Below are 243,793 nucleotides of genomic sequence, written 5' to 3'. Positions count from 1 at the left end.
TTTCAGTTATTATATCAGAGGATCTATCCTGGGATCAACAAATGAGTGCCATCACAAAGGAGGCACGCAAGTGCCTGTACTTTCTTGGAAGTTTGTGTGTCACCTAAAATGTTGGCAGACTTCTACAGATGCACAGTGGAGAGTATCCTAACTGTTGCATCACACCCTAGTATAGAAACACCAGTGCCCAGGAATGGAAACGCCTACAGAAAGTGATGGATACAGCCCAGTCCATCACAGGCAAAGCCCTCTTCACCATTGGGCATATTTACATAGAATACTGGCACAAGCAGCAGCATCCATCGACAAGGACCCCAAGCATCCAGGCCATGGTCTCTTCTCACTGCTACCACTGTGCAGAAGGTAACAAGTGCTACACAACAACAAGGCTACACCTGCCCCTACACTTCCTCCCTCACTTCCATTTAGAGCTCCAAATAGTCCTTTCATTTGAGGTGACACTTCACCTGTGAGTCTGTTGTGGTAAATTACTGTGTTTGGTGCTCCCGGTGTGGCCTACTGTATATCATTGAACCCGATGTAGATTGGGAGACGGCTTCACCGAGCACCTACGTTCCATCCGCCAGAAGAAGTGGGATCTCCCAGTGGCTACACGTTTAATTCCACTTCCCATTCCCATTCCGATATATCAATCCATGGCCTCCTCTGCTGTCGAGATGAGGCCACACTCAGGTTGGAGGAACGACACCTTATATTCCGTCTGGGTAGCCTCCAACTTGATGACATGAACATCAATTTATTTAACTTCCGGTATTGCCCCCCACCCTTCACCATACCCTATCCCCTTTTCCCTCTCTCACCTTATCTTCTTGCCTGCCCATAGCCTCCCTTTGGTGCTCCTCCCCACTTTTCTTTCTTCCATGGCCTTCTCCTACTAGATTCCCCCTTCTCCAGCCTTGTATCTCTTTCGCCAGTCAACTTTTTAGTTCTTTACTTCAGCCCTCCCCCTTCCTGGTTCCACCTTTCACCTTGTGTTTTTCTCTCTCCCCTTTGCCATCTACTCCTCATCTTTTTCCTCCAGTCCTGCTGAAGAGTCTTGTCCTGAAACATTGACTGCACTCTTTTCCATAGATGCAACCTGGCCTGCTGAGTTCCTCCAGCATTTTATGTGTGTTGCTTGGATTTTCAACATCTGCAGATTTTCTCTTGTTTGTACAGAAGATACTGGAGCCTCAGGTCTACCACCAGGTTGAAAAACTTTTATTACCCTACACATTTCATGTTCCTGAACTGGTGAGGATAACTTCACACAGCACAACTCAGAAATGATTCCACAAGCTACAGGCTCATTTTCAATGTCTCTACAATTCATGTTCACAGTATTAGTTTTTTTTTTCACTATTTGTGTTCTTTTATACGTTGGTTGTTTGTCAGTCTTTGTTTAGGTATTATTTTTTATAAATCCTATTCTATTCTTTTATCTTCCTGTAATTGCCTGCAAGAAAATGAATTCAGTTTAGTATATGGCAACTTATATGTAGATACTTGAATAATAAGTTTATTATGACTTTGAATAGCTCTCTTTGAATCCCGTGTGACCTAATCTTCCGGATCAGCCTGCCATCTCGGAAGTGAAAGGTCACACATTATACCTGCTTCCCTTGTTCCTACTGCACCTTCAGCCATGTGATACTGTTTCTCAGTGTCCATAGCAATCAGTTTACTGTCTCACTTGTTGCATGCCAACTTGAGATTTGTCAGTACACCCCAGATGCACATGACCAGTGCTCAGACTGAGCAGAGCCAGTGTACCCTAAAGTGGAAAGTGTGATTGGTTACTGGATATCTTCACCATGCAAAGCTATGACCCTTTCAAAACGGTTCTATAACACCAGTGACTTGATGCTGTCTACTCTCAGGATCCTAGTGTATACTTACAACCAGCACTCTGACAAGAAAGTTCAACATCTCCATATCTCCAAGGCTCATAAAACATAAAACAATGCAACACAGGAACGAGCCCTTCAGCCCAGTATATTGTCCCAAATGGGTTAAATGGGTTATTAGTCTCTTCTGTCTACACAAGGTCCATATCTCTCCATTATCTGCATATCATTATGCCTATCTGTTTTGTAAGTGTCTCTATCATACCTGCCTCTGACATTATCCCTGGCACCCTATTTCAGGCTCTCTTTGTAAAAAACCTGCCCCAAAGATCTCGAACTTTTCCCAACTCGCTTTAAGTGCATGTTCTCTATTATTAGACATATCTTCATTTGTGTTGAACATTATTCTGCTGTGCCTCAACAAAAAATGCTCACAACAAGATAGGTGTATGCCGGGCCTAGCAAGACAAATTTGCAGCATTGTAGAGGCTTCTTTAAAGAACAGTGTGGCCTTAAATGTACTACCCTTATCATTCTCATGGAGTATGAAATAGATACCATCAGGCATTCTTGTTTTCAAATCAATGTCTTATTCTGACACCATGCTTTTGAGATATGTATGGTACTATTGTTCTTACTGACAGAGATATTCCTTCCGCAGGCAGCTGCACACTTATACAAGTAATACCGCAGCTGAGCCATCTTGGACAGTCATTCTGAAATAAAGTGGCTTCCATAACATCAGATCTCTTTCCTTTTGCAACCACATAACCTGACTTCAGTTTATTCACTTCTCAGAATGTGAGCCATTGTGGATTTGGAGAGAAGATATGAGAGCAGTGCATTTTGCAGATGACACATCCTGCAGCCTTGATGCACTGGTATTGGACAGCATGAATGCTTAGATTGGTAGATGAGCTATCAGTCAGTTGAGCTGCATAATCCTGGATGCAGAAATCACATCCTGCAAAATCTCATTTCAGGGAGGTAGCACCATCAATTTGTGGGAGACTACCGGAACTTCTGGGAGAGGTGGGATGTCTGTAATAGAGTAGCTCCTTAGCAGCTAGCCAGCTAGTTTAAATAACGTTAGCTATGCTAATGAATGAATGACACCTGTTAAACTCACCTCAACAAGTCTTTTACAGTCTTAACCCACCATGGGCAATAGAAAAGTCACTGTTGCAAACAGTGCAGTGAGCAACACTGTCATTATTTTTGACCCCTTTTAGGCAGGGTAGTCCTTTAGGGTAGTCTGGGGTGATGTACATTTTATATTTTTTTTGGGGAACACTCTGCCATGGCGCGCGCTCTCTCTCTCTCTCGCGCGCGCTCACTCTCTCTCTCATGGTCGCTCTCGTGCTCGCTCTCTCGCTCTCTCTCACGCTCCCTCTTGCTCTCTCTCTCTCGCTCTGTCTCAAAAAAATTGATTTCCGGGATATTGTACATAATTTGCAGGCATCAGGGAGCCACTATTAATACGCGAGAGACTCCCGGAACTTCCAGGAGAGGTGGGATGTCTGGGGATGGTTCTGAGTTTTTTGAGTGTTCATCCAGGCAAGTAAGGACTACCCCATCACATCCCTGAACTATATCTAGTAGATTAAACATATCCTACTAAATTAGATGTAAAAACCTTAGGGTGGCAGGAGGTGTGTCACTTGCAATAGAGTAACCAGCATCACACCTGCTCTTATAGTCACTGTATTTATATGCTTGGTCTACATGATTTTCTAGTCCAGGCTTTGATAGTAAGGAAATAAATGAGGGCAGTATTCAATGTTCAGTTAGACTTTATCTTGTTGGAAATGGTAAGTTCCAGGCACATTTGTGACATGATTGTTATTTATCATTTATCAGTCCTGGTCTGAAACTTTTCTAATTTTTGCAGATGTAGTCATGGACTACTTCATTTGCTGAGGATTTGTGAAGGGGAATGAATATTGTCCTGGAGGAACATTGTTTCATTTTTACTGTGTACTGTACCAGCAGTTTATGGTCGAAATGACAATAAAAAGCGACTTGACTTATGCAGTCCCAGTGGACACCCCCACTTTTAACTCATGATAGAGGGAGAGCCCTTAATGAAGGAGCTGCTAATATTTGGCTTAGGACATTCTGCTGAGGATGCCTCTGGGGATGTTTACTCATGATTACCCTCCAGCAACCAAAAATATCTTCTATTATGACAGTTATGATTCCAAACATTGGACTGTTTTTCATTGTTATCAATTGACTTCTGTTTTACCAGAACTCTTCGATGCTGTACTCTGTCAAAGAATAAATATTACTAACATATATCATGAAGTTTTTTGTTTTGAAGCAGCATTACATTGTAATGCATAATAATAAATATAAGATACAATAAGTATATATTCAAAAATTAAATTTGATAAGTCAGGCAAAAAGAGAGGAAAATAGAAATAATGAGATAGTGAGGTAGTATTCATGACTTCATTATCCATTCAGAAATCATATGGCGGAGGGGAAGAAGCTGTTCCTGAAACGATGAATATCTGTCTTTAGACAAACCTCCTCTTTGATAGTAGCAATGAAAAGAGGCACATCCTGGGTGAATAGAATTATTAATGATGGATACCATCTTTTTGAGGCATTACCCTTTGAAGGTGTCCTTGATGCTGGGGAAACTAGTACCTATGATGGAGCTGGCTGAGTTTATAACGTTCTACAGCTTTTTCTGATCCTGTGCTGTGGCCCCATCACAGAAAATGGTGATGCAACCAGTTAGAGTGCTCTGCATGGTGCATCTGTAGAAATACGTAGCAGCGTTTGTTGATATACCAAGGCTCCACAAACTCCTAAAGAAATAAGGATAGATCTTCAGAGATGTTGACACCCAGTAACTTGTAATTGCTCACCCTTTCACTGCTGATCCCTCAATGAATATGTGTGCGTGTGTGTGTGTGTGTTTTCTTGACTTCCCGTTCCTGAAGTCCACAATCAATTCCTTGATTTTTCTGATGTTCAGTACACGGTTGCTGTTGCATCACCACTCAATCAGCTGATCTGTTTCACTTTTTGATACCCATCCTAACCAGCTGAAATTCTGCCAATAATAGCTGTGTCATCAGCAAATTTTTCGATGGTGTTTGAGCCACAAAATCGTGGATGTAGAGAGAGTAGAGCAGTGGGCTAACCATGCATCCTTGAAGTGCACTAGTGTTGACTGACAGCAAGGAGAAAATGTTATTTTTGATCCCCACAGACTGAGTGAGGAAGTCAAGGATCCATTTATAGAGGGAGATTCAGTAGCCCAGGTTTTGGAGCTTGACAATTAGAATTGAGGGCATGATTGTGTTGAATGCTGAGCTGTAAACAATGAACAACAGCCAGACATAAGTATTACTATTGCCCAGTGGTTCAAGGCAGAGTGGAGAGCCGGTGAGATTGCATCTGTTGCAGACCTATTGTGGCAAAAGGCCAATTACAGTGGTTTCAGGTTCTGGCTTAGGCAGGAATTGATTCTAGCCATGTCAAAGTACTTCATCACAGTAGATGTGAATGACACTGGGCAACAGTTGTTGAGGCAATTCATGCTGCACTTCTTGGGCACTGGAATGACTGTTGCCTTTTTGAAACAGGTGTGTACCTTCAACTGCAGCAGAGAAAGATTCCACTTCACCTCTGGATTAAAATTGGCTTGAGGTTTGGAGCTGACTTGTTACTTTTTCCACTGAGCCCACTTACAGTGTCCATATGATTTGGCCAAGAAGAGTTCCCCACCACCATTACCGTCTCTGAGGTTTACTATTCAAAATTGTGCCTGACCAAAACTGATGCACGCTTTTGAGGACCGTTTCCTCACTTGTAGCAAGGTTGCATGCTCCCCCAAATGTTCCTGGCCCCTAGAGTAGCAACAAAATCTTCCTTTTTTCATGTACTGTTATTCTGCATCCCCCACTCTGGACAATGACAGTAAATTTTGCCCTCAGGAATATTTCCACTCAAATAGCTGAGATTGCTCGTAGCTCTTGAGGTTGCTGATGTATCTATCACATTCACTCCCTGCCAATGGCATTGCTCTACCTAGACAGCACAACTCTTTATTCCTGTTTACATGATGTGCATCACGGTCCTGCCACTCGCTCAAGCAACAATATTCCAAAGTTCTACTTGAGTATTCAAATATTGCTGTTTAGGGCTACTTAGCTGAAATCCACAATCACAGTCATGGGTACCTCAGTAAGCAACATCATTTTTATGACCTTTAAAAAATCTACCGATCGTCAAAATCGACGGACCCCCATTGGCAGACTCAGGTCGCAAGTGCAGTTCCCTTTTAAGAAAATGGAAGTGGGATAGTAACACTGAGCTAGAGAGATGATTAAAGCATAGAAACCTTAAACCTATACTGTAAGCTATCCTGTTGGAAAATTTATAGTCTCTGGAAAATAAAATTGAAGCCCTCAGAGCAAGATTGCAGTACCAGAGACACATTATGGACTGCTGTGTATTTTGACTCAAGGAAATATTGCTCACTACTGCCATTTCAGATGCAATGGTGCAGTCTGATGGCTTCACCATTCTCTACAAAGACAGGTCAGTAAAGTCTTTTAAAGGTAGAGGAGTGGGATCCATAATTAACTCATTGTAGTGCACAGATATGATGGTCCTGTCTCAGTCCTGCACCACCAACCTGGAACACCTAGACTCAAGTGTCGTCCATTTATCTGCCAAGAGAGTTTTCCATCATCATCCTGGTAGCGGTATACATTTCACCTCAGACCAACGTCAGTCTGACACTGAAGGAGCTGAGCACCATGATCAACAGGCATGAAACAGTGCATCCTCATTCCTTCCCTATCATTGTGGGGGATTTCAAACAGGCCAGCTTAAAGAAATCTCTGAACAACTACCACCAACATCTCACCTGTGGAACCAGAGGAGCCACACTTGACTATTGCTATATTACCATCAAGAACATCTAACGTGACATCCTATGCCCACACTTTGGAAAGTCTGATCACCTGACTGTACTTCTACTGTCCGTGCATAGGCAGAGACTAAAGAGCGTAGCACCAGTAGGGACAACCGAGAAGGTATGGTCAAGGGAGGTGGAGCAGTGCTTGCTGGACTGCTTTGAGTCAGTAGACTGAACAATATTCAGGAATGCATGTTTGCATCTGAATAAATATAGCACATTTGTCACTGACCTGATCAAGATGAGTTGGACATGCTCAAAACGAAGGCTGTGGATGAACCAGGAAATTCATAGTCTGTTGAAGACTAGATCTGTTGCATTCAAAACTGGTGATCCAGCATGAAACAAGATGTCCAGGTATGACCTATGGGCGGCTATTTTCAGTGTGAAAAAGCAGTTCCAATTGAAGTTAGAAACAGAATCGGATGCACATCAGCTCTGACAGGATTTGCTGGCCATTGCTTCCTACAAGGCCACAGCCTTGAATGGCTATGAAGCTTCACTCCCTGCTGAGCTAAATGTTTTGAAAGGCAGAATAAAGTTGTACCTGTGCGAGTCCCTGCAGCACCTGGTGTAACCTCTGTCTCGGAGGCTGACGTCGGAACATCCTTCCTGAGTAAGAACCCTCATAAGTCGTCAAGCTCTGATGGAGTACCTGATAGGCCACAGAAAACCTGTGCCAAACAGCTGGCGGAAATGTTCAATGACATTTTCAATCTCTCACTGCTGCAGTCAATTTCCCAACTCCTTCAAAAGGATGACAACCATACCAATGCCCAACGACTACTGCCCAGTGGCACTCATATCTACTGTGATAAAGTGCTTTGTCAGGTTGGTCATGGCCAGAATCATCTCCTGCCTAAGCAAGGATGTGGACTGGCTCCAATTTACCTATTGTCACAATAGGTCTACAGCAGATACAATCTCACTGGCTCTCCACTAGACCTTGGATGACCTGGACAATAGCAATACCTACATCAGGCTGCTGTTTATTGATTATGGCTCAGCTTTCAACACCATCATACCCACAGCACTAACTAGCAGGATCCAAAACCTGGGCCTCTATATCTCCCTCTGCAAATGGATCCATGATTTCCTCATCGGGAGACCACAGTCTGTGAGAGTTGAAAATAACATCTCCTGGCTGTCAATCAGCACTGGCATACCACAAGGACATGTAGCCCACTGCTCTACTCTCCTTACACCCACTGCTGTCTGGTTAGTCACAGCTCAAACGCCGATGACACAACTATTGTTGGCAGAATTTCAGATGGTGATGAGGAGGCGTACAAGACTGAGATAGATCAGCTGGTTTAGTGATGGCACAACATGAACCATGCACTCAACGTCAGTGAGACCAAGGAATTGATTGTAAGCTTCAAGTAGGGGCAGTCAAGGGAACACACACTAGTCCTTATTGAGGGATCAGCAGTGAAAAAGATGAGCAGTTTCAATGTTTAGCTGTCAATATCTCTGAAGATCTGTCCTGGGCCCAACATATTGATGCAGGTACAAAGAAGGCATGACAGTGGTTATATTTCATGAAGAGTTTGAGGAAACTTGGAATGTCACCAAAGGCTGTCACAGATTTCTAGAGGTGTACCACGGAGAGCATTCTAACCGGTTTCATCACTATCTGGTGTAGAGGGACCATTCATCATCAGAAAAGGCAGCAGAAATTGAAAACTCAACCAGCACCATCATGGGCTGTAACTTCCCCAGCATCAAGGACATCCCCAAAAGCTGATGCCTCAAAAAGATGGCATCTGTATTGGGACTCTCATCACTCAAGGCACACCCTCTTCTCATTGTTACTATCAAGGAGGGGGTACAGGATTCTGAAGACACAGACTCAGTGTTTTAGGAACAGCTTCTTCCCCTCCACCATCAGATTTCTGAATGGACAATCAACGCACGCACGCTATCTCAGCATATTTTAAATCTTTTTTTTTGCTTTCTTATTGCACAAATTATTTCATTTTATGTATATTATTTCAGTGATATTAAACCGGATTCTGATTTTGGTTCTAAAGTGAATGTCAATGTGGTGTCCATAGATTCCTTTATTCCTCCAAATGAACAGAGTTGGAGCACATCCTGTGTTGAAAATGGTAAATCCCACTCTTACTGCACTGTCTGGGTACTATAACATATTGGGACTCCTACAATTTGATACAACCAGTAACTGACACATGTCAGAGATGAAGGGTCACAAACCTGAAATGAAACACTCTTTCCATTAATACAGCTGATCTGCAGAGTAGTTCCAGAATTTTCTGTCTTTGTTATAGGTTTCCAACATATGCAGTTTCTTTTTGATCTTTATTAAGACATATGCTACAGAGTTGAATAGAGGAGGTATAGAGAGGAACTGAACGGCCAATACCCATTTTAATGTTCTTATTTATATTCACTAAAGCTTTAAACTGCTGTTGCCCAAGGGTATTAGTATTAAACATGTGAAAAAGAGTGATATTTATTTAAATTAAAAAAGAATAATATATAGGCAAAAAAATGTACCATCCAATGGGAATACAATCATATTAATTCTCAGTGCTGTCATGCTTAGTCATTAGGTCTGGTTGCCTAGTTCTATTCGACATCAAACAAAAAAAACATGTGAGACATCATCCAGCAAACTGCCTGGTTTTTAAAGATCTTGACTCCAAGTAAGATAGTACCAAAGTTTGAGCCCTTTTAAATGTTTAGCCTTACTGAATATACAGCTTTGTGTTTTTATCTTGCAAAATTATTTTTCAAAACTGGTGATGTCTATGATTCTTTTGTAACTTAAAATCTGCATTTTGTTACATTTACTTCAATGTATATTTTTTATAAATGTCCTTCTTTTGTTTTTTTCATCAAAGGAGGAATTCATAAAGATCAAAGGTGTGTTAATGAACCCCCTCACAGTTAGTTGCACTGTAAAATACAAGGAGAGCAGATTTACGGCTGGAAAAGTAATGAAGTTATCACTATATATCCATCTGCTTCTTGGGATAAATAGAATGTCAAGTCATGACTATGTTGTTTTGGCTGTAACCCAAATCTTCAAGTTCCTACTGGTACAACTATGTGTTTAAGACCCAGCGAAAGTATTTTTCCACTTCATGCTGTATGATTACACCCACATGTAAGGAATAGCTAATCAGAGTCCTGACCGGAATTTATCACTAACTAGTCTAACCATTGTATAAATAATCCTGATTGCACTCGGAGTGGCTAGGTATTGTGAGTAGGCTTCTGTTCCCCCTCTCGTTTACTTTCTGTGTTTCGATGTGTCTTTTAAAGTATTTGAGCATTCTGCTTATGCTGCTTTCGCCACTGATCTCGGAGGCAGCTGGGCCGATCCGTTGCTTGCCCTGCACCGAAGAAAGGATGGCGCACTGCCCACCCGTGGATAATACGTGCACAGAAGAGATGGTGAGAGAGCCAGGTTGTGGCTGCTGCCAGATATGTGCACTGTCTCGTGGCCAGCCTTGTGGGGTATACACGGCACGCTGTGCGACAGGGCTCCGATGTTACCCTCAGCTCATGGAAACCAAACCTTTGGAGACCCTCATGCAAGGACGTGGCATTTGCATGGATACTGCTGAAGTGGAAAGGATTCAAGCAATACAAGCAGGTAATCATGAAATATGCATTTGTAACTTAGTGACAGAAAAGACAACCTAACTTGAAATAATTTCTTTGCTATTAGCAATAAAATAACTCTTTTCTGAGCCATTAACATTGTTAGAATAAATGGAGATAATGTGCTGTTACCCACCCCTTTGCCTTTAAAATCAATTAACTTTCCTGAAGTTTTCATAAATTTTAAGGGTTTGCGCAGAATAAGAAAGTATTACCTTCACACATTTTTTTATAATCATGACTTTCACATGATTCCATCTTGTAAAAACTGAAAGGGATCTTCAAAAAAATTCTGATAATGTTTGAAGCCTTTATTTGGCTGATGTTTTCCCTTTTTAGTGCTTGGCTTAAAGATTGATTTATTTCTTATGTCAATGTGTTTTCTAATATGTGCTTCATTTCCTACACTTTACTGAACAGAAATACAAACCTTCTCAACAGAATTATAGCAATGACAGTATACACAGATTGCAGACTAAATTCTGCTGAATGCAAGGTTTACACACCAGTGTTGTACAATTAGTTAGGAAACAAACTCACATAATGTAATATTTTAGTTTCAAAATATTTTACATTGAAATAGAGAGTGATACATGATCTATGACTGTGCTTATTTCTGATTATCTGTCATGTTCTTATTTGATCTATGCCCCCTCCGGTAGTGAAATCAGTATCAATCTTGTCACTGTGTAAGTACACTTGTAAAGTTCACTCATACAGGTCTCTCCGTGTGTAGATGATGGCATAAAGAATGTTTCATGGAACAGCGCCGCAAATGGAAAACTGTACAGTAAATAAAAAAAAGAGAAAGGAAAACAGACTTTTTTTCTTCCCCTGTTTTAAAGTTATGATCTTTGGGGAAAGTCAAATTAGAACCAGATGTTTGTGCTGGTTTAAAAATGTTTGTTTATAATTAGAAAGGATTGGCACCATGGTTCTGTTCATAGCAAATCCTGTTATAGCATTAGCTATTCCTCATCTCACCATGCATACATGGGCAGCTGGAACAATATTATGTTTAATTGAATTTCAGAGTTTAATATAAAAAACGCTGATTTAAAGGCCTCCCTCATTAAAGGGCATTATTTTCAGTTTCATGAAACAATATCACAAATTACTTGCAGAAACTTTCAGAGTTGTGTTCTACCACACTCAGGAATTGACTTGGGAGGTGAGATATAATCATAGATTTCCAAAGAAGCAGGTGAGATAACAGAATGCCAGCAAGTTCTTTGTTTAGTGTTCATATTCAAAGTAAATTTATTATTAGAATACATTTATGTCACCATATACTATGCTGAGATTCATTTTGTTGTGGGCATTCATAATAGATAGAAAGAAATACAATACAGTCAATGAAAAACTACACTCAAAGAAGGACGGACAAACAATGTGCAGAAGAAGACAAACTGTGCAAATGCAAATTCAAATAACAATAAATAAATAATGAAGAACATTTAGAACACGAGTTGCAGGGTCCTTGAAACTGAGTTCATAGGTTGTTGAATCTGTTTAGTGTTGAAGTGAGTGAAGTTATACACATAGGTTCAGGAGCTTGATGGTTGAAGGATAACAACTATTCCCGAAACTGATGGTGTGAGACATAAAGCTCCTGTACTTCCTTCCCGGGGCAGCAGTGAGAAGAGAGCATAGCCTGGATGATGGGGTTCATAGATGATGGAATTGAATAGCCAATCTATGATCAACAGGGAATTTAAAAAAAACATGGCATTTCACTTTCTTTGATATCTCTTATTATCAAAGGTATAACCTTGTGCTATCCCAGTTAGAATTCTCATTTTGTGTCAGCTTAGCTTATTTTAGCCAAGAAGGAAGAGGGAGATTGAAACTGTGCTCAGATAAAACCATCCTAATCTAGAGAGGGAAATTCATTTAGGATTCATGTACTGAATCCCTAGCAACAAAACCTGAAGGAAACCTTATGTAGATGTGGCGAGCATAAAAGAAACAGAAAATGATAGAAAAATTCAGTAGGTCAGATTTCATCCAAAGAAAGAGAAACTGTCAAAAGTTTTTGTCTTGAGTCTTTCATTAGAGCTGAGGATGTTGTGCCATCCCGGGAGGATGAGTCTAGCCACAGACAGGAGGGAAAGTGGAGGCTGCAGTGTAGGTAGGACCCGTGCCAGTTGGGGAGGCACTGTAGCGTAGTGGTTAGCCCAACACTTTACAGTACAGGTGGCCAGAGTTCAATTCCTGCAGCTGCCTGTAAGGACTTTGTACGTTCACCCCATGACCGCATGGGTTTCCTCCCACAGTCCAAAGACATACTGGTTGATAAGTTAATTGGTCATTGTAAATAGTCCCATGATTAGGCTAAGATTAAATCAGGGGACTGCCTGGTGTTGCGGTTCTAAGGGCTAGGCGGCCTATTCCGCACTGTATCTCAGTAATAATTATTAAAAGAGAATCTGCTCCAATATTTATAATAGTCTGTTAGTCACTTTTTCTGATACAGCACATGAAAAATTATTAGCTTGTTGCAATTTAGAATGAACCTATCATGGCACCTCAGGATTAGTGGCATCAAGACAGACAAAACAGAGGGAATAAACTGATTTAAATCTTGGCCCATATCCCAGGCAATTAGCATTAACATAGATGAGCTCTGCATCTTGTTTAAATCCTACTGACCAACTTTGCACTTGATCCTGGTGAAAATTCTTATTCTTTTTCCAATGGTTTGTATGCTACTGTTGATAAGAGTTTACAGTTAAGAATTCCTTAATTTTCCATGTGTGGAGCCGGGTATCACTCTTGCTCTGACAACACGCTGGAGGAACTCAGTAGGTCGGGCACCATCCGTGGAAACGATCAGTCAACATTTCGGGCTGGAACCCTTCATCAGGACACTCTTGCTCTTCCTGGACCTGAGGGGAATTTGGCAAAACAATTATCCAGGGCCATTGTGGTGTTGGTTCACTTTAACACAGAGTCAGGCCTGCAAGAATCTCATTGTCATTTCCCATTGTCTCCTGATGTTAAACTGTAGCTGAATCAGAATCAGAGTGTGTGCCTTCAGGCTCTTGTATCTACTTCACCATGCTAGCAATGAGAAGAGAGCATGTCCTGGGTGATGAGGGTCCTTAATGATGGATGCCACCTTTCTGAGATATGAAGAATTCTGCAGTTGCACGTTGATGAAGGAGTTGGTCAATTTTTAGTAGGAATCTTCACTGCTGCTGGACAACGTTGTTAAATCTGTCAGTCCTAATGGATATACTTTTTTGATTGGAATATGACTATGACACACATACAGGTCCTAGAGAATGAAACTGACGTGCAGACATAGTAATTAGTTACAAAGGCAAATGGTCTTTATTGGAAAGGGTAATAACATGATGACAGCAAGATCACAATTGTGTACAGCATTGGTCTCCATGTCAAGAAAAAATATACTTACAATGCTGAATAGGTACACTAGGTTAATTTCTGAGATTACATGCCTGTGCATACATGTAGCTGAACATGAAAATAAACTCGAAGAAGGGTAGAATAAGCTATACCTATTTTCGCTGGAGTTTAGAAAAGTAAGTGTTGTTTTTACTGAAATAGAAGTTTCTGAAGGTGACTGATGGAATCGATCCTAAATGAACTGACTGAGAGTATACAAAACTGCAGCATATCCTTTCAGACTACAGGACTGGCCATTTAAGATCGAGAGAAAGAATTACTTTTCTCAGGAGAATCACAGCTCTTTGGAATTCTTAACCCTACAAAGCTATGGAGGCTGAGTCAGTGCAATATACTTCAAAGAATTTTATAGTCAGCACCTCTCAGCACTTCTTTGGCTGCAATATATCTTTAACAATTTAAGTCCTTTCTTGAATCAATGGCTGATTTGAGTTCACAACTGCATTCAGTGGCAACTTTATCAGCTGCACCTGCTAGTTAATGCAAATATACGAGCTAATGAATTCCAAAAAGGATGCAGACATTATCAACAGGTTCAGTTGTTGTTCAAGCCAAATATCAAAATGGAGAAGAAATGTAGTCCAAGTGACTTTAACCAATGGTGTCTAGAGTTTACTGAGATGGTGCGAAAAGCAAAAAAAAAAATCAGTGAACTATAGTTCTGTGGGTGAAAACACTTTGTTAATGAAGGAGGTCAGAGGAGAATGGCCAGACTGGTTCAAGCTGAAAGAAAGGCAACAGTAACTCAATCAACCACACACTACAACATTGGTGTACAGAAAAACCTCTTTCTCATGCACAGTCTTGAGTAGGTGGGCTAGAGGCTGCAGCATCAGAAGACCACTCTGGGTTCCACTTTTGTATCTAGTCAAGTGGATGCTGAGGTGTAAGTTTAATATTGTGGTGTTTAATAGTTGGAGCTTATCCAGCATTGTTCAACCCATTCCTATGTATTTAAATGTTTTTCCTCATTATAACCTAGAGAGTGGATCTTTTATTGAACAGTCACAAAAACTAGAAGTATTCTAAGCTGAGATCATCAATAAAATATCAAGAAATGTTGTCGTATTGCTTATAGCATCTGTAAAGTTCAGTTTCAATAGTCAAGATATTTGAAATCTCAACACTAATCGTTACATTACTGTGATTGGATCCTATCAATACTATGCCAATTTGATCTGCAATCTCTGTGTAATTGAACGTGATGTGGGGCCACTTACTTCAAGGCAATCATATGGAGAGAATGAGCATACTCACAGACCATCCAGATCTCCATTTGCTGTCTTTTCTCTCGATTTTATTGGCTAACTGTGGGAGAGTTTCTTTAAGGTTTGACATTCCACCCACTGATCACAACAGCAAAGATTTAACATCTCAGAGCTTTTCAAGCAGTTCCCACTCTGTACAGGTCCAGGTCCAGGTTCACTTCATGATTCAGGATGTGATCATTATAATGCTGTTTTTTAACCTATGTATTTTCACCATATCTGTTTAACTACTTTTCTGCAAGCACCACAAGCAGCACATATTTAGCACATGAATGAAATGAAAAAAATATCCAGTTTCTAGGCATGTGGCAGGTTAGAAGCAGTCAGCTATAGACCATCTGAATGAAATGTTAGGAAGAGCTTCTGCTGTGAAGCTTTCCATTTTTAAGTGTAGATCCTCCGAATTCATTTAAGTTTTACTGGACTGGAATTAAATAAGTGTCCATGTGTGTACCTTTGAGATGCTGAAATACTAACATTATACACATCGCATATTGAGAGTGAAGATTATTCTGCCGCAGCAATAAAAGCATATTTGATAGCAAATGGAAATATAAATGTTGCAAAAATATTAGCTAGCAGCAGGTGAAATTTAAGAACAGGCTGGGCAAAAACATTCTTGATACTCTCTCATCTTCCAATAAACCTTAAGCAGTCTAAGTCCTTTCAATTGCATGGTTTGGATTTATTTCAGTCCCATTTCAGCTGACTTTCCCAATGTTTCCAATCAATAAAAACAAAATTCCTGTCCTTTATTTGTGGTCACCAGCATTTTTTATTTTTGCTTGACTGTATGGAAAGCTCCCAGCTTCCCTTGTGATAATTTTTGCTTGGGTTTATTGGATGACTGGGTGATTGAAGAGTGTGTTAATGTTGCAATGGAAATTGTGCTTTATGACTCTTTAGCTCTGGTTCTGTTTGTTACATTCAATTCTATAAAATGTTCATTTACACTGAACAGAGATCCGGGAAGACAAATAATCTCCTTCACTTTCCAACACAATGGTGAAAGAAAAACATGCAAAAGCATACTATGCACAGAGTATCCAAAGTAATTTACAGCTTATGAAGTACTTCACTGTGTACTTAACTGGCATAATGGAAGGGAGCATCATTGCCAACTGGGATAATGGCCAGATAATCAGCTCTTGTTTTGTGATAGTGGCTGAGGGGTAAATGTGGTACCGAATATCTGAAATAGGCAGGCATATTCTATGAAAGTAGGTTTTCATTTCTTTGCACTAATCATATGAATTTAAAAGAAAACTGACCAAATGCATTTAAGATGCCTCAGCAGGTTTTGTTGAATGTACAAAGATTCACGATGCACCAGATAGCATATTTTCATTCCAGTTTAATTCTGACTTTTGCTGAATTTTTATAGTATATGATTCTGGACAGAAAAACCAGCAAAATCAAAACATGGGTAAGCTTTTTAATATCCTAATTCACAATTGCCTGCTGCACACAACTTCTGAAGACAAATTTCACCCCTCCTACAACACTGCTGCTTTTGTAAGTACGTCACATATGTTAGCTGCAGTCACTATTTTGGCTGTGGCAGTATTTGTAATGAAATGCATTAGGTTTGGCAACCAAGGTTATTTATTCAACATTATACTTTCCATGTTATTACTTTTATGTTTAACACTGTCATTCTTCAAAACTTTCCTCGAGTCTCAACATGCCTTCCTCTGAAAAATCCTCATGACTGCTCTCTGTCTAAAGTAAGTCAACCCAGTTGGGCTCAGGTTGCATTGACCAATGACTCTGCTCTTGTCCTGCTCTTCCATAAACTCCTTCACTTATTCGAAATGTGGTCAGCACATGGAGGAGTCTTTTAGAGTTTCAAAATATAAAATCATGCGTTCTTATGAAATGAAAGTTTTCTGTTAGCAAGAACATGAGAAAGGGTTAATTGATTTCTTCAAAGTTGCTGGTGAACGCAGCAGGCCAGGCAACATCTCTAGGAAGAGGTACAGTCGACGTTTTGGGCTGAGACCCTTCGTCAGGACTAACTGAAAGAAGAGCTAGTAAGAGATTTGGAAGGGGGAGGGGAGATCCAAAATGATAGGAGAAGACAGGAGGGGGAGGGATGGAGCCAAGAGCTGGACAGGTGATTGGCAAAAGGGATATGAGAGGGTAATGAGACAGGAGGCCCAGGGATAAGGAAAAGGGGGACGGGGGGAAACCCAGAGGATGGGTAAGGGGTATAGTCAGAGGGACAGAGGGAGAAAAAGGAGAGTGAAAGAAAGAATATGTGTTTATAAATAAATAATGGATGGGGTACGAAGGGGAGGTGGGGCATTAACAGAAGTTAGAGAAGTCAATGTTCATACCATCAGGTTGGAGGCTGCCCAGATGGAATATAAGGTGTTGTTCCTCCAACCGTAGTGTGGCTTCATCTTTACAGTAGAGGAGGCCATGGATAGACATATCAGAATGGGAATAGGATGTGGAATTAAAATGTGTGGCCACTAGGAGAGTCCGCCAGAGAAAGCAGGATCTCCCAGTGGCCACACATTTTTATTCCACATCCCATTCCCATTCTGATATGTCTATCCATGGCCTCCTCTACTGTAAAGATGAAGCCACACTCAGGTTGGAGGAACAACACCTTATATTCTGTCTGGGTAGCCTCAAACCTGATGGCATGAACACTGACTTCTCTAACTTCTGCTACTGCCCCACCTCCCCCTCGTACCCCATCCGTTATTTATTTATATACACACATTCTTTCTCTCACTCTCCTTTTTCTCCCTCTGTCCCTCTGACTATACCCCTTGCCCATCCTCTGGGTTTCCCCCCCTCCCCCTTTTCCTTCTCCCTGAGACTCGCGTCCCACGACCCTCTCATATCCCTTTTCCAATCACCTGTCCAGCTCTTGGCTCCATCCCTCCCCCTTCTGTCTTCTCCTATCATTTTGGATCTCCCCCTCCCACTTTCAAATCTCTTACTAGCTCTTCCTTCAGTTAGTCCTGACAAAGGGTCTCGGCCCGAAACGTCGACTGTACCTCTTCCTAGTGATGCTGCCTGGCCTGCTGCGTTCACCAGCAACTTTGATGTGTGTTGCTTGAATTTCCAGCATCTGCAGAATTCCTCGTGTTTGCGTAATTGATTTCTTCTTTTGATTTCAAACTCAGGATTCCACATTCTCCTGAGTTAATCATCACCTCATCTTGTCTACCTTAGTTAGCCATTAAACTAAACCTTTCCAATTTCAAATTTCTCCCAAGATACAAACTCCTACTTTATTTCTCCACAGTTTCAATAGGTTCCACATTTCCTGTAGCCATGTCGTCAGGTATTAGGTTTCTATTGAGGGCCTGACACATATCACTAGATACTAGTCAGTAAGTGCTACAGCAAAAAAATCTATAGAAACCTCTTTCCCTGTGGTTTCTTCTTCTTGGCAACTTGATCAACTCAACAAAGGCTGCATTCTCATTCCCCCTTTTTATTTATTTAAAAAAAATTCAATCCCACTTTATAAGGAAATATTCCTAGCCTTTACAATTGTTCTTGCAAGGTTAAAGTATTTCTGATCTTTAATTTCAGTTTGTTTTTAATGTTAATGGGTGAGTTGGATGCAGGCACAGCTCAGTTGTTGATTGAGTGAATAATAGTTGGATCTGTGTCCCCGATGACATAGAACGCCACTCTGAAATCTGGTCACATTTTGAAAGAAAATAATACTTCAGGATGTTTTCTCTATTTGTATTTGAAGTACTTGCACTAAATGTAAAGTTCAGATGGGTGATCTTTTTAAAGTTAAGTACAACATATGATTTAAAATGCAGCTGGTTTATAAGAGTTCATAAATTTTATTTTCAAATTTGCTCACTTAAATAGGTTTGCTAGATTGCTATCAGATGTAGAATGTTGTTCTGCTACATGATTTGCTCATTCAGGACCTTCACAATGCTCAACTTTACATGATGACAATTTAGCTTGGCTCTTGTTGACAGCTTTACAGTCTGGATGGAGCTAAGAGGAACCATGGGGTAGAAAACATAAAGCAAAATAGCACTGGGGAGGCAGATGTCTTTTATTCTCCAAACAGTCAAGCAATATTGAGGATGCATCAAACAGGAAGTTAGGAATGTACATAATAAGTGCACTACAGTAATCGTTCATGATTTTAATCTTTGTTCAAACCAAGTTAGCAATAATACTGTGGAAGATAAATTCCTGAATTGTGCGCAGGGTTTTTACATTGAAGAGCCAACAAGGAAGCAGCTATCTGAAACTGGATACTGTGCATTGAAAAGGGGTGAATGAATAATCTTGCCATGCAGAAACTCTAGGAAAGAATTTCCATAATATGTTAGAATACTTCAAAGAGATGGAAAGTGAACTGGCTCATTCCCAAACAGGGACTGTTAACTAAACAAGAGGAAAGTGCATAAGTATGAGGAGTAAGTTGGGTTTTGTAGCTTTTTTGAAGGGAAAAATGGTGAATAGACATGGTTAACATTTAGGGAAAGAATGCAGGAATTTTACATTGTTCATTATTCCTGGCACAAATACAATGAGGAGAAATTGATCCAACTATGGATATTAGATCCAAAAAGAAGGTATATGAATTTGCCAGAGAAAGTAAGAACCGTGAGGATAGCAACAGGTTAGAGTTCAGCAAAAAGAATCAAGTTTCGAAGAAGGGGCAAAAAAATGGAGTATGTGAGTGGATGCCCAAGATACATGGAACTGGTTTATAAAAAGAATCTACAATTATATAAAAATAAAAATAATACTGGTTAAATGTGGCAGCCTTGCAATCACCGATGAGGATCATCCATAATGGAATTAAGGAATTGGTAGTGCAACTAAATATTTTAGCTCTGACCTCACAGTAAAAGACATTAATAACATTTTGGAAATGCTAGAGACCAAGAGTCAAATGACAAGGAAGATTTTGAAGAAATTACTTTTATTAAAAAAAATCAGTGTTAGACAAATCAGTGGGGCCAGAAGTCAGTAAATAGTCAGGGCATAATTGCCTGCACACCAGCATGCTGAAAGAGAGCAATGGAAATAGTAAATGGCTTAATTGTCATTTTCCATTACTCTAGAAATTATAGACTAATTTTCCTAATTAAAAGGATGGTAAATGCAAACTCAAGTTTTAAAAAGGAACAAGAGGGGAAATCGGAAACTACAGGCCAGCAAGTCTTATATCAATAAGAAAACTGTTTCATTTGTCTATATACATATATGCTTGAATGATAATTAAACTTGAACTTGAAAATGCTGGGGTTTATTATTAAAAATGTCATACAGCATATTTCAAACACTGGATATTGACAGGCAAACTCATTAAGGATTTATAAAAGAGAGATTGTATTTGACTGACCTTTCAGAATCAATTGATTTATTTATTTATTGATTGGCATATAGTGTGGGGTAAGCACTTCTGGACATTTGAACAGAGTTGCCCTGGCTTAATCCTGGCCTAAACATGGGACAATTTAGAATGACCAATTAACCTACCAAACAGTACGTCTTTGGACTGTGGGAGGAAACCAGAGCACCCGGAAGAAACCCAGGCGGTTGCGGGGAGAACGTACAAACTCTTTACAGGCAGTGGCAGGAATTAAACACAGGTTGTTTGTACTGTAAAGCATTGTGCTAACCAGTACGATACTATGCTGCCTCTTTTTAATGTCAAAGTATATATATGTCACCATATACAATCCTGAGATTCATTTTTTCGTGGGCATTCACTGTGCCTTTGAAGCGTTATACAGTTCTGTATCTGTAAGGCAAACACTAAGCAGAGTACAATTTAAATGATAGAATGGGAAAATTTCATGTACAAAGAAATCTGGGAGTTGTTTTACATCTTCCAATTAAATCAAACATGTAAGTTCAGCAAGCAGTTACGAATTCAAGTAGGATGTTGACATCCAATAGAAGAGCCTTAGAGTCTTAGAGCCATAAAACACGACAGGACAGAAGCATGCCCTTCAGCTCTTCTTGTCTTTGCCAAATAATCCAATTGAACTACACCTGGACCATAGCCTTTCATAGCCCTCCCAACCATGTACCGATCCAAGTTTCTCCTAGAAGTTGAATTTGAACTGGGATCCACTACTTCCACTGGCAGCTGGTTGAAGGAAGTTCCCACTCAAGTTCCCCTTAAACATATAACCTTTCACCCTTAATCCATGACCTCTATTTCTAGTCTCATCCAACGTCAGTAAAAAAACCTGTTTTACCCTATCTATAACCCTCAAAATTTTGTTTCCATCTATGAATTCTTCTCTCATTCTCCTATTCTCTAGGAATAAAGTCCAAACCTACTCAAACCTTTCCCTATAACTCAGGTCCTGCCAACATCCTTGCAAATTTTCTCTACACTCTTTCAATCTTAATGACATATTTCCTTTAGGTAGGTGTCCAAAACCACACACAGTACTCCAAATTAGGCCTCATCAACAGATATACAACATAACATCCCAACTCCTGAACTCAGTACTCTGATTTATGAAGGCCATTGTGCCAAATTCATTCTTTACAACTCTATCTAGCTGTGGCACCACTTTCATGGAACTATGGATCTGTATTCCCAGATCCCTCTGATCTACCACACTACTCAGTGTCCTACCATTCACTATTTGAGTCCTACACTAGTTTGTCCTCCCAAAGTGCAATACCTCATATTTGTCTACATTATAATCCATCTAGCATTTTTCAGCCCATTTTTCACAGATGCCACTGCAAGTTTTGATAGTCTTCCTCATTATTCACTATACCCCCAACCTTGGTGTCATCCACAGATTTGGTGATCCAGTTTACAGCATTATCATCCAGATGACAAACAACAACAGACTGATCCCTGTAGCACACCACTAGTCACAGACCTCCAGAGAGAGAGAGAGGCAATTTTCTGCTACCATTCTCAGATTTCTTCCGCAAAGCCAATGTTTAATCCAATTTACTACCTCATTTTGAATGCCAAGTGAATGAACCTTCTTGACCAACCTCCAATGTGGAAACTTGTCAAAGGCCTTGTTAAAGTCTATGTAGGCAATATCCACTGCCTTGTCTTCATCAACATTCAATAGACAATAGGTGCAATAGTAGACCATTCGGCCCTTCGAGCCAGCACCGCCATTCACTGTGATCGTGTCTGATCATCCACTATCAGTATCCAGTTCCTGCCTTATCCCCATAACCTTTGATTCCACTATCTTTAAGAGCTCTATCCATCTCTTTTTTGAAAGCATCCAGAGACTTGGCCGCCACAGCCTTCTGGGGCAGAGCATTCCATATATCCACCACTCTCTGGGTGAAAAAGTTTTTCCTCAACTCTGTTCTAAATGGCCTACCCCTAATTCTTAAACTGTGGCCTCTGGTTCTGGACTCACCCATCAGCGGAAACATGCTTCCTGCCTGCAGCGTGTCCAATCCCTTAATAATCTTATATGTTTCAATAAGATCCCCTCTCAGCCTTCTAGATTCCAGAGTATACAAGCCCAGTCGCTCCAATCTTTCGACATATGACAGTCCCGCCATCCCAGGAATTAACCTTGTGAACATATGCTGCACTCCCTCAATAGCAACAATGTCCTTCCTCAAATTTGGAGAACAAAACTGCACACGGTACTCCAGGTGTGGTCTCACCAGGGCCCTGTACAGCTGCAGAAGGACCTCTTTGCTCTTATACTCAATTCCCCTTGTTATGAAGGCCAACATGCCATTAGCTTTTTTCACTACCTGCTGTACTTGCATGCTTGCTTTCAGTGACTGATGTACAAGAACACCTAGATCTCGTTGTGCTTCCCCTTTTCCTAACTTGACTCCATTTAGATAATAATCTGCCTTCCCGTTCTTACCACCAAAGTGGATAACCTCATATTTATCCACATTAAACTGCATCTGCCATGCATCTGCCCACTCACCCAGCCTGTCCAAGTCACCCTGCATTCTCATAACATCCTCCTCACATTTCACACTGCCACCCAGCTTTGTGTCATCGGCAAATTTGCTGATGTTACTTTTAATTCCCTCATCTAAATCATTAATATATATTGTAAACAGCTGCGGTCCCAGCACTGAACACTGCGGTACCCCACTGGTCACCCCCTGCCATTCGGAAAGGGACCTGTTAATCACTACTCTTTGTTTTCTGTCAGCCAGCCAATTCCTGGTAACTTCCTCAAAAAACTTCATGGTTAGACATGACCTACCACATACGAAGCCATATTTACTATCCTTAATCAGTTCCTGTCCATCGAAATATTTATATATTGAGTCCTTTAGAATACCTTCAATAACTTACGGACTACGGATGTTATGTTCACTGACCTATAATTTCTTGTCTTATGCCTAGAAATTTTCTTAAACAACAGAATAACATTAAATATCCTCCAATCCTCCAGTATCATAGTCATACTTTATTGATCCCGGGGGAAATTGGTTTTTGTTACAGCTGCACCATAAATAATTAAATAGTAATAAAACCATAAATAGTTAAATAGTAATATGTAAATTATGCCAGGAAATAAGTCCAGGACCAGCCTATTGGCTCAGGGTGTCTGATCCTCCAAGGGAGGAGTTGTAAAGTTTGATGGCCACGGGCAGGAATGACTTCCTATGACGCTCAGTGTTGCATCTGGGTGGAATGATTCTTTGGCTGAATGTACTCCTGTGCCCAACCAGTACATTATGTAGTGGATGGGAGACATTGTCCAAGATGGCATGCAACTTGGACAGCATCCTCTTTTCAGACACCACCGTCAGAGAGTCCAGTTCCATCCCCACAACATCACTGGCCTTACGAATCACACCCATGCTTAAGAATATTTAAAATTTCTCTGCAAGGTCCCCTGCAATCTCTGCACTAGCCTCCCACATGGTCCAAGGGAACACCTTCTCACGCTCTGGGGATTAATCCACCCTAATTTGGCTCAAAATTGTAAACACCTCTCTTCTGAAATCTCAATACAGTCAATGACCACACTACTGTTTTGCCTCAGTTCTCTAGACTCTGTCCATTTCTCGAGTAAATACAGTGGCAAAAAATCCATTAAAGTTCTTCCCCATCCCGTTTGGATCCGTGCATAGATGACCACTCTGATTTTCCAAAGGACTAATTTTGTCCATTGAGATCCTTTTGCTGTTTATTATCATTCAAATGTACACATGCATACTGCCAAATTAAGCAACATTCCTCTGTACCAAGACACACAACACAGTACATATAACTTACACAAATAATACATTAAGTAATATTAGGTGTGTTCACGTCACAAGTAAAAAAATTAACACTATATCGCTACTAACGCTTTATGCGGGATAAGACCTTTGTGATGGCAGTGAGTTCAATAGTCTTACAGCCTGGGGGAAGAAGCTGCTTGCCATCCTAACAGTTCTAGTCCTAACGCTTTAGTACCTCCTGCCTGATGACAGAGGGTCAAAGAGATTTTTGGATAGATGGAAAAATCATTAACAATGATAAGGGTACTCTGCAGAGCTCATGAGAAATATTTCTAATAGATGGAAGAGCTATCCCAATGATCCTCTTAGCAATCCTCACAATCCTTTGTCGGGAATTATGGTCAGATACCAGAGCAACATCATGCCTTCTTTTAACCTTCCTGATTTCCTTCTTTAAATATTCTCTTGCATTTCCTACACTCCTCAACTTCATTTGTTCCTACCTGTCTATACCTGCTATGCATCTCCTTCTTTTTCTTAACCAAGGCCTCAATATCTCTCAAGGAACAAGGTTCTGTTATCCTTGTCTTTTATTCTGACAGAAACATACGAACTGTGTATTCTCAAAATTTCACTCCTGAAGGCCTACCACTTACCAAGTATACTTTTGCCGGAAAACAACCTGTCCTGATTTACACTTGCTAGATCCTTTTGGATACTATCAAAATTGGTCTTTCTCCAATTTAGTCTCAACCTGAGGACCAGGCCTATGTTTAGAATGCAGAAACATGCACAATATCTTATTACCACAATGTAGGGCTTTAGTGGGACCTTTCATGGCCAGAAAATATTCTACACATCAGAAAAGCTCACCAAGACCTTTACTTTCTGAGGAGGCTGAAGAGAGCTGGACTTTGCACATCCATACTTGTGTCATTCTTTAGATGGGCAGGAGAGAGCATCCTGACAACCTACATCACTGTTTGGTATGGAAACTGCACTGCAGGGAATAGGAAGACTCTACAAAGGGTAGTCAAGACTGCTTAATGCATCACCAGTACCTGTCTATCCATCATCAAGGGTGTATATACAGCAAGGCGCCGATAAGAAGCCGGTAACATCATGAATGATCCCAATCACTCTGCTGATAGTCTGCTTGTCCCATGGAGGCTACGTAGCATCCATGCCAGGACTACCAGACTCAAAAACAGATACTTTCCCCTAGCAATGAGGCTGATCAATATCTCACTCCTGGCCACCAGTACTTTATCATTTCCTGTCAGTCCCCTTATGTACAGACACTCCTCACTTTATGGACGTACAGTCCATGTACATAAGCTATCTTATGTGTTTATATTTATTGTGTTGTTATTATTACAGTATCATCATTATTATTATTTGGATTACTACTTGTTCTTTATCCTTCATTTTTATCCAGACTAACAATTATTTCATTCTCCTTTACATCTGTGTGTAGGAAGTGAAATTAAACAATCTTAAATCTGACTGATTTTCATTAGTTTTAGTCTCCATACCCAAGAAAGAACATAGGCCACAGTTTACAATGGTTCACCAGATTGGTTCCTGGGATGGCAGTTCTGGTATATCACGGGAGATTGAATCAGCTAGGGCTGTGCGCACTACAGTTTACAAGAATTACAAGTACAGCTCAGAAAAGGGCAATTGTGTATCTTTCCGGTTATTGCTTTTGGGGAGGCTGGAGGAAGATCAAAGGAGAAATGAAAAAGAATCATGCTTACGTCTGAGGCTATCCTGTCCAGCAGTTATCTGGATTAAAGGAAATCCCTACTATACTGAGTGCAGTAGAACTCGGTGTCCACACAACACTAAAGTAAGATGGGGTCCGGGAGCAGGGCTTGGGAGGAAGTTAGAACAGTTAGTTCATATGGAGTCAGTAGGGTCTCACACTGATGGATCATATTTATCAGAAGGATGATATGAGGCAATCTCCAGATTACCTTCTGAGGAATGTGTTAAATGGTATACACATAAACATATCAGGATGATACGCTAAAAATATAACATGGGAATGTATTTCAGTTAAAGGAACAGTGCTGTGTGAGATGTGTGCCATCTAGTTCCACCTCTAGGTAATGCAAGAACAGCAGGCTCCAAGTGTTTCTGGATCGGGGGTATTAATTGCTTAAATGGAGACCCAGTAACCTGTTTGTAAATAACTAATAATCTTAAATATAACTCACTGAGGATGTCCAGACATAAGGAATACTTTATTAAATAGAACAAGCTACAATCTGTGTTAGAATGAACTTCGGGTTTATTTAACAACCGTTGTTGTGGTTTTGCTTGAAATACTGACCTGCTATTGAAAAATGCTACACAGATCACTGTAGGAGACAGAGCTTGAGATTTTGGTTTGATTTACGAAAATGGCTGTAAACATCAAGTTCAGACTAGATTTAACCTTGTTCTGATTGCACATGGTAAATATACAGCTGAGTAACTGGAAAGGCCAGACATAAGCACTATTTACCTGTGTGCTTGAGGATGGAGAAAACAAATCTGCCTCAGCAGCTTCACTAAGCAACTGTGAAAGCAACAGACAAAAGAGCTTTCTCCTTTCATTGTTACCAATAGCAGTAAACGAGAGTAAAATGTTGTAGCTAGTCGGCAGCGGAAACAGACCGGTCCACCAAATAAGCAACCTATTGATGAGTCACCAGAAGAAGTTGTCAAAATTATTCAGGATTATTGGAAAATGACAAGAGGACAAAGGACAATTTCAAGTTTTTCAGGAAATATTCACTATACTTGACTGAATTAAAGTTACTGGCTTTAAATAACTTCGAAGAATCTGATGAATTCATTCATCCATCTGTGATGAAGGATGTAGGGAATATTGTTTGAGAGAAGTACCTTGCCCCTAGCTACTTGTGAATTTCTTCAGGGTCATTGCACAGGGGGAAAAAAAATGCCGGACGATGAGTTGGACAGTTTGATCTACACAGTCAAACAGAAGCACAAAAAGAAAAGAACAGCCACAATGTCAGGTATGTATGTACTGTTGCAACACCATGAATGGCAGATGGGAAAAATGCAACTTAAGGAAGGAATAGAGTAAATGGAGAAAAATATGAATCACTTTTCATCTGCAGGGAGGCAGGTAAGAGTGTATTATTGAAAAGACGTGACCAGTTCACAATGTTTCACAGATGGAAGTTCTTATGAGATGTATGATTGGAGATTTAGCTTGTGGCGGTAATGTACCATACCAACCGCCGTAAAACAAAACGGAGAAGAAGGGAAGGAGATTTAGCAATTGTAGTATGGAGAAACTTAAAAAAAATAAACAAAGTAGAAGAAGCCAAACATCCTTGCTACTTTGGAGCAGGAGAGAGAGAGAAAAATCCAATTCCAGGATTCAATTGTGCAACAAGAAAATTCATCCCTTGAAAGCTTTCAAGGAAATTTGAATGGACAGTAAACATACATACTAATAACATGGATACATAACAGTCGTAATATCATAGGGTAAATTCAAGCTAAGAATGGAATATCTAAAGAGTAGAACTAAGTAGTGTGTAGAGTTTGTTGTCCTTGAAGTGAACTGCTTTCGAACCATCGGTTGCTGTGCAGTCTAGCAAATGGAATTGATAGAAAACAAATAGCAATCATGATTAAAGTACAGGCTACTTCAGATGCAAGTTCTTCACTCAATGCGAAGCAGCTAGTAGATGAATTTGCAGATGTGTGTGAAACAGTTAGAAGCTGGAGGGAAAATACCAGCCACAGCTGCCAAAGTACCAGCAGCTGGCATTACATCCTCTGAGATGTGATCAGGCAGCTGTCAAAGAGAGAATGAAAACTGAACTTGAAAGACTAATGGAGGCAAAGAATATCATGCCAGTAGGCACTCCTACTCTTCGGTGTTTACAAGCTGAGTGATTTTGTTCCACTTGAGTTAAATAAAGCTTTGAAAAAAAAAAGCCTTAGCCATTTAAGGCACTTAACTTGTCAGATTTGAGTAGACCAAAAGTCTTGACACCAAGAATGGAGTTTGGCATATAGAACTAACCACTTTTTATCTAAACACAGACCTTTTGGCAGATTAAGTAATTGAGAATACTTCTGGGATCAACACTACACCCACAGCTTGGTGAAGAGTGGATCAATCACTTAAAGAACTTTCTGTTTTAAAGACCACAGTGAGTGATGCAATAAATAAATATGATATAAAGACATTTTTGTAAAAAAGAAACAGTGATTAATTTCATAAGCATATAAATTATAAAAAAGAGAAAGGAGAAATTGGGTCTTTAAGGAGTAAGCAAAAAAAGGATTTTCTATAATCCTGAAATGGCAATGTGACAGTGAAAGTGAATAGATACTCTGCCTCAGATTCTATTCCAAGAGAGAGCTTCACAATAATTGAAGTCAAAAAAGAGTGCAACAACAATTTAAATAGATGGAAAAAAGATACCAAGCAAACTATGCAAACAACACAGCCACAATCTTTGGTCATCATGGATACTCAGAGATACCAGTCAAGAGATAACTAATCAATTTCAACACAGGAAGTTCAAGGATAATAGCAAATAACACATGCAATCCTTATCTTCAAAAAGACAGACAAAGCTTAACACAGGAAAGTTGGATTAACTTCAAGAAAGATGTTAGACGATACCCTTCACTTCAAGATCTGCTACAAACAATCGTGAGACTGAAATGAAAATACAGTTTGGATTTATCAAGGGAATATCACACTTAGCCAATTATTCTGAACTCAGAATAGAAATGACAAAGGACGTGGATAAGAGCAAAGTTTTGAATGCCATAGGTAGTCAACTTTGGTCAGGTGAGCATGGAAACTAAATATCTCTTCAAGATAAGAAACTACAAAAAATGGGCAAGTAGATTTGGGGTTAGAATTATATGTGTTGACAAAAGTAATAAGACTAGTTGATAAGAAAATGAAAGCAAAGTACTGATGCTTACTTATGGAATACAAAGATAGGAGACAAGGATGAATATTAATTGATTAGACATGATGCATTACTGGATTCACATAATAATAAGGCTAGTGAAGTGCTGCCAAAGATGTTGTAACATCAGAGATTTGTACAGCATAGAAACATGCCCTTTTGCATGCTACATGCCGATCGTCATTGCCTCTACACAAATCTCACTTGCTTACATTAATTCCATATCCCCCTCTGCTTTGTACATTCAAGTACCTCTTGTCCAAGTTCGAAGTCCACTTGCTATTTTTTTTGCTCACTTTCCAGTTGATCTAGATCATGTTGTTTTCACTGTCTACTATATGATTCTGATGTGATCCACAGACTAATCATGTCAAATTGCAGGGGATACAGCACCTGCCACTGCGGTATGCCACTGGTCACAGGCCTCCGTTGGTTAAAATACAATCCTCCACTGCTACCCTCTGACTCCTTCTACAAAACAAATATGGGATCCAAATGGCTAGCTCACCATAGATCTCATGTGATCTGGACCAGCCTACCATGTGGCACCTTGTCAAAAGCCTTGCTAAGTGCTAAGGCTTTATAAGGCACTGGTGAGGCTTCACTTGGAGTATTGTAGGCAGTTTTGGACCCCTTATCTATGAACGGAAGTGCTGACATTTGAGAGAGTTCAGAGGAGGTTCACAAGAACAATTCCAGGAATGAAAGTGTTATATGAGGGGCATTTGATGGCTCTGAGTCTGTACTCACTGGAATGCAGAAAAATAAGAGGGATCTCATTAAAATCTATCTAATATTGAAAGGCCTAGATAGAATGGATGTGCAGAGGATATCTCCTATAGTGGTCCAGAACCAAGAGACATGGCCTCAGAATAGAGGGACATCCATTTAGAATAGAGATGAGGACGAATGTCTTTACCTAGAGGGTGGTGAGTCTATGGAATTGGTTGCCACAAGCAGCTGGAGAGGAGAGGTCACTGGGTGTTTTTAAGGTAGAGGTTGTTGATTAGCCAGGACATGAAAGGTTACAGGGAGAGCACAGGAGAATGGGGTTGAGAGAGAAAGTAGATCAGCCATGATGAAATGACAGAACCAACTGGCCTAATTTTGCTCCTATATTTAATGGTCTTTATGGTCTAAGCTCTGTTTAGACAATGTATACTATTTTGTTCTCATTAATTCTCTTAATCACTCTTCAAAAAACTCATCAGTGTGCAGTTATTTGGCTTGTCCATGCATGCCTTCTTGAATAAAGGCACAACTTTAACAATCTTCCAGTCTTTCAATTACACACCCATGACTAAGCAAGATAACCTCTGCCAGGGCTAGAGAAAGTTCTTCACTTGCTTTGCACAATATCCTGGGATACACTTGATAAAGCCCAAGAGATTTCATATACCTTCTCTTTCATACTAATTGCCAAAACCTCCTCTTTCCTAATGTTGATGTGTTTCAGGACATTTATTCCCTGAATTTCCCGGTTTCTACAAAAATAACAATTATAATGTTTCTGCATGAAGGCTGAGGAAACAACGTAATATAGAAACAGTGTGGGAAGGTGAAAATAGCTTGTGCAGACACTGAATGAGTGAAAGAAAAGATTATTCGGGCAGAGATTTTTGTACCTTTCTTAGTCATGGCTGAGTTATCGTAAGATTAAAGGCTTTTTTCTGTGAAATAGTCTTTTTGCATAAAGTTCTATTTCTGTAAGGCAAAAGGAGAAGTACAATGACTGATTACAAGGAAGGAATTAACCTTGTCCTTCTATTTGTTGAGACAGGCATAATACTGTAGCATCCACGTGGTTTTTGTACATGGAGTTATACAGCATAGAAACAGCATGTCCATGTCTATCAATGGAGAACCATGAGTATTAGAGAGGGAACATCTTCCAAAATTTAGCCCAAAGCCTCCTATTCCTCAACTATTCAAGGGTCCATCCAGACACTTCTGAAATGCTGTCAGAGAATTCTGCTTCCAGCACTCTCTCTGCCAGTGTTTCCAGGGACTTAGCACTCTCTGAGAAAAAATATATATCCTCCTCAGATCCTTTCTAAATCTATGGCTCTTAATTTGATTTGATATGGGGAAATGTTTCCTGCAGTTTACCCAATATAAAACTCATGATATTATATTCCTCAAACATGTTGCCTCTGAACCTCCTCCATGTCAGAGAGAAGAGACCTAACTGCTCCAGCTAAACTGCTCTATTGCAGGAAACTTGTAGGTGAATCGTCTCAGCACCTCTCCAGTGCCATTGGATCCTTTTGTAGAATGGTGACAAGAACAGCATGCAGTATCCAGCTGAGGTCTTACCAGGGTTTCATAAAGGTGATGCATAACCTCACTACTTCTACATTCAATGCTCAACTAATGAGTCTAGTATCTCACACATCTTCCTAACCATGTTATTTAACTGTGTTGCCATCTTCAACATCCATCTGTTTATAAATTTGGAGCATTATCTCCCTGCTCTTTTATTCCATGCCCTGTATAATGATAATCAACGACCTATATACAATTCTGAAACATATTATCTACTTGTGCTGCCACCTTTAAAGATCTGTGGGCATGTAAAAAGTCCATCTGTTCCTCAGTATTCCCTAAGACGCTACCATCCATGATTTGTGTTTGAGCCTCACTAGTAATCCTAAAGTGCATCACCTCCTACTTAGCTGGATTAAACTCTATCCAAATACATCAGATTGGAAATAAATTAGCATATTTGAAAGGTGACAAAACAGCCATATCATTGACATATATTGGAAAGTAACAGAAATAACTATCAATAATTAAATTATTACCTGTAAACAAGAGCCAGCATAGACCTTGAAGGATTAGATTCTGCTAGACTTCCTCACATTATTGCCAATTGGGAATCTACTTTTGAATCCTTACTAATAAATAGTATTTTAAAGTAAAAGTAGATTATCAATCTGCGTTAACTTTGGTAATCAAGAACTAGAGGGCATAAGTTTAAGATGAGAGAGAAAAGATTTGTTTGAGGCTTGAGGGGCAAGATTTTATACACAGAAGGTGGTATGCATGTGAAACAGCTGCCAGAGGAAGTTGTTGAGATTAGGACAATAATAACTTTATAAAGATAATTAGACAGGTACCTGCATAGGAAACTTTTGTAAGGATTTGGGGCAAATGCAGGCAAGTGCAACTGGTTTGTTTCCATACTATATGACTTTATGACTCTATTTGATAAGGTTCAACTTGTATGTGTAATAATTATGCTCAAAAATTGAGTGTTTCTGAGTGGAATAGATATCTATCATTTAGTCTGAAGATGGATTATCTATTTATATTCTTGAGAAAACTCAATAGAATAAAGAGATGGAACTTTCAGCCTGAATATTGAGAAGCTCTAAAGCAGGGGCTCCCAAACTGGGGTCCACGGATTCTTGCTTAATGGCTTTAGCATTAAAATCATTGGAAACACCTGCTCTCGAGGGGCTACTACTTTTTTCCAATTAGAATCAGAATCAGATCTATTATCACCGGCATGCGTCATGAAATTTGTTAACTTAACACAGCAGATCAATGCAACACATAATATAGAAGAAAATAATAATAAATAAGTAATCAATTACAATATATGTATTGAATAGATTAAAATTCGTGCAACAAACAGAAATATTTTATATTAAAGAAGTGAGGTAGTGTTCAAGGGTTCAATGTCCATTTAGGAATCAGATGGCAGAGGCGAAGAAGCTATTCCTGAATCGCTGAGTGTGTGCCTTCAGATTTCTCTACCTTCTACCTGATGGTAACTGTGAGAAAAGGGCATGCCCTGGGTGCTGGAGGTCCTTAATAATGGATGCTGCCTTTCTGAGACACCACTCCCTGAAGATGTCCTAAGTACTTTGTAAGCTAGTACCCAAGATGGAGCTGACTAAATTTATAACCCTCTGCAGCTTCTTTCAGTCCTGTGCAGGAGCCCCCCTCCCCCCATACCAGACAGTGATGCAGAATGTTCTCCATGATACATCTATAGAGGTTTTTGAATGTATTTGTTGACGTACCAAATCTCTTCAAACTCCTAATGAATTCAGAAAATCAATTGCATTGGCAAGTAAACCTAAACCAGAAGTAACAAAAGTGGAATAACCAATCTGGACCAAGAAAGACAAGCAAAATTGAATAAATTGGTAATTTGGTCAGATGTACTGAGGAAGTTTGGTTTTGAATGCAATCCAGATCATTTCATTACAACAGTACATTGAGGTAGTATAAGGTAAAGACATGAATGGAGCAGTATTAGCTGTTATTTATTGTATCTAGAATCTTGAATATGTGTCTTATTGAAGTAAACAGCACAAATTACAGAGAAAGAGCAGGAAGATTATCAAAGGGCTTGCCATGGGCAAACATTAAATATGGAATAAATTACAGAGAACAAAAAAGTAATTTCAAACCTTTAATTCCAAGAAGAAAACTTACAATATGGAACGCTCAGTTTTTCCATAATTTTCTGTTTTTTTTATATCAGATTTCAAGCAGATACAAGTATTTGCTTGTTCATAAATTTCCTTCCTATTTATTTTTCAGGCTATAATAATGTGTAATACCTTTCCTTTCATCACATCCACAAAACTCCCCTTATATCTATATCTATATCTATATCTATATCCATATCCATATCCATATCCACCTCCACTCCCCTCACATCACACAACACCCTTTATATCCAACCACCACCCCTCCCTCACTCACTCCCTCACTCCCTTACATCCAAACAACACCCTTATATCCATCCACCACCCCTCCCCCCTTCCTCATATCCAAACAACACCCCTATATCCATCTACCACCCCTCCCTCCCTTACATCCAAACAACACCCCTTATATCCATCCACCACCCCTCCCTCCCTCCCTCACATCCAAACAACACCCCTATATCCATCCACCCCCCCTCCCTCCCTCACATCACACAACACCCCTTATATCCATCCATCCATCCACCACCCCTCCCTCCCTCACATCCAAACAACACCCCTATATCTAACTATCTATCTATCTATCCATCCACCACCACCACCACTCCCCTCCCTCCCTCACATCCAAACAACACCCTTATATCCATCCACCACCCCTCCCCCCTTCCTCATATCCAAACAACACCCTTATATCCATCGACCACCCCTCCCTTCCTCACATACAAACAACACCAATATATACAACACTCACAACATGCTGGAGGAACTCAGCAGGTCAGGCAGCATCCGTGGAAAAGATCAATCGACGTTTCGGGCCGGAACCCTTCGTCAGGTCTGAAGAGAGAAGGGGCAGAGGCCCTATAAAGAAGGTGGGGGGAGGGTGGGAAGGAGAAGGCTGGTAGGTTCCAGGTGAAAAACCAGTAAGGAGAAAGATAAAGGGGTGAGGGAAGGGAAGCAGGGAGGTGATAGGCAGGAAAGGTGAAGAAAGAATAGGGGAAAAGACAAGGGGTAGAAGAAGGAGGTGGAACCAAGAGGGAGGTGGTAGGCAGCTGGGGGAGGAGGCAGAGTGGCATAGGGATAGGGGAAGGGAGGGGGAGGGAATTACCGGAAGTTGGAGAGTTCTATGTTCATACCAAGGGGCTGGAGACTACCTAGACTGTATATGAGGTGTTGCTCCTCCAACCTGAGTTTAGCCTCATCATGGCAATAGAGGAGGCCATGTATGGACATATCTGAATGGGAGTGGGAAGCAAAGTTGAAGTGGGTGGCTACTGGGAGATCCTGTCTGTTTTGGCGGACGGAGCGGAAGCACTCGACGAAGCGGTCCCCCAATCTGCGTCGGGTTTCACCGATGTAGAGGAGGCCGCACCGGGAGTACCGGATGCAATAGCTGACCCCAACAGACTCACAAGTCTCACAAGAATCTCCCGGTGCGGCCTCCTCTACATCGGTGAAAACACTTCACTCGTGAGTCTGCTGGGGTCAGTTATTGCATCCGGTGCTCCTGGTGCGGCCTCCTCTACATCGGTGAAACCCGACGCAGATTGGGGGACCGCTTCGTCGAGCGCCTCCGCTCCATCCGCCAAAACAGACAGGATCTCCCAGTAGCCACCCACTTCAACTCTGCTTCCCACTCCCATTCAGATTACGTCCATACATGGCCTCCTCTACTGCCATGATGAGGCTAAACTCAGGTTGGAAGAGCAACACCTCATATACCGTCTAAGTAGTCTCCAGCCCCTTGGTATGAACATAGAACTCTCCAACTTCCTGTAATTCCCTCCCCCTCCCTTCCCCTATCCCTATGTTACTCTGCCCCCTCACCCAGCTGCCTACCACCTCCCTCTTGGTTCCGCCTCCTTCTACTACCCATTGTCTTTTCCCCTATTCTTTCTTCACCTTTCCTGCCTATCACCTCCCTGCCTCCCCTCCCCCACCCCTTTATCTTTCCCCTTACTGGTTTTTCACCTGGAACCTACCAACCTTCTCCTTCCCACCCTCCCCCCACCTTCTTTACAGGGCCTCTGCCCCTTCCCCCTACAGTCCTGACGAAGGATTCCGGCCCGAAACGTCAACCGATCTTTTCCACGGATGCTGCCCGACCTGCTGAGTTCCTCCAGCGTGTTGTGAGTGTTGCTTTGACCCCAGCATCTGCAGGTTATTTTGTGCTTACCCTTATATACATCCACCACCCCTCCCTCTCTCACATCCAAACAACACCCTTATATCCATCCACCACCCCTCCCTCCCTTCCTCACATCCAAACACACCCTTATATCCATCCACCACCCCTCCCTCCCTTCCTCACATCCAAACAACACCCTTATATCCATCCACCACCACTCCCTCACATCCAAACAACACCCTTATATACATCCACCACCCTTCCATCCCTTTCTCACATCCACACTACTCCCCGTATACCCCTCCTGCTTGCCTCCACCCCATCATTTGCTGATCCATTCTTGGTATTTCAACCTGGATAAATAGTGTTATGTAATAGTATCGCATTCTTAAAAAATATTTCTCCTTAGTTGCTAAGTTAATCAACAGGGTAGGGTAAAATTTGTGAGGTAGAATTTCTAATTCTAACAGTTGTTCACATACGTTTTTGTAATTTTCACATTCAACTTTGCAGATTTTAATCGGCATATCATTTAATAATTGAGGAAATATGTGAGAATGTTCATGTCTTCAGTTATAATCTCTTGGTGTTTATGCTGTACAGTAACTCTAAAATCTGTACTTGAGCTGAAGCTACATTTTAGACAGTTAACTTCAAAATAATAAGAGGTTTTTTTTTGTTACTTGAAAGGATTTTTTTAATGTTTATTTTTACTAAGAAAAGCAAAATCCCTGTAATGAAGCCAGTATAAAATGTTAGATGTAAAACAGGATATAATTCATCCATCATCTGTGCAAGATCAAGAGACTCCCGATTAATCTAGATACATTCTTCTGGCACACCATTGGAGTTCATCGCCTTCTCAATGCAGTATTCCCCATTTGGATCCTATTGTAGTGATTGACTAAGCAGTAAACTACCAATCAGTATAATGTTACTCTATTTTCTACAGGTTGTGAACTTAATTTATTTTCTGTTCTGTAAGAAGTACTGCCTGATTTAGTCTGTTAATTTAATTATTACTTTCTCCAATCACTTAGGTCACTGAGCTGAAAAAGAAGTTAATATGATTGGCCATTAGTTAGTCTATATACAAATGTCTTTCCCTTTGCCTTCTTGAAAGAATGCAGTTGTAATGTTTGTCCATGCACAGCTATAATTATATATCACTTTGATTAAAAAACAGAATTTCCAGTTTCCCAGTGTATGAAGAAGAATAACTCAGTCTGTCTGCAACAAACATCGTCATTTGCCCTTGCGCGTTGACCCTTTCATTCATTGCAGGGGAGTGTAGGGTTCATTCAGCTTTCAAGAGCACTTCAGCAGTGTGCAGCATGCATCACCAGTCGAAACAGGATCAACCATGCTGACATTAGAAATAAGTGGCAGCACGAATTCAATCAAGAATCCAATCTGATCTCCATGGAGTTAATCAGGCTTCTTCAGGAATATTGATCTCCTTCTGAATCACAATGGGTTGTTCAGAAAACTGCACAAAAATTGTTGGCAGTTGACATTAAGGCCACATTTACTTTATAAGGCACAGAGCTGAATCTATATAAGTGCTGCTAAAATTATACAGCACATAGAAAATGTGCATGTTTGTAAATTATAATATTATTGTCCAAGAATTAAGTATTAGCATATGCTCTCTCTTACTGAAACTAATTTTAACACTGCAAATTCCGCAGTTACCTTCGTGCTTGTAATTGCTCTCTCAATGTTGTAGTGCTGCATCATTACAGTTTTCTTATAAAACCTATTTTTCCTAATTCATAGAATCATACGATTGTTATGCACAGAACCAAGCCATCTGACCCATCATCTATGCTAGCTCCTCTAAGATAATTCCAATTGATCGAATACTCCAGTTGCTTCCCTATAGTTCTGTAAATTACTCATTCTTAAATAACACTGGACAATATTTTTTTTTGGAAGTGTTTTTTCTTCAGAATTTTTTTTATTTTGGATAGACTGCTTGAATATAAAAACAAATATAATTTCAGACTACTTGTATCAGGTAGGAATTTGGAGGAATAAAAATGAACTTTCATTGAATATAATGTGTTTAATTGCATAGCAGTGTTGACACTTTGTAATAGTTCAAACAAGCTCAAAATGCTTTGTTGATGATTTTCATTTGTACAGAGTGTCTGAGGATTCTCAGATAATGCCCAACAATAATCAGCCAGCATTGATGGATTCCAGTTGCCCTGATACTATTTCTCCATAACCGCAATGTCCTGATGAAACCTTTTACCATGCTCGTCACTGACACCAACCACATTGGCAAGAAGAAGTCTAAATGGGAATGCAGAAATTGAATCTTTCTGACATGTTGCTTGAAGCATGTTGTCAACCAGCTGCAATGTAGTTTGGTGCTCTGTAGTTGGCAAGAAAATCTTCAACTATATTAAATTTTGCCTTCAATTTTTCAACAGCAAATGATGCCTTCCATGCAATTTTTTCCAATCTCACTAGAAGTTCTTCAAATTGTCTCTCACTGATGAGCTGTTTGATTTATGGACCAACAAAAATGCCTTCCTTAATCTAGGCATCAGTTATTCTGAATTGAATTGTGAATAAAGTAACAAATGTAGCTGATTTCAAAAAATGGTGCATGATAGGGAAATTTCATGGTGATTTTCATGATCAGTAACCCAAGATTGATAAGATACCCCCAAAAATATTCAGAAAGCAAAATTTTTGTTGTCTCTGTCTTCTCACCCTTTCTAAAATCCTGCCAGTGTTTCATATTTACATATTGACAGCATTACATTTTGTAAGATCAGAACTGCTTTTATCCAGTCTAACATTAATTTAAAAAAAACAGCATGTGTCCTTTGATCTTGGAAGTTCAGAGTTATATTTTTTGGATTGACATTCTTCAAAACCAATGAACAAACTGAACTCCTATCCTTTACATATTGTAATTCACGTAAAGAAAGGTTTGTCTCATGTGGAGGGAATGAACAGGTTGGATCTATATTCATTCATTTAGAAGAATGAAACTTAATCCTACTGAAACAAATCAGCTGCTGAAAGGGTTTGGCTGGGTGGAAGCTGAGAGGATCTTTTCCCTATGGGAAAATCAGGAATTAGAAGCTGTTATTACAGATTGTAGATTACCCAATTAATGACAGAGATTCACGAAAATGATTATGAAGACCGTTTGATGGCTCTGACCTGTATTCACTGGAATTTAGAAGAATGAGGGGTGACACTATTGAAATCGATTCAATGGTGAAAGGCCTAGGCAGAGTAGATGTGGAAAGGATATTTCCTATTGGGGGAAGAGTCTAAAACTGGAGGAGACGGCCTCAAAATAATAGGGTGACTTTTTAGAATGGATATGAGGAGGAATTTCTTCAGCCAGAGGGAGGTGAATCTGTGAAATTCATTGCCACTGGCAGCTGCGGCGGACAAGTCTGTATGTATTTTTAATGCAGATATTGATAGATTTTTGATTGGTCAGGGTATGAAGGGATACGGGGGTGGGGGAGACAGGAGATTGAAGCTGAGAGGAGAAATGGATCAGCCATGATAAAATGATGGAGCAGACCCAATGGGCCAAATGGCCAATTCTGCTCCTATATCTTATGGTCTTACGGAGACTAAGTGGGGTTTCATTCAGGGGTTCATGAATCTTTGGAATTCTGGAGGAGGGTAAAGGTTGGGTGACTGAATAAATCCATACAGAGTTAGGTTATTTGAATACAGAGAAGTCTTGGGTTATGGGAATCAGACAGAAAAGTAAAAGTTTAAGCCATGAACATATTGAAAATCAGAGCAGGCTTGCGTATCCATATCAAATAACATACCTCCATTTGTTATGTTATTATTATGTTATTCAATGTCCCGTGTTTGCAACAGAGTCTCTCACATCATAGTTAAAAGGGCAAGTGATGTTTGTTTAATATTCTTCACAGCAAATTAAATTTGTTTGTAATTTACTAGTTCATGTTCAAATTAAAATTTATTGTTATCGGACTGTACAACCAAATGAAATAACATTCCTCCGGACCACAGTGCACTCATGCACATATGTTATATGCAGCACATAATCCAAAAATAGTATACTGTAAATGTTAATAAAATATAATTCAAAATTCACATATTAAAGCAGTAAAGTAAACAGCTTACTGTCCTAGTGATGAGACCTTGGTGGTGCCAGGGTATTCATTAGTCTCACAGCGCGAGGGAAGAAATTGTTACCCAGTCTGGCAGTCCCAGACCTGAAGCTTCTGTACATCCTTCCTGATGGTAGTGGGTCAAAGAGATTGTGGAATTAGTGGTAGGGATCCTCAACGATGGATCTCCCTTCGTCTGCAATGCTCCAGGTAAATGTCACAAATAGTGGGGAGGAAGACCCCAGTGATCCTCCCAGCAGTTTTGACTATCCTCTGTGGGGTCTTGCGATCCAATGCCTTGCAGCTTCCATGCTGCACAGTGATGCAGCCAGAGGACAGCTTTGATAGTATACCCATAGAAGCTGTTAGAATGGGGGCAAGGAGCCTTTGACACCTTAAACTCCTCAGAAACAGTAGACCCCGCTGTGTCTTCTTGACTAGCCAGGAGATATTATGGGTCCAGGTTAGACTGTCCATTATGTGCACAGCAAGGAACTTTGTGCTCTTCATTCGCTACGCGGCATGGTCCTTGATATGCAATGGAGAGTGGTCGACCTGTGCCTCCCTGAAGTCCACAATCATCTCTTTTGTCTTGTTAATGTTGAGACTCAGGTTGTTCTCATACCATTTTACAACTCTCTGTACCTCCACTCTGTATGCTGACTCAACATTGCTGTTGATGAGGCCAGCTGTGGTAGTATCATCAGCAATCTAGATGATGCGGTTTGAGCTGAATCTGTTTTTGGCACTAATACCTATCTTGATATGGCTTTTCTCCATCTCCAACTATTAATTGTCACAGGTGGTATTCTGGACAATTAACTTATGTTTTCAACATTTGATTTGTTGTTATGGATTCTCTTGGCACGTCATTACTATATCTAATTATGTCTTTTACTTGATCTCAGCTTGTTGAATAAAGCTTTGAGAAATCCCTTGTTTGTAATGAATATCTGTGGGAAGATTTGTAATCATATTCTGCACAAGCAACATCAATATAGATGTCTTTTTCTCTCCTATGATTTGAAATTTGTTGTCATTTTGACTTTATGCTACGAAGATTAATTTTTTTTAATCTATTTTGAAAAATACATTTTACAATGACTTAAATCATGCAACAGTAACAATGTTTGCAGTAACCACTCAGTAAATATGGCAGTAATTTTAAGACTAATTTGTAAAGTTCAGTCTAAACTAATGTGTCACTTTATTTCTTCCATGTTTTAAGCGTTTTAATACAATATACCTAATTTCACAACCCTGCTTTCCCATAGAATTTTATACAATGTCTTCTAAGTACAAAATAAAGATAAATTACAGTAAATGAATAAAGTTCAAAATCCCCACGAGCAAAATACTCTGAAAGTCAATGACATAGAAAATATATTTGTGAAATTCAAATAAAAGCAGACAAAGATTTGCACACTATTCAACTACGAGCTCCCCACCCCCCACTCACCCATGTAAGGTCATCTCAGGAACTTTAACTAACAGCCAGGACTTCATGTACCTTGTCCTGGCCGAGAGCTTAGCCTTTCCAGAAAACTCTTGCCAGCAGTACAGTGGGAGTTCTCTGAAGGAGCCACGTATTTTTGGAATGTACCCTTCAGACTGAACTACATTATATTATGTGTGGTCAGCTTCAATGCCCAGATTAATTTTTATTAAAAAATAACTTCCTTAATTATTTTATCTCAATCACATGTTCACAAAATTTAGTAAAATAGAAGTGGTTAATGTTATTAGCATTTTTTTTCACAGAATATTCCCAGAACATTTATCTAGGGATGAGGATTGAACAACAACAGTTAAGTGCCTTTCTCTGAATTCATTCGGACTGTTTGACCTCAAAACAAACTTTTTCAGATGTGAAATTAGATTTATTTCCAAATTTTCTTTCTCAGGAGGATCTTGTACTCTTTTGAAATGTCACAAGGAAGGCAAAGGTGAAAAAAAGACATCCCAGTTACATTACCAAGATGTAATAGGTAGGGTAGATTCTTAACTCTTAACTAAGAGTTTTTTTATTTCCAGGGTAGAAATCTCAAATACTGGAGAACGTATCTTTTAAGTTGGGGGGTGGAGTTTAAAGGAGATTTATGAGGCAAGTGGGCAAGTGTTTTACATAGACAAAATTAAGTACCTGGACTATTCTGTCAGTGGAGATGGGAGAGGCAGATATGATAGCAAAAACTAAGAGGTATTTAGGTAGGTACATGCATATTGGCGCAAGGAATGGAGGGTTATAAGCCAGAAGGTTTTCAGTTGGATTGGCATCATAATTAGCACAGACATCATGAGCTGAAGGCCCTGTTGCTATGCTGTGTTCCAGGTTCTAGGTTTCTATTTTTACATGCTGATGAGTTATTGACCTTAGAGGATTGAGTGTATTAAATAAATCACACAGGAATTGCACCACTGTCTAGACTAACATTTAGCATGGTTTTCATGTCCACAGAAGTGGGGGTGGACTCATTATGGGCTTCCAGACAAGAGAGTGTTCGGTGAGCTATAGTGAAGACCCAGTGATGACTGCCTCACCTAAAGACCCATCATTAGAATATCCTGCCCTCAAATTTACCTGGCTCATTTCCAACACATCTCTTCCCTTTCTCAATCTCTCTGTCTCTATCTCTGGAGACAACTAATCTACTGATATCTTTTAAAAACCCATTGATTCTCACAGCTACCTGGACCACCCTGTGACATGTAAAAATGCCATCCCCTTCTCTCAATTCCTCATCTGCTCTTAGAATGAGGCTTTTCATTCCAGAACCAAGGAGATGTCCCCCTTCTTGAAATAAAATGGCTTCCCTTTCTCCACCATCAATGCTGCCCTCAATTGCATTACCTTCCATTTCTCTCATGCTTGCCTTCACTCCATAACTTCCGCCATCTCCAACGGGATCCCACCACCAAGCACATTTTTCCCTCCCCTCCTCCCTTCCCTACACTGTATTCCATCTGCCACTTCTTTGCCCAATCTGCTAACCTGTCCAAGTCCTGCAGACACATTGCTTCCTCAAAACTACCTGTCCCTCCATCTATCTTTGTATCATCCACAAACTTGGCCACAAATCCATCAATTTCATCATTCAGATCATTGACATATAACATTAAAAGAAACAATCCAACACCGAACCCTGAAGAACACCACTAGTCCCCAGCAGCCAACCGGAAAAGGCCCAGTTTATTCCCTCCTGCCTCCTCACTGGCCTCCTGCCCATTAGCCAAACTTCTGCCCATGCTAGTATCTTTTCCATAATACCATGGACTCTTTAAGGATCAACTTTATTTGCAGTTTACACCTAGATGTATTAGGAAATTAGTGTGGTGTGTTGGTGCTATATGCAACAAAATACAACAAAATTCAACAATTATACAGAATAAAGAATTACATAAACATGAATTTAGAAGCATAGATATGGAATAAATACATAAACACCAGCATGTATTTGCAATGTAAAGAGTATTATGAAAAGTGGTTTAGGGTGTTTGCAGTGCAGTGCGGTGACTGAGGTAATGGAGGTGAATCCAGGGATAACTATAATGGTTGATCAGATTAACTACCTGGGGGAAGGAACCTTTACGGTGGCATGTAGTTTTCCTTTTTACAGCTCTATAGTGCTTTCCAGAAGGGAGTTTTTGGAAGAGGCAGTTTGCTGGGTAGGTAATGTTTGTTATGATTTTTTGTAGCAACAAACAATGCTTATCTTAATGCAGTATCAAGTGCATCACCTTGTCAAAGCTTTCTAAAAATTCAAGTAAACAGCATCTACTGACTCTCCTTTGTCTATCCTGCCTGTTATTTCCTCAAAGAATTCCAATAGATTTGTCAGGTAAGATTTCCCCTTAAGGAAATCATACTGTTTTTGGATTGTTTTATCATATGCATCCAAGTACCCTGAAACCTCATCATTAATAATAGACTCTAACATCTTACCAGCCACTGAAGTCAAGTTAACTAGTCTATTATTTCCTATACTTTGCCTCCCTTCCTTCTTAAAGAGTGGTGATATTCTTTCCTGTTTTTTAGAACCATTCCAGAATCAATCAATCAATCAATCACTCTCTCTCTGTCTCTCTCTCTCTCTCTCTGTCTCTCTCTCTGTCTCTCTCTCTCTCTCTCTCTCACACACACACACACACACACACACACACACACACACACACACACACAAACTCTATCATATTATGATCACTACGTCCTGTAAGAGTCCATTTACCTTAAGCTCCCTAATCAAAATCTGGTTCATTACACAAAACACAATCCAGAATCGCCTTTTCCCAAGTGGGCTCAACTACAAACTGCTCAAAAGATCTTCTCATAGGCATTCTACAAATTTCCTCTTTTGGGATAGAGCACCAACCTGATTTTCCCCATCCACCTGAATTTGAAACCCTACATGATCATTGTAAGATACTATTTTTACATGTTATTTCTATTTCACGTAATGCATACCCCACATCCTGGATATTTGCTCAGAAGCTTCTATATAATTCCTATCAGGGTCTTTTTAGCCTCATAATCTCTTAACTCTACCCACTCTACATCTTCTGATCCTATATCACCTCTTTCTAAGGAATTAATTTAACTATTTTAACAACTAAGCCACTCTCTGCCCTTCCTGCCGCTCTGCCCCTCTGCCTGTCCTTTCAATGCAATGGACGTTAAGCTCCCAACTGTGATTTTTCAGCCATGGTTCAGCAATGTCCACAATGTCCTTCGTGCCAATTTCCAACTGTGCTACAAGGAGACCTGCCTTATTCCATATACTGCGTGCACTCAAGTATAACATCTTCAGTCCTGTATTCATCACCCTTTTTAATTTTGTCCCTATGTTACTGGAAGTTAAATTCTTAGCTCTTTCTAAACTTCTGTTTTTTGTTTTATTCTTCAAAGTTCAAATTATATTTATTATCAAAGTATGTATACAACATACAACCTTGAGCTTCACCTTCTTGAAGGTAGCCACAAAACAAAGAAACACAATAGAATTTACGAAAAACCCCACACCCCAAAGAGTGTCATTGATCCAATGTGCAAAAGAGAAAGAACAAATTGTACAAATAATGAAAAACAGCAAACAAGCAATCCACAGAACAGAAAATGCAGAATACCTTAATGTAAGTCCACAACCACGTAACCATTTCAGTGCCACAGCCGCTCCAGGAGCCCAATGACTGCAGGTCACAGTCGTGGAGCCATCTTCGGTGTGAGGCGAATTCTGATGGCTACAGACTGCAGCTGCAGAGTCACTTCAGTGCTGAGGCAGGTAAAGCCCCACAGAGTAGTGAGTTGAACACCGGATCACACGCCGGCCTTAGTTTCAAAACCTGAATATTTTTGATCTGGCTCGATGCTTAAATCAGCCAAATTATCATTATCTACTGTTGGGCCCAGGCTCCACCATTTCAGTCCAGTCCCAAGACCACTCCAGTCCTGGTCACTATGGCTGTACCTCTATTCTTGAAAGTCCAATTTGCCAAATATTTCAGGATACAACAAAAATGCCAGGTCATACGGGCAGTTCAAAAGCATACCTCCCAGCAGGAGATTACAGGTTGCAGAATGCAGTGATCATAGTCCCAAAGAATATGTTTAATAGAATTGTTAGTAGGTTTGTTTACTAATTACAAAGCATCGCCAAGTCTCACCAGCACTATCTTCGCAGAGCTTTCCATAACTTTTCCTGCACTCTCCTTCCCTTTTACTTCATTCTCACTATTCCAAGCTATCGTATCCACATCCCTTTAACCTAGAAAGCTATTCTAAGATATTTCAAGCAGGTGAGATGAAAATGGATATTGAACTAAACATGAAGAAATATAATTTGCAAAGATGTAGCAGAAGCAATGTTTATTGAAAATCTGGTCAGATTCAAGTGAGGGGCAGTACTCTCAGAGAACACACAACACGGGGGAGTAACCACAATATCTGCCAAATGAGCTTCAATAAGACACTTCTCAAAGAAGGAAGACCGGTGCAGAGTTGGAGAGGCTTAGCATGAAAATTACCGAGCTTGGTATCTCGGTAGCCAATGGCTATAAAGAGAAAAGATTGAATACAAAGGGGTGAATTTTCAATCTGAGGCAACTGGGAACCAGGAGCCAGTGATAACTATGCAGAATATCAAATGTATAGCACCAAGCAGCAATATTTCAATATTTTATTAAGCATGTAATTTAGTCTTCATATGTCCTAAGTATTACATAAGTTCAGCTATTGATGTTACATTTCTGGCTGATTGATTGTTTTACTTCATTTAAAGGCAAAGTACAAAAGTCAGCCAGAAATGTGACATCAATTATAAGTGAATGAAAAAGAACATTGTAACATTTCAAAACCTGTGCGGTGAATTGCACTGACGTTAGCCAATGACTCTTTAGGGGACTGCCAGCCAGCAGAACTGTACGGGTAGAAGAACTGAATATGACCCACTATTTCTACCATTCACAACACAGAAGAGAAAGAAGCTTCATCTGATTTTAACTTCAACTTAATTACCACATTAAGTCTCTGGTACCACTCTGTCAGAAATATGCCTTGTGTTCTGCTGATCGATTACTTACCTTCTCTGCTTCCAAAAACTAAATTTTTTTTTTCATTCCTAATTCTGATGAAGGCTTCCAGACCTGAAACATTAATCATTTCTCCTTCCACAGATACTACCTGACCTGCTGAGTGTTTTCACAATTCCCCTGCAAAGAACATAGAACATAGAACAGTACAGCACTGGGAAGGCCATTCAGCCCATGATGCTGTGCCAATCGATACCAGTTTATACCACGTGTCCTCTTCCTATGCATACCAAATCTCTCTATTTCCTTCATATTCATATGTCTAGTTAACAGCCTCTTAAACTCCAACAATACTACCCCTTTTAACATGTTCTAGGAGCCTATCACTCTCTGTGGAAAAAAAAACTTGCCCCTCACATCACCTTTAATTTAATCCATCTAATCTTAAAATTATGTCCTCTGGGGAAACGATTCTGACAGTTTACCCCATCTATGCTTCTCATAATTTGAGAAATTTCTATCAGGTCTCCCCTCAGCCTCTGATATTCTAGGGAAAACAACCCAAAATTTTTCCAGCCTTTCCTAATAGCTCAATCCCTCTAATTGAGGCAGCATCCTGGACAACTCCTCCTGTACCCTCTCTGCAGTCCTCCTGTAATGAGGCAACTAGACCTGTATGCAATACTGCAAGTGAGGTGTGACTAAACCTGTTCGTAGCTGCAGCTGACTTCCTTACTTTTATACTCAACAAAGAAGGCAAGCATTCCATATGCCTTCGTTACCACCTTATCCACCTGCAGAGCCATTTACAAACTTGCTAATCCATCCATTTACATTTTCACATTTTTATCATTAACATACTGGGTATCATGATAGTGTAACACTAGCATAGCGCTTGCAATCCTGATTCAATTCTTCTACTTTCTATAAGGAGTTTGTGTGTCCTTCCTGTGACCACCTGAGTTTCCTTCAGATTCTCTGATTTCCTCTCCCATTCGAAAGATGGATGGATTAATAGGTTAATTGGTAACTGGGCAGCACGGTCTTATTGAGCCAGCAGGGCCTGTTTTGTGCTGTATTTCTAAAATAGAAATTTTAAAAGTATCACAAACAACAGAAGTCACAGCACTGATCTTTGTGGAATATCACTAGTTATGGACCTCCGGCCAGACTAACGTTCTTTCAGCCCTACTCCCTGTCTCTATCGGTCAAGCCAGTTCTGAATCCTTCCAGTAAGTGGGCGGCGCACTCAGCCGCAACAACCTCTATGGGGCCACCCAAAGGAGTTATTGTCTTTTTCAAATGTGTTTGATATGATTGCAACACCCTGCTGGAATGAAAAGTTTAAGGTACTGCAGGTCCGTCCCATCAGCGAGTTGCTCCTTGGCAGAGAAACTGAAGGAACTGGAATTGGTGCAAATCGTGTAGCTGCCTGTGTCAGAAAGGCGTTGGTGCATGAAGGATGTGTGGAGTCTAACAGTGAGTGATCGTGTTAGTCACTGTTCTTGTGATTGCAAGACCCTGTTGGACATTGGTAATGTGGAATGCTGCAAGTCTGATCGTTTGTTTTATTGATGAACAGCAGAGAAGCTGCATGGTCTCAGTTGTAGTGAGGACTAGGCCTCGAGCTGTGGTGTCGCCTGTTTTCAGCCACCCAGTCAGAGTCAGTGCGCCCCACTGAAGATGGTGCGGTGCAGCATCCACCCTGGAGTCACTGTTCCCTGCAGCGTTCACTTAGCAGAAAACAAGACATTGTGTTTGACTGCAGACTGGACTCAGGGACATGGACTATATTTTTTGACTGTGACTGTGTTTTACTGCTGTCTTATATCTGCCTATGTGTACCTTGTGCAATGAATGACTGTTGGTACAGTGCTTTTACCTTGACCCCAGAGTAGTGCTGTTTAGTTCGGTTATATTCTTGGGTATTCATATAAGGGTGAATGACAATTAAACTTGAACTTAAACTTCAATCCAAGCTTGCAATTCACCCAGAAGTATTTGCTAACCTACCAAGAGAGACCTTATCAAATGCCCTATTAAAATCTATGTAGATCACATCTATTGCCTTACCCTCACCACCCTTCTCAGAAAACTTGATCAAATTTATATGGACTGACCTACCCCACACAAAGCCATGATGACTGTTCTTCAGCAGGCATGGGTTTTCAAAGGCGTATACATCTTATGTCTCAGATTCTCTCCAATTGCTTCCCTATCACACTGACGCGAGGCTCTCTGGCCTATAATTGCCTGAATTATCCTTATTTCTTTTTATGAGCAACAGCACATTTTCTACTCTCCCGTCTTCTGAAGCCTCATCTATTGCAGTGGGGGATATACAAATCTTTATTGAAACCTCAGTAATCTCGTTTCCTTCTTTCAATATTCTGAGATATATACCACAAGACCCTGGGGATTTATCCACTTTAATGTTTTTCAAAAGTCCCAGCACTATCTCTTAATTTCAAAATATCCCAGTGCACTAACATATCCCACCCAGCATTTGTCATGGTCCGGATCGGGGTCCCTTTAAATTTACCTTGTTTATGTTACAATCCGGACCGTTGATTCCCTGTTTTCCCGTGTCCCTCGGCTTTGGTGATTAGAGGCGATTAATACTCGGCTGAACCAGTAGTTCATAGTCTCCAGCTTTCAGCCGTTCAGTGCGGGAGCGTCAGCAAAGTCACGGCATGCCGATGTCATCTGGCTGGAGTAAGCCTTGTCTCCGCCCGAAGCGAGTGCCAGTAATTCGCCTTTCCTCACCAGAGCAACCCTGTCCAGTTACCTCGCCAAAGTGAGCCTGCAAAGTTTCCTCACCAAGGTGGTTCCGTCAGTTAACCCGCCGGAGGGAATCAAGAACCGCTGTCTACTGTTCCCGGGCCGAGTCGAGAGCTCGCCACTACCCGGAGGCTCCAAGTCAAGTCCTGGCCCTGGTGGCATTCAAGTACCAAGTCAAGTCCTGGCCCTGGCGGTCTGTGATTCCTGTCCTCCCCCCCCGTCTGAATCCCTTCTCTGCCCCTCTCGCCTCTTGCCCTCGCCTGCACTTCGGTCTAGTTCTATCGCTGGAGCTAGATAGATACTGTCTGGTGTGCTTTCGTGTTGGTCTTGTCCTGTGCTTGCTTCCGTGGAGGAAGTTAGGCCGTCTTGCTGTAGCCCCGCGGGGGGTCATGTCTTGTCTGCTCCTCGCCTCCGTGGGGTAAGTCTGGCTGTCTTGCCGTTGCCCCGCGGGGGGCCATGTCTTATCTTGTCTTGGCCTCTCTTCTGTGGGGTAAGTCTGGCCGTCTTGCTGTTTCCCCGTGGAGAGTCATGTCTTGTCTCGTCTTGTCCTCGCCTCCGTGGGGTAAATCAGGCCATCTTGCCGTTGCCCCGCAGGGGAGTCATGAGTCCCGGCCCTATGTCCTGTACCCAAGAGGGGTCCCGGCTCTCTGTTCTGTGTGTGAGTCCTGGCCCTATGTCCTGTACCCAAGGAGGGGTCCCGACTCTGTGTTCTGTGTATGTGTATATGGTTCCATGTACCTGCTCTCCCGAGACCGAGGTTCTGTTTTCCATGTTCCTCCTCGCCCTAGCCCATGTCATGTCCATGCCCGGTTCTGGGGACCGAGCCCGAGGCGAGACCCAGGTACTGGGTCCTTGCCCAGTCTCGGGCTCGGAGTCCATACCCTAGCCTCTTCATGTCTCCTCTAGTTCTGGGAGCCGATTCCTGGTCCAGGCCCAGACCCTTGGTCCCAGCCTAGTCGTAGTCCTGAGTCTTTGTCCAGTTCGCTATTCCTGCTCCTGCCTAGCTTTCCTGGTATCGAACAATAAACTAAATCTAAGTAACCTCACAAGATGTGTCTTGCATTTGGGTCCACCCTTGCTCCCAATGCCCCCGCCATTGTGACAGCATTCTTTATTCTCCAGAACTTTTTACTTGGTAGATACTGACACAAAGTAGTCAATTAGCACCTGATTTGCACTGTACTGTAGCTGTAAAACAACAAATTTCCTGACATATAATGCAAGGATAATCAGCCTGACTTTGATTCAGTTTTTCTCCTTCAGTTGGAGTCTCCGTATATTGTTTCAAAAAACCCTCTTGGTCCATTAAACCCCTGGTACTAAGGAATTTCCAATCAATACCAAGGAATTTAAAGTCTCCTACAATAATCCTGATGTTCCCGAACCTTCCCATAATCTGTCCATATATCTGTTCCTCCACCACCTCATTATGGCTGTTGGGGTGTGGGGTGGGGCTATAGCGTAATCCCAAAAATTTAACTGTATTTTACTCATTTCTGAGCTCCACCCAAACAACCTCTGTGAATGAATCCTCCAATGTGTGCTCTCCTGAGTAAACTGTGATATTCTCCCTTATCAGTAGGGCAACCACACTACCTTCTTTACACCACTGACACAACAAAACCCAGGAATATTGAGCTGCCAGTCCTGTCCCTCAAACAACCATGTATCTGTAATGGTAGCAACATTGCCATCAAAGTACATCTAAGCTCTAAGTTCATCTTCCATACCCATAATACTCCTAGCATTGAAATGAACGCATTTCAGCCCATTAGTCCCACCATATTCATTAGCCTGCCCTGTGCTTTCGGTTTTACCTCTCATGCCATCTTTCTTGCCTCAAACCTACCACCTGTTCCCACCCCTTGCCACTCTATTTTAAACCTTCCCAGGTAAGGTAGAACTAGCAAACCTCCCAGTGAGGGTATTGATCCCTCTGCAGTTCAGATGCAAGCCATCTTGTTTGTACGGGTCCCACCTGCCCTGGAAGAGAGCCCAATGATCCATAAATCTGAAGCGCACCCTCCAGCATCAACTCCTTGGCCTCATATTGAACTGCACTATGTATCTATTGCTCACCTCACTAGCACATGACTCAGGTAGTAATCCTGAGGTTACAGTACTGGAAGTTCTGCCTTTTAACTTCCGATCTAGTTCCCTATAATACCTTTGCAGGACCTCATCCATGCTCCTACCATGCCATTGATCCCTGTAGGACTATGACCTCTGGTTGCTCGCCTTCACGAGACATTGCAGTAGAGCGAGAATGGGAAATTCATGCACTGACAAACATTTTCAGGGTATTCCATTATTTTACAACATGAGGAATGAATCTGCAGAAACATCTTCTTTAAAGTTGCCTTGATTATCACTAAGTCAGAACGAAAACAGTTAACTGAAATTATTTAGAGCCTATATTCATTAAGAAATGCAAGGTGAATGTATAATGACATGTTGGTTTGTGCTGACCTAGAATTGTGCTGTAACTTAAAATTGATACTGTTCAACATTACTTGAATTAAGAAATAAATTGGCAACAATGGGATACAGATTAAAATGGGCTTGTATTCAAGAAATTCTTATGCAATATACCTGTTTCCAAGAACCAAGCAGTTAGCTTCACATTTATATGATACAGCTTTTAAACAGGAACATTTAACATTGAAAACATGTTCATACATGAAAATCAATTCTATCATAAATATGATGAACATGAAAATATTAAAATATTAAAACTTTCCTCAAAATGGACAGTTTTAATTATACTGCCCATGAAAATTATATTTTCATGAAACAGTATTTCTCTAACTTTCTCCGATATCTTAAATTAGGAACTTCTTTAAACATTTTTTAAACCTTAGAAACTGTATCTCCTTATCTTCTGTTTGAAATTGTAGTTCAAACAGAGGGTTGAAATGTTAGTAGAGTCAAAACCTTGTTTAAAGAGATGTTTACTAGTGCCCTTTTAAGCAAACAGTCTTTATTTGGCATAAGCAATGTAAATTTGCACATTAATTACTTTTTAATTTGACAATTTAAGAAAATTAGTGACATATTTTTCCCAAAACAAAGATTGTTTTGCATATCCTTAAATGCAATAATTAACAATTATGATGCAGGAAATAGAGTAAAAAAGATTATCAGATCATCTGAAAATTAACTTTATTTATCACATGTACAACAAAACATCGAAAAGTACCATGAAATGTATTGCTTGCGTCAAATCAAATCAATGAGGATCGTGCTGGGGCAGCCCACAAATGTCGCCGTGCTTCTTCTGGCACCAAAATAGCATGCCCACAAACTCAATAAGCATAATCATAAATCCTTTTTTTTTGTGGGAGGAAACCAGAGTGCCTGGAGGAAACACGACTGGTCATGGGAAGAATGATCAGACTCTTTCCAGACAACAACGGGATTTGAATCCCAATTGATGATCACCAGCACTGAAACAGCGTTGCATCAACTGCTATATTACTGGGTCTCCCTTCTAGATTGGGAAAGCAATGCTTCAACACCAGCTCTAATTTCACTTTTTGAACCATTTATCTGTCTTGTCAATGTCCAGCGTGAGATTCTTTTATCTGATAGCTTTAACTCACGATGGCATGAGAAGAACTTGCACTAAGTGGCTTGGAACCGACCAATGGTGGTAAAAACATCTGCTGTGAAGGAAGACACAATAGATTGGGAACACAACAAAGAAATACAGTCCTGGAATCATTGTTGTATGGAATCATTATAGCACAGGTTGAGCCGTTGACTCACTGCATCAGTGACCCAGGTTTCATCCTAAGCTCAGTTAGTGTGTAATTTTCTGTTTACATTTTTGCCCAGTGACCACAGATGCTCTGGTTTCCAGTCAGCCCCAAGGAACTGCGGATTGTTTGGTGAATTGTCCATGAATTATTACTCCTAGTGTTTTGGTGCATGGTAGAATCTAGGGAAGAGTTAATGAGAATATGGAGAAGTTAAAATGGAATGAGTGTGTATGGTTAATCAGAGCTTAATGATTGGCATGGATGTGGTGAGCTAAAGGGCCTGTTTCTATGACTCAGACAAGAAAGCCAATCAACTGTTAGGCCTGTCCACATTCTCTGTCTAGCAACCCAGTCAGTCCCATTCCCCTCTGTTCTTGTAGTTCTTTGTTTATCTTCCCAATTGCCTATCGCTTTTCCCTTTGAAATCAACGTCTCTCCTTCTGTCATCTCTGTGGTTAGAAAACCCAAGAGGATTAACCATCACAGTTCAGTTCCTCCTTGTGTCCTATTGCATCTCATGCCCAAAACTTGAAATTTGTGTCCTCTAGTATTTACAACATCGGCTAATAACAATAGATTTTCCTTGGCCATTTTACCTAAATCCATTATTGTCATATCTATCAAAACTTCCCTTAACCCCTTCTGATTCAAGGAGAACAATTGCAGCTTTTTCCAACTTGTAATCTCTCATTGTTTTGATCAACTTCATCTGCACTCTTTCTTCCTGCAGTGTGGTGAACCAGTATTGGATGCAGTACTAATCAGCAGTTTCTATGGGATTGGTGTAACTTCCCTGCTCCAGTATCCAACAAAGAACAAAATTTCTTATGCTTTACTTCCCTCAGATTGTCCTACCATCTTCTAAGAAGCGTACATTTCAACCCCTAGGTCCTTTTGTTCCTACACCCACATTGGGATTCTCTCTTGTCTCATTTCTATAACTATTATCCTTTTACATCCTGTTGAATTTAAAGCCGTAAAACAGGAAGATATAAGAGCAGAATATGGTCATTCAGACCATTAAATCTGTCCTCCCATTCAATCAACCATGGCTGGTCTCCTTCGTACCTCATTATCCTGTCTTCTCTCTGTAGTCCTTATCTCCCTCAACAATCATGAAACTCTTAATCTCTGCCTTAAATACATCCAGTGACTTGGCTTCCATAGCTCTTTGTGGCCACAACTTCCTCAGATTCACCATTGAACTCGTTATTTGAGTTGTAAAGGGACATTCTTTTATTCTGAAGCTGTGTCCTCAGATCCCAGACTCTGCAACTAATGGAAACATCCTTTCCATGTCCACTCTCTCTGGACCTTTCAATATTCAGAAGGTTTCAATGTATGTTTGTAATTCACCCGCTATCCCCCACAATGTTCTAAATTACTTCAAGTACAGGCTCAGAACCATCAAATGCTCCTCATATGTTAATCCTTTTACTGCTGGAATCATTCCTGTGAAGCTGATTGATTTCATGCTCATTGTTTGCCATGCCATGTTGGGAAATACTGATACTTCACTCAGTATTTCAATATCCAGATCATTTATTCATATAAGAACATAGTATTATAAACACTGACTCTTTATGAACACCACTGAAAAATAACCACTTACCAAAATTTTGTCAAGAGTAGATACCACTGACCAATTTAATTAACTATTTTAAAGAAGTGACTAAGTGTATTGATGGCATCAGGGTAGTAGACATGGACTTTAGTAAGGCTTTTGACAAGATCCCACATAGAAATCTGATTCAAAAGCTGAGGGCCAATGATCATTGGGCAAGTTGGCAAATGAGTTCCAAAACTGGCTTGTCAGTAGGAGACAGGGTGATAGTAGAGATTTGTTTATGCAATTGGATGTCTGGGACTGTGGTGCTCCACAAGGACCAGAGCTGGAATTATTGTTGTTTGTAATATACATGAATGACTTGGTCATGGAAGTGAAGGGCATGATCCATCAATTTTTAGATGACAGGAAGATCAGCAGGGTGGAAGGTGGCCTTAGGCCACAAAGAGATGTTGATATGATGGTAAAATAGACTGAGCTACGGCAGTACTCACGCAGGATTTTGATTGGAAACATTGATAATTCTTTTCCCACACAGGTGCTGCTCGATCCACTGAGTTCCTTCAGCAGATTGTTTGTTGCTTCATTTGTTGGGGCATTGAAAACAAAAGTACGGTGGTTATACTCCAATTTTATAAAAATATTAGTCTGATTCCATTGGAGAAATGTTTGCAGTTTTAGTCACCATACTATAGGAAAGATGTAGAGGAGATTCACAGGATTTTGTCTGGTATGGTGCTGCTCAGTTATGAGGAAAGACTCAAGTAGCCAAGTCAGTTCTCCCTGGTGTAGAGAAGCTTAATAGGGAACATGATTCCCTATTAATTTTATTTTGAATATGGTTTTTAATTATGAAGAGTAGAGTTAGGGCAGACTGCAAGAAACTTCCCACATATCAGAAGAAGAGGTAGAGGACATGGATTTAGGGCTCCAGAGAGTAGAGAATACTGGCAGATGGGATAAAAACAGAAATGTGTGCACTAGTCACTCTAAACATTGGGCTAAATAGTCTCTTTCCATGCTGCATAATACTATGAATCTATAATTCTATAAAACTTTATGTAATCCAAACCAACACTGATCTGACTAGTTATTGAGCCTCAAATTTGGAAAGCAGCCTTAGAGGTACTTTATCAGATGCTTTCTTAAAATCCATATAGATTTGACTCACTCTTTCCCTTTGCTGATTGTCTCTGTTATTTCATCAAAATATTTAATTCGGTTACTCAAACAAGCTATAAATCCACTGGTTTTCTCTAATTCATCTGAACATTATCAAATCCCTGCTCACAAATGAGAGAAAATCTGCAGATGCTGGAAATCCAAGCAACACACAAACGCAATGCTGGAGGAACTCAGCAGATCAGAGAGTATCCATGGAAAAGAGTACAGTCAACATTTTGGGCCGAGACCCTTCATCAAGAGCTAATGAAGGGTCTCAGCGTGAAACGTTGACCGTGCTCTTTTCCATAGATGCTGCCTGATCTGTTGAGTTCAAGCAACATTGTGGAGACAAAGAGACCTTTGTTCCAGGTTCCAATATCTGCAGTGTCTTGCGTCTTCAAGGTCAGTGTTGATTTTAGTGAGAACCTGGGAAGCCATTTTCAGCAGCATCTGCACTTTAGGTTCAAGTATGAATTTTCTCTTCTCCCTCCCATTCGATGTTTCAAATATGAACAGTATATTGCAGGAATACAAATGTCAAGAATTCGCTGACACCCTAAAATAGAATCCAGAAGATATTTAGTCTAATCAGTGTATTGGATGGAAGTAATTCGGAAAATGTGCAGCTCGGGTGGCTGATGGCTGGGTTGAATTGATCTTCGATTTTGGCAATCCATTTGCAAATATTTCATCACCATACAAGGAGACATCATCAGTGTGCTGTTTATTCATGGTGGATCATCCGAATGCTTGGCCTTTGTATACTTATCAATCAGCTGATTGGTCGTCACTACAGAAATTCAATTGTGACATAGGGAGGGATCTCGTCGCTGATGGGTTGTGTAGCAAGCTCTGCGTTGTGGTCTGGAATTTTGCCCATATTGGCTTATAAATAGGATCGAGGTCTACATGTCTGTTTACAGAATTGTTTGCGGAAAACCATGCTTTTAGGAATTCTCTTGCATGCCACGTGTTTGCTTGCGCCATGACTTTGAATTTTTTTTTCTCTCTTCATGCAAACTACAGTCAACAGTATATTTGGTTGATGATTTTCATATTACCTTCTGTTAGCTGCCGATTCTAAAATGTTGACAGTGTCTTTGGTTTGCCATTAGTTTCTGTAATACATTGCAGAGCCTCAAGATAATTTCTGATAAAAATATAAATTTGCATTAATGGCATCTTAACCTTTGCTTGATCTGTTTATCGTTTTATAAACTACATGGACCTGTTTCAAATTTCCTCTGTTCTAGTGAAAACAGTCACAATATAACTAGCAGAATGATGGAACAAACTTTATGCACATTGGAGAAAGCCTATAAATCTGTCAGACCGTAAGTTACAAATCCAGCACAGTATTAAAAAATTCATATATCTAGACAGCCATTGTTTACGTCATCAGTACAATTGGAAGCTGAGGGTTGGCTGAACTTCCCAAGAACTTCCTCTATTCCCATTCCTCTTACCGTTGCTTTCAAGAATTAGTCCCATAAATAATGCTGCTCTTAGGAGGTGGCATTCAAGGCTGCAACTTCAAACCGGGAGATGGCTTTGCAGATGTCTTTGTCCCTTTGATTTGGTCCTAAGCTGAAACTTCACTGAAAATATTGTGATTTTCAAAATGCTCCTATCTCTTTAAGAGTCCTCACCATACTTTCCCTGCCATGCTGTCAGAATGTACTTAGATGCAATAATGGACTTACTCTTGACTCTGTCCTGAAGAGAAAGATGAACCACTCCCAATTTTCCTTTACAATTTCATAAGAAGATTGATATAAATTCTCAAGTTTATTCTCAAATAAACCAGTCAATGACAAAAATGAATATTAATTGCATATGGTAAGAATTAATTTATCATTTAATTAGCTGCTGCAGCAACCCAGAACAAGTTGATGAATTCAGAATCAGAATCGGAATCAAGTTTAATGTCACTGACATATATTGTTTTGCAGCAGCAGTATATTGCAATACATAATAAAGAACTATAAATCTACCAATTACAGTAAGGAATATACATATATATGAAAAAATACTATGTTCTGCAAAAAAGAGAAGAAAAAATAGTGAGGTAGTATACATGGACTGACTCCTTGTCCATTTAGAAATCTGATGGTGGTGGGCGAAGGTGCTGTTCGTAAAACCTGAAGTTTGTGTCTTCATGCTCCTGTACCTTCTCCTCGATGGTAACAATGAGAAGAGGGCATATCCTGGGTGATAGGGTCCTCAATGAAGGACTAAAGTTATTGTGTGCAGAACAGTGCTAATGTTGAAGAAATTTAGAAATGTTTATTTGTTTTCTGTCATATAATGAGTTCCTTATACAGTATGAGTATAGACAGGAAGGAAACGACCATTGAACCTTCCCCGGGTAGCGGGAACCAAAGTACATCAAAGAAGATGGAAGTATGAGGGTGCTCAGAAATAGATATCTGGGGCCAGAGATAGAAAATAGACGGAAGGAAGCCTTTCAGTATTCGAATGGTTTCAATGATCATGTCAATAGTCAGAGGCTTTATCCCAGGGCTGAAATGACTATGTAACACGAGAGGACACAGTTTTAAGATGCTTGGAAGTAGGTACAGAGGAGATGTCTGGGATAAGTTTTTGACACAGAGGGTGGTGAGTGCGTGGAATGGGCTGCCGGTAATGGTGGTGGAGGCGGATACGATAGGGTCTTTTTAAGAGACTCCTGGATAGGTACATGGAGCGTAGAAAAATAGAGGGCCATGGGTAACCCTAGGTAATTTCTAAAGTGAGTATATGTTCAGCACAGTATTGTGGGCCCAAGGGCCTGTACTGTGTTTTAGGTTTTTCTATGTTTCTTTGTTTCTAGATCCCCCCTCATTCTTTTAAACTCCAGCGAGTACAGGTATTTTCCTCATACTTTAACCCCTTTATTTCCAGAATCATTCTCATGAGCCTCTTCAGAACCTTCTCCAATGCAGCAAGTCCTTTAATCAGCAGCTCAAAGCTGCTCACAATACTCGGTGCTGTTTGACCAATACCTTATAAAGCCTCAACATTACATCCTTGCTCTTGTACTCTAATCCTCTAAAAATGAATGCAACATTGCATTTGCCTTCCTAATCATTGACTCAACCTAAAAGTTAACCTTTAGGGAATCCTGCACAAGGACTCCTAAGTCCATTTGCACGTATGATTTCTGAATTGTCTTCCCATTTAAGAAAATAGTCTTCTCCATGGATGAACAACAACAGGACAATGATTTCATGGGTCATGCCAGAAAAAGAAGAGTGTGAATGTCGGCATCACACAGCTTCCACTAAACATGCGTAACAATCCAGAAAGATCTTTGTAACAATCCAGACAGAGTTACTGGTTAGTAGAATAACTTGAAGGAAGTGGTTGCCATGTTTACCTCCCTTAGATTTCAGAAGCCAGAAATCAAATCATCACCTCCACTGAGCAGTCTTCTGCTCATAGTCTTCAGATCTTCAGAAATGGAATGGTCAGAACAGTTCTGGCCAGGTTTCAACATTCTCAGAGATTTTTGATGCCCTTGCAAGGAATTCAGTTATACAAACACATATACAGCAAATAGTAATAAAAAACAAATTTATTCAATGTGCCTGATGCAGCCATGGAAGGGGTGAAAGAATTAACTTGTTGAGTCAATGACCTTTCACCTTTTACATACTTCTAATGAGAGGTCATTGAAGCTACATTTGCCCTCTCCATAAGTGTTGTCTGATCTATTCAATCTTCACAGAAAGCTCTCATTATTGTGGTATTTATATTTTTTCTAATGAATTAAATGATACCTGTAATTCCCTAAGTTCAGTTTTCAAACAGAATATTGGCAACCAAGTCCTATGGCTGAAGGCAGATGAAGAGAAGTCTCCAAGGATCTTCTCTCTTCCCTCTGGGAAGCAGTATCAAAGAGTTGCCTGCTCTGTTCATCCCTATATATCTATAGGTAGAAGAAAATTAGATAACTGGTGTTGTGGAGATTCTGGTCCCTGAAAAGCTGTCTGTTATAATCCATGTCAGAGCCACGACTCTAAGAGAAAGAAATACTGCATATTCTGAAAAGCAAGTGTGCATATACAGTAGTTGTTCATATCGAGAGTCACAAACACTTGGACTTTAACTTAGAAGAAGTGTTAGACTAAGAATGAAGTAAAAAGTAAAATGTCACAGGAGAGATATGGCTATTTGGGCAGTAAGTCAGATATATTTCTTTGTTCCAATATTACAGAAATCTGACTGAGATCATTGGAGTCAAAATCATTGTTAAAGTATTCATACAAAATGCTGGAGAAACTCACCAGGTCATGCACCATCTATAGAAATGAATAAACAGTTGATGTTTCAGGCTGGGGCCCTTCCTGAGGACTGGAAGGGAATAAGAAGGTGGGGGGAGGAGAAGGGGGCAAGCTCGAGGCTAATAGGTGAAGCCAGGTGGGTGGGTAAGGTAAAGGGCTGGAGAACAAGAAATCTGATAGGAGAGGAGGGTGGGACAAAGGGAAGAAGGACGTGCACCAGAAGGAGGTGATAGGCAGATGAGGAGAAGAGTTAAGAGGCCAGAGAGAGGAATAAAAGAAAAGGGAAGGAGAGGGGAAAAATTATTGGAAGGAGAAATCAATGTTTATGCCATCAGGTTGAAGGCTACCTAGATAGCCTATGAGGTGTTGCTCTTCTACCCTGAGAGTGGCCTCATCTTGGCAAAAGAGGAGGTCATGGACTGACATGTCAGAACAGGAAGGGGGATAGGAATTAAAATGGTTGGCCACCAGGAAATTCTGCTTTTTGCAGATGGACTGGAGGTGCTCGACAAAGTAGTCCCCCTATTTACATTGGGTCTCACCAAACTTCAAGGTTCAAAGTAAAATTTATTATTGGAGAACATATATGTCACCACATACAACCCTGAGATTATTTTACAACAGGCATCCTTTACAAATCTATAAAACAGTAAATTTAAACTGTAAATATCAGGAACTGTAAACAAACTTTACAAATGCAGGTATAAATAAGTAGCAATAAATAAGAGCATGAAATAACAATACAGGAGTCCCCCGGTTTTCGAACGTTCGCTTTACGCAACCTCACTGTTACGAAAGACCTACATTAGTTCCCTGTTTTTGCTAACAGAAGGTGTTTTCACTGTTACAAAAAAAAAATCAGCACGCGAAAAAATCAGCGTGTGATAAAAGGCAGTGTGCGCCCCGAGCAGCCACTCTCCCCAGGGTTCGTAACGGCATTCTCGCCGGTGTTGCTTAAACATGTGCCTGTGAGCAGCCGTTAGCAAGATGAGTTCTAAGATGTCAGAAAAGCCTGAAAGAGCTCGTAAGGGTGTTACACATAGCGTAAAATTAGACATAATTAAGCGTTTCGATCGTGGTGAATGAAGTAAGGACAAAGTGAGTTTGGTTTGTGGAAGTTGACGAATATGATGTTGAAGAGGTTTTGGCATCCCATGACCAAGAACTGATAGATGAAGAGCTGATGCAATTGGAAGAGGAAAGGATAATGATCAAAACCGAATTCATTAGCAAAATGAACGTGAAGCAACTGCATGAGATTTTCGCTGCAATGATAAGTACGACTTTAATTTTGAAAGGGTACGTAGGTTTAGGGGATATTTGCAGGATGGTTTGAGTGCTTACAAAGAATTGTAAGATAGAAAACTGAACGAGGCTCAGCAGTCAAGCAAGCCATCAGCCACAGCAGACGACGAACCTCGACCTTCGACATCGAGGCGGGCAGTCATAGGAGAAGATGAGCTGCCTGCCCTAATGGAAACAGAGGATGAGATGACACCCCAGTGTCCCACCACCCCAACCCCCAGGCCGCGGACAGATACCAATTTCGGAGAATGCAGCGGTAGCTGAGAGGCACACAGCACATCTTTAAGAAAAAAGCCTTAAGAAACATGCTAATTACTTAGGTGCCGCCCGACACGTAATTAACTAGCATGTTTATTAAGGGTTTTTTCTTAAAGATGTGCTGTGTGCCTCCCGGCTACTGCTGTACCCCTGCATGCTTCGTGGATCGGGATTGGATTGCTGCCCGGAGGTGGGGGCCACTGCACCACCCCGACCTCCAATGACTCAGTCTAACACACCGTCATCAGTGTGCTCGGCGCTGTCCCAATTCCAGTAAGTGATACTACACTGTACATACATTATTTCTACGTTATATCGACTGTGTATTTTTACATGTTATTTGGTATGATTTGGCAGCTTCATAACTTAAAGGTTACTGGAGAGAATGTTTTTGCGAACAGCGCTTGCGTGAGATTTTCTGCCGAGAGCGCTTGTGTGAGATTTTCGCTACAGAGAACAGTGCCAGCAATGATTGTGGAGAAGTATTTCTACTTTATATAGGCTCTGTATGTATCATATCATTCCTGCTTTTACTATATGTTACTGTTATTTTAGGTTTTATGTGTTATTTGGCATGATTTGGTAGGTTATTTTTGGGTCTGTGAGCACTCACAAATTTTTCCCATATAAATAAATGGTAATTGCTTCTTCGCTTTACAACACTTCGGCTTACGAACCGTTTCATGGGAACGCTTTACCTTCGGATGGCGGGGGAAACCTGTATAACAGAGTTCTTAACTGAGTGTAGCAATCCCCTTTTGTTCAGGAGTCTGATGGTTAAGGGGTAGAACTCTTCTTGAATCTGGTGGTGCGAGTCCTCATGTACATGTACCTTGTACCTGATGACAGTAGCGAGAAAAGAGCATGGCCCGGGTGGTGAGGACGGATGTTGCTTTCCTCCGGCAACTTTTCACATAGATAGTTGGGAGGGCTTAGCTGTGACGTACTGGGCCGATTCTACTTCCTTTTGTAGGAGTTTCCACTCAAAAGGCTTTGGTGTTCCCATTCCAGGCCGTAATGCAGCCAATCAGCACACTTTCCACCACACACCTATAGAAGTTTGCCAAGGTTTTTGATGACACACTGAACCTCCACAGACTCCTGAGGAAGTAGAGATGCTGTCATACTTTCTTTGCAATAATATTTATGCAATGAGTCCAGGACAGGTCCCCTGAGATGGTGACTCCCAGAAATTTAAAGTTACTGGCCCTCTCCACCTCTGATCTTTTGACGATTCGTGGCTCATGGACCTCTGGTTTCCCTCTCCTGAAGTCTAAAATCAGTTCCTCGTCTTATTGATTCTGAATGAGAGGTTATTCTTATTACACCTTCAATCAAGTTTTCAATCTCCCTCCTGCGTTCTGATTCATCACCACCTTTGATACAGCCCATACTGTATCAGTGGTGCCTTCAGCAAACTTGCATATGACATTGGAGCTGTACTTAGCCACACAGTCATAGATGTTAAGCAAGTACAGTAGGAGGCTAAGTACAAATCCCTGTGATGCTCTTATGCTGTTGGAGATTGTGGAGGAATTGTTTTTGGGGTCAACAAGTGAGGAAATCCAGGATCCAATTGCACAAGGGGGATTGAGGCCCAGACCCTAGATGTCACTGATTAGTTTAGAGGGGACGATGATGTTAAGTGGCAAGCTGTAATTGATAAAGAGCATCTTTGCTGTCCAGATGTCCCAAGCTTGTGTGAAGAGCCAACAAGATAGAATCTGCTGTTGATCTGTGCTTCGGTAGGTGAACTGGAGCGGATCCAAGTCACCATTCAGTCAGGAGCTGATATGTTTCAACACCAGCCTCTCAAAACACCTCATCACTGTAGATGTAAGTGCCACAGGGCGACCGTCATTTAGATAGGTTTCCACGTCTTCTTGAGTACCGGTACAATTGACGCCTGCTTGAAGCAGATGGGTAACACACACTGCCCGAGTGAGAGGTTGAAGATATCCTTGAATACACCAGCCAGTTGGTCGGCACTGGTCTTTAGTACTCAGCCAGGTGCTTTGTACAGAGGGGATGCTTTTCTTGAATTCACTCTCTTGCAGGCAGCCCGCACATCATCTTCAGATACTGAGACCAAAGGATCATCAGGAAGACTGGAATGCACGATGGTTCCTTCCTGTTCTGGTGGTTGAAGTAAGCAGAGAAGGCACGGAGCTCATCTAGAAGCGAAGCTCTGCCCTCCCCTATGTCACAGGATTTAACTTTGTCACAGGTCATGGCATTCGAACCCTGACACAGCTGTCAAGCTTCCCTCGCTCATTCCAGTCTAGTCCGGAATCTCCACTTCACCTGAGAAATGGCTTTCAGGGGATTATACCTGTACATCTTGTCGCATTCTTGATCTCAGCAGATTCTGGATTTTATTGTTCATCCAGGGCTTCTGACTGGGGAAGCCCTGAATGATTTTGTGGATACACACTCATTCACAGCTGTTTTAATAAACTCTATAACGACCCTGCTGTAGTTATTTAGGTACTCAGATGAGTTATTGAACACAGCTCAGTCTACTGACTCAAGGCAAACCTGCAACTGTTTCTCAACCTCCACAACTACCTCTTAGTTGCTTAGAGGAGGCCACATTGGGAGCACCGGATACAATAGGTTCACATGTGAAGTGTTACCTCACTTAAATGCTGCACCTGTCCATTCACTTCCTCGCTTACCTGGATTGAAGCAACCAAACCACATTTCCTGTCATCCCCCTTCCTTTCCGCTCCTGACTGAGCCCAAAATATCAACTGTTTATTAATTCCCATTAATGTTGCCTAAACTGCTGAGTACCTCCAGCATATTGTGTGTGTTGCCCGGATTTTCCAGCACCTGCAGAGTCTCTTGTGAGTATAGTATTCATGGTCTTTCTGCTGGATGTATAAAATTGCACTGTATTAACACTGTATAATTCATTGAATTTTCTAACATGGTGACAAATGAAATGTTAAGCACAAAAATGATTTGGAGCGTCCGGTTTATTACAAATATTGTCTAATCTGATCACACGAGACAAGCTTCCTTCTGATGTGTTTGCCTTAGAGTTTACATTTAAATTGAATATCTTGCTGAGGGATCCTATGGAGTAATTTCAGTGGCTACAGTGAAACAGATCAAGACATAGGAAATTGTAGTTTCAGTAGTAACTTTAAGTGGTGTGGTACTTGACAATAAATTATAAGCAACAGTTTTTAAAATGTAAATCTTCAGTACTGGCTAAAAGACAAAACCACTGAGAATTCTATGAAAGGTACTAGATTAAGCAATATCATTCTTGAAGACTTGGAACCTTTGAAGATAAGATGAATTATTCAATAGATCACGAAGGCTATAGACACACCTGCCATCAGACTCTTGTAACAGACACTCTGGTTCTGTTATGGGAAGAGTTTACTAGACAAATTCAGAAAAAAGATTAAACATTGGCAAAGTTGCATCCTACTGAATCCTGTGAACTATGTCTATGGCCCTTCAAAGTGGAGAAGAAGCCTCTATGATGTTATTGAAAACCTCAAAGCCACGTATTAGGAACACTCCAAAGTCCAGTCCTTATGGTGGAATAAACACCACATCATAAGGTATTTGCCTGCACTCCACTTTGGCCAGCTCCTCCTCGATTTGTGGAAGAGTCTATGGTTCCCACATTAGATTCATTAGCCACCTCAGAACCTGTAAAACCAGAGTGCAAGCAAGTCATCCTCCATAAAAAGAAGAAGAAGAAACCATTCTGCACTGTACAGTATATACAGTAGCATACAGAAGTTTGAGCACCCCCGTCATAATTTCTGTTACTGTGAATAGCTAAGAGAGTAAAAGATGACCTGATTTCCAAAAGGCATAAAGTTAAAGATGACACATTTCTTTAATATTTTAAGCAAAAAAACTTTTTTTATTTCCATCTTTTACAGTTACAAAATAACAAAAAAGGAAAAGGGCTCGAAACAAAAGTTTGAGCACACTGCATGGCAGTATTTAGTAACACCCCCTTTGGCAACTATCACAGCTTGTAAATGCTTTTTGTAGCCAGCTAGGAGTCTTTCAATTCTTGTTTGGGGGATTTTTGCCCATTCTTCCTTGCAAAAGGCTTCTAGTTCTGTGAGATTCTTGGGCCGTCTTGCATGCACTGCTCTTTTGAGGTCTATCCACAGATTTTCGATGATGTTTAGGTCGGGGGACAGTGAGGGCCATGGAAAAACCTTCAGCTTGCGCCTCTTGAGGTAGTCCATCGGGATTTTGAGGTGTGCTGAAGATCATTATCTTGTTGTAGAAGCCATCCCCTTTTCATCTTCGGCTTTTTTACAGACAGTGTGATGTTTGCTTCCAGAATTTGCTAGTATTTAATTGAATTCATTCTTCCCTCTACCAGTAAATGTTCCCCGTGCCACTGGCTGTAACACAAGCCCAAAGCATGATCGATCCACCCCCGTGCTTAATAGTTGGAGAGGGGTTCTTTTCATGAAACTCTGCACCCTTTTTTCTCCAAACATACCTTTGCTCATTGCGGCCAAAAAGTTCTATTCAATAAGTTCAAAGGAACATTTAAACAAGCCTGATGCATTTTGGAAACAAGTCCCATGGACTGATGAAGTTAAAATAGAACATTTTGGCCGCAATGAGCAAAGGTATGTTTGGAGAAAAAGGGGTGCAGAATTTCATGAAAAGAACTTTATGCCTTTTGGAAATCAGTTCTTCTTTTACTCACTTAGCTATTCACAGTAACAGAAATTTTGACCAGGGGTGCCCAAACTTTTGCATACCACTGTATGTGATGTTGAATTTTGCAGTATTAAAGTATAGCAAGCTTCTGCATGAGTAAACCAAAATTGTCTAGGTGCCCTTTTATCATTATTGCATCAACAATTTTGAAATATCTCCACGATTCTGAGAGATACTTTTACTTGCTTATTAAATACAGGGAATTTATAAAGTACCGTTTGCTTCTAATATTTTCACTCTATGTGCAAGCTGGTTCAGCAAAGCAGAGCAAATAAACAGGATAGTTATTCAGTTTAAAATTCTAAATCATGGACTGTTATCAACCCAGATAAAAATATTGTGAGCAACACACACAAAATGCTGGAGAAACTCAGCAGGTCAGCCAGCATCTCTGGAGAGGAATAAACAATCATTGATTAGAGCTGAAACCTTTCATCAGGAATGATACAGAGAAAAGTGGAAGGGTGGAGTTAGAGAAGTTGATGTTCATGCCGTTAGGTTGGAGACTAACCAGACAGAATGTGAGATAGTGCTCCTCCAACCTGAGAGTGGCTTTATTGTGGCAGAAGAGAAGGCCATGGACCAAAATGTTAGAATAGGAGTGGAAAGTGGAATCAAAATGGGTGGCCACCAGGGAATACCACCTGTTGCGGCGGACAGCGTGAAGGTGCTTGATGGAGCAATCCCTCAATCTCACCGATGTAGAGGAGGCCACACCAGAAGCACCAGAAATACGTCATTAATATTATAACTTTCAGCACATAAATGGAGTTGTATAACACTGGTTGGGTCATACGACAAAAAATAAATAAATGAGTATTGAAAACAAACTCGAGGAAATCTGCAGATGCTGGAATTTCAAGCAACACACATAAAAGTTGCTGGTGAACGCAGCAGGCCAGGCAGCATCTATAGGAAGAGGTACATCCTCTGCTACCAACCTTATAGTTCCCACAACCCGCACTTCCCATTTCTATCTCCTACCCAAGATCCATAAACCTGCCTGTCCAGGTAGACCTATTGTCTCAGCTTGCTCCTGCCCCACTGAACTCATTTCTGCATACCTCGACACTGTTTTATCCCCCCCATTCAATCCCTTCCTACCTATGTTTGTGACACTTCTCATGCTTTGAAATTTTTCAATGATTTTAAGTTCCCTGGCCCCCACTGCTTTATTTTCACCATGGATGTTCAGTCCCTATACACTTCCATCCCTCACCAAGAAGGTCTCAAAGCTCTCTGCTTCTTTTTGGATTCTAGACCTAACCAGTTCTCTTCTACCACTACTCTGCTCCACCTAGCAGAATTAGTCCTTACTCTTAATAATTTCTCCATTGGCTCCTCCCACTTTCTCCAGACTAAAGGTGTAGCCATGGGCACCCGTATGGGTCCTAGCTATGCCTGCCTTTTTGTTGGCTTTGTGGAACAATCCATGTTCCAAACCTATATGCGTATCTGTCCCCCACTTTTCCTTCGCTACATCGACGACTGCATTGGTGCTGCTTCCTGCACGCATGCTGAGCTCGTTGACTTTATTAACTTTGCCTCCAACTTTCACCCTGCCCTCAAGTTTACCTGGTCCATTTCTGACACCACCCTCCCCTTTCTAGATCCTTCTGTCTCTATCTCTGGAGACAGCTTATCTACTGATGTCTACTATTAGCCTACGGACTCTCACAGCTATCTGGACTATTGCTCTTCTCACCCTGTCTCTTGCAAAGATGCCACCCCCCTCTCGCAATTCCTCCATCTCCGCTGCATCTGCTCTCAAGATGAGGCTTTTCATTCCAGGACGAAGGACATGTCCTCCTTTTTTAAAGAAAGGGGCTTCCCTTCCTCCACCATCAACTCTACTCTCAAACGCATCTCTCCCTTTTCACGCACATCTGCTCTCACCCCATCCTCCCGCCACCCCACTAGGAATAGCGTTCCCCTTGCCCTCACCTACCACCCCACCAGCCTCCGGGTCCAACATATCTTGAGGTAACCTCCATAACTTCCGCCACCTCCAACGGAATCCCACCACTAAGCACATCTTTCCCTCCCCACACCCCCCCCCTCACTTTCTGCAGGGATTGCTCCCTACGCAACTCCCTTGTCCATTCATCCCCCACTCCCCATCCCTCCCCACCGATCTCCCTCCCAGCACTTATCCTTGTAAGCCGAACAAGTGTTACACATGTCCTTACACTTCCTCCCTTACCACCACTCAGGGCCCCAGACAGTCCTTCTAGGTGAGGCAACACTTCACCTGTGAGTCGGCTGGGGTGATACACTGCGTTGGGTGCTCCCGATGCAGCCTTCTATACATTGGCGAGACCCAACACAGACTGGGAGACCGTTTCGCTGAACACCTACGCTCTGTCTGCCAGAGAAAGCAGGATCTCCCAGTGGCCACACATTTTAATTCCATGTCCCATTCTCATTCTGATATTTCTATCCACGGCTCCTCTACTGTAAAGATGAAGCCTCACTCAGGTTGGAGAAACAACACCTTATATCCCGTCTGGGTAGCCTCCAACCTGATGGCATGAACATTGACTTCTCTAACTTCTGTTAATGCCCCACCACCCCCTCGTACCCCATCTGTATTGCCCATCTTCTGGGCTTCCGCCCTCCCCCTTTCTTTCTCCCTAGGCGTCCCATCCCATGATCCTCTCATATCCCTTCTGCCAATCAACTTTCCAGCTCTTGGCTCCATCCCTCCCCCTCCTATCTTCTCCTATCATTTTGGATCTCCCCCTCCCCCTCCCACTTTTAAATCTCTTACTAGCTCTTCTATTGGTTAGTCCTGACGAAGGGTCTCGGCCCGAAACGTTGACTGTACCTCTTCCTAGAGATGCTGCCTGGCCTGCTGTGTTCACCAGCAACTTTTATGTGCGTTGCTTAAATGAGAATTGACCTGTGCCTATTTCCATGGAGTATGCACTTTAAAAGAGAGTTTCTTTAAGCAGTTTGTTGCTACAATATTTTGGTTGTCTAGTGTCTTCTGAATATCTCAATTACCAAGTACAGTTATCAAGTAAAAGGAATATCCAGGATTGAACTTCAACATAATAGCCCCTTTAGAGACTCAGAAGCCATAAGTCATGTAAGCAAAACCTTAAACATGTTTTCATACTTTCTGAAGTCTAAGTTATATAACTTTCTTCTAGTGTTGAAATTGCGGGGGCCCTAGCAGAAATATTTAAAATGTCGCTGTCTACGGGTGAGGTGTCAGAGGATTGGAGAGTGGCTCATATTGTTCCATTGTTTAAAAAAGGATCGAAAAGTAATCCGGGAAATTAGAGGCCGGTGAGTTTGACGTCAGTAGTAGGTAAGTTATTGGAGGGAGTACTAAGAGACAGAATCTACAAGCATTTGGATAGACAGGGGCTTATTAGGGAGAGTCAACATGGCTTTGTGCGTGGTAGGTCATGTTTGACCAATCTGTTGGAGTTTTTCGAGGAGGTTACCAGGAAAGTGGATGAAGAGAAGGCAGTGGATATTGTCTACATGGACTTCAGTAAGGCCTTTGACAAGGTCCCATATGGGAGGTTAGTTAGGAAAATTCAGTCGCTAGGTATACATGGAGAGGTGGTAAATTGGATTAGACATTGGCTCAATGGAAGAAGCCAAAGTGTGGTAATAGAGAATTGCTTCTCAGAGTGGAGGCCTGTGACTAGTGGTGTGCCACAGGGATCAGTGCTGGGTCCATTGTTATTTGTCATCTATATCAATGATCTGGATGATAATGTGGTAAATTGGATCAGCAAGTTCGCTGATGATACAAAGATTGGAGGTGTAGTAGACAGTGAGGAAGGTTTTCAGAGCCTGCAGAGGGACTTGGACCATCTGGAAAAATGGGCTGAAAAATGGCAGATGGAGTTTAATACTGACAAGTGTGAGGTATTGCACGTTAGAAGGACAAACCAACATAGAACATACAGGGTTAACGGTAAGGCACTGAGGAGTGCAGTGGAACAGAAGGATCTGAGAATACAGATACAAAATTCCCTAAAAGTGTCGTCACAGGTAGATAGGGTCGTAAAGAGAGCTTTTGGTACATTGGCTTTTATTAATCGAAGTATTGAGTATAAGAGTTGGAATGTTATGATGAGGTTGTATAAGGCATTGGTGAGGCCGAATCTGGAGTATTGTGTTCAGTTTTGGTCACCAAATTACAGGAAGGATATAAATAAGGTTGAAAGAGTGCAGAGAAGGTTTACAAGGATGTTGCCGGGACTTGAGAAACTCAGTTACAGAGAAAGGTTGAATAGGTTAGGACTTTATTCCCTGGAGCGTAGAAGAATGAAGGGAGATTTGATAGAGGTATATAAAATTATGATGGGTATAGATAGAGTGAATGCAAGCAGGCTTTTTCCACTGAGGCAAGGGGAGAAAAAAACCAGAGGACATGGGTTAAGGCTGAGGGGGGAAAAGTTTAAAGGGAACATTAGGGGGGGCTTCTTCACACGGAGAGTGGTGGGAGTATGGAATGAGCTGCCAGACGAGGTGGTAAATGCGGGTTCTTTTTTAACATTTAAGAATAAATTGGACAGATACATGGATGGGAGGTGTATGGAGGGATATGGTCTGTGTGCAGGTCAGTGGGACTAGGCAGAAAATGGTTCAGCACAGCCAAGAAGGGCCAAAGGGCCTGTTTCTGTGCTGTAGTTGCTATGGTTCTATGGAGGTGTTAATCGGTATACCTTGATAGAAACATTTATTGATCCTTGATCAGTGCAGGCAATATAAGATTAATTCTTTGAGGTGAGAAAGAAGTCATTTCAGTTGTCACTAGCATCCATCTGAAACACATATAAATAAAGTCATAGACTCATCACTGCAGCAGACAAGATCATTTAGCCCATCAGGTCCAGGCCATTTAGCCTGCTGAGTCCAGCTGAACTGTTACTTAGCATCAAAATAGTGTAGCTCCCACCATAGCAACTCCAGCGGATGCTGGCACTGATACAGGAGAAATTAATCTTACACAGATATTGAAAGAATGATTCCCAAGATTTTGTTTAAATCTCGCCATTGTTATAAATAGATCAATCTTTACTCTGGTTACTTCTGACATCAAATAAACCACTCAAGCGGGAGGTCACAATGTCAAAAGTAGTGTCGCGTTGGATGCAGGAAACGGATGAGGTCCTCCGTGACTGCTTTGAATCGGTGGACTGGTTAGTATTCAAGTACTTGGCAGCTAACCTCGATGAGTATGCCTCAGCCGTCACGGACTTTATTTGGAAATGCATGGAGGACTGTGTGTCTCGCAAGACGATCCGTGTATTCCCTAACCGGAAACCTTGGATGAATTATGAGCTCAAGTCCCTTTTAAAGGCTAGAGCTGTGGTTTTTAGGTCCAGGGATACCAGTCGCTACACGGAATCCAGGCGTGAACTCTGGAAAGCTATTAAGGGCGCCAAGAGGCAATATCGAGCCAAGTTGGAAGCCCAGGCTAACCAGAGGCATGCCAGTAGAGTATGGCAGGGTCTAAATGAGATCACTGGGCACAAAGAAAAGGCTGGGAATATCAATAACTGTAGCACTTCTCTTCCTGACGAACTTAACGTATTCTACGCAAGATTCAAAAAGAAGAGGAGCATCCCACCCCCTCCAGATGAACCAGACCTGGTGGCATCGAGATCCATCGTCACCGAGGAGGACATTAGAAGGGCCTTCCTGAAGATAAATCCAAGGAAGGCAACGGGTCCAGATGGCGTCCCGGGACAGGTTCTCCAGGCCTGTGCAAGTGAGTTAGCTTGAACGTTTTCTGACATCTTCAGCTGCTCCTTGCTTCAGTCTAAGATCCCCTCATGTTTTAAGAAGGCAACAATAATCCTGGTACCGAAGAAGAGCAAGGTGGCATGCCTGAATGACTATAGACCTGTGGCTCTGACATCAATTGCTATGAAGTGCTTCGAGCGATTGGTTATGACACACATCAACCACAGCCTACCGGTCAACCTCGACGCATTGCAATTCACCTACCGGAGCAACAGGTCAACAGCAGATGCCATCTCTCTGGCCCTACATTCCTCCTTAGAACACCTGGAGAATAAAGACGCATACGTAAGGCTCCTTTTCATTGACTACAGCTCTGCCTTTAATACCATCATTCCAAATAAACTGATTCCTAAACTCCGGAACCTGGGCCTTAGCACTCAGATCTGCAGCTGGATCTTCAACTTCCTCACAGACAGGACCCAGGCTGTAAAAGTAGTGGATAAGCTCTCCTCTACAATCACTCTGAGCACCGGTGCCCCACAAGGCTGTGTACTCAGCCCCCTGCTGTACTCACTGTACACCCATGATTGTGTAGCCAAGTTTCCATCAAACTCAATATATAAGTTTGCTGATGACACCACAGTTGTAGGCCGTGTCTCGGGTAATGATGAGTTTGAGTACAGAGAGGAAATAAGAACCTGGTGGCATGGTGAGAAGACAATAACCTATCCCTCAACGTCAGCAAGACGAAGGAATTGGTTGTTGACTTCAGAAGGAGTAGCGGACCACACAACCCCATTTATATCGGTGGTGCGCAAGTGGAACAGGTCAAAAACTTTAAGTTCCTTGGGGTCAATATCACAAATGACCTGACTTTGTCCAACCAAGCAGAGTCCACTGCCAAGAAGGCCCACCACTGCCTTTACTTCCTGAGAAAGCTAAAGAAATTTGGCCTGTCCCCTAAAACCCTCACTAATTTTTATATATGCACCGGAGAAAGCATTCTTCTCGGGTACATCACAACCTGGTATGGAAGTTGTCCTGTCCGAGACCGAAAGAAGCTGCAGAAGATCGTGAACATGGCGCAGCACATCACACAAATTAAACTTCTGTCCGTGGACTCACTTTACACCGCATGTTGATGGAGCAGTGCTGCCAGGATAATCAAGGACATGATCCACCCAGCCAAAATACTTTTCATCCCTCTTCCCTCCGGGAGAAGGCTCAGGAGCTTGAAGACTCATACGGCCAGATTTGGGAACAGCTTCTTTCCAACTGTGATAAGACTGCTGAACGGATCCTGACCAGGATCTGGGCCATACTCTCCAAATATCTGGACCTGCCTCTCGGTTTTTTGCCCTACCTTACTTTCCTTTTTCTATTTTCTATTTATGATTTATAATTTAAATTTTTATTATTTTCTATCGATTTGTACTCCAAGAAGCATGAAGTGCAGAATCAAATATTGCCGTGATAATTGTATGCTCTAGTATCAATTGTTTGGTGACAATAAAGTAAAGAGCATTAGCAGAGATATTCAGGTAGCACCTCTTTTCACATATGTTGAATGACCTGTCGCGTGTTTCCAGTATTTTCTACAATTGTTCCAGATTTTTTGCATATTTCAGTACCTTTCATTTATGTTTTGATTATTCTCCAGCTCTCCAATTCTTTCTCATGTTTCCAACATTGTTTAAAATATACTTGACCATTCCAAAATTTGGACTATTATTTGCACATGAAGTATGACAGCAATGCACTTCAAGGAATGTAAACTACACAATGGAAGGTGATGGAACATGTAATTGGAGCTAGGGCAGTGAGTGGCCAAGGAAATAATGGTGTTGTCTTTAAGAGAACTGGATCAAAATTGACTAGGAGTGATGGTCACAATGGCTAAGGGCTCTTAACAGGAATGTAGTAAAAGAAAGATGCCAAATTGAGCTGAGACAGAAGAATGGAGGATGCAAGCCGAAAAATAGGTTTACAGAAGATTTTGAAAATAGCATGATAAGAAGCTGTCTGCAAGATTAGTGAAGATAGATTCAGTAAAAATCTAAATTTAATGGAAGGCCGTGCATAGAGTAACGATACTTGGATTAAGAGGAATTTATGTTGAGGAAAAAATTGAGAACTAGAAAAGATTAAATCCAAAATACGTGTCACAACGTTAGTCATCTATTTTATCCCTATTTGGCCTTGAGAAACAGTGGTACTCTCTTGAACCCCTTATAGTGTGAATATGTCCACAGATTCAGATCCAATAACAATGAAGAAACCGTGAGAGGTTTCAAAGCCAAGATGGTGTCAGACTCAGAAGAAATCGTACAGTCACTGGTGGTTCCATGTGCCAGCTAGCATTGCCTTCCAGATGATGGAGACCACAGGTTCAGAAAGTTTTGTGAGGTTCTGCAGTGCATATCTGTGGACAAAGTAGAGGTACACCAGGAGAGAAACTTAAATGGCTGATCTTGAAAAAGAATATGACATGATACTTGAAGCTCAGCACAAACCCACAGTTATGCCTCATGTGATACATTGTTTCAATCAACAGGAGGTATGTATCAGTTTTGTTAGTTGTAAAGTCACATTTCTAAATCTTCATCAGGATACCTGCCAATTTAGTTTCAACCTTGTTGACTTTGATGATATCAAAACCGTCCACAGCATCCTCCGGGCCAAGGCCAGCATCTGCAGACCAGATTTCCTCGTGTTTGCAAGGACAAAAGAAGCTGCTTTTATTCCTGTGTTAATGTCACCTAAGGGAAAGATCAAATAACAGCAACAGTTCTCATTACCAGAGATCCATAGAATTATATATGTGGAATACCCACATGGTTGATGACAGATGTGGAAAAAGCATACTTATGGTTTAGGAAGCAAGGATCATACAGGGACCTGGAGAGTTATAAAGGAGCCAGGAAAGAGCTTAAGAAGGAACCTAGGGGAGCTAGAAGGGTACATGAGGAGTCCATGACAAGTAGGATTAAGGTAAACCCCAAGGCATTCTATAGAAACAAAGAAGGATGACGAAAATGAGGGCAGGACCAATCAGGGATTAAAAAAAAGGAAACGTATCTGCAATTGGAGAAGGTAGGAGAGGTTCTTAATGAATAATTTGTTTCAATTTTCATCAGTGAGAGGAACATGGATGAATGTGAAGGCTGCATAAAATAGACTAAAATACTGGAAGACGTCAATGTTAAAAAAGAGGATATACTGGATCTTCTGTAAAACTTTAGGATAGATAAGTCCCTGGGGCTGGATGGGATATATCCCGTTGAGCCTTTGGTGACGATCTTTATTCCTCACTTACTACAGGAGTAGTACCAGAAGATTGGAGCATGGAAAATGTTATTCTTTCATTCACGAAAGAAAATAGGGATATTCTTGGGAATTATAGACCCATGAGTCTGTTATCAGTGGTGGCAAACTGTTGGAGGGGATTCTTAGAGTCGGGATTTACAAGCATTTGGAGAAGCAGAAGCTGATTAAGGAAAATAAGTATACTTCTGTGGGGTGCAAGCTATGCCCATGAGTCCCAGTGAATTCTCTGAAGAAGTGACAAAACAAATTGATGTAGGCAGAGCAGTGGATGTGGTGTATATGTTATACTAAGGCATTTGATGAAATTCCCCGTTGCAGGCTCGTTCAGAAAATCAGGAGGAATGGCATCCAGGGGGACTTGTCTGTGCAGTTTCAGAATTAGCTTGCCCACAGAGACAAAGGGTGGGAGTAGATGGAATGCATTCTGCCTGGGGTCTGGTGACCAGTGGTGTCAAAGTTGCAGAGCAAGTTTGTAGGGTGGTTAAAAAGGCAAATGTGTGTTGGCCTTCATTAGTCAAGGGAATTTTGTGCATGTTGTTATAGAAAGAGAGGATTCTGTTTTTATGCAGGGTCAATTTAACAAGAATGGTGACAGCCAACTGTTAATGACAATAGGAATGAAGAACAAAGGTAAACATACCTTCTTGATTCTTACTTTTGTAAAAGCGAAAATCCTTCTAATGTCCTTATAATTATTGAAGTACAACACTTGTGAACAACATTGCCTGTGATATATGAGCATGCATTATTGAATAGTGTGGAGCCAAGCAGAATATTTATCTAACTAAAGATAATATTTGTGCCATTAGATGCTGAGAGATTTTAAAAGTTTTTTTTTCCAAGGCAAATAAAAAATTCTATTTCTTTTTGCTCAGCACTATTTGAATTTTCAATCTGGGCAATTTGAACAAATCTTAAAGTCTCAGCATTCTTCAACATTTTACACAACTCGTTAAAGAGAATTTTTCTTCAACTACTTTTGTTCTGATGAAAAATGTTATCTTTCATACCTATGGTGCATACCAAAGGGTTTCCAACCTTTTTTATACCACGGAACCTTATCATTAACTGAGGTGTCCATGGTCCCCAGATTGGGAACCCCTGTATGTACCTTAACAGACATTTGGTAAACTAAAGCTGATCTCCAGTATGCCCACATGATAGAGAAATGATATTTGTAAGAATGAGACATCAAGTTCATAGGATTTCACAATTCAGCTTTTTGGATCTGAACTTAATTTTTATAAAATGACTGTTGTCTGCACAATTGCCAACTGTTTTCACTGATTAGAGCACTTGCAATGGTTGTAAGCTTTTGCCCTGCACCAATCTATAGGGATAATAGAGGTCAGTACTAGTCAATCAACACCTCTAAAGTATTTATTGTTTGGTCATCTATCCAGTTACTGTCATTTGCCAGTTTTGTGATCTTAATTAGAAACATAGAAACATAGAAAATAGGTGCAGGAGTAGGCCATTCGGCCCTTCGAGCCTGCACCGCCATTTATTATGATCATGGCTGATCATCCAACTCAGAACCCAGCCTTCCCTCCATACCCCCTGACCCCTGTAGCCACAAGGGCCATATCTAACTTCCTTTTAAACATAGCTAATGAACTGGCCTCAACAGTTTGCTGTGGCAGAGAATTCCACAGATTCACCACTCTCTGTGTGAAGAAGTTTTTCCTAACCTCGGTCCTAAAAGGCTTCCCCTCTATCCTCAAACTGTGACCCCTCGTTCTAGACCTCCCCAACATCGGGAACAATCTTCCTGCATCTAGCCTGTCCAATCCCTTTAGGATCTTATACGTTTCAATCAGATCCCCCCTCAATCTTCTAAATTCCAACGAGTACAAGCCCAGTTCATCCAGTCTTTCTTCATATGAAAGACCTGCCATCCCAGGAATCAATCTGGTGAACCTTCTTTGTACTCCCTCTATGGCAAAGATGTCTTTCCTCAGATTAGGGGACCAAAACTGCACACAATACTCCAGGTGTGGTCTCACCAAGGCCTTGTACAACTGCAGTAGTACCTCCCTGCTCCTGTACTCGAATCCTCTCGCTATAAATGCCAGCATACCGTTCGCCTTTTTCACCGCCTGCTGTACCTGCATGCCCACTTTCAATGACTGGTGTATAATGACACCCAGGTCTCGTTGCACCTCCCCTTTTCCTAATCGGCCACCATTCAGATAATAATCTGTTTTCCTATTTTTGCCACCAAAGTGGATAACTTCACATTTATCCACATTAAATTGCATCTGCCATGAGTTTGCCCACTCACCCAACCTATCCAAGTCACCCTGCATCCTCTTAGCATCCTCCTCACTGCTAACACTGCCACCCAGCTTCGTGTCATCCGCAAACTTGGAGATGCTGCATTTAATTCCCTCATCCAAGTCATTAATATATATTGTAAACAACTGGGGTCCCAGCACTGAGCCTTGCGGTACCCCACTAGTCACCGCCTGCCATTCTGAAAAGGTCCCGTTTATTCCCACTCTTTGCTTCCTGTCTGCTAACCAATTCTCCACCCACACCAATACCTTACCCCCAATACCGTGTGCTTTAAGTTTGCACACTAATCTCCTATGTGGGACCTTGTCAAAAGCCTTTTGAAAATCCAAATATACCACATCCACTGGTTCTCCCCTATCCACTCTACTAGTTACATCCTCAAAAAATTCTATGAGATTCGTCAGACATGATTTTCCTTTCACAAATCCATGCTGACTTTGTCCGATCATTTCACCGCTTTCCAAATGTGCTGTTATCACATCCTTGATAACTGACTCCAGCAGTTTCCCCACCACCGACGTTAGGCTAACCGGCCTATAATTCCCCGGTTTCTCTCTCCCTCCTTTTTTAAAAAGTGGGGTTACATTAGCCACCCTCCAATCCTCAGGAACTAGTCCAGAATCTAACGAGTTTTGAAAAATTATCACTAATGCATCCACTATTTCTTGGGCCACTTCCTTAAGCACTCTGGGATGCAGACCATCTGGCCCTGGGGATTTATCTGCCTTCAATCCCTTCAATTTACCTAACACCACTTCCCTACTAACATGTATTTCGCTCAGTTCCTCCATCTCACTGGACCCTCTGTCCCTTACTATTTCTGGAAGATTATTTATGTCCTCCTTAGTGAAGACAGAACCAAAGTAATTATTCAATTGGTATGCCATGTCCTTGCTCCCCATAATCAATTCACCTGTTTCTGTTTGCAGGGGACCTACATTTGTCTTTATCAGTCTTTTGACACCATATAAATGTAATGCAAATGAACATTGTATCTGTAAATTATAATATATAGGCATCAATAAAGTATTCTGTGCTCTAAATTATTACTAATTGTAAAAAAATGAGATTCCTGAAATATGCACTAAATCATTTCAAATTTAACTTTCCATACTTAAGTTGCTTTGTCAAAAATACTAAAATTTTGAATGATGCTTAAATAGAGGTGACCACAGGTAGAGCAGCGAATTCTTTAACACTCAGTGGCTACTTTATTTGGTACCCCCTGTGCTCGATAAAGTGGCAACTGAGTGTATGTTTGTGATCTTCTGCTGCTGTCGCCCATCCACTTCAAGGTTTGACATGTTGTACATGCAGAGATTTTCTTTTACTCAACACTGTTGTAATGCATGGTTATTTAAGTTACTGTCGCCTTTCTGTCAGGTGGAACCAGTCTGGCCATTTTCCTCTGACCTCTGTCATTAAGGCATTTTTGCCCACAGAACTGCCACTCACCAGATGTCTTTTGTTTTTTGTACCAATCTCCGTAAGCTCTAGAGATAGTTGTACGTGAAAATCCCAGGAGATCAGCAGTTTCTGAGATATTCAACAATCCACCAACAATCATTCCACGGTCAAATTCATTTAGATCACATTCCTTCCCTGTTCTGATGTTTGGTCTGAATTACAGCGGAACCTCTTGACCATACCTGCATGCTTTTATGCATTGATTTGCTGCCACAGGATTGACTGATTAGATATTTGCATTAGCAAGCAGGTGTACGGGTGTAAAGTGGTCACTGAATGTAAGTTCAATTTGCAGTACTGTTGATACTTCAAACATTTACAGCATTGTGTGAAAACTGTCATTTTCAGAGACACAAACCACTGAGGTCGAAATTGAGAGTCCCAGCCCAGATGGAACAGAAGGCACCCAAGCAGGCACCAACTACAGGTTTATACCTGCTCCTGGACACAGCATCCCAGACAGACGGAATTCAGCTGATGCACAGATAGGGATGAGGGCCCGGATAAACTACAAACAAAAGCAGAGAGAGCAACTAGTAAGAACCAGAACTTTTATGAAATCATTGGGGAAAACTGTGATTAAATTACTGGTGGTTTGACATTGATGTACATTTATCCTAGGTTTCCCTTTAATTGTATGAAGATTAATTTACTCTAATATCCAAGTGCAGGCATTGAAAATGATAAATTTCTTTCCATTTATATTTTTAGTTGCAATAATTGTCTGTTTTCTTCTATCTGGAATTGAGATTAACTGATCCTAGTCTATAGTTTAAGGACATGAACCGTCCACTGAAAGCTACTCAATCGTAGATCACAAAGTGATTCTAGTTTGAGGTTCCCTGTAAGCATTCACAGGTTGATGCTTTCCAGTAACTAGTTCTCAATCAAGAGAATAAACATGTGGCTTTCTCTAACTAAAGACACTTCATCTAATCTTTGTTCCTAAGCATTACCTGTCTTAATTCAGTTAATTAGAGCATAACTGCAAACAATTCCTGGATTTCCTGCTCTAAATGCCATTACTACACACTGCTTTAAAAAAAACGAAGATATTTTTAAGATTGCCTTTGAAGTAATTGAGAATGAATGACAATGTTAACAGAAATGAGTAGCTATTGCTATTCCAATTTTTTGCATGCCATCTTTACTTCACTGGGTCAGGGCAAAAGCCTATTTTTTGAGAGATTAGAGATGAGATGTCATTTTATCTTTGACAAGGAATCTGCACAGAGAGTGCAATTATATTGGTTATAGATGGTAGTCATTGAAAAGAAATAATAAAATTACCATACTTTAAGTCAAGTTAAAAAGGAAAGTTAAAAATAAAATGTACACAATTCAATTAAATCTCGAAGCCTTTCCTGGAAACTGAACAGATATATGAAGTAATGCAACTAACTAATACCAATCATTGCAAAAATGTTGGCATTTTATTGTTTTGGAGGTTGATAGCAGAACATTTTAAAAAAATCATAGGACAACAAGCAGAATGATCATTGCTTTATGAAAGGAAAGTCGTGTTGAAAAATATGATGGAGATCTTCAAGAATGTAAAAAAAATCAGCATCGGTTAAAGGGAACCTGAAGATGCTGTTTATATTCTGATTTCCAGAGGCTTTCAATGTATACCAGGTAAGAGTAAGATAAGAGTCCATGAGATTGGGTGTTGGTGTAGACAGCAGATTGGCTGGCAAACTAAATTTCAACAGAATGTTGGGATAAATGGATCCTCTTTCTATTTGGTAATCAGTGACCAGTGGACTACAATAGGAACTCAGCACTTCATGATCTATATCAATGCTGTTGTTGACACTTCATCATAATTTATTGTACAATTCCAGTTTGCACCAATTTATTGCTTTATGCTTGTCAGCGTATTTATTGTTATACTTATTATTACCATGTCTACTGTGTACTCGGTCAGCTTTAGTTGAGCAAGAAATTTTATTGTACCCTCGTGTACATGACGATAAACTAAACTGAATCTGACTTAGGAGAAGCAGCTAGTGTACTGTAGTCAAATCTTTTGATGAGAAAATGATTGGGGAATTAAAAAGCTGTGAATCTGTGGCCCCTATAAAGGAATACAGGTATTTTTAATAGGCATGAACTTCATAAAATGAAGAAAAAATGTGACACTATCCACTTCAGAAGGAAAAATGACTAGTCAATTTCAATGGTTCAAATGGTTCAGTTTAATATCAGAGACTGTATACAGTATACAAACTGAATTCTTACACTTCACAGGCATCCATGAAACAGAAAAAAACCCAAAGAATGAATAATAGAAAATGTTAGAACCCCAAAAAGCACCCCTCCCAAGCACAAGCGGCAGCAAAAGCATTAACCCTCCCCTCCCCCTCCTGCTGCCCCACGTTCCAGCAAAAGAATCAACCCCCAACCACTCACCATGCAAACAATATCAAGCCCCCCAAAAGAGACCATAATCCAGAGTCCATCAAAAAACTACTGTCCCTCACAACACTTCAACATCTCAGACAGGGTCTCTCTCTCTCTCTCACTAGCGAGGGAGAGAGAGATCACTTCTGCAACAACGAGAGGGGTGATCAACAGCTCACTGTTTTGACGTTGCAGTCTTCTGCACCGCTTCTTAAAGCCCTCTGACTCGAGGACCAGCCGACTCTCACTCACCATCAGGAGAGAGAGAGATCACTCAATTACAGGGGCCCACCAACAGCAGATTTATTATTAGAACGGAATGACTTGCAAGTGCAGCATAAAAAGGGATCAGATGAACAACAAAAGAACAGCAACAAAATAGAAGAGTTAGGAGAAGGAGTATAAAAGTTGAGAAGTTCTGATGTAACGTTAAAGCATATTTGAAAAACTTTGATCCCCATATTTAAGGAATTTTATAGTTACGATGGAGGCAGTGCAGATAAAATTTATTAGGTAAATTCCTGGGATGAAAAAGTGTATGTATGAAGGAAGGTTGAGAATGTTGGGCTTCACACGTTGAAATATGGAATGTCAGGTGATCTTACTGAAACATAAATGATTCTGAGAGAGTTGATCCACAAATTCATTGGGATTAGTTTGTGTAAGTCTACCTGTCAGATGTGTTGATCCTGGAAAACTAACAGTGTTACTGCTGTTGCTATCCACTGCAAAACTTGCTGAAGGTATCTCTTTTTGAATCTTGGGGCCTGCTCTGCCATTCATCAAGATCACATCTGTTCTTCCATCTCAGAATTATTTCGTTGTGTTACTTCATATCCTCTGACTCCCTTAATATCTAGAAATCTATTGACCTTTGGTTTGAATGAAGTCAAGAACTTAACCTATATGTTCAGTCACAAAATAACAACAGTCCTCTTGTCAAGAGTATATTTACACTTATAGTCATTCTCACTTTTCTCCTGAGTGTTTGTCATTCACTCAGATCAAGGGCTCTTTGTGACCCTTTTCCAGTCACACCTAATGTGTGCAATATATTTTTGGAACAGTCTATGTTCACAATGCTTCCATAGCTTATTTTTCTAATTCCATCCTGCGTGGAGGTCCCAACACACAAACTTTAAATGTATGTTTTGAATTTCATCCCTTTATTGCATAGTTCATGAGGCTTCTTTTGCTTCAGCTGCCTCTTTCTCCCATTTTCCTTTCTAGATTAGACAGAGTCAGATTCAGACACATCCCAAGTGTTTTATGTATAAGTATCTATGCAGAAATATGCCCTATCAGAATCAGGTTAAATATCACTGTCACATATATCATGAAATTTGTTGTTTTCTGACAACAATACATTGCAATACATAATAGTTAAAACTATAAATTGCAATAAGTATCTATATACTGTATACTACTGTATAAAAAAGAGAAAATTAAACTTTAAAAAATAATAAGTAAGCGTTCAATGAGTTCATTGTTCATTTGGTAATATGATGGTGGATGGAAAGAAGATGTTACTGAAACACTGAGTGTGTGTCTTCAGGTTGATGTACGTACCTCCTCCTTGAGGGCAGCAATGAGAAGAGGGCATGTCCTGGGTGATGGGGGTCCTTAATGATAGATGCCACCATTTTGGGTCATTGCCTTTAGAAAGTGTCCTTGAGAACTCAACTTTCCGCAGCTTTTCCTAATCCTGTGCAGTGGCCCTGCATACCAGATTATGATGCAACCAATTAGAATGCTCTCTGCGGTGTATCTGTAGAAGTTTGCCAGTGTCTTTGGTGACATAACAAAACTACTCAACCTCCTAATAAAGTATAGATGCTGTCATGCCCCTGTTGTAATTGCATCAATATTTTGAACCCAGGATATATCCTATAGGATGTTGACACCCAGGAACTTGAAACTGCTCACCCTTTCCACTTCTGATCCCTTGATGAGAATTGGTATGTGTTCCCTCGACTTCCCCTTCCTGAAGTCCACAATCTATTCTTTGGTTTTACTGACCTTGAATTCAAAGTTATTGCTGCGAAACCACTCAACCAGCTGATCTACCTTGTTCCAGTATGCCTCCTCATCACGATCTGAAATGTTGCCAACAATAGTTGTGTCACCTGCAAATTTATGGATGTCAGATGAGTTGTGCCTAGCCACACACTTGTGGGTGTAGACTGAATAGAGCAGTGGACTAAGCACGCATCCTTGAAATGGACCTGTTATATTTTGTAACTCCATAAACTAAATGAAAGAAAAACACTGGAGACTGGGATAAACATATACTTCTCATTTTTAGATTTGTGACATGCTTTTACGTATATTCCTTAATGAATTAATTAAACAAACAAAGAATGCTTAATCAAATAATATGTTTACAATGTTACTCAAGTATTACAGAAAAATACACAGCATGCCTCCTTGCTTAACTATAAACTCCAACTCAATATAAAGTGCATCTCCTTATATACAGTACATACATATATACCATATACTATATGATACAAATACTATAAAGATGTCCACAGCATAGTAATTTTTAAATTGTCCCATTCAACCTCAAAGATTTAATTGCTTACTCTCATGGGATAACACTTTTCCTGAGAAAGGGAATCACTCTGCTTGGCAGGTGAGAACTGTGACTGTGAAACAATCTCAGGTTCTGAGGTCTCACCTGTGGTGGTTGTAGGATTTGGCTCTGGGACTGCAGGGAGTGGTTCTGACAGCTCTGGACACCCATGTACCCACCTCTGATCATCTCTGCATCCCTTGCAAGGACTGCTTGTCCAGAAGTGAAACATCTAATCTCCTTGTTTGTGGAGCCATCAGTTTCTCTCGGCTGTTTGTTCTGAGTGCTCCTTCTGAGATTGGGGTTGAGGGGATCCAAGTGTGAGCACAAGGAACAACCCAGGAACAGCATAGCTAGTGAGCTGTTGGTTGTGGAGTGTGCTGCATTGTGATATGCAAGGAGGCAACTGGTGAGCTTCTGATTCAGTGTTCTGCTGACATTGCTCTCAGTATGTTCTTGAGACTCTGGATAAACCTTTCCATCAAACTATTTGTAGCTGTGTGGTACAGTACAGATGTAATATGTCCAATTCCATTCATTTCCAGGAATGACTGAAAATGTTCCACAACAAATTGTGATCCATTGTCACAGACTAAGTGTGCTGGAACACCAGTCCTTGAGAAGAGGCTTCTCAACACATCAGCAGTGTGTGAGGCTGTAGTGGAGGCTATTGGGAACACTTCTGGCCACTTTGTAGCTGCATCCATTACTATCAAGACATTTGTGCCCATGAATGGTCTGGCAATATCCATATGAATCCTCTGCCTGGGCAATGCAGGTTATTCCCAGGAAGGGAGAGATGCTGCTCTTGGCATCTACTGGACGTGTTAGCATCCCAAAAAGTGCTTGGCAAGCTGTTCGATCTGCTGATCTATCTCAGGCCACCAGACAACGTTTAAATGCAATGCTTTCATTTTGACCACGCCTCGATGATCAACATGAAGCTTCTCATTTTAATTCTCAGCTTGTATGGTACAACAACTTCCTATCCCCACGTGTGGCACCCCTTGTCAAGGGTAAGTTCATCCTGGTGCTGGTAAAAATGGGGGAACTGGGATTTCTGCTGTATATTCAGCCATTCTGGATGGTCATGTAGACCTGAGCCAGTGTGAGTTCTTTTCTGGTTTCCCTTTGGATCATGCCTCCTGTAATAGGGAGACTTCTGGTTTACATTAGAAAGAATATGTCTAGAAGCATGTCCTCTTTTGTAAATGTTTCAGGTATTGCCTTTTCCAAGGTTATATGGGACAATCCATCAGCATTTCCATGAGTGGTCATTCTCTTGAATTCAGTATTGTAATTGTGTTCTCCAAGAAACAGAGCCCATCTCCGCATTCCTGCGTGTGCTGTTGGTGGATACCCTTCTGTGGATTGAAAATGGACAGTAGTGATTGATGGTTAGTAATGAGGATAAACTCTCTCCCATACAAGTACTGGTTAGAATATTTTACACCCCAAACTAGAGTAAAGGCATCTCTGTCAATCAGTGTGCAATTTTTCTCTGCAGCGGTAAGGAAATGCGGTGCGAAGGCAATGGAGTATCCACTTCCATCACTCGTAACATGTGACATGACTACACCTATACCATAAGGTGAGGTTTCATAGACAAGCTTTGCTGGATGACTGATGTGGACCATAATATGTGAGTACAGTGCCAGATGTCACCAATTCCTGTACCTTTAGGAAAGCCACCTTACTCTGCTTTGTCCATTACCATTTCTTCTGGATCTGTAGTAATGAGTTCAAGGGGTGTAGCACAAAGGCCAGGTTTGCCAGGAACCTGCTGTAGTCATTAAAAAATCCTAAAAGGGACTGCAACTATGACACATCTTTGGCCTTGGGGCATCCACCACTGCTTGAATTTTCTTAACACGCGAGCATAATAGTTGTGAGTCAATGGTATGACCACAGTAAGTGATGCTTGGTTTAAGGAATTCACACTTGTTGCATCATGCTTTGAACCCATAATTGCCCATGGGCTCCACTCAGCCTTGGAAATAATTCCTTCAGCCTCCATGTGATCTTGCTCACTGGCTACTGTATCACAGGTACAAGGAACTGGGCAAGCTTTGTAAAACTTAAGTATAGCTTTTCAATTTAACACTATTTTACTCTTGATATGTTTGAGTATTCCAAAAGCATCCTTAAACACTGCTGTGCCATCACTCAGTATCCTTCTTAATTCGATTTCAGTCAATTCTATTGCAGGATACGTAGCATGCAAATGGTGGATGGATCTCCAATCAAGTTGTGGTTGTCTAAGCCAGTCATAAAGCTTGCCCTTCTGTTTTTACCACTTACAAGTCTATAGTGGCTTGTTGGTTGTTGCATTTCACTGTTTTGAATGTATTCCCCAGGAATTAGCTTTTCTCCAGTATAAGTTCCTAGTTGGATATCTGCAGGCTTCAGTTCAGTATCTTTGACATGCCTTTCAAACATATTTTATGGAGTGACTGAACCAGCTGAACCAGTGTCCAATTGCATTTAGTTATTTTCTGTTCAGTCTGGTGTCAGCCATATTGCTTGTCTGATGGCAGTTTTCATTGTAAATCTCATGACTGCTTAGTCCTACGTCACTCTCAACATTCTCAGCTTTTTCATCACAGCATGCAGATTACTGCTCTTTTTGAAACTGAAACTTGACTTCTTATCTTTTTCTCTTTCCTGTGCAGTCCATTTATTTTGTCTGTCTGATATTCTCTTTGTATGTGTCCCACTTTATTGCATTTTCTGCAAGTTTCACCTTTAAACCTGCATTGGTTTTCAGCATGTGAGCACCTGCCACAATGGTAACACAATTTGTTCAGCCAGGCTGGTTTCTCTTTAGACATTGCAATTTTGTTCATGTTGACTTTCATTCCTGACTACAACTCAGTTAAGTCTCTGGCTGCCATTTCTATTGATACAGCTATCACAACTACTCTAATAAATGTGAGTTGTGCTTCAGTTAGGACCCATTTTGAATGCTTTCTTGTAGGATTCCTAAGATGAAATTTGAAGTGATCTGCATCACCAATGGTTTCGGTTCTAAATGGTCCTGCGTTATGTTTATGATATCAGCAAAGATCATTCCGGTTGATTTAGTTGGAGCCATTAAACTTCTAAGCAAACTGTATGATTTTTGATCTAGTGCGGTGAGTAACACTGGCACTCACTTTCATTGGCTATTTCATTTATACTTTATTGTCGGCAAACAATTGATACTAGAACGTACAATCATCACAGCGATATTTGCTTCAAAATATTGCTCAATTCTTTCAGAATGCATTGATTAGTTATTTATTACACAACCAAGTGCATCTATCTTTCCGATATAGCTAGCCATTTCTGTTTTTTATACTTATTATTATTATCATCCTGAAATCACTGTTTATGAACCTGTGAATTTCATCTGTTTTTTTGTCTTTTTTTAACTCGACCATCTTCTCCTCTTGCAAAGAAAACAAAATGTGCTGCACTTTTTTTAGTTTGAACATCTCACTGTGCTTTTTTTTTACTCAAGAATCGCTTTGCACTTCAACAGATAGGTAGTCATCTTGATTTTGTTTAAAATTTCCTCATCACCACTGTTTTGTTTTATAACTCTATAAACTAACTGAAAGAAAAACATGGGAGACCAGGATAAACATGTGCTCTCCGTTGTTACTTTAGTGAGGCATGCACATATACTGTAGTGTTGTATTGACATATACTATTTATGTACAGTGCTTTTACATATAACTTGTAATTATTTACTTGAACAGACATAGAATGCTTTATCAAACAATGTATTTATACTATTTCTCAAACATTACTGAAATATTAAATGCACAACAGAGCCAGGTTTGATTGTCAATGAGGAGGAGATGTTATTTCTGACTGGACAAAGGTCCAGGTTTTGGAGCTTGTTGATTGGAACTGAGGGTTTGATTGTGTTGACCCTGAGCTTCAGCCTGATATATTCTATTTTCCAGGTGATCCATGGCTGAATCGAGAACCAGTGAGATTGCATCTGCTGTAGACCTGTTTTGACAATAGGCAGATTGCAACAGGTCCAGGTCCTTGTTTAGGCAGATGTTGATTTTAGCCATGACAAACCTCTCAAAGCACTTCATCACAGTAGATATGAGAGCCACTGAGCGATAGTCATTGAGGCAGCTTACCCTGCTCTTCTTGGGCACTGGTAAGATTGTTGCCCTTTTGAAGCTGACTAGCAAACTCTGACCAGAGCAGTGAGAGATTGAAGATGTCCTTGAACACTCCCACCCATTGATTGAGACTGTTTTTTGAAGTCCTACCAGGTAGTGCATCAGAGCCAGATGCTGCAGGGATTTGCACAGGTGTAGCTTTATTCCCACTTTCAAAGCCTGCATAGAAAGTGTTGAGCTCACCTGAGAGTGAAGCATCACAGCCATTCATGATGGTAGGCTTCACTTTGTAGGAAGTGATAGCTTGTAAAACCCTGCCAGAGTTGACATGCATCCAATTCCATCTGTAACCTCAACTGAAACTGTTTTTTTGCCCTTAGAATAACCTTCCGTAGGTCACACCTGGATCTCTTGTACAGTCCTGGATCACCAGTCTTGAATTGAATGCCATAGATCCAGCCCTCAGCAGACTCTCCAGGTTCATATATATGAAACACTCTGGTTCCGTTGGCTGCATGTCTAGAGGATACAATCACCAGCCCTGCCAAACGAGGGAGATTGAAGCACAAAACCATCAAAACCCCCTGTTTGTGTGGATGATGTGCGGTTCATTACCCTGTTACAAATAAGTACCACAAAATAACGGACAGTATACCACATACAATTAAATGATTTAGCTTCATAATTCTTAGTTTGACTAAAGGGTGAGTAAAGAGAAAGTAAAACAAAAAGAAAAGGGTCCATTTTAATGAAACAGTCTAATGTGCACCAGTTGGAGCTCACGGCTTTCCTTTCTCTGGTCCTCCATCGATTTCCCTGGGCTTCATCAAGCCATGGCCCCACTCCGGGTCGAGCCCTACGACCTCTTCTCACTGCTGTCTTCTCCTTTTATGTCCCACCAAACCAAAGACCCAGCTCACACTGGTGTCAGGCACACAACATGAAAGCACTCTCCCTTCATTGTACGGCTCACATGCCAAAGCACCCGTTATCTCTAACCATAACCCAAACACTGCCTCTACAGAAAGACAATTACATTAACAGTGAAACCTTTCCCAGGGGGTTACACTCTCCCCCCACAAAAATTAGTCATGTCCTCACGACATTGAGATAATTTGTCACTCCCTCATACAAAGCACGAGGGTCCAAGCCAGGTGTAAATGGCAGTGACATAGCTCACCAAGGTGAGAGGTGCTACACTCTGTTCCCCCAGTACAACATAGGCCAACCTATCTGAGGGTCTCTTGATTCTTTGAGACCTCCTTAACCGTCAGCTACTTCAGGTTCAGACACTCCTTGGGGTGCTTCTGGTCTATAGTCTGTCACTCATGCCTTCCTGCAGCTTGAACCCCTCTGCCACTTGGCTGAGCCCCGCTTCATCCCTTTCGTTGAAACCCAGTCTGTTCACAGGTAGTCCCTACGGTTTCACCTGACTCAGTGTGAGAAGCGTTGGGAATCTCTTCCTCAATCAGTGGGGAGTTAGCAAAAGGCAGCATATACCACACCCCCACTTCCTCATCTTCCAAGTCCATATCCCCATTGGGGCAGGGACCAGTCTAATCTCTCCTGCTGTTGGTCCATCAGTCGCTCTGCATCATCACGGAGTCCTGTTACTAGGAGTAGGCTCCATGTCGGGCTCTGGTTCAACCTGCACCTCTTGTCCCAGAGGTAGAAGGTGGTTCTGATGGAGAATCCTGACCGGCCCATTCCCATCCTCTGGTTTCACCTGGAAAACTGGTACATTTGGCATCTGGCTCTCCACTGCATGGGGTATAACCACCCAGTGGTCAGCCAACTTATACTTCCCAGGTAGCCCCAAATTCTTCTTTTCTTTTTAAATCTTTTTATTGAGTAAGTATACAAAAAAGGTAAGCCATATAAACATTAATACAATGTTAAAGTATAATAAAATTCCAAAAGATAACAATACCAAAAAGAAAATACTACAAACAATGTAATTTAAGCATAAGAAACCAAGATAACATAATAGTATACTAGATTTTATATATATCAATGGAAAAAAAAGAAAAAAAAAACCCCCCAAAAAAAACCCACCGTGCAACTAACTAAAAGCAAAGCAAAGCAATGGGCTAACTTGAAACCAAACAGAGTTAAACTTAAAATCACGTCCTCAATCCCGACCTCCATTAAAACAGTGAAGAAAAAACAAGAAGGGTAAATATTACATTAAATGAAAATATCGAATAAAAGGTCCCCAAATCTGTTCAAATTTAAATGAAGAATCATAAAGGTTACTTCTAATTTTCTCCAGATTCAAACATAAAATCGTCTGAGAAAACCAAAAAAAGGTAGTTGGAGCATTAAGCTCTTTCCAATGTTGTAAAATACATCTTTTCGCCATTAAAGTAAGAAATGCAATCATTCTACGGGCTGAAGGGGAAAGATTACTAGAAATTTTAGGTAGTCCAAAGATAGCAGTAATAGGGTGAGGAGAGATATCTATATTTAATACCTTAGAAATAATATTGAAAATATCTCTCCAAAAAGTTTCCAAAGTAGGGCAAGACCAAAACATATGAGTTAAAGAGGCTATCTGCCCCGAACATCTATCACAGAAAGGATTAATATGCGTGTAAAAACGCGCTAACTTATCTTTGGACCCCAAATTCTTTATAAGGATTCGGTCTCCCAGCATGAGTTGGGAGAACCTAACCTTTTCATCATGCCCCCTCTTATTTCCTTGATTCTGCTTGGCAGCCGTGACCTCAGCTAATTCTTAAGTCTTTTTCAGCTCCCTTTTCATATCAGGCACATACTTCAGATAAGTCTTCGGTGGTAGTTCTTCCTCACCATTCTAAAACAAAGGTCGATGGGCAACCTTGCCTCACGCCCAAACATCAGATAATATGGTGAGTACCTGGTAGCTTTATTTCATGTACAGTTGAAGTAGTGGACCAGATTCCCAATATGTTGACTCCACTTGTTCTTCTTGCTGATTTCCAAGGTTCCGAGCATGTCTAGAAAGGTCCGATTAAACCTCTCAAGCTGGGGATCATCCTGTGGGTGATAAGACATAGTGCTCGACTTCTCGACTCCAAGTATGCTCAGTAGCTCATGTATGAGCTACTCTCCAAATCCTGTCCCTGATCACCATGTATCTGCCTGGAGAGGCCATAATAAATGAAATATTTCTATAACACTTTGGCCACCGTGGACACCCTCTGATCCTTGGTAGGAAAAGCTTGCACATATCTAGTGTAGTGATCCATGATGACATTTGCCATGTTGCTGGCATCTGGCTCTATTAACAGGAAATCCATAAACATCAGGTCAAGGGGCCCAGCACTCTGCAAATGGGACAACGGAGCGGCCCTCTTAGGCAGTGTCTTCCTCTATATGCATCGAATGCACGACTTATAGTACTCTTCCTATTCTTCTTCCTGGCCACTACTATTGGGGATGCATAGGGGCTTCTGGATTCAGTGATGGTCCCAACCTCCTTCAACTTACACAAATGCTGCCGAACGTCTTCCACCTCTGCAGGGGCCAGTCGCCATGACCTTTCTCTGAACGGGGTGTCCTCAGTCACGCGGATAGTGTGGCGAGTTCTCTTAGAACAATCCACATCAAACTGGTCAGTAGAAAAGATACCTTCCACTTTCAACATCTGCTCTATCAACCTCCTCTTCCAACCCGCAGGTATCGGGGAGTCCCCAAAGTTGAATGATTCAGCGGTCAACTTTCCCCCTTTCGCAGATAGTTTCCCCTCAGCTTGTCTCACAGGGACACTAGACATTACTGTCACCAGGAAGAGATGAGCTGGGGCATCCCCCGCTTGAAGGTGACCTCGCTCTTCGTAGTGTTCCTGACGATCAGTGACATCCTGTTTGCCTGTACAACCAAAGGCTTCTGCAGTTCAGGTCTCACCAGTACCCCAGTAAGTACACCCGACTCCTCTCCGTGGTCTTCCGGAGCATCCACTAAAAGGGTTCTCGGCCTCAGGCATTCCGGCAAATTTGGGGTTTCCCATCACTCTCGCTAATTCCACAGGCGGTAACACGACTGGCTTTGGGTGAACCACACAGTCCCTCGTCTAATCTCATTATCTGGCCCAGTGCGGCCACCAGGTGAGCTTCCTTGAAAGCAGCTCAAAACACCAAGTGAACGGACATTGTCTTCAGAAAGCTCTCTCCATCTCTCTGCTTGCAGGCTCCCATTAGTCTCCTCAAAATAGGAGTGTTTGTCCCCACAAGAACTGAAACTCCGCCCCTCTCAACGGTGTCCGGACAAACCAGCGCTAATTTATCAAGAACTTCAGCCAGTCCCACATCTGCCTCTGAAATCTTCAGCTTCACCGATAAATAACCATCATATGGATAATCACCCCAGATCTCTCGTACACTGAGTGGCATCAATGATAAATGCGTCAAATACTGGTTGTGAAATGAACGGTACAGCAAAGTGACCTGCGACCCTGTGTCAAGTATGGATCTAGCATAAATACCCTCTATCTGTAGCTATACACTGGAACTTGGTCCCATTAATCCTTCAGGAATAGGGTTTTTTTGATTTAGGGTGTTCCTTGATATATTGCTGGGAATGTTCTCCCCTCAGAGTGCCAGGCCGTCCCCTCACTGGGTCTCTTTCAAGTTTTCCCAACAACTCTCTCTGCTTAGATACACGGGGGATCACTTTCCAAGGGATTTCCCATCGTTCACACTCCTGCCTGAATTGTCCCTGTTCACCACAGTTTTATAACAGACAATAGGGGCTGTTCCCCTTCTTGCTGCTAGCAGCCCTCTGTGTTGTCTATCTACTTAGAGGGCCGCCTCCCTATCAGCTCCAGCATAGGAGGAGGGGGGCATACCCACTGATAACAACCGGGACATGTCAGTTCTCAATTCTGCCACAATCTCCTTTACCACTCCCCGGGTTGGGCTATCCGTAGCCACTTCAATATAGAGGGCTACTAACGAGGACTGTACCCTGCTGATGGAGCTCCCCCCTGCCCTTACCTCCTCCCAGAAAGTATGGATAGCCCACAGCCCCCCTCTCCCAGGGCCCCAATAGTACCAGGCAGTTCCACTGCTGTTTCATCAGTGATAGTCTGGACTAAGACAATGTCTGTGCCCACCATTTTATCAAACCTCCACCCCACAATCGTAACAGTACTTAAAATTTGAATTAACAAGTCATCAGAGACAGAAATGTCTACCCCATTCAACATGCACGCATTTGTTACCAGTAAACCCATGGATTTGCACCACCGCTCAACCCCGGCATCCATAACCACGTACCATAACCGCTTTACCAGACAATAGTTTAGCACAGACTTGAACATACAACCCACTGGATCAATGCTCAGGGCAAATGCACAGCATCCAACAAAATCGATCCCGGATGAGCCCCCACAATTGAAACACTCCAGTTCCATTGGCTGCGTAAGCCTAAGGAAGACAATCTCCGGCCCTGCCAAATACAGGAGATTGAAGCACAAGCCCATCAAAACCGCCTGTCTGTGTGGATGCTGCGCAGTTCATTACCCTGTTACAAATCAGTACCACAAATTAACAGACAGTATACCACATACAATTAAACAATTTAGCTTTATAATTCTTAATTTGACTAAAGGGTTAATAAAGAAAAGACAAAAAAGAAAAGGACCCATTTTAATAAAAGAGTCTAATGTGCACAAGTTGGAGCTCATGGTTTTCCTTTCACCGATCCTCCTTCGATCTTCCTGGGCTTCGTTGAATCAGAGCCCTGTTCTGGGTTGAGTCATATGACCTCATCTCTCTGGCGTCTTCTCCCGTCATCTCCTGCTGAACCAAAGACCCACTCACACCAGTGTCAGGCACACAACACTCCCCTCATTATACGGCTCACATGCCAAAGCACCTGTTATCTCTAACCATAACCCAAACACTGCTTCTACAGAAAGACCATTACATTAGCAGTGAAACCTTTCCCAATGTGTTATATATACATATATACATATCTGTGTGTGTGTGTGTGTGTGTGTGTGTGTGTGTGTGTGTGTATGTATTTGCATATATATAATGCTATAGAAAAAACTGTGCTGGAAATCAAAACACAATAAGAAAATGTGGGAAACACTCATTTAGTTTCTGTAAAAAAAGAACAAAAGTTGGAGAACTCAGAATAAAAGCGATGCCGCAGACCTTTAACATCGTAATCAGTGAGTTGTTTTGTTTTGGTCTCCCCTCTCGCTGTGCGAAGGGCGTCACCTCTCTGTCCCTTTATTAGGGAGAAAGCGAGCCTGTGGCAAGTTGAATTGTTGGGTGAAGAATTCGTTTTTGTTGTACGGCAGATCAGAGTCTCTGGGGGCTTTTCTTTCGCTTGCTCGATGGGTGGTGGTTGCAGATGTTTTCTTCTGGAACAAGTGGGGGTGGGGAGGGTTTTTGCTGCTTATATGTGTGAAGGGGAAAGGGGCCTTTGGGTTCTAACATTTTACTGTCATTCATTCTCTGGGGTACTCTTGTTTTTGTGGATATCTGCAAAGAACAAGAATCTCAGGTTGTATACTGTATACCTTCTCTGATATTAATTGATCATTGAAAAGTTTATGATTCGCTTTCACAGCCTTTATAAAGGGGTATCAGCCTAATATTGGCAGAACTGCTGAGTGTTTCTTGATCTCTTTCAGATTTCCAATATCTGCTTTTTCCATGTTTTCGTTATTTTCACATAATTTTCTACCAACCTGTAAAAGATTGCTGATACAAGGATGTATGAAATGTTCTCTCTAGATATCTGCAGTTTAATTGAGTCATTATTTGGTGTTAGGTAATTATCCACAGTGCACTTTATCTGGTATCGGGTATTGATGACATCAAGCCTTTCACCTGTGCTATCCAATATGCACTAGGTGGACACATATTAATGCAAATATCCAATCAGACAATCGTGCAGCAGCAATTCAATGCAGAAAATCATGCAAACATGGTCAAGTGCATGAGTCATGGTTCAGTGCAATAAAAGAACAATTGTTGTTCAAACCAAACTTCAGAAGGGGAAGAAATGCGATCAAAGTGACTTTGACCGTGGAATGATTGTTGATGCCCAATGGGGTGGTTTGAGCATCTCAGAAACTGCTGATCTTTTGGGATTTTCACGCACAACAGTCTCTAAAGTTTACAGAGAATGGTGTGAAAAGCAGTAAAATAATATAGTGAACAGGAAGTCTGTGGGTAAAAATGCCTTGTTAATGAGAGTCTCAAGAAATGTAGAGGAGGCTTGACCCAAGAGCAGAACAATGGAGGTGATTCAGCAATGAACAATGACTCCAGGACATACCTTTTCCCAGTTGATCAGGTAGCACACACCATGTCCACAATGACGTGAACCCACCAACTGGTGAATCATTTACACTGGACCACCTTCCACCAACCTAGATTCTGGAGGAGCAGGTTGAGTGGTCCATGGACAATGGGCTTTGAGGTAGGACACATGGAATGCAGCTGTGGTCCTGCAGCTGCAGATGACAGGAAAGAATTGATATGATGGGTAATCTTGAAAGGACTAATGAACCGGGGAGCTTGTGGGAGTCAGTGTACAGTGCAGATCTTAGGTAGACGGCCAGACATGGTCCCTAGGTCGGAGTAGTTTCCCTGGGTGCTACCAGCAGTTGGCCTAACAGCAGTAGGCATAATTGATAACTAGCATAGCCCTCTTCCAAATATTCTGGCAGCAGCAACCCAGGGCACTGGTGGACAAGATCTCCACATTGACTCTTCTGCAAAGAACAATAGGAGTTGGTAGGCATGAAGCACCTCAAAGGTTAACATACTCGTGGCAGAGGAGGTACGTAAATTGTGGGACAGCTCATCCCAGAGGAAGTACTTCTTCCATGTGAAAGGGTTAGACGCGGTAAAGCTTTGCAGAGACTTTTCCACTTTTTGATCGGCTCTTTTGGACCGCATGTTGGTCTGCAGATGATAGCAGAGGACAAACTCACTGAAGTTTAGAGGAGGGAACAGATGGCTGGCTTGAATCAGGAGATGAATTGTGGTTCTTGGTTCGACACAAGGCCCTCAGGGAAGCCATGGAGGAAAACTACATGTTGAAAAAACAGTTCTACCATCTCAACAGCTGACAGAAGTTTGGAGATGCATGAAGGTGGCTGCCTTGGAGTACCAGTCTACCACTATCATGACCACCATAGCCCTATCAGATGGTGACAAACCAGTGTCAAAATCCAAGGTGATGTGGGACCAAGAGTGTCGAAGGACCAGCAGGAATCCCAGGGGACCATTGGTTGCAGGAATTGGACTGGGAACATTGAGGGCAGGCAGCAATAAACTGTCATAAATCTGCGTTCATGGTGGACCACCAGCACTGGCGTCGCAGAAAATCCAGAGTCCACCGTGCACCTAGATGGCTGGAAAAGGCTGAGGAGTGCACAAACTGGAGTGCAACAAAGTCAGCATGCACATATAATTGTCAGGGGTGTTGGCTGGAGCAGAGTTTCATTGTAAGGCTAGGGTGGATCTGGTTCTCAAGGTTCCAGGTGATTGGGGGCAAGGATTTGGGATGATGAATGATACGCTCCATTTCAGCTGTGTCAAACTGACTTGACAAGGGATCTGCTTTAGTATATTTGGAGACAGGTCAGTAGGAGATTAAATTAAATGGTCAAAGAAGAGAGCCCAGTGAACCTGATGTGGGTTGTGTTAGTGGGTCTGTTGAATGGATATGATATTCTGATTGTCAGTCCAGATCAGAAAGGACTCATTATTTCCCATCAGCCAATGTTTCCATTCCTCCAAAGCCCATTTTGATGGCGAATAGCTCCCTGTCTCCTACTCATTACACGAGAAGACTAGTCTTCCCATCTGGTCCTCGCTAGGAGAGGTTGGCCCAAGCACCCACATCAGCTGCATCTAGCACTACTGCCAAAGATCTGGAGGAGTTCAGATGATAGAGAATGGGAGTGGTGGTAAAGTGTCTCCTGAGCTCCTCAAAAGCGTGGTCCGCAGCAGCAGATTACATTATCTGTGAGGTAGGTGACTAGGTGAGAAAAGTGACAGGAGTAGCAATTTGGCTGTAGTTCCTGAAGAAAGTTGTAGAAACCCAAGAAGCGCAGTAGCAGTTTGAGGGAGTACAGTCAGAGCCTTTCAACAGTGGTGTGCACTTTCTCTGGGTCCATAGTTCAACAGTGGGGTAAAAGGACATAACCAGGAAGGAAATGACTGGAGTTTGGAACTGGCATTTCTTAAACTTGCTGTAGAGTTCATTTTTGAGGAGACGCTGAAGGACTGAATGGATGAGATAGACACTCTCTTGGGGTCCTTAGGGAAGAAAAGGATGGTGTTGAGGTAGATGACAAAAACATACTTGTGTAGCAAGTTTCAGAGGACCTCATTAAAGAAGGCTTATAAAATAGCTGGACTGTTAGAAATTCTAAAGAGCATCACCAAGTATTCACAGTGGCCAGGGGATGTTATGAACCCTGTCTTCCACTTGTCTTCCTAATGGATGCAAATCAAACTGTACCGTGTTCTGTCAATCCAGCTTGGTGAAAATCTGGGCCCCGTGGTCTGTTTTGAATGCACTATCCATCAAGGGGAGAACGCAGCACTTCTTAATGGTGATTTTATTAAGCCCATGGTAATCGATGCAGGGATGGAGACCCCCATCTTTCTTTACAACAAAGAAGAATCCTGCACTGGCTGGTGTCTCGGATAGTTGAATGAAGCCATGCTAGAGTGCTTTAGCAATGTAGTCATTCCTGGCTTGGATCTCAGGAGGGGAGAAGGAGAATAGATGACGTTGGGGAGAGGTGTTGCCTGTGAGGAGGTCAACTGTGTAGTTTTGTGGTCTGTGAGGTGGCAGAGTGCTGGTTTTCCTTTTCCGGGGGCGATAGCAATGTTGAGATATCCCTGTGGGAGTCTGGTGAGATTGAGAGTTTCCTCCATCTCAACGGATTTATGGGATGAAGTCAACTGAAGTTGCAGGCAGGTGGTCTGACAGGTGGGTCCCAGCTCAGTGGTGAACTGGATGATCAACTAAAGTGAGGATTGTGAATGCAGAACCAGGAGTAGCTCAAGATGAGAGGAGTATTCGGTGAGTTGATGAGGAGGAATTGGATGGACTCAATGCTTTGCAGCACTCATGTGCACAGGTTGTGTGTGTGCTCTGACCATCCCAGATCCCAAGAGATGTCTGGCAATGGCCATAATGCAAAAGGGTGAGAGATAGGCTTGGTAGGAAATCCAAGCTACACACATACAGGGTCCGGTCCAGAAAGCTGCCTGCTGCACCAGAGCCTCCTGTGTGTGTGTTGAGCATTCAGAGAGTGGAGAAGACAGAATGAGTGAGTCAGGCTCTGGTGCTGGAATGAGTGACTAGGGGGAGCTTGCCAGACAGAAGACCCATGGTCTCTATCTGGCGGTGACATATCCCAGACATCTGATACATTGGTGTTTGGCTGCTCCACAGTAAACGCACAGGTTGTTTCCTTGCTCTCCCTAACTGCATGGGCTCTGGAGGCATTGCTGAGGAGGTTCCTGCAGCCTGAAATGGAAGTGGGGTTCTGACTGGTGAACTGGAGGATTGGTCCATAAGATTGTTGATACAAAGAGCCAGAGTGACGAGGCTTTTGAGGTTGGTAGGCAACCCCCATGTAGACAGCTTGTCTTTCAAGCTCGCTGAGCGGCTGTAATGGTAAAACAGAACAATCAAAAACCAAGTACATCTCAGCAGTGAATTCCTCATATTTATTGCAAATGGTGGTTTCATTCCTCCAGTCAGTGGCGGCCCAGGTTAGAGCTTGCCCAGTCAAAAGAGAGCTGACAAAGGCAATCTTGGCTCGGTCCGTAGAATACAGCGATGGCTGGAGCTCAACGTGTAAGATGCTCTAGGACAGGAAGTTGGAGCATGTCAAAGCATTCGGTCACTGGAATTCAGGGCTCAGAGAGAAGAGATTGGCTATCACATGGTTGTTGTATTGAGATAGAGAGTGGCAAACAGATGGTCAGAGGCTTCTGGTGCTTCTGGAACGTCTCATCACAGACAACTTCTTTTGGACAAACATTCTTTGCTGGTTCAATCGATGATTCACTCATCCTGTCAGGAAATACAAAGGAGGCTTGACACAAAAGCAAAGCAGCGGCAACCATTCGGTGATGAGCAATAACTTTAATAATAAACTGCAAAAATAGCTAGCCACAAAGTAAGAGGAAACAGATATTAAGCACCACAGTAGCCAAAGGCTAGGAGCAACTTGTTGAGGTGGGCTGAGTAATTGAGTGAATAAGTGCTGCGGTGAGAGCTTAGTGTAAATAGTCTGTAGATGAGATGGAAACTAGTGGCAGATGATTCCTGTCAGCTGGGTGGAGACTGGGAGGTACCTGTCTGTGCAGGCCTGACAGAAAGACCTCAAAGGAGAAATAGCAGAAGGGTTCTAGCTGACAGGAAGGTGACAATAACTCAAATAACCATAGGTTATAACAGTGGTGTGCAGAAGAGCATCTCTGAATACACAATGTCAAACTTTGAAGTGGATGGGCTACAGCAGCAGAATACCACACTGGATTCCGTAACTGTACCTAATAACGTGGCAATTGAGTGTACACATGACAATTGTACAATTGAGTGTACTATGTGACACTCAAAGGAGTATACCAAATTTTCTTCAAATTGGGACTGTTAAATCATCAAGCTGCATAAATTAATCTATCAGCTCCATTTGTCCTGCATGTATTGCTTCATGTGCTATTATGGAGGAAAGCTATATATCTATTTATTCTGATGGATTTGCTCTTCAGTATTTTGTGAAGCATATTATTCAGTTTAATAGGTAAATGGTCGATTTCATTTGTAATTCTAATATTTTTACCTGGGTGGCTCTGAGGAGAGGGTAATGTTATGGAGTATTTCCCGGTGAGCCCAGATTTTCATCTGCAATGTACAATCCTATCTCTGATTAATGCTCAAGCTGAACTTCCTCCTGAATGTGGGGGTATCATGCTGATAATTAGTAAGAGAGTTCGCATGAGCAATTCAATTTGGGCTTCTATTGTCTATTAAGACTATATAAATCTGCTTCTTGCTGTACACAAAGTGTAAATTGGTGACAAATTAGCTTAACATGCTGTTAGTTTTATTGCTGTTAAAGTAAACTATCATTAAAGAATCACTAAGAATATATATACTCCTTCATTTTTTACTTATAAAGTAGGTATAGCTTACTTTGCATTGAAGTTCTTGCAAAAGATTTTTATTTGTCAAAAGGATTTTTTTCTTGTGTCCTGGATGCAATCTGTGACTATTATTGGACGTTCTACATATTTCAATATGACCTGTACAAAAGAAAATCACAGTGATACAACATTGATAAAGAAGTATTCTAGCTTCCTGCTGAGACTGAAATTCCTATGTGTGTCCCATTTTTTCAATCTACACCTAATGTATTCCTGATATGCACGCAACAACTAACAACTCAACATCAGTAAGATGAAGAGCGGATTGTAGACTTCTGGAAGGGTAAGTTGAAGGAACACATACTAATCCTCAAAGAGGGATCAGAAGTGGAGAGAGTGAGCAGCTTCAAGTTCCTGGGTGTCAAGATCTCTGAGGATCTAACCTGGTCCCAACATATTGATGTAGTCATAAAGAAGGCAAGACAGCGGCTATACTCATGTTGCCTGGATTGGGAAAGCATGCCTTATGAGAATAGGTTGAGTGAATTTGGCCTTTTCTCCTTGGAATGATGGAGGATGAGAGGTGACCTGATAGAGGTGTTCAAGATAATGAGAGGCATTGATTGTGCGGATAGTCAGAGGCTTTTTCCCAGGGCTAAAATGGCTAGCACGAGAGGGCATAGTTTTAAGGTGCTTGGAAGTAGGTACAGAGGAGATGTCAGGGGTAAGCTTTTTAATGCAAAGAGTGGTCAGTGTGTGGAATGGGCTGCCGGCGGTGGCGGTGGAAGTGGATACAAGAGGGTCTTTTAAGAGACTCCTGGGTGGCTACATGGAGCTTAGAAAAATAGAGGGCTATGGGTAAAGCCTAGATAATTCTAGTAGGGACATGTTCGGCACAGCTTCGTGGGCCGAAAGGCCTGTGTTGTGCTGTAGGTTTTCTATTTCTATGTTTCTTCTATACTTTATTAGGAGTTTGAAGCGATTTGGCATGTCAACAAATACACTCAAGAACTTCTATAGTTGTACCATGGAGAGCATTCTGACAGGCTGCATCACTGTGTGGTATGGAGGGGCTACTGCACAGGACCGTAAGAAGCAGCAGAAGGTTGTAAATCTAGTCAACTCCATCTTGGGCACTAGCCTAAAAAATACCTAGGACATCTTTCGGAAGCAGTGTCTCAGAAAGGCAGCGTCCATTATTAAAGACCTCCAGCACCCAGGACATGCACTTTTCTCAATGTTACCATCAGGTAGGAGATACAGAAGCCTGAAGGCACACACTCAGCGATTCAGGAACAGCTTCTTCCCCAATTCCTAAATGAACTTTGAAGCTTTGGACACTACCTCACTTTTTTTAATGTACAACATTTCTGTTTTTGCACATTTTTTAATAATCTATTCAATATATGTAATTTACTTGTTTATTTATTATTATGTTTAATTTAATTTATTTTTTTCTCTGTCTGCTAGATTATGTATTGCATTGAACTGCTGCTGCTAAATTAACAAATTTCACGTCACATGCCGGTGATAATGAACTTGATTCTGATTCTGATTTTAAACTCTGGATATACAGCTATGATCCATATATTTAGACATTAGAAAGAGTATGCAATGCATGTGTGCATATACGTTAAATTTGATTAGGTGATCCTGTTTCTTACCTACCTGTAATCCCTAACAAATTTATGCTCTGTAATATTATTTTAGTGTAATATCTATGAGGAATTTGCTCCGCTTTATGATCTTGCTGATACAAATGAAGGAAAACTTCTTTTGACATATAAGAGCTGAATAGATACTAAATAATCCAAAATAAGTGAATGAAATAAAACAATAAAAATAACAATAAAAAACATAATTATGATTATTACTAAATCTGAATAAATTATTATACAAAATTCTATGATCTGTTATTTGGCTTGCACTGCAAACTAACATAAGAGTGGAATTTGTAAAATTAATTTCAAAATGCACACCATTTGTTCAATATTCTTATTGCAATATCTTCGCTTAGCCACATGGAGACATGATCACTTTCTTGATTCAGCTTTGTGTGGCAATTTAAGGAATTAAGTGCGAAGTTTAGTCAATTTAAGGGTGTCCATCTGAAAAGTACTATACCACATCACATTTCATAGGTTTTGTATTCTTAAATGCATGCACTGAAATCTTGTGAGTAATGGACTATGATACCATTTGTCTTTTGATCACCTGTTTCCTGGCATGCATTTTTTTCTGAAACATATTTAGTTACAAAGTTCCCATGAAGAGAGAAGTAGTTAAGAGAAGATATTTAATTCTACCAACACCAATGAATAGAATCAGGTTTTATCAGAAATTTTGTTCTAAACTTTATTTCCCCATTAAAGTTCTGGTATCCAAATTTTGCCTTCTGATCCATCTTTAAGCAAACATCACTGAATTAAATACATGTTAATACACTTAGCCTGTAAAATGTCATTAACAGGGTGAGACTATTTAAATTCCTCTTTATATACATTGCTATCTGTAAAGGCCGATTTGTTCTGTGAAAATAGATAGTTATTTCAGTCAATTGCCATTATTCGGGCAGATTATTACTTATATGGGGAAAGAATTCAAAGTTCTGAGATGCAGCGGGACTTGGGAGTCCTCGTACAGGATACCCTTAAGGTTAACCTCCAGGTTGAGTCGGTGGTGAAGAAGGCAAATGCAATATTGGCATTCATTTCTAGAGGAATAGAGTATAGGAGCAGGGATGTGATGTTGAGGCTCTATAAGGCGCTGGTGAGACCTCATTCGGAGTACTGTGGGCAGTTTTGGTCTCCTTATTTAAGAAAGGATGTGCTGACGTTGGAGAGGGTACAGAGAAGATTCACTAGAATGATTCTGGGAATGAGAGGGTTAACATACGAGGAACGTTTGTCCGCTCTTGGACTGTATTCCTTGCAGTTTAGAAGAATGAGGGGAGACCTCATAGAAACATTTCGAATGTTGAAAGGCATGGACAGAGTGGATGTGGCAAAATTGTTTCCCATGATGGGGGAGTCTAGTACGAGAGGGCATGACTTAAGGATTGAAGGGCGCCCATTCAGAACAGAAATGCGAAGAAATTTTTTTAGTCAGAGGGTGGTGAACCTATGGAATTTGTTGCAGTGGAGGCCAGGTCATTGGGTGTATTTAAGGCAGAGATTGATAGGTATCTGAGTAGCCAGGGCATCAAAGGTTATGGTGAGAAGGCGGGGGAGTGGGACTAAATGGGAGAATGGATCAGCTCATGATAAAATGGCGGAGCAGACTTGATGGGCTGAATGGCCGACTTCGGCTCCTTTGTCTTATGGTCTTATGGTCTTATTCAAACTGTAAGAGCTATCACTATAGAAAACGTGATGCTTTTATGCACTGGGCACAGTTTCATTTTCAGGAAAGGCAAACAACAGGAATTCTGCAGATGCTGGAAATTCAAGCAACACGAATCAAAGTTGCTGGTGAACGCAGCAGGCCAGGCAGCATCTCTAGGAAGAGGTACAGTCGACGTTTCAGGCCGAGAGACCCTTCGTCAGGAGTCCTGATGAAGGGTCTCGGCCTGAAACGTTGACTGTACCTCTTCCTAGAGATGCTGCCTGGCCTGCTGCGTTCACCAGCAACTTTGATGTGTGTTCCTTCATTTTCAGGATGCGGCTTGATAACAGTTCATTCAAATTCGTTGAAAATTCCTGTCTGTATGTGATATAAATCCATTTATTTTTTTTAATGTATTTGTTTTTCAAGCCATTGTGCCACAATATAAAATGCTTCTTCCTTGATTGGAAGGGTGTGTGGTTAAAATGTAAGCACAGACTCATTGCAGGACTGGAGGAGGCCATTTGGCCCATCATGTCCATGCTTTATCTCTGTCTGAGCAACTCACTAGTTCTATCCATTAGTTCTTTCTATGTATTCCTGTAAATTCCCACTTGAAGGTTGAAATAGAATCTACTTTAACATATGTTGACTAATAAATATTTTCTTCCTATCACTATTAACTTTCTTTGTAACTTCCACCATCTTTAACAGGATCCTAACCATCAAACACATCTTTACCTTCCACCTGCAACCCCACCACTGTTTGCAAGCAGACAAATGCCACATCTGCCCATTCACCTCCTCCCTCACCACAATTCAGGGCCGCAAGCAATCCTTCCAGTCAGCAACACTCTACCTCCGAGTCAGTTGGGATCATCTACTGTATTCGGTGCTCCCAGTGTGCCTCCTCTACATCGATGAGACCCACCATAAATTGAGGGACACTTTGTCGAGCACCTTTGCTCTGTCTACAACAAACAGGATTTCGCTGTGGCCAACCATTTTGATTCCACTTCCCATTTGCATTCCAATATGTCGGTCCATGTCTTCCTCTACTGCCATGATGAGACCACTCTCAGGTTGAAGGAGCAACACCTCATATTGTACTTGGGTGGCCTTCAAACTGACAGCGTGAACATCAATTTCTCTAACTTCTGGTCATTTCTTCCCCCCTGCCACTTCTTCTTTTTCCATTCCTCATTCTGGCTCCCTTCCTACATCTTCTCTTCTCCTCACCTAGCTATCACCTCCTTCTGGTGCCCCTTTATATCTACTATATGTTTGCCCACCCATCCATTTATATCCTTCTGCATTTTATCATATTCCTTTTTGCAGTTTGTATTACTGCTTTTGAGACATAAGCAAATTCAGAAATCATGGCCTGTCGTACATAGGTCATTTATTACACAAGCAATGACCACAACACTAATTCCTGAGGAATGCCACCTTCTTTCATCCAACTATTAACCACAATCCTCTGCATCTTTTTCTTAGCCAAATCTATGTCCATGCTATCACCATGTCTTTCATGCCTCAACTTTGCTAATGAGTCTTCAATATGGCATCTTATCCTACGGCCTTCTGAAAATTACTGTGCACCACAATGACTGCATTATTCTCTTCAATTCTATCTATCATCTCTTGAAAAATTCTGTCAGATTTCCCTTAAACACTTCCATGATGGTTTGCTTTGTTGATCCAACTTCAGCCAGGTTATTATTAATTCTATCTCACATTTTTGTCAAAACTAATTTTAAATTGCACATGGCAAGGTGCAAGATTACAATTTGATTTGTGTCACTGTAGTAAAATGTCCGGCTGCTACTTAAGTACTCAAATAACCAAGCCAACATTGAGAATCAATGCACGGATCACAATCACTGCTGCAATTTGCCTTTCATTGAATGTATCTTGTATCAACCAAAGTGCAAATGGTCAATGGAAAATATATTTGCTATAGTATAGTTTTTAGTGGATAAATTACAGTGGTGTGGATACTGCATTGACATTATTGCTTCTGACTATGCTTCTTCTTCCCCCACTCTTCTCAGAAAAATAGGCCTACAAAGTAGAGAGGTCAGTGACTTCAGTGCTTAAATAGCCAAGGCTTTATTGATCCTTTAGGAAAACATCTGATATCTTCAAAGTGGGATTGTTTTCATCTTTTTTTTCACTAACAGACTGTATTATCTTAAATCTACAGACAAAAATTACAAAGATCACAGATTTCAATTATTCCTAAAAATGCAGGAAAAAAAACCACGAGGCACCACGGTGGTGTAGCGGCAAATGTGACGCCATGAGGGCTTGGGGCATCAGAGTTCAAAGTTCAGTTCTGGTGCCGTCTCTAAGGCGTTTGTACATTCTCTCCATGACCATGTGTGTTTCGTCCGGGTCCTCTGGTTTCCACCGATAGTTCAAAGATGGTACTGGTTGGTAGGTTAACTGATCATTGTAAATTGTCCTGTGATTAGGCTAGAGTTAAAAAGGTGGGTTGCTGGGCAGCTCGTTGGGCCAGAAGGGCCTACTCCAGGCTATATCTCTAAATAAGTAAAATAAAATGCTGGAGTTCTTGAATGGATCTCACAGATTTAATTTAGCTATGGAGACAAGAGCTGAATTGCAGAGGATTAGTGATTGCTACTTCTCTTGTTATTGTCCAGTGAGGCAATAGAGGGGGCCCTAGTGAAAATTAAACCAAGCTGGGTAATGTCCAAATCTCTGCATTAGCTAGATTTGTGCTAAAAACCGATTGACAAAATAAATACAAAGGAATCTCCAGCAAGAAAATATTCAGTCAGTCGCTTAAACTTCAGCCAAAATACTCAACAACTTAATACCATCTACAAGTTTAAAGGACGATACTCAGTACAAGGCCGTACTCAGACAGGTCAGACTGGAGGGCTCATCTACTGCGGCTATTTGGAAGGAACATAAGAATACAACCTCCCAACAGTCAATGGGATTTAGAAGAGCAAATGTGTAGAGTGATAGCAGATAGCTGCAAGAAAAATAAGATTGTGATAGTAAGTAACTTTAACTCTTCAAGTATTGACTGGGTCTCCCATATTGTAAAATGACTGGATGGGTAAGACTTTGTCAAATGTGTTCAGGAAAGTTTCCTTATCAATGTATAAAAGGTCCAACTGGAGAAAGTATGACACTGGATCTACCATTAGTGAACAAGACAGGACAGGTGTCAGAAGTAGATCTAGTAATCATAATTCCATTAGTTTCAAGATAATTATAGAGAAGGATAGGACTGGTCCACACGTTGAGATTATAAATTGGAGAAAGAGCAATTCTGATGGCATCAGAGAGGATCTGGCAAGTGTTTATTGGGACTGGCTGTTTTCTGATAAAGGATGCTTGGCAAATAGGAGGTCTTCAAAACTAAAATTTTGGGAGTACAGAGTTTATTTATTTATTGAGATACAGCGTGGAGAAGGCCCTTCTGCCCCTTTGAGGTTGTTACGCAACAACCCTCGATTTAACCCTAGCCTAATCACAGGACAATTTACAATAACCAATTAATGATCAGCTTTGTACTGTGGGAGGAAACCAGAGCACCTGGAGGAAATCCATGCCATAATGGGGAGCACACACAGACTCCTTACAGATGACACCAGAACTGAACTCCGAGTTCCAAAGCCCTGAGCTGAAACAGCGTCACGCTAACCGCTATGCTACTATGGCAACCAGTTTGTATATCCCTGTTAGAGTAAAAGGCAAGCCTAACAGGTTTACGAAACCTTGGTTTCCAAGGAGTATTGTAGTCATGGTTAAAAAGAAGAAACTGGTGCATATCAACAATGGGCAGAAATAAACAAATATGGTGGTTGACAATTAGAAGAAATGCAAGAGAATAGTTGAGAGGGAAATTGGGATGGGTAAAAACGGTATGAGGTTGCTCTGACATATAGGGTGAAGGAGAATCCCAAGGGCTTCCGCAGATGTAGTTAGTGCAAAGGGATAGAATTGGTCCACATAAAGATCAGTATGGTTTTCTGTGCATGGAGCTGAAAGAGATGGCACAGACCTTAAATGGATTTTTTTGCACCTGTATTTACTTGGGAGACAGACACAGAATCCATAGAGGTGACACATAACAGTAATGAGGTCACGGACCATATCTGGTTTGCAGGGACTTTAGCAAGGCCTTTGACAAATTCTGCTTAGGGGACTGGTCCAGAGGGTTTGGTCGCTTGGTTTTCAGTATGAAGTAGGAAATCGGATTCAATATTGGCTTAGCAGAAAAAGCCAGAGAGTGGTACTAGATGGATGCAATACAATGTTAAAACATGCGTGGTCATGCACTTTGGTGGAAGAATAAACACGCAGACTATTATTTAGATGAGGAGAAAATTCAAAATGCAGAGATGCAAAGGGACTTGGGAGTCCTTGTACAGGATACCCTAAAGGTTAACCTCCAGGCTGAGTCAGTGGTGAAGAAGGTGAATGCAATATTGGCATTCGTCTCTAAAGGTATAGAATATAAGAGCAGGGATGTGATGTTGAGGCCCTCATGAGATCACACTTGGAGTTTTGGGCTCCTTATTTTAGAAAGGATATACTGACATTGGAGAAGTCTCAGAGAAGATTCACGAGAATGATTCTAAGAATGAAAGGGTTACTATATGAGAAACATCTGGCAGCTCTTGGGCTGTATTCCCTGGAGTTCAGGAGAATGAAGGGGGAATCTCATAGAAACATTCCAAATGTTAAAAGGCCTGAACAGATTAGATATGGCAAAGTTATTTTCCATGGTAGGGGAGTCTAGGACAAATGGGCATGACTTCAGGATTGAAAGACGTCCATTTAGAACAAAGATGCAAAGAAATTACTAGTCAGAGGATGGTAAATCGGTGGAATTTGTTGCCATGAGTGGCTGTGGAGGTCAAATCATTGGGGTGCATTTAAGGCAGAGATAGATAGGTTTTTGATTAGCCAGAGCATCAAAGGATATGGAGAGAAGGCAGGGGAGTGGGGATAACTGGAAGAATTGGATCAGCCCATGATTGAATGGCAGAGCAGACTCGATGGGCTGAATGGCCTACTTCTGTTCCAATATCTTATGGTCTATGGTCTTTATGGTCATATGATGCCTTTCCCATTGGTGGAGATGACCAGTGGTGTGCCATAGGGATCAGTGCATGGTCAGCAAATTTGCGGATTACACTAGGATTGGGGGCATGGTGGACAGCAAGGAAGGTTCTCAAAGTTTGCAGAGTGACCTGGACCAGCTGGAAAAATGGGCCAAAAAGTGGCAACAGGAATTTAATGCGGACAAGTGTGAGGTGTTGCCCTTTGGGAGGATAAACCAGGGTAGAACAGGTTAGGTCTTTATTCCCTGGAAAATAGGAGGATAAGGGAAGATTTCGAAGAGAAATAAAAATATACATGGGGTATAGATAGGGTAAATGTAAGTAGGCTTTTCCCACTGAGATTGAGTGAGATTAGAACTAGAGGTCATAGGTTAAGGTTGAAAGGTAAAGTATTGAAGGGGAACTGGAATGGGAAGTTATTTGTCACAATCAGAATCAGGTTTATTATTTCTAGTGTAGGTTATGAGATGTATTTTTGTCCCGCAGCAGTAAACTGGAATACATAATATATACTATAAATCACAATAAAAATTAAATAAATAGTGCAAAAATTTCAAACATGGTGAGGTAGTATTCGTGAGCTGCTGGAGGAGGGGAAGACACCATCCGTAAAACACTGAGTGTGTCTCTTCAGGCTGCAATACCTTCACTCAGGTGGTAGTAAGGAGGACATGTCCTAGATGGTGAGGATCCTTAATGATGAATAACACCTTTCTGAGGCATCGTAAGCCATTTCAGGCTTTCTGAAGTACCCATGGCTGTGACCATAGATTTCAGCTGTAGTAGTCCTAAATATGAACGCTTGATGATTCCCTTCGGAGCTGCTCACAAAGAGTTGCCACTCTCTGGTGGCATCTTTATGGATGGGGGTGGGTATGAAGGACTATGGTGCAGGTAAGGGTCAATTGGACTAGGTCCCATACTACCAGGTTCAGAAGAAGTTGTTATCCCCCTGCAACTATCAAGCTTCTGAACCAGCAGTCATCTCTATTCTGAACTGCTTCTACATACTACAGACTAACTTTCAAGGAGTCTACAAATTATGTTCTCGGTAGTATTTGTTTACTTATTTATTTATTTTCACATTTTGTCTTCTTTTGCATATTGGTTGTCTGTCAGTCTTGGTTAATGTATAGTTGTTCTTAAGTTCTGTTACCTTTCTTTATTTTCCTGAAAAAGCCTACAACAAAATGAATCTCAAGGTAGCATATGTTGACATAACATACTTTGATAATACATTTACTTTGATGAGCAGAACAACAGTTCAGCATGGACTAGATGGGCCAATAGCCCTGTTTCTATGTTGTAGTACTCTATGACACCGCAGTCTCCATCTCTACCTCCCAACTCTCATGCCATCCTGACTCAGAAGCAAGTACCATGTTTTCAGAGTTTCTGGATCAAACCATATATTTCTATGTAACACCATCAGGTAGTATCTTTACCACAATGTCTCAGTGGATACAGATGGGAAGTCAAAGTAATTTTTAAAAAACACATGTGGACAATAGAGCAGTTGATTCTTCAACTACAAAAAATGCACTATTGGTTTGCAATGATCACTGGAATGAAAAGTAAAAGTGAACTACAGGATTAAAATTAGAATCATCTAGTATTTATAAAGCACTTGCATCATTGTAAAACAGGACATGGTGCTTCACAGCAAACGTTGACCAGGCCATTGAAGGAGATTTTAAGGTAGATGATCAGGAGTCTAGTCAGCAGATTTTAGGTTGCACCTTAAAGAAGCAATGAGCAGAAATATTTAGGGATGGGTTACCACCTTTAGGGTCAATGCAACTGAACATATAGCTGCTAATGGCAAGGTGATTACATTTAAGAATGAGCAGTATGGCATCACAGAATTCTTAGCGATCTGTTGGGACTGAAGAGACTACAGAGACAGAACTATGAGGGTTTAGAAGACATGGACTAGGCAATTAAAATAGAAGTGCAATTCACTAGGATCCAGTGAAAGTCACTGAGCACAATGTTAGTGGGTTTGGTACAATTAGGGTCTGGAAGACAAAGTTTTAGATGATTTCAGGTATATTGACGTTGATATATGTTAACTTAGCCAGGTCAGAATAAAGGAAGTGTTGCAGGAGGCAGTCACACAGCATCAGTTCATCCCAAAGAAGAATAAGAAGAAGCATTCTATAGGGAGGATAAGGCAATTGTGGCTGACAAACGCAGTCAAATAAAGTTGAAAAGCAAAAAATGAGGCCATACAATATAACTAAAATTAGTGGGGAGATAGAGAATTGGGAAGCTTTTAAAAGCTATCTGAAGTCAATTCAAAAAGCAGTAAGGAGAGGAAATATGAAATATGAAGATAAACTAGCCAATAATACAAAAGAGGACACCAAAAGCTTTTCAGATATATAGAGAGTAAAAGAAAGGCAAGAATGGACTTTGGTTTGCTGGAAAATGATGCTGTAGTAATGGGGAAAAGAAATTGTGGACAAACTGAATGAGGTAGATCTCTTTGAAATGTACAGAATATTGAAAGGCCTGGCTATATTAGACATTAAGAGGATGTGTTCCATAATGGAACATGGTGCGTGGTAGGTCATGTTTGACCAATCTATTGGAGTTTTTCGAGGAGGTTACCAGGAAAGTGGATGAAGGGAAGACAGTGGATATTGTCTACATGGATTTCAGTAAGGCCTTTGACAAGGTCCCACATGGGAGGTTAGTTAGGAAAATTCAGTCGCTAGGTATACACAAGAGGTGGTAAATTGGATTAGACATTGGCTCAATGGAAGAAGCCAAAGGGTGGTAGTAGAGAATTGCTTCTCCGAGTGGAGGCCTGTGACTAGTGGTGTGCCACAGGGATCAGTGCTGGGTCCATTGTTATTTGTCATCTATATCAATGATCTGGATGATAATGTGGTAAATTGAATCAGCAAATTTGCTGATGATACAAAGATTGGAGGTGTAGTAGACAGTGAGGAAGGTTTTCAGAGCCTGCAGAGGGACTTGGACTAGTTGGGGTGAAAAATGGCGGATGGAGTTTAATACAAACAAGTGTGAGGTATTGCACGTTGGAAGGACAAACCAAGGTAGAACATACAGGGTTAATGGTAAGGCACTGAGGAGTACAGTAGAACAGAGGGATATGGGAATACAGTTACAAAATTCCCTAAAAGTGGCGTCACAGGTAGATAGGGTCACAAAGAGAGCTTTTGGTACATTGGCCTTTATTAATCAAAGTATTGAGTATAAGAGCTGGAATGTTATGATGAGGTTGTATAAGGCATTGGTGAGGCCGAATCTGGAGTACTGTGTTCAGTTTTGGTCATCAAATTACAGGAAGGATATAAATAAGGTTGAAAGAGTGCAGAGAAGGTTTACAAGGATGTTGCCGGGACTTGAGAAATTCAGTTACAGAGAAAGGTTGAATAGGTTAGGGCTTTATTCCCTGGAGCGTAGAAGAATGAGGGGAGATTTGATAGAGGTATATACAATTATGATGGGTATAGACAGAGTGAATGCAAGCAGGCTTTTTCCACTGAGGCAAGGGGAGAAAAAAGCCAGAGGACATGGGTTAAGGGTGAGGGGGGGAAAAGTTTAAAGGGAACATTAGCCTGGGGCTTCTTCACCCAGAGAGTGGTGGGAGTATGGAATGAGCTGCCAGACAAGGTGCTAAATGCAGGTTCCTTTTTTAAAATTTAAGAATAAATTGGATAGATACATGGATGGGAGTTGTATGGAGGGATATGGTCTGTGCGCAGGTCAGTGGGACTAGGCAGAAAATGGTTCAGCACAGCCAAGAAGGGCCAAAAGGCCTGTTTCTGTGCTGTAGTTTTTCAATGGTTTCTATGGAAGAGCCTAAGGCACAAAAGTACAGCCTCAGAAGAGGACTTTGCTTTTGAACAGAAATGAGGAAGAGTTTCTTAGCCAGAAGGTGTGAATCTGTGGAATTCATCACCACAGACAGCTTTGGAGACCAAGACATTGGATAAGTTTAAGGAGGAGGTTGATAGGTTCTTGATTAGTAAGGGTGACAAAGGTTATGAGGAAAAGGGTGGAGAATAGAGTTCAGAAGAATAATAAATAAGCCATGGGACTCGATGGGCCGAATTGCATAATTCTGCTACTGTGTCATGTAGCCTTAAGATCTGGCTGAAGCATTCAACTTTGTTATTTATTTTTCCACAGATTTCAAGTAGATAATTTTATTTTATTCCAGACATGGCCCAACTTTTCCCAATTTATGATGGCATGACTAAAATGGATTCTGGATTTTGATATCAATGATTATCTAATATAACTCAGAGTTCAATTCCAGCGCTGTCTGTAAGCAGTTTGTTTGTTCTCTTCGTGACGGCGTGGGTTTCTTCCGGGTGCTCCGGTTTCCAACGACAGTCCAATAACATCTGGGTTAGGAGGTCAATTGATCATTGTAAATTGTCCTGTAATTAGGCTAGTGTTACATAAGTGGGTTTCTGGGTGGTGCGGTTCCTAGGGCTGAAAGGGCCTGCCCTGCACAGTATCTCTAAATAAGATAAGTAATAAATTAATTGATTAAATGGAATGTACCACAGAATTAAAAATCATATTTAACAAGGAAAGAGTAAAAATGCATTTATAATTCACTATCAGTTTTGGAGAAATGATTATATATTGCCTTAGAAGGACAAAGTCATAATAATAATAATCTTCTCTTTTTACCCAGGGGCCATGTCAGGAGGAAATGCAGCGAGCAATTGACAGGATTATCCTGGCACAACAGCGTACTAATGAGGACCTTTACAGATTTCACATTCCCAACTGCGATAAGAGAGGATTCTACAACCTCAAGCAGGTACATTCTTTCAAGGAACGGGGTGAACCCAAACGCAGGACACTGGCACGGAGATTGAGTTAGGATGCAGACAAGGGTGTGAGAGTGGCTGGAGCTGGACGGCAAACAGGAGGGTGAACAGGAAAGCAGGAAGCAGGCAGAACTTACTTTGACACAGAGCGTAGAAAGGCAAGCGGTAGACAATACTCTTCTTGACACGGAGAGACGGAGTTACACATGTAAACCTCAGTACTGAAGTAAAACTTAGAATATGTATCTTGACATGGAGAGATGGAGTTACACAGGTTACCTCAGTACTGAAGTAAATCTTAGAATCCTTATCTTGACATGGAGAGACAGAGTTATGCAGGTAACCTCGGTACTGAAGTAAAATTTAGAACACACAATCCTAAACAGCCAGGAACGTTAATCACCACACTGGTTAAAACAATGATCTGAAAACGAGTGGATGCAAATATGCTGCAGGTCTTCATGAGAATCAGTTGTGTCACCATCAAAGGGAATTAGGAGAAAATGGGGAATTAATGGTTGGGACTGTGACAATACCCCACCCCCTCAATGGGAGCCTCCGGGCGAACTACCATGCTTATCCAGATTATCACAATGGAAATCTCAGATGAGGGAAGGGTCCGAGAGGAAGGAGCAGGAAATCCAGGTGTGCTCCTCAGGACCGTATCCCTCCCAGTTGACCAGGTACTGGAGACCCCTGCCTCGGCGGCACACATCCAGTATTCGCCGGACGGTGTAAACTGGGTAGTCGTCAATGATCCGGGCGGGTGGAGGAGGTTCAGCAGGAGGGCACAAATGGCTGACAGACACAGGTTTCAGTGGGATATGTGGAACATGGGATGAATGTGCATGGATCTGGGCAGTCTGAGTTTGACCACTGAGGGGCTGATGAGGCTCACGATTTTGAGTGGTCCAATGTAACGAAGGGTGAGTTTCTTGGATTCGGTTTTGAGGGGGATGTCTCTTGAAGAGAGCCAAACCTTCTGCCCAGGCCGAAAGCTGGGCACAGGAATTCGATGGCGATCGGCCATCTCCCGGTTGCAGTCAGCTGAGTGGAGCAGGGCCGAGCGTGCATCCTTCCAGACCTTGCGGCACCAGCGGAGATGGGCCTGAACTGAAGGCACAGCCATGTTGTCTTCATGTGCAGGAAACAGAGGGGGTTGGTAACTGAGGGAGATTTCGAAGGGAGACATTCCGGTGGCAGTGCTGACCAGGCAGTTGTGGGCGTACTCTACCCAAGTGAGATGGGTGCTCCAGGATGACGGGTTGTTGGCAGATATGCAGCGCAGTGCTGCTTCCAAATTCTGATTTGCTCGTTCCGTTTGACCATTAGTCTGTGGATGGAAAAAGGACGACAGACTTACTGAAGCTCCGAGGGCTTGACAGAAGGAGTTCCAGACTTGAGAAATGAATTGGGGGCCCCGGTCAGAAACGATGTCAGAGGGAATCCCATGAAGGAGGAAGACGTGATGGACAAGGAGGTCGGCTGTTTCATGGGCTGTAGGGAGTTTGGGAAGGGCTATGAAGTGCATGGCTTTGGAGAATCAGTCCACCACGGTGAGTACAGCAGTGTTCCCATGTGAAGGGGGTGGTCCAGTGACGAAATCCAGAACAATGTGGGACCAAGGGCGGCCAGGGACAGGTAGGGGACGAAGCAGCCCAGCAGGTGGTCGATAGGGGGCTTTTCCGCGGGCACATACAGAACAGGCAGAGACAAAGGAACAGGTGTCAGTATCCATGGTGGGCCACCAGAAATGTCGCTTCAGAAGGGACAGGATTCAATCAATTCCAGGATGGCAGGCGAACCGGGAAGTATGCCCCCACTGAAGAATCTGAGACTGGACAGAGTCGGGCATGAAGAGGTGATTGGGGGGTCCATTGCCTGGGTCAGGTTGAGTCCATTGGGCATCTTTGACTATGGATTCGATCTCCCAGGTGAGGGCAGCCACAACACAGGATGGTGGAAGGATGGTCTCGGGGTTGGGAAGGCCCTCCTCGGAGATGTATAGACGAGAGAGAGCATCTGGCTTCCCGTTCTTGGAACCAGGACGATAGGTGAGGGTGAATTTGAAATGACCAAAATATAGTGCCCAACAGGCTTGACGGGAGTTAAGGCGTTTAGCAGTTTGGATGTATGCCAGGTTCTCATGGTCCATCCAGACGATGAAAGGATGTTCTGCTCCCTCCAGCCAGTGCCTCCACTCCTCCAAGGCGAGTTTGATGGCCAGCAACTCCCGGTCCCCAACATCGTATTTCCATTCAGAACGGGATAGACGGCGAGAGAAGAAGGTGCAGGCTTAGAACCTTTGGTCTGGGACGGAGCGTTGGGAGAGGACCGCTCCCACCCCAGAGTCGGAGGTGTCGACTTCCACAATGAATTGGCAAGAGGAATCAGGTTGGACCAGGATGGGAGCGGAGGTGAAAGGCCTCTTCAGCTCCGAGAAGGCTGAGTCCACTTCGGGGGTCCAGTGGAAGGGGGCCGCAGGAGAGGTGAGCTGAGTAAGGGGCGCTGCCACCCGGCTGTAGTCCCTGATAAAGTGATGGTAGAAGTCTGCAAACCACAGAAATCGCTGGAGTTGCTTGAGCATCGTGGGTTTTGGCCACTCCGCCACCGCTCGGATCTTTTCGGGATCCGCCCTCACCTGCCCGCTCTCGATGATGTACCCCAGGAAACTGACAGAACGGGCATGGAAATCACACTTCTCTGCCTTAATAAATAGCTTGTTCTCCAAAAGCCTCTGAAGAACCTGACGGACATGGTGGTTGTGCTCCTGAAGATTACGGGAGAAGATTAAGATGTCGTCCAAATAAACAAAAACAAAACGGTTAATAAAGTCCCTAAGGACATCATTTACCAGGGCTTGGAAGACGGCGGGGGCATTGGTGAGACTGAATGGCATGACCAGATATTCGAAGTGACCGAGGGGGGTGTTAGAAGCTGTTTTCCATTCATCCCCCTCCCTTATCTTGACCGAGTGATAGGCATTCCGCAAGTCCAATTTAGAGAAAATTGTGGCTCCATGACAGGGCTTGAATGTTGAATCGATAAGGGGCAGGGGATATTCTTTATGGTGATATTGTTCAGGTCATAGTAGTCAATGCAGGGGCACAGTGAGTCATCTTTCTTCCCCACAAAGAAGAAACCTGTGCCTACAGGAGAAGATCAGGGTCAGATAATGCCAGCCGCAAGGAAGTCATTTATATAAGTCTCCATTGCTTCCCTTTCTGGTTGGGACAGGTTGTACAGCTGACTGGTGGGTAGTGAGGCTCTGGGGAGAAGGTCAATAGCGCAATCGTAAGGGCGATGTGGAGGCAGGGAAAGAGCCTGTTGCTTGCTAAAACACTTTTCCCAGACCGTGATACTCTACGGGAATCCTGGACAAGTTAGGGGGTTCAGAGGTGGATGAGGTCGCGGTGACCTCCACTGGGGAAAGGGCTGATTGTAGACAAGTAGAATGGCAGAACGAACTACAGCTGACTATTTTCCTGATGGGCCAGTTGACATGGGGGTTATGACGGCTTAACCAGGGGTAACCAAGAACAACAGGGGCTTGAGGAGAGGAAATTAAATTGAATTGTACCTGTTCCTGATGGTTTCCGGAGAGAAGGAGAAACAGGGGTTCTGTGCAGTGTGTGACTCAGGCCAGTAGTCTATTGTCCAGTGCCCGGGCTCCCAGGAGGGTACACAATGGCTCACGAGGAATTCCAGCTTGGAAAGCTAAGTTTTCATCCAAAAAGTTTCCCTCTGCGCCGGAACCACTAGTGCCAACAGAGGCAAGGACTGTTGATTGTCACACAAAGTGGCTTGAAGCTGCATCCGGGGTCGGGGTACGGAAGGGAATGTTGTCTGACTCACCAGGGTCCCCCCTGCCACTGGTGAGCCTTCCCTTTTTGGCCGAAGGGGGCAGGTGGCAAGGAAGAGACCGGACAAGCCGCAATATAGACACTCACCCGCTCTCACTCTCCGGAGTCTATCAGTGGGAGAAAGGCGGTTCTGTCCCAGCTGCATGGGCTCCTCTCCTGGGGCGGTGGAAACGTCAGGGCTGGGAGCTACTCTGGGAGCAGGAGGAGGAGAGAGGCTTGTTCTGGCAGGAGGCGGTATGAGTGCCGAGGAGTGGCCAAAGGTGGTGGACGACCAGTTCTCTCTCTATGGCGTTCTCGAAGGCGATTGTCCGACCTGGTGGCTAGGGAGATCAGGGAATCCAGGCTGTCTGTATCGTCTCTTGTCGCCAACTCGTCTTTCACCATGTCGCTGAGACTATTCCGAAATACCCCTTGGAGTGCCTCATTGTTTCACCCCGAGTCGGCCACCAACGTCCGGAACTCCACGGAATATTCGGCAGCACTGCCTGAGCCCTGACGGAGAGTGAGTAGACGCTTGACAGCATCTTTACCACGGACGGGGTGGTCAAAGATCCTTCTCATTTCTGCGATAAAAGTGGCGAAAGAAGAGCAGATATCCGGTTGATTATCCCAAACTGCTGTGGCCCACGCTAATGCACTTCCCCGCAGCAACCCCATGATATAAGCAATCTTTGACTTATCCGTGGAGTAAGTTGACGACTGCTGTTCAAACACCAGGGAGCACTGAAGGAGGAAGGCCCGGCACTTCCCCAAATCTCCAGCGTAGTGCTCCGGCTCAGTACGTGAGGCTGTCTGGGTGGGGGTGTCGGTGACATATGGGAGGTTGCCGCTACTGACCGTCTGGGCTGGCTTGGCTGTGTTTCAGCAGTGGGTTGAGTGAAGTGAGTGGAGACACGGTCCACCTGTTTACTGATCTGCGTGATGTGAGCAGACAGGGAACGGAGGTTTTCCATGACCTCCCGGAGGATTTGGTCGTGCGGTCCCAATAGGGAACCCTGGCTGGCGAGGGCTTGTTGAAGGGTGTATGTGTCCGCTGGGTTCATGATGGCCAGATCGTTCTGTTACAAGGAACAGGGTGAACCCAAACGCAGGACACTGAGACGGAGATTGAGTTAGGATGCAGACGAGGGTGTGAGAGTGGCTGGAGCTGAACGGAAAACAGGAGGGTGAACAGGAAAGCAGGAAGCAGGTAGAACTTATCTTGACAGGGAGCGTAGAAAGGCAAGCTGTAGGCAATACTTTCTTGACATGGAGAGACAGAGTTACACAGGTAAACCTCGGTAATTCCTATTATTACATGTGGGAGGGTGCGGAGATGGAGGTGACTTTGGGGTTCTAACATTTAACTGTCGTTCATTCTTTGGGGCACTCCTCTGTTTTCTTGGATGTTTGCGAAGAAAAAGCATTTCAGAATGCATATTGTACACATTTCTCTGACATTATATTGGACCTCTGTACCTTTGAATGTTCACCTTGATACCTCTGAAATACTGTGAAAGTATTTGCCTACATTACCTCCTTAGGCAGAGTATTCCAGTAAAAAATAATCCTCTTCTGCAACAAACAAGCAACTGTAGGAACTCAGTGGGTCAGGCAGCAGATGTGATCATCAAGTGTCTATTTCCCTCTACAGATGCTGCCTAGACTCAGAGTTCCCCCAACAGTTTGTTTGTTGCTCCAGATTCCAGCATCAGTCTCTTGCTTCTCCAAAATCTCCTTCAAATACCTTTTAAATCTCTTAATTCTTACCCCATGCCAATGTCTCTTATATGAATATGAAGTCAGCCCCTTCAGATTCAAGATAAAGCAAGCTGGATCTTTTCTTAGAACTGAAAGGTTCTGTCCTGGGCACCATCCTGATGAATTTCCTCTGCACCATCTGTAGTGCAATTACACCTTTTCTTTATTATTGCAATCAGAACTGGACACAGTACTCTAGTACCTCAACTTTGTAAAGTACCAACCTTTATAAAGTTGAACTATAGCCTCATGAAGGTGGGTATCTTGTAGGCCATCTCTACCACCATACCTGCCTGTATCGCACACGAATGTTTATTCCCTAGGTTCCTCACTGCTTCTGACGACAATACCCATCAGTCTGTCTCAGTCACTCTATGTTTGCAGAATTCTAACACTTCCAACAATGCTCATAGCCTTAGAGTAATATAATTGAAATTCTATGCAAAACAGTGCTGTTGAAAACCATGAAGATGCAAGAGAATGTAGATGCTGGAATCTGTAGAGGAAAGGAATTGTCAATGTTTCAAGCTGAAACCCTGCGTCAGGATTGAGGATGGAGTGGGGAGATGGCCAGGTTGGTGGAGAGGAGGAGTAGTGAGGATAGAGCCTGAGGTGTGAAATCCATGCTTCTCAGTGGAGGCATCCTCAATTGTTTTATCGGCAGCAGCAGGACTAGTGACAAATTTGCCGAAGAGCATTGCTGCTGCTAAGATTATTGCAGTTCAAAGAGTCTTTGCCTCCAGCTCTTTTCAGACAATCTGAGGATTAGTAATTATCACAGTCAGTTAAGTTACAAACAACCAATTCCCTGGAAGCCGCTAATGCACAGAGATCACACATGAACCTGTGGCTACCCATAAGGCTTAGGAGCAGAATTAGATGGTTCAACCCATCAAGTCTGCTCTCCATTCTATCATGGCTGATTTACTTTCCCTCTCAACATTCTCCTGCCTTCTACTCATAATCTTTGATACCATTTCTAATCAAAAACCTATCAATGTAAAAGTGGAAGGCCGACAAATCCAGGGCAAGCATTAAAAAGGGCTAAGAGAGTTGTAAAAGAGTGCCTGAAGGCTTTATGTGTCAATGCAAGGAGCATTCGTAATAAGGTGGATGAATTGAAAGTGCAGATTGTTATTAATGATTATGATATAGTTGGGATCACAGAGACATGGCTCCAGGGTGACCAGGGATGGGAGCTCAACGTTCAGGGATATTCAATATTCAGGAGGGATAGACACGAAGGAAGGGGAGGTGGGGTGGCGTTGCTGGTTAAAAAAGAGATTAACGCAATAGAAAGGAAGGACATAAGCCGGGAAGATGTGGAATCGATATGGGTAGAGCTGCGTAACACTAAGGGGCAGAAGACGCTGGTGGGAGTTGTGTACAGGCCACCTAACAGTAGTAGTGAGGTCGGAGATGGTATTAAACAGGAAATTTGAAATGTGTGCAATAAAGGAACAGCAGTTATAATGGGTGACTTCAATCTACATGTAGACTGGGTGAACCAAATTGGTAAAGGTGCTGAGGAAGAGGATTTCTTGGAATGTATGCGGGATGGTTTTTTGAACCAACATGTCGAGGAACCGACTAGAGAGCAGGCTATTCTGGACTGGGTTTTGAGCAATGAGGAAGGGTTAATTAGCGATCTTGTCGTGAGAGGCCCCTTGGGTAAGAGTGACCATAATATGGTGGAATTCTTCATTAACATGGAGAGTGACGTAGTTAATTCAGAAACAAAGGTTCTGAACTTAAAGAGGGGTAACTTTGAAGGTATGAGACATGAATTAGCTAAGATAGACTGGCAAATGACACTTCAAGGATTGACGGTGGATATGCAATGGCAGGCATTTAAAGGTTGCATGGATGAACTACAACAATTGTTCATCCCAGTTTGGCAAAAGAATAAATCAAGGAAGGTAGTGCACCCGTGGCTGACAAGAGAAATTAGGGATAGTATCAATTCCAAAGAAGTAGCATACAAATTAGCCAGAGAAAGTGGCTCACCTGAGGACTGGGAGAAATTCAGAGTTCAGCAGAGGAGGACAAAGGGCTTAATTAGGAAGGGGAAAAAAGATTATGAGAGAAAACTGGCAGAGAACATAAAAATGGACTGTAAAAGCTTTTATAGATATGTAAAAAGGAAAAGACTGATAAAGACAAATGTAGGTCCCCTGCAAACAGAAACAGGTGAATTGATTATGGGGAGCAAGGACATGGCAGACCAATTGAATAATTACTTTGGTTCTGTCTTCACTAAGGAGGACATAAATAATCTTCCAGAAATAGTAAGGGACAGAGGGTCCAGTGAGATGGAGGAACTGAGCGAAATACATGTTAGTAGGGAAGTGGTGTTAGGTAAATTGAAGGGATTGAAGGCAGATAAATCCCCAGGGCCAGATGGTCTGCATCCCAGAGTGCTTAAGGAAGTGGCCCAAGAAATAGTGGATGCATTAGTGATAATTTTTCAAAACTCGTTAGATTCTGGACTAGTTCCTGAGGATTGGAGGGTGGCTAATGTAACCCCACTTTTTAAAAAAGGAGGGAGAGAGAAACCGGGGAATTATAGGCCGGTTAGCCTAACGTCGGTGGTGGGGAAACTGCTGGAGTCAGTTATCAAGGATGTGATAACAGCACATTTGGAAAGCGGTGAAATGATCGGACAAAGTCAGCATGGATTTGTGAAAGGAAAATCATGTCTGACGAATCTCATAGAATTTTTTGAGGATGTAACTAGTAGAGTGGATAGGGGAGAACCAGTGGATGTGGTATATTTGGATTTTCAAAAGGCTTTTGACAAGGTCCCACATAGGAGATTAGTGTGCAAACTTAAAGCACACGGTATTGGGGGTAAGGTATTGGTGTGGGTGGAGAATTGGTTAGCAGACAGGAAGCAAAGAGTGGGAATAAACGGGACCTTTTCAGAATGGCAGGCGGTGACTAGTGGGGTACCGCAAGGCTCAGTGCTGGGACCCCAGTTGTTTACAATATATATTAATGACTTGGATGAGGGAATTAAATGCAGCATCTCCAAGTTTGCGGATGACACGAAGCTGGGTGGCAGTGTTAGCAGTGAGGAGGATGCTAAGAGGATGCAGGGTGACTTGGATAGGTTGGGTGAGTGGGCAAACTCATGGCAGATGCAATTTAATGCAAGTTATCCACTTTGGTGGCAAAAATAGGAAAACAGATTATTATCTGAATGGTGGCCGATTAGGAAAAGGGGAGGTGCAACGAGACCTGGGTGTCATTATACACCAGTCATTGAAAGTGGGCATGCAGGTACAGCAGGCGGTGAAAAAGGCGAACGGTATGCTGGCATTTATAGCGAGAGGATTCGAGTACAGGAGCAGGGAGGTACTACTGCAGTTGTACAAGGCCTTGGTGAGACCACACCTGGAGTATTGTGTGCAGTTTTGGTCCCCTAATCTGAGGAAAGACATCTTTGCCATAGAGGGAGTACAAAGAAGGTTCACCAGATTGATTCCTGGGATGGCAGGTCTTTCATATGAAGAAAGACTGGATGAACTGGGCTTGTACTCGTTGGAATTTAGAAGATTGAGGGGGGATCTGATTGAAACGTATAAGATCCTAAAGGGATTGGACAGGCTAGATGCAGGAAGATTGTTCCCGATGTTGGGGAGGTCTAGAACGAGGGGTCACAGTTTGAGGATAGAGGGGAAGCCTTTTAGGACCGAGGTTAGGAAAAACTTCTTCACACAGAGAGTGGTGAATCTGTGGAATTCTCTGCCACAGCAAACTGTTGAGGCCAGTTCATTAGCTATGTTTAAAAGGAAGTTAGATATGGCCCTTGTGGCTACAGGGGTCAGGGGGTATGGAGGGAAGGCTGGGTTCTGAGTTGGATGATCAGCCATGATCATAATAAATGGCGGTGCAGGCTCGAAGGGCCGAATGGCCTACTCCTGCACCTATTTTCTATGTTTCTATGTTTCTAATGTCTGCTTTAAATATACCCATTGACTTGGGTAAACTCCAGCAAATACAGGCGTTGTCATAAAACACTTCTCTTATTTTAAACCTTTCATTCCTAGGATCATTCTCATAAATCTCTGGACCCTCTACAATGGCAGCACATCCTTTATTAGATGTGGAGACCAAAACTGCTCACAATGCTCAAATGTAGTCTGAGCAATGCCTTACAGAGTTTATACATTGCAACCTTGCTTTTATATTCTAGTCTTCTTGAAATACAGGTGTCCCCCGCTTTCGAACATTCGCTTTATGAAACCTCACTGTTATGAAAGACCTACATTAGTACCTTCAGAAGGTGTTTTCACTGTTACGAAGAAAATCAGCGTGCGATAAAAGGCAGCACGCACCCCGAGTAGCCGCTCTCCCCCAGATTCTCACCGGCATTGCTTAAACACGTTGCATTGAGCAGCCATTAGCAAAATGAGTTCTAAGGTGTCGGAAAAGCCTGAAAGAACTCGTAAGGGTGTTACACTTAGCGTAAAACTAGACTTAATTAAGCATTTCGATCATGGTGAATGAAGCAAGGACAAAGTGAGTTTGGCTTGTGGAAGCTGACGAAGATGATGTTGAAGAGGTTTTGGCATCCCATGACCAAGAACTGATATATGAAGAGCTGATCCAATTGGAAGATGCAATTCGAGAATCGAAACCGAATGCAGGAGCGTAAGTGAAGTCGTCTAGCAAATGAACGTGAAGCAACTGCGTGAGATTTTCGCTGCAATGGTAAAGTACGACTTTAATTTTGAAAGGGTACGTAGGTTTAGGAGATATTTGCAGGATGGTTTGAGTCCTTACAAAGAACTGTGTGATAGAAAAATGCGCGAGGCTCAGCAGTCAAGCAAGCCTTCCACATCAGCCACAGCAGACGACGAACCTCGACCTTCGACATCGAGGCAGGTAGTCATAGGAGAAGATGAGCTGCCTGCCCTGATCGACGATGAATTGACACCCCCGTGTCCCACGACCCCAACCCCTGGGCCCTGGACAGATACTGTACCAATTCGCAGAGAATTCAGCAGGAGCCGGGAGGCACACATCACATCTTTAAGAAAAAAGCCGAAATAAACATGCTAATTAATTAGGTGCCGCCGACACGTAATTGTCGGCCCAGATCAGTGCCGGTGCAATCGGCAATTGCCTCTGATCTGTGCCGACATTTACGTGCTGGATAGCACCTAATTAATTAGCAAGTTTATTTCGGCTTTTTTCTTAAAGATGTGCTGTTTGCCTCCCGGCTACTGCTGCATGCTTCGCGGCAAAGTATCAGTCGGCGGCCTGGAGGGTGGGGGCCACTGCACCACCCCAACCTGCGACGACTCAGTCTAACACACCATCATCAGTGTGCTCGATGTCCTCCCAATTCCGGTAAGTGATACTACACTGTACATACATTATTTCTACTTTATATAGGCTGTGTATTTTTACATATTATTTGGTAGATTTGGCAGCTTCATAGTTTAAAGGTTACTGGAGAGCGCGTTTATGCCAACAGCGCTTGCGTGAGATTTTCTGCTGAGAGCACTTGCGTGAGATTTTCGCTATGGAGATCTGAGCAGGCAATTGTTGTAGAGAAGTATTTCTAATTTATATAGGCTGTGTATTTATCATATCATTCCTGCTTTTACTATATGTTACTGTTGTTTTAGGTTTTATGTGTTATTTGGCATGATTTGGTAGGTTATTTTTGGGTCTGCGAACGCTCACAAAATTTTCCCATATAATTAAATGGTAATTACTTCTTCGCTTTATGACATTTCGGTTTACGAACCGTTTCATAGGAATACTCTACCTTCGGATGGTGGGGGAAACCTGTAAATGCTAACATCGCTTTTGCCTTTCTTACTAATGACTCAATCTGCAAGTTAACCTTTAGGGAATCCTACACTAGGTCTCCTAAGTCCCTTTGCATCTCTTCATTCCTTCTACCAAAGTAGATGACCATACATTTTTGTACACTGTATTCCATTTGCCATATATATCCATTCTCCTAATAAGACCATAAGACCATATATAGGGATAGAAATAGGCCACTTGGCCCGTCGAGTCTGCTCTGCCATTTCATCATAACTGATCCAATTTTCCTCTCGGCACCAGTCTCCTGCCTTCTCCCCGTATCCCTTCATGCCCTGACCAGTTCAGAATCTAAGAACCTCTGCCTTAAATATACACAAAGACTTGGCCTCCACAGCTGCCTTTTGCAAAGAATTCCACAGATTCACCAGCTCCGTTCTAAAAGGATGCCACTCTATTCTGACGCTATGTCCTCCGATCTTAGACTCTCCCACCAAAAGAAACATCCTCTCCACATCCACTCAATCAAGGTCTTTCACAATTCGAAAAGTTTCAATGAGGTCATCCTTCATTCTTCTGAACTCTAGTGAATACAGGCCTTCAGATGCTCTTCATATGAAAAGTTGTTCAATCCTGGAATCATTTTCGTGGACCTCCTTATCATCTAAATATCACACTGGAGAAACAAGATAGTTTTAAAATCGCATTCCCCGGTATAATTGGATGTGTTCTTCAGTTGCAATTCACAGCTGAAGTTGTCAGTAGAAGGTGGGTGAGAGTTGGCAGCACCAAGAGATTTTTGTCCTGTACCACCGTTTCTTGTCATCAAACAAAAACAGCGCTAATCCTTGCCCCTGGAGTAAGTTCCTCCTCTATGCCTTGTATCTGACCCCATTCCCACTGCAACCCACAATCACCAGCTGCCTCCTTCCTCTACCAGGGACCTCCCTACATAATCCTCTGCTCTGTAGCAGCAGCCATGGGAAGCCATCCAAAGGGATGCCTGTCGATGGTTAATCCTGCCTAAGGGACAGGAAAATACAGAGAAGGTCATGGAAGAGTCTCAGGACTTGGTTGATCATTGTTTAAAATCAAGAAAGGTGACATATCAACAGAAAATGCTGGATATACCTAGCTGGTCAAGCAGCACCTCCAGGTAGAGAAATATCCAGGTCAATGATGGTCAAATCCAGAAAGGTGTTCAATTGGATAATATTAATGACAAACCTGACACTATTAATAAATTATTCTTAATCGTTTCTTTCAAAAAATATGTGTCAGTTGATGTGTATAAAATTATCTCAGGCGTTATTAGGAACGTTGGTAAATTTTGATTTTAAACCTAAACATTTTAAATTGTTTTAAAATCATCAAAATGTAAGATACTGTATGTGGTTGCTTTACCCAGTGACACCGGGGCACGGAAATTAATTGTCTGGGACTGGAAATAAATATAAACATAAATATTGGAACCTGGGGAGATTCTCTGCTTTTCACCACATGCTCTTTTTCCACCTGTATGCTGTCTTCAACTTTGTGAATTAAATTTAGTAAAGAAGGTAGCAATAGATATGTTACAGAAGGCAAACTGGGATACCCGGATACAACGATGTGCCAGTGAGGAAGGACCCCCTTTTCCTCGAGGAACAGGTACTCTGTCTGGCTGCAGATGAGTTGAGGATGACCCTGGCCAGGGTCAACCTGTATAAAGCTGTTGGGCCTGATGAAATACCTGGTTGGGTGCTGAGGAACTGTGCAGCCCAGTTAACAGAAGTTCTAACAGACACCTTCAACATCTCTCTGGAACAGTTTATTGTCCCTGCAGGCTTCAAGGTGGCCACTATCATCCTGGTGCTCAGGAGGGTGGCAGTAATCGGCCTCAACAACTACCATCCAGTGGCACTGACCTCAACAATAACAAAGTGCTTTGAGCAGTCGTGGACAACACTAATCCTCAGCTTCCTGCTACATTGGACCCTTTCCAGTTTGCTTCTCAGCCAAATTGGTACACTGATGATGCCATATCCTCTGTACTTCACTCTAGCCTGTCTCACCTGGAAAATGGTGCCTCATACACCAGGAGGCTGCTCATTAACTTCAGCTGAGCATTTCGCACAACCATCCTGCAGAAGCTGGTGGATAAAGTTTCCTCATTGGGTCTCAACACCTCTCCCTTAAACTGGATCTCAGACTTCTTAACAGAATGGTCACAGTCAGTTTGTGTTGGCAGAAACATCTCTAGCTGCTCCCCCAGGACTGTGAGCACGGCCCACTGCTGTTGATTGACTGCACTGCTAGATCCAGTTCAAACCACATCATCAGATTCACTCATGAACAACAGTGGATGCCCTCATCAGCAACGACGATGAGATGGCATACAGAGAGGAGGGAGAGCAGCTGGTAGAATGATGCAAGCACAACAACTTGAGTCTCTACGTGGACAAGACGACAGAGATGATTGTGGACTTTAGGAAGATGCAGACTGACCATTCCTCACTGCATATAATCGGCTTCTCCACAGACAGAGTTAGGAGCACCAAGTTTCTGGGAGTGTACACACCAGACAGTATCACCTGGTCCCTCAACATCACCCCTTTGGTCAAGGAAGCACAGCAGTGTCGCCACTTCCTGAGGAGATTGAGGCAAATGAGGCTCTCCCCCCCAACCAACCCCCCACCACCATTTCTAGCCAATTTTTACAGGAGCACCGTCGGGAATGGCCTGACCAACTGCAGCACTGACTGTTATTGGAATTGTAACCCATCTGGCCGATAGTCCCTACAAAGGATTCTGAGGGGCTGTCATCTGAGTTTCTCTTCTAGCGCTGCGTATGCAGGGCCCTCAGCATTGTCAGTGTACCCTCCCATTCGTCCAGTAATCTCTTTGACCCACCCCCAACCCCACCATCAGGCAGGAGGTAACATAGCACAAGAACTGTGAGGAGGGGAAATAGCATCTTGTCCCAGGCCGTAAGACCCAGATCTCAGCACATAAGAAGCACCAGTGGCATTATACTGTTTATTTTTTTGTGTCATAAATTTACCTTCTTATTTATTATTTTATTTATACTAATATTGTGTTTTGTATGTGAGTTTTATGTACTGTGGGTGCACCTTGGTCTGGAGAATGTCCTTTTGCTTTGGCGGTATACGTGTGTACGGCTGAATGACAATAAAGAGAACTTGATTCTGATCGTAACTTGATGGATTTGAGTTCTATCATTCACTCTGGAACCACTAGAAGTGAGTTGCCCTCTTTATAGATGTGGTTACAAGCATTCCTTTGCAGCAAAGTCATGCATACAATGAAGATGTTTTTGTACTTACAGAAATTATTCTACATTTTGTACAACACTGCATGTGAAGCAATGTTCTATAAAAACAAAAACACGGTATAATATGTGCTTAGAGATAGCTTCAAAATATTACAGTTTGCTCCCAAAATTTACCAAGTCACATTTTACTCTACAAGCGCTATTGAGATGGCACTGTAAAGCAATAAATTTGTAATTATCTTGGTACAGCACTTCCCTGAAAATCTCATCATTTGGAATCTGATAAATTGCTTTTCTTTCCGCCAGTAACTGTACACCTAAACAATTCTTGGAAAATGAATATGGTATAAATATGAAATATGCTGAGACAGTAAATAAATCCTTTGTCCATAGTAGCTGACATCAAATCCCTGAGTCAGAATCCCCAGCCAGCATAAAGTAACTCAAGGTTGCTATACTCCAGGGGTGGGACTTTCTTCATTGGGACTACCAATCTGCAGACTATGCACACACAGCTCTTGATCTCGCCTCCATAAATTTAAAGAATGCAAGTTCAGGTTTGTAGCCACATAATTTTTCATTACGCTTTTTCAGGTGGTGATGAGAATGGCATGGAAGCTTTAGCCCATTCATCAAGAGACTCATGAGCTCAGATGCAAATTCTGATTGTGCAAGCGTGCCAGATATTCATAGCTTCTATTCTCCTTGTTCTGAAGACTAAAGCACCACCTAGTGGAGGTTTCTGGGTGTAGCTAGTGAACTTTAAATACTACCACATAGAAGGAATCCAATCGTCCTGACGGCTGTGACCTGCCTTATGGTAGTACTATTGCCTCTGAATCAAAATATATTTGGGTTCAAGACCCACCATAGGAAGCTGATATAATTAATGCATCTCTTACCTGCATCTCCTCCATTTGCCGCGTGGCTGCTCTCACCCAGTTCCCCCACTGACTTAACAAAGATAGGGGTCCCCTCGCCTCACCTACCGACTTCAAGCCTTTGAATCCAAAATACCATTCTCCGCAACTTCTATCATCCCCAGTGGGATATCACCAATAGAGTCTTCTTCCCCTCCCTTCCCCCTCAGCTTTCCATAGGGATCACTCTCTTCTCTGTTCATCTCTCCCCACCGATCACCCTCCAGGCAACTCATTCCTGCAACTGCGGTAAATGTTACCTTTGTCTCTACGGCTCGTCCCTCATTGCAGTCCAGAGCCTCGGTCTTTCCCGTGAGGCAGAACTTCACTTGTGAATCCATTGGGGTTGCTTAGTGCATCCGATTCTCCCAGTGCGGCCTGGTCTAGATGTGACACAGATTGGGGTATCACTTTGTTGAGCACTTTCACTCTATCTGCTGTAACAATCAAGATCTCCTGGTGGCTGACATTACAATTCTACTTCCAATTTCCATACTGACATACAGTGCCTATAAAAAGTATTCAATCCCCTCTTGGAAATTTTCATGTTTTATTGTTTTACAACAGTGAATCACAATGGATTTAATTTGGCCTTTTTTGACACTGATCAACAGAAAAGTACTCTTTCATGTCAAAGTGAAAATAGACCTCTACAAAGTAATCTAAATTAATCACAAATATGAACACAAAATAATTGATTGCAGAAGTATTCAACCCCTTTAATATGACACACTAAATCATCACTGGTGCAGCAAATTAGTTTTAGAAATCTCATAATTAGTTAAATGGAGATCACCCAGTTCAGTCAAGGTGCTTCAATTAATTGTAATAAAAATACACTTGTATCTGGAAGGTCCAACTGCTGATGAGTGAGTATCCTGGCAGAAACATGAGAACAAAAGAACACTCCAATCAACTCCGCGAAAAGGTTAATGAAAAGTTTCCAAGTCACTGAATATCCCTTGGAGTAGAGTTAAGTCAATCATCGAGAAATGGAAAGATTATGGCACAGCTGTAAATCTGCCGTCCTCAAAAACTGTGTGACCATGCAAGAAGGAGACTAGTGAGGGAGGCCACCAGGAGACCTATGACAACTCTCTGGAGGAGTTCCAAGCTTCAGTGGCTGAGATGGGAGAGACTCTCCATACAGCAACTGTTGCCCAGGTGCTTCACCAGTCGCAGCCTTATGGGAGAGTGGCAAAGAGAGTCATTGTTGAGAAAAAACTCACATGAAATCTCAGCTAGAGTTTGCCAGAAGGCATGTGGGAGACTCTGAAGTCAACTGGAAGAAGGTTCTGTGGTCTGATGAAACCAAAATTGAGCTTTTTGGCCATCAAACGAAATGCTATATTTGGCGTGAACCAAGCACCACACAACATCAAAAACATATTATCCCTAACGTGAAGCATGGTGGTGGCTACATCGTGCCGTGGGGATGCTTCACTGCAGCAGGCCCTGGAAGGCATATAAGGGGGAGTGTAAAATGAATGCAGCGAAGTACAGGGAAATCCTGGAGGAAAACCTGATGCAGTCTGCGAAGAACTGTGACTTGGGAGAAGATTCGTTTTCGAGCAAGACAATGACCCCAAGCATAAAACCAACGCTACGCAAGAATGGCTCAAAAACAACAAAGTAATGTCCTGGAGTGGCCATGTCAGAGGTCAGACCTCAATCCAATTGAGAATTTGTGGCTGAACTTGAAAAGGCTGTTCTCTCACAATCCCCATATAATCTGACTGAGCTTGGGCAGTCATATAAAGAAGAATGGAGAAAAATTGCAGTGTCCAGATGTGCAAAGCTGATAGAGAATTACCCACACAGACTCAAGGCTGTAATTTCTGGCAAGGGTACACCTACAAAATACTGTCGAAGGGGGTGAATACTTATGCAATCAATTATTTTGTGTTTTACAGTTGTAATTGATTTACTTTGTTGAGATCTGATTTCCCTTTGAAATGGAAGTGTCTTTTTCTGTTGATTAGTGTCAAAAAAAAACAGATTAGATCCACTGTGATTCAATGTTGTAAAGCAATAAAACATGAAAACTTCCAAGGGGGTTAATACTTTTTATAGACAATATATTTGTCCATAGATTCCACTATTGCCAAGTTGAAAGTGAAGGCAGTTTGGAGAAGAAACACCTTATTTCCTTCTTGATGGTCTCCAACCTGACAGCATCAATAACGATTTCTCTAACTTCCCTCCTATCAGATTCCACCTTCATCAGCCCTTTGCCTCTGCCTCCTATCACCTCTAAGCTTCTCAAATCACTTACACTCTCCCACTCCCCCACTCATTTCCCTTCCCCCTCTCACCTGTGTTCACCTATCACCCACTAGCTCAAGCTCCTCCACTTCCACCACTCTTTTATAGTGGCTTCCTCTCTCATTGTTTCCAGGCCTGATACGGGGTCTCAGCCCCAAACAACAGCTATTCATTTGCTCCACAAATGCTGCTCAAATCTGCCAAGGACGTCCAGTGCTTTGTGTATGTTGCTCCTCATCATTTATTTTGCTTTTAATATCAGAGAAACATTACTCCATCAGAGTGCTAGCTTTTTGGATGAGATTGGAGTCAAAATACCATTTCTTCAGATTAATATCTAAAATGATAGGTAATATTCTCAAAGTCCACAGTTCATCAATGTGTCATCCTGAACAGGGCTTGAAAAGATCCTTTCAAAAGATCATTTATTCTTTATTTCTAATTTTGCTCGATCACTGTTAAGGGTCATTTCTGTTATCTTTTCACTGCACTGTGCTCCAACATCTGTACCTACTACTGAACATTATATATATATATATATATATATATATATATGTGTGTGTTCTTACTCACAGTTGGCAAACTATTAACTCAGTACTGAAGTGGGCAGCATTGCATTATAGAATATTTTCTGTTTATGAGTGGACACCTATAACAAGGTAGAAGCCTATGGATCAATATATAAAAGGATTGGCGAGACCCAACGCAGACTGGGAGACCGCTTTGCTGAACACCTACGCTCTGTCCGCCAGAGAAAGCAGGATCTCCCAGTGGCCACACATTTTAATTCCACATCCCGTTCCCATTCTGACATGTCTATCCATGGCCTCCTCTACTGTAAAGATGAAGCCACACTCAGGTTGGAGGAACAACACGTTATATTCCGTCTGGGTAGCCTCCAACCTGATAGCATGAACATCGACTTCTCTAACTTCCGCTAGTGCCCCACCTCCCCCTCATACCCCATCTGTTACTTATTTTTATACACACATTCTTTCTCTCACTCTCCTTTTTCTCCCTCTGTCCCTCTGAATATACCCGCTGCCCATCCTCTGGGTTCCTCCCCCCCCACTTGTCTTTCTTCCCGGACCTCCTGTCCCATGATCCTCTCATATCTCCTTTTGCCTATCACCTGTCCAGCTCTTGGCTCCATCCCTCCCCCTCCTGTCTTCTCCTATCATTTTGGATCTCCCCCTCTCCTTCCAACTTCCAAATCTCTTACTCACTCTTCCTTCAGTTAGTCCTGACGAAGGGCCTCGGCCTGAAACGTCGACTACACCTCTTCCTAGAGATGCTGCCTGGCCTGCTGCATTCACCAGCAACTTTGATGTGTGTTGCTTGAATTTCCAGTATCTGCAGAATTCCTGTTAGAAGCCTATGGATAGCTATTCAATAGATAAGTTCATGAAAAGGGCAGCATCATTCTGTTTGGAAACCAGACAAGGTGGGGAAATTATTGCTTTGATTTATCAGGAATACTCTTGTCTAAAAATAAACTGGATAAGCAATTGTTTGACCTTCTCTCACTCTCGCTCAAAACTGAACCAAAAGCCACTATTGGTCTGATTAGTGTCATATTGCCAGCTCGATATTGGTTCCTGTCCTGGTTCACACAAAGTCTGTATTTTATCTGACTGTGCAGATCAGATTTCAGGACCAGTCCATTCCATCCTAGTTATTGTGGGCAGAAAACAGAAGGGTCTTGAATCATGTGCTAAAACTGAATATATTATTGTCGAGTCAGCCTGCCCTTTGATACATAAAATACTGTTATCTTGTACTACTATTTTGGGAAGTTACATTGCTATTTATATTTGAGAATGGAATTTTTTAATGAACATTTTATCTACCTCCCACAAAGAGGACAATAAATATTGTGTATTAATGTTTTAAAAGTGTGAGTCGTCATTGGATGGGGAACGTGGAAGATGTTGGTGTGTTCACCGCTGGAATGGAAAGAGGATCCCAGGGTCTCCAGAAGTGAGAGGTGATCCCCAGTGTCACAGGCACGACGTACATGTTCCGGCTTCGACAGAACCAAATAATTGAAGTATTTTAAGAAACTTATGAGATGTTAACATCTTTGCTTTTTTCTCCCCCCACACATTACCCCACAGCATTTGAAGATGATATCTGGAAGGTTACAGTTATCTTTCATAAATATAAGCTATTTATTTCCTGCTTTTTTTTAGTTTTGAGATTGCATTTTAAGGAAATCAAACAATTAAGATGACATGTATGTGAATTGCCAAGTGAAATTATCTACTGTTGCTAGTTGCATATGTAGTTCACTAAGTAGCATGTATGAAGATTTTCCTGTGAATAATGCCTGACTAAATTTCTGTCAGAAAAGCAATATTCAGCAGTCACTGCAAGTCAGTAGGTATGAATATATAACACTTAGTTATTGTGATAATGAAAGGAAAATAAGAATGTTTGAGACCGATGTCGCAAATGCAATTGCAGTCATTATTAGCTAGCCATTGACTCCTCTTCACACTTCCAGTTGTCACTTCAGATGTTAATATTATAATTAAACAAAAACATGAAAGTGTCCGTATTTTCAAATGCAATTGAACAAAGAACAATACAGCCTAGGAACAAACCCTACAGATGACCGTGTCACGCTGAATTAATTACTCTAATGATACCTGATTTAATTAATCCATTTTGCCTGCCCTTGGTCCACACGTCTCCATTCTTTGCACATTCCTGTGCCTATTGAACAGACTCTTAAGTCTCTATTGATTCAGCCACCACCTCCAGCCCTGGCAGGTATCCACCACTCTGTGTAAAAAAAAAGCGCTTGACTCGCACATCTTTGAACTTTCCCTTTCTCACCCTAATTACATGCTTCTAGTATTAGATATTTCAACCCTGGGATGAAGCTACCAGCTATCTCTTCTACCTCTCATAATCTTCTTTCAGGTTGTCCTGCAGCTCCAAATGAAATATATCCTCTACTTCCATTAGCATCCTGGTAAACCTCTTCTGCACCCTTTCCTAAGCCTATAATGGAGTGACAGAATTTAATGCAATACTCCAGATGCACCCTAACCGTAACACCACCTAACCATGTGTCAACTGCAAACTTACCAACCCACCCCTCCACATTTTCATCCAAGTGATTTATGTATATATCACAGATAGCAGAGGTCCCCTTTTGGATCCCTGTGGAAGACTGGTCATGGACCTCCAGACAGAAAATCTTGTTGAGTCTTTATATCTTCTATGGACAAGCCAATTCTGAATCCAAACAGCCATGCATAATGTTCTGGATGAACCTACAATGAGGCACCTTGTTGAATACCTCATTAAAGTCCACATTGACAACATTTACTGCTTTAGCTAAGGTATTTTTTTGTTAAAGGTTCAGATTTCATTTATTATGACATCTGTACTCTTCCTTTTGCATAATCCTCCACACACAATACATGGGATATGTAGTACTAAGTGAGAAAAATGAATTCATTTGGTGCTGAAAAGTGTTTAAAATTTAACATTGACAAATGCATTTAAAGTCAATTGTGAAAGAAGTTCATCCTTGGTACACAATTATACTTGTATCTCAAATTTTGAATAGTGTTAACTCTTTGCACTTAGTGCCCTAAACAAGAAGCAAAGCCTTAAGCTTACTTCTAATGAGGTATGAAAGTACAGCATTTATTTTTGTAATGATCACTATTGATTGTAAAACATTTTACTTCAATACTCAGACACATATTTACTGATTCAAGTCTGTTCAAGAAATTCTTTTTGCCACTGCAGTATGAATGAAATAAAAATTCTGAATTCTGTAACCTTTAGCATAAACATCTGGTTATAACTTGGAAGTTATAAATGAAACATAATCTTCTACTTTGCTTTCTTTATTGCAGTGTTAACGTAACAAAATTTGTGAATTAAAATCAGAAACAAAAATTTCAAGATTTCATAAATAATGCTGCCAATTTATTTGCTCAAAATACATAATGCCCATCTGGTGAAATACCAGTGTATATTTTACAGATAGGTACTTTCATGACAGTTATGTCAGATGTACTGACCTATAAAGACTGCAGAATGTAATGGAGAAAATTTGAGTTCTTGCACCTGCTGGATTTCCTGGTGATGGTGTATGCTCTGTAACCACTAGATGGCACTCGCACCTTTGTTCACATTTTCTCATATACTAATGATAGAATTGTTCTCTAAACATTATGATGTCTTTTTAATGCATCTCAGTTTTATTTTAGAAAATCATAAGCTAATTACAGTGCACAATTAATGAATGGATCAGTGAATTTATGATTTTTGTAATATTGTGATGCAAGTTAATCTATTGGCTTGTTGCTGTAGAAAATACAATGCTTCATATTCATTCAGTTTAAATAATGTTTATTAAAAAACATAATTATATTAAATACAGACCATATTCTAACAGAATATTCATTTCATTTAAGGAAAGATCATATGACTTTAGTAACATGAAAGCTTTTTTTAAAAAAAGAACAAAAGCCCTTTTAAAATTTTTTATAGAAAGTTTTACCCGTGAAGGCTAGGTTCCTGTTTCAGACCTGCAGAACAAGACATCTCAAATTATGTAGTAGCATACACTATTATTCTTACATAAGAGCACAAAGTCTGTCAGGATCAAATTGGTCACAGGCTGTTCTTAAATAGTCAAGTGGAGATTCCCTGATTCCTTTCCGAAGTGCCTTTTCCTTGGGAACTATAGTGCAGATTTCTTGGGAATTAGAAAACTCCCACTCTTTCAGGGAGCTGGAAGAATATGTGGCAGGATTGAGCTGTATCATCTGGGCTGAAGAAAGCCTCCTCTCCCAACCAAAGTTGGCAGCAGATCTCACAACTCTGGAACACAGGCTGTCCATGCCTACTGCCAGTTGCTCTGAGGTCTCTGTTTGATCAATGTCTGTCATTCGCTCTCTCTTTCTCTCTCTCACACACACATGCAGAGTCCACAGGAGCTGCAGGCTTCTTCACTTACTTTCAAAGCTGTAACAGCGCAATTCCCCATTCCTGTCATAGCTGGGCAGCTGAGTGCCATATTTATCCACACACCAGCAGAAACCTCTTCTCCTACCTTTAGAGGATCGGCACTGTGTTGAGAGAAAAAGTAAAGGTCAAAGATAGGACAGACTATAAAGTTATTTTCCCTTTAAGAATAAAAATATAACCAACATACGACATTCTCAAAAGACACAAAAAGCAAATCCGAATATTGACCCCCTCCGAAGTGTAAATCCTAAGCAGCTTTTAACAATCTGAGAGGTCAACTGATACAGAACCAGTACTTCATGGAGTTGATGATACACAGATTACTACCTCTTAAATTCACTTTCTAACTTAGTACAGGACACTGTAGTGGATTGCATCTAAAGTTTCTGAAGCATTGTTCTAGTTGAAGCAACAATTTAAACAATCAATAATATTAACAGATGTCAGCTACACTGAAAGATACAGATTTTTAAATAGTTTTGTTGAAATATCAAAACGTAGCCTAGTCTAGATGAAAATTCAGCTCCAAGTTATGTTGTTCAAATACTATAATTCACTGTCCCAATGGGGCAATTCAGTATGTGCAGTCTCAAAAGTAATCAATCTAAATTTGAAGCAGCAAAGACTGAAAACAAACTCTATTCGATCAAATAAGCTGCTCAATCGAAAACTTCAACTTCAGATTGATAAACTTCTGACAAGTAAAGATATTAAGGTTCATGGAACCAAAGCAAATAAATGGATTGAGGTGCACTTCAGACAAGGAGTGGCTGAAAGGTGGAAGAGACCCAAGAAGATTAATGCTGTACTCCGGTTGCTAATTCATTTGGAACAAAAACATTGCAGTTCCATTCAGAAATGCCCGCATAGGTTTTGTACATTTTCAAATAAAAAAATGTTTGTGCTCAACAGCATGTCAGCAACTGAAATGTTAGACCGTGTTCACACATTTACGATCACATTACTTACAAGTGAAAAAAAATTCTGCAACATTCAGAGCTAAAGTGTCTTTAATTCTTGCCCTCTCACCAGCTATATCACAAAATGTTACAAATATGGGAGAGCTGAAATAACTCTAATAGAATTACAGGGCACTCATGACCCCACACAAAATAAGTTCACATAATATTCGGGATACACTTGGGCATTGTTTTTGCAAAATTCTCCAAAACTTTTTTTTGTTTGTGTACGTGTTTGAAACATGCCCAAAATAAGTCTAATGTGAAATCTATCAACTGCTTTCAGAGATAAGCAAGAGGAATAGATTGCATTGATGCAGTACATAAATTCCCACTAGCTTCTGAATGTGGGTCAGTACATTATCTGCCTTGTAATCAATGTATTTTATTTGGCAATGGTAAAACAATGTGATTCCTTTGCTGTGTGCCAACAGGTAGATCTTACATAAAATTAGCAAAGTACATTTATTAAATGGAAAAATACACAGTGCCCACAAGCACTGGTGAGGCAAAATCTACAAACCTGTTTTTTCTTGTAGAAACCTTTCTTGTCACAATTTGGAATGTACACACCTCTAGGGCTCAGTATGGATACAGCTTTCAGATTATTTAGGATATCTTCCATTTCTCTCCGACAAGGACCCTGATTAAAAAAAATACAGGCAGAACACTCATGATTTTTTGTTACTCACAGACAAATTAAAATCACTCAATCTTAATTACATAAATCTAAAACTTGACCTTTATAGACCAAAACTGACTATTGAATGCTGGATGCACTGGAATAGCCCCTTTTATTTAATATTACAAATGATTTTGTTGATTTTGCTATGAAATTGTGAGCGTAGGTGGAAAAATATTACTTTTAAATCAGAACTGATGAAGTGAAACTCTTTAGCATATTTTAGGTCACTACAGAGAGCTGATGAAGTCAGCACAGGTGCAACATTTAAATTGAAATTAGAGGAAACTTTCAAGTTGAATTGGGGATTCAGATCCTTCAAAGTACACAGTAATTTAAGAGAAGGCTCACTCACATATTCGGTGTCGTGCTTTATTTCTGAAGAAAAGTTGGTAGTTTCAGTGTTCTCTGCCTCATTGTTAATTTTGTACAGCTGGGATTTTCTAGAGGCTTCCTTCCTCAGCAGCTTCCTGTGAGGCTGAGTTTTACTCTCTTGCATTCGGTGTGTGTTAGGACTCCACTCATTCCCGGAGTTACTGGCATTCCTTTCTTCCTCAGAACGGTTAACATTTCCTGCATTTAAAAATAGGAGGCACGTTAACAAAGTTTGGTGCAAAAGTCCTACTACAGAAAAAGAATCTCGTTTACAGCTTAAAATGCATGCTAAGAGAGGGGTGGAAGCAGAAAAAAAAATATACGAAAGTATTGTTTCATCGTTGTACTTTAATTGCTCCCAGACTGTTTTAAGAGGATCACGGCTTGGCAGCAAACGCGGCAATACCTTTTTTCACCAGCTGGTGGAAAACTAACGTCGTTATATACGCTCACATTAAATGTGTTAGCAATGTTACCAGTGGCACTGTATTATGCCCTTGTGAGAACTAGAGACTGTAGTTATTCTCATCTTAATCTTTTCTAGCAGTACCCAGCCCTGTTTTTTTTTAAATTAATCGCATACTGTTGTATTATCAGTTATGACCAAACTTTATTGGATGCAGGACGAATTTTATCTATAGTATGAACGTGGAGACGTCGTTCCACGTGTATACCCATCTTAGAACAACCCATTTACTTTAAAACTTACATTGAAATACACCTAAGATGAAAGCGGTCACTGTATCACGTATCTGCTCCCATTATTAAAGTAAAAACAATGAAATATTCAATGTAAAATTTAAGTTTAGAAATATATATCAACCAACACAATCGTCTCTATTCTCTCCCCAGTGAAAAGGCCAAGAGACACTGTTTTATTTAAAAGAGGCAATGTAGCCGTTTCTTCCAAACCCAACAGTGAAGCTACTGTTTAAACATAGCCCGCGGGTCAGCAACCCCTTCCTAGTACATAGGAGCAGACTGCAACCATCCAGACAAAACAGTCATGCAATCGATGGATCGCCAGTTCAATACATTTTTTGCCATAATAAAATAACTTGAACAGAGATGAATATTGTATTCATGATTACTGTCTACACCTTTCACTTCAGCAAGCATCAAAAGCAACAGCAAAGTTGCAAGAGAATGCAATTAACTAAAGTAAACGAGTAAACTGTAAAAGTGCATAATGTTGTACCTGCAACGTTCTGGAAGATACGAGCTCTAGCTGTCTCGTTGGTGCAGAGTCCTCTGCCCTCCAACAGCGACTGCAACGGTTTACTCTCGTCTGCCCGCGGCAGACAGGTGAGGCCCGAGGCGCAGCGCTCGGTGTAGACGCCGCATTGCTGCCCCTGGCGGAGGGCGCAGGTCGTGCAGCAGCCGCAGCCGGGCTCCCTCACCGGCTCGCAGTCGCTTTGCACCAGCGGCTTGCACTGCGACAGCGCCCGGCTGTCGCACGGCTCGCAGCGGACCACAGGTCCCAGTGAGGTCGCCAGCTTCACGCTGGCCGCGGCCACGGCCAGCACACACAGTGCGTACACCATGGTTATTCCTATCACAGGCAGCGGTGGCCGGGAGCCGGACACTTTGCAAAGAGCTCCTCACACACAAAAATAAAAAAAAACAAAAAAGGGGACGAAAAGAAAAAATAAGTTTACTGCTCCGCTGAATTCAAACCGAACTTGTAGGAAAGTTGCCTTTTTATTTTACTTTTCTTTTAAAAAAAACCCTTATCCCTTCGCACTTTCTTCGACTCCGAGAAACCAAGAGCGAATGCAGGTTCCCTTATATCAGAAACGGCGAGATCCCGCCCCCGGAATATGAATAGTTCACTCGCCTCCCATTGGATTTACGCCGTTAGTTATTTGCTAATACAGGTTTAGGGGCGGGGCAGTTGCTTGCCCCTCGCACTCCTTCCTTCTCTGCTTGTCTCGCTCCAAAAGTCGCCCAAATCATTGCCACCCGGGAACACGGATAACTAGTGCCAGCGCTTCAGAACACCCTGGACAGTTTACAATGCCATAGTACTTTTGCTTCGATCTCCGAAATCTCGACAGTCTGCAACACAATTAAAGCACATTTTAAAACAAAGAGAATGCGTGCATCTAATTGTACAACGCAATCGCAATACTGACCTGTGGAACAGAGGAGATTAAACAGGAACCTGATTAAAGTTGGTTATTTGCAGATGATGGATGCAGGCTGGTCACAGTCGAACGTTAATCTAGACTTCCAACCACCTGAAACAGACGAAATAACTCTGCATCGACGAATTGCATTATCCTTTTAATAATTGAAACTGTCATTTTAAAGCGTAGTTTGAGTCACACACACATACACACACACACACACCGCCGTTAAAAAGCTGGAAAACCAGTTGAATCTAACCCGTTGACTCAGATTTCGTACACCTTTAATTGCACGTTCGACTCGCTTGCTTTTATCTGTTCGAACGGAGATAGCGAGATCGGATTTTTTTTTGAACCAGCGGGGTCGCTGCGAACTGTCGATACAGTACTTCTGCCCGTTCTTTTTAAAGAATGGTCCGAATAAGAGACTATGCAATTTCTCAAGTTTAGTATTGCGATTTATGAGAAACTTTGCAGGGTTTCTTGATGCAGGCAGCAATAGAAGCATACAATTCACTTCTACTATTTTCGCATAAGTTTTATTAATATACAGGATTGGTCAATTGCCATGTTCTGAGAGTTTTGTTTTGCAAATCTCTTTTGCCTCAACTTTTTTTTTGCCGAAAAGTGCGAATCGATTGAAAGGGCTAAATCGTTTGCGAAAGCTGCTTGCAGGCTTGGGGGAGGGTTGAATCTGCCCGCTCGCGTGTGCTCCAAGTCGAGCAGGACAGCCAAGGAGAGGCGAGTTGGATTGTTTAAAGCGTGTCTTAGCAACCGTGCACACCCTAGCCAAACTCGTGAATGCAAGGAGAAGAACACAAAGACATTGGCAGACATTGCTGCACGCTGCCGCCCTGCCTTGACACAACTCCCTGCCACTCGAATAGTACCTCTGGCCCAATCCTGCAAACACAAAGCAAACCGTAGTGTGACAATTGTATGCAAGCAAGGGCGAAAAGCGCGACCGAATACAATGGAAATGCCGCACAATTAATGGACAATTTCGTATTCCAGTTTTCCCGAGGCTATATTTTTAATACTTCACCCAAATCATAGCGTTTAAATGAAGCTCCTGATTATGACTTTTTGTTTTAAAAAAAGGCTATTTAATTACATGTAAATTAAGAAGGCTCTATACAAATGAAAGTATGCAAGGAGCATTTAGAACATGGCAGGTCGGTGTAAATGGAGGGATCAGTGCTGGGCCATTCGTAGTTGATTTCAGGGCTGGCCTAGAGTGGGATTGGTGCAAGGAGACCAAGCCAATGTCAGGGCTGTTGCCAGCACATTCATAAGTATTTTTCCTTAGAGCCAAAGAATCTTAAAAAATATTTTGAGGATCAGCTGGAAAGACAGACTCACTAACACCAGTGTAAAGGTTGGAGCCAACATGAATGGCATCTTCACCATGATAAAGCAACACCAACTGTGATGGACAGGCCATGTCATCCGGATGCTTCAGTCGAGTCTCCCCAAAGAGATCCTTCACTGCCAGATTGAAGGAAGGTCAGCAAACCCCTAGTTGGGGAAAAAAAAATTCAAAGATAACATCAAGTTAAGTCTGAAAAAAAAATCAACATTACATCTAAAAACAGGGACGACCTTGCACTCAATTGATACTGTATACCTGAAGGAAATCTGTTCAAGAGGGAGCTGCGCTACATGGGGTCGTCTTCTGCCGTGCCACAGAGAACAAGCAGCAGCTGTGAAAGGGGAGAATGACCCAGACACTAACCACAGGCACCACTTACTCGTGCCCACACTGTGTCAGGATTATGTGGATCCCTAGATGGCCTTCACAGCCACCCAATAGACAACCCCTTAGGAGAACATCATACACGACTCAAGAGATTGCACTGAGCCAGTGATGGGCTTTAACTATAGTTCACCTTCACCCCCCCCCCCCCCAATATTGTTCACATCCAATTGCCAGCTATTAGCTTGGAGTGTTTAGCCCACGTGAAGTCTGCTCTTCATTGATCTTCCTGCTGGCATCTCTCTTCTTTTAAAAGGTAACAAGTCTTTGATGGTAACATGACTTTTTCCAAGGAAAAAATAACGTCAGCTGCTGAAATCTAGAAGAAAGGACAATGGATGCTGGTGGTTTATTCTGTTACAACAGTCATTAATGAGTTGAGACCTTGTGCTCATAATTTAACAATGGTAAAATAAATATATTCAATTGTAGGTCCCAATCATTTGGCTAAAGTCAACAGGTTTTTCTGGGCTTTATGTATACAAACACTGATTAGCAGGGTGCTAGCCAGGGGTAGTAACTTCAAGCTGTAATTTTGTCTTCTTCCTTCCACTGATGCTTCCTCACCTACTGAATATTTCCAGAATATACATGTGTTTACTGCTGTTTTTCACTCCCTGACATGGCTATAAATTCATATTTGGTTTCTCTTTGTACTGATATTGGTAATGCTTTATATTTTCACATGTACTGACATTCAGTGGGAAAACCTGTCTTGCAAACTGTTCACACAGATAAAGTTATAATGCATGATTCTAGGATTTATTGTTACCAGTGTTAGGAGAATTATGTTCCAAATTTCTCTCAATTTATCATTAGGAACTTTGGCTATAAATCATATTCCATTTTTAATTGGATAGGATACAATTTTTTTAAATGTTTTGGGGACTTGGCTCAATTAATCCATTTATTTTTCCACAAAAATCTGTAGACCTTGTCCATTGACAATACCCTTTCCCTCAATCCTTTAACTGTCTCAAATCATCTAATCATAAGGGTCATTTTAATTAAACATTACATGAGCCAAGCCAATCAATGAAGCTTTTAAAATGTTTTCAATGCTCAACAAACTAGGTGGGAAAGGAGGGTGTTTCCCTGTCTGGAGCATATAGATCCAAAGGATACAGACTCAGACCAGTTAGGAAAGAAAGTAGAAGACATTTCTTCATACTAATGTTAATGAACTTTGGAATTCTCAGTTCTTAAGGAATGTTGAGAATCAACCATTGAGTTATTTCAATGAATAGAATTTTGGATATCAAAAGAAACATTAATAAAGGAAATATATGGGAAAATATTGGCATAGTAGAAGAATAGCCATAACTTTGATGAATACCAGATCAGGCTTGAAGGCCTGCTTTCCTACTCTTGCTCCTAGATCCCATATTCATAAGCCAAACAAGGAGAAGTTGAGGTTTACTCAAAGGGTCAACTTTAAGGAAAATATTAAATGAAGAGAGGGACATGCAAAGATAGAAGAATTCAGTGAAAGATGTGTCACACATACCAAAATACAGTCTTGCATACTGTGAAAGATCTGCAGGCTTCCGTTGGTAGCTTAAACATTAGTGATAAAAATGGTGAAACTGGGAAAGAACCTGGAATCATAGGAACAGGGTAAAATATTTAGTCCCAAGCCTGATCCATTATTGACTGTAATCATGCCTGATCAGCAAGAAAATTCCTTACATCCACCATTATTGTATGTCCTCTAAAACATACAATAAATAAGTAAGTATCAATAACATGTTTTAGCAACTGAAAGGCTGGAGGAGATTACAAATATCAGGAGAATTGTGTTCAGAAGTAATTTATGGAGGAGGACAAGAATTTTGCATTTTTTTCTCAGAGCTAGTATTAGTCAATGAGAATGGTCACACAATAAAATGCAGGCTGTACCTTCCACACTACCTGCTGAATGCAATTATTCCGTGAGACTATTTGCAGAAATGCTGTGGCACCCTCTCAATGTTAGCCAATGCTGTTAAAACAGACTATAACTGGTCACCTTCTGATTACTTGTGCCACATTTCTTTCATTACAGATGTGACCGTAATTCAAAACTATTTAACTGACTGAGATTTATTCAAAATATCAGAAGTTATAAATACAAATCTTCTATTGTTACATCTCATTCACCATACATATTTCCCACATGTCCATTTTTGTTTGTTCATTCTCACCTCGGAATCAGGTAATTAACCGTTGATTAAATGTTCACTGCAATTAATGGAGTTGGTTCTTCTCTCATATCTCAGCAATCATCTGCAAGCATTGTAACGATACCCAGCTTCATTCTCATCCAGCGCTCTTGACTCCATACTATTTGTTGTATTTTCTAATTATCAAAATCGGACTGTGGATAAGGTGGTGAAACTTTTTTTCTGGAAAAATAAAATGCCCCTGTCACTCACCAAACAAAAACCTTGCCAGAAATATATATTTAAATTCATGTCTCCATGATCAGATTGAATTTAGCTGTACTGTTTTTTCTGATAATCATGGTGTCAGTGGCAATGTGGCTGAGGGCAAACTCCATTTTAAAAATACTGTCTGCTACTATCCCTTTGATCCAAAATTTTGATTTTCAGACCTCCCAAACTCGATAATCTCTGACATTCCTATAAATTCCAAGTGATGCAGATTAAAATTCATCAAAATTATTATCTATCTAACCTTATCCTTGTTGAGAGAGAAGAGATCCTCATACTTACTGTTTTCAGAATTATTGCCAACATTATGCCAGGCAATGAACTGAAGGTAAGCCATGTGGTCTGACACACAACAGGAAGTTTACTGTACAGCAAACAAAGGCAATTTGTTTAATATTATTCTATTTAGGTATGAAAGTAGATAGACTACAGCAACCTCTTAACAATAAAAGCAGGGTAATTTGTTCAGTAAAGTTCAATGGGTGAAGGGTTATTTAAATGAAGTGCATAAAATCAGTCATTGTCTTTTACAATAATATGGTTATTAAAGTGACAGACGGGGAATTCCCCCCAAAAAATCTTGGCTGTGGTTGACAAAAGCGTCATAACCAAACGCAGCCTTTCAGAATACTTCCCAGACTTCACAATGTCCTCACAGGATCGTATAACCCCTGCCGCTTTTCCAGCGCTATGTGCCAGCTTGCACGTCCGCTCTTCGCACAGACCCCCATCCTCCCACCTCCGGCACTCCAGGAGGCTGACCCTTGCAGGCTCATATCCCGGTAATCTGGAAATCGTTTGTCAAATCACTCCACCTTGTAACTTTCAAATGTGCTCTCAACATCCATCTCCATCTTCAATTATTTGTTGTGTTGCCGCTTACAAAATCCAGCCACTTAATGGAACCTTTCAGATAAATACTTTAGTCCCCAAAGACGATAAAGGCACTAGGTCAAAACCCGTTAACAAAAAAATGTAACAACTGTGAATGAACTGTCCCCAAGCATCCAATAGTTTCTCTCTAAACTACTTGCTTAGCGCAGGCTAAGTTTTACATCGACCACGTGTATTTAAACATAAATGCAATCAAATAACTACCAGCTTCACAGAAGACGAAGGAACTGCTGGCGGATCTTTGCAGTTTGTCTTGTTATCTCTGTATCTAAACTATATGTTAAAGCCGTACACTGCAAACCTCGGATTTACAACTCTATGTTTGGAACTCCAAGGATTGTTGAGATGAACGGATTGCAGCGTTTGAAAAAGTTAAATTAATACCGGTTAACATAATTAAAGATTGGATTACAAATCCAATAAAGAGAGGGGATCGGGCATTGTTTCAAATAATGTTTCAGGTGTAATATATTAGTATGTATTTCGGTTCATCTCATTTGATTTATGGCTGTAGATTTATGGCTATAGACAATTCTTTCAAAATTCCCCGGTAAATCACAAGCCCATATGTTACATTTCATTTTCAGGTTATTCGGATGAACGCGTCGCTCGGTCCAAAAGAAGTCCTGCTAAGCAAATGGACGGCTCAGTTGTCTTCTCCATTTATCCCACCCCATTTACTCTGCTCCCTTCCTAAAACCACACCACTTTAACTTTCTGTCCCGGGGCACCCCTCTTACCTGATAAAACTGACTAGTCAGAACTTGCGCAGGTCTTACTGAATTACACAATTGATGTTACTATTTATTTGTCACTCTCGAAATTCTGACCTAAGTAGTATTCTTTCTTTCTCTTACAGTATGGGGAAATGGGAGGCTTAGCAAGCGAAGGTAATGTGTATATTTTAGTTAGTGAGACTGCGGTGTTTAGGGACGCCTATCTCAGACGGTCGGTTTCAGGATCTATTTCGGCCTCGATACTTCTATAGCACCAGAATCTGACCACCAGAATTGCTTTGGAGTTAATTATGCAAGGGCAAGTAGTGACAGTCACTTTTTGAAAATACTTCTTAAAAAGTTGAAACTTTTCCTTGTCTGCGTTGCGCCCCAGATGCCGCGGTCAAAGTCTGCCTCCTGTCGGTAATCTCTGGAATTAATTTTGGGCCTGTCAGCACTGTGAAGAGAAAGCTGTTTCGGCCAAGCAAGGGGCGGCACATACTTCATTAGCTGCACTTTTAAATTATTCGTGTTGAGGTTGGACAAAAATGTAAAGTAATTGGTTATGTCAAGAGTCCAAAATGTTATGTTTCAAGTACAGTGCCCACCTGGCATTTGATGTTTGTATGTCTATCATTTTTAATATTGCCTGTTGCATATCTTGGTAATCTTTAAAACATCTTATGACCAAGAGTCTGTGCAAACTATATGGTAAGAAATATTTATTTTGAAAGTTCAAAAACTTGATATAATCCTCTTTTTTTCTCCGGATCTGATGAAGGGTCTCATCCCAAAACATTGACTGTACTCTTCCATAGATGTTGCCTGGCCTGCTGGGTTCCTCCAGCATTTTGTTTATGTTGCTCTCGATTTGCAACATTTGCAGATTTTCTCCTGGTTGTGATTGGACCCAATTCTCTTTATAGATACCAGCTAATGTCAATTACCATCAACACGTTGTTGATATTTCACGTCAAAGACCTTTTGTCTGAACTATTTAGTGATAAATTAGTTTAGAAATTGCATGAATGAAAAGGATTAAAATAGCTGCATTCTGTTTCATGCTTTTGCTTGACAAAGGAATCAACCATAGCTGTCCCATTACTGCTATAATCAATGCCTTTTGAGTGAAATAACTTTTTAAATGAACACACGATAAAGCTTGGGCAGATGAGAAAGAAGTTTGGAAGGACGAAACAGTAGAGAAGCAAGCTAGGTGGATAGGTATGTGGGTGATGGCCTGATGGAACCAGGCTGGACAGGGTGATGATTCTATTCAATTATTTAGATACAGCATAGTAACACACCTTTCTGGCCCAGCGAGCCTGTGCTGCCCAATGACACCCACGTGACCAATTAACCTACTGATCCATGCATCTTTGGAATATGGAATGCAATCAGAACACCCAGATGTTACTTGCTCAGTCACGGGGAGAACATATATACTGCTTACAGACAGTGGCAGGAATCGCACCCCGGTCTCTGACACTCTAATAGCATATACTAACCGCCATACCGCCATGCTTACCTGAAAAGGTGAAGAAAGGGAGAAAGGACTAGTGGGAGTGGGAAAGGAACAGGGGTGTGAGTTACTTGAAATCAGAATATTCAGTGTTCATATCTTGGAGTTGTAGACTACCCAGGCAGAATATGAGGTGAAGCTCTCCTACTGTTGGGCCTCATCGTGGCAGTGGGCAAGGGCAGAGCCGGGCAGGTCGCACATGTGCTTTGTGCTCCACATCATGCCCACAGGTAAAACCCAAAATCTACAGTTCATGTGGAACAAGATGAGATGGTGAAACTTACTAATTGATGCGACGAGATAGTTGCATGGTTAATGACAGAAGGGTATCTAGTTGCATAGCTAATGACGAGATGTTACCCATTTCTCAGTTCATATTCGCTGTCTTGCGTGTTGAGTGTCCTCACACTTCCAGCTTTCTGCTTAAATTCCCAGGACCATCATCAGTTTGCTTCAATACCTGGAAAACCTGGATAAGCACAAACAAGAAAGGATTTCACAGTAGCAAGTGGAAATGAAGTTCGATGGACAATCAATGGTGGGTTGGGGCAGACACTCAGGCATGGATTTTACTGCACCTAGTAGCTTGTTTTATCGGCTGTGAACACAATGTTTAATAACTTGACTGGTGCACATACGCTGTTTAACATGCCAACATTTCTTTAACGTGCTTGTATATTAAAGGAGCAACCCTGCAAATGTCACAACAATGGACTGTAGATATGTATAGTGTTACCCATTGTGTTAAATTGACTGTGTCTGAAAATACAGTTCAACTGTAAGCCTGATATTATGAGTCACCTGTATCACCACTTAAACACAAACAAGGTGAAGGGTCCTGACCTGTGAACGTCCCCTGTTGCACTGAATGAGGGTGCTTCTTGTTAACTGTGACCTTGTGCCAAATTTAAAATGAAAAAAAAACTGCTCTTTACAGAGGGGGGAGTCTTTATCGGGGATGGACCGGTTCAGCTTCTGCATAGTTAGTGCGCAGGCTGTTTGTGAAAAGAAAGAATGGCTACGTTTCCAGTAATGATGATGTTTTCCTCTGAGACCGAGGTCTGCCGGCTTACTGTCTGTCGCTGCGGTTGTGTCACGGTATTCGATGACTCAGACAAAGGTCAGAAGAGGAGAAGGATGAAAAATTGGTCACGTAACCCCGGGGCAAGTGGTTTGAGTGATACGTCTTTCAGCTTCCTCTGTCGCTCCGAGGGCAGGGATTATGTTTCCCCAAACAATGTCATTGACGTGAACAGACGTTAGCGTACGCTCACTTTTCCAATACAAAGTCACGTTTACACTCGAACAAAAAAATTCCAGGGTACATCGGGTCATTAAAAAACACTTATGTATTGGAATCCCGTGCTTGACGTGGACACCCCCTTCCTCGCTCTCCGGTGGCTACTCTAATCAAACAATCGAAACTTATGATAGGACCTCACATTAAAGTGTGCTTTGTGTGTCATTGGACATTCTTGAAATGTATTTCGACTTACGGTTGAATGCCGATTTTCCTTAAAAAAAAATTGGGCTGGGGAGGGTAGCAATATTATTTTTATGCGGACACAGCGTCCTCGTTTCATTGTGTCAGTCAAAACAAATATGAGCATGGAAGTTATAATTGAATCATGGAGATCATTTTTATCGTGGTTTTGTAAGAGAATATGAAACGACTTTAACGTGTGAAAGTTGAGGTGTTAAGATTATAGGTGTAGAATTTGAGTTAAATGCTGAGTAAATGAACAAATAAAACAGCAGCATTTCTTAAATCTTCGACGATGTCATGTGCCGTGGGCAGCAGTTCTTGTACAAAAAAAACTAATGTTAAAAAATAATGTATTTTATTAAGTCATCAATATGGCTTCGAAAGGCACATAAACCCCAAGGTTTATACCTGGTTTTCCCACAGCCTGTTAAACTGCCTTTCACCTAGACAGCTTAGTAAAGGCCTCCCAGGGTGTGTTGCTAGGTGAATGGGGTTTATAGGTCTCAGACACGGATGCAAATACGATTGTTACTTTGATATGTTACTCTGGATGCCACAAATTAACTTTGCCTCTAGCGAAGTTACAGGACTGTTAAAAAGGCTCTTTGAATGAATTGTAACCTCAATCAGCCCTAAAATTAATCCTGTGGAAGAGTTTGTCTAAATTGTTTTAAGAGTCAAACGCAGTTTAATCTTCCACCTCTCTCCCACTGACGTTGCTAAATTGCCTTTTTGATCTAAACAAGACTGAATGGAATGGTTAAGTTTGAATGCTGCAGGAATGACAGCACACTTAAGATATTTTGAAAGTACCAAGCACCGAGTTAATAATTTCAAAGGAATAGCTAACTTTGCTTATTGGCCTTGAAAAATAAGATACTTTTATTTTGTGCCAATGCATGTAAAAGTTAAATCTGCAAAAACATTCAGATTCCCACTTCAATGTACAATCTGTTTAACTTTAAAATGCCCTAAGCAATAGCTTTATATTCAGAAACAGAATGTCAAAAGGTTTGTTTGATGAAAATAAATGAAAAAATGCATTTCATTTGATTTGTTAAATCCAGATTATTGCAACAAACTTAGTTTATTTAAAGAAGGACAGAAATAAAACTAGGAAGCAAACATCCAGTGCGAAATTGGTTAACATGTGGGTAAGTAAATGGACTTGCTCAAGAGAAATCATGCAGACTGATCATATTTTTGAATTAATTTTCAGGATTTGTCATAGCGGACAACTTCGTCATCTGTTGTCCATTGACAAAGTGGTGTTGAGTACCTCTGACTGAGCTGCAGTCCTCCGGGAGAAGCTGCTCCTATAATGCTGATGGATAGAGAATTCCAAGATTTAGAATCAGAAAGGATGAAGGAGCAGCAATATATTTCCAAATTACGATGTTATATGATTAGTAGAAGGAGTGGTTTATGGGTGTCATTATGTAGGCTGCTTTCTCTTCTATGGTAGAGAGCTTCTTGAGAGTTGTTGGCATTGTACTCATTCAGGCAAGTAATCCATCTAACTCCTGATTGGTGCCTTTTAGATGGGCGGAAAGGCCTTAATATTCCAGGACATAAGTCACATGCCACAGGATATTCAGCTCTTCACCCACATTTGTAGCCATGGTATTTATGTTGTTAGTCTAATAGAGATTTGGTGGATGGTGATTCCAAGGTATTGAAAGTATGAGACTCAGTGATGGTAAATTTATTGAATGTCAATGACATGTGTTTTATCTTTTCCAGCTATCAGCTCTTCCCTAAATGTTACCTAGGTCGAGCAGGCATGGTTTCCTTCATTTCCTGAGGAACTGCAAATGGAGTTGAATATCATCTAGTCATCATCAAACTCCCCTCTTTTGAACTTATAAAAGCAACTCACTGGCAAAGCCCCTGAAGATGGTATGATGTGGGACACTGGCATGATGACTTCTTAGAGTGATGTCCAGGGTTGAATGGGTTGAAGTGATGGCCTTACGATAAGCACACCATCATTCTCTGTATGAGGTATGACTCCAACCATCAGAGTGTTCTCCCTTTGATGCCCATTAACTTCATTTTTACCAGCGTACCTTGATGCCACATACAGTCAAAAATGACTTTGACATAAAAGGCAGACATCCCTCCACCTCACCATTGCAATCCCATTTTTTAGTCTACGCTTGGACGGAAGCTTTAATGAGATCTGAAGCCAAGTAGTCCTGACACAATCCAATGACCTGGTTCATTCAGGAACAGGGATTGTCCAGTTTACATAGGCAGACTGGAGTAAATAAACTTTTAATTCTATTTTTCCGCTGGTAATTAAACTAAGCCGAGCAAATTTAAACAATCTTGACAGTTAAGATAAACTTTTTAAGTGCCATGTAATGTATCGTGAATGCAACTGATTTCATTACTTTGAAATAAATCTCTTTTAAGGTCACAGCTTTTAATTTTGGCAAAGCTGAAATGTTATGCTCTTTTTCCTCTATTCCTATTCTTTGTTGTTAGTATTGCTGCAAACCGTACAGGAACAAATTAGGTTTGGACGAAAGGCGGTGGGAGTAGGGGAATAACACTTGATTGAGTCTGGAAGCTTGTTAAAGGGTAATAATCTTCTAAATATTACTGGATTCTGCTAGCTATTATTAACCATTCAGTTCCACTGATAAGCTATGGACCATTGAAAAGAATACGTGCTGTGTTTGCAGCTCACCTGAAATTTGAAAGACACTGTTCTAAAGGTTACCATTTATGTTGGCAGCAAATCAACCATGGAACTGCATTGAAGAAATTCACGTCCAGTCTTATACTATGTATAGTTACTATTCTAGTAATGTCTTGTGCTGTTGATGAAAAGAAATTTCAGATAGTCACAGAAGATACTGAAGCACCCAGCAAGTCAAGGAACACGAGTGGCCAAGAAAGAAAGTCAATGCTTTAGGTTAAAGACTAAACTGGGTAAAGACTTACGTAATAACTGGACTTAAGTAATAACTGGGTAAGTGAAAGGAGAAGGGGTGGAGGGAAGAGAAGGACTATCAGTAGGAAGGTGCACACCAATATTGTTAAGATAGCGAAACAAATTAAAAAAATAGAGGTACAGCCAGATCCCTGGAGGGGAAACTTACTAGTGAAGCTTTGACAAGTGCTGTGCAGTATTGAATTAACAATTAAATTTAACAACAAGCACTGTATCCACAAACTGCCTTGATCAATTCTGTCAAAGGATCTTTTCTTGTGCTGATTCTATCCTTGAATAAGTTTGGAGATGTTAAGTGTTAACTTTGTTACCTTTTCATTTCATGCTCTTGTCATTTGCTTTGTGTGGATGACAGGTCTCCATGAAGACATGATGCTGGGTGATAGTCATGTGGGAGTACAATAAGGCCCAGAGGAAGTGCAGGGCAGACACTGCAGGGAACCTCAGGAAAAGCAACAGGTAGCTGCAGTAGCCATATCCTTCATACATGGAGGAAAAATGCCAAGAAGTTTTTTGGACATGTCAGGTGTTCACAAATCTGTTCTAGATGCCTATTATTATGCAACAGCTAGAGGTGCAAAAATGACGACAGATCAGCATTACTTCGCTCTCGAGCTTGTCGTTTGAGCTGTCTTGGGTTCTTTACTCTGCTGCCATTATGCATTTTCCAAGATTCATCAGTTGAGTTAAATGGAAATCAGCAGGACAATAATGCTATAAGCTTTTGTGAAATCCAGAGCCAGTGCTGTGGATTACTAAGGCCATTCCCTCTCAACAGTTGATAAGTCTGTTACCAAAGTAATGGGACAGTCCTGAGAGCATATAGTCTAAGAGTCTGGGACAATGATTGAAGTAGGTATCAGGCTATTGTATGAATAGTCTGTGAGATATCTCTTCCAACTTTGGCACATGCAAAGATACTGGAGAGAAGGAATTTGCAATGTCATCTGGGCTATGTGTAATTTTGTCATGCCCAAATCTTGCAGGTAGTTCAATGCTGGCTGGTTCACCTGGCATTTTTAATATAACCATATACCATGACTGAGCCCTGCACCATCAACATGCTGAAGGTTACCTTGTGCTGGCTTCTGTTTTGCCCTGTGGCAAAAACAGATGCTGTACTGGTTTAGCTACCATATCACACTCAGGCAAGTGATTCCTCAGCATCTATGTGTGAAAGACACACTTCCCCTATGTTTTGTTCCTCAGTTGCTTACAGTATAGCTGGTCCTAAGTGCAATGGAGGGTTCCGCCAGAAAATTTGACTGTTTATACCTCGCAGTAGACCTGCAGAGTTCCTCAGCATTTTAGTGTGTGTTACTCTGGACCTAAGTGCTGTCTCTTTATAATGTAGGTTTTGTAGCAATCAGCAGATTATGATGAGTACTGATATCCTACCTATAATATGCTACAGACCAGCATTAGAGATCACTGGTTATCGGACTCGACGTGTTGACTCAACAGTAGTCTGCTCCAGTAGAATTTGTGTGTCACCATAGCTTTCATTTAGTTCCATCTCTATCTGTGAATTATGCACCTGATTTGTCAACTGTATCATCATTGGATAGTTATTATCACCTAACCACCATCACCAGCTTTGCCACTGTGGCTCAAATTGATCTGGCAGAGGATGAAGGCTTCTAGCATCAGCTAAGACATTGGACGGTGGAGTACGTAATTTTCTGCACATCTGCTAGAAATAGGAATGGGATCCACACAGGTTCTAGTATAATGCAATGTTAGATTCTGATTTCTGAGAAGCAAGGTGTGCCGACTCTATGCTGTGAGGGAAGCCTGCAATCCCTTGAATCTATGCACCCATTCTAACTGTTGCTGTCTGATAAAAGGGAATGAAATGTGTAAATCAGGTCAATGCAAGTAGGTAGTGTTATGTTTTGTAACTCCAGAAACTAATCAAAAGAAAAACACGGGAGCCCAGGATTATGTGCCTACTCGTTTTGTACTTTAGTGAGGCACTCACATATGATGTGGTGGCATAATGACATTTACCATTCATGTACTTTTACATTTAACCCTTGATGAATTATGTAAGCAACCAAAAATGTTTAATCAAACGACATATTTACAATATTACTGAAGTATTAAATACACAACACTCTTCTCTGTTTGTATATATTCTCCAACTCAATATAGAATGCATCCCAACTCAAATATGTAACCTATTGCTCCCTGGTCATAAATACAAAGCATATTATATAATGCAATACTATATAGACATCCACAGCACAGTAACTTTTAAATCGTACCATTCAACCATAAATATATAATCACTTTTGAGGATTTCTTAATTTTTCAGGATTACATCTTTCTTAATGGGGGGGGGTGGTGGTGGTGGTGAGGGAAGGTCACTACGCTTGGCAGGTGAAACTTGTGACTGTAAAACAATCTCAGGTTCTGTGGCCTCCATCGTAGTGTTTGTAGGAGTTGATTCTGGGACTGCAGGAAGTGGTCCTGACAGCCCTGGACACCTTTCTTCTGGATGTGTTGGCATCCCGAACAGTGCATGGCAAGTCGCTCAATCCCAGGCCACCAGACAAAGCTTTGAGCCAATGCTTTCATTTTGACCATGCCTAGGTGAATAACATCTAGCTCCTCCAACACATGAGTTCTCAGCTTGGGTTGCACAACAACTCTCAATCCCTACATAAGCCAACCCACATCTAGGGCAATTTCATTCCGGCGCTGGTAAAAATTGAGGAACTGGAATTTCTTCTGCTTGTTCCGACTATTCTGGGTTGCTATGTAGATGTGAGACAGTGTGGGGTCACTTCTGCTGTAATAGGAAGACTTACAATTTGCAATAGGGAGAGTATGTCGAGGAGTATCCATTTTTGTGATTTTTTTTCCGGTATTTTCTTTCCGAAGGGTAAACGGGACAGTCCATCAGCATTTGCATGATTAGTTGTCCTTTTGACTTTGGTCTTGAATTGTGACCTCCAAGAAACAGGGCCCATCTCTGCATTTGTGCTGCTGTTGTTAGTGGAACACCCTTCTATGGATTAAAAACAGACACTAGTGGTTGATGATCAGTGATGAGGGTAAATTCTCTCTCATACAGGTATTGGTTGTAACAATTTACACTGCAAACCAGATTCAAGGCCTTTCTGTCAATCTGGCATAATTTTTCTCAGCAGTGGTAAGAGAATGTTATTCAAAGGCTATTGGGCATTCACTTCTGTGGCTCATAACATGTGACATAACTGCACCTATACCATAAGGGAGGCATCACAGGTAAGCTTCACTGGATGATGTGGATTATAATGTGTGAGTACAGTCTCTGACATTACTATTTCCTTTGCATTTTGGAAAATCACCTCACACTGCTTTGCCCATTGCCATTTCTTCCTAATCTGTAGTAATGAGTTCAAGGGGTGAAGCACAGTAGCCAGGTTTGGCAGGAACCTGCTATAAAAATTGACAATTTCTAAAGAGGACCACAACTGTGACACATCCTTTGGCATTGGGGCATCCACGACTGCTTGAATTTTCTCAGCACATTTGTGGGTAATGCAGGCATCTCACCTCCCTCGGAAGTTCTGGGAGTCTCCCACATATTGATAGTGCTCCCTGATGCCCGGAAATTATATACAATATCCCAGAAATTGATATTTTTGAGAAAGAGAGGGAGAGGGAGAGCGAGCATCCTGATTGGTCTCTCTTCGTGCTAAGAGTGGTTCCCAACCACCTTGGAAACAATATGATTTGACGATATGAGTCAGCTGCACCTTTTCTCATTCCCTTTCACGCCCTGTTGGAACTTGAACGCACGCGAGGTAATTATCCGCACGTCATCCATGTCAGCACAGGAAGAAGATCAACTCCTCGAGCTTGCAAATGACGGCGGGCTGAAAAGTATGTTTGATATAACATCTCTGCTGGCATTCTGGATCAAAGTCAAGGCTGAATATCCTGAGATAGCCATGGAAGCACTGAAAATGTTGCTTCCATTTCCAACATATCTCTGCGAAGCGGAGATTTCTGCAACGAAAACTAAATTGCGGAATAGACTGGACATAAGGAATCCCCTTCAAGTATCGCTGTCTCCCATCACCCCTCGATGGCGCCGTCTTGTTGCAGGAAAACAAACCCAGCGCTCCCACTGATTCAGCAATATTGGTGTGTTGCAATGATTTTATATGTTCATACGAGGAAAATATGTGCTGTGTGTTTAATATCCAAACGTTACTTAAATATTATGATGCTATTGCTTATAAATGACTTATCACTATATTCATGCGAGGAAAATATGCGCTGTGTGTTTAATATTAAATTTGTTAGATAAACCCTTTTAGAAACAAAATTGAGTGTATTATCCACTTATAAGTGACTTATAGTTGACTTATCACCTATATTCCGGTCGTGATTAACACCCCTCCCGCCCCCCGGTCGGCCACTCCGCAAGAATATTGTCAATATTAAACCGGTCTGCGGTGCAAAAAATGTTGGGAACCCCTGCTAAGTAGACCTATCAGTTTTCTCTGTGGGCGGGCTTTACAGTCGACCTCAAAAATAATGACAGTGTTGCTTACTGCACTGTTTGCAACAGTGACTTTTCTATTGCCCATGGTGGGTTAAAATGTAAAAGGCGTGTTGAGGTGAGTTTAACAGGTGTCATTCATTCATTAGCATAGCTAAAGTTATTTAAACTAGCTGGCTGACTGCTAAGGAGCTACACTATTGATGTCCTACATGATGAGGCCAAACTCCCTGTGGACTTCCTTATAGTTGTAATAGAGTAAACACAATAATATAAGTACATATTTTAATGTCACATTTTCTGCATATACCTAACTTGGTTTACAGATCAGACAAAATCACTAAACAAAGTATTACATACACCCTTGGAGGTCGACCGGTTGGGGGGGGCAGGGATATGGGGTTGCAGGTGGGCAGGGGTGCTACCTCCCTGAAATGAGTTTTTGCAGGGTGGGATGTCTGGTAATGCTTGTGTATTGATGGGGTGACCACTGTAAGTGATGCTTGGTTTAAAGAATTTACTCTGTGGCATTGTGCTCTGAGCCCATGATCTTTGAATTGTTTTCACACTCTCTTGAGATTTTGGAGATATTTCTTGTCACCCTCACCAGTAACAATAATGTTATCCAGGTAACACTGAGTGCTTGAGCAACCTTACAGTACCTGGTCCATAGCTTTCTGCCAGAGCTCAGGTGCAGATGCTCCTACATTAAAAAGCCCATTACAGTGATAAAGCTTTTTGCGAGTGTTTATAGTGAAAAATGCTTTGGATTCTTCTTCTATCTCCGTCTACAGGTAGACCTCAGCTAAACCACTGTGCTGAAGTATTTGCTTCCAGAAAGGTTTGCAAAGGTATTCTTTATCGCAAGAAAAGGTTATTGATCCACTTTCAGTACTGGATTGATGGGTGACATTCAAATCATTACAGATCCTGACACAGTCAGAATCTTTGAAATTCCATTCAAACTCATTTTGTAGAAAGACTGAAACAGCTGAACCAGTGTCCAATTCCATTTTTATTAATTTGCCATTCACTTCTGGTGTAAAAGATATTTCTTGTCTCTTGTTAGTTTCACATTATAATTCTCAACCCTACCAGTCCTGTGTCATTCTCATCCTTATCAGATTTTCATCAATGGCAGGCATATTAGTGCTCTATTTGAAATTGCAATTTGACTTTTTATCTTTTTTCTCTACCCTCTGCAGTCCATTTATTTTTGACTGTCCGACATGTCCTTTGTATGTCTCCTACTTTGTTGCATTTTTTGCAGGTTTCACCCTTAAACCTGCAGTGGTCTGGTGTATGTGAGCCCCTGCTACAATAGTAACACAATTTGTTCTGCAAGGCAGGTTTCTATTTAGACATTGCAATTTTATTCCTCTCTGCAACTTAATTGCATCTTTGTCTACTGTTTCTATTGACATAGTGATTTCAACTGCTCTTTTAAATGTGAGTTGTGTTTCAGTTGGGAGCCATTTTTGAAAACTTTCTTGTAAGATTCCACAAACTAAATGATCTCTCAGTGCATCATTAAGCCCATTACTAAACAGGAAATGCTCAGACAATTTCTTCAATTCATCCACCTAATCTGAAATGGATGCCCATTCCTTTTGATTCTGCTTATGAAACCTAAAGCATTCTGCAATAAAGAATGGTTTCAGTTCTAAATGTTCCTGCATTTGCAACTTACACACAAATTCTTTTGCAACTTAGCTCAACTACAGATAACACCATACACTTGGAGAACAGTTATTAAAAGGAAAAATAAACTTACCAAGGCCAGAGGTGGAAATAGTTCCTTTATCTAGAGTTGGTTGATCATGTATCCTTCCTGCTGCAGACTATGTGTTCAGTATAAAGGTTAGTAGAGATTGGAAGCTTGAGTACAACATATCAGAGGATCTATCCTGAGCCCAACACATTGATACAATCGTGTAGAATGCATGCCAGTGACTGTATTTCATTGGGAGTTTGAGGAGATTTGGTATATCACCAAAGACAGTAGTAAATTTCTACAGAAGTATGGTGGAGAGCATCCTGATTGGTTGCATCACCAGCTGACATGGAGGTTCAAATTCATAGGATAGAAAGAGGCTGCAGGGAGCTGTAGAATCAGTCAGCTCTATTATTGACCCAAGCCACCCCACCATTGAGGATATCTTCAAAAGGTGGTGCATCAAGAAGGCAGCATCCATTATTAAGGACCCTCACCCTCCAGGACATGTCCTCTTCTCATTTCTATCATCCAGGAGGAGGTTCAGGAGCTTGAACAGCCACAGTCAACATTGTAAGAACAGCTTCTCCCTCTCTGTCATCAGATTTCTGAATGGTCCATGAATCCATGAGGATTACCTTGCTATTCCTCTTTTGCACTATTTATATATTTATATACGCAGTATATTTATTTATTTATCTATCTATCTATCTATTTATTTATTTTTTATTTTAACTTATTTTATTTTTAGAGAAACTTCCAGTATTTTTTTATGTCTTGCACTGCCCTGCTGCCACAAAACAGCAAATTTCACAATATATGTCAGTGATAATAAACTTGATTCCATTTCTATTTTTCTGTTTCAAGATTGCACATTGCTTGTGTCAAATCATAATTGCGCATTGAACGATGTAATAATCTGCCTGTGTTGTGTACTGTCAGCAGAATTTAACTGCACTCTTTCTAATGCCATCAAAAATATGTTCCTGGTGTGACTCACCCTGCAAACATTTAAACTTGCACTAAACACTCTTTTGGAAATTGTATGATTCCCTAAAGGTGATCATTATCAATTTCAAGTTACTAGCACACATTTCATACGTCTTATCATTGATAAGATGTAAGGGAGGAGTTTCTTTCTCTTCTAAGAAATGGTGCATTGGGTACATCTTTTAATGACTGCTTGCTCAATATTTGTTACTATTGTATTATGCTCATTTTTGGTAATATAAATATTTAGGGAGTCATTGTATCACTGAATAGAAGCATCAGCCGTCTTGCTGATTGTCACCACAGCACAATGTTGTTGAGCTCAGTTTTGACACTGTTGTTCAAGGGGGATGCGACCCATGGGATTGCCCAGCAATGATTTTCCCCTGATCGCAACCGCAACTAAAGGCAAAACACTTTCTTTTCACTTCTTTTTAAATAGTTATACCTTGTAACAAAATTAACCTTTATATAATTCAAGAACAGAAGACTTTTAAAAGGATGAAGATGAAAAATGTCAGGACAATATTTACTTATCTGGGAAGGAACTCTGCATGATTGCAACAAAACAAATTCTGATTTAATTGTGCATCAATTGGCCTTTATTATATTGGAACCCAAGTTTCAGCTTTGTACATTTTCCTGCTTTTAACATAGGATACGTCCATTCAAAGGAGCAATAATTGAAGATAGGATGTCAGTACGTTTATCTTCCACTACGTGATGTTAATTTAACTAATAAAATCTATTGAGGAGAATGGAAATCAGCCTAGACAAGGCATTTTAGATTGTACATTTCAATGAACCATGCAAATTGAATACTGATTTTAAGTATTAAAAACCCACAACATCAGCAAATTATTGCCAAATAACAACAGCTACTTGTGGTATAATAACTGGCTTATCTTATTCTACAAATATTTTGCTTCCAGCAGTATAAGTATAGACAATGCTATGTTTACAGTGCTAGTGTTACTTTGTTTTGAAAAAGAAGCCCATTAAGAGTGCCTTTGAGGCTTTTTCAAATTTAATTTATAAAAACATAAGTACCAACTAATCAATTTAAAGATCACTATTACTAAAATGTACTCTTATAAAAAGGATGTTAGGTCACCCATTTTCTTTAATGAGTTAGGAAAAGAAAAAGATTCAGCATCAAAGCAATTACATAGTCCAATTTCAGTGTGTATATTAAGTAAATCACTAATTATCTCCACTCATCATGATTGTCAGTAGTTATTTCATAATCGGGTTAAGATACTACACTCAGATCAACATCAGGAAGTGGTTCTGTTTATTATATGGAAGTTCCAAATGCATTCAGCATTCAAGTGTTCTAAAAATTGAGAAGCAATATCATTTGGTAATTTGCAAAAATGAACTGCCAACCCAAAATATTTGGAAATTTGTTTAAATTTTATTCACATTATTGCTTCCACAATAACATGTTAGGCAGCTACTAATGCAAAGATTTTTGTAGAATCATTAGCAAACCTTATATCTAGAGACATAAGTAACTGCTGATGCTGGTATTGAGCAAGATACAAGATGTTGGATGAATTCAACAAGTCAGACAGCATCTTTGGAGGAAAATGGACAGTCACTGTTTTGGGTGAAGACCCTCTATTTATTTATTTATTGAGATACAGCACAGATTAGGGCCTCATGGCCCTTTGAGCCATGCTGCCCAGCGATTCCTGATTTAATCCTAGCCTAATCATGGGAAAATTTACAATGAACAATTAACCTACCAATCGGTATACCTTTGGAAACAGAAGCACCTGGAGGAAACCCATGTGGTCACGGAGAGAATGTACAAACTCCTTACAGGCAAGTGGCATGGCCTGAACCCGGATCGTCTGTACTGTAAAGCATTGTGCTAACCACAACGCTACCACCTAAAACTCTTATTTTTTATTGATTGACTTGGTGTTAGTTCCAACTAGCTTAATGTCATCTTTTTGTGACAAAAATGTTAATGGTTTTTAATATTTGCAAGAACTTGTCTACTATCCATCATTTATATCTTTAAAGTAGGAAGTAATTTTAGTCAGGCTGACAAGGTTGATAGAAGCAAATTCAATGTAGCTGAATGACAGGTAAATTAAGTTACTAACACCATTTTGGATTCTGTTAAGACATCAACTAGTTTTGCGCAATTGACTGATGTTAATGAAAACTTGGAATTTCAGATATCAAACTGCAAAAATTAAAATTATAATTTTGGATGTGTTAAGTTCAAGTTTAAATGGTCTGTTCTCAATTGCCTAAAAATAGATTTGAAACTAGTCATCAGACTCTAGCTTTATCTGAGTGTTTGAAATTAAGAATGGATGGAAGGAAAATAAAGGCATACTTAATGATACCAATTCATCTAAATTCATGAATAATATTAATTTCAGTACATGTTGGTAAATATGTACTAAAGTATCAATTATTTGCAAAATGATACAGAAAAAATAGTATTTTTGTAAGATACATCACAATAAATAGTAAAATACTGTGACAAAATTGGAAAACTACAAATTAAATAATTGTCTGATCTTGAGGAGCAGCATGTTATCTTCAGCATGTCTTAAGTACTGTATGTGTGGAAGGGAATTCTGCTACTTTAAACCTGAAAGAAGACACGCCAAGAGCAAGGGAATATTGCTCTTTCCTTGAAGTCTTCCTCTCTGCTCTGTGTGTCTTATCATGCTTTATTATGCTAGATGTTCCATAGAGATCTGTTGTTTTTCCATTCCCTGCCATTCTTCATCTTCCTGTTCACACTTCAGCAAGGATGCACTGAAGATCAAGATGATTTTCAGAGAAATTTAGAAACAGTTGAAAAAGCTTCAGATAGCATGTGTTGTTAAAAAGGCAGCCCACAGAGAGCTTTGCAGGTATATTAGCCTATGATCCTGTTACTGCCAGCAGACCATTCTGTTTTGAAAGGCAGTCATGTCAGTCAAACCTCAATTTTGATTGGCCGTGTGAGACTCCAACGTCAGTGCGGCTGTGGAGTGATTATATAGGGGTGAGGGGGTAGAAGGTGCAGGGTAAATGATGGGTCTGTTCAAACTCAATTTGTTTTGATTGTGAAAACATTACATACTTTCATCATCATCTAATCAACAGTTCTGTAGATATAAAAATTATAGGATAGAGACAATGAAGATCTGCAGCAGTAGGACCCTAATTGTTCTCTACTCACTCTCTTTACCAAAAACATACAACAAATATGTAATTGTGGGCTCCTAAACATAACGCAGAATAAGATGACATGTTAATAAAATGCCTTAAAGAAATTTTCCCACACAGAAAGATATTTAGAGGCTAAATCAAATGAATACTGGTTGTACTTTCCCATGGTATAAGCTCATTTGACGTCAAACAGGAATATTACGTGTTCAGTATAAAATCTGCTCAATGAAGCCTGTCTTAAACAGCTGTTCAGATGTTGCATGCTGTTCAAAGAACTGACCATGAGGATGGGAAATTTCTTATATGTTATTTTTCGCACAAAGGCAATTTAAGAAGTCATGTTTCACATTCTGCATCAATTAGAAAATAATTTTCAGGAATGCGACCCATTGAAATCCCAATGAAAAAACCTATAGATTGTCTCCTGTAAATTTCCACAATTATATCCTGTTGTTTTACGTGTCGTCATTGGCCCAAATGAGACAGACTTACTGAACAAATAAAGTAGTACAGTGTGTATGTCCAAATCTCTGGGATATCCAGATATGCTCTGGCCAAGACTGTTTGGATAATGATGTGATACTACTTAATGTGGACATGTTTTGATTAGCTGTTCTTTCAAATAAGACATCCATTTATATATTTCACAGATATAACTAGAGAATAAGGACAAAGAGATTAGTCGCCTGATGAATGTGGCCTTTCGTAATGGATTTCTGGCATTGTACAATTTTATCCAATTTTGTTTTTATAACAAAAAATAAAAATGACCTATCCGCCCTTAATTTTAATCTTAGTTACTCTATTTAACTATAATTGCTTATTCAGTGAGAAAAATAGCATGATCACTTTTGGCTTCAAAAGAAAATTTTCCCTGGAAGTTTAATGTCACACTGGCCTCAGCTTGAGTTAGAGGAGCTGACACCGGTTTTGAAGTTGTTTAAACACCAGGCAGCTGGAGTTTAATGATGGTGTCTGAAGAGAAATGGAATTACGAAAAAAAAAACAGAATGGGTGTATTGTGATCAGCTCAGGATGCAGAATGGAAGCAAAGTGTTCTCATTCTCTTTCCAGATGGCATTATATCATGAAATTCAAAACATGGAACTCAGTAAGAATTAATTCAATGATTTAGTTGACTGAGTAATTGTTAGAAGTAAGAAATTAGAACTCCCATTCAGGTTTATTGATGAATTGTCCTCAATTTTCCACTCATGGGTATAAAAGAGATATATTTAGTCTGTAGGAATTGGTATTAAAGAACTGATTTAAGGATCAGCCTACTGTTCCTGGGTGCCAACATCTGAGAAGATCTATCCAATATAACACATTGATGCACTCATGAAGTAGGTACATTGATGGTTCTACTTGATTAGCAGGTTGAGAATATTTAGTATGTCATCAAAGACTTACACATTTTTTTAGATGTACAGTGGAGTGCATTCCAACTGGTTTCATCACTACCTGGCATGAAGGCTCCAATGCTCAAGGTCAGAATGGGGGCAGAGAGTTGTAGTCTGAACCAGATCCATCATGGGCACATCCCTTTCCACCATTGAGGACATCTTCAGAATACAGTGCTTCAGGAAGGCAGCGTTCATCATTAAGGACCCTCACTATCTGGATCATACACTTTGCTTATTACTACCATCAGGGAGGAAGGTCAGAATCCTGAATACCCACACTCAGCATTTTAGGAATAGCTTCTTCCTCTCCACCATCAATTTTCCGAATTGCCTATGAACACTGATTCACTATCCTTGTTTTGCACTACTCATATATTTGTTGCTACTTATAGTAATTTTTTATGTGTTGCACTGTGCTGTTGCTGTAAAACAACACATTCTATAACATCTGTTAGTAAAATTAACCTGATTCTGATCCTGAATTGAAGGTGCCCAGTTCACAATGATGCAGAAAGGAATGGAATGGAAATGAATGCTGTATGCCTCCATTATAGGCTGTTGACTCACTTTGGCAGCATGTCGGAAATTTAATGTGGTGATTTCAGTCACCATATACACAGTAAATTGATACAGCCCTATCCTCACCCTTAACCTTTACCTTTATTCTTTCAATGATACTTTTTATATTAGAACATTACATGCAACTGCAGAACACAGAAGCCTGTGCATAAGTAATAGCGTAAGGGACAAAAATATTACAATAAATATTATGTTCAAGATGCAATATACTTCCAGATAAAAAAGAAACTATTTTGAATACAGCATGTATCACTGACAGTTTCCAGCATTACTTGCGGACAGTTTTATGGTCCTGGGTATATCTGTGGTTAACTATAGGTTGAACTCATGAAATTAAACCAGCCTGACCTAAAGTTAAATCCCAAACAAGATTCTCATTTGCCTGGAGTCTACTTTGTTACATGCAGCAAAACTGCCTTTTTGGAAAGCAGCTTCACAAGTTTGTAGCAATGAAGTCAATCAAAACAAATGAAACAACATTTTAAAACCCGTTGGCAATTTTCTCAGTCTGTCCACTTACTTCCAAAGTTACACACAAAACAATCTGGGGGATCTCAAAATATCAGGCAGCATCTCTGATGGGAAATTAGCCAATGATATTTTGGGTCAAGACCCTTCATAGATGCTGTCTGACCTGTTGAGTTCCCCTGAATATTACGTGGGGTGATTGATAAGTTTGTGGCCCAAGGTAGAAGGAGATGAGGTATACTGCTCTCGTTAGATGCACATGCAGTTCAACTCTTTGAGTGATTATGCAGAAAGTTTGAAGTTAATAACTCATATCCTTCTACCTCAGGCCACAAACTTATCAATTACCCCTGCTGTGGACCACTTTCTGGACATCCAAGACGCTGACTTCTACAGAGAAGGGATCCGTATGCTCCGCAACTACTGGACTAAGTGTGTAAATGTAGGAGGGGGCTATGTTGCAAAATAAACTTGCTAGGTTTTCTAAAATTGACTCCTTCTACCTTAGGCCACAAACTTATCAATCACCCCTCATATGTGCGTTGCTTAAAGTTTCCAGCGCTTCCAGAATCGCTTGTGTTTCTCTGAAGTTAACTAATTTCCTTCCTCTTTCCTCCTTTGTAATAAGGATTCATGACTTCAAAAGATTAAATTTTTATTACTGTTCCATGAAATGTACACAACTTAGTTCATTGAACAGAGGCCAAATCTTATTTCATTGAGTTGGAGAGTTATTTTCTTTCTGAGTAACCTCAGTCTTTTTACACGTGATTCTCTCAGAGAGGTCAGAACAGCAAAGCTAGGAAGAGGCAACTGAAGCACAACTTATCTAGGAGTATGGCCGACTCCAACCATCTTTCAGTGCTGAATGTTAACGTGGGTGATGATAACTCAATGAAATACATACTATGGCACAGGCAATGCACTATGAGAACAGCATAATACAGAATTGCTGTGGTCAATGTGGGTTTCATAGCCAAGGCAATAGATTATTATTTGTGAAACCGCTGATGGAAGTACTACAGGAAAGGTACCCCTCTATCCCAGAACAATGTACACCATTTAGTAAGTGCAGAATGTTTTGAAGACTGAAGTTGGGCAGGCCAAAGATATGGTCTATGTATGGAGTAACAACATAGAAAAGAAAAGTTTAAGGCCCTGCAACAAAAGATACTAAAAAACAAATATAAGAAGGTTAGTTTGTGAGTCCTGATGCAGGATCTGGACCTGATTCATTCATCATCTTTTTTGGCTCCAAAGATGCTGCTGGGCCCATTGAGTTCTTCCGGCAGTTGCTTTTTCTTAAGATTCCAGCATTAGCAGTCTTGTTAAAATGTGAAAATGCCAACATTCACATGCTGAAGATTAAGTGACACAAATCTGGCTCTTTAATAACCCCCCGCCCCCCGAATCTCATAAAGGGAAGGAAATTGCTATCTACAAAATATTCAATGAAAGCTGAAGGAAGGGACAAAAGGAACAAGTAGCAACATTGACCACAGAAATGAACGATATCAGTGGATGGATTTGACATTATCAAGCAATGAAAGCAGATCTATTTGAAGAGAAGAAATAGACAAGAAAGAAAAAGCTACACTCCCAGAGCACTGAAGGACATGGAGGAACAAAAGTGCAAGTGAAATTACAAACTTGCCTGTGAACAAGAGATACAAAATAATATTTGGAGGGAAATTTGATCATCCTGATACAGACTAGGGAATAAGTCATGGCAAGATGACAGAGGGAGGGGTGACTCCCTCCCTCTGAAATGTGCACATCAAAGCCTTCTTTGATCAGTATGTTTTCATTCCAACAGAAAGGATGTTACTGTAGAGAGTTCTTGGGAGTAAGGACAGATGGGGCATGCTCTAGTGTACCAGCAGCATTTGGAGAACAATAATCCTAATGTAGAATATTTTAGAATAGATGTGGGAAAGGATGACAAACAGTCAAGTATGAAAACACCTAACCAGAAGGGGGCTAACTACAATGAATTGTAAAGGGATTTGGTCCAGGTATTTTGGATTCAAGGCATTTTAAAACAGTAAGATAATCTCAAAAAAGGATGGCTTCTTTGATGACAAAACGTAAGTGTCTAGAAATTCATCTGCTAAAGATATCAGACTGCCCATTCTGTAATCCACTCCATTATGACAGTCAATCTGACCTTAACATATATGTCAGCAAAGGTGATGACACAAGAAAACATTGGAATCAGAATCAGAATCAAGTTTATTATCACCAGCATGTGACGTGACGTTTGTTAACTTCGCAGCAGCAGTTCAATGCAATACGTAATCTAGCAGAGAAAAAAAATAATAAAAAATGAAAAAATAATAAATAAACAAGTAAATCAATTACATATATTGAATAGATTTTAAAAAGTGCAAAAACTGAAATACTGTATATTAAAAAAAAGTGAGGTAGTATCCAAAGATTCAATGTCCATTTAGGAATCGGATGGCAGAGGGGAAGAAGCTGTTCCTGAATCGCTGAGTGTGTGCCTTCAGGCTTCTGTACCTCCTACTTGATGGTAACAGTGAGAAAAGGGCATGCCCTGGGTGCTGGAGGTCCTTAATAATGGACACTGCCTTTCTGAGAGACTGCTCCCTAAAGATGTCCTGGGTACTTTGTAGGCTAGTACCCAAGATGGAGCTGACTAGATTTACAACTTTCTGCAGCTTCTCTCGGTCCTGTGCAGTAGCCCCTCCATACCAGACAGTGATGCAGCCTCTCAGCATGCTCTCCACTGTACAACTGTAGAAGTTTTTGAGTGTATTAGTTGACATGCCAAATCTCTTCAAACTCCTAATGAAGTATAGCCGCTGTCTTGTCTTCTTTATAACTATATTGATATGTTGGGACCAGGTTAGACCCTCAGAGATCTTGATACCCAGGAACTTGAAGCTGCTCATTCTCTCCACTTCTGATCCCTCTGTGAGAATTGGTATGTGTTCCTTCATCTTACCCCTTCCTGAAGTCCACAATCAGCTCTTTCGTCTTACTGATGTTGAGTGCCAGGTTGTTAATGCGGCACCACTCCACTAGTTGGCATATCTCACTCCTGTATGCCCTCTCGTCGCCACCTGAGATTCTACCAACACTGGTTGAATCTTCAGCAAATTTATAGAAGGTATTTGAGCTACACCTAGCCACACAGTCAAGTGTATACAGAGAGTAGCGCAGTGGGCTAAGCACACACCCCTGAGGTGCGCCAATGTTGATCATCAGAGAGGAGGATATGTTATCACCAATCCGCACAGATTGTGGTCTTCTGCTTAGGAAGTTGAGGATCTAATTGCAGAGGCAGGAGCTCAGTCTAGTCATAACCGACCTCTCAAAGCATTTCATCGCTGTCGATATGGGTGCTACTGGGCGATAGTCATTAAGGCAGCCCACATTATTCTTCTTAGGCACTGGTATAATTGTTGCCTTTTTGAAGCAAGTGGAAACTTCTGCCCGTAGCAGTGAGGTTGAAAATGTCCTTGAATACTCCCATCAGTTGGTTGGCACAGGTTTTCAGAGCCTTACCAGGTACTCCATCTGGACCTTCCGCCTTGTGAAGGTTCACTCTCTTTAAAGACAGCCTAACATCGGCCTCTGAGGTGGAGATCACAGGGTCATCAGGTGCAGCAAGGATCGTCACAGCTGTAGTTGTGTTCTCCCTTTCAAAGTATGCATAGAAGGCATTGAGTTCATCTGGTAGTGAAGCATCTCTGCCATTCATACTATTGGGTTTCGCTTTGTAGGAAGTAATGTCTTTTAGGCTCTGCCAGAGTTGCCGTGCATCCGATGTCACCTCCAAGCTCGTTTGAAATTGTCTCTTCGCCCTTGAAATAGCCCTCCGCAAATCATACTTGGTTTTCTGGTACAGGGCTGGGTCGCCAGACTTGAATGCCACAGATCTAGCCTTCAGCGGACGATGTACCTCCTGATTCATCCACAGCCTTTGGTAAGTCTTTGTGGGCACGCACTCATCCACACAGGTTTTAATGAAGTTGGTAACAACTGCAGCATACTCATCCAGATTTGAAGATGAATCCTGGAATACAGTCCAGTCCATCGATTCAAAGCAGTCATATAGGAGCTCTTGTGCTCCCCTTGTCCATACCTTCTTGGTCATCACTGCTGATGCTGCAGTCTCCAGTCTCTGCCTACACTCAGGGAGTAGAAGTACAGCTTTTATAACTATTACATCATGATTTACAAGGGTTAAATTGAGGCAAATATTAGCACAAAGTTTGTTGGTATAATTGAATGAAATTTGATGTAAATCAGGTGTAACAAGTGGGATGGTATTTTGAATATTATTTCTGCAATGTACAGACTTTTTTTTTGGTTTCTTCTATGATCTAATAAATGTGGGGTTTCTCCAAAGAACAGCAACAAACTTCAGAATCAGCTTGGTTACTAGAAGGGTTAGTCAGAACCCTAACAGATATGTCTGTGTGTTTGGAATTACTGAATTAATATTTGCTGAAGACACCAAGACGAGTGGACACCTTAAGCCTGGCAGTCTGGAAGTCTCCGTTATTAAGCTGATGTCACATCCATAGCCAGAGAAACACATGAAAAAGAAAAGCTAGTTACACCAGTAAGTTCATACCAAATAAAATCAGCTATTGTAAAATGGACAGAAAGTTTAGTTAATGGGGTTGGTGTCAATAGACAATAGACAATAGGTGCAGGAGTAGGCCATTCGGCCCTTCGAGCCAGCACCGCCATTCACTGTGATCATGGCTGATCATCCACAATCAGTATCCAGTTCCTGCCTTATCCCCATAACCTTTGATTCCGCTATCTTTAAGAGCTCTATCCATCTCTTTCTTGAAAGCATCCAGACACTCGGTCTCCACAGCCTTCTGGGGCAGAGCATTCCATATATCCACCACTCTCTGGGTGAAAAAGTTTTTCCTCAACTCCGTTCTAAATGGCCTACCCCTTATTCTTAATCCGCGGCCTTTGGTTCTGGACTCACCCATCAGCGGGAACATGCTTCCTGCCTCCAGCGTGTCCAATCCCTTAATAAATCTTATATGTTTCAATAAGATCCCCTCTCAGCCTTCTAAATTCCAGTGTATACAAGCCCAGTCACTCCAATCTTTCGACATATGACAGTCCCGCCATCCCGGGAATTAACCTTGTGAACCTACGCTGCACTCCCTCAAAAGCAAGAATGTCCTTCCTCATATTTGGAGACCAAAACTGCACACAGTACTCCAGGTGTGGTCTCACCAGGGCCCTGTACAGTTGCAGAAGGACCTCTTTGCTCTTATACTCAATTCCCCTTGTTATGAAGGCCAGCATGCCATTAGCTTTCTTCACTGCCTGCTGTACTTGCATGATTGCTTTCAGTGACTGATGTACAAGAACACCTAGATCTCGTTGTGCTTCCCCTTTTCCTAACTTGACTCCATTTAGATAATAATCTGCCTTCCTGTTCTTACCACCAAAGTGGATAACCTCACATTTATCCACATTAAACTGCATCTGCCATGCACCTGCCCACTCACCCAGCCTGTCCAAGTCACCCTGCATTCTCATAACGTCCTCCTCACATTTCACACTGCCACCCAGCTTTGTGTCATCGGCAAATTTGCTAACGTTACTTTTAATTCCCTCATCTAAATCATTAATATATATTGTAAACAGCTGCGGTCCCAGCGCTGAACCCTGCAGTACCCCACTGGTCACCACCTGCCATTCCGAAAGGGAGCCGTTGATCGCTACTCTTTGTTTTCTGTCAGCCAGCCAATTTTCAGTCCATGTCAGTACTCTGCCCCCAATACCATGTGCCCTAATTTTGCCCACTAATCTCCTATGTGGGACTTTATCAAAGGCTTTCTGAAAGTCCAGGTACACTACATCCACTGGCTCTCCCTTGTATATTTTCATAGTTACATCCTCAAAAAATTCCGGAAGATTAGTCAAGCGCGATTTCCCCTTCGTAAATCCATGCTGACTCGGACCGATCCTGTTACTGCTATCCAGATGTGTCATAATTTCATCTTTTATAATTGACTCCAGCATCTTTCCCACCACTGATGTCAGGCTAACTGGTCTATAATTCCCTGTTTTCTCTCTTCCTCCCTTCTTGAAGAGAGGGACAACATTAGCCACCCTCCAATCCACAGGAACTGATCCTGAATCTATAGAACATTGGAAAATGATTACCAATGCGTCCACGATTTCTAAAGCCACCTCCTTAAGTACCCTGGGATGCAGACCATCAGGTCCTGGGGACTTATCAGCCTTCAGACCCAACAGCCTATCCAACACCATTTCCTGCCTAATATAAATTTCCTTCAATTCATCCATTATCCTAGGTCCTTTGGTCACTATTACATCTGGGAGATTGTTTGTGTCTTCCCTAGTGAAGACAGATCCAAAGTACCTGTTCAACTCGTCTGCCATTTCCTTGTTCCCCATAATAAATTCACCCACTTCTGTCTTCAAGGGCCCAATTTTGGTCTTAACTATTTTGTTCCTTTTCACATACCTAAAGAAGCTTTTACTATCCTTCTTTATATTCTTGGCTAGTTTACCTTCGTACCTCGTTTTTTCTCCACATATTGCCTTTTTAGTTACCTTCTGTTGCTCTTTAAAAGTTTTCCAATCCTCCGGCTTCCCACTCATCTTTGATATGTTATACTTCTTCTCTTTTATTTTTATACTGTCCATTACTTCCCTTGTCAGCCACGGCCTCCCCTTACTCCCCTTATGATCTTTCTTCCTCTTTGGAATGAACTGATCCTGCACCTTCTGCATTATTCCCAGAAACACTTGCCATTGCTGTTCCACTGTCATCCCTGCTAGGGTATTGTTCCATTGAACTTTGGCCAGCTCCTCCGTCATAGCACCATAGTTCCCTTTATTCAACTGTAATACTGACACTTCCGAGTTTCCCTTCTCCCTCTCAAATTGTAGATTAAAACTTATCATATTATGGTCACTACCTCCTAATGGCTCCTTTACCTCGAGGTCCCTGATCAAATCTGATTCATTGCACAACACTAAATCTAGAATTGTGTTCTCTCTGGTAGGCTCCAGTACAAGCTGTTCTAACAATCCATCTTGGAGGGACTCCACAAACTCCCTTTCTTGGGGTCCAGTACCAACCTGATTCCTCCAGTCTACCTGCATGTTGAAGTCCCCCATAACAACTGTAGCATTACCTTTGCGACATGCCAATTTTAACTCTTGATTCAACTTGCACCCTACATCCAGACTACTGTTTGGGGGCCTGTAGATAACTCCCATTAGGGTCTTTCTACCCTTAGAATTTCTCAGTTCTATCCATACTGACTCTACGTCTCCTGATTCTATGTCCCCCCTCACAAGGGACTGAATATCATTCCTCACCAACAGAGCCACCCCATCCCCTCTGCCCATCAGTCTGTCCTTTTGATGGGACGTATACCCTTGAATATTCATTTCCCAGGCCCTGTCCATTTGAAGCCATGTGTCCTAGTCATGAAGAAATGTGGGCAAAATTGCTCATACAAAAGCCAGATCTTACGTTCTATAGCTCTTGAGAGACCAATAAAGATTCTAGCTGATGCATCACAGACAGGATCAGAGACCAGCTTATAGAAATGTATAATGATCAGTGCCAACCCTTCAATTACACATCACGTTCATTAACTAATGTGGAGTCAAAACCACACAGATCAAGTAGGAGCCATTAAGTATAATGTGTGCTTGTGAAAGGTAAAATCAGTTTGTGTATACCTATATTTTTGTTGTTGAAGCAAACCACAAGCTATTCATTACTTTATTTATGAAATCTTTGAACAATTGCCCTCTTTGACTGCAAATCAGTCCACAGAAATACTTATATCCTAAGGCTATCAAATATGTGAGAAAATTTATGTATGTTCATTGACGTCAAGAATAAACCCCAAAGCACACCTCCATGACATGACAGAGATTCAGAGGGGGAATATTAAAGAGCCAGATTTGTGTCACTTAATTTTCAGCATGTGTATGTTGGCATTTTAACAATGGTGAATAATGGGGCATTTATGTGTCCCACTATGGGAAGAATTATTAACATATTTAAATTGCATACCTAAATACAATTGTGAGCTTGATTTGAAAGTAATTGCAGAAATGTGTGTTTTCTATTTGGTTAGGAAATGAGGCAGCTGATGCAGAGTCCGGATTTGCTTACTCACTCTTGCTTGACTGTCTTCGAGGTTGGTGATTACCAAGGAGCATTGCCAAATGTTACAGGTTCCTATCTCCTTATTCCTGTGGCCTATTCTGGCTGCTAATTAGCCTTCACATTTGGTCATCTCATCCCATTTCATTGGCCAATATTCAATTTGTCCAAAGTTACAGGAGATGGAGGTATGTCAGATAACACATTTTAGAAAAAAAATTATAAATACATACTGTATATACCTTATAAATGAAAAAAGTCTTATGAACGCAAAATTTATGATATAGATATGCAAGTCAAAAAATTTAGTGAAATCTGATGAAGTAATAAAGCAAGGAACATGGGACTGTTGGTTGTTCAAACAGGTGCAAAGTTAAAAAAAAAATAATCCCTTGCAAATTATTGGGTGAGTTCAGTTCGAAAAAATATTTCATTTTGAGCTGCAAACCTCAGCAAGAGAGAAAACCCATGGAGACTGAGTGTTAGTGATCTAAGATACTAAAACTGAAAAACTTTAGAATGTGAAAAAACTGGGGCTTTCTTAACAAAGCAACTAGAAAAATGTTATGTATTCATGCACAGGTTGGTGTCAAGTTTCCCTGTGTGTTACATACTGAACATTGTGTCAGAGGGCATTCTGGGAAGATGACTTACAAGCAAGATAAACAGCTCCACATTTGTTCCTCGCCTCTCCATCTCTCGTGTGTGCTATTCACGGCCACCCGGCCTCCCAATACCAACTGGCAATGAGGTGACAAGTCCTCGCGTGATATTTATTGTTTTATTCCCTTCGGAAGGAGAAGTCCGTGTAAGATGCTGGTGATGTACTGCCATGTGACGCGTGAGAGCGAAAAGAAGAGGCTGCATGCCACATGAAAACAGTTGCAGGAAATCTGGTGAGTGAAGAATCTGAGGGGAGAGAACGAGTATGGGACGGTTAAATAAAGCAAAGAAGAGAGGAAGAGAGAGACAGATAAGACTAGTTATCTGGAATATGATTGTATTTGAAAATGGTAACACTGCAAGTTTGATGAAACAGAGCAATAGAGTTCATATACTGGAAGTTTTGAATATGTTGCACTGGCAAATCAAATTTCAGATGATCGTCATGTTCCAAATTTTCTGACTATGACGTGTGCAAAAACATTTATTATGCAATCTCGTTCAACCTGCTGAGCCTGGCATTGAGCCTTGAGAGGATATAGTTAAAGTCTTAAAGGACCACTGTTCACCTGAACCTACTAACAATGCAGTAATCCAGCCAAGATCTATACATATGTCGGCAAGAGATAAAACGACTACGGAATTATCCCCAGGTCATTGGTACCCTCATAGAAACAGATGGCCTCCAGACAGATTAAATCTCTAGTGACAAACCTTCAGCACATGGGACAGAGTAATCCCCATAGTTATATCTGGGAATAGAGGCAGTCTAAACAAAAATGCTTTTTGTTGTTGGTTGAATTTGATGATTACTCCATTGAATTTTAATAGTTCATCAGCTGGTTTGTGTATGGGAAGGGCGGGATGGATATGCTATGTGACGTGTATAATTTGACCTTTACAGGTTGCTGTCGAGCTTCTGTGTGTGTTGGGTGCTGAACATCATGTGAGAGGGTATTCTGGGTAGATGACTTACAAGAAAAATGAACCATGTGTTATTCACGGCCACCTGGCTTCCCGGTACCACAAACATAACAAAAGGGAAGTCAGAAAGTAACAATAAAAAACAGAAGAATTTTGGTAAACTGAATAGGAAGAAACTAATTCCACCTGCACTGAATTGATAACCCGTTGAGAACTGAAATAAGGAAGTGTGCAGTGATTTACTTTTATGGAGGTTTTTTTTTAAGATGTGAAATGCAGTCTGCCAATGACATACACATTGGTCACATCCCTTTTGAAAGCCTGGAGAGTTGCAGCTCTTGGACCCTGCAGCTAAAATAAACTACTCATGAAAGATCAAAGGTTGATGCAAGCATTGGAATCTTTATGGTACATCAAAACCATAAGTGGTCACAATGTGGCAGAACACAAGACCACCTTTAGTACCAAAAGCATTATGTGGCCATTCAGTAAAATCATAGCACCGTCATCAAAGACGTCATGCAATATAAAAATGAAACCAATTTGCCCATTGGCTCCTTCTGATGCTTCCTAAGTTCAAAATGAAATTATTTCCCCTTTTTTCCTAGCATATATCTTCCCTGATTCAATTATTTATCCAATTTTCCTTTAAATCATCCAAGGTCTCCAGAGCAACCATTCCATTCTACAACCTGAGTAGATTTGTCCTAACCCTTCTCACCTTCTTGGCTTGGTTTAAATTGCCCCTCTTCACTGATCCTTCAATCAATATTGTTTTATGCTGACCTTATTAAAATAATTAATTATTTTGCAAATCTTTAGTAAATTCTTCTAATCCACTGCAGTTAATATGATCAAATATAAAATGTCTCTGCTTATTGGTTCCTTTCAATCCTTGAAATTATTCTGATGAATCCATTATCAAGAAACTGAAGTTCAGCCATTTCTAATGCACTTACCATGGACAGGTCCTCGCTGGGTTGAATATGCCTGACTTATCTTCACCCTGTACATATGCTTGGGAGAATGGTACGGTGAATGGGGATGGATTTGCTAGCTGCTGCAGGGGTGTAGGCATCTTCATTTCTCTGCGCCTTCTCTCCCCACCCATGAAAAGCAACAATTAGGAAGTGGGTCGAGCCAAGGAAACAGGGAGCGGCAAGCAGACTAATTCGTTAAGTAAGTGAGGCCACTTGTGGTTGCTCTGCCTGCATTTGCTCACTCTCCCAGCACATCTGTGATTCTCTCCTACACTCTGTTTGGTCATTTTCAAGTAACAGATCACTCCGATTACGAAGGATATATACAGCTAGGATGCCTAAGGCTTTTCCGCAGTACTGCATTAATTTTATGTATTACATTGTACTGTTGTCACACAAAAAAAACAGATTTCATGACATGTATGAAGGATGATAAATGTGATTCTGATATGGGTCAGTATTGTGGACGGAGAGTGGGAAAGAGGCAGCGAGAGGAGAATCATAGTTGGAAAAAGAGGAAGGGAGCAGGTAGGGAGTAGGAAGAACCAGAATGATATTCTGTAATGATCAATAAACCAACTTATTGGAATCAAATGACCTTGAATGGTGTCTCAGAGCTGGGTGTGGCTGCATCCGCACCACAGCCCTGTATTCCTTCTCAGTTCTGGTCACCTCATTACAGGAAGGATATGGAGGCTTTGGAGGGGTTGCAGAAGAGGTTTACCAGGATTCTACCTTGCTTAGAGTGTCAAGGTGAAGTGTTAGACTAATTGGGGCTGTTTTATTCAGAGCAGCAAAGGCTGAGAGGACACCTGAGAGAAGCTTTTAAGATTATGAGATGCATAGATAGAACAGACAACTGTTATGTTTCCCAGGATCCCGATGTTTAATACTAGTGAGCATGCATTTAAAATGAGAGGAGAGAAGTTCAAATGAGGGGAGAAATGAGGGACAAGTATGTGGTGGGTGCCTGGAATATACCGGCAGGGATGAGTGTGGAGGCAGATATGATGGAGGCGTTTAAGAGTCTCTTAAACAGGCAGATGAATGTGCAGAGACTGGAGGGACATAGATGTTGTGTAGGCAAAAGTGATTAGTTTATTTAAGCATATAATTAATTTCTTTGCATTAACAGCCAACACACCTAAAGATGTGCTGGACACAGCTCGCAAGTGTGGCTACACATTCCACTGCCAGCATAACATGTCCACAGTGCTTTGCAGAACAGGGAACACAACAAGCACCAAAATATCAACAGCAAAACAAGCCCCTTCCCTTCCTCCCACCCACTCATCCACATGGACTGTTTTCTGACTCTAGGCAGAAATTCAGTGCTCAGAACTATGTCTGAGCCAGGACTTTGAAGGAGATTTATCTTCAATTCAAATTTATGTTCATTTTGTTTATAAAAACTATTTCAGTGTAAGAACAAATATTAAATCAATTAGGAACCATGAAAGTCAAAGTTATCACTGAGGCCCGAAAATATTAGGCTACAAGCCAAATGCAGATGAAGCAAATTGAATAGGAATAAGGAACCTTGGTTCTCAAGAGATATTGCAACTCTGATAAAAAAAGAAGAGGGAGTTGTATGAAATGTATTGGAAACAGGGAGTAAATCAGGTGCTTGCGGAGTATAACAAGTGCAAGAAAATACTTAAGAAAGTAATCAGGAGGGCTAAAAGAAGACATGAGGTTGCCTTGGCAGTCAAAGTGAAGGATAATCCAAAGAGCTTTTACAGGTATATTAAGAGCAAAAGGATTGTAAGGGATAAAATTGGTTCTCTTGAAGATCAGAGTGGTCGGCTATGTGCGGAACCAAAGGAAATGGGGGAGATCTTAAATAGGTTTTTTGCATCTGTATTTACTAAGGAAACTGGCATGAAGTCTATGGAATTGAGGGAATCAAGTGGTGAGATCATGGAAACTGTACAGATTGAAAAGGAGGAGGTGCTTGCTGTCTTAAGGAAAATTAAAGTGGATAAATCCCCAGGACCTGACAGAGTGTTCCCTCGGACCTTGAAGGAGACTAGTGTTGAAATTGCGGTGGCCCTGGCAGAAATATTTAAAATGTCGCTGTCTATGGGTGAGGTGCCGGAGGATTGGAGAGTGGCTCATGTTGTTCCGTTGTTTAAAAAAGGATCGAAAAGTAATCCGGGAAATTATAGGCCGGTGAGTTTAACGTCAGTAGTAGGTAAGTTATTGGAGGGAGTACTAAGAGACAGAATCTACAAGCATTTGGATAGACAGGGACTTATTAGGGAGAGTCAACATGGTTTTGTGCGTGGTAGGTCATGTTTGACCAATCTATTGGAGTTTTTCGAGGAGGTTACCAGGAAAATGGATGAAGGGAAGGCAGTGGATATTGTCTACATGGATTTCAGTAAGGCCTTTGACAAGGTCCCGCATGGAAGGTTAGTTAGGAAAATTCAGTGCTAGGTCTACATGGAGAGGTGGTAAATTGAATTAGACATTGGCTCAATGGAAGAAGCCAAAGCGTGGTGGTAGAGAATTGCTTCCCTGAGTGGAGGCCTGTGACTAGTGATGTGCCACAGGGATCAGTGCTGGGTCCATTGTTATTTGTCATGTATATCAATGATCTGGATGATAATGTGGTAAATTGGATCAGCAAGTTTGCTGATGATACAAAGATTGGAGGTGTAGTAGACAGTGAGGAAGGTTTTCAGAGCCTGCAGAGGGACTTGGACCAGCTGGAAAAATGGGCTGAAAAATGGCAGATGGAGTTTAATACCGACAAGTGTGAGGTATTGCATGTTGGAAGGACAAACCAAGGTAGAACATACAGGGTTAATGGTAAGGCACTGAGGAGTACAGTAGAACAGAGGGATCTGAGAATACAGATACAAAATTCCCTAAAAGTGGCATCACAAGTAGATAGGGTCGTAAAGAGAGCTTTTGGTACATTGGCCTTTATTAATCAAAGTATTGAGTATAAGAGCTGGAATGTTATGATGAGGTTGTATAAGACATTGGTGAGGCCGAATCTGGAGTATTGTGTTCAGTTTTGGTCACCAAATTACAGGAAGGATATAAATAAAGTTGAAAGAGTGCAGAGAAGGTTTACAAGGATGTTGCCAGGACTTGAGAAACTCAGTTACAGAGAAAGGTTGAATAGGTTAGGACTTTATTCCCAGGAGCGTAGAAGAATGAGGGGAGATTTGATAGAGGTATATAAAATTATGATGGGTATAGATAGAGTGAATGCAAGCAGGCTTTTTCCACTGAGGCAAGGGGAGAAAAAAACCAGAGGACATGGGTTAAGGGTGAGGGGGGAAAAGTTTAAAGGGAACATTAGGGGGGGGCTTCTTCACACAGAGAGTGGTGGGAGTATGGAATGAGCTGCCAGATGAGGTGGTAAATGCGGGTTCTTTTTTAACGTTTAAGAATAAATTGGACAGATACATGGATGGGAGGTGTATGGAGGGATATGGTCCGTGTGCAGGTCAGTGGGACTAGGCAGAAAATGTTTCGGCACAGCCAAGAAGGGCCAAAAGGCCTGCTTCTGTGCTGTAGTTTCTATGGTTTCTATGGTTAGTTCTTCGAGATTTATAGTGGTCCCTGAAGCAAATATTAACTCAAAACATAACACTTAAGACTAAGTGAAGAGTCATTGCAACATGCTTACTCTATTGACATGGTGCTTATGTTCACTTAATGCTTTGGGTTTCTATCAAGAGACAAATAACCCTTGTCACCTTTAGCCAGGTTTAACACTCCTGGTCCTCCACTCTGAGCATTGCAAAGCAGTTACACCCTCTGTACATAAAAAGAGCCATCACGGTAGGGTGTGTTGCTGCGCTGGGAGCTTACCCGACAACTAATTGCTCCTTGGCTCAGTGTGAGAAGGGTACCTGTGAGGAAGAAGATGGAAATGTGCTGTTAGGAGCTGGAGGAACAAACTTGGAAGAGAAAGAGAAGCTGAGATACAGAGTAGCTCTTCCCAGGCTACATCTGGTAAGATTGTACCCCGAAGTAATGTAATCACTCACAAACAGCTTTCATATTCAGCAATACATTCCTTAACTTTCCTTTACCTCTAGATTACTTTGACTTCTTTCAAACAAACATAAAAAGGAAGTCCACCTTATGATGTACAAACATACCTAAGTTTAGAATGTATTCATTAAATAATGCAGGTAAAATGAATTAATAAGCCTTCTCCATTCCCTTAGTACTCTCCTTCGTTGTATCTTTGACAGTTCAAATGTTTTCGTGAAACCCTTTTCTCTATGAATAGTGGAAAGTTACTGGCCCTCACTTGATCCAGTTAGGAATCGCAGAGAATTAGCTGAATCAACATTTGACAGTAACAGTTCACATTGTACCACTTAGCACAGGCAGCACTGGCAATGTTGATGGATAGAGAGGTTACAACAGTAAAGACTTGCTGGAATTGCAAGGTGATTGCAGGAATGCTATCATGCTCGAGATAACAATAGGCCGTATAACAGAAACTACTGGAAATCTTCTGGGGCAGGGAGGTCTGTCCTGCTTCCCTTTTACTGAGGGATCTTTGTGATGCCATGCCAACTTCTTGGAACAGTTGTCGACAGAATTCAAGTACCACCAATCTGAACTTGCGAGGCAGTCCTCACATCTTTAGTATAAGCCAACAGTCTGCAATGTAAGCTGTGACATTGGCCATCAGACTTCCTGTCATGGTGGCTTCCACTGATTTGGTACTGAAAGTGACCCTCATATTGCATAATCTCTATGCCAGCCAGGAGGTGAATTTTCTGTTCTTGTGTAGTCAATAATCTTTCCGGTATATTTTCCAGCGCAACGGACATATGATATGTACACCCATCAGTTTTATAGCTTGGCTCATCAATGTCTTCTTATGCAGGATTGAAAACAATCTGGCAATTACAGTATATTATCCTATTCCTGATTGTAAGATTCGGAGTTTACAACTCATTATCTTCTCCATGCTCTTCTTCTTTTGCTTGGGAATTCTGGAGTACTTGAAATTACAAAGGAAGTTGAGTTTATTTTCATGTGAACAAGTACAGTGAGGTACAGGTACAATGAATAATTTCCTTGAAACAGCATCACAGACAACAGACGGAATATAAATTATACGTAAATTACACAAGGCAGTGAAGAGATAGGAAAAATACACTTTGCAAAAACAAGACCTTAGTGCAAAAAAAAGAGAAAATCAGAGACAAATCTATGGTAATGCAATGAGTAGTGTGTAGTGTACTTATTTACAGATTCAGCACGGAACAGGCATTTCTGACTGACAGAGCTGCACCACCCAGCAACCCACCTATTTAGCACTAGCCTAATCACAGGACAATTTGCAATGATCAATTAACCCATCAACCAGAACGTCTTTGGAGTGTGGGAGAAAACTGGGACACCCGGAGGAAACCCACATGGTTAAAGGGGAGAACGTACAAGCTCCTTACAACCGGCTCCGGAATTGAACTCTGACCTCTGACGCTCCAAGCTGTAATAATGTCATGCTACCCACTATGATACCATGGTGTTTTGTTGCTGATGTAGGGTCGGGCTGTGCAGGTTAGTTCGATATCCTAACGGCTGTAGGAAGGTAGCTACCGATGAACCTGGTGGTATGGGATTTTAAAGTTTTGAGCTGTCTGCCTGATGCTAACAGTGAGATGTGGTTAGAGCCTGGATGGTGGGATCCTTGATGATAGATGCTGCCTTTTTGAAACAGTGCCTCTAATAGATGCTATCACTGGATGGAAGGGCTGCATCCACTACACTCAGCAGTCTCCTGTGGTCCTGTGTATGGGAGTTGTTGCATAAGGCCACGGAGCAACCAGTCATGACACATTCAACTGCGCACTTGTAGAGGCTTGTTACAGTATTTAGTGAACATGCCAAATCTCCTTCAGCTTTTGGATTAGTAAAGACTCTGACACACCTCCACAGCAAGGGACTGGAAGAAGGGTCGGTACATCATGGGAGAGAGGAGGAAGTAAGAAGTGAAGCAAACATGTTAAAGTGAAAGTAGGAAAAGAGTTGGAAGATTATTACTCATGGGAAGTTCAATCCCTCCAGTGCTATTAATGGCTAAAACTTCAGCAATGCCCCTTCCCTCTTTCAACGAGGATAACATATGCAGCTACAATTGTTCATTTTGGTTCTTTTCCACTCTTCCTGTTATCCACTAGTCCCTCCTTTAAAGCAAAAGGGATTTTATCAGATTAGGTGATAGAGTGTTGAATCACATTAAAATTGCACACTGGGATTGCAAGAAAGTACAAACCCAGGACTAAAAACTAGAAGTCAGGAGAGATTATAGAGTGGAGTTTTTAAGAACATACGCCATGGAGTTGTGGGGAGAAGGCTGGGGAGTGGGGCTGAGGAGGGCTAAAAAAGGATCAGCCATGATTGAATGGCGGAGTAGAATTGATGATCCAAATGGCCGATTCTATTCCCGTGCCCTAAGGTCTAACAGGTCATAAAATTATAAATTTGGTATCTTTTTGAACTGAGCAGGTCGGGTGTATCTGTGAATCCACAATGAAGCTGATTCGATTCAGTTATCGAATATTTGAGATCTATCACTTAGCGGTGCTGTATAACAGTGTCAAAGAATTGTGGCTGGACCCTAACTTTAGTATTGTTGTATAGTGGTAAAGCCAGGAGCTCTGCCATTAATCCCAAATCATGTGCAAAACCTTTGCCTCACTCTTTCCCCTTGCCTCTGGTCAAAGAGAATGAATTTGAGACTGACTAAATATTCTAATTGTGAAATGAAATTGAGCAAAACCTCCATGTACAAGGCTAGGCCCAGCAAGGCATTGTTATAATGCCATGCCTTGAAAGTTTGTCAGCAAAAGGCCCCTTGCTTTTGTGTGGCACACTTTAGCATCATCGAAGTATAGATTTTATGCCCAGAGGTAGTAAGAGGCATTTGCAGTTATGTTTAGGATTCTGCTAGTGGTTGTGTGGTACACTGCTCATGTTGATGACTGACCACAAACACTTGTTCATTATCCTTTCTCCACAATCGATGATTCCCGCTGCAGCAGCCTCAGGGATGCAGGGACAGGCAATGCTGCTGATGTTTGAATATTGACCATCCAAACAAAAATGAATTTCCAGAAGTGTTAGCAAATTACCTTATGGAATTGTGATATATATCTTACAGTCAGTTGAGGACAGCTTTACTGTAGCAGGAGAACGTAATACTAAAGGAATTATATGACTGCATAATTACTTGACTGATTTCCTGCTTATGTTTGAATGAGGAGATAAGGGTTTCCATTATGAGTGTTATGAGTCATCCATAAACCTGAGCTGCCTTATGTGGTGTCACAAGACAATTATGCCTGGAGAGCTAAGGGGAATTTTGAGAGATCAAATGTAAAGGGAAAATACACAGTATTTGCTATGACTTTTAATAACACTGGGGTACAGAGGATCCAGGAAAGTGGCTGCACGGATTGGTAAGGTGTCAAAGGAGTCATACAGTATGGCATGTTTGCCTTTATTGTTCGAGGCACTTAGTTCAACAATCAGGAAGTTATGTTGCAGCTTTATAAAACACTGGTTAAACTGCATCTGGAGTATTATATTCAGATCTGGTTGCCCCATTATAGAATGTGAAAGTGATGGAGAAGCTGCAGAAGAGGTTTACCAAGAAGGTGTCTGGATTAGAGTGCATGTACTAAAAACAGGGGCTGACAAACTTGCGTTGTTTTCTCTGGAACAGTGGAGGCTGAGGGGAGACCTGAAAGAAGTTTTTGAAATTGGGAAAGGTGTAAATAGAGCAATCTATCTCGGGGTAGACATTTTGAATAGTAGCGGACATGCACTTAAAGTGAGAGGGGAATGTTCAAAGGACATAGGCAGAGAATGTCTTTTTGCACAGAGAGTGGTGGGTGCCTGGAATTCGCTGCCAAGGGTGGCAGTGGAAGTAGATGTGATAGAGGTATCGCAGAGACTCTAGGATAGGCACATGAATATGCAGGGTATAGAGGGATTTAAACCATGTTCAGGCAAAAGGGATTAGGTGCTATTTAGTTTCCTAAAACTGATTAGGTGCTAATTAGTTTGCAACAAAACATTGTGGTCTCCCAGCCAGTGGTGTAGTGGCATTATCACCAGACTTCGAGACAAGTGGCCCCAGGTTCGAATCCAGCCAGCTCCTTAAATGCTTTCCATCTATGCTGGGTTGAGCAGCAAGCTAGCAACTTGGCCTCATAAAAAATCAGACAAAATGCTAAGGAAATGGCAGGGTTGCCACCTGATGCTCCACAAGGCGTGGAGAGGAATAACAACATTGTGGTCTGAGGGGCCTGTGCTCTATTGTTCTCCATAGTGGGTTCTAATCATGGAAAAACTGCACTCATACCATTTGATTGTTGTGAAGATGAAGGCAGTCAGCTGTGGTTTTGGGAAAAGCTGGCCACTAATAAATAACATGAGTTGAAATACAGGAAGGTGACAGAGAGCCTGTGGCTTGGTGTCATGACAACATTTCCACAAGTGTCAGCAAAGCGAAAGAGCTGGTCATTCTTATCAGAAGACAAGGTGGAGGAGGGGGTGGTAGGGTGTGGTGAACATTCTTCTATTTACGTCAATGGTGCTGAGGTCGAGTTCGTTGTGTGACTCAAATTCCAATGGTCTGTCCTGGTCCGATCATAGATGCCACACAAGAGAATTCACCAGCGCCTCTACTTCCTCACTGAATTTTATCAATGCATGATAAAAGGGATCTTTTGTGGATGCATCACTGTTTGGTTTGGCAGCTACTCTGAGACCACAAGAAACTGCAGGGAGTTGTGGACACAGCTCAGCACATCACAGAAACTAGCCTTCCCTCCATGGACTCTTCATGCCTCTTCAGTGAAGCAACCAACATAATCAAAGTCATCACACACTTCAGATATTCCCCCTTCCCCTCTCATCAAGCTGAAGATAAAAAAATTGCCTAAAATCATGTGGGGCCAGGTTCAAGGATAGCTTTTATTCCACTGTTATGAGACTATTGAAATGTCCACTTGTCCGATAAGAGGGACTCCTGAACTCACAATGTGTGATCATGATCTCTTTTGATCTCTTTATGGTTTTTCATCTTATTGTCTGCCTGCACAGTACATAATCTCTAATTGTACCACTTTATTCTGCATTTTGTTATTGTTTTCCCTCGTATTACTCAATGTATTTCGGTAACAAAATAATCTGTGCGGATGGCATACAAATTTGGAAACATTAGTTCAATTATGGTCTATTATAAGTAGTTGATTTTCACCGTTTCCATTAAACATATAGTTTGTCAAGACCTCAGGCCAGCACAACTGAGAATAGAGCTCCGTGTGGGAGTTGCTCACATGGGCTACTGTGAAAGATTTGCAGACATCTTCTTGTAATTAGTAGACAATCCTTCAAAGCAGATTGTTCAGTATGAAAGGTCACCCCTGAACACAATGGAGAACTAAGATCTATTCTTTAAAAGCATGGTCTTTCTAAAGAGATGACGGTACACTATTTCAGTTGTTTCAATTTGATTAATTTTTGAAACAAAATGAAATCAAACTTCTCCACACTTCCTTATTATCTAGGCTTAAATGAAAAAGCTGAGAAATCAGCATCTACAGGGAAAGAAGAACTGAATAATCACAATAAACTGGCATAAGAATAAAGCTGAGATTTGCCAGATTTGTACTGATTGACAGATTTTTTGACGCTCCATTCCAAGGTATATTCCTGGAGAAATGCTGATGCATAAAAGACTCGGAACATCTAAAGGCGAAGCTGGAAGAAAGGCAGTGAAACAAAGCAAACATCATACAAGTTGAGTACTCTTTATCCGAAATGATCAAGGCCAAAAGTGATTTGGATTTTGGAATATTTAACGAGATAGCTTGGGATCAGCATTATATCTGACTTTGAATTTATGTGCTACCAGTAAGCAATCTTTGCCTTACACTTGTTCATTACACATGTGAACTTAACAGTAAGCATTATTACATACCATTAATATAATGGAAATATAATGTGCGCAGGGTAACAAAAGCAGCTCAGCAGTATAAGGGGATTACCTGAATCAGGCGTGGAACAATAACAAACAATTGCAGGATTTCAGTCTCCACCTACAATGCCGTGTTTCAATTAAAAGATTGCAGTACACTGTACTTGTATTTTACATTTTTTAAAAAGTTTTATGTAAGCTATACAAGCAGTCAGCATTATTGACTTTTTCTGGTGTTAGATTTTCATCAGCTATGGTCTTGGTAAAACCATCAATGAACTTCTCTGCTACTGTGATCAGCAGACACTTTCTCACCACAAATATTTAAAAATATAATGCTGTGCCTTTTCTTCAATCTTTGCAACTATCCTGCTGAATATTCACATTTACCTGCAACTTTCAGTTCGTTATGACAGATATTTGCTTGTTTCATGATCAGCATACAGTTAAGCAGCGTATGTTCACTCCAACGCTGATGAATCCGTTCTTTCAACACAAAATTGAAATCTTCATTTTAAGCTCAAAACAGTGTTTTTCTATTTTTCACTAAAATTTATTGATTGCACATATGAGGTCACTTCTCATAACTGTTTGTGGTGCTCAGAGACCTGCACATCGCCTGGGAACCTTCCCTGATAGCATGTCAGCGCTCAAAAAAATTTTGGATTTTGGAAGTTTTTGGATAAGGGGTTGCTCAACCTGTAATATTTTGCTTAGGGATGAGATTTATTGCAGACACTACCAGCCATATCAGAGATGAGAAAGAAAATGCAAGAGATAGTAGATGCCAGAATTTGGAGCAACATGCAAAATGCTGGAGGACAGCACCTATGGAGGGAAATGGACAGCCAATGTTTTGGGTCGAGATCCTTTATCTGGAGAGATGAGGAAACTAGGTGTTAGTTAAATATGGTTACAAGAAATATCTTGTAAGAATAGGTGAGAGAGAGATTCTGGCAGAAAATGATCTCTCTGCAAGGTACCCCAAGAGAGGTTGCAACATATAATGGATGAAGAGTCAACAGAGAATATAACTGAAATTAAGGAGTGACAACTTCAAAGCATCCACTGGTGGATTCTGCCACAGTGACATCTATTGAGCCTTTCCAAGTGCAACATTAGCAATGTTGAAAAAGTTAAGAAGGGTGAAAGAGCTGGTAAATCTTTTAAAACTAAATTTATGAATCAAATCCAGAATTAGTTATCACTGATCTATATGACATAAAATTTACTCTTTTGGCATAAAAGTATTACAAATTGCCAAGATAAATGAGTAGTACAATAAAAAGCATAATCACCCTGTATATCAGGAAGTTTTAGTAGTTTTATGAGGTTTTTTGGTCATTTATGGTCAATAAACAATATCACTTAAGGCAAGTAATTCCTACCTAAATAATAGAGAAAAAAATAGGCAAGAAAATAAAACTTAGCATAGACTTATTAGGAGGACAACACCAATTATTTCCCTGATTTTGTTTGAAGAAAGACAGCTAAATGGAGGAAAACTCAGAACTAAACCAGTCTGGTCAAAGGCCAAGTGCTAAGTTATATGGGGCAGTCTGTGAACTTGACATCCCCGCTTCTTGGTTGAAATAACATTTTGTGAAGTAAAATATGTGAAAAGGTTCAATGACAAAAGTAATGCCTGAGTAATTTAAGAAAGAAAATTGTACAGAGTCAGATATATTTATCAATCACATTGAAACATCCAGTGAAATATGTTGTTTGCATTAACAACCAACACAACTTTGGGATGTGTTGGGGGCAGTCTGCAGGTATCACCACACATTCCAGTGCCAACATAGCATGCTCACAATGCTGGGCAGAATAACATAGAACACAACGAAACAGAATGCAGCAAACAAAAAACAACAAAAGCAAAAACAAGCCCCCTTCCTCCCTCCTACCCACACACTCACACAGACCATCCCTGGTCCTCCAGTATCCAGTAGATTTGCAAACATGTAGTCAACAAGTCCCCAATTTATCCAGTAGACTTCAGACTTGGGCCATCAGGCTACACTTCTGGATTTCCGATTTGATCTTTGGTATTGACCCCATCACTAGCCAACGACAGGACCACGAACTACAGTGCTCAAAATTCGGACTCACTGATTGCATACGTAGAGGGTCACCAGCCCTTGTGCCTCCGGCATGCACAGACATAAAATCCAGGACCAACCTAGTGGGCTACCAGCCCTTGTCCTCACTAGTCTTTGCCCACAGCACTTGCCAGCCCAATATGCATGGATGCCCTTCATCACATGTTCACCTCACTGGCCTTCAAGTGTGGAGAGGAGACCTGGATTCCTTCATCACCGGACCATGTTGCTGGATTTTGAATGGGGAGCACAGAGTGAAGGCCTACACACTGGCCTGACCTATAACTCCTCCACATCCCTAATCTGACCTTTAGGTCTCCAACATCCCTGCTCCTAAATCCCTCACATTCCTTACCCTAAATCCTCATCTGTCTTGTAATTCCTCCACTTCCCTGCCTCTAAACCTCAATCTGACCTCTAATCCCCCACATCCCTGCCTCTAAACCCTAATCTGACCTCTAACTCCCCTTTCTTACCTCAAAACCAAAAACAAATTTTGTGAATATAGACATCTAAGCATTTGAAATCATGTATATTTTGACAGAACCCAGCAGCAATGGAAACAATTCAAAATAAGTAAAACACAGAAGACTGAAATATAAATAAAATGGCTAGGTGAAAATACCCCAGTCCCGAAGAAGGGTCTCGGCTCAAAATGTCAACTGTTTATAGATGCAGCCTGACCTGCTGAGTTCCTCCAGCACTTTGTATGTGTTGCTCCAGATGAAGATACTACCTAAAAGTATAAAGGTTGGTTAAATTTGTAGCTGTAGGCATTTTGTTAGAACTGGGAATGTAGAGAGAATGGAAATCACTTGTATTCTTTTTTTAACCATATTAGTTTATTGGTCGTATGTTTTCAGAGGTTCTCCAATGTGTGATCTTGACTCATGCCTAATCATATGTGATTCAAACTTACACCATTTTCTTGAGAAGCCTGTTTCCATCATCAGCTACTTATGATACATCATAATTGAACTCATGCTTTCAAATTTGTTCATTGTCATTTAATAAAAGACAATCCCATGACCTGTAATACTCACAGTTGTACCTTTGATTGCAGCAAATTTGAATGCGGACTATTAAGGCTATGCTACAAACCCTCTGTTGCATTTTTGAGGCTCTGTTGTATAATGGAAAAATAAATTGCTGATAAGAAAACAAAAATTATAATCATCACAATTATTAAAATTCAACTTCATTATTTGATCTTTAATTGAATAAAATGCAATCTAATTTAACAACATTTCTAGTTTTGATTGATCATTACTTTGTTGTATGTATGTAATCTTGCCCATTGTTTTGGACAAGAAAATGCCTTTGGTGGTCCACCTAAGTTAGTCTTTATTGAAGCATGTGTTTACATTATATATTGTAATGGAAAATTCCTCTGCCAGAAATTTTGGAATTTACTAGCACTTTGAACTAAATTGCTTGCTGGCACTACAACATTTTCTTTTCACCATGATCAGTACTAATATATACATAATTATTTTTTTCTTTCATAATTACCATCTTAGAAACTGCATGAATCAAACAGTAAGTGTTGTTGAAATGGCTTAAATATTACACTAACTTCTACTATGGGCTTTCATTTCAATTCCTGTTATAACAGGTGAATTAGGAAGGATAATTGATGCACAGATGATCTCTTGAAGGGCATGATTTATTATACTATAATAATGTCTTTTTTCCATGCTTCCTAAATACACAAAGCATTCTTACTCTATCTGTACATCACAGTTTTATTTTAAATTAGAGCCTTCTTTGCTTTTTGCTTAATGGTCTTCCCACAACCTTTGTTACTAACCGATAACTCAGTGAAAAAGCTTGCAAGGAAACAAAGATCAGCTCATGTTGCCTCAACGGACTGTTCCGGGTCCAGTTGTTTTATGATCCCAACAGTATTGTAACTTACACTGTTTGCTCACTTCATAGGAAGTAAACACTGACTGTATCATATGATTTAGCAATGAGAGGGGCTTCCATAGGTCAGGGTCGACCATGGATGATGTGTCCTAGCAGTCTAGATACGCAAGCCTGGGCAGTATGATATGGAGAGCATGCTGTTGCCCATGCAGCAAGCTCCCTCTGTCTACTTAGCTGATGAACCCAAAAGAATAGCAGAGACCAATACAGTTTGGTACCAGCAGCGTCGCAGCAGTTGCCGGTCAGCATTGAACTCAGCATAGGACTGCATTCGGGACTCCAGCTCCGGAATTTTCCCTCAGGGTTTACTCCTGAAGCCTTTCTCATGTATGGGTATAGCTGCAAGACAGTGGAGGTTTGATATCAGAGTTTTCCTTGCCAACCACGGCTGACGAGCCCCATCTACCTGAAGCGACTGGTTTTAAGCCACCGGTAACCCATTTTTGCCCCTTCTCCTGTCAGCAGAAATAGTTCCACTGGGCTTAGTAGCTAAGCCACACTTGAGCCAGCAGCAGGAGGGAACATTTAATAGATTGTCCCCATTACCACCCCAGCCTATAACCACCATAAGAATTTAGCAATAGCCTATTTCTTGCATATAATCCAACAAGCATTTGTACAGTAATCACATTTCAGTCAAAAAGGAACAAGCATGAATGTGATAACATTCATGGCATTGCCTCAATTCAGTTCAGACCAAGGACATTAACTACAATTATGAAGTGTATAATGCAAAGACAGCATTTCACCCATCCAAACTACAAAGTTTGTAGATATAAATCTTGTTGAGAATGATGGAATACCCAACAGTAAATGGATTCCAATTCTGGAATGTATTAAAATTTATTGCTTGGTCCATCAATCGCATTTCACGTCAGGTCTTCACTTTATCAAAATTTAACAAAGCTGCTGCACAGGTTGAGAGTGTTGTTAAGAAGGTGTAGGGTGTTTTCAAGAGCCATGAGGTCATGTTACAGCTATATAATACCTTGGTTAGACCCTGCTTGGAGTACTGTGTTCAGTTCTGGTCATCTCACTATAGGAAGGATGAGGATGCTATAGAGAGAGTGCAGAGGAGATTTACAAGGTCATTGCCTGGATTGGAGAGCATGCCTTATGAGAATGGATTGAGTGAACCTGGCCTTTTCTCCTTGGAACAATGGAGGATAAGAGGTGGCCTGATAGAGGTGTATAAGATGATGAGAGGTGCCAATCATGTGGATAGCCAGAGGCTTTTTCCCAGGGTTGAAATGGCTAACATGAGGGTGCATAGTTTTAAGGTGTTTGGACATAGGTAAAAAGGGGATGTCAGAGGTAAGTCTTTCCACACAGAGAGTGGTGGGTGCATGGAATGCACTGCTGGTGAAGGTGGTAGAAGCAGATACAATAGGGTCTTTTAAGAGACTCTTAGCTAGATATATGAAGCTTAGAAAAAAGAGAGCTATTCAGAATCAAATTCTAAGCAGTTTCTACAGTAGGTTACATGGTCAGCACAACATTGTGGGCTGAAGAGCCTGTAATGTGTTGTAGATGTGCTGTAACGTTCTATGTTCTATATTCTATGATACAAAGATAGCTGGAGGGACAGGTAGTGCTGAGGAATCAGGCAGTTGGCAGAGGGACTTAGACTGGAAGAAGCAACATTTCCACAATCTCTCTCAGCACAGGTGAGCCAAAAGGCTGTGTGCTTAGCCCCCTGCTCTACGCACTTTATACTTATGACTGTGAGCCGAAGGACAGCGGCAACATCATATTGAAATTTGCTACAACACCACTGCCGTTGGCCAAATCAAGAATGTTGGTGAATCAGCTTATGTGGTGGATACTGAAAATCTGGCTGAACGTTGCCACAGTAACATCGTCTCACTCGATGTTAACAAGACCAAGGAGATAATAATTGACTTCGGGAGGAAACCAAAGATTCATGAGCAAATCCTCATTGAGGAATCAGAGGTGGAGAGGGTCAGCAACTTTAAACTCATCAGAGTTATCATTTCAGAGGATCTGACCTGGGTCCTGCACGTATGCCATTACGAGGAAAGCATGTCAATGCTTCTACTTAAAGTTTGTGAAGACTCATCATGTCATCTAAAACTTTTACAAACTTCCATAGGTGTGTGGTGTAGTTTATTATCTGGTTGCATCATGATGTGCATGGAAACACCACTGACCTTGTAGAGAAATGCCTACAAAAAGTATTGTACACAGATCAGTCCTTAATGGGTAAAACCCTTACCCTCATCTACTTGGAGAGCTGTTGCAGAAAAGAAGCATCCATCATCAAGGACCCCACTGTGCAGACCATCTTCTCTTCTCACTGCTGCCATCAGGAAGAAGGTACAGGAGTCTCAGAGCACACACCACCAGGTTCAGGGACAATTATTACCCATCAAACATCAGGCTCTTGAACCAGAGGGATACTGTAAGTTCACTTGCCCCATCACTGAAGTAGATTCACTTTCAAAATCTCTTAATCTCATGTACTCAATATTTATTGCTTATTTATTTATCATGATTATTATTAGTTCTTTTTTTTCTCTTTTTGTATTTTCACAGTTTGTTTTCTTTTGCACATGGTGTTCTTTCGATTTATTGTGTTTCTTGTATTCACTGTGATTACCCACAAGAAAATGAATCTTAAGGTTATACAGTATATGTATTTTGATAATAAATTCATTTTGAAATTTCAACTTTGAAAATGGGTGAACACGAGGCAGATGAATAGAGTTAAGGAATACGGTCGTGCACTTTGGTAGAAGGAATAAAGGCATAGACTATTTTTTAAACAGGAAGAAAATTCAAAAATCAGAGGTACAAAGGGACTTGTGAGTCCTTGTGCAGGATTTACTAATGGTTAACCTGCAGGCTGAGTCAGTGGTAAGGAAGGCAAATGCAATGTTAGCCTTTATTTCAAGAGGATTAGAATATAAGAGCAAGGATGTGATGTTGAGGCTTTATTAAGGCACTGGTCAGATCAGTGGCGCCGCCAGAGATTATTTCTTGCTGGTGCTACAGTGGGGCTGAATTATTCAGTGATGGTGCTGAGGGATGTACTGCATGGTAACCTTATCCTAAACAATTGGCTTCAACATCTTACCATCAGTGAGGTCACGATAACTAGCCTATAATTTCCTTTCTTCTGCATCCTCCTCTCTTGAAGAGTAGACAACCATGTACAATTTTTCAGTCCTCTGGAACCATGCCAAACCCTAGTGATTCATGGAAGATCATTACTAATGCCTCCACAATCTCCTCAGCTACCTCTTTCAGAACCCTAGGGTGCAGGCCATCTGATCCAGGTGAGTTATCTACATTCAGACCTTTTAGCTTCCCAAGCACCATCTTTCTAGCAATGGCAACTGCTCCCTAACACTCCCGAACTTCTGGCATACTGCTAGTGTCCTCCATGATGAAGACATGCAAAATTCTTATTCAGTTCATCTGTCATTTACTTGTCCCCCATTACTACCTCTCCAGTATCATTTTCCAGTGGTCTGACAGCTACCCTCATCTCTCTTTTGCTCTTTATATATCTGAACATGTTGCTATATACTCTTTGATATTATTGGCTAGCTTCATATTTCATTTTTTTCCCTCCTTATGGCTTTTTTTAGTTGCCTTCTTTAGTTTGTAAAAGTGTCCCAATCCTTTATCTTCCCACTAATTTTTGGTCCATTATATTCCCTCTCTTTTCCTTTTATGTTGACTTTTATTTCTGTTTTCAGCCATGGTGCCACCATTCTGCCTTTAGAATACTTCTTGTTCTTTGGAACGTACCTATCTTGCTCCCTCCAAACTGCTTCCAGAAATTCCAGCAACTGCTGTTCTGTCGTCATCCCTGCTGGTGTCCTCTTCCAGTCAACTTCGGCCAGCTCCTTTTTCACGCTTCTATAATTCACCTTACTCCACTGTCATACTGATATACTTGACTTTAGCTTTTCCCTCTCAAATTACAGGGTGCATTATATCCTATTATGATCACTGTCTCCTAAGGGTACCTTTACCTTAAGCTCCATAATCAAATCTGGTTCATTACACAACACCCAATCAAAAACAGCCTTTCCCCTAGTGGGCTCAACTAAGCTGCTTGAGAAAGCTATTTCTTAGGCATTCTACAAATTCTGTCTCTTGGAATCTAGCACTGAGCTCATTTTCCCAATCTACCTGCATATTGAAATCCTCCATTACTATCATAACATTGTCCTTTTGACATGCCTTTTTGATCTCCCATTGTAATTTGTAGGCCACAAATAACTCCCATCAGGGTATTTTTATTCTTGCAGTTTCTTTAACTCTACCTACAATGATTCTGCATTTTCTGATCCTATCTCACCTCTTTCTAAGAATTTGATTTCATTTTTTTATCAACAGAGACACACCACCCTCTCTGTCTACCTGTATGTCCTTTTGATACAATGTGTATCCTTGGATGTTAAGTTCCCAACTAAAATCTTCTTTGAGCCATGACTCAGTGATACCCACAATATCATAGCTGTTAATTTCTAACTGCGCTACAAGCTCATTGACCTTATTCTGCATACTGCATGTATTCAAATGTAACACCTTCGGTCCTGTAGTTGTCACCTTTTTTGATCTTTCACCCTGTTCAACAACTCATCTCACAGACTGAAATTTTGCCCTGTCATCTGTTTGTCCTTCTTGATAATCTCACTACGCATTGCCTCTGCTTGTATATTAATTGCCCCATTCTCAGTCCTATCACTCAGTTTCCCATCCCACTGTCAAATTAGTTTAAACCCTCCCCAAGAGTTCTGGTCAACCTGCCCGCAAGGATATTTGTCTCCATTGGGTTCCAGTGTAACCTATTCCTTTTGTACAGGTCATACATTCCCCAGAAGATATCGTAATGATCCAGAAATCTGAAACCCTGCCCCCTGCACTAGTTCCTCAGCCATGCATGCAACTGCCACAACATCCTATTCTTATCCTCACTGGCGCGTGGCACAGGCAACAATGCAGAGATTACTACTTTGGAAGTCCTGCTTTTCAGTTTTCTACCGAGCTCCCTAAATTCACTCTTCAGAACAACCACTGCTTTCTTACCTATGTCAGTGGTGCCTATATGTACCAAGACTTCTAGATGCTCACCCTATGCCTTTAGAACGCTGTTGACCTGATCCGAGACATCCCTGACTCTGGCACTTGGGAGGCAACATACCAACTGGGTGTCTCTTTCACGTCCACAGTATATATGTCTATTCCTCTAACTATGGAATCCCAATCATTATTGCACTCCACTTCTCCTTTCTTTCTGAGGCACAGTGCCAGACTCAGTGCCTGAGACCCAGTTCCTGCGGCTCCCTCTGGTTCCTCTCTACAGTATCCAAAGTGGTATACTTATTACTGAGGGAAATGGCCATAGCGCTATTCTGTACTGGCTGCCCATTTTTTTTCCCTCTCTTGACAGTCACCCAGGTATCTGCCTCCTGTAACTTAGGGATGTCTACCTCTCTGTAGTTCCTATCTAATATCTCCTCATTTTCCCATATGAGCTGAAGGCCATCGAGCTGCAGCTCCAGCTCCTTAACGAATTCTCTGAGGAGCTGCAGCTTTGTGCACCTGCAGCAGATGTGAATATCTGGGAGGCTAGCAGTCTCCCAGAATTCCCACGTCTCACACAAAGTGTACAACACAGCCCAGGAGCCATTATCATTGCACTAACTATTTACTGAAAGATGAAGTATGAAGAAGAAACTTTACTTACCCAAGCCCATTCTCACAGAAGCCTCCACATTTTAACGCTGATCCACACCAACAACAGCTGCTCCAATAACGGCAACTCTGCTTGTTGCTACTTTATTTTTATTTGCCCTTACTAATGGATCACGATACGATTAAGCCACCTCCTCTGCTGATTTGATTAGGCCATCAGAAAAAATTCTGCAGATTCAACATCCTCTGGCTAAAGAAATTCCTTCTCATCTGTATTCTAAAGGGACATTCTTCTATTCTGCAGCAGCCTCTCCCCATCCTCTCTATTTATGCCCTTCGTTATTTGATAGGTTTCACTGAGATCTCCCCTCATTCTTCTAAACCCCAGTGGGTACAGACCTACACCTCAGGGTTCAACACAATTATACTCAGTTCGAATCAACCTGCTCAAAAACATGGGCCTCTGTACCTCCCTCTGTAACTGAATCCTTGACTTCCTCAGCAGGAAACGTCAGTTTGTGAGGATTGGAAATAACATCTCCTCCTTGCTGACAATCATCACCGGCGTACCTCAAGGATACGATCTTAGCCCACTGCTCTCCTCTCTCTACACAATGATTGTGTTGCTAGGCACAGCTCAAATGTCATTGATAAATTTGCTAATGACACAACTATTGCTGGCAGAATTTCAGATGGTGATGAGGAGACGTGCAGGAGTGGATCTCAGCAGCTGGTTGGGTCGTGTTGCAGTAACAGCCTTGTACTCAATGTCAGTAAGACCAAGGAATTGATTGTAGACTTCAAGAACGGGAAGTCAAAGGAACACACACCAGTCCTCATCGAGGGATCAGAAGTGGAAAGAGTGAGCAGTTTCAAGTTCCTGGCTGTCAAAATCTCTGCAGATCTATCCTGGGCACATCATATTGATGCAATTGCAAAGAAGACGTGACAACAGTTATAATTCATTCGGAGTTTGAGGAGGATTGGTATGTCAGCAAGACACTTGCAAATTTCTACAGATGTGCAATGGAGAGCATTCTAACTGGTTGCTTCACCATCTGGTATGGAGGGGGCCACTACACAGGATTAGAAAAAGCTGCAGAAAGTTGTAAACTCAGCTAGCTCCATCATGGGCACTGGTCTGCCCAGCATAAAAGACACCTTCAAAAGATGAAGACTCAGAAAGGCAGCATCCATCATTAAGCACCTCCATCACCCACAACATGCTCTCTCCTCATTGCTGTCATTAAGGAGGAGATACAGGAGCCTGAAGGCACACATTCAATATTTTAGGAACAGCTTCATCACCTCCACCATCAGGTTTCTGAACCCAATGAACCCATGAACACTACCTCAGTAAATTTTCCCTCTCTTTTTGCCCTATTTATTTAATTTTTTCACATGTATTTCTTATTGTGTTTTATTATTGCCATTATTATGTATTGCAATGTTCTGCTGTCACAAAGCAACAATTTTCACGACATATGTCAATGTTGTTAAATCTGATTCTGATTCTGAGCCATCAAACTCTCCTCATATGTTAATCCTTTCATTCCCAGGATGATTTTCATAAATTTCCTCTGGACCCTCTAAACTGCCAGCACATCCTTTTTTAAATCACTGATGCATAGCATTACATCTTTGCTTCTATATTCTAATCCTCTTGAAATAAATGCTAACATTGCATCTGCCTTCCTTACCACCGACTCAACATTTAGGGAATACTGCATTAGAACTCCCAAATCTCTTTGCATCTCTGATTTCTGAATTTTCTCCCCATTTAGAAAATAGTCTGCATCTTAATTCCTTCTACTGAAGTGCATGACTATACACTTCCCTATACTGTATTCCATCTGCCCAATCTCTGAATCTTTCCAGTCCTTTTGCAGACTCCCTGCTTCCTCAACACCTCCTGCCCCTTCACTTTTCTTTGTATTGTCTGCAAACTTGGACACAAAGTCATCAATTCCATCTTCCAAGTCATGGTTATAAAATCAATGGCCTCTTTATTAGGTACTTCCAGTACCCCAGCCTCTTGCAGGGAAGAGTGGCGGAGAATTTCCAAACTGGCATTCGAAAGGGGACATCTCATGTGCCAAATGCCATAAAATGTTGTGGTGACCTCTGCCCATATCAAATAGCCACACCGTTTGTCTGGTCTTTCAGAGGCCAGGTGCCTCAGCGTTCATTCAAAATCTTGCTTGGTCCACTTCATCTGGCTGTTGGACTATGGGTGAATCCCAGAGGAAAGGATCGTTCTTGCTCCAATCAGCTTACATAATGGCCTAAAAAATGTGACGTGAATTGCAGACCACAATCCGACACAACGTACACCAGAAAACTGTCGATCCTGAAGACCTGGTACAGGACAATTTCAGATGCCTCCACCACAGGTGGTAGTCTGTGCAAGGCGATTAATCTGCAGGCCTTTGAAAAATGATCCACAATTACCATGAAAATGGTCTTCCCCTTAGAAGGAGGAAGATCTGTGATGAAGTCTGTGGAGATGTGAGCCCATGTTCTCTCCAGAACCTGCAGAGGGTGAAGGAGATCTTAAGGTTGGGTGCAGGGCTCCTTGTTCCAACCGCACACCTCACATGCCAGCACATACTGACGGAACTCCCTCGCCATTCCAGGTTACCAATTCCAGGCAGGTAGTGTTGAGCTCTTAATGAACTTGAGGGTTCTGGCAATCCCTGGGTGAACGGTGATGCATATCTCCATTGAAGAACCTGAGAACCTGAGGAAATTAAGGATCCAGTTGCAGATGGAGGTACAGAAGCCCAGATATTTTTAAATCTATAATGAAAGCTTAATAATGTACAGACATCAATTAAAGAAGATGTATAGAGAGATGATTAACACAATTATTTGAAAATGCTCTTTAATGGACACAATTGAATCGAGTGAGGCGGTGCTACTTTTAAGCATAGCTAGAATAATCAGTATTGAGAACACATTGTAATAATTCTGTCAATAATACCTTCATCCAAGGCACTTGCAGTTGGGAGCATTTTTAAGAGTAATATTATCTTGATTGTTTAAACATTTTAGGATCAGTGGTCTATTAATACTGAACCCAAGTCTGATAACTCCAGTTATAAGCTGTATTTTATGATCACTGGGAATATATGAAATCATAAATGAAACTGCACCTGAAAAAATGAGATCCGTACAAGATTTTCAGCAAATGCTGGACATCTTGGGCAACATGCACATAGTACTGAAGGAACTCAGCAGGCCAGTCAGCATCTATAGAAGGAAATAACAGAGTATGTTTTGAGCCAAAACCCTTTGTCAGGCTGGCCACAAAACAAGCATCATGAGGGCAAGATGGTGTCCACACAATCTCACCATGTATCTGCATTGGCTGTCTCTTGTATGCTTCCTTATCAAAGTCCTCAACCAAGTACTCTGACAGCAAGTTCTGATGAAGAGTCTCAGCCTGATTTGTCAACGGATTAGTTCCATCTGTAGATGCTGCCTGACGTGCTGAGATCTTCCAGCATCTTGTGTGCTTTGCAGTGCATGAGGTTGACTGGAATTCTGGGGGAATTGTTACCATGACACAGCAGCATTTTGCTGTGGCCATTGGTCATGATCAATAAATAGCTTTGGTGTCATGGGCAGCCAATTAATTCTACCTTTGTGAACGCATGATGATTTATATGGAGTTATATGCATGGATATTCATGAGAATCATAAAACATTTAAGTTATCTTTAACTGCATGTTCAAAGACACTTAATAGATAGACACTTAATGGTAAAGGGGAAGATAATTTTTATTTCTCATAATCCAGCCACTAACGCAATGCTGGTTTTAATCAGAGTGAGATATTAATATGAGTTTCTTAGTCAGCTGAAATTGACTAAGTATTCTTCCCACAGTGAGCTCTGACTTAAGTATCATCAAGAATTGCTATCTCTGAAAGAGAGGCTGAGCACTTCACTCATCTGATTTTGGTCAAATGAATAAAGCAGGTAAATTCACATGCAGCCACCTACATCTTATTGTCTTTACTGGAAGGAAAGCAGACGGAAGTCTTTCTTTTTCTTTGGAGCTCAGAACATCAGTGCCCTACCTCTGTAGATGTGGAATAGTTCAGCTGTGCACACGTTGGATGATCGCGAAGTTAGGAAGTTGGGTATTACATGGATATGAAAGAGACTGCCGATGCCAGAACCTGGAGCAACGAGAAGTCTGTTGAGCAGCATCTGTAGGGGGAATGGAATTGTAAACATTTTGGGTTAAAAGCCTGGATCAGAGCATGGACATTAAAAGGCTGAATAATCCAGGCACAGTTGTGTGACTGAATATTTGCCTGCAAAGTGCCATACACCTGTGTGATGACAGCCTTCTAAAACTTCATTTTGCAGAGCTTAGAGAGGTTAAGATGGGAGGGTGGGTCTCTGTCGCATTCCTCCTTTGGGGTTCATAGCCTTGTCTATGACAATCCTTACATTGAAACGTCCATTCAAAATATGTAACCATTAGGTTAGCTACGGGGATGATTGATAAGTTCACGGCTTAAGGTAGAAGGAGTCAATTTCAGAAAACCTAGCACATTTATTTTTCAACAGAGTCCCCTCCTACATTTACACACTTAGTCTAGCAGTCGTGGAGCATACAAATCCCTTCTTTGTAGAGGTCGGTGTCTTGGACCTCCAGAAAGTGGTCCACGGCAGGGATAATTGACAAGTTTGTGGCCTAAGGTAGAAGGAGATGAGTTATTAACTTCAAACTTTCTGCATAATCACTCAAAGAGTTGAACTGCATGTGCATGTAACGAGAGCTGTATAACTCATCTCCTTCTACCCTAGGCCACAAACTTATCAACCACCCCTGCTGTGGACCAGTTTCTGGAGGTCCAAGATGCCAACTTCTACAAAGGAGGGATCTGTATGCTCCATGACTGCTGGACTAAGTCTGTAAATGTAGGAGAGGATTATGTTGAAAAATAAATGTGCTAGGTTTTCTAAAATTGACGCCTTCTACTTTGGGTCACGAACTTATCAATCACCCCTGGTAAGAAGCAGGCACTGTGGCATTGTGGCTTAATGGAAGTTTGTATGGTCAGCAGAAACAACGTTGACTGTGAAGTGTAAGCCTTCCAAGTACTCAGAGGCAGATTGCAGAAGTGTGAACTTTCAGTGGGAATAGCCACAAAATGGAATTGTTATAGATAAAGCACAATTATGGAAAACTGGATGGGTTAAGACTACCTAACAGCTATTACACTTTGAGATCAAGTCACCTTATTTGTGACAGAATTATGCAAAGTTGGCATTGCATGTGGACTGATAGCACAACAGGCACGTCTGATGCAGTAACTGAGTCATCAGCATACGTGTATTACAGCCAGAAGTGCCTGTGTGAATTTCTGGAATGATGTAATCCAAACCATAAATGTTGCAATTGTGTAAATAGTCAATTTCTATTCTCATAAATCTGAGCAAAAGACTACTTGGTTAAATTTATTGCTGTGTATTCAATAACTATCCTCTCTGAAAGGTCTTTTTGGGCAGTTTTTATTTAGATATTCATGGACACAAATTCGGAAAAATAGACTTGATTAATAAAAATAAATAAAGTCCAAATGCCATAGACTCATACAGTACTGAAACAAGCTCTTCAGTCTGACTCATCCACATCAAACAAGATGCATTTTGATGCCAATCCCATTTTTCTGCATTAGGTTCATACCCTCTACTTTGTTCCTATCCATCTTCCTGTCCAAATGGTTTTTAAATGCAGCGATTGCACTTCCCTCCACTACCTCCTCTGCAGCTTGCTCCCCATACCCATCAATCTCTGTGTGAAAAACATGCCCTTTAGATCCCCTTTAAATATCCCTTTTCTCAAATTAAATGCATGTTCTTTAGTTTTAGATTCCTCTACCCTGAAAAATACTGTGATTCTCTATACTATTTACCCCCATATAAGTTCATTAAACTCATAAAGTCACCTGCTTACCAGTGAGAAAAATCACACACTATCTTATTGGTCCTTGTAGCTAAAGTCTATTATTCCTGATGAATCTCTTCTGCACCTGAAGCTATCACTAAGGAAGAAATAGCAAAACATTTAGAAAGGAATGGTTCCATTAGACAGATGCAGCATGGATTCAGAAAGAGCAGGTCCTGTTTGACAAACTTACTGAAGTTCTTTGAGGGCATAATGAGTGCAGTGGATACAGGGGAACAGGTGGACGTCGTATACTTGGATTTCCAGAAGGCGTTCAATAAGGTGCCACACAAGAGACTTATAAATAAGATACGGATGCATGGAGTTGGAGGAACTGTACTGGCATGGATTGGTTAACCAATAGAAGGCAGAGAGTTGGTATAAATGGGTGTTTTTCCGATTGGTAGTCAGTGGTGAGTGGGGTGCTGCAGGGGTCGGTGCTGGGCCCACAGCTGTTTACCATTTACATTGATGATTTGGTAGAGGGGACTGAGTGTAGTGTAGCAAAATTTGCTGATGACACTAAACTGAGTGGAAAAGCAAATTTTACAGAGATGGTGGAGAGTCTGCAGAGGGATATAGGGTTAAATGAGTTGGCCAAGGTCTGGCAGATGGAATACAATGTTGGTAAATGTGAGATCATCCACGTTGGAAGGAATAATAGAAGAGCAGATTATTATTTCAGTGGTGAAAGATTGCAGCATGCTGTTGTGCAAAGGGACTTGGGAGTGCTTGTTCATGAACTGCAAAAAGTTGGCTTGCAGGTACAACAGGTTATTAAGAATGCAAACGGAATGTTGGCCTTCATTGCTAGAAGGATTGAATTCAAGAGCTGGGAGGCCATGCTGCAACTATACAGGATACTGGCAAGGCCACATTTGGAGTACTGTGTGCGGTCTCCATACTTGAGGAAGGATATACTGGCTTTGAAGGCAGTGCAGAGGAGATTCACTAGGTTGATTCCAGAGATGAAGGGGTTAACCTGTGAGGAGAGATTGAGTTGCCTGGGACTATACTCTCTGGAATTCAGAAGAATGAGGGGGGATCTTATAGAAACATACAAAATTTTGAAAGAGATAGATAAGATAGAAGTAGGAAAGTTGTTTCCATTGGTGGGTGAGACTAGAACTAGGGGACATTGCCTCAAGATTCAAGGGAGAAGATTTAGGACGGAGATGAGGAGAAACTGTTTTTCCCAGAGAGTGGTGAATCTGTGGAATTCTCTGCCCAGGGAAGCGGTTGAGGCTTCCTCACTAAATATATTTAAGATACAGTTAGATAGATTTTTACATAGTAAGGGAATTAAGTGTTGTGGGGAAAAGTCAGGTAGATGGAGCTGAGTTTACAGACAGATCAGCCACGATCTTATTGAATGGCAGGGCAGGTTCGATGGGCTGGATGGCCTACCCCTGCTCCTATTTCTTATGTTCTTACTATGTTCTTATGTACACTCTCTCAAGTACTTCCATACCCTTTCTATAGTTTGGTAACCAGAACTACACACAACATTCCAAGTGTGGCCTAAGCAATGTTTTGTGTAACCATAATGCCAGCTCTTGTCCTCAATACCCCTACATATGAAAACAAGCAAGCTAAATGTATTTTTCACTACACTGTCCTCCTGTGTCACCATTTCCAGGGAGATATGATCTCATATCTCAAGGTCCCTCTGTACATCAGCATCCCTAAGATCTCTGCTATTTACTGTCGATGTTGTCCTGCCAGTATTAGACAATCCAAAATGCATCACTTTTCACTTGGATCAATTAAATTCCTTCTGCCACTAATCAACCCAAATTTCCAGCTGATCCATGTTTCTCTGATCACCATCCTCACTATCCATGTCTCCTCCAACTTTTGTGTCATCAGCAAGAGTGTCAGACTTCTACAAGCTTCAAATGTCCTTCTAACGCACAAGTGCAAATGCAAAATGTATTCCATCAGTTTGTGTGGCTTCCATGAAAGTACCTTCTCTTCCTGAACGACCAGGGCTACAACAGATGAGGGATACTGCATAATTGTCCTTGGGATTAGACACTTTCCTTTGAGACAGCCTTCCTGTTTTATAACTGCCCATCCCCAGGATGACTTCAAAACATTCAGTAAGTAGTATTTGTTTACCATGCTCCATTAGGCTGGATCAAAATTGATGAAAATACAAACTACATTTCAACAGAAGAACAATTTGGGAGCAAAGCCTATGATTGAGACCATTCTCAATTACAATTCCACTGAACATACTATAACTTACATTGCCAGTCAACCAAAAAAAAGGACAGCCATGAGAAAATAAACTACATGGTCCTACTTTATTAATATTGAAATGTGTTTATTAAATCAACTGTCTAGAGAACTGACCAGGCAAAATTCTTATATGTATGTCTTCAATTCCAGATTGCAATTTGAACATTTACAGAATTAACTCTTATGAGTATTTCTAAGAGTTGGTAATTTTGATTGTGGTCACATGGTCAGCAACAAATACTTCAACAAATGCTGGTGAAAGAGAATACCTGGCTCCTTTACACTGATGTGGAAAAGCATTTCAATACAAACCCCACATGAAGTCTCATTTCAGCAAAGAAAGGAAATTATCTTCAACATCTATCATTTTGTAAACATATTGCTTTGCTCTTATAGTTTCATACTCCTACGATGCTGCAGTGATTCTTACTTAAAATATATTCTTGCATTCCTGGGCAAATTTTTTACAGGAAAAGCCTTACAGAGAGCTAATCCGCTGTATTGTTGTGTTTAGGTTTAAATGTTCACCAGGATCTGTCACCCCCCTCAGCCAATTCTTAATTGTTCATTCATAGATGGTTGTCATGGCTCGTTCCTTTGTCTTACATTGCATGAAAAGAATAGAGGTAATGTAGCATCCCCTCAGTATGTAACACTGTGACAACATAAGAAATGGAGTCTTCTGAGTCAGAGGTGAAAATACTATCAGAGATCTAAGTTGAGACTCAGACAGGAATAATATTTTTGGCAAATAATGTAGAAGTTACTTTACAACTGTTCACTTGTGCAAATCATTGCTTAATTTATGTAATTAGTTTAATTTATTTCTGTGCAGATTGTGCAAATAAAAGCATATGATTGGGTTGCCTGGCCTCTCGTGCACCAAAATTATTCTTTCGTTATTTAATTTACAATGATTTTTTGCTTACCCCGGCGCTGTATAAGTAATTTCTTATTGTGGAGAAACTCTCTTCTAAGATATCTAAGCTTGTTCAGTATATTACTTTATACCTAGTGTTGTGAAACATTATTCAGGATTTATTTCTTTTTAACATCAAAATGGTTTGTTTTCCATTTATTCAGTACAATTGGATAATGATGGGGTGGTTAGATGTACCATATTCTCAAACATGCAAAAATGTAATATTTCCATTTATAAAATCATCTGTATTATGATGGTGTTCATAAATAACAGCTGTGCCAATTGTATGGAGTTTTAATCCATTTTGTAGAGTTGGGATTGGATGGAAGTTACCTTACTCATGTGAACATTGGCAACTATTGGAGGAAGACACACTAGGCACGTCAGCTCAGGTCAGATTTCAAATAAGGTTTTTAATTCCATTGTATCCCAAATTTAGCACAGTAATTGGCTTCAAAGCATGATACACTTTTAGAGCATAGATTACAATACTCAACTTTGCCACACGCCACTTCGCTTTCATAATCAAGGAAAATAGTGACCTCTAGTGGTGACACCTTTGTCAATATTACAAATTTAAACTTGTATAAAATATATAATTCTAAATTAGTAAAAATTTTAATACAAAGAAAGTAATAGTTTGCTTCAGCTTATTCTACCACATGGGAGCAGGAGGCAATGCTGTTGAGCAAGACCATTTCACAGCTTGCATGCTATGACATCATCAAGCACTTCCAGGTTCCACTGCATTCTGGAGCTCCCTCTAGCAAGATTGAACTCTGAAGTTAAAGATTAGATTGGCATGCATTGAGCCAATCAGCTTCTTTTCACGATTCAGACTATAAATTGATAAAATAATTTCCAAGCTAAAATATAACTCAATCTGCACCATTTTCACCAATTCCCTTGTGTTACCAAAATGCTTCCCTGATAACCTGCACTTGCAAGGGCACAAGTCATGTTGGATAATCATTGGAAAGATCAAACTTGCACCAATGGAGATGTCATCATTTTCAGGAGCCTGTTAACCCGCAATAGCTTGCAAAGCCCCAGTGACAACTTTTCTAATGCCTTGATATTTGGATTACTCTTTTGCTTCAGTTCCTTCTATTTCAAGGACCCTAAATACAACCACATATCTATCCTGCCCTTCATTGCAATTCAGAGAATTTACATGTATGGCAAAATCCAGTGCAATCAGTTCCCAGACTGATATATTTCCAATGAGAAATACACAAATATGATGCTGTGCCATGCGTAGAAAAATGTCACAGATTTATTCCTTACTTATTCTTACTCACCAGTGACAACCAAGACAATGATATTTATATAATTCCACTGGAAAAGAGATGTGCAATTAGTGATGACAATTTGAGCAGTTTCAGAATAAAGGAGGCACACTTCTTAGAAGTAGGCCCTTCAGTCCATGAAGAAACATGTAAGTGCTCACTGTGTAAAACATGCAAGAAAAGTATCCTTCTGGACAAAGCACTGGAGGAATACTAGGGCATTTTGGTCAGTGCTTCAGAGAGAAGCATACTTTTAGAAGACTGAGAAGGAAACAAAATATATCTAAGTATTATCACTGATCCTTTTGGATAATCAAACATTGTTGGGATTAACTTCAGCTACAGTGTTATTTACTTTCAGCCTGATTTATGGTGAATTATAGAGTCAAACAGTACAGAAATAGGCCCTTTGGCCAAACTGGTTGATGCTGACCAAAAGCCCCTCCAAGCTCGTCCCATTTGCCTGCAGTTGACTCATGTCCTGCTAAATCTTTCCTATTTATGTGCCTGACCAATTGTCTTCTAAAAGTTGTTATTCTATCTGCTTCAACTACTTCCTCTGGCAGCTCATTCCGCATACATGATATCATTCTGATATCACAAGATAATCAGTTTAAGGTTCTGTTCTAATCTACACATGATTGGCAGAGACTACAAATATCCCAGAACTGGGAAGACCTGGAGAGAGGGAAGCAAAGTTATGTTCCTCTTCCCAAGAGAACAGACATGTACTAGCTGAAAAAGATTGTGGTAAAAGATTGTGTGAAAAAGATTGCCATATTTTCCTGCATTGTAAATGTAACTCTGCTCCGGCAGTTAAGTATTTTGTATTATGAGATCCATCTCATCAATCTTGTTCTACTGTTTTTTTTACAGCAATCTTTTCTCAGCTAGTAGATGTCTGTTCTCTTGGGAAGAAAAACATAACTTTGTTTCACTCTCTCTAGTTCTTCCCGGTTCTGCAATATTTTAGTTTCCACCAATCATGTGCAGATTTGACTAATACCTGAAACTGATTTTCTTCAATAAAAAATTAGAATCCATTTGGATAAGAAATTAGAAGTTAAACTGCACTGGTTTAAAGTCTCTGACTTTATGTTGGTTAATCAGTTACATTGCATTTCAAGCACATTTATCATTTATGATTCATCACATACACTGACATTATAATTTACTGGCTTTCTACTTCTCATGTAGAAGATCACGTTCATCCTCCATTTGGCAATAACAAAGTTCATTTTCTGGCAGGGAGATTACTCACGTTAAGGTCATCCTTGATGTAAAGAATATAATGGATGAGCTTGCAATGAAATAATTTGACCTCTTCATTTCTGGGCTCAGTGATACATGTTTGTGTCCAGTGGGACCTGAAGTAGTATACTTCAGCAACCAGTTATTTCCCACTGGATCATATTTTACTATTTAGTGGTAGTAGATGGTAATGAATTATCTGCACAAAAACAAATACAGCTTTGGAGTTATAGTTTAATTTTTTATATTAATATATCTGTAGCAAACTTAAAGGAAGGAATAATTGTAATTACAGTTCCTATGTACAGAATACCCATTGATGCAATGTAAATTTGATAAAACATTTTTAAAATGTAATTTTGCCACATGCAATCCATTCCTATGCAAAGGCTGTCTGTAATGCATTTACTTAAAAATATATTCATTAATATATTGAGGTCTAAATTTAGTCAAGAGGCGAACTTTCCTCCTACAGGGCTGACAGACCTTCTTTGTTGCTTTATCAGATTACTAGACAATAAAAAAAAACAAATAATTTTCTGAGAATGAATGGAAGCCTTCTGTTTCATGGTAAAAGGGGTCTGTCACCACCCACAGTGTAGGTGACACTCTTGCCGCAGAATAGAAAAAATTACTTACATTGGAAACCACCTTTCTTTACCTTAATTTCAATAGATGGCCCGGGCAATCTTGTATAAAGCAGTTAGTATATTAGTAAGCAGTTAGCAGTAGAGCATGTTTGTAGAAAAAAAAGACTGTCTACACATGCTGCTCATTCCATATGGTTGCTGCACTTCTCAGAACACACTGAAAAGTCCTATTCACAACTTTCTCCCTGGCAGGAGGTTAGGCAAGATATACCATTGTTTGCAGATTCTTATTTTCCTTCATTTTTTGAATGACATGGATATTACTTTCTCTCCTAAGGGGCAGCAGCAATCTAGTCCACCCTGTGACTTTTAACGTTCACACCTTAACACCACAGGGATCAGTGGAAAATTCCACAGCTGGAGTGGAGCAAAGCTTCTTCACAGCTGAGAGCATATTTTACAAAAATGATCACTAGTTTGTTTGAGACCCTTAATTAATTTGATCATAATGCCAACTGTTACAATCATCATCCAAAAAATTAACCACACAAATTTTAGCTGCGAAGCTAACATCAGCACAGTTTGAATGCAAGCTATCCCATCACTAAACTGGTCCGTAGCGGCTAGCACAACACTTTACAGTACGGGTGACCCAGGTTCAATTCCCGCTGCTGCTTGTAAGGACATTCTCTCCATGACTGTGTCTGTTTCCTCCAGGTTCTTTGGTTTCCTCCCACAGTCCAATGACATACTAGCTGTAGGTTAGTTGGTCATTGTAAATTGTCCCATGATTAGGCTAGGGCTAAACTGAAGGTTGCTGGGCGGCATGTCTCAAAGGGCTGGAAGGGCCTCTTCTGCAGTACTTCAATGAATGAATGAATGAATAAATAAATAAATATTTCATAACCAACCTGTAGTGCAATGGATACCAACTTCTATATATTGTAGACTCTAAGCATAGAACAGGACACCACAATCTGGAAATGCACATGCGTAACACCAGAAAAACTGATAATGCACAGATAAAATAAAACATATGAATGCAATGTTCACCAGTTCTGCACATAGTTATTTAACAATATAGCCAGTCATTCGTTTGGTGTGCACATTTGATGTAAGATGTTCTGTTTTTCTCTCAGCTGGCTGATCAATATGATATCAGTAAGAGTACAAGGTTGCTTCTGCTGAGGTTTTTTGCGCATCTGTGATCCATCTTTTCCCTTATGAAAAGGAAGGAAATTGCAGAGCAATGGGATAGTGGCAGGGAATGGGCCTGGCTGAATTACCCTTTCATAGAGCTTGTATATCCTTGGCAAGCAAAGTGGCTTAATTTCACCTGTAACAATTCTGCAGTTGGAAACTGCTGATGCGGGAAGGCAACAATAGAAACAGGAAAGGCTTGGAAATGCTCAGCAGTTCAGGCAGCATCTGTGGAAAGAGAAATACGACCATTCGAGTTCATGACCCTTTGTCAGAAGCATGGAATCAAGTAGTTTTCAGAAGACTATGATTGATACTTGATTGCTACATTTACTCATTTGATCTCACCCTATTAGAGATATTCCTTCTGATCCTCACTTCACACCACTGCCCCCTCCTTACCACCTTGTCAGTTACTGAAAAAATCTCTTCTGTGAAGTTCAAAGTTCACTAGTTTCAAGATGCTATATTTGGTTCATTCCATGTGCTTTAACATTGCAAACATCTTCTGTGGGGCCTTACCGAAATCAATTGGCAAGTCTAAATACAGCACATTGAATAGTTCTCCTTTATCCATTCTACATTTATATCCTCAAAAATTTCCAGTACGCTTGTTGAACATATTTTCACTTTGGTACACCCCTGCTAACTTTATCAATACTTTCCACGTTGGATGTCATTACAACTTTTACATCAAACAATTTCCCCATTTCCTGACATTATGTTTACTGGTCTTTTCTATTCCTCCTCTTGTAAACAAGGAGGTTATAAATGCCTCCCTCTAATCAGTAGAGTCTAAAGATGACTACCACAAGATGAATTCAAGTACATATTCATCAGAAGAGGAAATTAGTGAAAAGCAGGAGAAAGTCAACTATCAAAAGAGATGACACCAGTTATCTTCTCCATCTGGGATTCTGATGGCAGGTTGCACAAATCAACATTTCCTAAAGGGGTGATGATTGTGCATATTGCCTTTCCACAAGTTAGTCTTTGTCATAATCTATCATCTCTGAGAATTTCAACTATGAACTCACACAGGTGCCTGCCCAATCTCAATGTCAAAGTCAGAGCACTCTCAAGAATCTTCAAGTCAGAATCCTTGCAGTTGCTTCAGCTGGTATATGCCATCTATGACTCTCAGCTGAGCACTGTTGCATTAGAGAGACTGAAAAAAAAACCTCAGCTGATAAAGTTTTGAAATGTCTATATTTGGCCAGTGAAGTTTTTGAATTCCAGCCAGCAGTGGCATCTAGTTGTATTCAAAGTGTGTAGTCATTCATGAAGGTAATAATGTCTTTAACATCACCACACTGGCAATTTCTTGGCATGATAATTGATCTTTACACAAAGTTGCCTCCCATGCATATTGTTCTTTAGAAGCTTGTGCAGACTTGTTTGCTCCAGGTTCACTCTGCCATCATCCCTCCCATTATTGAAACATCCACTCCTTCCATGCCATGGTAAAACCCACTTCCTGAGGTCAGAGTAATGAAGAAAAGTGCTACCTGCATGAGAAATTCAAGCTCTAAGACTCTCTGTTTGCAAGACAGAGTAGTATTGCACCAGGGAATACCAGGGAGCCTACTAGCAATATTTTCAAAGCAATGATTTTTAAACTGGTTAAAAAAACAACTTAAAATGATTGTTTTTAGTCTGGATCTTAAGGCACTTCTGAATCTTAGGGCCCACCAGTTCAAAATCTTAAATAGGACCAGAGACTACAGTTCCACTTCCTCCCCAGAAGCATGCATACAATAGCTATAGACATCCATAAAGGTCTGGCTCAGTTTCCTGCCCAGTGAGTGAAGCTAAAAATAGCTGCCAAAATATTTACAGAATAACAGACAGTAAGTTAATAAAACAATTTAACACAAAATCAGTAATAGGTGTCATCCCCAATTCAGAAATTTCCTTTGTTTATTTCTTTCCCCTTATATTAATACCACCCTCTGTTCGGCTTAATTTTGAGGAAATTAGTGTCTGGTATTGATCATTTCCATTGGAAATAATTTTCTGCCACCTACACACTTACAGGTTCTTCTGACATTTGGATCAATTGTACAAAAAAGAACTTCTGAAGATTCCCTTTCCACATTGTTAGTATTTCAATGATGCAACTTTTGAAATTGGATAAGTTATAAGTGGTAGTATCTGTCCTTTTTTGTGCTATTTTCTACCTGTTCAGAGTGGGCGGATGTGTTAATTCTGTTATAGATGACTTTCTTCTGGCAGGCAGCATAGAAATAGAATAAATCCAACTGGCAATTATTTTTAGTGTTTTGGCACCATGCGCATTGACTTGATGACTGGAATTTTGGTCTTTATATTTAGACAATTAGATTATAAGAGGGTAGAATTTGTGTTGCAGCTATAGAAAATCCTGCTTAAACGCAACTTGGCATTACAAATGAAGAAGTATATATTGGGCTAGAGGTTTTGATTTGATTGGAATTGTTTAGATTTACCAGGCTTAACAAAGTAAGTTTTAAGGAGCGATTGCACAAATCAAGATACTAGTCTCAACATTTTGGAATATGAAGTAATTAAGTTTTCAAGCCATTATGGGAACTGATGTAAGAGACGGAGAGAAACTTCTTCTGCTCATTGCAGAGCTTAGAACAAGATACTGTAGTACAGTCAAATAGTTAAAGCCAGGCCTTTCAAGTTAGGAAGCACTTCAACATTCAAAGGGTGATGGATCTTTTAAACTTAATTCCACAAAAAGCAATTGATGTTAAGGCAATGATTAATGGATCAATGGATTTGGCAAAGGCTGGTTTATAAAATTAGATTTCCCGTTAGCCACAATTTCACTGAATAGTTGAACAAATTCAAGTGGATAAATGGCCAGTCATCTTCTTGTGTTCCTGTGTTCAGCTACAGTCTCAGCAAAATTGGCCTTGAGTTATATCTGGAGCAGTTGTCATGATTGTATATTGACTGCAAATTTGTGATGGACACTAAACCATAAAATATATTCTGCCATTTTGCTGTTGCAACCTCAGCAAAGGTATCTTTTGATCCAGGACGACTGCACCTGAACTGTGCACCATCTTATGCATACAAAATTGTTTCTGACTCTTGTTATCACAGTTACTCTCACTTAAAATGGTTTCTTTTGATGCATTCCTTCCTTATTTTGCTGCTTCAGTTTTCTGCTCCTTCCATAAAACAGTTGTAAACCATTTGAAAGCAAACTGGTTATCCATAAATCCCAGCTGTGATCAGTGTGGCACAAGGCCATGAAGATTGCAATGCTGATACACTACATTGCTCCCTTTATATCAAGACAGAAGGCAAGAAGAAGGTGCTTCTTTGATTACAAAGAATCCATTCATGAACATAGCAAATTGATAAATCTTAAATACATCTACAGAGCTCTACTTGTTAATGAAAAACCCCAATTTATTTCGTAGTTACTGCCTATCTATTGTTAATCATTACCAGGTAAAACTAGAAATGAGATTTCCAAGACAAGTTAACACAATTAACATTGCACTTTGTCAGTTTGTTCACCCAATGGCAAGCCTGAAAATTAAGGAAGGTGTCTGGAGTGTGGTGAAAGAGAAATGATAGAAATAGATTTTTGAAGGTGGCAGAAGTTGTAGGAAGGTAGAAGGAACAGGAAAATAAGTCTTCAATCAAGGAACTTAGGAGCTGCAGAAGAAAGAGAATTGAGGTGCTGGGGTGGAGTGCACTGATCCCATTCAGAAGAGAGAATGTCTAAGGCTGCATCACACCATGTATGGCAGTATTGAATGGACAATAGTGGATATAGCCCAGTTTATCACAAGTAAAGTCCTCTCCATAACTGGACACATCTACAAGGAGCACTATTTCAGGAAAGCAGCATCTATCATCAAGGACTCCCACCATCCAGGCCATGCTCTCTTATTGCTGTGCCATCAGGAAGGAGTCACAGGTACCTCAGGTCCTAAGTACCAGGTTCAGGAACAGTTATTTCCCCTCAATCATCAGGTACTTGAAACAGAGAGGGTAACTTCACTCAACTTCACTTACCCTAACACTGAACCCATTTCACAACTTATGGACTCACTTTCAAAGACGCTACAACTCATGTTCTTGATATTTATTGTATAGTTATTTATCATTATTGTTTTTATTTTCTTTCTCATTTTGTATTTACACAATTTGCTGTCTTTTGCACATTGGGTGTTTGTCCATCTTTGTTTGTGGTTGTTCATTAATTCTATTGTGTTTCTTTGTATTTTCTGTGGATTTCCACAAGAAAATGAATCTCAGGATAGTATATGTTGACATATATGTATTTTTATAATAAATTTACTTTGCACTTTATGTCATACTGAAGAGGGTTACAGAAAAGAGAGAGTTGCAATGTACGGTGATTTGAAAATGAGGATGAAAATCAAAACAAGACAGTAGTGAAGGTCAAAGTGCATCAGGCTGGAAATGACTGTGCTTAATTAAGTTAGATGCTTGTATGTGAGGCTGTGAAGAAAGTGTGAAAAATGTCGGAGAAGTAGTCAAATGTGAATCATTTCAGGGCACGGAATTGATACTTGAAAGCAATCACAAGTAGTTAAGAAAAAAACAGATGATACTATGAAAGTGTAGTCTATAGAACAGTTCTCCCACAGTTCCAGCATTGTCTATATGGATTTTGATAATTTTTCTATGGCCGCATGAGATACCATCAGGTAACTCTGGATTCCTTCTAAGTACCCAGTTCCAGACTTCTTCCACACTTAGAAACATTGCACTGATATTTCACTTTTGCTGGTCTCCACTTGGGATCTCCCAACCAAACTGCATTGTGGGGATACCTTTACCAGGGAGACTGCGGCAGTTCAAGAAGAAGGCTCATCATCAAAATAAAGGGCATCTAGGGATGGGACATAATGTCACCTCGCCAGCGAACATCCACAAGTGGAAAAAATTGAAGGATACAGATACTGTGTGAAAAGCATGAAGCTTAAGTCATAATGAAAAGGATGGTTGGATGCTCAGGAGGGGGGAGTGATGTTAAAATGGACTAATATGAATGTAACTTGACCCCAACATAATTCTCCAGAACTTCTGCCAACTCCAATGGGATCCCAGCACCAAACACATCTTTCCCTCCCTCCATTTTCTGTTTTCCACAGGGATCGCTCCCTGTGCAACTACCTTGTCCATTCGTCCCTCCCCACTGATCTCCTTCCTGGCACTTATCCTTGTGAGTGGAACAAGTGCTACACTTTCCCCTACACCTCCTCCCTCACTACCTTTCAGGGCCCCAAACAGTCCTTCTACGTGAGGCAACACTTTACCTGTGAGTCTATTTGGGTCATCTGCCGTGTTCAGTGCTCCCGGTGTGGCCTCCTGTACATAGGTGAGACCCAACATAGATTGGGAGACCACTTTGCCAAGCACCTACAGAAACAGGATCTCCCAGTGGCCATCCATTTTAATTCCACTTTCCATTCCCATTGTGATATGTCAATACATGGCCTCCTCTACTGTCACGATTAGGCCACACTCAGGTTGGAGGAACAACACCTTATATTCTGTCTGGGTGACCTTCAACCTAATGGTATGAACATTGATTTCTTGAACTACTGGTAATGCCCCCCTCACCCTCTTCTTCACTATTCCCCAGACCCCTTTCCCTCTCTCATCTTAGCTCCTTGCCTGTCCATCGCCTCCCTCTGGTGCTCCTCCCCCTTTTTATGTCTTTCATAGCCTTCTATCCCCACCTATTAGACTCCCCCTTCTCCAGCCCTATATCTCTTTTGCCAATCAACTTTCCAGCTATTTACTTCATCCCTCCCCCTCCCGGTTTCACCTATCAGCTTGTGTTTTTCTCCCCCTCCCCCAATGTTTAAATCTACTCCTCATCTTTTTTTTCTCCAGTCCTGCCAAAGGGTCTTGGCCCAAAATGCCGACTGTACTTTTTTTCCATAGATGCTGCCCAGTCTGCTGAGTTCCTCCAGCATATTTGTGTGTGTTGCTTGGATTTCCGTCATCTGCAGATTTTCTCTTGTTTGCCCATTGCCTTCCTTATCAGACAGAGCGTCCTTAGAATTCTTCAGGAGTTAGGGAAACCAATTCATTTCATAATGAGAAGTCATTTTGTGAATACTTCTTTGAAATTTAGAGCTGACAATTGCACAAAATAATCTGCACATATGTATACAAGAACTACGTTTTTAGAAAATGTAGAGGGACTACATCACTTGCAAAATTTTCCAAGATTGATCCCAAATTTTACACACAGCAGATGGCCTATTACAAAACTGTGGGTGCACCAGTCTTGGTTTTCATGAAGCTGCCAAATGCTAGAGGGACCTTCCCAGTGTTGATGAGTGTTGGAAACCTCTGCTCTATAAATCAGAACTTCCAATGTTTTATATTTTAATATATTCACTAATCAAAGCCAGGCGTGATGCAAAGCTGAGGCAATGGAGAATTTCATAATTTCTGCCTATCTAGATTTGCCCCAGGTTAAGTAAATATGTTTATTGCAGTTTTGACATTTGTGCTATATATATTAAACTAATGCCAGAATAAAAGAATGATCTTCCAATTTGTAATGTTTTTGGCCTCATGAACACCAATGAGATAAATTAATAGATAACTGTTGTGAGAGTTTTGATTTAAAGGATAAATATTGGCCAGGATAATCAGAAAAATCCCCAATGCTCTTTAGTCAAATGGTGCCAAGTGATTCTTTACAACCAGCTGACATCTATGCAATCTAACACAAAGTGAAAAAATTTACACCCAGATAGAAAAGGAAAAGTTGATGATTACATTGGGAGTTATCATGTTCCATGACTTTTTTTTCAGGGAAGACCATTTTACATTATTTACAGGCCATATGCTGCTTCTGAATATGCTCGGGCTGAAGTTAGCAATTCTTATAATAGCAGCATCAAGCATGCAGAGGTGGTCCATCTGACTCTCGCTCTGCACCTTCATGACAATGGGTGTGTTACATCCAAAATAAAATGCTATGGCAGATGTCTAGTAGGGACACCTAGAAGCATTATGAAGAAGCCAAAGCAAACTTGGGAAGTAAAATTTATGCTTTACAGTCAGAAGAAAACAGTTTCCTTGTCACAGCTGTGGAACTAACTAGAGCTACACAACAAAACCAGTTTTGAGGCAAGAGGCAAGACTGTGCTGGAGGTAGAATGAAGGCACTGCGCCACTTCACCACAGATCCTCCTACAATACTTAAACCCACAACAATGAAGGATGGGTGTAGTAGTTCTATGTAAGGATGGCACACAGGTGGGAGGCAGGCTAACAGATGGTTGCGTGGCCAAGTGGTTGAAGACTTGGTTTTCCTGATGGGAAAGGTCATAGGTTTAGGAAGTGAATCAGGATAGACAAAATAAATAATTGCCTTAAATTGTGGAGGTAATATACACTGCAACCATATGGCACTGGAGATGGAAGGAATAAATACTTGGGATGGTGGATGGCATGTTAGTCACACAGACTGCATTTCCTAGATAGTAATGTGTTTCTTGAGTATCGTTGGAGTTAAAGCCACATAAGCAAGTGGAAAATATTCCATCACAGTTCTGACCTGTCTCTTGTAGGTGGCAGCAAGGTTTTGAAACATCAGGTAGTGAATAATTTACTCAGGATATCCACCTTCTGGCCTGCTTAGTACTTACGTAGTCAGTTCTTGAGAATCTAGTTAATGGTGAACCTACATATAGTTCATGGTCAGGAAATTGGTGATGACAATGACATCGATCAACAGAGGTGATTAGACTCTTTCTTGCTGTCCATGGTATTTGACTGGTACTTTTGCAATCAGAGTCAGCATCATATTGTGTGAACAAGCTATTCAGATAATCAAACGCACACTGACCTTCAAGCATCCATTTACATTGATCCTACGCAAATCTATTTTTAAAATATTTTTCCTCTTATACACATCAGCTGCCCCAGGACTCTACACACCTGCACACTAAAGGCAAATTATAGTGGGCAATTAACTTACCAACTCGTATGTCTTTGGGGTTTTGTGGCAGAAATGTTACTTATCACTTAATAGAGCATACATGAATGTTTTCCTGGTCTTGTTGCATGCATGCATGAACTAGTTCATTTACTGAAGATCTGTGAGTGGAACTCAGTGCCACACAATTTTCAGTGAATACTTGTACTACTGACCTTATGATGGAAGGAAGATCATTGAAGCAGCTGGCAATAGTTATTCCCAAGATTCTGCCCTGATGAACACCAATAATAATGTCCTTGGCCTGGAAAGACTAACCTGCAAAAAACACAGCATCTTCCTTTGTGCAATGAATGATTCTAATTACTGGAGTGTTTCATCTGATCCTTGACACTCACTCTCACTTTGGTCATGTTTGGACCAAGGTTGTGACGAGGTTTGACTTTAAGTGATCCTGGAAAATCCGAACTGGGCTACCTGATAGTACTGTCAATGAAAGTTTTCATCAGCTTGCTGATGACCAACATTAGGCTGTTGGGCAATAACCAGTTGGATGGAATTTGTCTTGTTTCTTTTTTATGCCAGATATAATTATAGAGGACTGTTTTGGCTAGAGGTGCAGCTAGTACTAATCCCATGCCTTTGTTCTATCTAGAATTGTCAGCTGTTTCTAGATATCTTGTGGGATAAACTAAATTAAATGACCTGGCTTCTATAATGGCAGGGATTTTAGAACCCAGCTGAGTTGTAGCCTTTTGCTGTTGTTGGCTGAACAGATGACACACCCTTAACTTTAGCATTCATGTGAGCTTTTATGAGGATGAAAATGTCTCAGGAGCTTCCCAACTTTGCAACATGTTCACTCGTGAACATGAAGGCAGCATTTAGACTAGGATTTATCTATTGTCCTTGTATAGAAATATGTGCAGATGATCTGTCCATCAATATTTAGTACATTGTGTTTGCAGAACTTGAACTTTTAATCTTGTCTCCAGAATGGAAATGACCTAGAAGTGAATTCCAGTGAATTCACGTGAAATAGTGTGGACAGCTTTTTTTTTAATAGTATAAATTAACAGACATTCAAAACATTTGTAGTCATTCACCACTGCAAAACACACATTATAGTGGTGGTACTCAGACCACAGCTGTCATTCGTGTTCTGCTTGTAACTCTTCAAGAACTCTAATTTATGCATTAGATCATTAAATTCTATCACACCATAGTGATTATACCACACTTTTCATTGAGCTAACACAAGGACACTTCTTGACAGACAACTTGAATAATCATTGCATGTTGGTATCTCCTGCTATGGATAGCAAAATCAGTGGAAAAAAAAAGAAACATGAAGACAAGTACAGATCTTTCTAAGATGTGGAGATACAATTTTATGTTTATATTTGGCTGTGGAGGTAAATGCTGTGGTTAATATAAGACAATACCACAACAGGCAAAACTTACAGGCCAAAACAGAAACAAGTTCCTCATGCTGCTTCCTCAGCCACAAAGCTCAACTTCATGGCCATACAGTAAGCTGACAGCAATAAATGAGTTAGATAAACTTCGCTTTAATTTACTGAAAACTTAGTTGATGAAGCGTTTAGAGGATTTTGCTATATGATTCTGTGCATTTGCATGTGTGTGTTTGTGTGCTTGGTAAGATGTTCTAATGATGTGGTTCTTTGGGTTAGTGTTGATTGTGAATGAAGCCCCAAAATCGCATTACTGAGAGCACCACTGCATTGGTGGAATTATCTTTGCTACACATGATCTTCTGGAAGATGTTGTGTCAGGCAGTGATTCATAGTTTAGATAATTTCATTTGAACAATCTATGATGGGCAAAAAATTATACTCCATTGAACATTTTCTCACCATCGAGCTTCAAATGGGGAAATGAAATGTTCTATATGCAGATTAAGTTGTGAATTAAAGCAACAGATAATGGAAGATTGATCAAACAATATCACTACACATTGAATAGCAGTATTTCATTTAAACTGTAGAACAGCATCAAACTTCACAAAAGAGGAAATGCTGGTGCAGAGGAGACTTGGGGCACAGAAGAATCTTGCTCAGCTGAATATGGAAGTAGAAATAGAGAAAATAAGACAGTTCAAACAAACCAAACATCATACTGCAAGTCACAAAAAGGCTTAGTTTGCCTGACAGAGTTCACATACTGACATTTCCTGGCATAGTAGATGAGAAGATAGGGTGATGGGACATAGGGAAAGTATTGAATCTACATAGAATGTTCTCATGAAGGTGGGTGGGAAATACCAAAGAAAGTAGACACTTGCTCCTAGCATATCATGCCTGGATGAAGAATGAAGAAAATTGCAAGATCAAAGATGTTTATTTAAGGAAATCCTACAATTGTCCAGAAAACATGAAGTTTTCAGATAGGAGTTATCTTTGTGACAAGAATACACATAGATTAAGATGTAGCTGGCCTGGGCTGGCACCAGTGGAATCAGCAGTTGGTCTGCCACCTGTCTTCAGGAGAGAGAGAGATAAGGAAAACAACGGAGCAGCATTTGGAGATGTTAATGAAGGAAGGAGAGCTGTCAAGATCGGCTCCCCCTTTGAACCCTGAACTGTTTGAAGTGATGGACAGGCGATACCCCAGAAGGGGGATAAAAAGGGACAGGTTCGCTAAGGCAGGACACACACACGACACCCCAAGGTAACGAGACCCTGGAAGCGGTGCGTCTCTCACGAGTCGGTGGGAAGTTTTGGACGGCTAGTCGTGGGACAAGCCATAGACGCTCAGGGTGGAAAGGCACGATCGGCGGGAACCTGGTGTGTGTCCACCCTTGCCTGGGTGCCGGGTTCACCGCAGGGAAATGATTGCATCTGGAAACGGAGGGGTCACGGTCGGTGACCTCAGATGACATCACAAAGGACTCGCCCGAAAGCTGACTGCAAAGGTCTGTGTGGAAGCCTTGAATATTCATTCGTTTTGCTCTCTCTCTCCTTCCCCCCACTGTCTGCGAACTGAACTGAACTAAAATTGAACTGAAATTGGCGTCACTTTGAAACTGGTCATTTACCCCTAGACAACGATAGAGCTTGATTATTCCTGTTATCTTAATTCTGTGTACATGTATGTTTATCATTGCTGAACTGTTGCATTCATTATCCTTTTGATTAGAGTACTGTGTTGCTTGTTTCTTTAATAAAACTTTCTTAGTTCTAGTAATCCAGACTCCAACTGAGTGATCCATTTCTGCTGGTTTGGCAACCCAGTTACAGGGTACGTAACATCTTTGAACCGAGAGATTGATGGTACTCCAGAAACATCTGATGAATATGTAAATTCAACAAACATAATTCTAGTACTGCTGTGAAGATCACAAAGAGTGTGAAAACCTCTGATTTTCTTACATTTATAAAATTTCTAAGTTAACATGCTAAATTGATTATGCTTTATTTTCTATTTTTCAAATAAGAGAATGAAAATGACAGTATATGTAATGTTGATTGTTGAAATAATCATTGCTTTAAGGTTGTCACCTCTTTAAGGATGGCATAATGGGACCAACCATTCTATGGTTGCAACAACCTGCAGAGTGTTCCAGTGGAAGTCTGTGGAAGAACATAAAAATACAATGCATAGATTACTTAAGGGATCTTACATGAGAAGAGTGCTTAAGTTATATACACATCTACACATCTTGCTTGAGCTCTTCATTTTTCACACATGCAAATCTGAGCAATGGATGTTGTTAGAGATTAAGAACTCACCAATACCCCATTCTTTTTTCAAATGTGAGATCTGAACGTACTGTAACTGGCTAAAAAGGTAATCAACTTTTTTACGCTGGATAGAATGGCTCCTGAGTGGCTCTCTGTTGTTCATCTGCACATAAAGGACTCCAACAGAAATGTGAACCAATAGGGTTGGAACTGCTGATGTCTTTAAATCCTTCTGTCTGCCTTTTTGGATGTATTGCAGAAGGGTCATCAAAACTAAAAGGTCACACCAACCTAAGCAAGAAGTATTGATGTTGGTGGGGAATAATACTGAATGAATGAAAGGCAGAAACAAATATTTATGATAAAAATAGTCTGTTTATTTTGATGTGATTTCTCCCTGTTTCTATCTCAGTTTTACTGAAAAAGTATTTTTGATATCATATATGTTAGTGTGGTGCAAAGACATACCATACAACTTCAACTTATTAACTTCAATACTTTGGAATGAAATTTCATGGTCCTTTTAGTTAGGCACAGACTTCTTATAATTTAGAAAATGTGCTGTGTTTGATAAGTCCTTCAGTTGAATATTCAAGAATTTCAATGATACATGGCTTTGTGTCCTTATGTTGAAATTCCATTTGAGTTAGAACATCAAATCAGGATTATATGGTAGGCATCCCACTGTAGTTTTATAACAATCATAAAAAAATATATAAATCAAATGACATCTTTTTATTAAAAGAATAGCTTCATGTTGAATCTTCCAAATTAGCACCAGTGACTTTTTATCTTATCAAGGTGAAACACTTCAATTGAAACGTATTCAGTAATGGTCATGAAAATGTTTATGCTCATTACTAATAGCAAACATCACTTGGACACATTGAAAGTTGAAATGTGGATCCTGATCCTGATTTTTATTCAATTTTCTGCCATGAATCCAACAGAAATCTGAACCACGATAATATTGCAAAGTAAATAATTGATATTAATAATGTCAAGGCTGCATGTGTTTTCCAACTACATAACATTTCTTTTACCAGCGTTCTTCCTGTTATAGAGGTGTTTCAACTTCCATTGTGAATTTCTGTGTGGTTAATGTAGACATGTCACATTTAATTGCACCTTCTTCAATTGGTATCACAACAGTATTCCCTCACTCCCAACCAATTCTGTTTATTTTCCTCAAGTACTATGTTAATAATATATAAATAAATTTTAAGTATATAACTTTAAACAGTCTGAAAGTGGGGATTGAATTGGTCTCATTCAATTAGTTGCATTCAGGTCCAGTACCACCGCACTTGAAAGCAACAAGTTCTTATTGAGTTCTTACAGGTAAAACATTCTGAGTCTTTCCCAAACAAACTAAAAATAAATCAACGAAATCCTGTGAAATAACTTATGGACATTTTCTGATTATGTTAATGTATATCTTTGCACATGAGCGGTTGACCAATTCACACCAGGGGTCCATAAAAATAGTTACTTTTTAATCAGTGTGGCGATCAAGATTGAAGGCAGAGTTTCGGGGCAGTTTCTCGTACTTGAGGAGCAACCAATCAGCAAGAGGCAGAGCATAAAAATAGCTACCTTTCAGTCAGGTCTGTGTTCAAGATTTTAAAAGCAGAACTTTGTGCCAGTTTTCTCTGAGTTGGATAATCCATACCAAGGTCACATAAAAAGAATTAATTTTTAATGGGAGTGGTGATCAAGATTTTGATGGCAGAATTTTGCAGCAGTTTCTCTGAGTTTAGGAGTAACCAATTAGCAAGAGATTCATTAGAAAGGGCCAATAAGAATACTTCAAGTTCAGGTGGCGTGGCCATGGTTTTGGAGTGTGTCAGTCCTTAGAGTGGCTTTGGTTCATCAGGCTTGGGTGAGGTACATTGTTTTGTAAGTTACACTCTCTCTCTCTCTCTCTCTCTCTCTCTCTCTCTCTCTCTCTCTCTCTCTCTCTCTGTTCTGTTGGTTCATTCCTTATCTAGTAGTGCATCGTATAGTGAGAATGGCTCCAGACCTTCAGACTCCCAGATCAACATCAGCACTGAGCTGCAGGTCCTGAGAGAACATATGAAGGAACTGGAGCTGAAAGCCATGACCTTTGACTCATACAGGAGAATGAGAGGGTCATAGACAGCAGCTACAGGGACGTAGCTAACCCTAGGTTGCAGGAGACAGGTGACTGGGTGACTGTCAGGAGAAAGAGGGAAAATGCACACTGCGCAGAGTACACCTGTGGCCACTCTCCTTAATTAGAAGTATACAATTTCAGATACCATTGAGGGGGATGACCTACCCTCAATGGTGCTGTGGCTCAGAAGACCAGAGAGGTGAATGTGACTGCAGTGTTCCATAGTCAGAGGAATAGAGTCAAGGTTCTGTGGGTGCGATAGAGAAACTCAGATGGTATGTTGCCTCCCTGGTGCCAAGATCAGGGATGTCTCAGATCGTGTTAATGCCTTTCTCAAGAGTGAGGGTGAACAGCCAGAAGTCTTGGTGCATATTGGCACCAATGACATAGGTAGACAAGGTGAGGAGGTCCTGAAGAGAGATTTTAGGGAGCTAGGTAGAAAGCTGAGAAACAGAACCTCCAATCTAGTAAATGCTAGCTTGCTGCCTGTGTTGTGTGCCAGTGAGAATAAGAACAGGATGATCTGGCAGATGAATGCGTGGCTGAGGAAGTGGTGCAGGGGGCAGGGGTTCAGATTTATGGATCATTGTGGGAGGTATGAGTTGTACAAAGGGATGGGTCACACCTGAACCTGAGGGGGTCCATTATCCTTGCGGGCATGTTGGCTGGAGTTGCTCGGATGGATTTAAACTAATTGGCAAGGAGATGGGAACTGGAGTGATAGTGCAGATGCTGAGGTTGTTGATTTACAAACAGAGGCAGTGTGTATTGAGACTCCTAGCAAGGAAAGGCTGATGATAGGGCAAGATTGCAGTCAACAGGATGAGTTGCAACATAAAAGGCAGACAAAATCAAAAAGGGTGAATACAGGAGTAAAGGATTGAAACACCGTATCAAACTGGATTGAGAACTGAGTACAAAACAAATGCTAGACCATGTCATTAGTAGAACTTACGATTGAGCACCAAACCTCAGTTGAGGTGCTCTTTAAGTACTCAATTCTTGCTGCCCAAAACATGATTGCCAATTAGCAGGATCATCCTGAACTTTTAAAGGGGCTGCACCAGCCACCCGTACTATGGAGAGTTAGAGTGTCTAAATCCCGGAAGCTGGCATGGTTGGCAGCATCTTGAAACAACATTGGTTTAACACATTTCAACCCTATGTCACTTCTTTCTAATGGGTTAATCTCACTTTTTACCAACAGTGCTACGCCACCCCCTCTGCCTTCCTGCCTATCTCTTTGATACAATGTGTATCTTTGGACATTAAGCTCTCAGCTATAATCTACGTACAGCCATGATTCAGTGATGCCTACAACATCATACCTGCCAATCTGAAACTGTTACAAGTTCATTGACCTTATTCCGAATGCTGTGTGCATTCAAGTCTGAATTTCATGTGATGACTGTTTCACTTTTGGGACTAATCATCTCCAATGGCAATTTAAAAATGGACCCTACCAAGACCCAGGCAGTCAGAGACTGGCCACCACCATCCAGTATCAAACAAATCCAACGATTCCTGGGGTTTGCAAACTTGTACCAGGAGTTCATCAGGAACTTCAGCTTGGTAGCAGCTCTGCTGAGGATGCTAACGAAGAAATCCACAGGTCCTTTTGTCTGGACTACTGAAGAGAGGCAGAGCTTAAACAGTGGTTCAAAACAATTCCCATTTTGGGTTCTCCTAACCCAGACATTCCCTTCATTGTAGAGGTGAACGCCTCAGACATCAGAGTGGGTGCCGTCTTATCCTTACAATCACCTTAGGACGGTAAGCTGCACCCATGTGCATTCTTCTGCAGGCATCTATTCCTGGTAGAGAAGAACTATGATGTTAGGTATTGGGAGTTTCTTGCTGTTAAGTTAGCTTTGGAGTAATAGTGTCACCGGCTAGAGGGGGCCAAGAAACCTTTTGTCATTTGGACTGACCACAGGAAACTTGCTTATATTTAGGAGGCTCTGAGGCTGAATTCTATTCAGGCCAGGTGGTCTTTGTTCTTTGACTGCTTTGATTTCATCTTGACCTATCCATGGAGGTCAAAGAACCAGAAGCAAGATGCTTTGTCCCGTCAGTTTGAAGAACTAAAATGAGAGAAGCAGCCTATCACCATTTTGCCCCAAGCCAGGGTTGTAGTGCTAATTCACTGGGGAGTCGACAAACTTGTTTGCAAGGCCCAGGCGCAAAGGAAGATTCCTCAGAATGGCCCTCCTGGTTGGCTGTTTGTTCTGCCTAGTCCCAGGTACAAATGGGACATTTGACGAGAATGACCACTCCCCCAAGGATTGCCAGGACCCTCGAGTTTATCAAGAGGAGGTATTGATGGCCCAGAATGATGAAGAAAGATCGGCAGTACATGCAGGCATGCGAGGTGTGTACCTGGGGCAAGGAGCTCCGTACCTAACCTCAAGGGCTCCTCCACCCCCGACCTGTTCCAGAAAGACCATGGGCACATGCCACCATAGAGTTATTCATGGGTCTTCTGCCATCCAAGGGGAGGAGGGTCATCATGGTAATTGTCGACCGGTTTTTGAAAGCTGCAAGTTCATTGCCTTGGAGGAGTTACCATTTGCAGCAGAGACGGCTGAAATGTTCTGGTCCAGGTCTTCAGGATCCACGGATTCCCAGTGGACATTGTCTTGGATCGCGGTCCACGAGTCACTCATTTCTGGAAGATGATAGGGGTAATGGATACAAAATGCTGGAGGAACTCAGCAGGCCAGGCAGCATCTAGGAAAAGAGTCTAGTCAACGTTTTGGGCCAAAACCCTTCAGCATTCCCTTTGGATTTCACCCTCAGTCTAATGTTCAGATGAAGCAGACCACCATGATCTAAAACGTACTTTAAGATGCTTGGCCTCGGAAAGACCTGATGAGTGGTGCGACCATTTGATGTGGGCTAAGGTCACCCACAACATATTACAGCATTCGGCGCATGGGATGTCACTGTTCAAATGCCAGTTTGGTTTCCTCAGCCTCTCTTTCCAGAACAGGAGGCCGAGGTTGGGGTCCCTGTGGCGGAAGATCTCATCCAATGCTACAAGCAAAGATGGATTAGGACAAGAAAGATTTTGCTGGCCTTGACCAGGAAAGTGGAGACCAAGACAAACTGAAGGAGAAGACAAGAACTGGCTTTAGAGCCTGGTCAACAGGTCCAGCTGTCCATTCATGATTTGCCTCTTCAGGTGGAATCTAGAAAGTTGCCTCCCAAGTTCATTGGACCCTTCAAAATCCCGAGGAAAGTAAACCTGAACCTTACAGCTCTCCAAGACCCTAAAAATAAATCCCACCTTCCCCATCTCAAAATTAAAACCTGTCTGCACCAGCCTCTTAGCCCCTACAACCATCAACCCTGCCACGATCCACTGAGGGGGAACAGGTCTTCACAGTGAGAAAACTTTTGGCTCACTTACTGTTTGGGGTGTTCAGCAATACCTCATGGACTGGGAATGATTTGGACCTGAGGAGAGGCACTGGGTGCCTGAAAGAGACATCTTGGAGTTGGCTCTCACCAAGGACTCCCATCACAACCTCTCTGAGCAGCCAGGGCCATCAGGAGTCGCCCATACGGGAAGGGGTCCTGTTACGAGACGATCCCAACTGCGCCTGCTTCCGGGATTTAGACGGTCTAACTCTCGGCAGTATGGATAGCTGGTGCACCCCCTTTAAGGGTTCAGAACAATCCTGCTAATTAGCAATCATGTTTTGGGAGTCAAGAATTGAATATTTAAAGAGCACCTGAACTGAGGTTCGGTGCTTAATTGTAAGCCCTACTGGTGATATCATCTAGCATTTGTTTTGAGCTCAGATCTTGATCCAGTTTGATACCATGTTTCAATCCTTGGTTTGGATACTCCAGCATCTGGGTCCAAACCATGCTCATCAAGGTCTCTTGTCACTGTTGTGGATACAGCTAAGGAACTGCAAGGGTAAAAGGACGCTGATGGGGGTTATATATACAGACCCACACAAAAACAGCAGCGAAGTAATGGCCCTCACCCAATCCTACTCCATTTCTGCAAAACAATCGGCAGTACCTTCCACCCACCAGGCATGCAGTAGCAAAGACCCCAGTAAAGACCATGATCTGCCGTACAACAAAAACTAATCATTCACCTAACAATTCAACAAGCTGCAAGCTCTCTCTCTCTCTCTCTTCCCCACCCCCCCTCTCTGTCTCTCTCCCCCTCCCTCCCCCTAATAAAGGAAAAAAAAGATGTCCTCGTTCATAGAGAGAGAGGAGACATAACAAAACAACTCACTGATTTATGGTGATGAAAGTCTGCCATGACGCTTTTTTTCTGAGTTTTGTGACCCAAGAATCGGCAACAATCTCTCACCCACCAACGAGAGAGAGAGAGCACAACTAACTGAGTAAGCCAATGACACAGTCTCTGACAGCTGATCCACTGTTTCTGATATTCTGTTCTCTTCTATGATACAACAATGTTTTAACAGTCCCTCATTCTTTGGGGCACTCTTCTGTATTTGTGGATGTCTGTGAAGAAATAGTATTTCAGTTTTTTTAATTGTATATCTTTCTGTGATATTAAATGGAACTATTGAACTATTGAACGATTGATGTTGTGTACTTGGATTTTCAGAAGATTTTGCCTAGGTGCCACACATGAAGATGCTTAACAAGCATGGTCTTACGGGAAAGATTCTAGCATGGATAAAGCAGTGGCTGATTGGCAGAAGGCAAAGAGTTAGAGTAAAGGGAGCCTTTTCTGGTTGGCTACATGTGACTAGTGGTGTTCCACAGGGATCTGTGTTGGGACCGATTCTTCTTAAGTTACATGTCAATGATTTGGATGATGGAATTGATGGCTTTGTTGCATAGTTTGCAGACGATATGAAGATAGATGGAGGGCCAGGTAGATTTGAGGAAGTAGAGAGGCTACAGAAGGACTTAGTCAGATTAGGAGAATGGGCAAAGAAATGGCAGATGGAATATTGTGTCAGGAAGTGTACGGTCTGCACTTTGGCAGAAGAAATGAAAGGGTTGACTATCTTCTAAGTGGAGAGAAAATACAAAAAGCTGAGGTACAAAAAGACTTGGGAATTATTGTGTAGGATTCTCTAAAGGTTAATTTGTAGGTTGAGTCTCTGGTGAGGAAGGCAAATACAATGTTAGCATTAATTTCAAGAGGACTGGAATATAAAAGCAAGGATGTAATGTTGAGACTTTATAAAGCACTGGTGAGGCCTCACTTGGATAATTGTGAGCAGGTTTGGGCCCCTTATCTTAGAAAGATGTGTTGAAACTGGAGAGGGTTCAAAGGAGGTTCACGAAAATTATTCCAGGATTAAACAGCTTGTCATACGTAGAGCGTTTGATGGCTGTGGGCCTGTATTCACTGGAAATTAGAAGAATGAGGGGTGAATTTATTGAAACCTGTTGAATGGTGAAAGGCCTTTATAGAGTGGATGTGGAGGGGATACTTCCTCTGTTGGGTGTCTAAGACTAAAGGACACAGCCTCAGAATAGAGGAGCATCCTTTTAGAACAGGAATTTCTTTAGCCAGAGAGTGGTGAATCTGTGGAATTCTTTGCTATAGGAAGCTGTGTAAGCCAAGTGTTAAAGTATATTTAAAGCAGAGGTTGATAATTTCTTGATTGGTCAGGGCATGAAGGGATACAGGGGGAAGGTAGGAGATTGGGGCTGAAAGCAAAAATGGATCAGCCATGATGAAATGGCAGAGAAGACTTAATGGGGCAAAGGCCTAATTCTGTTCCTTTATATTATGGTCTTATCTGTCCTGCATCCTTTCTCTCTGTTATGGCACCCTTTATGTGTGCAGCTATTTTCTGCCTGCTTTGGTAGTGTGCCTTTAAAGCAGACAATATTATGTGATTACTGTATAGCAAAGGCTCGGAAACTGGAATCAGCTGAGCCTAACTCCATCTAGATCCTGTTTCAATACATGTTTCATGTTAGTTGCACTTATGCAGCTTTAAATGCCTTTCATTTTGCACTTTTTGGTAGTGTAAACAAGCATGGATTGCTGCTGAACAATACCAAATATTAACAAAGAAATGCAATCCGATTTCCAAGAAAGAATGTGATTGTAAATCAGACAATGCTGGAAAGACACAGCAGTTCATGCAGCATTTGTGGAAAGAGAAATAAACTTAACATTAATGTCCAAGTAAGAGTTGGGTGAATTTTTAAGTACATCTATTATGTTTTCATAAAGTTTACTATTAATTGTTTAAATTACTTTCAATTGTTCTAGGTGCCACTGATTATAATCAATGTGGCCAAAGGGCTTGAGGGCAACACTTGCATTATCTGGAGGAGGCGTTAGAGGAAAATAAATTGGATATGTATAAGGACTGGAAGAGGGTTCCATTTGAAAGATACCATGGAGCAAGAACATTTTGGTCCTAGCAGTTGTGATGAACAAACCTCTGATGCTGGAAATGTGAAATAAAACCAGGAAATGCAGAGAACAGTTAGCAGATCAAGCAGCACAGCCTCCCCACTACTTGGATCATGAATCCATTAAATCGTGGAGCCATGCAGTATCGTAGCATGAAAACTTGCTCTTTAGCCCAACTCATCTGTGCCGACCAAGGTGCCCATCTAAGCTGGTCCTATTTGCCTGCATTTGACCCATTTGCCTCTAAACCTTTCCTATTGATGCACTCATCTAAATGTATTTAAAAACATGTTATTGTACTACAGTTATAGCAATTGTTCAATGATGTGCGAGACAGAAGTTAGGGAGGTAAGGGACCCTGGGTAGGAGGCTTTCGTTTTGGATACAGTACATGGTATTAGACCCAGCATGCTAGGCCAATGAAACACCTATCCCGACACATTTGCCACAACCTGTAGCTCAGTTAGCATTCTGTGGATTGCAGAATCCCTGCAATCCCCAGGACAAATCAATGTCAACTAGCTAAACTAAATATGTAATTTCCAGCAATTTCTGCACTATTGTTTTCTGATATTATTTTAAGCAACTTTAGACTTTATCTTCAGAGGTTTATTCAGATAGTTTTTAATCTACTTCTCAAAGCAAAGTGGCCCAACTTCACTGGCACTTTAGAGAAACTGCTCCTACATTAATGTTGAGGGGAACCATACAAAGTCATACGAAGTTCTTTCTTATGGCTCCACCTTCAATTAAATAAACCATTTTTTACTTACTTACTTGTTGCCAAAGGAACAGATACCACCATAGAAAGAGAAACTCATGACTGCTTCAGAAGAATATCTCAGACACAGAGAGATAGTTTAGCCAGAATGGCACCTGGAGTTCATCGTGCATAAAGCTAGCCCCTGCATGGTGCATTCAACTCTTTGTGTAACGCAAAAATTTTTATAACAATTTCCTTCCTGGTCTGCTATAGGCTCCTCCCTACGTTGAGTTTATGTCCATGGAGATAATAGAAATGATCTCCACATAACAGCATGAATCATGCACCTGTGATTGCTTTTCATTATTCATGTTCAAATTCCGATCGGTTATTATTTTTTGCTTGTGGGAAAGAGAAGTGTAGCTTTACTCATAAAGATATCCCAGTTCAGAAATGTAAACTTGATTATATATTTGAATAGTTTGCAAATAAATGTTTTACTTTCATAATATGTTATACTAGGAGGTGGAAAGTGGGCAGAAAAGGACACTATCCTACTGTTCAAAAACAGCTCACCACTCAGGTAAATGTTGTTTGTTGCAAAATGAAATTACTTTGAAGCTATATATGCATTCTTAATTGATTCTAAATTGATAAGAATATAAACTATATAGTTGTTCTGGTAGAAAATTTGGATTTTGAAATAAATCATTTTATTTGAAATCATCTCTGGAAATGTTTGATTGAAAGAAATACTGCCATTTATAAAGGATCTTAGTTGCAATTTCTCTTGCCCAGCCAATTTCATGAGTTATAAAAGTTGCTACATGACTATGCTGAAATTCTCATAAAGTAGGCTTCTGTTTATTTACCATTCAAGAGAGGTAGAGACGCAGAGTAGAACCTGTATATTTATTTTTGCAACTCCGATATTTATTCAAGGAAGGCAGTATTTTCCCAGGGACCAATCACAAAACAATTAATTCAATGTTTTCAGAGTTCGAAATAGAAACTTATAAACTAATGCTGCCAGCCGCAGGACTTCCCTCCCTCCAACTGCTCATGGTTACCCAAGAATGCATACTCTCAGCTCCCCCTCTACGCTGTTGTCATATATCTTACTAAAGGTCAGGAAAGCCCTTCTTCCACTGCTTGTAAACGTCTTGACCCTTTGCTTTCAATGTTGCAAAATACTAGATGCTTATCACAAGCCTGGATAAAGATGCAATCCAATATCTTAGATCTTGATATGGTGAGAAATAAAAATTACATGCACCAAGGATTGTGGATATAATGACAGAGATTTTCCTGCAGTGGTGAGTTTGGTGACATAGTGCGTCAACTTTTAAGTCTGTTATTTCTGGGTTTTTAATTGGTAAGCCAAATAGATATGGAGCACAGCTTCAACACATATTAAAGGAAGTTTTATTTAATAGAAACAGTTATGAATAAACATGAGATACTTTAGGAGAGGAGTTTTCAACAGATTTATAGAGCAGGAATTACTTTTTCTTCAAAGCTGATAAAATTCAGGAGTAATGATAAAGAAATTGCTATTACCTGTTAAACAGAATCATTTCTATGGTCAGAATAGATCACATTGGAAATTTTGATAATAAATGGTTACATCAACCATTATAATATTAAATGCTGAGGTAAAAGTGTGACAAATAACCATGCAAATGGAAGTTCATATTTGTTAGAAGATAGTCTGAACATATCCCAGGTTTCTAAGAACTACAAAAATAGCTTTGTGTAATTTTGCACCAAATACTTTCTACTGATCTCCATAAACCATGTTATGGTTTGTCCTCAAGCATCAGAAATAATAACAAGGAATAATTTCATGGATATAAAGTAATCTTAAAATTTAGGTGGATTTTATAAATCACTCATTCATTCTACTTCTTGGTTAATTACATCTCCCAGTTCTAGGTATTAAGTTCTTGTTTTGTATTCTCCCGGATCCTAAACATAATTGCCTAGAAATCCATTGCCAAAAACTACCACTAATTGTTGACAACAGTACTGCCTCCAAAATGTTGGTGGTAAGGTTAACGTTTCCAATGGAGTTTGACTTTCTCAGCATACATACCTCAAAGAACTATAACATTTTTTGGTGGGTGTTTCCATTTATCTGATCCTATGTTCAGATTGTTTTTGAACTTTGTCATGATACTTAGCCCTAAATCAGAGAATGGCTTGATAACAGCCAATGTCAGGAACCTCAAGTATTCTGCAGAAGTATATACAAGTTAGAAGCATTCTGCTTGTCAGCAAATTGTATTAAGATGCTTACTAAGGCAAAACTACCTAGTTATTTGGCCAGTTAGCTTGCAGAATTGATCTGGATTAATGTCTGCTCCCAGTTACAAGTATACTTAACTGTTCAATCAGTAATAATGCCTGAGGATACTGCAGTAGTATGTAATTCAAAACCCAGAACAAATCTACAACTAGATTGATATATCAGATATAAAGCTATTTTCCACTGAGACTTTTCATATCTTTGGTTGAGCAACACCTGCTCAGATGCATTTTTGATAAGCATATTCCAATCAAAGCAAACTGGTATTTCATAATAGCAACATAATACCATGGCAGTTAGTGTCACACTTTACAATGCCAGTGATACAGGTTCAATTTCTGCTGCGGTCTGTGAGGAGCTTCTCACTGTGACCATGTGGGTTTCCTCTGGGTGCTCCAGTTTCCTCCCACATTCCAAAGATGTAGAGGTTAGGGTTAGTAAGCTGTGGTATGCTATGCTGGCGCTGGAAGCATGTTACACTTACGGCTGCCCCCACCACATGCTTGGATTACCGGTCATTGACGCCAATGATGTATTTCACTGTTTGTTTCAATGTACATGTGACAAATAAAGCTAATCTTTATCTTTATCAATCCTGTTGATGCTAGTCATTTTCCCTTCCATATTTTCTGACAGAGATTATTAATAATGGGATATTTTGATGATATTACATGATGATCTACTCATGGAAACTGAAGTTGGCAGGCAGAAAGCAAGCTTAGCATTTAGAAGCTACATCTCTGCCAGTTCCAGTTTCCGCGGGATGATGATGGTGTAATATATCTCAATGAAACATTTCAATTTTACAGACAACAGCTGAAAGAATGGAAAAATAAAGTACCAGCTTCAATATGAATCCCAGCTGTGATGCTATGCACTCTATGTTTGCTAAATTTAAAAGTTATATCACAGAACATACTTACCTTGGAGGTTATATATTCTTGCCATGAATGTATAACATCCACAGTAAGTATTATAGATATTAAAACCTCCAGATTAAGTATTATAAATATTAAAACACACATCCAGCTGTTAATATTACTCAGTTCAGGGCAATAGAGACATCTATAAAAGTTAACAACTCTCACATCATGCAAACAAAAGCGATAGTTCCTTTGAACTTTAGGCAATCCACAATATTTAAATATACCTTGCCCTACAATGTATAGTAGGACCCTGGTTTGCCCTATCTATTTTAACAAATATCGATTCTATAGATAGCTGTACTCCCGTCATATACATCTGCATGAAGTCTACAGTGACTGAGAAGTATTTTTTGCCTTACTCGCCGCTCACAAGTCAATAGGTTTAAACATCCAAAATGTAACGTTCACTTCTGTTATGTTCTGAAATGTGAGAATCCTTTTCCTGTGCAGCAGTTAGATATAGTCACTTTTCTGTTTAAAAATGGATCAGATTTCCGATGATCTGTAGGTCTGAACTGCCAAATAAATCCAGGAAGTTATAAAATATAGAATGCACATGACAGTGCCATGGTGTTGATAGACAGCAGCCTAACATGGATCAGTTTAGATTTTCTTTCTGCTAGTTTGTATTAACTTACGTGACCATCAATACAAATAATCAACTGTGGATTTTTATATGCACACGAAAGAACACGCATCTGTAGTTTTGTGATTTGTTTTATTGTGGGAACATGTTTATCACCAAGTGCCAGGTTCTTGGTTACTTGGCTGTTTGCCACTTTTCTTTCCATTTGCTTGGCAGCTGTTTGAGAAAGCTATGCTGACTGTGAATGCATGAATACTGCTCACTTCATAGCTTGCTGTTGATTTGATTAACAATAAATCTGTTTCACAGTAGATTATTCTTCACACTTTTGGATAATCTTGTAATAGTTAAAGCCTGTTTCCTATCACTCATGATCTCAAAATCATTTTTATAATGCAATTTTCTTTAAATATAATTAAGGGAATATAAATTGTGCAATTATAGAAAAAGGAATTTATTGCAATATCTGACTTGTCCCTGTCTTGAAACATCTCACACAATAGTTAGTGTAGTTTGTAGCTTAGGCATATCAAACCACTCTACAAATATCTTAAAATAACATTATATGCTGTGTGACATTAAGGGGTGTAATTTTGTTGCCTTCCCTTTTAATAGAGGTGTCAGCTATTTAGAGCAAACATGTTAATGTCTGCTGATATAGCAGGAGAAAATACTTTTGTAATATTTGTCCATTGTATGGAAACATTTTATTTTGTCCTTGTAGATGTTAGCAGACAAACTGTTCCACCCCATATAATGGAATGAAATTTAGAGGGGTTTTCTGAAGGTAAGTGATTCACTCCCTCTGACTGGATGTACTTAAGATAATTCTAAGATCGGCAATCTCTCACTTTATTCATTAAATTATCTTGGATGGCCTTAGAAAAGGACGATCTGAGATAACATAATCTTGGGGATTTCCTTCTGAACAGTTGTAAAATGGGTTTGGCAGAACCTTGGGTTCCAATCAGCAATCTGCTTTCTCATCTCTTGGTGGTTTGAGATGTTGAAAAGGTAAGTAAATGATAAAAGGGATAAATTCTTTGAATGAAAAGTGCTGTAATTTATTTTGCAATGGCCCACAAGGAGCACATAATATAAGTGAACATTCCCAAAGATACACGCAAACAACAGGAATTCTGCAGATGCTGGAAATTCAAGCAACATACATCAAAGTTGCTGGTGAACGCAGCAGGCCAGGCAGCATCTATAGGAAGAGGCGCAGTCGACGTTTCAGGCCGAGACCTGACGAAGGGTCTCGGCCTGAAACGTCGACTGCGCCTCTTCCTATAGATGCTGCCTGGCCTGCTGCGTTCACCAGCAACTTTGATGTATGTTGCCCAAAGATACACGTTTAAATTTGTGTTGCATTTCCTTACTGCCAATTCAATTAGAGCCATAGACAGGATATAGGCCCTTGGGCCTCTCATGCCTATGCCAAACAACAAGCAGCAAAAGCCCATCTGTACTATTCCCAATTTTTAATTACTATGCTCATCATCTCTCCCCAACATCAGATTCTCCTGCCACCTGATTTACATCGACCAATTAGTTTGCCAACTTGCATCTTTTGGGATGTGGGAGGAAATCGGAGCAGGGTTACAGGGACAAAGAACTAAATCCACACGGACAGCACTGGAGATCAGGACGGAACTGAAACGCTGGAAATGGAACTGTGTAGCAGCAGGACAAACTTGCACAACAATGCTGCCCTGTTAGTACATTTCTTCAGTTTTTAAACTTGTCTTAGATTTTCCTAAATATCAGTTTATCAGCTGATTAGCATCATTTTTCAAGCTTCAATTGATGCATGTATTCTGAGCTGTTGGCTTGTCTGTACATTAATCTCATCTTTGAGTTTCAAAACCGTAGGTTAAACTACCCCTATCCAGAATTTGAGGGTATAATCCTGTACAATATGTTTATTCAAGGTTGATAAGGTATTACACAATTGAAGTTCTACCTTTATCATGTGGTATTATACAACAGCCTCTGTCAAGTTATCAGTTCAGGCAGATTCAAAAAATTCCACAGGCTGCTTTATGAAGAGATGGAGTTTTCCTGGATAAGTGCCAAGAGGAAGATCAGTGGGGAGAGATAGTGGACAAGGGACTCATATGGAGAGTGATCCCTATGGAAAGCAGAGAGTTGGGGGTAAGGGAGTGAGGGAAAGTTGTGCTTAGCAGTAGGATCCTGCTTTAGATGGCAGAAGTTATAGAAAATGATGTTCTGGATACAAAGTCAAGAGAAAATCTGCAGAAATCTAACCAACACAGACAAAATACTGGAAGAGCTTAATGCTGGAGGAGCTCAGCAGGCTAGGCAGCATCTATGGAAAAGAGTACAGTCGACATTTCGGGCTGAAGTCCTGCCGAAGGGTTTCAGCCTGAAACGTCAACTGTACTCTTCTCTATAGATGCTGCATGGCCTGCTGAGTTCCTGCAACATTTTGTGTGTGTTTCTGGATACAAAGGCTCGTGGAGTGGTAGATATGAACAAGGGGGATTGCATCCCTGTTATGGCAGCAAGAAGTTGCAATGAGGGCAGATGTGTGGGAAATGGAGGAAGTGCAGGTGAGGGCAGCATTGATGGTGAGAGAAAACATTATTGAATTTACAACAATAATGCAGGAAATGTTTATTATGGAAACAAACGCTCACCAGGATTGTGATGCACAATACAGTCTACTGCTAAATATTGCAGTAAATGTAAAATGCCTGCTGACATGACACAACAATCTTGGTTTTGCTAAGGAGCACTGTAGATTTAGCTTACATTACTATTGTTGCATTCTTCCGAGGTTGTTAAACATAATTGGGATTAATAAAGATTTCTAGTTTACTTCTAGTCAGCAGATGAAGGTATTGTTGTTCACTGTACAGGGAAAAGTGCATAAAAAAGCAGATGTATTTTCCAAGAGAAAAAAAAATATTTTGATGTTATAGAACAAGGCCAGGATAAGTGCAGTGTGCTGCACTGAAACAGCTGAACAGCATCTTTAAGGAGGTTTGGATTCTCACAGCAGAGAAGGAAGTCATTTCAGTTCACTAGATCAATAGCCATTTCATCGCTGTTTCCTCTCCATTGCATTGCATCTGTCTCACTTTAACTGACCAGCCAGGTAAGGCCAGCTGTCCCATAGGCTATGTGTCAAGTAGCTGGGTACCAGGTTGAAAGGAGTCTTTATTAGTCAGTGAGCATTGGTCTGGATGAAGCAAATTCAGAAGCTTCCCATACACATTCAGGAGCTCTCAAGCTAACACATCTGAGTAGATTGCTGAGAAGCCATGTAGCCAGTGTGTCTGATAAACCTGTTACAAGGAATCATTTAGTAGCTTAAGTGTTATATATATGGAACAAAGCACAAGTACCAAGGCTGAGTTACGTGCCAAAAACTGGCTACCAATATTCACACAAATAGTGCTTTAAATGTATTTAAAATGTTATGTGAATATTTATTTATCATTGGTTATGGTGCACGAGCAGCCAGTATAAAGACTCAGTAGATTTAAAGAACTAAACTACAGAAGTGCAGAGCAAGTCTGATTCAGCATGGTTACCCTGCAGCTGTGCTTACTTTTTCAAGAGATGGTCATCTTATATGAACATATGAAATAGGAGCAGGATTGTGGCCTTTAGGCTTTACCTGATCCCTGTGCCTAAAATCCAGTTTCCTTTCAATTCTGATATCCATGGAATTCAACAACATATTAACTTTAGCCTTGAATACAGTGACTTGGCAGCCACAGCCTCAAGAGTTGGAGCATTCCGAAGGGTTACCAGCCTCTGCTTGAGGAAGTTTATACACATGACCCCTTATTGTGAGTCTAGGCCTTTAAGTTTTAGGTTGTCCAGCTAGAGGAAACATAATTTTGGCAAGTGCCTCCATGGGATTGCTGCAATTTCCAGAAAGCCTAGATCAATACAATTTGACCTCACTTCACAGGAGGTCACCACACCCGTCACGTTGTGATCCAATACAAAATGTTCTTTAGAGACACAAGAGACTGCACATGCTGGAATCGGGAGCAATAAAACAATCTTCTGGACGAACTAAGCAGGTCAAGCAGCATCTTTTGGAGGAAAGGATTTACTGATGTTTTGGGCTGAAGTTGGAAACAAAAGTATTCTTTGATGGATTGCTGCCAAATCCCCAATTATTTTCTCTGATGATTTCAATCATGAGTTTGACATCTTTATTGCTAAACTACATAATGAATACTGTATATTTTCAAATTGAAATGTGCTTACATAATGAAAGTACTTACTTTCTTTTTAGGTAAGCTTAAAGGTAACTTGCTTCTATTCTAATCATGTGGGTTCTGAATTGCTGAATGGGCTAATGATTTTTCCAGAAATAGAGAAGGAGTGTTTTGACAAGACATGCAGGTGGGCAGTTGGTGAAGTGGTGTGCACTCTCTACTGTTTACACAGGACTCTTGTTTTCTCCCAGTACTTCGACTCAGTATTCCCAATAGTATCCTGAAATCTCCTTCTCCAACCTGGGCTCAATGTTCCTCACCATCAGCCGTGAGAGGACACTGACATTGGTTCACTTGTCCTGCCACTGACTTTGAAGGATTTTGGTGGTATTTTTCCATGAAACTCCTGCTCTAGGTACCCAAGGTCTCAGAAGCATGTAGAAGGACTGAAATCACCACTGTCCTGTTGATGCTGTGCTTTAAGCTGATCTAAGGGTTTAATCTAAAACTACCTAATTAGATAAAAGCTGTATTGGTGCTGTTACATGAAGTTGATGTTGAATTTCACCATCAATATTTGCCTTTGCTAGGAGATGAGAGTGAGATGAATGTCTACTTTTTTTTCCCACAAGGTGACGCAATGCGGAGTGGGCTGAGGTTAGCAGAGGATTGGTGGAGGTGAGTGTAAGTCCAAACCTCTCATATGCTTCACTGAACAAGCTGATGACAGCTTGCAGCTTGGCCTCCGGAGGTACATAAAAGAAAATGTTGTCTGCTTGAAACAGCACAACTGCTAATGTTTGGGCAACCTTGATTCTGGGTTATAGTCGCCTTAGGGTTGAACAGTTTCCCATTAGATCTGAAGGTTAGTTCCATCTCTCAGAAGGATTGATGGATGTGAGGTCAAACAGTTAAGCCGAGAAAGGATGCAATCTGATGTCTGATACTGGTCTTCACGTAGGTTCTATTGTAAGCTGTTTCAAACATAAGAAGGAGAAAAAAAAATTACATTGGCAGCTAGATTTAAGAAGGGTTTTTCAATATCCATCTGGGTCAAAGGAATCAGAAGTTTTAATGAGGTCGCAAAAAGCTATTTATGAAGTCTGGCATTGCAACATTCTGAATGGTCTCCTGCCTAAAAGTGAGGATTTGCTCCCCAAATTACCATGTGAATTCTATCCACATATAGATACGGCAGACATAATCTTCATTGTGGGACAACTTCAACAAAGAAGCTGATGTTACAGTACATGCAGCAGACAAAAACACTCAGTAAATGATGGAGGTGAACAATCAGCTCAGGCATGCAAGTCATATCTCCATCCCAATGCTGAAGCTAATGTTCTTTACATCTTTCTCTTTACCTGTTTGAGAATTGTCAACACCTCATATCATCTCAGGTCAACTTTCATTTGGAAGATCAGTCAAGTTGTTGCTGTCTGGCTCGTCAGTTTCAGCAGAATATGTCAGAAATAAAAAGATGTAACCAATTTAATTATTTTGAAACTTGGCCAAAGACTTGTAAGTGAACAGGCTGTGTAAATCAATGAACAGTGAACACAATGACTAGGAACGCCACATGATAACTTTAGGGTAACAAAGGTTTGGTAGGCTTGGCATTCAACAGGCAACAGGATATCTACTTGTTTTGGGATGGCCATTTCCAGAATTTGTTTAAAAAAAGTGAGGAATGAGATAGAAACTAAAGAAAAGCTCAGTGGATACTGGAAAAACTGAAAAAAAAACTCCTGTAAATTCTGGAAATAATCGTCAGGACATTCAGCAATTGTGGAGAGAAAGCCATAGTTAATTTTGCAGATCATTAATTTCTGAACAATAACAGTTAAATTGTAGATAAAGAAGGTTCAATATGAAGGAAGCAGGAGTGGAGAAAACAAAAGAGCAGTTCCTTAATAGATGTGAAGACAGGAGAAATCAAACAACAAGAAGGAAAGTGATGCAAAGCAAAATGAGTGATAAAGAAGCAGTGTCTACAAACATCATGAGAAAATTAGATCCCATCCCTAAGGAGGAATGACCCATTCTGGAAAAGGTCTACACTGCCAGCCGATCAGTGAGGAGCCCTTTATGTAACACCTGGGCAGGCCTTAGTCGTCTGGGTAAACTAGTTTCCATAATTTATTGTCATACCAGCAGTGATCATGTAAGAGAAGTAAATAAATAGAAAGATCCACAGTGTACACTATTATTATATAATTAAGTGGCATAAAAGACATTGAAATGCATTATATTGGTACAGTAAATTGGTTTATTATTGTCACAAGTACCAGCATACTTTGTTTTGCATGTCATCCCTAAAAATCATTTAATCACATCAGTACATCGAGGTAGTACAAGGGAAAAGTGATAACAGAGTGCAGAATATACAGTTACATGATGCAGAATGGGATGTGCACTTGGTTCTTCAGTTTAAGTCGGTAGGTATGTCACATCCGGAATTTTCCAGTAAACGGGTGATTTTCTTCCATGCCGCTCTGATGTATTGGGAATTGTTTGCCATTGCCTTCTGCCGGGTGAGTTCTTTTTTTAAGAGATCACCAGCTCTTAACCCAGCATAGATGGAGAGCGTGCAAGGGTGCCGGCTGGATTCGAACTCGGGACTTCTCACCCCATAGTCCAGCACTGATGCCACTACACCACCAGCCGTCTTCAGTTTACATGTCACAAATACTTAATCTGATTAATGACAAGATGGTAAATGACACAAGAAAATATACCAAAGCAGAGTAGTCATTGAAGAACACAGCCTAGAAGTGTTACCAAATTTTGGAACATTTGTTTACATTCAATGAAAAGCCAGTTTCTAAGAGGCATTAGGTATTAGAACATAAAACATAGAACGCAGAAAATTACAGTGGAGTATAGGCCCTTTTAACATACTCTAAGATTAGTCTAACCCTTCCCTTCTATCATCCATATATGCTTATCTAAGAGTTTCTTACATGTCCCTAATGTATTGACTCTACTATCACCTTTGCCAAGATATTCTATGCACCCACTACTCTCTATGTTAAGAACTTACCTCAGACATCCCCACCATAATTTACTCCAACCATCTTAAAATTATGCCCCCCCCCCCCATATTAGCTACTTCCACCCTAATGTGCCTGGATATCCAATCTATCTATGCCTCTTATTATCTCGTATACCTGTATTCACAACATAGTACCAGAGGCATATTTGCTTGGCTTATGTTTCTGCACAGAGGTGCTTTATTGTGCCCAATGGCAGGCATTTGGATACAACCCATATTTTCAATCCCCTTCCACAGTAGCCAGTTGCTTTTACTTGGTATGTGAGTTGTAACAGGACTTGAGAGAGAATTAGGTCTTTGCACTGAATATGAATCTTTTATCAGGAAGACTGCCTGACAATTTCTGCAGCTGTGACCCCACCTTAGGGCCGTCCACTGGTCATCTTCAGCCAGTCAAACCTATCCTGATCTTCCAACACTTGATTACAAGCCCTCTTCAAATTATATCTGACCCAAACCTCAAATTCCCAATTCACACCTGACAGAAGTCCTGAAACAAGACCCACAAATGACCCAATCGCAATCCACGACGTGTAACTATCTCAGTTCCTTTACTTGCTCCTCAATCTTAGAGTGAGCAGGTATAAAGCTGTAAGCACACAATGTGAGCAAAAATTCTGATGGGCACAAAGCCTCATGGCCAATGGTATTCTGAAGTTAGGAAGTTCCATGCACAAAATTACATAATACATCACGGGTTTAACATGCCTTTCTAGGCTTACAGGTCCTTGATAGGCTTGGGAGCCTTAGGGAATGAGAAGACGCTAATGACCCCAAAGTGCCTTCAGCTTGTCAGGCCCACTGCCACCATATGTCCACTGCAATCCCCTCAGAATGGTAACAAAGAGCACACTGCTATGCTTTCATTTGCATTTTCAAGCACCTGTAGAGCTATCGATATCCTAGGTCAATAACAAACGCATTTTCTTAACTACAATAGTGCCATATTATTAGGCAACTATATTCAGTGGCCACTTCCTTAGGTACACTTGTACATCTGCTCATAAATGTAAATATCCAATCAGTCAATCATATGGTAGTAACTCAATGATTAAAAGCATGCAGACTGGTCAAGAGGTTCAGTTGTTGTTCAGACCAAACATCAGAATGGGGAAGAAATGTGATCTAAGTGACTTTGACTGTGGATTAATTGTTGATGCCAGAAGGGGTAATTTGAGTATCTCAGAAACTGCTGATCTCCTTGGATTTTCATGCACAACAGTCTCTAGAGTTTACAGAGAATGGTGCAAAGAATAAAAACAAACAAAAGAAATCCAGTTAGTGGCAGTTCTGTGGATAAAAATGCCTTGTAAATGAGAGAGGTCAGAGAAGAATGGCCAGACCAGTTTAAGCTGACAGGAAGACTATAAGACTATAGGATATAGGAGCAGAAGTAGGCCATTCGGCCCAACAGGTGACAGTAACTCAAATAACCATGCGTTATAATAGTGGTGTGCTTCTCTGGATACACAACATGTTAAACCTTGAAGTGGATGGGCTACAGCAACAGATGACCACACTAGGTTGCAATCTTATAGAATTTATTGGGTACACTTCTGTGTCTAATAAAGCGACCCCTAAGTGTTTACTACTATTTTACTTTTATTAAATCAGACAGATGTAACTGCAAGCTATATTAACTGATGCACTTGGCAATTTTTGATAATAACGCAATCAACTTGTCCTGGATTGAGAAGAAGTAAGAAACCTGAAGAATTGATTTGACCTGTACTAACATCTGAATGTGTCCCTTATGTCTGATCTGGATTGACTATGTACCTTTTATCAGAGAGAACAGCCTTGCTTGTAGTTTCTGCTGGAAATAGAACACAATGTATTAACTGGTAGGTGCACAAGGCCCTTGAAAATATAATGACTGCTCACACAAAATTGACCTGCATCTTATTTCTTTAGTATGCCTCTTTCATTGTCCCACTTCCACTGTTTTACATAGAACTCTAGGTGATCTGTCACTGGACACAAAAGTTGATAGGACATTCTAACAGTCTACTGCTAAACTCTTGGAAAGCATGCCCACCCTGCTCCCACAGCATTGAAAAGATTCGGACTCCTGTACAACTACAGTTCTAAACTTGCTGTCTGAACTCTGTGGTCTTTTGTAGCCTCATTCCAATGCTACAGAGCATGAACTTACTGAAGTTATCCACTAATTATACCAGGGAATCTGTCTGCTGAACCTGAGCCAGGTTAAATCCAGCTCAGGCATAGTAAAACCATTCATTTGAATGGAGCGTAACAGCTGTGAGCAAGAAGGGGAAGCAAAAGTCAAATTACAATTTTAAAAATTGAGTTTACTTAAATGTCCTTACTTGCTTAGATGTTGTTCTAGAGATTTTAAAAGAGTTACGTGTTAAGTTTTAAATGTTTTTTTAATTCAAGCTTTAACTTTTATGAATTTTCATACCACAGGATTTTTAAAATCAATTTATGGGTTAGAGTTTTCGCTTCTCTCCCCCACCCCACCTCACCTCCCCTCCCCCTTCAAGCATTCGAACTCTCGTGCCCATTTTGTATCAATCAAGACCCTATACTTGTAATGCTCCACTCTTTCAAAATGTTCTGAGATATCTAAATTTCTGAAATTTTAGCCTTTAACGCATCTAACTTTAGCAACTATGCTTTCAAATGACTAGGCACAAGCTTGGAATATATTTCTCAACATCTCACAAATTTCTCTCTTTTTTTTCTTTAACATTGCTTCTGGAAACATTCTTATAACCAACCATTAAGTTAACTGTCCTAATTTTTTTTTAGCT

At 40.9% G+C, this 243,793-nt stretch overlaps 2 protein-coding genes across 2 annotated transcripts; one reads left to right on the top strand and one right to left on the bottom strand.

Moving 5' to 3' along the window:
- The first annotated feature begins 9,982 nt into the window (after positions 1-9,982).
- Positions 9,983-135,850, top strand: LOC134344350 (insulin-like growth factor-binding protein 4). Its single transcript, XM_063043989.1, has 4 exons — positions 9,983-10,414; positions 79,464-79,651; positions 113,459-113,587; positions 133,340-135,850. The coding sequence occupies exons 1-4, from the start codon at positions 10,066-10,068 to the stop codon at positions 133,490-133,492; spliced, it is 819 nt and encodes a 272-aa protein (XP_062900059.1). The 5' UTR covers positions 9,983-10,065; the 3' UTR covers positions 133,493-135,850.
- Positions 135,804-140,226, bottom strand: igfbp3 (insulin-like growth factor binding protein 3). Its single transcript, XM_063043990.1, has 4 exons — positions 139,656-140,226; positions 138,438-138,655; positions 137,924-138,043; positions 135,804-136,542 (listed from the first exon to the last, which is right to left on the bottom strand). The coding sequence occupies exons 1-4, from the start codon at positions 139,999-140,001 to the stop codon at positions 136,423-136,425; spliced, it is 804 nt and encodes a 267-aa protein (XP_062900060.1). The 5' UTR covers positions 140,002-140,226; the 3' UTR covers positions 135,804-136,422.
- Between the last annotated feature and the right edge of the window lie 103,567 nt (positions 140,227-243,793).

Source organism: Mobula hypostoma, chromosome 3 (assembly GCF_963921235.1).
Source record: "Mobula hypostoma chromosome 3, sMobHyp1.1, whole genome shotgun sequence".
NCBI classification, from domain to species: domain Eukaryota; kingdom Metazoa; phylum Chordata; class Chondrichthyes; order Myliobatiformes; family Myliobatidae; genus Mobula; species Mobula hypostoma.
The sequence above is the reverse complement of the archived record's forward strand: the minus strand, read 5'-3'. Positions and strand labels throughout refer to the sequence as shown.

Bases quoted from the DNA above. Each gene is read 5' to 3' on its own strand.
- LOC134344350 (XM_063043989.1), top strand. From the start codon at position 10,066: ATGTGTCTTTTAAAGTATTTGAGCATTCTGCTTATGCTGCTTTCGCCA. The intron at 79,652-113,458 runs GTAAGAACCAGA...CTTTTTACCCAG, and splicing joins AAAAGCAGAGAGAGCAACTA to GGGCCATGTCAGGAGGAAAT. The intron at 113,588-133,339 runs GTACATTCTTTC...ATGTTTTAAAAG, and splicing joins GATTCTACAACCTCAAGCAG to TGTGAGTCGTCATTGGATGG.
- igfbp3 (XM_063043990.1), bottom strand. From the start codon at position 140,001: ATGGTGTACGCACTGTGTGTGCTGGCCGTGGCCGCGGCCAGCGTGAAG. The intron at 138,656-139,655 runs GTACAACATTAT...TTTTAAATGCAG, and splicing joins TATCTTCCAGAACGTTGCAG to GAAATGTTAACCGTTCTGAG. The intron at 136,543-137,923 runs GTTTGTAGATTT...CTCTCAACACAG, and splicing joins GTTTCTACAAGAAAAAACAG to TGCCGATCCTCTAAAGGTAG.